Below are 283,492 nucleotides of genomic sequence, written 5' to 3'. Positions count from 1 at the left end.
GTTTTCATAAGTGGGTAAATGAAAGAGTCTAAGATTGCTTTGTTTCTGGGTCTTCACTAAAGAAAGATTATTAATAGGTGCAATTCTATATGCAAAAAGTCCAAAAACTTTCAGCTGTGTTTTCAATTAAAGTACTATAGATAGCTTAAAGTATTTCATATTAGTAAGAGGAATAATTGGAAAAATTCAGAAATTTCATAAGGAAGAGTTTTCCTAAGGTCAAAGATTAATGTACTGATATAAAACAAAGTTTAATCCTCTAGGATTTCTTAAAACATTAATCTGCTCTATCAAGATAATTTCTTGTGTCTGTTAAATTTTATTATTTAAAGAAACTAGTCTTAAATAAATTAGAGCTTGTACAACTCTGGTTAAACAACAACTGTTATTTTAGAGTATTACCCTATATTACAGGGTCTAAATCTTTCTTTAACAGTTATAGTTGATTAATATAAAAACATCAGTGTAATTGTGGTGCTGTTATTGGCCTCTTTGTATACTAAATGTATTCATGTTTCAGGTATACAAGTCTTTAAAGTATAAGGTTAAGAGCATTTTATCAAGCTGGTGTTCTTCAAACTAAAGTTGTCTTTAATGATAATTTTAGACTTATAAAAATAACAAATTTAATTGGGGATTTATTTATGTCATTTAATGTTCTGTAACTGGACCTGTTATCAATAAACCATATGTAAATTTTTATGATACTTTTTACACTAAGGTAGAAACTTAAATATATTTTTAAAAGATAATGAGAGCCTGATCTGTTTAAAGATTAATATTATGAAACATAAAAGCATTTTGCCACTTTCCCACAAAAGGGGGTTAAAAGCTCTCTTAGCTTTGGTTTGGTTAATATTTCAGATGTAATATCATATTGTGTTAGCTAACATTTATATGAGCTTAGGAAACAATATATATAAACTTTATAAAATGTTATTTAAGAAAGAGGCAAAAATCAGCTTCAGAAAGAAAACACTTTACCTAAGATTTGCCAAGAGCACCGCCTCATTCTGAGTTAAGACTCTGCCTCTCACCTTCTCCATGTTCAGATAATTTCAAAGTGGGCTAGACTTAAGCTCATCTAAAGTCATATTCAAAGGATAAATTTTTATTATAAAAATTACTGTGATCTCAAAATAAACAGGAGATAAAAATATAACTAAGTAAGGTTTAAGATAATAAAAATTATGTTTTTTAGTTCATGGCTATTATACAAACTAAATATGTTTTTACTCATTAATTTCATTTTGCATTTTCCTTATAAACTTTAACTATTATCTGTTAGTGCCTTACACAGTACAACTTTCATCATAACAACCTGAGTTAATTTGAGGTAATAGACCATCATTTATAGACAGAGAGAATGTAAGGCTAATTTCCAGTACTAATACTGACCACAATTAAATAAAAGAGGTGAATGACTATAAAGTAATATACATTAAAGTTAAAACCCAGTACTCTTACTCTATAATTGGTAAAACTGGTTTGCTGAATGTTTAAGACCAAGGCTTAGAGAGTAAAGTTAAGAAAGTAAAAGGGCCAAGGAAGAAAATAGACAAGATTTGGCTCTTGCCCTCTGAGTCAGCTTGAACCCAGGGAAGAAGAGGACTTCTATAAAGGTTTTGCCACTCTGGACCACATGACCTCCTGATCAGGGGAATCTATGAGGCTCTGGAGAACAGAAAATCAACCACTGCACATGCAGCAAAGAGGAGGATCACTGGAGGAGGAGACATCCCTGATGCTTCCAAGGGAAGCCACATAATCAAGGAGACCCTGACCCATTCTGACAGATGGCACTGAAGGAGCTAAGAGGCTGCTCACAAGTTCCTAAGAATGACCCCTGAGGGAACTCAGCTGACTCTTAACAACAGATAAGAACAAGGTCAATTTGACCAGTTTGAACACCTAGCAAAAACAGTTATAACCAAAGTACAGCCATACCTGGGCATTAAAAGAAGAGACAATAGTTCTTTTAATGAAACTTAAGATGTATGCTTGTACCAGCCCCACAGCCCTGGTGTCCCCCAAATTCTGAAGCATTTTTCCTCTGCAAGGCTCATATTTACCCCTACCAAAAACTGGACCGGCCTACTCCTCAAATTGACATTTTACCTAAAAACCAAAGCCTATCCATTTCAATACAGCACACACCAGACATAGAAGAGCCCTCTCTAAATTATTCCCTCACTCAGGACTAGAGACAACTGCTGGGATTGGCACAGGAGTAGCAGCATTGGGAACCTCAGTTCATTACTATAAAAAGTTATCAAAACAGGCTATTGAAAACATTCAACAGGTTGCCGACTCAGTACTGACTTTACAAAATTGGACTCCCTGTCATCTGTCATCCTGCAAAACCAGCCAGGGAAGAATGCTGTTTCTATGTAAACAAATCAGGAGTGGTAAGAGACAAGGTTAAACAACTTCAGGATCACCTGGAACAGGGAAGATGAGAATTTGCTGATTCCTAATCATCCTCAAGTAGTTTCTTTTACAGTGATGAGTATCCCAGCTCCTATAATTATGGGTCCAGATATGCACGTGTTGACCATGAAAATACTTGTGTTTGGATTCTAGGTCATAATATCAAACTTACCATGGAAGAGGGGATGTTGGGAAAAGTGAAACAGCTCCTACTGGATTCAATGGGAATCCTACCTCTGCAGATGAAAATGTCAATGCCTGGAACCTGGAAGGTACAACCCATGCCATGAGGGAGGTCAAGAAAATAACAAAAATGACTGAGGGGCAGTTAAGGATTTGTCAAAATTACAAATCTCAGGTCCTGGCCATGGCTAATGCAAAAACACCTACTTTTGATACTGAAGAGACTTGGGGAAGTTGGTTGAAGAGATTTCTTCCCTTAAGCCTTTTAAATACTTTTCTACACATGTAGTTGGGTTATCAGGTATAACTGTACTGTTAATTTTATTTCTTTTCTTGTTTTGTATAATCTGTCAAGCAGGATGGAGATGATTAAGCTATCAGGAAAAAGCAGTTTCAAAATTAATTATGCTTGTTATGCTTCAAAGGACCCAATCTCATGACATCATGGAGAGTGCATCCTGAATCTGAGTGGGGCAAGACGACCCTTGATTAAAGAGGAAAAATAAGATCCAAACTCTACTATCTGCTATGTACTTTAGGTGTATGTTTCCTGGCATTTTAGAAGAATATATCCTGTTTTGTCACTAGGAAGAATGTCTTCCTAGCTCTTACAAACCAATTAATCTTCATTTTTTTCGTAATAACTTTCCTTCTCTGCATTCTTAATTTTGTATGGAAACAGCTTCTAAGTGAGGTAAACTATTTAGCTCAAACTGTCTCCCAGGAACATGTCAAAGTCATTTACTCCTGCGCTCACAATCTGACTCCCTGAAACAACAAAAAGGAGACTTCAGGACCTTGAGGCTCCTTTCATATACGCCCTCCTCAGTCTCAGTCCCAGAATCTCCATATTCTCTCCCAGAACTCTTGGGGGTAGGGATCCCCCTACTTCTCCCCTTCACAGGAAGCAGACAGACTTGATATCAATGCCCCAGTTCATTATTCCCTTTCAGATCCTGGAATGACGGATACGGAAAACAATTACCCCAGGGATAAAGGGGAACAACAACCCCCAGGGAGAAAGCATGACAATGGGTCCGGGTAAAAGGAAAACATGGGCTCTGGACTTTCACCATCTCCCAGCAACAATGGGCTCTGAATTTGCACAACTTCCCATTCTACAACTATCTCCCTGACTGCCCAAGCAACACATTCGGCTATGATTAAGTGTACAGATTAAATCTCACTACACTTTCTGATATGATGATTAAGTCTCACTTAAACCATGTAAAAATCAGAACCCTCTTGTAACCAGTTGCCATTTTCTCTACTGAAAATATGCCACTCTGCTGCTTAATAAAGAAAATCTTGCTGATCTGTTGAGGTCTGTCCCCATTTCAGTTGTTTTTGCTTTCAGCAAGGAAAAGCAAAACAACAATAAAAAATATAGTAAATGTGGAACACAGTAAGAAGATCTAACATACAAGTAATTTGAGTCAAAAAAGGAGAGAAAAGAAAGCATAATGGCTAATAATCTTTGTATCCATATAAAAGACATTTCTCTGCAGATTAAAGAAGCTCAGTAGCATGCAAGCGGGAAGATACAAAACAAGAAGAACACCCACATGAAACCTCCCAATGCACAGGCAATCAGTTAGATTATTGAAAACAAAGACAAAAGGCAGGCAATGAAGAAAGGGCCTTACTTTCAGCAGAGTAACAATAAAACCTCAGCTAACTTTTAAATAGACTCTATGGAAGTTGGAAAATAATGGAATGGCATACAGAGCAATTTTTATTTTATTAATTTTTTGATTCTTTTTAGGATACATTTCGACAAAATCACCAAAAGTATGGAATATGATTTGTTCTTATTCAATCCCCAGCACTTCCCTTCCCCCTTCCTTCTCTGCTCCTTCCCTCTACTCTACTAATCCTTCTGCAATTTATTTATAGGCTATTTTCTTAAAATCAGTGTCTTGTGGATAAACTTGATGTTGGGATTCACTGTGCTATATTCATTTATGTACTTATGAAAGTTCAGTCAGATTCATTCCAGTGTTCTTCCCTTTTTGCATCCCTACTTCCTCCCTCTCAATCCCCTTCATTGAATCTACCGAACTTTCCTCTATTTTGATGAGATTCCCACTCCCTTTTTTTTTCCCTTTCTCTCTTTCTTTTTATCCCCCACTCACTTATTTTGAGTCAACTTCCATAACCCAAAGAGAAAATATTCCACCTTGGGGGACTGACTTATTTCACTTAGCAAGATAGTTTCCAGTTCCATCCATTTACTGGCAAGTGCTATAATTTCATTCTTCTTTATGGCTGATACATTTATCCATTCATCTGTGGAAGGGCATGTAGGTTGGCTCCATAGCTTGACTGTTGTGAATTCTGTTGCTATAAACATTGATGTGGCTGTATCACTGTAGTATGCTGATTTTAAATATTTTGTAATATACTAAGGAATGGGATAACTGGTCATATGGTTGTTCCATTCCTAGTTTTTTGAGGAATCTCCATACTGCTTTCAGAGTGCATAGGTCATATGTCTCTCAGAATTTATCAATCTCTTCAACATTTTCTACCTTAATGGAGCATAAATTTTCAAAATAGTTTCTGATGATACTCTGGATTTCAGTTGTGTCTGTGGTGATGTCTCCTTTTTCATCTCTATTTTTGTTAATTTGAGTGTTTTCTCTCTTACTTTTGGTTAGTTTGGCTAAGGGTTTATTGATCTTGTTTATCCTTTCAAAAAAATAACTTTTTTATGTTTATCTTTTACATCACTTTTTTTATTTTCAAGTTGATTGATTTCAGCTCTAATTTTAATTATTTCCTATCTCCAGTAGTTAGTTGGTTTTTCTTTTTTGATGGCCTTGAGATGCAGTGTTAGATTATTTATTTGGCATATTTCTATTCTTTTGATGTATGAACTCAATGCTATAAACTTTCCTTTAAGAACTGCCTTCATACTGTCCCAGATATTTTGACATATTTTACCACTGTTCTCATTTACTTCTAAGAATTGAAGAATTTGAAGAATTGAAGAATTTTTTTTTTATTTCTCCCCTAATTTCCTCTACTACATATTAATCATTCAAAAGTATATTATGTAATCTCTAGATGTTAGAGTGTTTTAGGTTTTAATCTTTCATTGCTTTCTAATTTCATTCCATTATGATCTGATAGAATATAAGATATATATCTATTTTTTTGTATTTGCTAATATTTGCTTTGTGACCTAAAATATTTTAGAAAATGTTCCATGTGCTGCTGAGAAGAAAGTGAGTTCAGTAATTGATAAATGAAATATATTCTATAAATGTCTGTTAGGTTCATATTATTAATTGTATTTTTAGTTCCTTAGATTCTTTATTTATGTCTGGAAGATCCAAACAGTGGTGAAAGAGGCATGTTAAAGCCACCCAGTATTATTGTATTGTGGTCTATTTGATTCTTAATATTGAAAAGGGTTTGTTTTATATATGTAGTGCACCATTGTTTGGGGCATAAATATTTAGAATTATATCTTCTTGTATGAGTCACTTAAGTAGTATGAAGTGACCTTCTTTTTCTCTTTTGATTAATTTTGGTTTGAAATCTACTTTATCCAAATAATTCATGAGAATAGCACTCCTGCTTGTTTACAAGTACCATTTCATGGAATATATTTTCCAATCTTTTCGCCTTCAGTCTATGGATGTCTTTGCTTATGAGGTTAGCCTCTTATAAACAGCATATTGTTGGGATTTGGTTTTTAATCCAATCTGCCAACCTACATCTTTTGATTGAAGGGTTTATATTGCTTATGTTCAATGTTATTATAGAGAGATACTCTTTAATTCATGTCATTTTGAAGTAATTTTCTGGTACCAGGGATTGAACACAGGGCACATAATCACTGAGCCATCCCCAGCCCTTTTTAGTTATTTACTTGTCTATTTATTTATTTATTTATTTATTTATTTATTCATTCATTCATTCATTCATTCATTCATTCTCTTTAGTTATACATGACAGTAGAATGTATTTTGGCAGATCATACATACATAGAGTCTACCTTATTCTATTTAGGATCCCACTTGTGGTTATTTTTTATTTTGAGACAGGATCTTACTAAATCACTTAGGGCTGTGTTAAGTTGCTGAGGCTGGCTTTGAGCACACAATTCTCCTGCCTTAGACTCTTAAGCCACTGGGATTACAGATGTGCACAATGCTGGCTCCATTTTAATGTATTTCTAATGCTTAAATAGGACTTGATTCTACTTTGACTATATATCTAGTGTAATTCCTGTTAATGCTGGTTTTCATTTTTATTTTTCATTTCTTTTTCACAAAATATTTTATTGAATATGCTTTGTAGTGCAGGCTTTTTGGTTATGAATTCTTTTAGCTTCTGCTTATCATGGAAGGTTTTTATTTCATCTTTAATTTTGAAGCTTAATTTTGTTGGGTATAGTATTCTTGCTTGGTATCCATTTTCTTTCAGAGCTTGGTATACCAAATCCTCCTGGCTTTTAGGATCTGGGTCCAGAAATCAGTGAAATTCAGTTTGGTTTACCTCTAAATGTGGTCAGCCTCTTTTTTTTTTTTTCCAACTTTAAAAATTCTATCCTTCTCTTTATGTTGTACATTTTCATTATAATGTACCTTGGAGTGGATCTGTTGAAATTTTGTATTCTTGGAGTCCTACATGCCTCTTGTATTTGAATTTTCATCTCATTATTAAGGTTTAGAAATTTTTCTGATATTATTTCATTGAAGAGATTGTGCATCCCTTTAGCTTGTATTTCAGAGCCTTCATCTACCCCATTAATTCTTAAGTATGGCCTCTTGATCTTACCGGAGATTTCTTGAATATACTTGTCATGTTCTCTTAACATTTTTTCTTTATGTTTGGCTTTATTTTCAAGATTATGTACTTTATCTTCGAGGCCTGAAACTCTGTGTTCAAAATGGTCTAATCTATTGGTGATACTTTCCACTGTATTTTTAAATTGGTTTGTTGAGTCTTTCATTTCTGTCTGGTTCTTTTTCAGAGTCTCTGTCTCTTTATTGAAGTGATCTCTCATTTCCTGTATTTTCTAATTTTGTCCCTCACATCTTCTTTCACTCATAGAACATTTTAACTATAAACTTTCTAAATTCTTTCTCTGACAATTCCTCCACTGTGGTGTTGATGAAATCAGTTGTTGATGCATTATGGGCTTTTTGGGATGGTTTGTTGTTTTGCTTTTTCATATTTTTTGTATGTCTATCCATCTATTAGGGTTGTTATCACTTTTGTTTTAAGCAAGGGACTACTTTGTGAGCTTTTCTCTTAGGAAATGTCCAGTTTGGATTGGGTGAATATCCAGATATTGATACTTAAACTTAATGTGTAACCTCTGCTAATCCCAATATCAGCATGACTTTGAGAGATGCCACTGAATCCTATTTACTACAATCACTTCAGAGCCAAGTCTCATACTATTCAACCTTATGAAAAATGAAAACTTGTTATTGTTCGCCACAGTTTCTCAAATCCAGGTAAAAGCTTGTAGTAAAGTTCTGGAATAGGTTGAAAAATTCATTATTAAATTTAGTAAAATTGTTATAACATTAAATGAGAGCTAAAAGGGGGGAAAATTGTGCAAAAAAGGGAGAAAGGAAAGATAGAAATGAATGATACACACAAAGGTAGAAAGGAGAAATAGAGGGATGGTGGGTACTTGAAGTAGGAGCAAATAATGTAAGAGGACAAATAGGGAGTTGTCAACTAGAGCTAGGGAAACAAAGAGAGATTGATCTCAATTAATGCTTTAAACCATTAGAAGAAGTACATTCAAATGAGTTGAAGATACAATGAAAAGGTAACAACTATCAACTGAGTTAAAGAGTTGTTTATATGTTCAAAGTTGACATTAGAATTATTTATAGTAAACCATGTCAAGGTGAAGAGAATTCTTGTTGAATCTTTGTTTGGATTCCATTGAGGTTTTGACATTGAGCAGATGTCTGTCAGTCTTTGGCTGAGGACCTATCTCAAGTTGCAGGAGCACGGGAGTCAACTCCCCAGTTGCTATGAGCCTCCCACCAGCCGGTTTGGCTTGTCAGTTCAGGGTCCTGCAGCTGACCTCTCTGAGGGTGCAGTGTTGTATCTTGGTTGTTTTGATTGTGGTCAAAGGTTCAGGATGCAGGCTCTGGAGTGTCCCTGTGATTGCTGTGGGTCACTGTGTACCTGCTCCCCTCTGCAGTTTCCTTTTCATGGTGGTGAAGGGCCTGGTGGCTGTCTGTAAGCACAGATTCTCTGGTTGTGTGTTTTCCACACATGTTCTGTGGTGCAGAAGCATTTCCATGGTCATGGTCAACACCACTCCCTGGGGTACTGTAGTAATGGGACTCAGGTGTTCAACTGGGTTCTAGTTTCTACTGCCCCAGATTGTGATTGGTGGGTACTGATTTCCTCTGTTGACCATGACTTGTACAAGGTCCAGTCAGTGTCCAAACAATGCCCTTTCACTCGCTAGTTGTGGCAATGGGTCAGGCTGGTAGCAGTTCCTCCCTGCTGCCTTGGATCATGCAACATTCTGCCTAACCAACCTCCCTCTAGCTAAACATAGCAGGTGCCTTCTGCTTAAGTTTCCTGGGGCACTCAAGCAACTTCTCCTAGTGGCTTTCTGCCAGTGGCTGGCACCATCCAGGAACAGGGTCTCTATGTTACTGGATATTCAGGCAGCTTCTGTCCTGGTATAGGCCCTGTGACCAAGGGGACAGTCCCTAGGCTTCCTGTGATGCCTCCTGCAATGTCAGTGGACAGGGTTGGTATGGTCCTCATGGATCCACTTTCTTCTGCTTGGGGTCAAAGCTGTCTTGCTGTTTTATTTTCGCCTGGGCCCCATGGAGGCCGAGCAGAGGCTTCTGGCTCTGCCTGGATTGTGCATGGACAGGCTGAGTGGCGTGCTGGTTAGGTGTACTTTCCAGAACAGGTCCCCTCCACCCCACTCCCTGAGTCCTAGGTGAGGGGAAGGGGAAGGGTTTAGTGATTTGGGGCTAGTAGCAATCCCTCTAGAAGTTCTTTCTAGCCAAATTCTTGAGAGGTCCCACTGCAGGGGACTTGCCTCTGGTTTATGTGCAGCTGACTGGGTGTGGGAAGATGCCGTGATGATGTGAGGGGTGGCTGGTTGACTGAGAGCTCCATAAGATGGCTGCAGGCCCCATGCTCAGGCTTCTTTTCACCATTTGGTTTAAGCTATGTGCTGTTTTAATGATGCTGCTGTTCCCATCACACTTTAAATTTTGACTGCCTTTCCAAATGCTCTTAAGTGAGTGAGCTTAAGAGTTTTCCACTTTCTCTGTTGCCTACCGGCTTACCACCTGGTGCTGGTTTGAGGTTGGGGAAGTTCTGCACCTGTTTTCTGCACTGGTAGCCAGTCTTCAGGCTGCGCCAGTCTAGAGTTTGTGAAAACGGAGTTTTGAGCATTTATTTTGGCACCCACCTCTCAATTCTGCTCTTCACTCACGGCTCCTTTCTATGTTGTGAGGAGATCAGGACTGCCTAGTTTGTGTCTGCTATCTTCTAGAAACTCCTAGAATGCAACGACAACAATAATAGTAATAACACCACCAAACAGTTGGCAATTAGGAGTCCTACACCCAGAATTCCCAGAAATTAAGATGAAATAGACATTTCATGGTGGGGAAGCTAAGACGAGGCTGAGGCCTGCACTTGATCCCCAGCACCACGAGCAAACGAAAAAGATGGTAAGTGGTATTGAATGTTGTAGGACCCTTATGTCGTTAGGAAGTGCTAACTAGGTAAATTTAAGGTACTCTACCATAAGTCATAACTGAATATTATGATCTAGAATAAGTTCTAAAAGAATAAAATGACCAAAAAGTAACAGAAGAGAATATGTAATGTGAAAAATGTTTAATTAACTAAAATAAGGCAAAAAGGAACAAAAAAATGAGACAAAAGGAAAAGACATAGCCCAAGAAGGAAGATATAAATGAAACTCCATCAGTCAGCTTATTAAATATAAATGTACTAAAAACTTCAACTTAAAAAAATAAAAAACAGCAGCATGAAATTAAAAGCCAAACTCAACTACCTATAAAAAACATTGTTTTTAAAAACCCATCTTTTAATTCAAAGGACAAAGATTTAAAAGAAAAAGGTAAAAGAATATGCTATGTGAACACCAATCAAAACACAAAACAAAACAAGAGTCAGTTAGATAAATAAACAAAAACAAAAATATGCTCAGTCATGTTCTTTTTTCATGTATGAATTCCTTCCAAGTCAACTTCTGGCTTTTTCTGCAGTGCAGGGGATGGAACCCAGGCCAGGCACAAAGTTAGGCAAGGCCCCACTACTGAGCTGCACCCCCAAGTCAAAAGTCCGCACTTCTTTAACAGACACTGCTTTGCCTCCTATGGCCACCATATGATCAACAGTACAATATTTTCTGAAGTCATAAAATTTTCTTTTTTAAAATTGTAATTATTAACCCATAATAATCTTGAAAAATAGTGGCTTTCATTTTAACAATTTCGTGCACGTGAGACCCACTTTGATTCCTCCTGCCCTTCCTGTTGCCCTGTCTTCCTCCCTCCCCTCTCCCCTGCGCCCCTTCCCTTCTCTGCAGTCCTCTTTCTATCTTCACAGCATTTTTTCTCCCCCTGGAGAAAAAACACATTTGAGAAAAAACATGTGATGCTTCTCTTTCTGAACTTGACTTACTTTGCTTCACATGACGATCTGCGGTTCGATTCATTTTCCTGCAAGCAACATGGTTTCCTTGGTCTTTCTGACTGATTAATACTCATCCATTCAGACTGGCACCTGGCTTCTCTCACAATGTGGCTGTTGAGAGCAGGGCGGTGATGGGCATGGGTGTGCAGGTGCCTCTGCTCTGTGCCAGGCACGAGAGGGCTGGGTCATGTGGTGGTTCTATTTTTAGTTTTTTGGAGAAGCCTCCTCACTGTTTTTCAGTCAGTAAGTTAATGTACATTTTTTGTTACGTTTAGAGCAGTACTTTCAAACCTTTGTGACACCATGACACAGGTAAGAAAATGGTATTATTGCACAGTGGGGTGAATACTGGACTTCTGGGGTTAAAGTTGACTGTCTCATGCTCCAGCTGCACCAGATGCCTCACAGTCCCTTAAAGGTTGAACCCATGAACACTGTCAATCTCCATTCATAATCCACCACTCGTGAGAATTTTAACTACTACTTTATTTTCAGTTACTGAGTTAAACTGGGGATGAAAGGGAGGTGAGCATGACAAAAAACAGACCACAGTTAAATCTCTAAGGACTGGCACCTTGGAAATATCTGGTCACATCTGCTCCTATTCAAGAATCGCCTTTACCTCCACTTAACTCTTCTCTTACTCTTGGTTGATTTCTCTCCTTTCAGCTTCAACCATGTCAGTGAGGCATCCACACAGCACAGATTCCCTAAGCATAGCTGACCCAATGACAGCAGGGCCAATTCTCAGACTAACATCTACCATGCCCCTAAATGGGCCACAAAAGTCATGGGAGGTGACTCCACCATAAAGTCTGTGCCTACTTATGAAACTTCCCCAGTATTTTCAACAAACAAAAAATGTTTTCCAGTCACACCCACATTGTTCTCATCACCAAGCTGCTGGAAGGAATAGAACGCTGTGCGCGTCTCCAGGTCCTCAGCCCACTCTCATCCATCTCCGTTCTGCCACTGTGAACTGCTTACTCTTCTATAGGGTAGTGTTTCCAAAGTGTGGTCACTATGGTTTGAACCTTGACGATCCCTCAAGGCCCTTGTGTGAAACCTTGGTCCTCCTGCTTAGGCACTACTGGGAAATGGAGGAGCCTTAAGAGGTGAGAACTAGTGGAAGGAATTTGGGGTGTCCACTTGGAGGGGCTATTGGAACCCTGGCCCCTTCCTTCCTCTTCTCTGCTTCCAGGACACCATGAGGTGAGCAGCTTCCTCCCAAAATGATGTACCACCTTATCAGAGGCCCAAAGGCAATGGGGTCAAGTAATGCTGACTGAAATCTCCAAAATTGTGGGTCAAAATAAACATTTACTCTTTTTAAGTTGCTTACCTTAGGTATTTTGTTACAGTAATTGAAAGCTAACTAACAAGTGATCCAAATATCTCTTGCATCAAATCACCTTTAATTTAAAATGCAGATTTGGGACCTTTTTGTAGGTACACTGAGGGTAACTTAGAGCAAATTCTCTTCTGAGTCACCAGTACACTCTTGGTTAATAAATCAAATGAGATTTTTGTAGTCTTCATTCTTCCTGATTCCTTGGCAGCACTTGAGAATGTTTATTATATTCTTGAATTTTCTCTTTCTGCTATCCATACTTTCCACCTGTCAAAAAACTCCATATGCTTCCTCTTATGCAAAATATGTCTTCCTTTAGGTTCTAAATGTAGAACTCTTTTTTTATATTCCCTGAAAATAGGAAAACTTACTTTCTCACAGCTTCGATAGTTACCTCTTTGCAAATGATTCCCAAATTTTTAGCATTACTTTAAAACTTTCTCAAAGTCTATATTATTGTATTTTAAATTGATAAATATTTTAATTGACAAACTTATTGCTACCTTAAAAATATATGTAAAAATTTTCAATCTTTTCAGTCATCTCAGATTCCACTCTTGACTTCTCTAGTGCTGTTAAGGGTACCTCCAGCCCCCAGCTCAAAGCCACGGAGTTGTCCCTGACTCATCCATCTCCTTTGTGTCAACTGTTCTGTTTTCAGATCCTATCTCCCTACTGTTACTTGACTTTATTTTCACCTTTATAATTTGTCACAACCCTGGTCTGAGACAGTCATCATCTCTTCTTACTCAGTCCATTGTTCTAGCCTCCTGGCTTTTTAATCTCCTCTTCTCTAATCAACCTTAAAAAACTGCTACCACACTACAATAGCAAAAACTGAAAACCCAAACAAGTGTCCTTTCATATGTATTTTGTGTGAATACATACATATGTATTTATATTAAAAATAATGGAATAAAAATTTAAATGATAATTTATATAAGTACATGCATTACATATGTATATATATATGTGAGTGTGTGTATGTGTGTGTGTGTGTGTGTGTGTGTGTGTGTATTTTTGTTTTTTCAACAATGAACTCAGGACACTACCACTGAGTCATATCCCCACCCCTTTTTATTTTTTGAGACAGGTTCTTGCTAAGTTGCTTAGGGCCTTGATAAGTTACTAAGGCTGATTTTGAACTTGCAATCCTCCTATCTCAGCCTCCTGCTGAGCCACTGGGATTACAGGTGTGGGCCACTGCTTCCAGCTGTTTGTATATATTTTTATAAAAAGAGAAAGAATTAACATATACTCACTCTTGGGATGGAAGGAATAGAGATAAAAGCTCTATTTCTCTTCACATACCAAATATTACAAATTTGTTATATATACCTTTTGGTGTTTATTATATTTTTATTTTCAACTGACAATGTAGTAATTGTCTATATTTGGGGGGTAAAAGTTGACATTTTGACACATGCACATGTTTAATGGTCAGATGAGAGTGACTGGCATATCTATCATTCCAGGCTTTTATTATTACTTTGTGTTGGGAACTTTCCAAATTCCCTCTACTAGATATTTTGAAATATCCATTGTTATCCTATATGTTATAAAACATGTAGAAGTTTCTCCTCCTATCTAATGGCACTCTGTACCTGTTAACCATGCTGTCTGCACTTTGCCCACATACTTCCCAGACTCTGGCAACCACGATTCCATTGTCTACTTCTTTGAAGTCACCTTTTTAGCTTGCATCTATTGGTAAGAATATGTGGTATTTGTCCTTGTGTACCTGACTTACTTTTTAGATTTTTTTTTTTTTTTTTTTTTTGGGCAGTGCTGGGGATTGAACCCAGGGCCTCATGCTTGCAAGGCAAGCACTCTACCGACTGAGCTATCTCCCCAGTCCCTGACTTTTTAAATGTCCTCCAGTCTCATTCAGATCACTGCTAATTATAGAATTTCATTTTCCACAAATGAATGATATTGCACTGTACACATATATACCATATTTTATTTATCCATTAATATGTTGATGGAAACTTAGATTGATTCCATATCTTGGTTATTGTGAACAGTGCAATACATATGCAAGTGCAGCTGTCTCTTCAACATTTTATATCCTTAGGTTATATATCCAGACATGAGATTTCTGGATCTTAAGGTTGCTCTATTTCTAGTTTTTGAGGAACTTTAATACTGCTTTACATAACGGCTGTATGGGTCACTATTTCCATCGACGGCTTTTGACCATTCACTGTTCTCCACATACTTACTAGCATCTATTTTCTGTGTTTTTGATAATTGCCATTCCAACTGGGATGAGATGACGTCTCACTAAGGTATGGATTTGCACTTTCCCTATGCTTAGTGATGCTGTGTAGGTAATGTATACCACTGGCATACTTGGCAGCAGTCACCAAGTCAATGGTGTGAGCAAAGGCCCACCACTCAGGCTGGATTGGAACGCCATCCAGTGGACTTGGGATGCTTGCCTGTAGCCTTGGGAACATCCGTGATAAGTGGAGTTAAAGACCTTTCCGTTGGTTGATGCAGAAGAGCCTCCCCTCACATAGCAGTTGCATAGTCTATGTAACCAATAGCTTGGTGCACAGTAAGTGGATTCTGCTTCACCACCCCTTCGAGTGAGTCCCCAGTGTTGGTGTGTAGGTGACACCATCGCCCTCACCCCTCCAAAGCAGAAACCCCGTTCAACGATGCTGAGCATGCTTTCATATGCTTGATGACCATTTGCATATCCTTTTGAGAAATATACATGTAGATCATTTACCCACTTATAACTGGATGATGATGATGATGATGATGAATTGCTGTTACGTTCCTTGTACATTACAGAAATTGATCCCTTGTTAAAAGAAAATTTGCAAATATCTTTGCCCATACTGTAGGTGGCCTTGTTCTGCTCTTTCTTTTGCTGCGCAGATGCTTTTTAAGTTTAATTCCCCTTGTTAATTTTTGCTTTTGTTGCCTGGATTTGGGAGTTATATCCAAAAAATCTTTGCCCTGACTAATGTCCTGAAGTGTTTTCCTTGTTTTCTTCTAGTATTTTCAGAGTTTAAGATCTTACATATAAGTATTTGGACTATTCTGAGTTGACAATATATTGAGAGAGAGCGATCTGGATTCTCTACCTACGAATATCCAATTTGCCAGCACTATTTAGTGAGAGACTTTACTTTCTCCAGGTTCTTACTATCTTTGTCAAAAATCAGATTAATATGTTTTTGTATGTGATTTGCCAGCATTTTATTAAGATTCTTGCATCTAAGTTCATCAGGGATATTGGTCTGAAGTTTGCTTTCCTTGATTTGTCTCTTTCTGGTTTGGTATCGGGGTAATACTAGCTTTGTAGAATGAGTTTGGAAGGGTTCTCTCCTTTTCAACTTTATAGAATAATTTGAGAAAGACTGATGTTACTTCTTTGGAGGTCTTGTAGAACTCATCTGAGAATTCATCTGGTTCTGGGCTTTTCTTTTTCGGTAGAATTTTGACAGTGTCTTCAATTTCATTGCTAGAAATTGATCTGTTTAAATTTTCTTTATCCTCATAGAAATATAAAAGCAGACATGAATTCTTTGGGAAAAATAAGAGGTCCAGAATAGCCAAAGCAATCTTTAGCAAGAAAAGTAAAGCAGGAGGCATTACAATACCAGAACTTAAATTATACTACAGAGTTATAGTAACAAAAACAGCACAGTATTGGCACCAAAAAGACATGAAGACTGATGGAACAGAATAGAAGACAGGGAGATAAACCCACATAAACACATTTATCTCATATTAGACAAAGGTGTCATAAACATATACTGGAGGAAAGATAGCCTCTTCAACAAGTGGTTGGAAAAAACTGGAAATCCATATGTAGGAGAATAAAATTTATCCCATATCTCTCACTCTGAACAAAATTCAACTCAAAGTGGATCAAGGACCTAGACCTTAGACCAGAGACCCTGTACCTACTAGAAGAAAATGTAGGCCCAACTCTCTATCATGTTGGCTTAGGAACTGACGTCCTCAATAAGACTCCTAAAGTGCAAGAAGTAAAATTGAGAATCAATAAATGGGATGGTATCAAACTAAAAAGCTTCACTGCAAAGGAAACAATCAAGAGTGTGAAGAGAGCGCCTACAGAATGGGAGAAAATCTTTGCCAACTGCACCTCAGATAGAGAATTAATCTCCAGGATATATAAAGAACTCAAAAAGCTTAACACCAAAAAACAAATAATCCAATCAATAAATGGGCGAAGGAACTGAACAGGCACTTCACAGAAGAAATACAAATGGTCAACAAATATATGAAAAAATGTTCAACATCTCCAGAAGTTAGGGAAATGAAAAATTAAAACCACATTGAAATTCCATCTCACTCCAGTCAGAATGGCAATTATCAAGAATACAAGTAACAATAAGTGTTGTCAAGGATGTGGGGAAAAAGATACACTCATTTGCTGTAGGGAGTGCAAATTGGTACAACCACTCTGGAAAGCAGAATGGAGATTCCTTAGAAAACTTGGAACGGAACCACTATTTTACCTCATTATCCTGCTCCTTGGTATATACCCAAAGGACTTAAACTTAGCATACCACAGTGAATGGGATCCCAATTAGAATAAGTTATACTCCATGTATGTACAATATGACAACTACTTTCTATCATCATGTATATGTAAATGGAACAAAAATTAAAACATAAAACAAATTCTAAAAAATCATCAGGCTATAAATATTTGGGTTTATTTCTGAATTGTCTATTCTATTCTATAGCTCATGTGTCTGTTTTTATACTAGTATCATGCTGTTTGGGTTACTATAACTTTATAGAATGCTTTAAAGTCAGTTTTGTTCTTCTCAAGAGTTTTTTGGCAGTTCTGGGTCTTCTGAGATTCCATACACATTTTAGGAGCACTTCTCTTTCTGTGAAAAATGTTACTGGTATTATGATAGGAACTGCACTGAAACTGTAGATTACTTTGGGTCATCTTTCCCTTTTTAGTGTTCTCTATGTCATGTATTTTGCAATTTTAATTATAGAGAATATTAACTTCCTTGCTCAAATTTATTGTAGGTATTTTATTTCTGTAGCTATTGTGAATGGAACTGCTTTCTTGTTTCTCAGCAATATCATTACTGGTGTAAAAAACTACTTATTTTTATATGTTGATTTTATGTCCTGCAACCTTACCAAATTCACTTACCAGTAATAAGTTTCTTTTGGTGGAGTCTTAAGGTTTTTCTCTGTGTAATATTGTCTGCAAACAGAAATAACTGACCTCCTTCTTTCCTCCTGGATACCCTTCTTTCTTTCTCTTGCCTTATTGCTCTGGTTATGACTTCCAATTCTATATTAAATAAGAGTGATGAAAGTGGACATCCTTGCCTTGCTCCTGTTAGAGAATTTCAGCTTTCTCCATTCAGGATGATGCTGGCTGTGGTTTGTCTTAGGTAGCCTTCATTGTGTTGAGGTATATTTCTTCCAAAGCAAACTTTCTGAGGGTTTTATTTTGAAGGGATATTGGATTTTATCACATGCTTTGTTTGCATCTAGTAAGACGATGATGTGGGATTGTCCTTCATTTTGTTGATGGACTATATTGCAGTTATTGATTTGTGTGTGTTGAACCACTCCTGTATCCCTGAGATGAGTTCCACTGGATCATAGTGAATAATCTTTTAAAAATTTCTATTGGGTTCTGTTAGTATTGTATTGAGTTTTGCATCTGTGCTCATCGAGGGTATTGGACAGCTTTCTTTCTTTTTTTTTTTTTCTTGTCATTGTTCTTGTGTTCTTAACTGGTTTTGGTATCAGGGAAATTCTGACCTTGTAGAAAGACTGAGAGAATTTCTTTCTTTTAAGCTTTTTGGAATAATTTAAGAATAATTTGCATCAGATCTTCTTTAAATATGTGATAGAACCTGCAGTGAAGCAATCTATCTGATCCTGGGATTTTCTCTGATGGGAGACTTTTTAATACTGATTCAAATTAATTACTTGTTATTAGTAAAATCTTTCTGGTATCTTATCTAAAGTTCCTTTAATTTTGAATTCTAGTTTTATTACATTGTGGTCAGAAAAAATAAAAGATTTTCATTATTGTTTTAAAATTTCTGGGTACTTGTTTTGTGTTCTAACACATAGTCTGTCCTAGAGTCTGCCCCATATGCTGATGTCTTCTATAGCTATTGCACAAAATAGTCTATAAAAATCTATTAGGTCACTATGGATATAGTATAGTTTAAATCTGATGATTTTGTTGATATTTTTGTCTGGTTATGTCCATTGATCACAGAGAGGTGTTGAACCCACCATTATATTAGAATTTCTCTTTTTAGATCTAATAATGTTTGCTTTATATAATTGGGAACCCTGACAATATATACACATATATATTTACAATTATTATGTCATGTTGAATTGATTCCTTGCATGGTGGTCTTATCTCTTTTTACAATTTTGTCTTAGAGTCTATGTTATCTTATAGATGTTAACATGTTATCTTATGTGTAGCTGCTACTGTTTGCTTTTAGTTTTTACTTACATGGAACCCTTCACTTTCAGTTTTTATATATATATCTTTACCAGCAAAGTGAGTTTTTTGTAGTACTGTATCACTAGCTGAGTTTTTTTTTTCCTTTTCCTCTTCCCCCTTCTCCTTCCTCTTTCCCCCATTCCTTCCTCTTCCTTTTTCTAATACATCTATCTTAATCTATTTACAGTCAAAGATGTTCATTCTTAAAGAATTTTTCATTTTGCTGAATTTTTGTTTTTTTCATATTTTTATTGGTGCATAATTGTAATGGTGGGATTCATTGTTACATACTTGTACACGCACATGATATAACAATACAATTTGGCCATTCCACAGTGTTTCCTCTCCTCCCTCTCCCATTCCTTTTCCTCTATTCTACTGATCTCTCTTCACTTTTTATGAGTTTTCTCTACCTTTCCTTTTTCCTCGTTTTAAATATACTTTGTTCTTTCCTTCCTCTCTTTTTATCTCTGTGGTATGCTAGTTTTCTATATTGATGTTTAGTTACTGTTTGTTTTGTACTGATAAAAGTTTGATCTTTTCCTCATTCTCTTTAGTGGGCTTTATACTTTTATGTACTTTCATGATATGGCAGTTATATTTCTTTTGCTTCTAGATGTAGCACTCTCAAGGAAAATCTTTGCTACAGCTGGTCTAGTGGTGATGAACTCCTTCAGTTTTTGCTTGTCTTGGAAAGTCTATTTCTGAACAATAGTTTTTCTGGGTATGCATTCTTGGTTGACAGCTTTATTTTCAGAAATTTAAATATATTCCCCCATTCTCTCTTGGCTTGTACTTAATTCTGCTAAGAAATTTGTTAAAGGGCCCTGTGATTTGAGGCTTTCTTTTTGCTGTTTCTAGAGTTGTTCTGGACTGTTGACACTTTATTGTATGACACAGTGAGAATATTTTCTGGTGAAATCTACTGGGGCCTTTGGACCTCCTATGCTTGGATGTCCATATCTTGCCCAAGGTTAGGGAAAGTTTCAGTCATGCCACTGAATATGTCTATGCCTTTTACCTTCTCCTCACTTTCTGGAATCTCCATAATTTATTTGTTCATGTAAAGGTGCCCCGTAAGTCCTGGAGTAGTGAAAACCTTTTTGCAGCCCTCTTGACATATGGTCCTGGTTGCCTGCCATTCACACATTCCCGCTCCTCTACATTTGTGAGTTCAGACTACAGGAACACCAGTAAATACCTTTGCCACCCAGTGGGATACAGCTACCCCTTCTTCAATAAAGTCTGATCTCAGCCCTGGAGGCAGATCTGCCCATCCATGTTTATCCTTCTTTGGATATTCTCTGCCATATCTGAATGTTTGTGTCCTCCCAAAATATATATGTTGAAATCCTAAATCCCAATGTGCTTGCCTTTGGGAGGCAATTAGGAAATTAGGTGATGAGGGCACAGCCCTCAGGAATGGGATTAGTGTCTTTATAAAAGAGGCCTGAGAGAGATTCCTTGCCTTTCCACCATACGAAGAAACAGCAAGACAGCCATCTATTAAATAAGATGGACAGTGTCAGCAGACACTGACTCTGCCAGTACCTTGGATCCTAGACTTCCCAAATTCCAAATCTATGAGAAATAAATTATTGTTAATAAGCCACCCAGTCTTATATTTTTGTTACAGCAGCATGAACAGACTGAGGTACTCAGTCATAGGGTTGACACACGAACTTTTCTTAGATCTTACTCTTACAGTAGCTTAATAATTCTTCACATTAAACTTTATTTCATTATGTGACTGTGTGACTGTAAACTGGAAATCAGAAGACAGTATAAAATATTTTTAAAATGTTTTACAATAAGGATAAGTGGAGCAGTAATAATGAAGATATCTGTTGTCAGTAAATTAATTTTCAGTGATAGACATGAGTAAGTTTAAAGCTTGATGTAAATATTAGGGAAGGAGAAAATCATAACGAAGGCATGCAGAAGTAACTATGGAGACAAGTCCATAAAAGGTAAAAGGAGGTAAGTTGTTGGATGAAAAAATTGGCTGTGATTCTATTGAAAACACTGAAAACAAAATTTGTGGAAATACGCAGATTTAGAACAGCATGTGACCTGATATATCCATTTTCTGAAAGAAATAGCAGGAAGAGCCATCAATTGAGAGTGATGGGGAGAGTAGAAATTATTTATAGGTTTGAGAACAGAAGGAAAGGTAGAAAATATTCATCTTAGAAAATGGAAGGCAAATGAAATAGGAAAATATGGTAAGAGTGAAAGATGGTGTTAAGTGCACTCTTAGGTTTGTGAGCATTTTAAAAAATAATCAGAAGTTATAGATCTTCATCTGCTCATGCCAAAGAAAGCAAAATTCATACATTCATGGAATTTTCAGTTTTCTTTCTCTTCCCTCCTCCCTCCCTCCATTCTTCTTTCTCTACAGATCTTCCTTTTACTCATCTATTCATTCATTCATTGATATTGAGGATTAAATTATAATCCCACCCTTTGTTGTTATTTTGATAGGATCTTAATTGCTTAGGCCTAAGTTGCCATGGCTGACCTTGAACCTGTGATCCTCCTGCCTCAGCTTCCCAGCCTCTGGGATTACAGGTGTGCACCACATTTTTGACCAGTTCTACTTATAAAGGTGAAATTCTCTGTGGTACATTTACACATGCACATAGCATGATTTTTTAAAATTCGTATTTTCCCCTCTCCCATCCCTCCTCTCCCCCTCTAAGTCTCCTCCTACTTTACTGATCTTCCCTATATCATTATGATATCTGATTCTCCCTTCCTTCTTTCCTTTATTTTGCTCTAGGTCCCACATATTAAACATTTGACCCTTGGCTTTCTGAGAGTGGTTTATTTCACTTAGCACAATGTTCTCCATTTTCATCCACATATTAGCGAATGCCATAATTTCACTCTTTATTGTGAGTAAAAGTCCATTGTGTATATATATCACAATTTCTTAATCCACTTAACCATTTGGGTTGTGAACTGTGCTGCTGGGTTCTGAACTGAGTTAGCTGTATTGCTTGCTGTCCAGTGCTGATTTTAGTTCTTTTGGATAACTATCAAGGGGTGGGAGAGCTGGGTCATACGGTGGTTCCTAATTTTTTATCAAAACCTCAACTTATAAATACTGAAGGCCAAATGAAATAAAAAGTCTGAACTGTATCTTGATTGCACACCACATAGAAGTCACTACTTTGAAACACACTGATCTAATCACATAATATGTGGTAGGATATATTCTAAAGAAAAAAACTTTACTTTTTTTCAATATTATTGATGTTACTGATGGAATTGTTCTAAAACTTCTGCATGTATGTCATGTAAAAAAGTAAATATGCTCACATCAATAGGGTTTAAGATTTTGGTTTGAAAGCAAATATGGAAGACTGAAGAAATTAAAAATCTATTGTAGCTGAATTTTAAGTGAAAATATCAATATAAACAAAATATTCATTTATCTGAAATATGTGTTATTTCTAAGTTCTGTTCACTGAAAAGATTAGGAAAAAAATTTTTTTCTCCCAGTTGTGGTTTCCAAATGCCATTTTCCACTGAAATGAAGCAGGGCTTTTTGAAGAAATGGCTGAGTGTACGTCTGGAGCAACAACTGCACAAGAAAAGGCAGGAAAATTCTGTTATAAAGAAAAGATAGTGATCTAAGACTATTTGAATCATGCTCAAAAGACAGAGGCATCAATTCGATAAGGTTGCCACATAAGGCAAGGATACCACTCACCACTTCTAATTCACATGGTACTGAGAAGTCACAGTCAATACAAAAAAGTAGGAAAAAGAAATATGAAGGTAAAGATGGGGACAGAAGAAATAAAACTATCATTATTCACATATGACTTTGAAGAAAAATCTGAAAGGCTCTACAATAAACTACTAGTACTGATTTAGAAATGTCAATGGCTAGGTGGTGAATATAAAAAATTACATGTCAATATATTAACAATGTATACAAAGTATACAAAGTGGTATTATTCAAAATAGCATCGGAGATGTCAACTCTGAGAAAAATATTTCAGTATGTATACAACCAAAGGTAAGAATTTATCAGTATACATACTAATTATAATGGACTGAAATACAAGTATGTTTAAATTCATGGATACATACTAGAAAAAAAATTTCATGTGTCAGCATCAAAGAATGACAGGAAACAAACTATTCAAAAATGTATACAAAAGAAAACAATCCAGCTTTTTCTGCATCAACTATAACCCCAGTAAACAACCTCTAAAACTATGTTTAACAGAAACAATGCAGGTAATGACAGAATCTCAGTATAATTTGCAACCCCTTAATAAGACAATGGCAAAGATCATCAATGGCATTTGCTAATCTCACAAAGAGACTACCCAGACAGGATGTCTTCTCCTGAGAGTTCATAATACCTCTCAGAAGTATACTCGCTAAAACCCTAAACTTGAAAGTCTTTAAATACTAGCTTCAGGAAACAGAAGAGGGGAAATTGTTGAATGATATAAAATGCAAGATGTAAGAAGCAAATTTGAGATTGTGGAAAACTCTAAAAAGGACTGAGGAATTCTTTGTCACAAATAAAATTTACAGAATGAATTCCACTATAAAAAGGTAATATTTATCCTGACGCAATCTATTTATTGTTTATAATAGACTTACCACTAATTTTAAGGTGTGCTAACTGAATGTGGTTATATGCCCGTGTGTGTTTTAGAGTCCTTATCTGTTAGATATATCAAAGTGCTTTTCAGATGAAATAATATATGACACCTGCTCCTAATATAATCCAGCCTAGGGAAATATATACCATATAATAGTGGCTGAAGCTTGGTGATGGGTACATATGGACTCATTTACTTTTCTTTTTTGTATGCCCCAAAATTTCCCTCATAAGAAAATGTTGCAGAATGCTATTTTAACATGCCATTTCCTTATATAAAATCCTTAAAGGGCTCTCTTCTACTAAGGTGAGAAAATCTGCTAAATTTAACTCAATTTTTCTACACTCTAGCCTTGAACACTAACAATTTCCTCTATAATTTCTCAAATGTCAGTCTACCAAATTTTACTCATCTTCAATGCTTGTCTCAGGACTTCAGCGCTAAGAGAGTCGATCCAACTATATTACGGTTTCTGAACACTTTTAAAAATTTTACTCTGAATTTAGAAGTTGTTCTTCAAGCAAGCTACCTTGTAGAAATCAATATATAATATAAGAAGTACAGCTGCTTTTGATGAAAGGCAGCCAGGAGATCTTCCTATCAAACCTCCATCCCTGACCAAAGAATGAAAACTAATAAAAAGTTCATCCTTGAAAGTTAAAGGATGATTAAATAATCTCAATGTTTGGATTCATGTCCATCCTCTGACCCTACTACTAGAAGCCAGTTCCTTTATCCTTTATAATCTCTCTTGATAACCATACCTAGATATCTTTGCTTTCTCTAAGCCAACTAAGTCTAAGCAATTGAGCACATACAGTACATAGACACACTAATAAATGTTGAATAAATAACTACTACGTCTCAGATTCTGTCTGTAAAACAGTAGGGTATATTTGTTTGATCTTCTTCTCAAACTGTAAATTTCTTGAGAAAATATTTTTCTGATTCTCAGAGCAGTGCCTAACTGAGGGCCTTTAATTAGACAGAACCTTCAGAGGCAATTATTTACTATTTGGTGCTTTCCCATGTCTTCTATGAGCAAAATGCCCATGAAAGTGAAGAGTCAAGAGAAGGTCAGAGATCGTGTATTTTCAAAGGCAAATTTACTATCAAGGACAAGGAATAGAAATAAAGGCTGGAAATATGCCATGAAAGCAAAGAGCCTAATAAAGAGATTAAAAAATTAAACAAGGAAATACACAGGAGGAGGAATATGACAAATGACTGACATTAAATTTATTAACATATTTATGTTGATCCATGTGAAACTGTTCATATTTTATCAATTCAAAAAAATTGACAACTGCACATGGTCCAACCTATGAAGCATGAAGTCCAGCTCACTGAAAGAAACATCTTTCCAGAATGACCTCACTGCTCATCAACTAAACCCTATCATACTTTTAGAATAGACAACAAAAGAACCTACACTGCAAGAGACTGCAATAGTTCATATAGGTTGGGTAGGAGACCAGAAATTTAGTAAAGATGGATGCCAAGAGGGGAAAACTGAGATTCAATAAAGTTTAATGTATCTGATAGAAAAGTAAGGAATAAAGAAGTTAAGGTATGGGAAAACTCAATTTCACTAAAGGTACATATTCTAAACTTATGAATAAATTATCTTTTCATCTAAGTGCTGTACAGCATACATGGATATAAAGCTAGTCTTTTTATTTACTTTTAAATTAGAAATCCCACTAATTATAAAGGATTAAATCATATTTGGTATAAGTAGATCCTATAGGATACTTGAAAACGGACAGTGTTAAGGTATGTAAGAGAATTCTCTATTAATCATAACTCATCAAACTACTTCCTAACTTGGTTAACATTTTCTGTATTTCTGCAGTCTGTATTCATGAAATCCTTTGATCTGAGAGATGTTTTAGTCACTGATTTTTTTTTTTAATCATTTAGCATGGTGACTGGCAAATATTAGATACTCAAATGCCTGCTGAATTTATCAACAAATGACTAAGAACTATTTTTATTCTTGGTTTCCAGTTTTAATTTAAAAAAATACAAACTTGAGTGAGATATCAGGACAAAATGTTGATTACTATAGCTGTATGGAAAGAGTTAAAGCAAAATCTTAAAAAAAAAAGAATTCTCTTTTAAACTACAAAAAGGATAATGGCTTTATGTTTGTAAAAACAAATGCAAAATTTCTATTATGTTCAATCAGGTAATTCTTTAAAAAAAAAAAAAAAAAAAAGGTGAAAAACCCCTAATGTTTCAATGTAAGTTGACAGGAATATTTACAAATTTTTAGCAATAGCTGGATGCTGCTGTTGCAAGATTCTGATTTTGGAAGTTGAAAACCTATTAAAAAAACAGTTTTACCAGTCAAAACACACCAAAAAATAAAAGGTTTTTAATATGCCAGTGGCCATGCAATCACACACTGAACTGCTCTACACAGGGGGGTTTCACAATCCAGGAGCCATAGCCATGCTGCTGCAAGTAGGACTTCAGTAAGGCCTTAGCCTCTTGGTACGAGCAAGACAAACGCTAGAGAGAGAGAGAAAACCAAGTTATTCCAAACCGGCAGATGTGATGTGGCCTATGAAAAAGTTAAGCAGCCCTAATATTATTTCTTTAACATCACATTTTAAAAAATAAAAAAAATGTTTGAATTCCTATTTTTTCAATTTATTTTTGAAGCTACAAAGCTGCCTTCCCAACATCCAGGGTAATTTTGCTTCTTATTTTAACATTTTTCAATTAAAAGAGTAAATATAAGCAAAGAAAATTTGAAAAAATAAAAAAATATAAAAAATGAAAATTACCTATAATCCTCAAACTATAGATAACCACTATTAATAATATGGTGTGTTTTCATTTTCTATAAATGAACATATAGAAATGAACTTTTAAAAATTTAACTACTGAAGCCTAACTTACATACCATAAAATTCAAAGTGTACAGTTTACTCTTACCGGCACATTTGTTAAGGTATGCAAACACCACAATCCAGCTGTAAACAAATTCATCACCTCTAAAGAGCGCCACTGTGCCAGCCTGCAGTACATCTGTGTCCCTGCACTTGGCCTAGCTGGCCCTAGGCAATCATAAACCTACTTTGTTTCCTGAGTTTTTCCCAAAACTTTGTCAGGCTTCTTCCAATTAAAATTAACTGTTTAGTGTCAATTAATATTCCATTGTATGGACAAGTCACATTTTGTTCACGCCTCTACCATCTTACAAAAGTGTGCAGTGTTTCCAGTTTTTGACCACTGGAATGATGTTGCCATAAACATTCACATGAATCTGTGAATGTTTATGAATCAATACAAGTTGTCTTTCTCATGGACACCAAGCAGCACAGTGCCAAGACACAGTGAATCTATGTTTATTTTTACGAGAAAACACTGGACTGCTGTCCATAGTGGCAGTACCCTCTGACAATGCATGTGGGCTAAAGTTTCTTCACATCCTCAATAGCACCTGGTACTGAATTTTAGCAGGCAAAGGACATCTTGGTGTGATTTCATGTGAACACTCTCTGATAATAAGGCTAACCATCTTTTATATTTTTATTACTTGCCTGTATATATTCTTTGCCTCTTTTAAAACTGGGTTGTTTGTTCTATTATTGATTTAAAAAGACTTGTTTACATATTCTGGATCCAGTTCCTTTGTCAGATGCATGATTTACAAGTATATTCTCTGTGGCTTGTATTTTAACCGTTGAAAAGTAAGCTTCAAATTTTGGAGCCAAATAATCATTTTTTTCCTTTTATGACTAATGCTCTTAGTTCCATACCTAAGAAATCTTTTCCTAAGAATGTATTTTCTCATATTTGAAAACTTTACAGTATTATCTTTTATAGTTAGATCTACTTGAATTAATTTTTGAGACTGATGCAGGATCTAAGTTTTTGTTGTTTTACCTATGAATATCCCACTTCAATGATCTAGTTTAAGTTTGTCCCTTCAAGGTCAAGTGTTGGAAGCCTCATCCTCAGTGTGGTGGTGTTAAGTAGTGGAATCTTTAAGAAGTGAAGCCTAGTGGGAGGTCACTACTTTCAGAAGGAAATGTCCTCATCCTCATGGGACCCTGGTTAGTTCTTGGAAGAGGGGTGTTACAAAATAAGAAGTCTGGCCCCTTTCAGGCTACTCTGGTCTCCTGTCTTGCCATATTATCTCTTCCTCCTGAATGCCCTCTTAACATACCATTTGCCACGATGCAATACAGCCTAAAGGGCCCAAGGGCACCAGAACCAGCATTATACTGTTTGTGCTCTTGGCCTCCAAATATGTGAACTAAATAAACTTTTCTTCTCTACAAAGAACCTAGCTTAAGGTATTTTGCTATAGTAATGGGGAAAGGTCACACACACACCATTCTAGAACCATTCGTGAAAAAATTATTTCTCCTCCCTCCTTTGTACATAATTAATTGACCATACTGTGTATGGATTTATTTTTGTTCTGTTAATCTATATATCCATTATTATATCAATACACTGCCTTAACCACTGTTGCTTTACTACTTTATGCAGTCACACTTATACTGTTTCATTTAATTGTGTTTCTCAGCAATTTGTGTGTGTGCATGCTTTACTGAAGGTCTGTGGCAACCCTGTGTCAAGGAAGTTTACTGGTATAATTCTTCCAATATCATGTGCTCACTTCATGTCTGTGTCACATTTTGGTAATTTTCACAATATTTCAAACTTTTTCAATATGATATTTGATTGTTTTGAGGCACCATAAACTGTGCCCCTATAAGGCAGTGAACTTAACTGATACCTGTTGTGCTCTACTGACAGCTGTCCCCAGTCTTTTTCCCTTCCCTCAGGCCTCTCTATACTTTGAGATAGATGATACTGAAATTAGGTCAATCACCCTAAAACAGTTTCTAAGTCTTCAAGTGAACGGAAGGTGCACAACCATGCCTTTAAATCAACAGCTGGAAGTATTTAAGCTTAGAGAGTTGAGCATGTGAAATACTGAGATAGGCTGAAAGCTAGGTCTTTTGCACCCAACAGAGATCTGTTGGGAATGCAAAGGAAAAGTCCATGAAGGACTATTCTAGTTAACACCTGAATGAAAATAAAGCAAAACAACCCTACTGCTGATAATGGAGAAAGGGTTAGTGGTCTGGACAGATGACCAAACCATTCATGACATTTCCTTAAGCCAAAGCTCAAACCAGACTATGAAGGCTGAGAGGTGAGGAAGCTGCAGCAGGAAAGCCTGAAGCCAATTCCATAACAAAAAAGTGCTAGGTGAAACCCTAGTGCTGATGTAGAATCTGCAACAAATTATCCAGAAGATTTAACCATGATAAATGATGAAGGTCACTAGACACATGTTTCCATGTAGATGAAACATCCTTACAGGAAGGAGATGGAACCCAGGCTTTAAGAAGTGTCAATGCCTGGCTTCAAAGGACACGTTGACTCTTTTTAGGGGCTAACATAGCTACTGACTTCAAGGTGAAGGCTCATTTACCCCTCTGAAAATCTGAGAGTAGTTAAGAATTATAATGACTCTAATCTACTTGTCATTTATAATTCAAACAATAAAGCCTGGATGACAGCACACCTGTTTACAACATTGTTTGCTGAAGATTATAAGCTCACTCCTTAAGACCTAATCCTCAGGAGAAAAGATTACTATTAAACTTTACTGTTAATTGTCAACACACCTAGTCACCCGAGAGCTCTGCAACGCTGACCATGTTTTCATTTTTGCTAACGTGAGGTCCCTTCTGCAGCCCATGGGTCAAGGAGTAATTCTGACTTTCAAGTCTTATTATTTAAGAAACACATTTCATTAATGCTATATAGCTGCCATAGAAGTTGATTCCTCTGATTGATCTGGGCCAAGTAAATTAAAACTTCTGGAAATGATTCACCATTCTAGATGCCACAGAGAACATTTGTGATTCATGTGATATTGTCACATTATCCACAGTAGGGGGGTAGAAGCAGCTGGTTGATTTCAACACACGGGAGGATTTTGAGGGGTTTAAGACTTCAGTATTCAGTAGACAAAGTAACAGCAGATGTAGTAGACATAGCAAAAAAACAGGCATTAGAAGTTTGAAGATGTGACTGAATTGCTGCACTCTCATGATAAAACTAATAAATGGGGAATTGCTGGAACAGATGAGCAGAAACAGTGGTTCTTAAGATGGAATCTACTGCAGGCGAACAGGCAGTGAACATTTTTGAAACAACAAAGGATTTAAAATTTCAAATTGACTTATTTGACAAAGCAGTAGCAGGTTTTGAGAGCACTGACTCTAATTTTAATAGAAGTTCTACTGTGGGTAAAAAGCTATCCATTAGCATCATATGCTATAGAGAAATCTTTCATGAAAGGAAGAGTCAATTGACATGGCAAACATCATTGTTGTCTTAATTTAAGCTCCAGATACCCCAACCTTCAGCAACTACCACCCTTATTAGTTGGCCACCATCAAACACATTATTACTCATCAAAGACTCAGATGACTGTTGACACTTTAGCAATAAAGAATTTCTAAATAAGTGCATTTTTTTAAGACAATGCTATTGCACTTTTAATAGACTACAGTATAGACTTTGTATGGACTGAGAAGCTAAAAATTTTCTGAGACTTACTTTATTGTCATGGATTTAGAACTAAACCTGTGGTTTCTCCAAGGTGTGCCTGTCGTTTGGTTTGGAAACTAGATAGGATGTTTTCCAACTTTGTTGCTTTTCAAAATTGTTGTGGTTTTTCTGTGTCCTTTTGACTTCCATATCAATTTTACCATTGGCTCATCAATTTCTACACTAAAGTCTGCTGGGATTTTAATTTTTAATTTTGATTTTGTAGCTACAGATTAATTTGAATAAATGTGACATCCTAACAATATTGAGTTTTCCAATCCATGAATGTTGGATACATCTCACCATTTATTTAGGTCTTCTTTAATTTCTCTCAGCAATGTTTTATCATTTCCAATTTATAGGTCTTATAGTTCTTTTGAATTTATTCCTCCCTCTGTCTATATTTGAAGCTGTGTGGATGAAACTCTTCTCGATTTGTTTTTCTGGGATACAGATACACTATTTTTATATATTCTTATATTTGCTAAATTCATATATGATCTAGTTTTTTGTTTCTGGGTGATCACATATAATTACTTTTGCTTTTTGAGCCTGTGATGATTATCCTTCTTTCATTCCAAAGGATATTTTACCCACAAAAATTACATCATTTAGGAAGAAGGCAAATTCTCTCCTTCCTCTCTGGAATGGATATCTTTAACCTTTCTCTTGCCTTGCGGCACTTGACTAAGATGAACGTAACTCTCAAGTGGTGAGAACCAATACTCTTGCCTTTTTTCCCAATCTTGAGCTGGGGAGGGAGTAATTCAGTCTTCTAATATTAAGCATAACATCAATGGTAGGGTCTTCATTGATGCCCTTTATGAAGCTGAGGAAGTTCATTTCTATGGCTTATTTGTTCAGCGTATATTTTGTAAATGGGTGTGGGCTCCATCAGATACATTTTATATGTACTTTAAGATAATTATGTGAGTTTTGAACTTGAATTTATTACATGATAATATGTGACAGCAAATAATTTCCTGATGTCAAAACAACTTTGCATTCCTGTTATAAAACTCCTTAGACATACTCATTTTTGTATTTGTATGTTCTTGATTTCATTTGTCATTATCTTGCTAAGCATTTTTACATTTGTGTTCATGACATACTGGTCTGTAGGTCTGTAGTTTTCATTTCTTGTGTTTTTGTCCAGTTTTGGTGTCAGCAATACTGGTCTTGTAAAATGAGTGGTAGGATTTGTATTATATTTTACATCTGATAGAATTTGCCAGTAAAGTCATATATGTGCCTGAGATTTTCTTTGGGGAAAGAATTTTAAAAATGCAATTTCTCAATTAGGTTCTATTTAATTGTGTCTGATTTTTAAAAATTTGTCTTTCTAGGAAGTGCGTCCACTTCATTTAGCTTGTCCAATTTGTTGGCAAAAGTTTGTGATCACAATTATTTTAGTGTTGTGAGATCTATGGTAAGAATCCTTCCATAATTCCAGATTTTGATAATTTGTGTTAGTCATTTTTTTCTGGGTTAGTGTAGCTAAAGGGCTATCACGCTAACTTTAAAAAATAAATCAACTTTTGATTTCATTGATTTTTCTATTTATCTTTTTTTGCATAAAAAAACAGATGTTTATTACAGAACATTTTTTTAAAATTTAAAGCCTTAAACAAAAACATAACATCATAAAGTGACAGGAACCTGGTAGCATGCAAATACTTCAGGCTGGAGAGGTGTGTTTGCTCTTGATGAATGTACACATAATAAATTCCTATGACATTTGACTCTAAAATGAATGTCTGAATTGGCTTGACATAATTATACAATTAATAATTTAAAGTAAAATATAAACATAAGGACAATTTAAATACTGGCATTAATCTATAGGAGTCAGTTCAGGGTCAGTGATTGGAGAGCTATATAAAAAAACTGGGGTAAAATCTTTAGGAAGCAACCCTGTGCCTATGTACATCTGAAGATCCAGGCTTGACTTCCACTCTTGCCTAATCTGATTTGGAAAAGGATGTATATCATCCATCACACATCTGTTTCAAGCAGCCTGTTCCTAAAATCAAACATCTCTTTGCAAACATCAAATATTAACAGATAAAAGATGCCATAGAGATGGGCTCCAAAGTCTGCTGTTTTCACAGACACTCAAGACATGTTTTAAGGCATCATTTTTAATCTTGGAGTTTTAAGAACATCTTCTTTGCTTTAACTGGTTTTATGTCTCCATTTTCATCTTCTTCGTAATTGGTACAGTCTCTGTTCTTGGCAAAAGTTTTTCCAACTGTCCCCAAGAAAGTCTCATATCTTCTAGCCATTTCCTCATCTGCTGCATCAAGCTCTACCATGTCGTCTTCATCGTCTTCTGCTTTGTTCTTAGCATTCATCTGAAGCATCAATTCTCAACTTCAGGATTAAATCCTGTAAATGACATTCTCCCATAGAGAAGATCTTCACATAACAAGTAACTTTGCTCCTCTATTTTGACACTCTCTTTAAGCTCTGGCAAATCCAAGTACCAGTGCTCTTCACTGATGATCTTCTTCCTCTTATAGTTGTTTCTTGGTTTGAGTACAGTCCCCTTTGCATGAACTTCATGCGCAGCAGATTCTTGGACAACTTGGTCTTGTGTTCCGCCGCCATGCTGGCTTTGGCCACCTATTTATCTGTTTTTAATTTCATTGATTTCCCTTCTAATATGTATTATTGTCTACCTTTTATTTCTTTCATTTTGGTTTGCTCTTTGATTTTTCTAGCTTCTTAAGGTGGGAGTTCAAATAACTGATTTTAGGATTCTTTTCTCATATAAGCATTTAAAGCTATACATTTTTCTGTAAATATTTTAGTCATATTCCATAAATTTTAACATGTATTTCATTTTCACTCAGTTCAAGATACTTAATTTGATTCAATAAATAATTCAGATGTTAATTTCCAAATATATGGTAATTTCCCAGATTTCATTTTAATTCCATCATAGAAAATTCTTTGTATGATTTTACTTTTTTTGTTACTATTTTTAAGTTTCCTTGCTTTTACTGTGAGATCTGTCTTCATCACACTATGCAGCTGCTGTAGTCTCTTCCTAGATTTTTATTCTTATGTTTTAACCTAACCTCCTGGTGGTTACTTTGAATCTGTGTACCTTAGTAATAAATGATTTTAGCCAAGGCTTTAGTCAAATACATTAAGCCTGTAAGGTTTCTATCTTGTTCTGATCAATTTGTATGTGGCAGGGAGTATATCAAATGTTGCAGCCAGTTCTCAAGTATCTCTTGATTTTCATTATTTGCTGGGCTCTCTTGAATTCCACATGTACATGAAGGCAGTTTTTCAGTTCAGTCAAAGAATGTGAAGAATGTTTCTCCCCTCTTCCAAAATCTTCTTGGTAAGTTGCTAGTTGGTCTACCACTTGCCTTCAACCAGGACTGCAACCTCTGGCCAGCAAAGTTATCAGTTTTCCCTGTTCATTTCTTTCCAAGTTTGGCACATGAAGCTGACAAAAACCATAAGTTTTCATCCTCTACTCTAAATCAAGCCCACCCCTTTGGTGGTAAATCTACTGCTTTTAGAAGCAGCCTCATTCTGGTAAAACCACAATTCTTGCCATTCAAAGTAGAGACAGTAGAGAGAGAATAAGAACAACCCCAGACAAGAAGGCAAGAAGTGTGTTATTCTTTCCCAAAGTCCTAGCAGATTTTTAATACACACTTTTCAGTGTTTATTTTTCTGTCAATTTCCAGAGTTGTGAAAGGCTGCTTTTGACAATCTTGTTCTGTTTTATACTTGTTTTTATAGAAAATACTTCCAACCTCTTTGTGCCACTGAAATCAGAAATTATCTACATAAGTTTTTATACTTAGAAGTATGTAGCTAAGTCTACAACTGTAGTTAAATATAGTTAATTACAGACTGAAATTAGAGTTGGATCATTAAGGTGCCAGTGAAATTAACAGTTTCATAAACACTGTATTAGTAAAATTAATTATCAAAAGCATTTATATTTAATAGTGAAAATAGGAAAGTAATTAAAAAAATCTAGTACAATTTGAATTATTTAAATACATACACAAACATTAATATATGTGAAGCAATATGCTTACATTAAAGTTTAGGTATTATCTATGAAAAGCAGGCAGGATTACAAGTAATATACGTATGCATGCATGTATGTGTGTGCGTGCGCAACGTGTGTTGAACCCAGGGTCTCAGGCCCGTCCTCTGTGTTTAAGAAAAAATTTCCAAATTTTCTACTTTAAATAAAATTATGTTTGTATAGAAAAAACAATTTAAAGAGAAAAAATGCTATCTACATCACCTACTAAACCAGATTCAAATTAGATACTCAAAGTTTTTTCACAACTTTAAGAAAATAAATTGATATGGTTATCTTACATTATGTATTACTTTAAGATCCTTAACATGCTAATGTTAACAATGTGATACACAGGAAAGATTTTATCATTTTGTTTTTCTGGGTATGACATAAAAGGTTTTGGGCAATATTTTCAGGGTCAATATACACCACACTAAGGGAGCTTCTTTAAGTGGCAACACTTATGTGCATATCCAATTTGCAATGTACTCATTTAAAAATTAATCCTACCATTACATGATATTATCTTATGTTCCAGAACTATTCAATACGTTTTTGTTACATATAATCATCATAAAATACCACAAAAGGGTCTTTATTTCTATGATCAATTTCATTCTTTTAAGGACCTTACCTTAGCTGCATGATATGTACTAGCTTCAAGTAAATCATCTTTTTTAGCTTCCTTGGCAAGCAGATTAAATCGACTTAACATTGCAGCCTTACAAAGCCGACTTGCCATTGACACACCACTTTTAAATGGAGAACTAAAGTAGAGAGGAACAAAACATTCATTAATCATTATTTAATGATTTATTTTGGCAACTGTAGGGATTAAAATCAACAGAGTCTACATATATTTATTAATCACAATGATGTTATATACAATGCATGTAATGAACTATTTTCATATAAAATTCTGAATATTTACTTTCTGAAGCTAGTTTATCTTAAATTAGCTGTAAGTTTTTATGGTATTATATCAAAAATAAGGCAAAAGATTGATAGTTGGGATATTTTTGTTTTCTGAAGTAAAATTAATGCTATTGTGATATAAAACAGTGGTTCTTCCTTGGATTGACTGGAAGGGAGCACAGAAATTATCTTCTGGGATGATGAAAATGGGCAATATTTTGACAGGGTGATGGTTACATAGGTACATATACATACATCAAATCTCATGAAATTGTATAGTGCCAAAAAAATTTAACTTTAATAACATGTATACATCCGCTTCACAACCCTTGCACATGTGTATGTGTACAGATGTTTATGTAATTTATAATTCTAATAAAGAGAGTCCACAGATTATGAACCTTTTTGACTTTGCTCCTTCATTATGTCTTCGTTAGTAGTTGTTGTGATAGAATATAAAAATTGCAAAATCCTTCATTTCTCCTTTTCTTTACAATGTAACTTTTCAGATCACCCATCAATAAGTGTAGATGATCTCTCTTCCACTTGAATTTATTCTAGTCTTGTAATTTGTTTTGACAAATGAGAGCGACAACATGCAGTTCTGAGCCTAGGCCTCAAGGAACTGTGTATTATTATTCTTTAGGGTTTCCTTCATATGCCATGTCAGTCTGCTGGGACTAGCTCAATGGACAGTAAGAAAACACAGAGCCAGAGACCAGTTGTCCCTCTAAGAGCAGCCAAACTAATCTTTATTTGATCCATAGCCTATCCCAGATGCAAGGGAGTATCCAACCAAACACTAAAGAACCACTCGGATGACCCATGAACTTGTAAGTAATAACAAAACAGTTGTTGCTTAAAGTCACAAGTTTTGAGGTAGCTTGTAAAGTAGCACAAGTTAACATATACTTATGTGTGAATCTACTGACTCTATAATTTTCTACCATAATATTTTTTTGTTTAGGTAGTTTTTCAGATAAATTTCTTGAGCTTTTCAGGCATTAATGATATCTTCAGAGGTGCTGAGTGTGTAGGTCACTGGTAGACAGCACTTGCACAGCATGTGAGGCTCTGGGTTCAATCCTCAGCGCAACCAAAAAATGACAACAAAAGAAGTGATAGTTTTATCACCTCTCTTTGGCAACATTTTATATCTCATTTCTATCCCTTGTCCAAATGTATTAAGGTTATAAAACATGAATAACAATCACATCTTAACTCTGGCTGTTAGTAGCAATGCCTTTGACACTTTATCAGCAATCCTGATAATATTTTGGGGCTAATAAAGATATATTTTGTCCTGTAACCAAAGCAAGTAAATATTACTTTCTGATTGAATACCTTTATCTAGAATAGCTGAAGAACTTCAATAATGCCCTCTTAGAACACAGAGATGAACATATGCTGTATATCCCTGGATCAACAAACATGACAAACAATATATTAAGATGTTCTAGTCTGGTATTATTTCTATCATCCTGCTATTCTTGCATTCCTAGAAAACAATGTGAATTGATATTACATAAAATATATTATTATATTATTTCCTAATATTTTACTTACAATTTTTCTTGGATATTAGAGAGCTTGGTCTGTAACTACTGTGTGTGTGTGTGTGTGATGGGGGCAGCAATTTTTCAAGTTTAAATATCAATGATACACTTGCTTTGTAAGAATACTTTGTTATTTTCTCTTTTTAAATAGCATTGGAATATATGCTATTTAAAGGTTCATTAAATTTATCTTCTGACAACCTAAAAATGGTGCTTTCTTTTAGGAAGAATTAGAGTACCTTCTTACCTTCTTAATAATTTTCCCATAAAAATGTTTAGATTTTTCTAGTTTTGGAAATACCCTTATCTTAGAAATTTTTATATATTCATTTAGGTTTTATATTTGTGTAGTCCAAAAAAGTAGCTTCTTATAGTTCTTTTAATTATATATTTAATTTTTCCCTTAGTATTTTATAGATTAGCTAGCGATTTTTCATAAAATCATTTTTTGTAACTGTTTTTCAGTTATTTTCTTTACATTTCTAGTTCATTCTTTCACTTTGTTTAATCTATTTCCATTATTTATTTATTTATTTATTTTTTGGGTGCTGGGGATTGAACCCAGGGCCTTGTGCTTACAAGGCAAGCACTCTACCGACTGAGCTATCTCCCCAGCCCCTCCATTATTTATTGATAAAGCATTTAAGACTTTGACTTTTGCATTTGCTTTAAATGTATATCCTGTAAGTTTTGATAATACTTTCAACATTGTTTTCTAAATATTGTACAATTTCAGTTTATATTTTTCCTTTGAACCAGAAGTCAGAAAACTTTTTCCCCCAATGAAAGCAGCTTCTAGCATTTTGATTTTGTTGTTTATAATGCCATTTCATCAAATCAGAGAATACTGCTTACATTGCTTCTACTTTTTCATTTTTCTCTGTACCCCAAGAAATGGTCAATATTTGTCTACATTCTGATAACTATATTTTATATTTATACTTTTATGATGTGTTTAAAATAATTATATTTATCTAACTGCTTCTTGTTTTGTTCTGCCATGAACTGATTCAATGAGGTGAATAACTGTCTCTACCAGCAGTGTTTCTATTTTCCCTCACCTGCAATTTCTGCTTTGTGAATGCTGACACTATGCTACTTGCTATAAATAGTCATAACTATTTGGTCTTCCTTACGAATTACACCATTTATATTACTAAAGTGTTCTTTGACTTATTGGAATTAATTCTGTTGGTGCTGAATTGTACCTTGTTCAATATTTAAAATATATCTTCCACTTAATTATTTGAAATCACTTAGCAAGTATTTGGCTACAATACACGTATTAAGCTTATTTCTTATTTGTTAATTTTATCTTTGTTATGCCATTCTTTTAGGTTTGCAGTAAAGTTTCTGTCTTTCATAGAAAATCTATTTTGTTTGTATGTATGTAGTTGAGCCTAAACACGTATGATCCAAAGAACAAATGCCATATTCATCCTAGTTGAAGTGATCAGTATAATGCTTGACTAGGTTCATACCAAGAAACATTTGTATGTGGCCTTAATAAGATCCTTCACAGAGAAAGCAATTTTAACCCTTTAATCTTTTAACATTACTTATAACCTCAATATAAATATATGTGCATACTAAAAGAAGGGCTTCCGTTTTACCCAATAATCAGGGGCAGGAATATTACAAAGAAAGCATAGAACACTATGATTAAGAACAAGGTCTTTGGAAATAAAATGTCCAGATGAGAATCCCAGCTGCATCCCTTACTACTTGGGTGACTTTAGGCAAACTATTTAACCTAGTTTAAATCTTAGTTTCTTTATTTGGAAAAGAATAGCAATACTACCCAATCCACAGGTTTATTACAAAGCAGTTTAACATGGTATAGTTCTCACACCTAAAGTGACATGGGCAATGTTTGGGATAGCACATTTAAAATGCAGATTCCTGGCGATCCAAGATGGCGGCCTAGAGGGAGACTGCACCCCCAGTCGCTCCAGAACCCAGGAGTTAAGAAGGGGAGGCATTGAGAGACTCGGACTGAAGTGGAGCCACGGGTGAGTCTGCCCACTGGGTAAAGCTCGGCCCGGGTGGCAGGCCCAGATAGAAGTGGCTTATCGGAGCCGGGCAGGGCAGCTAGAGTCATCCACAGGCAGTCCTGCGCACTCCGGCGGTGGGCCCCGCCCACACAGCCAGCTTCTCCAGGTTCTCGGAACGGAACTGGCCCGCTAGTGAGAGCCTGTCTGAACAGAGCAGGCTCCGAGTCCCGGAGCCGCTGCAGTGCAGTGTACTCCTGCAAAGAACCAGCGGACAGCCTCAATCTGCAATCAGCCTCAGGGATAAGGGCAGGGCAGCCGGAGACCTCTTCAGGCGGCTCTGCCCACTCCGGCTGCGGGCTCTCTTCACGGGGCGATCCAAGATGGCGGCCTAGAGGGAGACTGCACCCCTGGTCGCTCCACAACCCAGGAGTTAAGAAGGGGAGGCATTGAGAGACTCGGACTGAAGTGGAGCCACGGGTGAGTCTGCCCACTGGGTAAAGCTCAGCCCGGGTGGCAGGCCCAGATAGAGGTGGCTTAGCAGAGCCGGGCAGGGCAGCTTGAGTCTTCCCAAGGTAGTCTTCCACACTCCGGCAGTGGGCTCTTCCCACACGGCCAGCTGCACGGTGCAGGCCCACAGTGAGAGCATTTCCGCACAGAGCCAGTTCCAAAACGTGGAACCAGTAGGGGGCTAGGGGCAGTATTCTTCGAATGAGCTGCTTTATCAGATTCCTCCAAGACATCAGGCTACTGAAGGCTGGGAGGTGATACACTGGAAATCTACTGGGACACTATAAGCCAATAGTGGAAAACTGCAATATCTCAGGGTCCCACTGACAACTGACCATTATGAGAAAACAAGGGAAGAAAATGTCCCAAACAAACCTAGATACTACATCAATAAAACCCAATGACAGCACAGCAGAAGAAATGTCAGAAAGGGAGTTCAGAATGTACGTAATTAAAACGATCAGGGAAGCTAACGAGGAGATGAAAGAGCAAATGCAGGCATTGAAGGAGGAGATGAAAGAGCAAATGCAGGCATTAAATGATCGCACCAATCAACAGTTAAAAGACCAAATACGGGAAGCAAGAGATCATTTCAATAAAGAGTTAGAGATACTGAAAAAAAAACCAAACTGAAATCCTTGAAATGAAGGAAACAATAAACCAAGTTAAAAACTCCATGGAAAGCATAACCAATAGGATAGAACACCTGGAAGACAGAACTTCAGACACTGAAGACAAAATATTTAACCTTGAAAACAAAGTTGAACAAACAGAGAAGATGGTAAGAAATCATGAACAGAATCTCCAAGAACTATGGGATATCATGAAAAGGCCAAATTTGAGAATTATTGGGATTGAGGAAGGCTTAGAGAAACAAACCAAAGGAATGAACAATCTATTCAATGAAATAATAACAGAAAATTTCCCAAATCTGAAGAATGAAATGGAAAACCAAGTACAAGAGGCGTATAGAACTCCAAACATACAAAATTACAACAGACCCACACCAAGGCACATTATTATGAAAATACCTAACATACAAAATAAAGACAGAATTTTAAAGGCCGTGAGAGAAAAGAATCAAATTACATTCAGAGGGAAACCAATAAGAATATCAGCAGATTTTTCAATCCAGACCCTAAAAGCTAGAAGGGCCTGGAACAACATATACCAAGCCCTGAAAGAAAATGGATGCCAACCAAGAATCTTATACCCAGCAAAACTTACCTTCAAATTTGACGATGAAATAAGATCCTTCCATGATAAACAAAAGCTAAAGGAATTTACAAAAAGAAAGCCAGCATTACAGAACATTCTCAGCAAAATATTCCATGAGGAAGAGATGAAAAACAACGATGCAAATCAGCAACAGGAGGCGCTAGCCTAAAGGAATAGCCAAATAAAGGAGAAACCAAATCATGTCAAAAACAAATACGAGTCAATTGACTGGGAATACAAATCATATCACAATAATAACCCTGAATGTTAATGGCCTGAATTCAACAATCAAAAGACACAGACTGGCAGATTGGATTAAAAAGAAAAATCCAACAATATGCTGCCTGCAAGAGACTCATCTCATAGAAAGAGACACCCATAGACTAAAGGTGAAAGGATGGGGACAAACATACCATGCACACGGACACAGCAAAAAAGCTGAAGTATCCATCCTCATCTCAGATAATGTGGTCTTCAAACCAAAACTAGTCAGAAGGGATAAAGAAGGACATTACATGCTGCTTAAGGGAAGCATAAATCAGCAAGACATAACAATCATAAATATCTATGCCCCGAACATTGGCTCATCCACGTACGTCAAACAAATCCTTCTCAATTCCAGAAATCAAATAGACCACAACACAATAATACTAGGCGATTTTAACACACCTCTCTCACCACTGGATAGATCGTCCAAACAAAAATTGAATAAAGAAACTATAGATCTCAACAACACAATCAGCAATTTAGACTTAACGGACATATATAGAATATACCACCCAACAAAGAATGAATACACTTTCTTCTCAGCAGCACATGGATCCTTCTCTAAAATAGACCATATTTTATGCCACAAAGCTACTGTTAGTAAATACAAGAAGATAGAGATACTACCTTGTATTCTATCAGATCATAATGGATTGAAATTAGAAATAAATGACAGAATAAAAAACAGAAACTTCTCCAATACCTGGAGACTAAATAATACACTATTATATGATGAATGGATAACAGAAGACATCAGGAGGGAAATAAAAAAATTCTTAGAAGTAAACGAGAACAAAGACACATCATATCAAAATCTCTGGGACACTATGAAAGCAGTACTTAGAGGAAGATTTATTTCATGGGGTACATTCAAAAAAAGAAGTAGAAATCAACAAATAAACGAGTTAACACTACAGCTCAAAGCACTAGAAAAAGAAGAGCAGACCAATACCAAAAGTAGTAGAAGACAGGAAATAGTTAAAATCAGAGCCGAAATCAACGAAATCGAAACAAAAGAAACAATCGGAAAAATTAATAAAATAAATAGTTGGTTCTTTGAAAAAATAAATAAAATTGATAAACCCTTAGCCACACTAACAAAGAGAAAGAGGGAGAAAACTCAAATTACTAAAATTCGGAATGAACAAGGAAACATCACAACAGACACGAGTGAAATACAAAACATAATTAGAAGCTATTTCGAAAATCTATACTCCAACAAAACAGAAAACCTTGAAGACATCAAGAAATTTCTAGAGACATATGAACTACCTAAACTGAACGAGGAGGACATACACAACTTAAATAAACCAATTTCAAGCAATGAAATAGAAGAGGTCATCAAAAGCCTACCAACAAAGAAAAGTCCAGGACCAGATGGGTTCTCAGCCGAGTTCTACAAAACCTTTAAAGAAGAGCTCATTCCAATACTCCTCAAACTATTCCATGAAATAGAAGAGGAGGGAACCCTACCAAACTCGTTCTATGAAGCCAATATCATCCTGATACCTAAACCAGACAGAGACACATCAAGGAAAGAAAATTTCAGACCAATATCCTTAATGAACATCGATGCAAAAATTCTCAACAAAATTTTAGCAAATCGCATACAAATATATATTAAAAAGTGCACCACGATCAAGTGGGTTTTATCCCAGGGATGCAAGGTTGGTTCAACATTCGGAAATCAATAAATGTCATTCACCATATCAACAGACTTAAAGTTAAGAATCACATGATTATTTCAATAGATGCAGAAAAAGCATTTGATAAAATACAGCATCGCTTCATGCTCAAAACACTAGAAAAAATTGGGGTAATGGGAACATTCCTAAACATTATAAAGGCCATCTACGCTAAGCCCATGGCTAATATCATTCTAAATGGTGAAAAACTGAAAGCGTTCCCCCTAAAAACTGGAACAAGGCAGGGATGCCCTCTTTCACCGCTTCTATTCAACATCGTCCTTGAGACTCTAGCCAGAGCAATCAGACAAACCAAAGAAATTAAAGGGATACGAATAGGAAAAGAAGAACTCAAACTATCCCTGTTCGCTGATGACATGATTATATATTTAGAGGAACCTGGAAATTCCACCAGAAAACTTTTAGAACTCATAAGTGAATTCAGTAAAGTAGCAGGTTACAAGATCAATGCTCATAAATCCAATGCATTTTTATACATAAGTGATGAATCTTCAGAAAGAGAAATTAGGAAAACTACCCCATTCACAATAGCATCGAAAAAAATAAAATACTTGGGAATTAATCTCACAAAAGAGGTGAAAGACCTCTACAATGAGAACTACAGAACACTAAAGAAAGAAATTCAAGAAAACCTTAGAAGATGGAAAGATCTCCCATGTTCCTGGATAGGCAGAATTAATATCGTCAAAATGGCTATACTACCTAAAGTTCTATACAGATTCAATGCAATTCCAATTAAAATCCCAATGATGTACCTCGCAGAAATAGAGCAAGCAATTATGAAATTCATCTGGAAGAATAAAAAACCTAGAATAGCTAAAGCAATCCTCAGTAGCAAGAGCGAAGCAAGGGGTATTGCAATACCAGATCTTCAACTCTACTACAAAGCAATAGTAACAAAAACGGCATGGTATTGGTACCAAAATAGACAGGTAGATCAATGGTACAGAATAGAGGACATGGACACAAACCCAAATAAATACAATTTTCTCATACTAGACAAAGGTTCCAACAATATGCAATGGAGAAAAGATAGCCTCTTCAACAAATGGTGCTGGGAAAACTGGAAAACTATATGCAATAGAATGAAACTAAACCCCTATCTCTCACCCTACACAAAACTCAACTCAAAATGGATCAAGGACCTCGGAATCAGACCAGAGACCCTGCATCTTATAGAAGAAAAAGTAGGTCCAAATCTTCAACTTGTTGGCTCAGGATCAGATTTCCTTAACAGGACTCCCATAGCACAAGAAATAAAAGCAAGAATCAACAACTGGGATAGATTCAAACTAAAAAGCTTTCTCTCAGCAAAGGAAACTATCAGCAATGTGAAGAGAGAGCCTACAGAGTGGGAGAATATCTTTGCCAACCATACCTCAGATAGAGCGCTAATTTCCAGAATCTATAAAGAACTCAAAAAACTCTACACGAAGAATACAAATAATCCAATCAACAAATGGTCTAAGGAAATGAACAGACACTTCACAGAAGAAGATGTACAAGTAATCACCAGATATATGAAAAAATGTTCAACATCCCTAGTAATAAGGGAAATGCAAATCAAAACTACCCTAAGATTTCATCTCACCCCAATTAGAATGGCGATTATCAAGAATACAAGCAACAATAGGTGTTGGCGAGGATGTGGTGAAAAAGGAACACTCATACATTGCTGGTGGGGTTGCAAATTAGTGCAGCCACTCTGGAAAGCAGTGTGGAGATTCCTCAGAAAGCTTGGAATGGAAACACCATTTGACCCAGCTATCCCACTCCTTGGCCTATACCCAAAGGACTTAAAATCAGCATACTACAGAGATACAGCCACATCAATGTTCATTGCTGCTCAATTCACCATAGCCAGATTGTGGAACCAACCTAGATGCCCTTCAGTTGATGAATGGATAAAGAAACTGTGGCATATTTATACAATGGAATATTACTCCGCAATGAAGAATGATAAAATTATGGCATTTGTAGGCAAATGGTCGAAATTGGAGAATATCATGCTAAGTGAGATAAGCCAATCTCAAAAAACTAAAGGACGAATGATCTCACTGATAAGCGGATGAGGACATATAATGGGGGGTGGGACGGGCTAGCATTAGGTTTAGGGTTAGGTTTAGAGTTAGGCTAAGGAGAGCAGTAAGAATGAAGGAAAGAAGGACTGTGTAGAGGGAAAAGAGGGGTGGGAGGGGTGGGAGGGGTGGGGGGGAGGGGAAAAATATAATAAACATCATTACCCTATGTAAACGTAAAAAAAAAAAATAAATTAAAAAAAAAAATAAAATAAAATAAAATGCAGATTCCTGAGCCCCAGATCCAGAAATTCAGTTTCAATAGGTGAAACTGAATGTTTAGAACAAACATGACTGTAATGCTCATCACAAAATACCTGAAGAAATACACACTGTGGAGCCAAGCTCCCTGAGTCTGATGCTGGTCTTACCACTTACTATGTAATTTTAATAAGCTATATGATTTCTCCAGGCCCATTTTCTCACCACAAAAAAAGTGATTATAATTAGCATAATACTTGTAATACAGTCATCCTTGATTAACAATTATTGTTTAGAATTCAATAAATCATATCTGAAAAAGTCAGAAATTGCAATCAAAATGTCTTCTTTTACTTAATACATGATTTTTTAAAAAAGAAATCAGTAATTCTAACCTTTCAGTGATCTTCCCACTTAGGCCATCCACAATCTCCAAAGAAATGTCCCCTTGTGCCCAATTCATGCTCAGGGATTTATACTCCAGGTTCACTTGAGGTGGATATGCAGCAGGTACTAAGCTAATATGAGGTCTGTTGACCAAGTAGAACATTGGAAGCTTTGAAGTAAGCGCATCGTCAACACGTTGCTTGACTGCAATTTCTAAGCCTCTAGTATCACTGCAGTTCCCATCACCTAGAAAGCAAAACACTCAAATTCAGTATCAAAAAAGACTATACTAGAAATGTGAAAGAAAAATAGTAAATCAAGAATTGAAACCAACCCAAAACCCATTTCTCTTTTATCTTTTAATCTCTTTCCTTTCTACTTAGCAGTTACTTCCAAATTTCTTTAATAATACCAGAAAAACTAATATAATTTATATTTTTAAATTATTCTTATGAGAAATTGAGCTACTCTAGTAAATAAAATCAAAGAGCCAGCATTGATCCAGAAAGAAAATAGTACTTTTTATAAGATTCTGCCTGCAATTGGCTCATTCTGCTTTGATTTCCTATTACAGCATAAAATAAGCATGTAATTGTTTATAAGTCTGAGAAACAGTTGGTGTGAGTTATCCCACATCCAAGGGCCATAAATTACAGCTATTTCAGTATCATAATGCTTCAGTTTCACAAAGTAATTTTAAAAATGACAATTTTTAGTTAAAATTGGCCAATACCCAAAGCTCTGAATTCTCAGTTATAATAACTGCTAAAGTAGAAATCTCAGAAAGATACAGTATTCGCTAATATAAAATAGTGAGCTTGTCAACTTAAAAGTTAGGGAGTCCTCATTTCTATTTTAAAAAAATAAAAAGATTATCTTTCCTCCTTAGAAGGTCTGAAGCTATCACAACAGAATCTATATACCATTAGACAAATTTTACAAATAGAAGTTTTGTTTCTGCATTGTTGGAATTGTTAAGGTGGTTATTAGGACTTATACTCATTGTGACTATCTAGGCATTAGAAAATGAACAAAAGCAGATAAATCTGCCTTTGACATCCTTTTTCTTAGCATTCCTTTGAGTGTTCTAAATCAGAAGAAAATGACAAATGCAGGCTAGAGGGCTATTCAAATTAAAGATAGTTGGTCAGAGAAAAAAAATGAAAATAACATCAGAGAAACAGTTATTGGATCTATAATAATAGACATATATAATATATATAATATAGATTCAAAGGAAAATGAAATATTTAATTATATATTGTAATAATGACAGTGGTTATTGCAAAAAAAAAAAGGGGGGGGGGGCAAGAAATGGATGGAAAAAGAAAAAAAATCCATCAAGTCAAACTCTTTGTAAGATTCCTTAAGCATCAAATTGCTTTACTTAAACTGTGTTAATGAGAAGCATAAAAGCTAATGTAGTAGAAAAATCAGGTCTATTAACAGTTTATTGAAAAATTTATTTCCTTTATATATGAATGGTTTTAATGATTTTACTGTATCTGAAGTATAATTTTATCTTGATGTTCACTCTTATTCCGGAAAAATTACCTCTAGAATTATATAATTGGCAAATTTTGATTGGATTAACTTGAAATGATCTGAAATAACATGAAACTCAAAGGTTAAACTAATCAAAGACAATAGGAGATGTGATAGAGAAAAATAATCTACCATGGGCACAGCATTGTAAGTCAAGGACTGGGTTTGAGTTTAGGCTCTGCAAATAAGCAAACTAAGTGACTCTGGGCAAATGTTTTATTAATATTCTGAACCTCTTACTATTGATCTGAAAAAACTGAATAATAATCTCTAAGGTTGTAAACTGATTCCTAAAAGCTCATGAATAGATTTTTTTCCTCTAGGAGAAAAATCAGCATTTGGTATTCTTCATATTACAATCCTATAATAAGTATATGAAAAGGACCCCTGGGTGGAAATATCTCTGAATAAACACTTGTAAATATTTAGACAGATGAACTTAATTGTGGATACCAAATTTCAAAAATGTATCTTAAAAAGTTTGAGGAAGATTGCTCACTGTCAGGCGTCTATCATCCGCCATTGCCTGCCACTCGCCTGTCCATTGCCTGCCTTACACCTATCCATCACCCAACGTGTGAGGTTCACCTCCCGAGGGTCCGACAACAGTCAGCAAACTGATTGCCGACCGCCAGTGGAGCACCAGCTGCCTGATGTTGCCTGGAAGTTCACTGTGACAGTATCTGCAGGTTTGATAACACGTGGTTGCCACCATTTTGAGACAATAGCCAGGTCCCGTAGGACCCCTGGCCTCACTGACTGAGCCCCGGCTCCAGGGTACCTCAGCCTGACAGATCACTCCCTGCCTCTGGGGCCCTCACATCGACTGACTGCTCCCTGCCACCAGGACCCCCAGACCAATTGACTGCGCCCTATCACCGGGACCTCTAGTTGATCACGTCCACCCCTGAGCTGCAGCTCCCCATTTGCCAACACATTTGGAAGCCAGAGCGGCCATCTTGGATAATCCTGGAAGCGGTAGCTCTGATCTTTGGGTGGGGCAAAACCCATCCTGAGACACCTGCTGGAGGCTTGAAGCTCATTGTCAGGTACCTCTCATGCATCAGGCTACTGAACACTGGGAGGTTTCATTAGTATGTGACTATTATACTGTAGATTTTCTTTTTTCTCCTTTTAAAAAAATTTTAGTTTTTATTTCTTTACTTTTCTTGCTCTTTTCCTTTTGTTTATCTGTTCCCTCAGAGTCTCTTTCTCCCTTTTTTGCATGCTAATATGCAATTACTTTTGATTACACTCTCACCCTTTCTATTTTCTAGAACTTCTGTGTATTCTTTTCTTATCCCATTAACAGCAACATTCTACATCCCTCTGCATCCTCTTCGTCCTCCATTAGAAACTGCAGACCTTACTGCAAACCTGTTTGTTTTACCGAAGATAATATTTGAACTGATTATGTTTACTATGACAATTTTGTTATTGTCCCCATAGGGGCTATTTGGTCTAGGATTGCATAGTGTCTGATTTGGGCACTGCTAATATTGATCTCCCCTTAAAGAAAGGGTTCTGGAAACCTATAGGGCCACTATAAGCCCACAGGGGGAAATCTGCAATACCCCAGATCTGCACTGCTAGAAGGGAAGATACAAGAACAACATGAAAAAACAAGGGAAGAAAATGATCCAAACAAATCTAGATTCTATATTAATAGAATCCAATGACAATATGTTAGAAGAAATGTCAGAAAAGGACTTCAGATTATACATGATTAAGATGATTCACAAAGCAAAGGATGAGATAAGAGAGCAAATGCAGGCAATGAATGATAATACCAATAAGCTGAAAGAGCACCTGCAGGAAGCAAAAGATCATTTCAACAAAGAGATAGAGATTCTCAAAAAAAAAAAAAAAAAAAAAAAAAAAAAAAAAAAAAAAAAAAAACCCAAACGGAAATCCTTGAAGTGAAGGAGACAATAAACCAAATAAAAAACTCAATGGAAAGCATCACCAAAAGACTAGACCACTCTGAAGACAGAACCTCAGACAATGAAGACAAAATATTTAATCTTGAAAATAAAGTTGCCCAAACAGAGAAGATGGTAAGAAATCAGGAACAGAATCTCCAAGAACTACGGGACATCATGAAAAGACCAAATTTAAGAATTATTGGGATTGAGGAAGGCACAGAGATACAAACCAAAAGAATGAACAACCTATTCAATGAAATAATATCAGAAAATTTCCCAAACCTGAAGAATGAAATGGAAAATCCAATACAAGAGGCTTACAGAACACCAAAAGCACAAAATCACAACAGATCCACACCAAGGCACATTATAATGAAAATGCCTAACATTCAAAATAAAGATAGGATTTTGAAGGCCACGGGAGAAAAGCATCAGATTACATATAGCGGGAGACCAATACGGATAGCAGCCGACTTCTCAACCCAGACTCTAAAAGTTAGAAGGGCCTGGAACAACATATTTCAAGCTCTGAAAGAACATGGTTGCCAACCCAGAATCCTATACCCAGCAAAACTAACCTTCAGATTTGAAGATGAAATAAAATCCTTCCATGATAAAAAAAAGTTAAAAGAATTTACAAATAGAAAGCCTGCACTACAGAATGTTCTCAACAAAATATTCCATGAGGAGGAAATGAGAAACAACAATGTAGGTCAGCAAAGGGAGGAACTACCTTAGAGAAAAACCACTCAAAGGAGAAACCAAGCCAAGTTAAAAACCAAAAATAAGCCAAATGACTGGGAATACAAATCATACCTCAAAAATAACCCTGAACATTAATGGCCTAAACTCATCAATCAAAAGACATAGACTGGCAGAATGGATTAAAAAGAAAGACCCAACAACATGCTGCCTGCAAGAGACCCATCTCATAGAAAAAGACATCCATAGATTAAAGGTGAAAGGATGGGAAAAAACCTACCACGCACATGGACTCAATAAAAAAGCAGGGGTTTCCATCCTTATATCAGATAAAGTGGACTTCAAGCCAAAGTTAATCAGAAGGGATAAAGAAGGACATTTCATACTGCTTAAGGGAACCATAAATCAGGAAGACATAACGATAGTAAATATATATGCACCAAACAATGGTGCATCCCTGTACATCAAACAAATCCTTCTCAATTTCAGGAATCACATAGACCACAACACAATAATTCTGGGTGACTTCAACGCACCACTGTCACCACTAGATAGATCTTCCAAACAAAATCCAACCAAAGAAACCACAGAACTCAATAACACAATCAATAACCTAGACTTAATAGACATATATAGAATATTCCATCCATCAATGAGAGGATTCACTTTCTTCTCAGCAGCATATGGAACCTTCTCGAAAATAGACCATATGTTATTCTTCAGGTTTAGGAAATTTCTAAAAGACATTTGCATAACTTATTTGCTGTTGTCATTAAAATAATTTCTCTGAAATTCAAAAAAAAAGTTTGAAAGCAAATATAAATCCAATCATTTTTCAATAACCAACGTGAATTATTTTTGCAGATTATTCTGGATCATTGTCTATCCAAATAACAGTAAATGCTTCTTTAATTCAAGCCTAGATTCCATGTTTAATTTATTCATATTGTGCAGTGTTAGGGACCAAACCAGGGCCTTGTGCAGGTTAAGTAAGTGCTCTACCAGTGAGCTACATCCTCATCTCCCATGTTTTAAATTTAAAAAGACAACCACTGCAAAATGACAAAGTGAGCATTTATACAATATTAACAGCATTCTACAAACTTACTGAAAGTAAAATGGTTTTAAAATATAATACATTATTATTCTACTACATTAACATAGGTTTTGAACAATAAAGAAATTTAAAAGTCTTGATAGGAAGTAAATAAGGTCATTTTCTTCAAAGAATTATATTTAATTTGTACAGAAAGAAAGGAAAACACACTTTGATTCTAAATAAGGAAGATGTTTTGAAGACTGGAGTCATTTCATTAATGGAATTGGGTATCCTGTGCACCACAGTATTGGATAGTTTAAAACTAGAATTAGCTGATCCTCTATCTGGAATGGCATAAGAGGAGTCTAGATATTAGGAATGAAATCATACCATGTGACTAATACAGTTCAATTAACTCTGAAGATTCTTTAAGCCATTCAAATCACACACTTTCAGTGGACATATAGACACTAAGTGAGAAGGCTCAAAGGGTGAACCATTTAGATATCTCTATCCAAATCACCTGATGATTTTTTTTAAAAAAATTAATATTCCTGGGCTTTGTAACTCCTGTTCCCCAAATGAATCTTAAGAGTTCCAGAAATCTGTATTTTTTGCATGTAAATACCAAGATTTATTAAGGTATAACACACATTATCAATTAGCTTCAGATGTGTCCCACAGAGAGGCCAAGACAGGAAGCAGAAGCCATTTTCCAAAGTCCTATTATTTTTATTGCTGCCTGGTACTCCCCATGTCTATGTGCAAAATGGCAATCAAAATGACCAGATCTGACCGCACTGCAAACTAAATATGTAAAAAAATAAATGCTCTTCCTTTTAAGAAACTATAGTATGGAGTTAATCATCCAAATGACCAATTTTAAAATGTCAAAGAATGCTTTGCTTACTAAAGCCGTGATTCTAGTAAAATCATACTTCAGATACTTATTAAGATTAAAAGAGTGTTTCCTAAGATTCAGAAAAGTTTGAAGTACTTTGAGAGAAAACCTGAAGTGACTAAAAGAAAATAAAATGAACAAGAGCCTTAGTAACCAAATTAACAACAAAATAAAACAAAAACAACAACAAAAACCAAACTGGTTCCTCATCAACTATACACATTTGGAAAAGGCAGTCTGAGAAACCAACACTTTTAAGAAAGATTTCGGTAAACAAGAACTCACTCAAATTCTTTTTAAAACAAAGCAAAACAAAACCCCATACCTTTATTTTTATGTGGTGCTGAGGATGGGACCCAGTGACTTACATGTGCTAGGCAAGTGCTGTACCACTGAGCCCCAGCCCTCACATGTTTTTCATGGTAATATTAGGGTGTTATTTTGTATTATTTTTCAAAATTACAAATGCATAATTTTGACTAATAATTCCACTTCCAGGAATTCATCTTATATTTTCACATGTGTGAACAACAAACATAAAAAGCTTATTCACTATAACATTTTGGTAACTGCAAAAGACTTAAAAACAATTTTAAAATTCAATCTGCAGCTATTTCAACAATGATACATTTATGTACTACACAGCCATGAGGAATAAGAAAATTCTTTATATACTTAAACATAAAACTTTTTGAGGTGCATTATTAAATGAAAAAGCAGGATGCAGCAAAGTACTAATTGTTCCTATTGGCATAAACACAAAAGAAAAAAGAAAAATTGGTATAAAATACTTGAAGAATTATGTATAAGATATTACAAAAAATAAGAAAAAATCCAGAAAAAGCATTGCCTAAGAATAAAAATATTATCCACATAAGGGTCTAAAGCTTGCACATGCATTTGTTTTTACAAAACAATAAGCAAAGAAGAATCAAGTGACAGCAGGAAATTGCTTCACTAAGACCATGTGAAAACTATAGAAAGGAGACAAAATTCTGTTAATGATGTCTGAAATGCCATTCTAGTAAAAATCTTGCATTCCAAACTACCCCCCTCAAAGAAATAGGTCGATTAATAATTTGATATTTTGTAATCCAGTTACTTTATACTCATCTGACAAGTTAAATGGATCTGCACCTATCATACTCAAATGTATAAAAAAGAAGGGTAAGAAAAAGTCAAAATGGGCATTTAACATTTTATGTCAGAAAGGAGTAAAATGCAATATAAGCTTTTAGATTAAGAAGTTCAAGGAAGCATCTTCTCCCAAAATGAAGGGGGAAGGACTAAATTCTGTGTGAACAAAAGTTAAGACCAAGACAGAATACATCTAATTGGATATTTTAAAAAGTTAATTCTTGATCTTCTGATAAAATAAGTTATATCATACTAAGAAAGATTACAAGCTGGGTTGAGTTGAGTTGTGATTACAATTCAAGCAGCTGGGTCTGAATTTTGACCTTAAATAAAGTTTCATGTATGCAAAAGCTGATTTTATATAGGTGAGAGTTTTAGTGAAAGAGGTCAGGAGTACTGAGACCCCACTCACCAACAAGTATGCTGTTGACATAAACTGGTTGTATAAAGTGACTCAACAATGCTCCCTGTACACCCAGCACTTCCCATCGTGTCAACTTGTCACTTGAGGACATACTGTTCACTCTATTAACAACATCTGCAGGACAGTAAACAGTCAGGTAAATTTTGCCTTCAACAGCCACATGGAGACTCAGTTCTTCATTGGCTTCAAATGCAGATATAGAATGTGGATTCAGACGCCTGGAGAAAGAAAAGTTTCATCTTTAAAAAAGAAACACAGTTGACAAAGTAAAATATAGATGTTCCTAAGCACTGTCCCCTACCAGGTTTAATTTGCCAGTATATACGGAATTCTAGTAACAGAAATAGATGTAAACACCAAACAAAGCAGGAATGGACTCACTATTCCACAAGATTAATTCAAAACAGACATTAGCCATATTTAGATTTTCAGCATAATTTTTATATTATCAACATTTTATGTTTCTTAAAATCACATTAAAACTACTTTTTTGTCCTTATCATAGTTATTTCCTTCTTCTGTGTACCATTTTTTTTTTTAAACTACAGGATGGTAAAATAGAAACAAAACTGACAATTTTTATTCAAGATTCACCTCTAATAAATTGATAAAATAATAAAATCTAAAATCACTTTTATTGAAGTTTCTCTCTAGGGAAAGTTACCCTTATTTTCAAATGTGTTAGTGGAAAGATTTTTAATCAAAACATTACCCATATATATCCCCAGATGGTAAGACTTGAGGAGAATTTTACTTTCTTCATGGTGCTTGCCTATACTTTTAAAATTTTATGCTGCTTGATACTATTTATTCATCAAAACAATGAAGTTATGACCATAAATTTTTCCTAACTTCCATATTTATATATTAACAGTGCATAAATCCATACTTCACTAATGTTTGTCTTCAAAATAGAAGATTTTCGATAGCATAGAAAGTAAAGTACATGAAATTTTTAAATACTAGTCATATTGTAGTAAGTTGAAAAAAGGGTGGGGAAAGGATTTGTGGCCTCCTGCAGGACACAAACAACAATGTGGGTACATACGAATTTACTTGTTCTACAGTTTCAGAAAATATGCAGTAGTCACCCTATTGTTTTTTAAAAACAACTTCCCTAATACTTACAACTGTGACTTAATCTGGGCTGATCCTTTAGGCAACTGGTTCATATACAGATAAATGTTGATATCCTGTTTCAGAGTGAGTAGATTAGAAGCTGGATCTGTACAAAATATTGATTTTTCCATCATAGCAGGATTTTTGCTATAGAAGAGTAGAAGCTGTCTATAAAAGTACCTAAAATAAATGTTATAACTTTGTTAAATAATACAATTCATAAAAGATGTTTTTTAATAAACATATAATCAGTGCCAAGAACAAAGTCCCCATTATATCAAAGTTTTCATATGGATAAGAACTTGAAAAATCAAGAACCCTTAATTCAATGAAAAATTAATTCCCTTAAGAAGTCCTCAGATGGAAGACAGTCTGCCCTGTAACCTGCAGTAAAACACCAATCCTTGACTACGATTCCATCTCCATTATATCCTACAGAAGACCCATTGCTCTACTGATTCCTCCCCCAGTCTCTCAAGTGAACAGCCCCTTCTCTACCACAACAAATTATTTCAGCAACACTATCACTATCAATAATAGTAGTTCTGTTCCTTAGTGGTTTAAAAAAAAAAAAAAAGCATAGAAAAAAGTGCTATGGGATAGACTCAAACAAAAAAGTTTTTTCTCAGCACAGGAAACAGTAACGTGGAAAGAGAGCCTACAGAGTGGGAGAAAATCTTTACCACACACACTGCAGACAGAGCACTGATCTCCAAAGTTTATAAAGAACTTAAAAAACTTTATACCCAAAATACAAAGAACCCAATCAATAAATGGGCTAAGGAAATGGGCAGACACTTCACAGAAGATATATAGGTGATCAACCAATATATGAAAAAGTGCTCATCATCCCTAGTAATTAGAGAAATGCAAATTAAAACCACCCTAAGATTTCATCTCATTGTAATTAGAATGGCTATTATCAAGAACACAAGCAACAATAAGTGCTGGCGTGGATGAGGGGGAAAAGGCACACTTGTACATTGCTGGTGGAGTTGCACATTGGTGCAGCCACTCTGGAAAGGAGTACGGAGATTCCTCAGAAAACTTGGAATGGACCCTCCATTTGACTCAGCTATCCCACTCCTCGGTTTATACCCAAAGGACTTAAAATCAGCATACTACAGTGATGCAGCCACATCAATATTCATAGCAGCTCAATTCACAATAGCTAGATTGTGGAACCAACCTAGATGCCGTTCAACTGACAAATGGATAAAGAAACTGTGGTATATATACACAATTGAATATTACTCAGGCATAAAATTATGGCATTTGCTGGTAAATGGATGAAGCTGGAAAATATCATGCTAGAGAAATAGGCCAACTCCAAAACACCGAAGGTCAAATGTTTTCTCTGATAAGTGCATGAAAAAAAAAAAAAATAACTACCACAAGTTGTATTAAAAAATGAAGCAAGTACACACCTGTAATTTCATTGGCTTAGGAGGCTGAGACAAGAGGGTTCAAGTTCAGAAGCCAGCCTCATCAACCTAACAAGACTGTCTCCAAAAAAAAAAAAGGGGGGGGGGCTAATGATGTTGCTTAGAGGTTAAGCCCACCTGAATTCAATCCCCAGTGCCAAAACAAAACAAAAAAAACTCATCACCACCACCACCAAAACAACAACAACAAAAAATAGATATCCTGAAAGACTACAACTAATTAAACTAGGGAAAACCATTTTGCTTATTTAAAAACCACAATTCTAAAATGTACTCCATTCAATCACACCATTGGAAATATGTAATAAAGTAAGTAAGCACCAGTGTATAACAATGCCAAACATGGGCAGAAATAAATGATAAAAGTGAGAGCTTTACAGAGGTCAAATAATTTCATCAGTACCAAAGGGGAATGGGAGGACAAGGAGTTGTAAGACCCTCATGGACTTCTCCAATTACTTTTAAGATTAAAGGATTCTTTTTATTAGAGATCCATGCTTACATTTTTCAGATAGGATATGCCTAAATTTATTTTTAAATACTCCAGCAAAGAAAATAACGACAAGAAAAAGTGAGAATTCAGTGATTAAACAAAAACAGAATAATGGAAATGGAATTTACTATCCTATTTTCATTTGTATTGGAAATTTCCATAGGAAGTAGTTTGATGAAAGTGAACTTTGGAGAACCAAAAGCTGGAGGAAATTATAGGAGCTAACACCCATTTCTCACTGTTCATGTTTTCATAGGAAGTTTTCAGAATGTAACATTTCTGGCTTCTCTATCATATGCTCTTCATTCCTCTTGCAAGGAGCAGAGTAACAGATGATTCTAGAAAAAGAAGCTAGACATATTCACCTCTGTCCCTTTCCTTCTCTTTGGTATCTGTCAGTCTGAAGGACATTTTACTTAACACTCTGCTAGACGATGCATTGACCTCATAAATTGGAAACTTGTCGGTTTTTGGTGCTGCCCTTGGATGAGTATGGCTAATTCAGAGGTGAAATAAGATGGAGTGTACTTGATGCAAATCTAAAACTATACTTTCCAATAACTTTAGTCAGTTAAATGGCATTTTTTCCTTACACTTTAAGACTTTTAAAACTTAGTTCACAAGTACTAAAATTCACATAAGACATTATAATAAGATTTACAAAGGTTATCATGATATAATTAGATGACCGAGATAAGGAAGAGACTATCATATCCTTGGAACAATGGTCACCAAAATTCCATTTTTTTTTTTTTTTTGTTACCAGGGATTAAACTCAGGGGGCTCTTGACTACTGAGCCACATCCCCAGCCCTATTTTGTATTTCACTTATAGACAGGTTCTGAGTGGCTTAGTGCCTCAGTGTTGCTGAGGCTGGCTTTGAACTCGAGATCCCCCTGCCTCAGCCTCCTGAGCTGCTGGGATCACAGGTGCAGGCACGGCACCTGGCGAGAGCACTGATATTTCATGGCATTACCATATCTGTTACCTTACCTAAGGAGAGACCTTCTTGCTGTAACAACAGCATGAGTGTCATGCAGCACTCTTCCATTTGGCTTGATGCACTGGCTGTAATTGTATTCACCTGTGCCCACAGCCACAACTTCATGATGCCCCACTGAAAGGAAAAGGTTAACAGTAGCAAGTTACTCTTTCCTATGTCCCATCCCACCTCTAGTCTACCATTTTAACTGGGTAAAACATATTAACCAACCCACAGTTTCAAATAGAGCCTTAAGAGTATTTTAAGAAGCAAAATTCAATATCTCAAAAAAGCAGCATGGTGCTTTAAATTTTTGCCACAATCAACAGTATCACCAAATATCCTTGGATTTCAAATATGCCCCTATTTCTTCCTCATCTAGATTTATGTGACCTTCTAAGAGACTTCATTTGCAATTCTACTTAAAACCATCTATATAAAATGCCTCTCAAATCCATTCAACCAAACTGTTTTTCTCTGTTCTACTAAAACCATTTTGAAAAGAAACTGGAGACATTTTCCAGTAGCTTTGCTTCATTCACATTCTGCTGTGCCCACTTGAAATTCCTGTGAAATTCTAAGCTTCCAAAATACACAATTTGAATTGGCAGTCTTTCCCCTGCTCATATCCTATAGGGCCTTTCAACAGACTACTGACTAGTTCATCGCTTTTTTCCACAAAAATATTTCCTTTTAAATATTGCCCTCATTCTATCTTTTGCTTCTGGGATGATTTCAGAAAATCTCTAGTCTTAAGATTTTTGAACAAATTTCAATTTACAACTACCTGAAGAACTTTTTCTAATTTAACAAAAACTGCTGAGGTCCTAGCAACTATCAGGTTCTGAAGCAGATGCTAGGACTAATATGTGAAGCAAGACATGTCCTCATGAAGCTTCTAGTAGGAGAGACAAAACAAAAACAGCAAACCCCAAACTGTGGTAAGTGCTTTGAAGGAAACACAGAATTGATGTGAAGAACAATCAAATGGTACTTCATGTTGACTAATTGCATAATCCTTTCTTAATAAGCATGCACCTAAACTTTAGTGTGAGGAGTAAGCAGCATGAGGGGGGAAAGGTATTCCAGTCAAAAGAAAAAATGCAACACACCACCCTGAGCAGAGAGAGGGGACTGTACAGCTCCTCCACAAGTGGGATAAAGGAAGTGGTGTCAGCGAGGTGAGAGGTACTGCACACCATACTGAAGAGTCTGTGAAGAGCTTTGGGGAAAACCACTGAAGGTAAGGAAGCAAAAAGTATTTGGGGTTTCATTCCAAGATCACTCCTTTCTTCACAGTCAAGGAAATAATCAACAAAATGAAAAGGAAGCCCTCAGAATGGGAGAAAATATTACAAAACAAATCCAAGGAAGCTTTAATATCCTACAATTCATTAGTTAAAAATATCAAAAAATGGATAAAGTACCTGAATAGAGCCATTTTCCATGGAGGACAAACAGGTTTATTTTTGAAAAGTATTCAATGTCACTATTCAGAGGCAGGTAAATCAAAATTCAAGACATCCTTACACTTATCACTAGGATGTTATTGTCAAAAAAGTCAAAAGAAGTTTTAGCAAGGATATGGATAAATGTAAGTGCTTCTAAACTGCTGGGAGAAATATAAATTGGTAGATTCACTATAGAAAAAAATGTGGAGATTCCTAAAGAATAAAAATAGAAATACTCTATGGTCCAGCAATCCCACTTCTGGGTATGCACACAAAGGAAACAAAATTAAGATTCTAAAGGGATATCTGAACTCCCATGCTCACTGCTGCACAATTCACATAAGCAAGGTATTAGAAACATCCTGAAGTGTACGTCAACACATAAACTGATATGTATATATACATTTTATCTACCTCACATTTTATACATGTATGTATACAACTATTCAACCTTTAAAAAAGAAAGTCTTGGGCTAGGCATATAGCTCAGAGGTGGAATACTTGCCTAGCTTGCATGAAGCCTGAAGTTCAACACCCAGTACCACAAAATAAAGTGGAGGAAATCTTATCTGCAGTGACATGAATAAAACCGGTGCATATTACACTAAGTGAATTAAGCCAGACACAAATACTGCATGATTTTACTTCTATGAGGAATCTATAAAGATGGAATGGGAGTTACAAGTGGTAAGGAGGTGAGCCAGGTGGGGAGATACTGGTCAAAGGGTATAAACTTGCAGTTATAATATACAGCATGGTGAGACTACAGTTAATGACACTGTATTCTTAAGGTTTGTGGCCAATTTGGGGGAGGGAGAATGGAAAGCAGGTAAATCTGGAGAGTACTGGTATGATAGAAAAACTAAGTTATGATAAAACTGTGTTCAATGTCTCTAAAAAGTCAAGTGAACAGTTAACAATATCCTGGATTTTGTGACACGCAGGTAAGGCAGCCTTGACAAGATTATAGTTTCCAGACTTGAGAGCAGGTGTTAGTTTCTATTATCAATCTTTAGAAGAGAAAAAAGCTATATTGGAGTAAAGAGACACAAGAGCTGTAAATAATTACTTGAAGTTTGGCTACAAAATCAGGTAAAGGTGACTGTGGATTTTAGTAGGAGGGTGCCAAGAGTTTGAAGGGGATTTTCTGTTTATTTTCAAGACACAAGTTTGGAAGGCAGCTTTCCAGACTACTGGAAAGATGAAAGCAGTGTATATTATTCAGGAACACTGGGCACAGATTCTGCTTTCATCCCTAAAATAGGGATGTGAACCTGTAGTGTCAATTATGACTCCATAACCAGGTCTATAAATCTTTCTGTAAGTGGAATTATGCAGTGTCAGGGAAAGTTCTGGAATGAATGGTGATGTAAAGAGAGTTATAAGGGGAAGGAACTCAGCCAGGAATTCAAGTTTTATTTCTCTTGTTATTTGACCTGCAGTGCTTCTGAGACATACTGAAAACTGATAATGCAAGAAAAAGAGAACATAACCAAAGGAAATTTCATCTAGATATGAGAGGAAATGGAATACAAATTATATGAAAGAATTAACCAATAAAGGTAGATTCATCCTCCATGGTTACAGAAGAAAAGACGAATATAAATACAGGACAGTGTTCAGGCAATGCACAGAAAAATGATTGGATTTGAGACAGTTTCCTAGGGACAAAATTAAAAATAATGAAGTAAAATTTAAAGATATTTTCAATATGTCCTGAATTACTCCAAGAATTTTGGCTTGATTTCACTCAGGCTTCCCCATCCCAAATTCATACTCATTTTCTAAAACATTATTCTCTCATGATGTTCTCCACCCCATCTCACACCAGCTTCCAGATCCCTTTGTTTATGAAAACTATTTTCCTAGGTAAACTTGAAGTGACACTAGTTTTTATTCATCTCACTTCATCTATCATCGATCATTGCCTTCATTTTATTGATTTTGAAATATATATTCTTATTTCTGTACTTGTTCATCTCAATTCTAATATAAGCATTTATCACAATCACCTACATTGTGATTCCTTAATTCAGGTTCAACTCCAATAATTAAAAAAAAATGGTTTGTTAACCATTATTGCTTAAGCATTAATTTACCTTAATCACACAAATGAAATTTACTGAACTATTACTAAACACTAACTGCTGTGCATTAAATTTACATTATCATATCTAATTCTAACAACCCATGAAGTAGGTGTTAGTTTCTATTCTCTTCATGTTTATAAAAATAAGAAAATTGAAGCTGAGGTGGTAAGAACATAACTTGCCTAATGTAACCAAAGCTGTAGAGCTGACACTAATGTTCCCAACAATTGTAGCACACTACTATCCTTGTTTAAAATCTCTCATAATTATCAATAATATCTAACATGTGACAAGATTTTAAGCCACTTCATAATCTGGCACCGTCTTATAAACGATACTGTGTATTGTTTCTGTATATATACTATTCTATACTAGCAATAAATTTATCTGTTCATTGTTTTATAGTTTTCCATTGCTCTTTCCTCATGTTTTCTTTTCTCCAAAATTTTTTCCTTTCCGTTATTCAATCATGAATGCTTAATTGAGATTACCAATTCATGGATTAATATAGAACTACTGCTTAATGATCAACCCAGAACATAAAAGAAAAAAAAAGATAACTGCAATGTCACAATGTTAATATTTTATTATTTTCTTAATTGAAAATGAAAAAAAGATGCTAGTGTGTATAGTTCCTTTTTAGTGTTGGTTAAAATGAGGATTAGATTTTGGGATGGTACTGATTAAGGTTCAAAATTGTTAAGCCTTTTATCATTTTTGAGTTCTCTATCGATTCTTGGTAAGGATATTTAATCTCTACCTTTCAGAAGGTTTGTGTTTAATGACTCACACCTACTAGCAAAGGTCACTTTAAATCAATGCATATCATCATCAATAGAGGCAAAGATAGGTAACTAAAATATTACTAAAGCATAGGTCAGATCAGTAAGATTAGTTTTTATACAAACTAACACATCCCAAGTATCTGGACTTACCTCTTTCAATTATAAAAGCAGCCAATGAATTGCTACATTTCAGATACTGTGAATGACTAGAAATTAGTTGATTAAATGTTTCTTTAACAATCTGTGAAATCTTTGCATACTGGATATGTCTCCCTTCTAGAAAAAATTTAAAAGCAATATGAATTTGAAGAACATTGTAATTTCCAGAGCTGTCTTATTTTTATTATAACTTTACAACCAAATTAGTTAATTTACAGAGACATATAAGCAAATTTCTAACTTATGTCATGATTGGGATTTTAAAATATTCAACTATAAAATACAAGTTATTGGGTTTTTGAATATTTCTTATAAAAAGACTTGTCAGTACTAGAGGATTGATTTGTACTTTTAAAATGCACTCTGAAAAGACTGTCAAAACTCTTAACACAGGACAATTCTATGGTAGAGGTCTGTCTCACACACTGCAAGATGACCAACATCTTGCCAAATGGCAATAATTCTTCCCAATCACTGTGGCAATCAAAATACACTCCCACTGAGAACCACTGCAAAGCACTAGGCAGTTAGACTCAATACACTTCCACGTTCCCACTTAAAAAAACCTCTTTGAAGGAGAGTTAAAATAGTTTTAAGTAACTAGGATTATACTAGAACGGTTTATAACCAAGAATAAACATTAATGAATTGCTTTGAGATACCAGTGTAGGGCCCTGATGTAATGTTACTTTGTGTATATGTAATTGTATACTCCTAGTAAAGAATCTTTGTTCTAAGAGAATGAGTTGCAGAAGCACTTGATACAATGTTTTTCCAAGTTTGGTTGTAAACTAATGATGGTACTTGTTATTTCATGATGTTTCATGGTGAATGCTGCAAGTCTAATCAAGTGGCTCACATCCATTTACTAAAAAACAATGAAATAATTTTGCTCTCATGTACACATATTTTTCAGGTGTATAATTATAATTTTTTTATATATTTATTTTTTTAATTGTATATAATTTTTGCATAAATTATTATTTCCTTAATAACTACCATCTAAAAGGCACCAATGCTGAAGTAAGTTAACAAGTCTCAGCTAATATTCTGTTAAGTGGATACAACATTTTTGTTACCTATTTACATGTTCTTGTTTACAGGAAACTTGATTTTCTTTGTTAATACTCTATTTGTGGCAAAACAAGCAAATGCATACTATCAAAAAAATGTTTAAAATAGGACAGTTGAAAATCAATCACAGAAATGAAGCTCTGAGAAAGCAGAATGAACTATTACCTCTTTATTACAAAACTTATGGTACAGGAGATGCAGTTTCCACTTAATGTTCTTTTTAAAAAAAATTAATTTTTTAAATTCTTTTTATGAAACAAGGTATATACATTCACAAGTTTCCCTTTCCAGATACAAAACCACTACTACCAGTTTCTTAAGGGTATTTTGAGAAAATACATGTAAATATAAACATGCATCATTAAAAAAAAAAACTGGGGTATGCTAAACCCCACTCTTCACATTACTTTATCTTGGACATCAAAGAGACATTAGTGTTATTTCATTCTTTTTAGTGGTTCCACAAAATGAAATGTACTGTAATTTATTTAACCATATCCTATGCAGTTAGTAATTAGTTTATGATATAGAAAAATACACTACGATTAGTACTAACAGACCGAGAATTATGCATGTGGCAAGAAAATGTTTAGAAATATCAAAGAATATTTGGGAATCAATACACTAACAGGGGATAGGGATGAGGATACAGCTCAATGGTAGAGTGCTTGCCTAGCATGTTTAAGGCCCAGGGTTTGACTCCAGCATTGCAAATAACATCACCACCCCCCAACACACAAACAATACACCAGTATACCTCCTGATGTTAATATTAAAAGAAGTAACAAATGCCCTGAATATAATTACTCGATGTATCTCTTCTTAGCACACGTGTGAAGGAAGTACAATACTGTTTTCCCTATGCATGTGTGCTGACTGTTGAGGGAGTAAAATAGTCACACAAATCACTGGGAATGAAGGAGGAGGTAACAAGATGACACATATAATGTCAGTTAACACTTTTTTTCCTACAAGTTGCTAATTTCAAGGGTCACTCATCATGGGTGACTTGAACCTCTTTTCAGAACCAAAAATCCATCTATTCTTAATAAAGCTACAGTCTGGTTAGATTTACACAGCAAGGTAGATAGGCTGAGGAAGTGCCTATTTCTATAACTGGACCAAAGAGTATTAAGAATTTTTTCATTCTCAAATCCTTTTTCTTCAAAATTAACACATCTCCCGTTTTACCCCTAAGTTTGAAGGGTGATGTTTTGCTCTCCCTTTCCTGACAGTTGACTCCTGACACCTGAGCCTTTTAAACCATACTGTTTATTAAAACTACATATTCCTTCTTCATAGATTATGACCTCTTTTCCCATGGTAATGCAATCTGTTATTGTCAATCCTTGAGAATTGTCCCATTAGTCATTAAAAATGTCTAGTCTCAGAGGCTGAAAGGCAAGAGCCTCTTCCCATACTAAGAAATCACTGCTGTAGGACTGATCCTTCATTACTCTTCTGCTCATCACTTCTTATGACTGTCAAGTGACCATATCTAACTACTAGTGAATTTTGCCCTTCGAATGTGTTTATTTTCCTTGGCCTGGTTTTTTTTACTCCATTGCAAGCATACCAATGTGTAAAGCCTTTTTCTTTGCCTCAGAGAAAGACAATGGAAGACAAAAGTTACATCAAAAATTTCAATCCTAACTTCCAGGCTTGGAAAATGAAAGCAAGAATGGTTTTTCTTTTTTCACATTACAAACTTTAAGATCTGTAGCATGATATGTTGTCAATGGAGAAATTTAAGAATAATTTTCTGCTTTCAAGGAGATTAACAGTCTAACAGGAAAAGGACATAATAACTACAATATTGAATATGATGAGAAATTTTAATAAAATAAAGGTTACTATTTAGTGAGCACCTATTGTGTCAGGCACTAATCTGAGTATTTAACATGTATGAGTTCATTTAATCTGCACAATAACTATAAGGTAATTACTGTAATGGTCATTTTACAAATGATGAAATTAAAGTATGCAGTGAAGTAACTGGTAGTGGAACACACAACTAGTTATGTCAACTAAGTTGTAACTTTCCTGGGCTTCAGTGATTGGTAACTGGCATTAAAAGAAAGTGAATATATTATTTGAAATGAATGTGCCAAATGACCATCGAGCACCAGAAAGTCACTGGTTTACATTAATAACAAGACCACCAAAACAAAGCATTCTCCAAAAAAGGAGTTACATAAAACTGATGAACTATCTTCCTTACAAGAGGAAACTCCTTCCTTTAATCTTTTTTCTCCTTATTTCTCTCATTTTTAGCATAGAAGAAAATTTTCCTTTTATTTTACAGAGGTGGCAATAGGTTTGAATGATACAAAGTTAGTGTACATTTTCATACCTCTGCATATCAATTATAATTTTAATTGGGTTAATCCTTTAAGAAAAAACATCACAAAGGACTTTCCTACCATAATGTACTTTTGAAACATAAGCTGGTTCAGGTGTAACAACAGGTTCTGCAGGGATAGGAGGAGGACCTGTAAATAAAACAAAACATCAGGAAACATGAAACTTCAATATTCCAAAGAGCTGGTATTCTACTATTCTATAATGACAGCAATCCAAAAATGATTATTTTCTGTATACTTCTGCCAACTCTAGGTCATCAAATGCCATAAACTATTTTCCATTCTGATTCCAGGTAAGCAAACAAATCTTAGTTTTCTTAATCTTCCACTACTATATAGTTTTCTTTGTAAAAGTTGCAACATTGTGAAAAGCAACCAAAATAAAGTCAAAGACAAAGCAAAAAGTATTCAAACTCTAGACTAAATTTTGTGTAAGATGGGAAACTGATTAAGTATATAGAAATGAGCAAAGAACTAGTGACAATGTTACCTTAGGGCTCATATTAGAGAAATGCTAACTACAGTTAAATTTACACACCCAGACTTGAAAAAAGTGGAACTTTAAACACTCAGAGAAAGATGGATCCAATTCTATTTACTGAGTATGGCTAAAAAGATATTAAATCCTGTTTATCATGCACAAATAATCTTGAAAAAGAAATAAAATAAGACTGCACAAGATGGTATGCATTTTAAAATGCCATGTAAAAAAATGCCAAAATAATTTCAAAATAAAAAGAGCAAAGCTGGAGGATTCACACATCCTAAACTTAAAAACCATTTTCTTACATCCTAATTCACACACTTACTCCAAAGTTACAGTAATCAAAATAGGATATTACTAGTACAGACATACTGTTCAGACATTCCAGAAAGAAACCTGTGCATATATGGCCAAATGATTTTTAACAAGAGTGCCAAGGGCAGTAATTTCAACAAATGATTCTGGGAGAACTGGGTATCCATATGCAATAGAATGAAACTGGATACTTGCCTTTCATCATATGCAAAAATTAACTTGAAATGGATTAAGGCCTAAATGTAAGAGCTAAAACTATAAAATTCTTAGAAGAAAACAGGAAAAGCTTCAAGACATTGGATTAGGCAATTATTTCTTGGATATGACAAAGACACATGGCAACACCAACAAAGAAAGTGAACTTTGTCAAAATTAAAAACACTTTTATACAGAAAAGGACACTTAACAGAAAAGGAAATCCAGAGAAAGGGGAAAATATTTGCAAATCTGAAAAAGGTTTGATATCTAGACTAGAGAGAGGAAATTATTAAACTCAACAAAAGACAGCCTCATTGAAAAATAAGGACTTTAATAGTCACTTCTCTAAAGACAAATATTCAACAAGGCATGAAAAGATACATCACAAACCATTAGGTAAATGTAAGTCAAGTCAACAAGGAGATACCACTTTTCACATCCATTAGGTTTAGCTCATAGCAAAACACAAAAAGTGAGAGCAAGGATGTGGAGAAATTGGAACCCTTGTGCACAGTTGATTTGAATAAACTGGTGCAGTCATCATGGAAAACTGGTTTCTTAAAAAAATTAAATACTTATCAAATGATCTAGCAATTTCACTCAAAGAACTGAAAGCAGGGTGTAAGATATCTGCACAACAGTCAAAACAAAAATTCACAACAGAAAAAAAAAAAAGGAAGCAACCCAAGTGTCCATCAACAGAAGAATGGATAAATTGTGTAATATGCATGAATGTAATATTGTTGAGCATTTAAAAGGATACAAAATTCTGACATATTACAACCTGGATGAACTTGAGGACATTATACTAGATGAAATAAGACAGTTGCAAAAGAAAACAAACAAAAACCAAATACTGTTATGATTCCACTTATAGAGACACAAAGTAGCATGGTGATTGTCAAGGGCTTAGGGGAGAGACAAATGGGGAGTTGTTATTTAAGGAGTGTAGAACTTCAGTTTTGTAAGAAATTATTCTGGATATTGGTTGCATAACAAAGTGAATGGATTTAACATTGCTGAACTGTACCTGTAAAATGGTTAAGATGGTAAATTTGAAGTATATTTTACAATTAAAATTACTTTCTTTGTTTCTGGGGATTAAACCCAGGGGCACTTTACCACTGAGCTACATCCCCATCCCTTGTTGAAACAGGGGCTCGCTAAATTGCTGAGGATCTTGCCAAGTTACTGAGACTGACCTTGAACCTTCTTCAGTCTCCCAAGTTGCTGGGCTTACAGGCATGCACCACCACAACTGGCCTAAAGTTTTTAAATTAAAAAAGAAGCCAAATAAACTAAACTTAAAAACCAGATTCTTACATCATGTCAAAAAATATTAAACATTTTCAAAACTTAGAAGAATCAATCACATCATCCTTGAAAAGAATTCATACAGTTAAAAGACTGTACTTAGGGGGCTGGGGTTGTGGCTCATGGTAGAGCACTCACCCCTGGGTTTGATCCTCAGCACTACATAAAAATAAAGGTATTGTGTCCACCTACAACTAAATACACACACACACACACAACTATACTTAAAAATACAAAATGTGTACATAATGTGAAAAAAAGAACACAAAAGAATCTTTGAACAGTGCTGAGTTTAGAAGTTTGAAAAAAATAATCAGCTTAAAATTTCATGCACAAAGACAATGACGACTAAAAAACAGATTAGGTCAACACAGCAAAGAGAATACTTCATTTTTTCTTCTACATCCTTTCTCAAGAAAGAAATCTTAAAACTCAGTTGTTTATGACAAAGAAACTGTAGAACACTACAGGGGAAAAGATAACCTTATCATGTATTATTTCCAGGCTGTTAAATATGCTTTAACTTGATTTTACTGAAGTATTTAGCTCTTAGAGGATAGAGGATGGGTCTAGATATCCAGTACCTACTACAGTTCCTGGAACATAGTATATTCTCAAAACATATCTACTGCATGCTATGGTTGGAAGGAAAGTGGAAAAATATTACTGGAGACAAAGTATACATAGGTATATTGATAGCTGATAAAATAATTTTATATAAGGAATTCTTACTAAGAAATCAAAGTAATGTCTTAATATTCTTTATCAAAGGTTCTGCATTTCACATTTACTTTTTAAGTATTCTGGACAAAGACTTAAATATAAAAAATCTAAATCACTAGTCACTAAGCTACAAGTGGGTAATATTTATTCATCCACAGCATATTCAGTGCTAACAGTGAATACAGTAAAATTATTAGATGATAAAACCAGGATTCAAAATTGTCAAAATTGACTTTGTATTAGAAAGATGAATTTCTAGTTTAGTCATTACCTTCCAACTGTTTAGAAGAAAATATTACCCATATGACAAAATAAAGAGGCAAAGAAATCACATGACATGACATTGTTAGATAAATTGTGATAAAATGTTAAACTTCTAATAAAACATTCTTTGATCATGCCAAAATCAATTATATATGTAATAGAATATTATTAAAAAAAAAAAAAACCCAGGATAATTAGATGTGTTCCACAAACATGAAAACAAGAAACATCAGATAAAGCAAAAAAAAGCCATACCCTAAAAAGCAAACCAAAAACAAACCCATATATATAAAATAGGACAAAAGGAGTAATTTAAGATTGAATTTTAAAGGTGTCGTCTACAACAAAGTGAAATCAGTGATCAATGTTCTTTGCAGGTCAAACAACATGTAAAAAAAACAAACGCACCAGAGTAGTAACAACAAATGGCATTTATATTGTCAACACTTATAAGACATTTACCAAAATTATATCTTGCCCTAAATATTAAATCAGAAAATTAATACTCTAAGTACCTTCAAATACAAAATATGACAAACTATTTGAAAAATAGTGAGAAAGACTACATATTAAAATTTATGAGGTGTGGCCAAATTACTTTTTTTAAATTATTAAATAATGCTTCAATTAAATAATAACCATTAAAATATAAAAAGAATTTAACTTAATCTTAAGTATTAAGAAATGACAAAAAGCTGACGTTAAACTAAAAAATCAAAAAGCTCACTAGAATGAACTGTTTTTAAAAAGAATGAATTCATAGTCACTGCTTAAAATCAAATTCAAATGCTTTTAAATGTTGCCTCATTTACATGTAAATCAAAACAATCTAACATGAAACCAATGCTGGCAAAAACAATTACACCATTTGTTAACATATTCTTAAAATTAATTGTTAATAAGATCTACTATCATTTGATTTTTGTATTATTCACCAGGCACTGGTTAAGGGTTTTTGCATGCATTTAATCATTATAGTCACAGAATATAGTTAACCTCATTGTTTTTCCCTGTGGAATGAAACTTATGTTTAGAAGGCAAATAATGTGTTGGCCTATAGGCAACCTTAGCAATCTAATTCTGGAATATACAGTCTTAATCTATTTGCTATGGTACTTTTGATCATCATTTTCTCAAGTAACAACTATTTACTGAATCTAATACAGGTAAAATTTGAAAACAATGCATTAAATCCTTTTAAATACAAAATGTACAGGGTTAAGTGCCTTGGTAAGAACCTAATAAATTATAGAAAAACACCATTTCAGGATTTGAAATGATAATCTGACAAGTTATCAGACAGCTTAGCCATGTTCATAATGACTTGTAATAATGAAACAAGAGAATTTCAACTCCTATTAAATATATCAGCAAATCTTGTAAGTTCATTTCTGTAGTTGCCAAGTAACTCTTCATTAACATCAATCTTTAGGTAATTCCTCCTGGAAAATAATACATTTTCCAAATACTTTGTAATCAAGAGTATTTACCTGATGGTTCTAACATTCTTGGTTCGGGTTCATCCAATTGTAGAAGCTCATCAAGAGCTAATTTTGCAGCATTGGATCTAGACTCCTTTTTGTTTTGTCCCAGTCCAGTCTTATATTGAATACCATCCACAACAGCACAAAAAGCAAAATATGGTCCCATAACATTACCTTGAAAAAGAATACAGAATAACTGCTACAATTATTCACAGTATATTCCTGCAAACAATGTTTGTATATAGGAAAACATTTCAGTAAAAAAAAAAAATTCTGTAAAATTTAATCTAAAACACCAACCCGTCTTTTTGTAGGACCAACAGGGGTTTACACTAAAGCTAGATGAACTAGTTAGAGGATTCAAGAAGCTTGGTGGCTCCAGATTCAGTGTGAACAATTGAGCAACTTTAGAATACATGTCAAACATGGAGTGACAGTGAATGCCATGCCTGGCAATGGTAATCACTCAAAAGATCTATTCAACAATCAACGAGAGGTAAACTGTACAGACTTCGGTTAACTTTTTTTTTTTTTTAAAGCTTCAATACAAGGGGAATTTCTTCCACCTTTGAATTGCTCCTATATTCTAGAATACAATGAATCCTTTGAAGAAAACTTATGAACATTTCAGGGCATCATGGTAAGCAGCTCAATCTACTATAGCTCAAGGAAGGCTGGGGGTGGGGACCCATGAGAAAAAACAAAACACAAACAACAATAAAGAAGATAGCCTGAAGAATTAAACTTGATGTCTGGTCCTCCAAATTCCTAGGATTATTTTTACACTGTTACTCAACTTTCATATTTGCCTAATGAAAAACAAAGTGGAATTATCTCCTAAAATCACAGTTCAACGATTTTTGTTTCAAGTTTTACTTGCTGGTAGTAGGAACTTTAGGAGCCTAAATCTCTTTTTGTTGATGGTTAGGTACAATGACTCTGCACCTAAATCTGGTATCTTATTTCCTCACATATAATCATATTACATTAACTGTTTCTTGTTTATTTTTTTGGTACTGGGGATTGAACCCAGGGGCTCTTAACCACTGAGCCACATCCCCAGCCCATCTTATATTTTGAGAAAGGGTCTTGCTAAGTTATTTATGGCCTCAATAAACTGCTGAAGCTGGCTTTGAACTCATGATCTTCCTGCTTCAGCCTCCTGTGCTGCTGAGATACAGGCTTGTGCCACCACACTTGGCACATTGTTATTTTAAAGGTATGCATTAAGGCTTTACCAGGAACTCCTGAGGGCATCTGGGTTAATTGCTTTCCCTAAGACATCAATTTCCCGTATTTCTTCCTTCATAATCACCTGTGCTTCAATTCAAATTTACCAAACCACACAGCATTCTGTGTATCTACAAGTGGCCCAGATGATTTTTAAATAGGAGATACTACACATATTTGTTAATATGCACTGTGTCAGAAAGCTAAGCCTATCAGGTTCAGCCACTTTATAACCCAGGTTCTCAAATTTTAATAGGGATCTAAATTACACGTAGAGCTTGCTAAAAATACTGATACTCTTGTCTCAATGCCAAACCTACTGAATCATACTTCTAACATTAAATTAACCCATTAGCTATCAATGGGTCATGGTTTTGAGCAGTTTTTCCTGAGAAAACAACTGATCCACCTTGTCTTTCTTACAATGACCACGAGGTTATCTTTTCCAGGGACAGTCTGAGAATAAAGCAGGAAAGCTAATAAATTACACAAAGATTAAGCCTACTTTTTTTTTTTTTATATCAAGAAAACACCACATTCTATGTTAAGACCCTAGTTTTGTTACCCAAGTTTACTGGTATAGCCACACTTAAGTGTCCTTTCACTGGAAAGATATTTTCCAGCACCATAATAACCAAACTCAACTTTGCACTTGCCTGTTGTTACAGTCTCCTTAAGGTCAAGCTGAACCCGCTGCATTTGTGCAAATTGGTGCAAGGCTGACACAGGATTTATCTCTCCACGTTTGTATTTCATTATAAATTCCTTAGGTATTTTCTTTGGAGGCAGGACAGGATGTGAAATAGATGAAAGACCTTTAGAAAGCAATGGTTCTGGAAAATTACCTAAAAATAAATGTTTACATGGTCAATTTGGTTAAAATACAAAAGAAGCAAAAGCACAAAATCCTGCTCAAAAATGGAAGATACATTTAGTCACATGCATTTTTGGTTCTACTGTATAGTCTGGCACAGGAGCACAATCTATTACTGTATATCTTTTGACATATGATTTTGAAAAAAGAAATATTACCATATTAATGATATTGGAAATTCATGGAATTTTAGTGATGTCAAGGTCTTCAGAGATGGCCTTTTAAAAAGATGATGTCACTAAGGCTTAGAATGGAGACAGATCTGGCTCTGTCGGGAGTACAGCCCAGTATCCAGCGCTATTTTATACTGCCTGTCATACTCGAACAGTACAGCAAATATGAATAAAATTCCACTTAATTTTCAAGTATAACCCCCTGCTTTATAGTTAATACTTGGTTAAAAAATTTTTGGAATACAAACCAGTGTAAACCAGTCCTTTACCCAAAGCCTCACCTCAAAATGTCAATACACTGAAGTGGTTTAACAGTCAAGGTGGTAATGAGGGGTTAAGCGAGAGGCAGGGGAAAGCGTCCCGGCCTCCTGGGGGTTGGGAGTCAGCTTACAGGCTCCAGGTGGCACTCAGCTGCAGGGAAACGTCTGTGCCTGGTATCTCAGAAAGGTTCAGGTCGGAGGCTTGGCAGAACTTACTGGCCATCCCAGAGTCCTAAAGAACCGAGGCACTACTACAAATGAAGCCCTACCGGTCACTTGTGTAACCTTGGAAGCCATGCTGGACAAGCTGCAGCTCTCCGAGGAGTATCCTGCGGGCGCGGTCACCGTCTGGGCTGATGGCTGAACCGGCAAATTCTTCTTCAGCATCTGAGCGAAACTAGGGACCCTGGAACTCTGAAACCAGTCATTACTGCCAGACGTCTTCTCGCCTACGGAGCACGACAAAGCGGGCGGGGAGCGGCGTCCTGTGAGACCGAGAAGCCCCCGGGCGCCTCCAGCCGTTCCCAGGGCCTCAAACGCTGCCGGGCCACGCCAGCCCTCCTCACCCACCCGAGGCTGCTCCTGCCTCACCAGGCCTACTGCCCGCGAGAAGGGACACCGGCCTGGGCACCCCCGCCCCCATGGACCCCCTGACACCGCCCGCTGAGGCCGCAAACCACAGGGCGCGGGGACACGACACGGGGGACGCCGCCGGCAGAGGCCGCAAACCCACCGGGCTGCGGGGACACGGGGCACGCGGTCCGCAGAGGCCGCAAACCCACCGGGCGGCGGGGACACGGGGACGCAGCCGCGCAGGCCCTGGGACGCGCAAGGCCGGGGAGCAGAGCAGGCCCCCGCGGCCCTCCCGGCCGACGCCACCCACCGAGGCCGTCCTCCCCGCCGCTCTCTCGGCCGGACCCCGCGGGCAGGCGCGCGGCCAGGGGCAGGCCCAGCCGCAGGCCCGGAGCTCGCCGGCTACCGCCCGCTGCCGCCATGGCGTCCTCCCTGGCGTCGACGCTCGCCTCAGGCCGCTCTGCGCCCGCGCACGAGGCTGCCGAAGCCGCGTCTTTCAAAGGCCGCCTCACGCCCCTGCGGGCCCGGGTTTGCGCCCCCGCGCCCGGCTCGTCCAATCACCAACGGCCTCGCGGCCCGCCCCCGCCCGCGCCTGCGCCGTGGGGCCGCGTCCGCACCTGCGCCGGCCGCCGTGGGGCCGCGTCGACGCCTGGGCGAGCGCGCCTCTGCTGCCCAGGACGCGGAGGTGCGCGTGTTGGGCGTCTGGGCTCCGCCTGGGCATTCCCGCACGGCCCGGCGCGGGCGCCCTGCGTTCTCCCCAGTCGCGCTGGAGCAGGCGCCTGGGCCTGTGCGGCCTTCTAGAGCTCGCGCTGCCGACCCCACCTGGGCTTTGCTGGCAGCAGCGAAGGCAGGTGCACATGGCCTTAGCATCAGGTGACACGCGGGGACAGGTGCCCCACAGCGGCCGGCCTTAATATCAGGGTGAGAAACCCAGTGTGGATTTTTAATTCTTTGCTGTCATAAAAGTTGCAAGAGGATCTAAGGGACGCAGTACCTGAAAATGGTTGCAAATATTTTTAATAATAAACCACCGTCTTGAGTTTCAGCATGTAACTAAGAAAGAATTCAAATTGAGTGACATTGTTAAAACAAAATTTCAGTGACCATTGTCATGAATTACGCCAACATAGGCCAAATATTTGTGTCTTTCTATAATGCTAGAATTTGTTGAATAACAAAATCACAAGCTATGCCACTTCACCAGTCATTATTCACCAAGTACTCATGAGTCACCTGATAAACTGGGCAGTTACGAGCACTTTTATTCTAATCTTAATTTAAAATATCTTTAACACTCAAGTCATACATCATAGGTCACACAATAATACACTGAGGTCACTGAAATACTAAGGGTTAAACTGACCTCAGGTTTACAGGGTGCAGTGCCAAGAGCACAGGCAGAGAACAGGTATGGATGCAGAGTGTTGTGGTCAGATAAAGGTTTTTAAGAACCAGTTTCATAGTTGTCAAAATGAGAGTCCAGATGGTTCACAGTTCCAGGGTGTTGGCTCGAGGTGTCAGCTTGGAATAGGCTTTGCATTGTGTCTCAGGCAGGAGTAACAGCGCTGAGCTGAAACCTGGGGACAGGAATTCAGGTTTCTCTGTGGTGATTTTCTTGGGCAAGGCTCATGAGTGACCAGGTGACAGGGTCAGGCTACCATTGTGTCCATTCTTGGGGGTCTCCTTTTATGCTTGTTGGTTGAGGATGCTTCATCTAGTGAGGTTGATAAGCTCCTATGTTTGATGTTCTTGACTTGATTTGGGAGGACCATGTGTACAGGTGCTCCTGAATTAGTTTGATAAATTGGCACAAATGAGTTGTAAGGTTATGCTGGGCAGATGATTTTTTACTTGTACAAACAAGGCAAAAGCCATTCTACCTTGGCACTTAGCATGCTAAGATATGTAGGGATGGCATATTTGGAGGACTGCTTTTTGAATGTGCTTGGAGTGATTTATAGCAAACAACTGCTTTACAAAATGGAACTGGGGGTTAGGTACAGCCTGAAAACTAGTTATACGTACCATGGAGCAACTCCGAGTAGGCACAGCTTGCTCTGTGGCCGGACGGGCTTTTGGCCCGCCGCAGCACAACCATCTACTCTTTAAAAAGATGGAGGTTTCTCAAGAGTTAAATTTATTCTTAAAAAAGAAGAAAAGGGCAATAAAATTGATGGTAGTTTACCTCATTGCAGCAAGAACTAACATCCATCCACAAAGACATGCTGAAATTGGAAACAAAAAAAATCCCATACCTCCCATCCTGGAATGCATTTTCAATAAGTGTATTTTTCTTTAGTGATTATCAAGATGTGTTGATTATGTAGCTTTGATCAAGTGCCCACTAATAACTAACAATCCAGGTTTTTTCTTAACATTTAGAGACTGGGTTACAGGAAATTAAAAAGTTCAAGTGTTGCCAAGAAGTATAAAGATGATGAATAAAACTTCTAAGTACAGAGATGTGATTACATTGGGATCAACTGTGAGAGGAGACATGAAATGGAAATAGAAGCACAAGGAATTAAAGTAGTAAGGTCAAAATTATGTATATGTAAGTTTGAAAAACTTTAGGTTTATGGAACAGTCGTGAAGATGGCCGAGTTCATTTCCAGTTCCCCTTAGGGTATCTTACATAACCATGGCACATTTATCAAAACTAAGGAATTAACATTGGTATACTGCCACTAACTATGTAACATGTTTAATTTGAATTTCACACATTTTCCAGCTACATCTGTTAGTTGACAGCACTTAGGTGACCACATTGCATTCCTTAGTTCCCTGTGGTCTGAGATATTTCAGTTTTCCCTTGTTTTTTATGACTGACACTTTCAAAGTACTCAGGTATTTTATAGACCAGTCCTCATTCATTCCACAATATTTAATATGTATCTTTATAGTCAGGAAGCTAGAAGCTGGGAGTACAGGGTTGTTAAAAGAGTCCAGATTTTAGAGCTTACAATGTAATTACTTTGGTTAGAAAATAGCCAGCTTTTTGATTGGGCCACAGTGCTCGCCAGCTCATGCATGCCCATCCCCAGACCCCAGTACACCACATACCTAGTGGAGGGGCCTTTTTTGCTGTTTTGCTTCAGCCACAAATAGCATGTTAAGATATGCTAGAGATGGCGTATTTGGAGGACTGTTTTTTGTGCTTAAAAATTTCACACAGCCAATCTTAGTTGAGACTTGCCCAGTTTATGCTGTGTGACAGATGATCTGCACTTTGCTTGGCAATCCTCAGTGAGTTAAAGGGTAAAGAAAAAACTTAGTTTAAGGTGTCAGTGTGATTTAAATGGTTCACACTTCAGGACTACACTGAATGTTGCTTATGTACTGGTTTCAGTAAAACACTCAGATTTGATACCATATAAATATCACTGTGACCTCCTGGATATGTGAAGTCCACCAGATTCCGAACCCTTTCTTCCCTTGTTTCTGAATACTGATGTCAGTAACCTAACACTTAATGGCCCAAACTGCATGTGGCTTGCAGGGCATGTTGGCAGCTGTTGCACTGTAGTGCTGCCGTCTCATACTCAGTGGGACTCTCTCTCGTCCCTTAGCCAGGAAAACGCAGGAAATGGCACACCATGGCTTTTGGGGTCTTAAGCCCCCTTGCTCTTCTCGACCAGTGACAAGGGAAGGGGACACTCCCCAACAAGGCCAGACCGGGATAGGTAGGGCCAACTGACCACCCGCACACAGCCCTCCGGGCAGAGGACAATCAAGACGCGTCACAGCAGGAACTCGTTTATTGAGGAAATCGCACAGCTTTTATGTAGGGTGGAGGTTAGGCGGGAACCAATCAGCTTAAAGGTCAGCAACACAGGGGGGTTCACGCAGGCGAGAGTCCCATAGGACTATATGGCAAGCACGAGCTGATCACGTTCACAGAACTGTTGTTAACCAATCCCTGACGGTGGTCAGATTTATCATCATTAACTATTGAAACTGCCTTTGAGGCCTTGATCTTGCTCACTCGCCAGGGAGTAAGGAGTCAGCCTGAGTTAGTTAACATGTCATTAGTCCCAACAGATGGTGAGTTCATCTTAGCACACGACACCGTCATTAACCCAGATGCACAAGCCAAGACTCCAGGGGCGTGGCTGTTGTGAGGAGCTAAGGACACCGAGCCAGAGGGAAGGTGGGGTGCCATTCTGTGGACCAAGTCCTGTCATGGGAGAGGCCTTCTTCGTCTGAGGAATGGGTGCTCTTCCTAATTTCCTGGCCACATCCATCCATCTTCCTTTCTTTCCCCAGCTTCCATTCCCTCAGCTAGTTCTGTTGGCCATTTCCACATGCCCTGAACGTGTCTATTTCTTCCCACTTCCAGGTGACCACCCTCGTCCAAGCAACTGTCACTTTTGCTGGAACTTGTACAATAATCTGCTCACAGGTTTCCTGCTTCCCACTCGTTTCTCTTAGCCAATCATAAACCATTTTCAATTTTTCTTTCAGAAGAGTCTAATAAAAATTACATTACTTACAGCAGAAAAAGAAGTGGATGAAGATACAAATAAAGTGGGAGGCAGTGTTAGATCATGGTTTAATTGGGTTTTTGGAGTTAGCATAGTGTTAGGCTTGGCTGTTTATTCATTTATTTCCCATTTACTAATTTATCCAACCAATATACTGACTAGTATGGCCTCTGTTTATTCTTCTTGGTGCTTTTTTAACAGCACTTTGTTCCAAAAAATGCCTTCCCAAATCTGTTAGGTGAGAGCTTTCCTAAGGGTTTGCTACAAGTCATCAGCTGAGCAAGATGTTGGAACATGAGTGCAAAGCCTTTCCTGGTCTTGATGCTTAACTCTGACCTAAACAGGTACTACAGACAAAATTCCCTAAAGTCAAACTTTTGAGGACTGATCCACTGAGGATGGTCCCTCAAGTTTAGCTCTAAGCCTGAAACCCCAAAAGAAAAAATTTTTCTCTAATGAATTCAGTGAGCTTGATGAGTATCTAGCTCTCAGTGTGCAGAGAGCACAAGCAATCTGGGCATGCTACCATCATTCTGTCATACAAAATGCCCAGTCCACCCAAGTGGCCAGGTTTCCCCTCAAAAATGTTGGAAAACACCACTCCATAGAGAAGATGGAGAGGTGACTTAAAGCAGTTCTATGGGGAAGGAAAAATAACAGAATGAGTCAAACATCATTTCCCTATGTAAACGTATGATTACACAAATGGTATGCCTCTACTTCATGTACGACCAGAGAAACAAATTGTACCCCATTTGTTTACAAAAAAAAAAAAAAAAAAAGCAGTTCTATGAAACTGGGTCATGGACCGAGGCCACTCCAGGACTTGTTCAGAGTTCTGACAAGTACAGAAATCCAGAGTGTGTCTTAGAAATTTTTATAGCAATTGACAGACTACTATTGAATCAAATAATAAAAATTTGAACTTGTATTATGTATGGTTTTTCATTTTGAATAATTCTTAACTATATTTTATAAGATTATTGCTTTATGTCAGATTCTAAGTTTTAAAAATGGTTGTTCACTATAGATTGCAAATCATAGCTCTCTAGTGACCCTAAAAGCATAATCTTTACATATAGGAGCATTACATTAAGGAAATTTTACAGATGACCTGGATGTATCATGTGATTTACTAGATAGAACAAGGTACATGATACTTAAAAATAATTTTAATGCACACCTGGAAACTATAATCTAGACAGCTGGATCTATGTTGGTTTTTGTATATAAATCTTAAGAGATCATCCTTGTTCTTTTTTAGAGTCACATACTATTCCACTGAATGGATGTGCCAGTATTTAACCTGTCTTCTTGATGGACATCTGAATAGTTTCCAACCATTTATTATAAAGAATACTGCCACAAATATTCTTGTATAATTATTTCACACATATGCAAGTGTATACAGTGAGACTGCTTTTATTGAGTTGATATGCCTTTGTGGTGTTAAGGGTTGTACCAATTTACATTCCCAAAAGTACTGCACAAATGTGCTGGTTTTCTCAAAGCTTTACCCAACAGTTGCAGGAATTTTGAATAGAGATTTCATATTTTTAATTTGGTGCTGGGGATTCAAACATGCTAAGTATGTGCTATACAACTGAGCTACACCCTCAGCCCAACAGATTTATTTAGAATTGCTTTTCTCTTTTTATAGCACTTTAACAGTAAGTGCCAGAAATAGGATAAATTTATATTGTCATATTTTAGTGTCATACCAATAATATTAAAAGCCACAGGAAATTATCATTTAGAACTACTGGTATTCTGTTTCCCTGAAGCAAAGAATTAAAACCTAAAATGATATTCAACACACTAATTTCTTTAATTGATCTCTAGTTTGTTTGCTGAACTAACTTTCTGGCAGTGTTTTCTTAGACCCTAGGTATAAGAGCCACTTCTCTGGTAAGTTTGATTAATGACATCTTCTGGGACAAGCTGGGAGGATACAGACATCAGGAACAGGACAGTAAGATGATCTAGCATAAACAACAAAATTAGGGTGCTGACACTAGGGCTTTAGTTCTAGCTGAGTTACTAAATGGCTGTGTGATTCTAACCATCAAGTCTCTTAATTCCCCTACTGACACTTAACTACATTTGTGCTCTGGCCAAGTGCCTTGGCTCCTCTGGAGTTTGTTTGAACCTGTCAGAGATGATGTTGTCTGCAAGGGTCTGCAAGGAGGCTTTCCTGAAGTGTCCCAGCTCTGGATTCTGCAGTTCTAACATTTACCTAATCTTAAAACTGACTTCACTGACTTAGCTAGAGTTCTAACCAACCTGAGTTACTGTCATTATAGCTACCTTTAAGTGACTGGATATTGCCACTCTTTTAAATTCTTGTGTACTTTACATATAATATTCCCTCCATGTGCATGGAAGAATACATACAAACATACGTCAGGAACACAGTATGATAACAGTCATGAGCAGCTGGCTCTCACTCACCACTGCATAGCACCTGCTGTCTCTGAAGCCTCTGCCAGGCCTTGATGACTTCCTCCTTGAGCTAATTACTGTAAGTATTAATCAGTCACCTATAAAATTATTTGATGACCATGACACAGGATGGACCTCTATTAATGATGAACTATCAAAGGTGAGAAAGATCCAAAAAGGTTGTAGGCTGAAACCATTATTGTGACTTTATTACAATAATTACAAATAATATTTTAGTGGTAAACATCATAACACAATTACTCAAACTATATACATATAGATATTTATACAAGTCTACATTAAAAAAAGAAAAAAAGCAATTAATGCCCCCCCCATCACATTATCCACAAGATTTTTTTTCTAAAAGTTATGGCCAATAACAAGAAAATTCACAGTTATTCTGCAAATATTTTAAGGATGCAGGAAACATATTGCACATAATACAATTATAACTCCTAATGAGCAAATTTAAATATTTTAATCTAGTTCCTCACAAAATTTACATTATCATGCAATACTTCACTGTACACAGAATGGTGGAACTAGAATAAACAAATTAACTTGCAAACTTTTAATACAATGGCCACAAAATTAGAATTATTTAAAATTATAATTTAAATTAAAAAAATACACACTCCAGTGTAGTAAAACTTTGACACACTCAAATCTGTTCATGGATCAAGTGACTGTCCTAGTGTTCTTCTTTGTCTTTTCCTTTCTTTTCCTTTTCATCCTGTAGTGCAGTACCAAGCTTTTTGATAAGTACAGACAGAACCTTGTCCAGTGGGTCCATGACTCCTCTCTGAAGCCATTTAGGAATGGTTGTTCTGGCATGATGAAAGCCCAATTTTTGAAGAATGTAGTCAACACCTACTGGATCAATCTTTCTTCCAGTCCAAGAAATTAATCTAAAATAATTATAAATGATAACTGTTAAGGAGTAAAATGCCCTAACATAGTCTTGATGGCAGGTCCAAGAGCATCACTGGGCCTCTGTACTATACTCGGCAAAATATTTGAGTAGGGGCATTTCAATAATTAAGCCTGCAATTCCTGGATTTACTTTAATATTAGCATTTGAAAATAATTTATGTGTACAATCCTTGATTGCCTACTATAGCAGGCAAGTGTTCTCAGTCATCTTAAATGTTTAAAGGGCATTTGGTAAAAGATTTCACAAGCACGTGGCAAATTTAAAAACAGATTTTTTCCAATAGTTTTCTGCATTAGAACTTTTACCACATTTTAATAATGTTCCTGAGTATTATAGTTTGGATCTGGAATATCCCCCAAAGGCTCATTGTATTAAAAGGGTTGGTCCCCAATGCAACAATGTCTGTCTCTGCTTCCTGACTGCGATGAGGTGGGCTGCCAACCTTGCTGCCATGATGTTCTGCCTCAGCATCAGCCCATAAACAGCCAGCTAACTACGAACTGAAGAATCTGAAAACGTGAGTCAAAATTAAATCTTTCCTTTAAGTTGTTTTTCTTTGTTTTAGCCTTTTTGTTGCTGTGACAAAACAACTAAGGAAAAGTCAGTGACAAAAAGGTTAAAACACAAGTCATGCCAATGTTAAAAGTTTCTCCTATCAGAGTGTTCTGTTATTTGGTTACAACAGATTTTACTGAAAGGAAATTACTTATTCACAATAGTTTCTGCCTACACATAAAGATTCCATTATGTAACAGAAATTTTGTTACTTTGAATTGTTTTGTGGTATGAATATGTCTGAATAATAACTATATAAAATCTAAATAATTTTTTAGAGTACTGTTCTGGGGTGGTATAGATGTTTTGGGGGGCATAGTTATAATTTGATTAACAAAGCAGATGAGAGGAAAGGGAAAAATTTAGGAAAGATGTGAACCCATGAAGCAAGTGCCACCAGTGATATCAACTTACCATCATTTAAATTAGAAATTGCTTTCAAAATTTTGATATGAAAACAAGTTGATATAATTGGGACCACGACAACATGAGTCACTAAGGGAACCTGTATCTGATAGCATTAAATTCAACATTCTGAGTCATGGTTTTGTACTGCTTAATATGCAATTGGGACATCGTGACTTTGGGTTCTACTGCACTGTTACAACATATACCCTGTAAGAAACTGCAGTGATTCCTTAATGATGACCTATGCTTCGACTGCAGCTGTTCACGATAGCTACCTGAAACACCTGAAAACAATATCCTGATCTGAGGTGAGAAACAACAGCAACCATGGGAGGAGTTGTTCCCAAATGTCACACAGCACAACTAATAGCACCGAGCTTTCCTTAGTGTTTGCTGCCTGTGCTTTGCCCAGAAGCACTCAGGAAAGCAGGAATGAGGTGCTGAAGTCACCTTCAGAAGCTAAAGGTCACCAGTGACCAACTCCTCCATGTACATTTGGTAACCATGTTTAACCTATGCTAGGTCAGCCTTTTTCCTCACGGTGCTGCCTTATGAAGGGTAAAGCACGTGCACCCATTACTTGCCTGAGAGTGGGTTCCAGATGCCATGTGTTGCACATAAAATCTCTCCAGTCTACAGTGGTATAGGAGATGCTGTCCTCTCGATCTTTGTCAGAACTGTCATCATGCATAATAATTGGGCTTTTCTGTCCTGGTCGAGTAGATAAAATCCGAGGTGGAAAGATGGCTGTAATGAAATGATAGGTTAATATTACAAATGTGCATCTCACAAATCATTGTAAATCCCCATAGGAACAGAATAATTGGCTCCATCTCTGCGTTTATCCATGACCTTGACAAAGCCTCATTTAATCAAATTTCTTAAGAAGTAACATTTCAAGTGTATCATAAACAAGGACCAGTTATAAATACTTCTTGGAGGAAAATGTCAGCAGCAATGGTGAAGCTGTTTATTTGACAGCAGGCACAGGCCACTGAGATGGTAGCTACAGGTTTCCTCAAGAGTGGTTGGTGATGGATGACTGTGTTTTGCAACTTAAGATATTCAAATACCACACAATAATTCCATAATTTCTGTATGTTAGTGTCTACATATAGATTTGAACAGTGGTACTATCCTAGGAGCTTTTCATGTAAGTAGTCTTTTCACTTTTTATAGTGAATGCTCAAGTTTTATAAAAGATTAGATTTTAGATTGGCTGTCATAAATAAAATATGAATATAATCAAATCTGAGATAGGTAGCTTTTATATAATAAATACAGCATTTTCCTCGAGCACAAAATTGAAAACACCAATCACATTTAAAACAAAGCTGATTAGTTAGGTCATTTGATATGCATTATGCTGCTCCAGTTACACCTCTGTGAGGAATGAGCTGCAGTACCCTCTCCATCCCCCCCCATGCAAGAACAGAGGTGTCTTTAGTTACTGCCTATCTGTGCTTTTCTTCTTTTTATTATTGGTGGTGGTTACAGGAATACTCTTGATGTTCTATAAACAGAGTGCTTCTGGTTTAGTCTTGGATGCTGTTCAGAGTTTTCTCAGGAACATTTATGCTTTTTTGGCCCAAACTAATTGCTTCTAGTTTGTAATAACAAAATATCCTCACAGGTATTAAAAGATATTTATAATTGGAATTCCCACAGATAATGTTTTTATAAATTTCCTTGATTCCCATTGAAATCATGTTTTATAACAGTTTAAATTAAAAGAAATTTTTGTTTTAGAAATACAGATAGTTCATGACAGACAAAGACCAACACAATATTTCATAAAATGTCAAAAGGTTTCACGTACCACCTGAAAGACTAAGTTTGTCAGGCTTTCAAATCTAGGTAGACTAGAAAGTAATTCTGAACTTCACAAGTTTAAAAGAATCTGTTTTTTCTCTATGTAAAATTTAAGTACTAAGTCAGAGGAAACACAAAATGATTACCAGTGACTGGTGCATGTTCTGCTGCATGTGAAGACGAGAGCTGCATATGTACTGCTGCCTGTCATGTGATTTCAGTCATGTGACTTGAAGTTTTAACTAAGGTCTGACAGACTGCTTCCAAGCATCCTTGTTGATTTTACTCTTTTACTGAATTTTTGGCACATCATGACTGAATAGTAATGAAAGAGCAATTCAATCTATGCTATATTAACTTTGTACTTTTAATGTGGTCTTTTTATTTCTGAAAAAGCTACAGGATAAATTTTGTATAATTTCTTCATGAAAAAAAGCAACATTATAGTGTAACCTGAACAAATTATATTTATTCTGAGATATTTTTTAAAGAATCTGTTGTTTAACTATTGTATATATTCATATTTGAATTATAACAATTGTACAATGAATATTAGATGAATAAATGACTATATATTTGAGAGAATTCCATATTACATTTCAAATTACCTCATTCTTTAAACACCTACAAAGTACTCTTAACATATCCAACCAACTCCACATAGATTTTAGGGTTACTATCCATAGTTTCTTCATGAGCAAATACTTAAGTTCCCAGTGAACAAGCCCATGTTAGCAAGTTCATGAAAACAAAACATCAGCACTGGAGTCCAAATAATTTGTTTATAAAGATACAATGTTCTCTGTTTTCCAAACAGATCTAATTCAATGCAGTTTTTCCAATTATGTACATAACACATGCTGTTTTACTATGTAGTTGTTTCTTTTTAGTCATTTTACTTAAATTTGCAGTATTTCCTACTTTGCAAAAATCTCTTACAAGGCCTCACTTAAAATGTATATGAGATAATGTATAGGAAAACACTCTGCAAAGTAAAAAATATCATTCAGTGTCAGATATGGTTAGAAAAAGAGTGCCTCGTACTAGCAGATACTTAAAAGTCTGCCTGACAGTCTTGGTAATGCTGTTTACTGATATTTGAGCAAGGAGATATATTCCACCCATTTAGCACTAGACCATAAAAATCCGTGTGAGTGGCATCAACAGGTGCCTTTCCTGCAGCTTGAAAGAAAAAAACAAAGAACATGCAGCTTACCTTTTTCTTTTTCTTTGAGATAGGCTGACACTAAATCATGGAGAAACATGATGAGCTCAGCATCCATGGTCACACAGATGTGGTCCGTGAACTCTGTCACCACGCTGCATTCCACTTTTGGCTTCAGGCTGGCATCTGCAATGGTGAAGTTTCATTACAGTGAAAGACTCAGTGACATGAGTCCTCTTGCCTTTAATAATGAGGCAGCAAGTCCACGTGAATGTGCCCACTTGAAATGCAACTACAAATCACACGCAGCCAGAAGGGTGGCCATCTACCAAGCACATTCCTGCTGTATGCCACCTGTTCCCCACAAGCCTTGTAATGAGGTCCAATTACTATTCCCCATTTCACTTGGGAGAAAAAGGCACACACAGGCTAAATAATTTATCAAGAAGACAGATTGCTGGTAAGAATATCAATCAATGTGACTTAAAAAATCAATTTCATTAAAATTCTACTAATATTACCAAAATAACCTGTTAGAATACAGCAGTGGTTTGATATTCCTTCAGGGTTTTCTTACAACTTTAAAAACTAAAGATTGTTTCTCCACTCACCCTGTAATGAAGGTTCTTGTGGTTCTTGAACATGGATGGACTTAAAGTCAAGCTGCATCCTTGGTAATGCAAAGATAGTCTCTGTTTCATGGTTGTAGCTAGAACCTCCTCTAAATCCACTCAACAAACTAGAATTCTTCACAGTAGTGCTATTCTCCGTGTTATTAGCATCAACATTACGGAGCAAGTTTAGCTCTGTGCAGAACAGAAAGATAAAAGAGTCAAACTAACAGGTAATGATAAGCCTCTGACTTTCAGACACTAGAATGCTTGACTTTCAGACACTAGAAAATACAGAAGTTTAATCATTTCAAAATTTGAAAAGAACCAGGTTTAAAAATGCAGCTCTGTATGTGTGTGTATAAGAAATATATATGTATGTATATATACATACATATACATAAATCACTTGTCAAGACCAAAGCTTTATAATGTGATTCTGAAAAAAAATCAATATATTCTGGTTTCTCAAACTTTAAAATGAGTATTATTCTCAACTGAATTAACGTCTGAACTTGAATTTCATCATGTCCAAAGACTCTACAGATTCAATACCTCAGAATTTGGGATTAAATATGATCCTGACCTTGAAATTAGGTAAAAATTCTAATTTTCCACAATATATGTGCTATGATTACACTACAGCTGTCTTTTATAAATAAGTATTTTTTTCTAGGTACACAAACAGCAATTCAGTATGCTAACAGTTGCCACTGAACATCCCAGTTGAAAAGAATCCCAATTCCTTTGGAAGGTAGACTAGTAAACACAGACATAATTTTCTAATTTACTTTTTCATCTTCCTTTGTTTTTTGAATATTGGTAACAGTGTCTACTTAATCCCCAGGGTCACCTATTCCATGATATCTATTCCCCACAGGATCCAAGTCATTTTCTTTTTCATTTTGAAAGAAGATCATATTTAAGACAAACATTCTGGCCTCAACATGTCTCAGTTTAGTCAGTTTTCCAATATACCAGATGATTGATAAAGGCAATATGGTAAACACAAACCCCAAAAGAACCACAAAGGAAGAGAGACCTGATCATGTTATCACAGGACTAGCAAATCTAATCAAAAGGGGGGAAAAAAACCCAGGTGTGGTGGTGCATGCCTACAATCCCAACAACTCAGTGGCCTCAGCCAACTTGGGAAAGTGTTCCTGGGCTCAACCCCTAGTACCAATAAGTAAATAAACAAAATTTATGACTTAATGGGAATATTATTAACTTCTATTTTATTCCAGTTATGTAGAACCTGAGTTTGTGGCATTTTGTTATTTAGTTGTGCAATCATTTGTCTATGATTTTTAGCATAACTACAAAATATTTTTCAATATTATTTTCTAAAAATATTCCCCAATATAATAAACTTCATTTTACTTATTTAAAGTCAAGCTTATTTTGAATGTTTTCAGTTACATTTAAAATAATTCATGCCACTGTGAATCTATGGATTGCTCTGATGCTGGATGCTCGTAACTGTCCACGCCCCACCTGATAGAGAACATGAACTTTGGGTTACTTCCCCCAACTTTGCCCTCTTTCAGCAGGAAGCAGCTTGGAGATGTTGTCGACCATTTTTCCATAGAAATGGAATACAGAAATTGACAGTGGGGAAATGTCACAGGGGTCCACTTTATGCTTTGAATACGGCCCTTGCTGCTCTGCCACTGCAACTTATTTTTAAAATGGACATGTTTCTCTCTCCTTTCTCCTTACTCCTCCCTAATCTCTCCCCATCCCTAATCTCAGGGGAAAGGTTACCTTTCTTCCTCATCTTAGGCAGATCTATCTGTCTGTGAGTACACATCCATCAAAGGAATGAAGTAATCCAGACTTTGGGGATGGTACCATAAGAGCTCAGAAATGACAAGCTCCAAACTAACAAGTGAATTACAGCTCCAGACAGAGAACATGTGGAATGTAACCTTTGAATCACTCTTTAAAAGCCTCTTTAAAAAGTTCCCGCTAATAGGCAGACTCACAGCCTCTGGGAAGGAGTCCATGTGTTTCTCCTTTGCTAGCAGAGCAATAAAACTTCTTTTTTATTTTTCTCAACAAATAAATAAATAAAATAAAACAACGTGAGCCCATGAAATGTTACACTACCAGGTTGGTGATTCATGCACCAAACAGTCACCATGTCAACAGGAATAAAAAGTGAGAACTAAGTAGAGAAATGAGAGCTCCATGTCCTCTTAGATTCTACACAGTCAACAAAGCCCCAACAGGAGAACCCAAGGGAACTCCCCAAGACAGCCCACTCACCTTCATTCCTGGTGGCTGTCACATAATGGAACCATTCTTTCACACTTGCTACTCCGTGGGGTGGATTTTCATGGCGACGCCGTGTGATCTTGGTTATTGTTGCCATAGGACTTTCCAAAGCTCCACATGGTTTGGTAACCATGGTGTTATGGCCCAGATGAAAATCCAATGTTTGTACAATATATGTAGAATGATCACTAGAGCCTAGAGCAAAAAAAAAAAATAACTTTTTAAAAGTAACAAACTATATTTAGATTAAAGAAATAGTGGCCTTGCTATCTTGTCGTCTCAGAGCAACAGACTTAGTTATTAAATCATACATAGGAAAGGCCATAAAAATGAAGAATAAATGAGAAAAAACACAAATAATCATTTTAGTTGCAACTGGATTTATTCCCAGTGGGATGAAGAGCATCAACCATTTTTTTTTTCCTCCTTTCATCCTTCAAATGGTTCATCCAGAAACCAGAGTAGAAAATCAAAGTCCAAAAGAAGTGGGTTTTATCTCTGTAATTAGAGGTTAAAGCACACCTTCCCTGCAAATTTTATAATATAGTCTTGAATGCCCAAGAATTTCCTCACTCTACCACAATCTTGTTTTAATAAGGAATACTTATAATACATATTATCATGACTAAGGCTGCATATAGCAACACCAACTTTACGAAACAGTAAGACCTCCAAGATCAGAAATAAGTCCTTGACATGTCCCAGACTCACTGGTACATTGGCAGTGAACTCTTTAACATTCCAGGTACATGATAACATACAAAGATGAACTTCAGAAGTATAATAAAAAGAGACAAAAGATTTGAGAATAGAAAAGTGCTTTGTTGTTTATAATCATATCAGAAGACAAAGTCAAGTCTGGAAAAGTATACAGGTAATACAGACGCACAGAAAAATACCAAAGTATGTGTCAGTTTACCATCTTCCCAGATTTTCTGCGCTTCAGTCCAAAAAGCAATATTTGGTTCTTCTAAATGAAAAAGGGCCCAGGATTTTGACCGGAAATTTGGACCATGAAAACAAGCCAGTGTCATATGATTTCCATGTAAGCTCATTGATCCTCCAAACTGCATTCCATCTTCCGGTAACGGGATCTGAAATAAGGATATGTGGCATCCTGATACCACCTTCAATACTCCAGGCCAATGTCGATGATGAGCTGCATCAAGCACTGCAAGAAAACCAAAGAACATTGATCTTGAATTGCCTCATGAGCATCCTGAATGGAACAGGCAGGCAGCAGGTGGCCCCTTTATACACATGAAAGTGACTCAGGTAGTGAATGAAAATACAACACGTAGCCAACATTAAGCAATAGTAACAAGTAGTATGGGAAATGATGCAGAACAAGGATAGACAGAACTAAAGAAAGAAGTAACTTGCTAACAACAATTACAACTGATACTTCTGTAATGACTAATGATATATACACAGTGTTTGTGTGAAATTTTACATAATTCTCACACAACAACTAGAATCACTCTAAACTCGGTATTCCATCCTGATCCTTCCAATGAGGAAACAGGAGAGTGGAGGATCAAGTGATTGTCAGTACTGCTGTTTACTCTTCTATGCCCTCCCTACTCTACTTGAAGTTATGTCAAAGGAGCAGGAGAACAGAAATGCAGATTATCAAGTCTTCTTCATGCCCACTGCTTCAGATCTGCATTGTAAAAAAGTGTTTTAGATGCAAATTAAAATCTGAGGTGCACAAAGCAGACACCAAATTTATACTTTCCACTTATTTTAGTGATGTCCTTTTTGCTTGTTCTCTACACCCTTCATATAGGATTTAGCCAGGGATCTTATTACTGTATTTAACTGGTAGGTTTTCCTTAATCTAAAACAATTGCCTATACCTGATGATTGTTTTTCATAACATGGACATTTTGCAGATCATTCCCCAACTGGTATATGCCTGGTAGCAAAACTAGTTTATAGGAAATATAGGGATTAGAGGACAATATAAATGCAACCACAAGGAAGCCACTGAAAAAAATCTAGAAGTAGGGCATTCTGCAGGACAAGTAGCCATGTCCCTTCAACAAACTGGGTCACACAGAAAGCAACCATGCCAAATAAGAGAGTAAAGGAAGGTAAAAACCAGATCTAAACTGAGATCTTGGATTGGATATACTCACTTGGATAAAACACTTTTAAAAGGATTTTTCTAGGTCAGTCACAGAAATTTGTGCTTTGAAAGCCAGAGGAGATACATAATTAGCAAAATGGAAAGTTGGAGATTGTTGACTAGAAAAGGGTAATACAATATTAATGTATATAGATACACAGAAAAATATCAAAGTATGTGTCTAAATTGTTCACAGTGTTGATTTTTGGGTAGAATGTGATGTTTTTATTTTTTGCTTGTAGTTTTCAGTTTTATTTTTTCAATGCTCATGTATTCTGTGATTAAAAGTTATAAAGTCACCCTACTTTGATTACTATTTATCCCTTTTACCACTGTTAGCGTAGTTTAAGTCACCATCATCTCTTGCTTGGACTCATGCAGTGGCCTCCTTAGGGTGGAAGCAGGAGTACGCACGTAGCAGTGGAAGCTACTGTAACCTCTCCTTACTGCCCCCTCCACTGCATATGCAGTCTGTGCTCCACACATGGCCAGAGTGATGCTTTTAAAAGGCATATTTTAAGAAATGATAATAAATCTGTTCAAAACTCCAACATCTTCCCATGACTGAAAATCGCATCTGTGGTCTACACCTCTGAATTCATGTCCAGGATTCTCCTCATTGCTCACCGGCACCTACCATGGTACCTGCCTTAATGATTCTCAGATAAGCCAAATCTGTTCCTATTATAGGAGCTTCAGACCCTCCATGGACCCTGTGGCCAGAACTTCCCTCCTCCAGATCTCAGCTTCATTCTTTCACTCATATGCATTTGTACCAAAATTTCATCTCAGTAAAGGCTTCCCTGATTGCCCATTCTAAAGTATGCTATATCTTAGTATTTTCTATATCCTTCCCTTTATTCTTTTCTCAGCACTTCTCTCTACCTGAAATTATTTCATATTAATTGTGGTCTGTCTCTCCCATTAGAATGTAAGCTTCATGAGGGCAAGGACTGTATGTACTATCAGATCTCCTGTGACTCAAACAGTACCTAAGCACATGGTTTTTTTGCTTAATAAATATTTGCTTATTACTGAATTACTGAGTGAAAAATATTAACCTGCCTAATATGGGTTAATAAATCCAAACTCAGCTATTCCCAATTCATAGCCCATGTTCCAAACCAGAACATGACACTGTCATAAACAGTACTCAGGCCTGCAGATAAGCTGTGTCAGGAAAAGGAGACAATAATGATGAATGACTTCCCAAGTGACCTCTGACTCCTGGCAGGTAGGAAGTTAGTCTCTTTCTGAGTGAATGGGATAAAGAGATACAGGATACATCCCAAGTACGGCTTATACATTATTACTATTTTAAATTAAGAATACATTTAGTGAAAGAGCATACACAAAGGATTAATTCTAATTCTTACATTGTTCTTGTGAACTTTTCTCTAGGTTGTTAGTCACTGTCTTTGGTGGAAGATAAGGAACTGGTCCCCAAGTAGACAGAGCTCGTTTGCTGGTGTCAAACTGTTGTGTGAAAAATTCCTGGAGCTTCATGCCTATTTTTATCAGGTCTGGTGTTGTTGATCTTGATATCATTACTTGGAAAATATCCCACTTCAAATCTCCATGGACAAAAATCTCACTAGAGCATAAAACAGAATCTTTATCATATATCCCAGAGAAGATACTTAAAAGCACAAGAAAAATTCTTTCCCATCCAGCTTTTTCATTTGTATTGGTTGCATAATATAAAATTATTTTGCAGGAAAAATAAAGTGCTTGTGTTTTTCTCACTGGGTTAAAAAAAAAAATAACATTAAGAACTGTCACAAAAGGGTCCAGAGCTGGGTATGGTAGTGCACACCTATAATCCCAGCAGTTCAGGAGGCTGAGGCAGGAGGATTGTAGGTTCAAAGCCAGCCTCAGCAACTGAGTGAGGCCCTAAGCAGCTTAGCAAGACCGTCTCAAAAAATAAAAAGGGGTGGGTATGTGGCTCAGTGGTTAAGTGCCACTGAGTACACACACACACACAAAAAGTACAGTACAAAAAAAAAAAAGTGTTCAGAGAGCAATGTCTTAGTACCTTTTATCAGTCATGCTTGAGTCCAGTGTGTTATACAGATTTACTTTCCATTCGTCCTGAAGCTTAAGGTCAGCATTGCTGAAGATGCCCATGAGGATACTTGAGCCCATGTAATCAACACGGGCTTCAGTGGAACCCATGGTAATCTGAATTTTGTGGCTGGGTTGCTGATTTGGATGTTCAGAAATATGAGCTAAAATAAAAACAGTAATTACTTTCCACAGAAACATCTATGGAAAAACAGCAAAATTAATTTTCAAAAAGCATTTTCAATGTAATTTTTGAAGATATGCTACATGAGTTGTCAAACTTCAACATACCAACCATCTCCAAAGCATTGACGTCGATGGTCCCTCCAACTACCCCTCCTTTAGAATCTAACTGTGATCTCCCCAGCCCAACAGACATGCTGATCTCTCGATCGCGATTGCTTCCCACCGACAGACGACCCTGGCTCTTCAAACCACTAGTTGTCCAACTGGAAAAAGGGAAAAGTATTATTAAAGAGATGACTGCCAATTTGGTGATTTAAAATAAGAGTTAGATTACTTAAATAAAAGGTAAGTTTGACAATGAAACAACAGTTCTTAAACTTTGTGGTAACAGTGATGACGAAGCTTTCTTCCTAGGTAGGAATTGACTTTAATTTCCTTAAGAACAGGTTTCATGCTGTTTTACACTCTGATATCCTTACATAAAGCCATTTCCAGTACGAAAACATTTGTATCTCTAGTTGCTATCTTTACTATCTCAAACACTTCAGCATTAGAAAGTGTGGAATTGTCTTAGTGTGAGAACAAACACAAATGATGATTGCATTTTTCACTGGATTGCTTACGTTGTATTTCCCATTACATTACTCATGTTCATCTGCACGTTCAGTTGTTTCAGGTTGATGGCAAACACAACAAGTGTCTCCCATGGGGTCCCTTGCTGGCTTGCTGCTTTGTTTGATTTGTTAACAGGAGTTGATGTTTTTGAAAGTGAATCTGAAGATAGAAAAATGAAATACATGTTCACTCCCATACGTGCCAGGTCTATTACAAAGCAGAACCACTCTCATCTCCATAACCCAGAGGTAAAAATGTAACATTCCTGTGCTGAAACCTAATGGGTATTAGCTGTCACACTGCCTGTACAGTAACAGGCATTTATGGAGTGCTTACCAAGCATAGCAACCTTGCTTCTTGGAAGCTCACAGGACTCTCTGGCCCGCTTCACAGCAGGAATGCGGCTGTGTGCAGAACAGGGAGCACAGACCCCTCATCACCCTAGGGGTTCTTCACAAAGGAGAAAGATCCTAAGATGCTGCTATCAAACAAAGGACTCAACAGCAGGGACCATTCTGAAATGCAGAGGCCGGCTGGGTACCTGCCTTCTGTATTCAAAGAAACTCAGTATGTGAAATGAACCCTGCACTTGATCATTGTACCTTGATCTTACCTTGTGACAGAACTGTATATCACCCATTTTCATACATTCACGTACAAGTACAAGGCCAAGTACGTACAGTTCAAAAAGTACTGACTGAATAAAAGAATGGATAAATACAAGGGCTAACTTTCAACATCAAAGCATCTTTTGGCAATTTTATGACACTATAGGTTTATTTCTGAAAACAACTATACCTATGGAGCATACAAATATGGTTCTCCAATCTTCCTATCTCTTTAAGGAAATACAAGCTATCTAGCAATCTCTTCTGCAGGTAGTACTTTCAAGTATCTGGTATTTGTTGTTGTTTCTGTATTTTTTTCCTCCCCAACTTATCACAAAAAATCTCCAGAATGCATCTCCTGTCAACTGAGGAAGAAGTCTGTGAGTAACTAAGATCTTTATTTGGGACCACTGGAGGGCTACTGTAGAGAGAGAGCAGTGTCACCTCTTCGAGGAACTGAAGAATCGGACACACTCCTTGACCTTATGGAAGCTGGGGATTTCAGGCTCTGTGCTGCTGTCCCTGGTGACATACTGCTGTTCGTCAGATGCTCATTGAACACATTAGGTGACTGAGGCATGTGGGTGAAGGAGGCTGACTGGCTTGGCTGCTCCCATGTCCTGCAGTAAGCTTTCCTTGATGATTCCGGGGACAGGTGCTGGCTTACCCCTTCGATGGAGTCAGGTGTCCCGGGGCCAGATGCTAGTGCAAGAGTAGAAAATAAAAGCAGCGGGGCAAAGTTACTATGTCACCAAGTAAGAATCCACGCGCCAGCTCTAGTCACATCACATGTTCCTTCCAGTCCTCTACGTGGCAAGTGGAGGGCAATTACAGTTTGCAAAGAACATTTCAGTACTTAATTCTCACAAAACTCCGGAAGAAGTGCAAAAAGAGGTCTTCTGGGCCCATTAGACAGGTGAGGGAATAGACCCAGTCCTAGGATTTCTTGTATTTTTCACTATATCAGGCTGAATCTATTCTACACTTCCACAAATCTGTCTTAATCAAAAAAATACACTTAGAACAAGAGACTACTGAAGGCATAATGGCAGCATGTTCCCAACATTTTTTGTTTTTCCATGCCTTAAATAACCATAATTAACTTGGAAAGTTAAAAAATGTATTTCTGCATTTCCAGATTTTATGACAATTACAGAGTAATCATCACAGAATACAAAATGTCAGCTACAATGTGATCTGAGAGGGCAAGATGTCTATCTGTTTGATTCTGTGGTACCCCTGGTACCACAACAAACAATTTTTGAATGCCTGAACTTACCAAGAAGGACAAAGTTTCTGTCGTGAAGGATGGGTCTTGCTACTATTATAACCAAAATTAAAAGCAACCTAATACAACCACACAACAAGCTTACTTGGCAAATTTATTGTTTGATCTCCAAGGAACAGACGTCTTGCAATACTTCTTCTATACCAGGCTCTTGGAAATGCCAGAATTTCACTGAGGCGGCGCATATCATATTTAAAGGAGGCAGACCCTATATCGCAAACAGCTAATACAGAAATAAAAAATTGTTAGAACTTACAGATTTCCAAGACTTTTTAACATTTTTGCATGGTGGGTATCAGACATATTATATAGCTGAATTATACTTAATGTTACAATTCATGAAATATCAAAATAAATTATATATTATGCTTAACAAATTATTATATGTCATTCCACCAATTACAGAAATAGCGCACTATACAACTCTTAGCTTCATTTCCTCTTTTAAGGTGATGGCAAGTTGGATTATATTATCACTCTGTCATGAAATTCTCAGAAAACAGCCAGTTTTCCACTGTAACACAGGACTCCTCTCGAATATGGAAGATGAGCCAACAGGACAAGCTAGGACGTCACCTTCCTCAGAGGGACCTACAGCCTAAAGAGCTACGTGGCAGGGACCACTGGTTTTCTTCTGGAGGGTTCTGCTCTGAGCACTCCACTGCTGGTGTGTGTGCTCCTCTTCCCCTGTTGCAGCTTCCGCAGGACACACGTGCCTGCAAGGCCCTGAGCCAGCCCTGGCCCCAGCGACCTCCACCATGCCTCACAAGTGTCCCACAGGAATCCCTTCTTTTCTGTTGTGTTTTATTTCAATCTAAGTTAGTGGCATCAATTCTCTTTTAATCACCTGAGCTGAAAGCGTGAGGTGCCTCATCCCCTCTACTGCTCCTGAGCAACCTGTCTTCAGGTTGTGGATCCTCCCACATCTCTCCTGAAGCCAATCCCTGCTCTCCTTTCTCACTGTCACAACTCAGGCTTCCATTCACTATTGCTTGGTGCACTTCCAGTAGCCTCCTCAAGCATTTTTTCCCTCCCATCTTGCTACCACTAAACTCTCTAAACACCAAACTGAAACACTATCCCATTTCATAAAAGCCTCTAATGTCTTCTCACCACCATGATTAGAACCTGAGTCCTGAGCTTATGCTGAGTCTTTCTACAATCTTATCTTGATATACGTTATCGGCTCTCTCTCTAGCCAGTCCTTTCTCTCTGGCCGGTACTGGTAAGTATAACCAATTAAATGCTGAGTTTGCCCTGTGCTTCAGCCACAGTAAACAAAGTATGCTCCAAAGGCATCCTTTTCTGGTGTTCTTGTGATGCTGGATACTGTGTTGCTTCCTTTGAGAACATTTCTTAACTTTCTAGGTCTGTCCCCAGCATCATTTCCTTAATGAAACCTCCCTTGATCACACATAAAAAGAGAATTTATTGTTTCCTCCTCTTTGTACACACCTCTACTGTAGCACAAGTGTCCTGCACTATTGTCTTTTTTTTTTTTTCATGAGACCTTGCTCTACTCATGCCTGCTCCCCAGCCACCCAGCAGAGTGCCTGGTCAATATACACTGTGACACACAGGCTTGGTGTTTGCTGAGTGAAGTTTGGGTTGCATGGAAACACTACACTGAGATCAGTAATTACAGCTTCCACTCAGTGTTCTGAATTTTTCAAAATGTTCCATATACATTTAATTTAAACTCCTCAGGTCACAATGTAAAGAAAATGAGTGGTTTCCCATAGTTCTGTAGCTAGTGACTAGGCTGGCAACACCCATTCTCCCAAGTTGAGAAACAAAAATGCCAAGTAAATGTTCTAAGCATCTACAATTAGAAAATCAAATGAACAAATCAAAAGCCTGAAATGTCACCAGTTCATGACAGAGAAGAATTAAAGAAGCATTTCATCACCTAATCAGCATGTTTTGGCTTTGCCTGGTGTCTCTTTCCTTAAACATGGCCATGCTAATAACACTGCGGCATTAATACCCTGAGACAGTACAGAGGACTGGACTGCTCCCTCAATGTGCCTGACACCAACTTGGTATTAAGCATGCTTGGTATTTAAACAGTGAAAGCAGAGGGCATTATTAATACCTTAATTAAAATTTATAAAATTGAATACCAGATATATTTATTAGCGTAGTATCCATTTTGCTTGAAGACTTGCTTATAGATTGGCTTTCAAAAAATGAGGCACCTCCGGAACGCCTTATTCGAGACAAACTCACTTTTACAAATTCAAGGTTTATACTGAGTGAGTCTTTTCTACCAGTGACTGAAGTGGGTTCTTCATCCACGTTCCCTAAAAAACAAAAAAATAACAAAAACCCCACACCTATATACACACACAACTACCTAGTTAGATGAAGCCTATCCCACTGCTGCAATATGCCATCAACCCGAATCATTCAGGTGAGGTGGAGGCTGTGGCAGAGGGTCTCATGAGCATTAGCGTCTTCACAGCAGGGGTACAGGCTGAAGCTACATGAGGGACTTTCATAACCCCTTCTCCAACAACAAAAGCTGGAACTGACCTGGAGTGTGTGTCTTCATTATCTGTCTAAATTTAAGTGAAGAAATGCTAGCAAGATCTTATGCATTTTTAGTGTTTCATCTATACTTTAAAATGCCATTAAAGTTTAATTTCAGTAAATAATTGACTTAAATAATAATCCTCATTTTAAATTAACAAGACCCAGGCACTTAAAATTTTTACTTTTTATAGAATATAGTTTCCCACACAAATATGGATTTGGTAAGATTTAAACATAACATGTAATCTCTAACACTGGAAGAGATTACTGTGTTGCACAGAAAATATTCTCAATTTAAAATTCCCATATAGTTAATTTACTCAAATTCCTTATTTTATATTTCTACTTATTATATGTAGGGACAAAATATTGCCAAACAGATAAAATATAAAAAACTTCTGATCCTAGTTTATATCTATTATTATGATTTATGAAAAAGAAAGATTGAAAAGCTTGAAAAAGCTTGAAAAGATGCTACGAATTTGAAAAAGACACAAATGTGCACAGTGTACCTAATCCTCCTGATCCAGGCGTGAGGCCAGAAACAGCAGTTTTTTGTTTCCCTGCTCCATATGGATGGAACACGTACAGGGAGAAGTCAGACATGCATGCGGTGAAGCTCAAACCAGAAGAACTGCTGCTGGAGCTGGTCAGATCCGACTGACTACTACTGTGCCGACTTCGGCCAAGAGGGCTGCCCAATCCTGATGAACCTAAGGTGAACAGAAAAATCCAAAAAGTTTATAGGCCACAAAAATTTTATAAAGCTATTTATTTGTTCTCAAAACACCAAAAATGACATGAAAATAAAATGGAAACATTCAAACGATAGATTAATAGACTTAAATCCCTAAAACAAAATGAGGACTTGGATATATTTTCCCATCACTTCACACTGTAAACCAAGGCTGGTTACTCTGTTCACCTTTAAAACCACTATCAATATATGTCTGGCTTACTACACAGTTTCCTATTTCTTTGCTCCACTGGAAAGAGACAATGGGAGAGGCCCAGAGCTGAGTTAAAGCACAGGGGGAGAACAAACTGGAAAAAATCCATGTCATATAATTGGAGTCCACATTTCAGTAGCTAACAGTGGACACAGAATAAGACATGCAAAGATAGAAAATAAAAGAACTCTTTTTCTTAGACATTTATCAAGTATGGACAGGATAATTCCAAATATGCTTTATACATGAAAATATGAAACAATACAGCATATGATTTTGTTGAGACTCCAAAATCTACCACTAGACCAGACTTCCTCCTGACTTTCCAGACTTCCTTCTAATTTCCCAAAGTTGCAATGCTCTTTTCCTGCATTGTGGACTTGTACTCTCCACCTGGCGAGCTCATTCCTCCAACCTTTAGCTTGGCTAACTCATACCTGCCTCACATTTCCACCTAAAATGTGTCTGTGTGCTTGGATCCCATCTGTCCTTTCAGCAGGACCATCTCAATTAACTATTCTCTGTGCACTATACCTAATCCTGAGCATTAACCTGAACACACAGATATTCAGTAACGAGCCTTTGAAAGAATGGATTTCATCACCCTTGCAATTTACCCTTACCATCACTCCTTCCTGAATGTTTTATATGATAAAATGAGGGGTGGCGTTTCATTTTTGTTATTTTCTAAAGCATCATTAAATGCAGGCATAAGCAGAGTTGTCGCCTCACATTCTTTTCACTACATATTCCGGGCATTGTGTGTCTGTATAGTATCGATATAATCATTTCAGAGCTAACGACACTGTCATTAAGAAAGGTAAACATTCTAAGAGAAATGACCTGGCATATTTTACAAACCTTTCTTCCACAGCCAATAAAGTAATAGAATGCAGATTAACACAATAAAATCCCATTTTACTCTATCACATTAACCATAATTAAAGATAAAAGCTTTGGGAACAGTACAGTAGGCCTGATATCCACACACATCTGTTTTACTGGACAGCAAAACCTATCAACACTTAAAAAATGTTCACACTGTCCAACCCAGAAATTCCACTTTTAAGAATTTATGTTTGTAAATATTCATATGCAAAAATGTTCATTTGAATATTATTTTAAAAACTAAAAAAAAAAAGAAAAAGAAAGAAAAGAAACAAAACCCAGGGAATCTCAAACATATCATCAAAATTATGGGATATCAATTAGTCTCTAAAGTCTTTAGAGACAAATGTTTTGTCTCTGATATTTGAAATTTTAAAGAGTGATGTAGGAGAAGAAATCATATCTCAGTTTTGCCTGAGAGAAAAGACAGCATCTCTCCAACAGTGTGGGAGAGCAGATGAGACACTGGTTGCCTATGATCAAGGCTGGTGCTTTCTGTTTTCATTTCATTTGTAACAATTCTGTTTTCTACATTTTTTTAATAATGAACAATTACATTTCTGATCTGAAAATGGGATTTCGAAAACCAACACCACCACTGTAACATCACACAACCCCAGCAGTATTTCAATCTTGGTGAAAGATAATGGGTGATCGATTAGCAATAGCCTTGCTTCTAAGAAATCAATCTTTGGTTCCCCAATTTGTTGTGAAAACTTTCAAAGATTCACACAGCAAGACAAATGTTTGCTTTAACCATTTCCCCAGTATTATTATAGGTAAATATTAGAAATAAAGATTTTTCTCTTGGTGTCTGATGAGATTATTTGGGTAAAGTTCAGAATCTAAGATAACTAACTGCTCGAAAAACAGGACCCCAAGTATGGGTTTTTTCCTTCTGAATTAGAAAACTGTCTTCCTCTCTGTGGAGAGTGGTGATCTACATTATGGTCTGTCTGACTCCTGTGGCTGCGTTTGTGCTGGGAGTTGCCTGAATGAAGGTGCAGGTCAAGATGCTGCAGTTGCTATGGTAATGCCAGCCGGGGTGGCTATGTGTGAAGGCACTCGGCTCTATGAGCAGAGGACCCTAATGTCTCGCCAGTTCTGCATCCTTCAGATTGCCTGCTTTGCTGAAACTTTCCCATAATTAACCTTTTGATGATGAAACCGATGTAATAAATGTGCTGAGCTAGCTCTGGGTCAGTCGAGTCTCATCAGGGCTTGGCTACCCACCTGGACCCAGCTTTTTCTACCCACATGTGTCTGTTTGTCTTTTCTTCATCCTCCATTGCCCCTCCAGTTTCTGAATTAATGGCCATGCTGGACGTGGCACCTGTCCACTGCCTTCATGCTTCTCTCAAAACATGAGTGTAGGTTTTTATATTTGTTTATTCTAATGTATACTTTCTCAACCTTGGCACTATTGCCATTTGAGACCAAATAATTCTCTGGGAGGAAAGAGTTGTGGTGAATTATAGGACATTTAAGCAACACCCCACTTCCCCACTAGCTTCAAGTCAAAGCCCACAGCTATAAAAAACCACACTGCCTCCCACACTGCCAAATACCCACTGTGACCTCTCCTCCACTGTGTTATGAAACACTGTGTTAATGATATTTCAATTTTCCTATCAACTGTCACTCAATCTGGTCTTTTGCCTTAAAAGTGTTTAGTAAAGCCTTCATAATTTATACTGGTGACCACTACATGATTTTTAGGTTAGAAATGGCACTGAGATTTTACTGAGGTATACCCACCTCATCAGGAAATCATCAGCCATATTTAAAAAAATAAAACTTTTGATGCAACAGACAAGAGTTAACAATTTGCCATTTAAAAAATATAAATGCTACTTGATACAATTTTGATACAGCATAAGAAAATATAAATAGCAGTATGTGTCTTATTTTCCATCTGTAACACTAACTATTCTAAAATTAAAATCTAACTTGGCATCAAAGAAAACATTCAAAAGTACTTGAATGTGTGATCACATACACTAGTTATATCATAGTGCTTACTTATAGTGTGCACATTTAAACCAAAACCATGATGCTATCTAATTGCTGTTCAGCTAAAAATACAAACTAAAGGGTACTCAAAATTTTATTAACACATGTAGTATACTTAAAACTTTGGTCTACTATAGTTTTTTTCTATAATATTCTAATTCTCAAATATTCTCCTTTTCAAAATATTTAATATATGTATTAATTACTATTACAACATTTACTTAAATGTTATTTGTGGCTTTATACCAGAGGAATAAAACAATGTTTTTTACCTGGTATTCCAGTTTTGCTAGCAGAGGTCTTTGTTCCACTCTGAGGAGTGGTACCCCCAGGGGACAAAGTCTCTGTGGGATATGCTGTCCCCAAAGTCTCCAGTTCCCCTCGGTTGGAGGAAAACACCAGGTCCAAGGACGGCAGCTTCAGCATGCACTCTACCCGCGACACTGGCAGGCAGCTGAACTTGATCTGTGAGGGCTAACAACAGCAAAAAGCCAGAACAGGTTTCCAGGAACCACATGGTTAAAAAGTTTCCTGTTGGGCTCCAGAAGTTATATTCAAATTCCATTCTCATCCACATACACCAAGCTTATCATGTCGACTCATTTGACACTTAAAAGGATTATGTTTAATGTCATCACTTTTACAAAACAGAGACATGATACATGAGCCAAAGTGCATTCACAAAATGGTGTTGTTTCTGAAAAGCGAAATATCTGAAAAGTTATCTCTGAACAATATTTAGACATCTGGATAATTCAGAACTCTTTAAAATATTTATCCTTATATTATACTTGTTCATGATCAAGTCTTTTAAGAGAAGTAATCTCATGTATATTAAAATTTGAAAACAATACCGTTGTATTAGTAACAGATTTTATAAACTCTGAACTCTACTCGTGTTTTCTTCAGACCTTCAAAAAAGTTAAGTGTAAACCTCCAGAGGTACACACTGAAAATCTTTTGGCCAACTGCTATTGTAAGAAACAGGTGGAACAGATGACCATCAGCACTGCTTTTATTCATTAGCTTGATTATAAAATTTTAGTTGAGGTAAACTAAACCCAGAGGTTGGGAGGGTTTCTACTCCTCCTTAACAAATTTACTACCAAAGGCCTAATTGATAGGATGTGTCTTTTATTTTAAAAAATAAATAAAATTTCTTAGCAGAAATTCAAACGAAGGTACTATTGTGACCTTATGTCTTAATTATACTCTATATCTGCACAGAAAAAAAATCACATGGTAAGAACTCAATATGTTACAATAAAAAAGGCATAAAACGCTTTAATGGGATTTTAATGTGTATTTTTTTTTTTTTTTTTTACCACAAACATGAGATCTAAATTTGTTATTTCCAGAAACCCAGAATGCTGGGGGCTCGAACCCGGGCCGCCAGCATGAGAGCCTGGCACTCTACGAGATGTGCTATATGGCCTGCACTGAGATCTAAATTTGAAGACTCAATGATCTATAAAACTTATCAGAAGCAAAGTAAAATTTTACATATGCTTCTCAAAGTTCAGGCAACCTCTAAGCCATCATAAATTTATTAAAGCTCCAAGAAGCCTCTGGCTAAGACAACTTCAAAGGGGAATAACATTGAAATGAACTTAAGGAAAACATCTTCCTTTAAAAAGAAATAAATGAAGCTTATCACCTGAACTCTGACATACACCACAACATCTACAGGAAAGGAAGAGTATGCAGATGTTGAAGATGACACTAGTGATGTTGTTGATTCCTCCATAGGATCCGGTATTTCAAAATGTCCCATGTCTTCGTCTTGTGAGCTAACAGCTGTTAAAATATTTTAAGTTTTATTATTTGGTCAAGAGCAAACTATCTATCACAAGATCCTTATCTCTTATACCAGTGCTGAGCTTGGAGGCAGGAACACCTAGAAACGCTGGTTTCTATAGTTTGTCATTCTATACATCTTCCTCTCCTCAAACCTCTGGCTTAGTTTCTCAAACTCAAATTCCCCTGTCACTCAAAGTATACAAAGTAAAGAGTGATTATGCCCTTGCCCTCAAGGAGATTCCAGTTCAAGGGACACATTAATGCAGAAGTTGAGGTTGTGGTCCTTGTTATGCACTAGCTGTGGCCGTGGGGAAATCATATAACCTCACAGGACTTAGTTTCTTCATAAGGAAATGAGGATCAGATCATCTCTCAGGGACTTTTTCAGTTCTGTAATTCTTTCATCTAATTATAAATGAATATTTAGTAATATATAATAACATTAACAAATGCTGCTAAGCAACAGGGTCCCAAAATACATGTGATGATGAAATAAGGACATAAAGAGGGTGCTCACCAGTATAATTCCTTTCAATGGGTGTAATTGGGATTGTTTCCAGAGCCTTCTCCAGGAAGTCCAACAGGCAGGGACTAATAACCATTTCTTCTGGCAATGACTGAAGTGCTACCCAGGCATAGAGCTTGGCTGTTTTCACTCCTCCACTTCCTTTTCCTTTGGCTAGAACATTTGTAAATGTTAGGTATACTTAAGAAAATTTAATAAAAAGTTCCAATAAAACATATGAACTTTGTGAGAAAGTAGAATTATATGACAGTTTAATCATTTTATTTAAAATCATTTTATGCTTTTATTTAAAAGCAAACAAGAAAACAATAAAAATAGGATGATGGAAATGATACATTAATGTTAATGATCATTAATGATGCATAACACAAAGGTTATTTTATTCTTACTTGCTGTAGGTCACAAATTCTGGTTCAACTTTTCAATTTTATACTTTGCTATGTCTCTTATTAGCATTAGTTCTTTTGTCTATTTAAGAAGATACAGAGAACCTTGACTTACAATATTTAGTGGCAAGTGAGGAAAAATGTCACTATTTTCAGGCTTTCCTAGGCAATTATAGTGCTTCTTGGCATACAATGCCATCTTCCTTTCATTCTTCCTTAACTAAATATTTCTGCTTCAGTACAATGAGTATAAATATCTAATAGACTTAGCTTAGGTTTCCACTACAAACATTTACTAGCTGTGTAAACCTAGGACAGATGTCCACAACCTGAGCCTTAACTTTCCTCATTTATAAAATGGTTCTAATATCTGCTATGTACCTAATGGACACAGATGAGACTTCTCAACTGAAAAGTGATATAAAAATTATCAGGCATTATCATCATGATTCTTTACTGACTCTTAAAAGGTTTATGTATCAAGTTATCTTCCAAACGACAAATGTTTGGTAGTCCCTGTAGTAGAAATTCTACCTCAGAGCTCAGGTATCATGCATGTGCTATGTGGCAGGCAAACTCCAAGATGATATGTGATGATCCTTGCTCCTGGTATTCATGACCTCATTCCCTAATGACTTGTCTCATCAATGAGACTGCAAAAGTGATGGTGTGTGGCTTTTGAGGCCACACCATAAAAGATACTTCAGGCTAAGCCACACTCTCTTCTGGATCATTCCTTTTGAGGGACATTAACTATAATGTCTTACAGACACTCGGAAGCCAGTGGAGAGGCCTCAGGGGGCGGAACTGAGGAGTCTACTACCTGCCACATGACTGGAACATAATGGGAGCAGATTAGACCAACCTTAGACCACATTCAGATGACTGTAGGCCTAGACAAAATCTTGACTACAATGTCATGAAAGACCACGTCAGATCCCTCAAGCCAAATTGCTTGGCATTGCTCATCAACAGAAACTGTGTTTGAAATTATAAGTTACTAAATTTGGGGTAATCTGTTATGTCATAACAGATAATTGAAAATGCAATTAAATCCAATCAGTGTACTCTGTCTTAAATTTTTTTGTTTGATAACTTCTTATCAGAGTACGCAAATCTGAACTACCCAGAAATACCCTTTTCTAAATAACACTGAGCTATTGAACTATCTCAAGATTAAAACTGATACTCTAAAGTAACACGGATTTGAGAAACAGCCACAGATAGCTGGCTCACACTTCCAACTGTGAAGTTTGTATGGTCAGTATTTACAAGTCTATGTTCTTTTCCTTAAAATGTAAATTTGAAAGTCTCAATAGAGCAAGCAGGATGACTGAAAATTAAGAAAACAATGATAAAAAAAATATAGTATATTCTAAATACCTGAGGGGAGAGGTGGGGGTTGGGGAGGAAGTAAGGTGTTAGTCTTGCTCTGGACAGTGCAAGGTAAAGGAGGAGAAGGAGGAGATGTCGCACTATCTTTCATACCATACAGCTTGGACTCTTTGGAGAGTGTTCTTGGCAAGGAAGATCCTCTGGAGGCATTAGGCGATTCAGTTTTTAGCGTCTTAGAATTGTAGTGCAACTGTATTGGAAAAAAAATACTCTTAAAATTAAAACAGTATCAGATAAGGAAAAAACATGAAATATAAAAATGCAGTAGAAAGAACACTGGCTCAGGAGTCCAAAAATGCAGTTCTAGCTTTTACATGTGAGATCTGCAATCCTGGCAAGACTATGCCTTTTTTATTTTTAAAATTGGAAAGGTCATTCTAGATAACCTTTAAAATTATTTTCAGTTTAGCAGACTACAATTACATAAATCTAGAATCTAAAAAAAAGTTACTCAGCCAGGTGTGGTGGCACACGCCTCTAATACCAATGGCTCAGGAGGCTGAGGCAAAGGATCATGAGTTCAAAGACAGCCTCAACAGCGAGTGCTAAGCAACTCAGTGAGACCCTGTCTCAAAATAAAATACAAAAGAGGGTTGGGGATGTGGCTTAGTGGTTGAGTATCCCTGAGTTCAATCCCTAGTCCACCTCCAAAAAAAAAAAAAAGTTGCTCAATGAAGTTGCACTAGGCAAGGTTTAGCAAGTATGCTGTGAATATCGATATGTTAAAAAAAGATAACTAACTACTCTGCCAAATGTTCATGGAAAAAGCTATAGAGATGAAGTAGCAGCCTATAATTTAAATGTTCTTATGTTCAGAATATGACTATATTAAGCAAAAAAAATGAGAAAGTCTCATTAATATCCAGAGAAAAAGAAGAATATAAATAATAGAAAAAAAAAAGTACTACTATAACCCACTATGATTTCCTGTCCTAGACAATTACCTTCACATCAACTCCAGGAATATAGAATACTGTTGTTTCCAAGTCACTGGACTTGGTCTGCAGAGAGGATGGCACTTTCTTGCCAGTCATTAGATGGGTGGTAGAAGCATAATTAGTTTGAAATTTCTTCTTTTTTGAAGGAGAATCTTGATCTAAGCTCCTGGAACTTCTATCATAACTCCTACATGGAGAAAAATGTTTTATCTTTTTTAAAAAAGGACACACTTATCTCTTCCTCTTTTTTTTAAATCAACAATATAGAAAATGAAGTGCAATACTTCATTTAAGAAGCAGAAGTATGCTCTATGGGGGTACACAACTTTTGTTCTTTCCTGGGGACACAGCTGTTTCATTTGAACACATCAGGCTGAACCAAAAGAAACTGCCCTTTATGCAGACTCAAAGTCAGCTACATATCAGCAGTTTATTATGGATTACCTTGTTCCAATAAAAAAATCATTCTTTATATCATTATTACATCTCTAACAGAATTTAACTGTTTAAAGTGTTTTTCTATTTTTTCTCATTTCTATAAAACTTTCATTAAACAAGCAAAACATTTTAAAAAACCCTTTTATTATGAAAAATTTAAAACAGTAAACAGGAGGGTTTACAAAAGTGAACAACATGTAATAACGAAAACCATCTGCCAACTGTCGGCATTCTGCTATTCTTGTTCTTCTTGTTTTCCACCCATTCACTCAATTGTAACCACCATGTTTTTTTTCAATACTTCATTTTAAAGCAATCTAATGTTAAATCTGTTTATATCATCATTCAGTTAATGACTGAAAAAAATACAGTATATTCTAAATACCAAAATACAGTATATTCTAAATACCAAATGGTGAAACTACAGTTACATCCTGAACACAGTGCAGTCTAATGAGGCCTTTTTGTGCAACTGTTTTCCAGTCTTTCTCATTTCTTTATGAACTAACTCATCAAAACTCCCAAAAATCCAGAGTGTTGCATTGTTCTTTAAGACAGAAATGTGCACAGTTCAAGGGTAGACACTGAAAAATTCATGCTTGTTTAAAGAATTGTAAAGGTACAACTATTTTAATTAACACATTTTTCAGACTCTAAACCAGACATTTATTTCCAGTTGCCAGAAAATAGTATGCATTTATTTTTTTTTAAATTCTATGTTATACAAATAATCACTTGGCTATTACAACTATGACCACCTACTTTTTAAATTTGCATTTAGGGATTAGGGGAAAAGTTGTCTATAATATGTGATATGTGAGTAGTATTTCTAACACGTGAAGTTATAGGTACCTCTCTTCAACCAGTTTCTTACCTTCTCAGACTTATGTCATCATGTTCTGGTAGAAGGGTGGTTGGGTGGAGTACACATTTTCCACTATCGATTTCAACCCGGATATCAAGTTCAAAATCAATATTTCTTTCAGTAGCTGTGCCACTAAGACTTCGGTTGACTGGTGTTGTTGGCCAGCGTTCTGTAAATAACTGATGAACAGCAGCAAAGCCTGTTGCCTTTTTACGGGAAGTGTGTCTACAGAAAAAGAAAGCTGATCATTACAATGTAGCAAAATGGGAATTCTTTCTTTCTTTCTTTCTTTCTTTATTTTTGCCCTGCTGGGATTGAACCCAGGGCCTTGTGCTTGCGAGGCAAGCACTCTATCAACTGAGCTATCTCCCCAGCCCTGGGAATTCTTTTTAATAAACCACTTTCCAGTATGCTATGTTGACTTATAGTCTATAAATAATTTCACTATTTTATATATTCACTCAAATCACTCACCAGCACATTCTAATTGAACCCCTCCTAGTTTGAAGAAGACATATTTTGACATGCCAGGCAATGTGCTAGGTGACAAGGACACAGGCACAGTCCCTGCTGTTAATGAATTCAATTGCAGTGACCAAACTATATTCGGGAGTCTTCATTTATTCAGTGATAAAATCTAAATGCTATTTTCCTGCTTTTATTAAAAGACAGAAGGTTCCACAAAAAAATACAAATAGGCTGGGCATGGTGGCAAATACTTGTAAAACCAGTGACTCAGGAGGCTGAGGCAGGAGGATTGCAAGTTCAAAGCCAGTCTCACAACTTACGCCGGATCCTGCCTCAAAATTTAAAAAATATGAAAGGTTAGGGATATAGGGATGTGGCTAAGGGTTACGTGTCCCTGGCTGGGTTCAATCCCCAGTACTGAAAAAAAATTACAACTAGAACTATCTTATGATCCAGTAATCCCAGGTCTGGGTATTTATCCAAAAGAACTGAAATCAGAATCTTTAAGAGAGAGCACATCCATATTCCTCACAGCATTTTCCACAATAGCCAAGGTAAGGAAAAAAAAATCTAAATGTCTACCAACAGGTGAACAGACAAAAAAAGAAAAAATAGTACATACAATGAACTTCAAAATAGAAGGAAATGCTGCAATATGCAATCACATAATGAACTTGAGTTCATTTCACTAAGTAAAAAAAGTCAGCCAGCTCAAGAAGGCCTAACACTATAGAAGCCCACCCGTACAGCCCACCTGAAACAGTGCACCACACAGAGGCGAGGACAGCGCTGCCTATGTGGGAAGCTGCCAATGAGCAGGGATGAGGCTTCATTTATGCAGAGGAGCAAGCTCTCGAGATCAGCCATGCTACACAGTGCCCGCAGATAACACTGCACAGTACACTTAAAAGTGTACAAGTTTACCAATAAAAAAAAGTGTACAAGTTCTTACCAATAAAATAGTTTTTAAATTGTCTAACTATACACGTAGAAAGATGGCCATGTTAATGTGAAATGTATCTATTAATAAACAAGACTGAAAATTGTGCACCACGATCAAGTGGGGTTCATCCCAGGAATGCAAGGTTGGTTTAACACCCATAAATCAATAAACGTAATCCATCGTGTTGATAGACTTAAGGATAAGAACCATATGGTTATTTCAATTGATGCAGAAAAAATGTTCGACAAAATACAGCACCCCTTCATGTTCAAAACACTAGAAAAAATTGGGATAGTAGGAACATACCTGAACATTATAAAGGCTATTTATGCAAAGCCCATGGCCAACATCATTCTTAATGGAGAAAAACTGAAAGCATTCTCTTTAAAAATGGGAACAAGACAGGGATGCCCTCTTTCACCACTTCTATTCAACATCGTATTGAAATACTAGCCAGAGCAATTAGACAGACTAAAGAAATTAAAGGGAAATGATAGGAAAAGAGGAACTTAAGCTGTCACTATTTGCTGATGACATAGAGGATCCAAAAAACTCCTCCAGAAAACTTCTAGGCCTCATAAATGAATTCAGCAAAATAGCAGGTTATAAAATCAACACGCATAAATCTAAAGCATTTTTATGCATAAGCAATGAAACATCTGAAAGGGAAATGAGGAAAACAACTCCATTTGCAATAGCCTCAAAAAAAAAAAAAATACTTGGGAATCAATCTAACCAAAGAGGCAAAAGCTCTCTACAATGAAAACTACAAAACATTGAAGAAAGAAATTGAGGAAGACCTTAGAAGATGGAAAGATCTCCCATGTTTTTGGATAGGCAAAATTAATATTATCAAAATGGCCATACTACCAAAAGTGTTATACAGATTTAACACAATTCCAATTAAAATCCCTATGACATTTCTCATAGAAACAGAAAAAGCAATCATGAAATTCATCTGGAAGAACAAAAGACCCAGAATTGACAAAGCAATCCTGGGCAGGAAAAGTGATGCAGGAGGTATCGTTATACCAGATCTTAAACTCTATTATAGGGCAATAGTAACGAAAACAGCATGGTACTGGCACCAAAATAGACAGGAAGATGAATGGTACAGGATAGAAGACATGGAGACCTACCCACATAAGTACAGTAACCTCATACTAGACAAGGGTGCCAAAAACATACAATGAAAAAAAGATAGCCTCTTCAACAAATGGTGTTGGGAAAACTGGACATCCATATGTAATAAAATGAAATTAAACCCCTATCTCTCACCCTGCACAAAACTCAACTCAATCAAGATGGATCAAGGATCTAGGAATTAGACCTGAGATCCTTCACCAAATAGAAGAAAAAGTAGGCCCGAATCTCCATCATGTTGGCTTAGGAGCAGACTTCCTTAACAAGACCCCCATAGCACAAAAAATAAAAGCAAGAATCAATAAATGGGATAGATTCAAACTAAAAAGTTTTTTCTCAGCACAGGAAACAATCAACAATGTGAAAAGAGAGCCTACAGAGTGGGAGAAAATCTGTTCCACACACACTTCAGACAGAGCACTCATCTCCAAAGTTTATAAAGAACTTAAAAAACTTTACACCCAAAATTCAAAGAACCCAGTCAATAAGTGGTCTAAGGAAATGAGCAGACACTCCACAAAAGAAGATACACAGATGCTCAACAAATACATGAAAAAGTACTCATCTTCCCTAGTAATCAGAGAAATGCAAATTAAAACCACCCTAAGATTTCACCTAACTCTAATCAGAATGGCTGTTATCAAGAACACAAGCAATAATAAGTGTTGGCGTGGATGTGGGGAAAAAGGCACACTCATATATTGCTAGTGGAGTTGCAAAGTGGTACAGCCACTCTGGAAAGCAGTATGGAGATTCCTCAGAAAACTTGGAATGGATCCACCATTTGACCCAGCGATCCCACTCCTCGGTTTATACCCAAAGGACTTAAAATCAACATACTACAGTGATGCAGCCACATCAATGTTCATAGCAGCTCAATTCACAATAGCTAGATTGTGGAACCAACCTAGATGCCCTTCAATTGACAAATGAATAAAGAAGCTGTGGTATATATACACAATGGAATATTACTCAGACATAAAGAAGAATAAAATTATGGCATTTGTTGGTAAATGAATGAAGTTGAAAAATATCATGCTAAGTGAAATAGGTCAAGCCCAAAAAAATCAAAGGCCAAATGTTTTCTCTGATAAGTGCATGACATTATATAACGATGGATGACATTATATAATGATGGATGACATTATATAACGATGGGAGGCAGTGCGGGGAAGAGAAGAAGGAACTTTGGATGGTGTAGAGGAAAAAGGGGTGGGAGCAGGTGGGAATGGAAAGACAGTAGAATGAAAAAAAAATTTTTTTAAAAAGAGGAACATAAAACAGAAAAGTTAAAGTAGAGAGATACAGATCATCTGTCTAGGAAGACAAATGTCTGACCTTTAGGATTACCATTTAAGAAGATATTTGAATAATTTATCTAAAAACTATTAAACATTATTTCTTATAGCCCATTTAAAAATTTATGTTTTCAGAAATACCAAAATACCTAGAGAAATTATTTAGAAAAGACCCAAGACTTGACACATCCCTGCAAAACTAAAGAACATAAAAATAATTTTTAAAATGTATAGGTAAACAAACATTAAAATATCAAAAAAAGAAAAAGAAAAAGTGCAAGTCCCATTTACAGAACTGAAAGTGGTATCAATCAGCATATGCTAAATATTGATGCTACAGGTTAATGGAAGAGTTTTCCTTAAAAAAATAATTATTAAACTAGAATTCTGTAGTGAACCCAATAAACAATCAAATATGAGAATCAGCAGTTATTTTAGATATAAAAAATGAAGTAAGTAGATCTGTATTACAACTCTTCTCAGCAATTTGAGGATGCAATACAGAAAAATGAGGAAATAAACAAAACTATGTTGATAAAAGAGATTTAAGAGTTGGTGGTTTCAGTCAAGGAAAAGGAGGAAAGAATCCTACGGCTCAGAATTGACAAGACTGAAGAATGGGGGCAGCCCCTAAGAGACTGACCAACTTTCAACTAGTCCTCTTGTGCCTAGTCAATTTCCTGTTATTCCCGCCACTACAAACTTTTATTGTCACAACCTCATTTGAGTGGTGGTCATACACTTTATTAATATCACCTAAACTCATTTCTCATCTTCTTTCTTTCTTCCAAGAATTGGTCGAATCTTTCATCCACTGCTAAACATTTCCCCTTTTCTATGCTTCAATTCTATACTATACAATAATTATACTATGTCTCCCTGCAATTTGTTACTTTCTAAGGTCAGGAGAAATATAGCCTTCTCCTTTAACTCATAACCACATCTTTACTACCATTTTCCTGATAGGGTTTATCTTGGAAAAATTAAAGGGATCTGAATAAACCCATTTAAATTAAAAATTTAGTTCTGAATTCTGGAACACCACCCTAAGGATCTTTAACAGGCTACTCACGAGGGTTTTCTGTAAATATAAAATCTTTCCCGTTCACGGTCTTCATCCTTTTCATCCTTCTCCGAGTCTTCACTGGTAGAAGATAAGCTGTCATCCCGTCGACCCTCCTCAGGTTGGAAAGGTACGCTTGGTGAAAAGCCTCCTGGAGTTTTGGGAGAACTGAACACGGAGCACGACCCTTCACTGTTTGATGAGTAGTGAGATGGACCTTCAATAGTTACTGACAAGAGGTCCAGTTCTGTCTCCTCTGGAAACTAATCATTTAAAAAAAAAAAAAAATCAAAGCATATTCGTATTTCAAACCCATTTTCAATTATAACAAGAAAAAGAAAAAAATATATATAAATTTAAACACTTGTATTTCCTCACTCAACTGAAAGAAAGGTCAGACTTATGAACAAAAGAAATAGCAAGGCAAAGAAGAAAGTGGGTCAAACCACAGAAAGTCATGCCACCAGCACTTCAAAACTTAAAGTTTCAATTTATAGAAACATATGCTGTACTAATCAGTAAACACTGTAATTCTCTAAAAGTAGTAGTGTAACGTGTGGAAACAAAAGAAACATGATCAACTAAAAATCAGAATGACAAGACCAATTAGTAAGAAAAACAGGCTGATCCCTCATGCTTGTGAGCTCTCTGAGGGTCTCTAAATAATGAGCCCCTCACGGGCCCCTCACAGGTCGCATACATAGTTGAGTAATGAACACATATTTATTAACTCAACTTCAGAATGCTATATTTTAAGGTAAATAGTCTGTATAAACACATTTAAGAATGACCAGCCTTTGTAAAGTGTAATGTGCAAGGTGGTGTAATTTGTTCCTAAAAATCAGCTTCCATACTTTTTAGGAACAAATTACCTAATGAAGATTCATAATGAAATCCTACAAAATGTAATTTATCTGCAGAGACTAGGTGTTCTTCATTTTATAAAATAAACATGTTATTAAATAAACAAATCAGGTTTGTGTTTGTGGGAATTATCTTTCAACTTTTAAAACTATGGTAAGTGTATGTAGAAAACAATCTCCTCTTTGTGTTTATATGTAACTATATCTTAATTATTACTTTCCAATTTATAATTAGCAAATCTAATACTTATTACATTTATTACCTAACATGATTTTCCATATTTTTTACAAGCAGGGTATACACTATTATTTAAAAATAAGATGACTAGGATGAATCATTTCAAATATTAAGGCCTTTAAGAAGCACCTAATTAGGGCTGGTATGCAACTCAGTGATATAATACTTGCTTAGCAAACATGAAGTCTTAGGTTTGATCCCCAGCATGACAAATTAATAATTATTTTTTCAAAAAACTGTTAGTTGAATTCATTTAATTTACATACATGATTTGTTTTCAAGTTTTTAGTTTTTTAGAATACAGAAAATATTCATCTAGCTTACTAGCTAGGACACTAATAGTTCTAAAATGAAATCCAATTTGACTAAATTCAGTATAACTATGGGAAATATGTTGAAACCTTGAGCTTGAGAAAGTAAGGAAATGAAAACAAACTATATTTGGAGTGCCAAATTTTTAAAGTGATTTTAAAGAAAAATTCTAGCTAAGGATTTATATATACCTGGTATATCTTTCAAGTTCATTTTTACTTTTGTGACATATTTTAGGAAAATATTGCATTATAAAAATGTTGCATTTTTAAATGATTGTGTAGCACATTTTCATACTGTATTGAACATGAGAATACATTTTTAAATGGATCATTTTATAAATACTTGTATATCAGTGATTCAAAAGATAATATTTGATGAATAATTTGTTCTGAGAGTTGATTTTATTTAGTTTGAATTACTTAACAAAGTTTATTTTTTAATTTTTTTAAGAGATTCACTTTGTAGTTGAAAGTAAGGGAATTTCTTCAGGATTAGCAAATAACTAATAAACTGCAGTTCTGGATTTATGATTTGACTGAATTGATTCGATAAATTTTGAAGATCAAAACAATATTAAACTATATATGATAAAACTAAAATATATATGCATGCAAGAGCTTATATATATACATGATAAAAAATTAAACCAAGTTTATGTAAAAGAGAAAATTTCTGAGGTCTGAGTTTAGTGTGAAATGAAAGGAAGATATTTTGAGAGCAGATTTTCAGAGTGGTTAATTAGTAAAAAGCAAAATTTATGTTGTTTTGAATAAGTACCTGAAAATACCCTTCCCCAGGAGAGCTGGACTGTGGTGTACTTCCCCACACTGTATTTTTCAACTTAATTAAAATAATAAGAAAATAAAGTAAAAAAACTTGTGAACAATAAACAAAGGTTTAAAAGTAAACAAGTACACAAAAACCAAAAAATATTTTAACATAAAATTTAACATGCTCTGAAATTAGAACAGCACTCTGAAGCTGACCTCCCCTCTGGTTTCTGCAACTCCCTGTATATACCTTTTGAACAAGAATACATAAATAAGAACTTCACACAAATACATCACAATCATGTAAAAGACACAGTGCTGTGTGGATTCTTGCTTGCAAGAAAAAATATTCACCAAAACCTTTCTGAGAGCAAGCAGTTAGGACTCTTCATTGAGCAGGTAAAACACTAAGGCCTGCAGTATGACAGGGATGGAATCAGGAAATGTCCCCAGCTGATCAAGCCAGATACTTCACCCAATACCATCTTCACTTTCATGTCAGGCAGGAACCAGTATTTTGAAACTGCATTAATACTGCAATTTTATACTTTGTAGAAACTATTCAGCAATGTGTATTTCTAACAAATATAATCTCTTACTGTATCCTGGATGTTAAAAGTTACTCTGGGTCCCGGAGATGCTGCATCCACACGAATTTCTGGGAGCTCTTCAGTTTCTCCTACTCGAGAACTGTAAGTAAAATATAGTTATAAAACACTAATATTCTCATCTTGAAAAAATTCTTGGACTTTCATAAAAGTCTGATTAATGACATAAACATTCTATCTCTAAATATTTGCTTTATGAAAAGATTGAACTGTTGGCATTCCATTTCTTAACCTTTATCATCCTGTGAAAACAATTCAATGTACTGATTAACTCAAGATTATCTAAAACCAAACCATATAAAAATGAATGTATTGTTTTTATAGTAATTTGGTATTGAAGCAGTACTTAATTCAAGAGGTACAATTTCCATCTCTTCACATGCTAAACAGATGTGCAACTGTCCATTTCTTGTACTGATATGTAGAGCAGCAGCTGCTGGTGTGCACGTCCCCATTCTCTGGACAGTCGAAGTTTGCACAGAAAACTTGTCTTAACCGTAGAGTACTTCATTACTGAAAAGCATCACTGCGTTGTGGTACGTGACAAAGGAATTCCTCAAATAAATGCAGTGTGACAATAACCAGGATGACTGCTATTTTACCAAAAAGTCCATTTATCTTACCTTATTTTATAATTTATTCAATTAGAATACAGGGGAGAAAAAGCAGTGAATCTTTGTAATAGAGTGATTTTATTATTTGTTTCACTGGTTGAAATACATAATACCTTGTTCTTTCCATTCGCTTGAGAGGTGGTCTTCCAGAGGCAGAAATGCTTTTTGATCGGCTATAACTTGGTTTATAACCCAAACCCCACTTATCCTTCAAAGAAGCAGCCTAATGAAAAGGGAAAGAAAAAAAAGTGATGATAGACAAGTATCTACTGTTAACATTTTACTCCAGATAAGCAAGACAGTGAGTCAAAGTAGAGCAGCGATCAGCTACCCTTAGATTCTAACGCCATGCGAAGGACTGCACAAAGAAAACAGGAGCCACTATCCTCTATTCTTCTTAGCAAGATCTGACTCCAGGGAAAACCAGTTAGCTAGAGTTCAGCCTGCCCTGGGGGTATTACCACAGACCAGGGAGAAGGAAAATACCAAGCCCCAATCAGCTCTAGCCATATTGTTCTACCTAAATTGGAAGAAAAAAATTGACGAGGTTGATGACAGTTCAGAGTCTTAGACTCACTAGAACACTGAGGCCTAATCAGAGGATGAAAAAACACTCTGCCTCCTCAGACACCCCATCACTGCATCACCAGTTTATCACCAGTTTATATATCAGTTTATATAAGTTCCTTTTACTTGGTGCAGCATGTCTGGGAAAAAAATTACAGGATTCCTCTAAAGACTAGGCATGGGACCACCATATATGACCCAGCAATACCACTCCTCAGTAATTATCCTAAAGTCACCAGACTACAGCAACACCTGCACACTCATGTTTATGGCAGCATAATTCACAATATCAAACTATGGAACCAGCCTAGGTGTCCATCAATGGATGAATGGATAAAGAAAATGTGGTGTATATATATATACACAATGGAGTTTTATTCAGCCACAAAGAAAAAATGAAATTATGTCATTTGCAGGAAAATGGTTAGAACGTCATGTTAAGTGAAATAAGTCAAACTCAGAAGGTCAAGGGTTCTGTTTTCTCTCATTTGTGAAAGCTAGAGAGGAAAAAGGAAAAGAAAGGTGGGGATTGGGAATCTCATGAAAACATCAAAAGGAGATCAGTAGAGCATAGGAAAGGAGAGGGTGAGGGGAGGGGAGGGAGGGGGAAGTGTCAGGGAGTGATATTGGCCAAATTATGCTGTTATATTCCATGTATGAACATGTAACAACAAATATCACCATTATGTACAACTATAATGCACCAATAAAAAACAGTGTGGGGGGGGCATCACAAGGCATACTAAAACACACAAAAAAGAACACTGAAGAACAGAATACACACCAGAACCAGACATGACTAGTTTTTGGAACCATCAAACCAGAAACTTTTAACAGTTATAATTAAAATACCTAGGGCTCTGATGGATGAAGTGGACAGCAAGAACAGTTGGGGAATGTAACCAGAGAAATGTGAATCATAAGAAAGAATCAAAAAGAAATGATAGGGATCAAAAACACTGACAGAAATGAACACCTTTGATGAGCTTGGGTAGGCTGGACACAGCTGTGGAAGGAATCACCAACCCTGAGGATATATCAACAGAATCCTGAAAAAACTGAAAAGCAAAAAGAATGGAAGGAAGGAAGATGAATGGATGGAAGGAAGGTAGGTGTTCAAAAACCATGGGACAACTGCAAAAGGTATAAATATGTATTATGATTTGGATCTCGCATGTACTCCAAAGGCCCTTGAGCTAAAGACCTGGTCCCCAATGCAGCCACGTTCAGAGGTGGGTTTTGGGGAATGGCTGGGTCATCAATGGAGCAATGCAAATGATGAAGTGACAGCTGAACTGACCATCTGGAGGTGAAGAAACTGAACAAGGCAGAACCGAGTTGAAGGGAGCAGATCCTTGTGAGCCTGACTTTAGGGACTATGTCTTGTCCTTGGCCCTGTCTTTCCCTCCCCCTTTCTCTCTCCCACTCCCACTCCGGGATTCCTGGCTGCCATGAGGTAAGCAGCTTTGCTTACCTCTGAAAACATGAACCAAGATGTCTTTTCTCCTCTTAAGTTAATTTTCTCAGCAATGAAAAGATGACTAACATAGTATGTGTAATAGGAATACCAGAAGGAGAAGAAAAGAAGAAAAGAAGAATATTAGACCAATAATAACTGCAAATTTCCTCAAATTCTCGTCAGATACCAAAGCCGACACAGGAAGCTCAGAGAACACCAAGGGCGTGGGGACAACAAATCCCCAAAGAAGCCAGAATTTAAAAATATGTTACCCATATAGGAAGCAAGCAAACAATTATACCACTTTTCTTCTATCATCCATGCCAGCAAGAAGAGAGTGAGGAGAAATATTTAAAGTGTTGGGAGGAAAAATTCCAGACACCTAGAATTCTATACCCTGTGAGATCATTATTCTTCAACAGTGAAGGAGAAACAAAGAACTCCTCAAAAAGACAGAATTTGAGGGGATTTGTAGCCTGCAGATTAGTACGGCAAGAAATATTAGGTGTTCTACAGAAAATAAAGTTAGAAATTTGAATACCTATAAGGAACAGAAGAATGTTGAAGAGAGGAAGCGAAGGTAAATAAAACCATTTCTTTCTCTTGCTCACCACTGTTTTTTGGTGCTTAGAATCCAAACCCAGGCACTCTATCACTAAGGCATATCCTTAGCCCAAAATTTTTATTTTTCTTATTCTTAATTGCTCTAACAATAACAGTTTGTTCAAAATACTAATACTAATAATTATTCAATTATATATGCTTATATATTAGAGAAACAAGTGGCAGTCACAAGATGAAGGATAGAAGGCAAGAAGTATTATTATTTTATTACCATGATGTGTTCACCCTGCCTATGAAGTGCTATAGTGTTGTTTGAAAGCTCACTTGGATCACTTGTATAGGTATATTGCAAACTGCATGACAACCACTAAAATAAGGTTAAAAAAGGTACAACTGATATACTAAGAAAGGAGAAAAAAAAGTAATGTGGTTCAACTAACTACAAAAGACAGAAAAAGAAGACAAAAACAGGAACAAAGAATAAGGACAATGAATAGAAAACTGTAACAAATATAGATGTTAATCCAATGCTATCGGCAATAACTTTAAACATCAATGGTCAAAAATGTTCTTAACATAAAGACTGTTAGACTAGATCATAAGACAAAACCCAGATACAGGTTACTATAAGACATTTCAGTCAATGTGCACACAATGTTTCCATAAGATTATAATGAAGCAGAAATATTCCTATCACCTAGTGATATTATAGCCATCATAACACAAAACAATCTTTTGTGGTAATGTTTTTGTGAACAAAACTACTGAGCTGCCAGTAGTATAAAAGCAGAGCATATACAAGTATATGCAGTATGAAAGCCTTGATAAAAATAAACAACTTCGTTACTGGTTTACGTATTTACTGTACTTTGTAAACATTATTTTAGAGTGCTCCTTCTATTGTTAAAAGAAAGTCTATTGTAAAACAGTATGCTGTGTTACAGTGGCAGCAGCCTCCATACATCTTGTGTTTGCTGCATTTCTTCACTGCATCGAGAGTCATATCAAGAGATCAACCCATACCATCTGATCTACAGAAGTACACTCCACCATGTTTGTACAATGACTAAACTGCTCAGCAATGCATTTCTCAAAATGCATCCCTGCCATTATGCAATGCACAAATGTATACATATATAAAGATACATACATATTTAAACCAAATGGATGGAGAAAAAAATACCATGCTAATCAAAAGGGGAGTAGCTATATTTCAGACAGAGCGGACTTCAGAGCAAGGAAAGTCATTACAGATAAAGAAGAATTTACATGCTGTTAAGAGGGCCAATGCTCCAAGCAGACATAATAATCCTTAGCGTACATGTGCCTAACAACACAGCATAAAACTATGTGAGACAGAAGCTAATAGAAATATGAGCAGAAAACAGACTCCAGTGCTCCTTTATCAGCAGTGTTCAGATATGGAACACCAAACAATCAGAATGGACATAGTTAAATTCAACACTATCATCAATCAACTAGATATAATCAACATCTACTTCGTCCAAGGGCATCAGAATACACATTATTCTCCAGTACAGATGGAATATCTCCAAGACAGACCACAACATTGTAAGGTCACAATACACACCTAAATTTAAAGAACAGAAATCACAGTGTGTCTGCTCTCAGACCACCAGGTAAAATAGAGTGATACGTGAAAAGGTACATGGAAACACACACACACACACACACACACACACACACACACACGTGCCACACACACATATGCCACCTGTAAAATCCCAAAAATACATTGAGCTCAAACAACATACATCAAAACAGCATGGGGTCAAAGAAGAAATTGCAAGAAACATTTAAATTTAAAAATATTTCTAAATTAAAATGAGAACACAACTTATGAAAATCTGTGAGATGCATGGAAGGCAGTTCTTAGAAGGAAATTTATAGCACAGAATGCATATGCTAGTAAACAAGGAAGATTTAAAATCAATTGTATGAGCTTCCTCCTCAGGAAATTACAAAAATTATGAGAAATTCAATCCTAATTAAAAAAAAAAAAAAAAAACTGGAAGAAGAAATCAATAGATCAGTAAAACCAAAAGCTTTCTCTTCAAAAAGACAACAGGACAGGCTAAGGAAAGAGAAGGGAGGGGAAGGGAGGGAAGGTGGGAGAGAGAGAGGGAAGAGAAACTACTTAGGAGGAGAGGACATAATTAGAGACAGTATGAACATTAGGAGTGAAGACATACTGTGAACTACTCTATGCCTCAAAATCTGATAAGCAAGATGGACCGATTTTTTTAAAGAAACAATTTGCCAAAATTCACACAAGAAATAGACAATCTGAATGGGCCTATATTTTTTACAAACTAAATTAATAACTAATCACTTTCTGAAATAGAAAGCACCCAGTGCAAATGAGTTCGCTGGTGCACTCTATCAACATTTAAAGAAGAAATACTACCAATTACCTATAATCTATTTCAGAAGGTAGAAGCAGAGGAACATTACCTCATATTACCTCACTTACCTATAAGGCCACATTGCCTAATTCCAAAACTACTCAAAGGAATTACAAAAAAGAAAACTATAAACCAGTATCTTTTCTACATACAGTTATAAAAATCTTCCACAAAGTATTAGCAAGTCAAATTCAACAAAAAGAATGTACAAAGAGAACAATATACCACAAGCAATTAGGAATTATCCCAAGTATGCAATGGTGGTTCAACATTCAAACATCAATCAGTGTAATCCATCAGATGATAAGGTTAAAGAAGAAAAGTCCCTCAACCATAGTAATGGATGCTGAAAAATATTTGCCAAAATCCAATACCCATTCATGATTAAAAACTCTCACCAAGCCAGGAATAAAGGGAAACTTCCTTAATTTGATAACCAAAAGGTGCAAAAATCCCTACAATTAACATCATTCTAATGGCAAGAAATTCAAGGCTCTCCCACTAAGATCAGGAACAAGGCAGTAAATTTCCCTACTGTAGCCTGGATCTGGATTTCCAGTATCCCTCAAAGGTCCATGTGCTGGCCTAAAGGGAGGTGGTGTGACCTTTAGAAGCTGAGGTCTAGTTGAAGTTAGAAGAAGTCAGGTCACAGGGGGAGACCCCTGATGAGGATGTCAAGAAATCAGCCCTCTGCCCCCATTTCCTCTGACACGAGATTCTGCCATGACTTACTATGACTCCACAAACCCCAAGCAATAGGGCCCAGAGACCATTTACTGAAATCTCTGAAAGTCTGAGACAAAATGCATTTCTCCTTCTTTTAAGGTGATTACTTCAGGTATTTGCCACAGTAAAGGAAAGCTGACTAGCAACACTCCCTCTTTTTGACACTATATTGGAAGGACTAGCTAGTACACTAAAATGTATGCAGATTAGGAAGGAAGAAATAAAATTGTCTTTGTTCACAGGTGACATGATTGTCTATGTAAAAAATCCATAAGAATTGACAAAAATGTCCTTGAAATTATAGAAAGGTTGCAGGACACAAGGTTAATATACAGAAGTCAATTACTTTCCTATATACCAGCAATAGACAAGTGGATTCTGCAACTAGAAACATAATTTACTCTTGCATCCACAAAAAGAAAAAACTTAGTTATAAATCTAACAAAATATGAACAAGATCTCTATGAGGAAAACTATAGAACTCTGATGAAAGAAATAAAAAAACTGAATAAATGGGAGATAATATTCTATGTTCATGTTGGAGGACTCAATATTGTTGGGAGGTCAGTTCCTTGCAACTTGATTAGATTCAGTTCCACCCCAATCAAAAGCCTAGCAAGTTGTTTTGTGGATGTACACAAAAAGATCCTAAAGCTCACAGGGAGAGACAGAAGATTCAAGAAAAGCCAACACAGTACTGAAGAACAAAATTGTAATATTGATATTACCCTAATCAAGGTAGCATGGTTTTGGCAAAAGATAAACCAACAGATCAATGGAACAAACTAGCCCAGAATTAGAACCATCTAAGTGTAGTTCTTTTGATCTTCATCAAAGGAACAAAGGCAATACAGTGAGCAAAGAGCAAAAGATAGTCCTTTCAACACCTGGTGCAACAAGTGAGCCTCAACATGTAAAAGCAGGACCCTGGACACAGGCAGACCCAGTGCTCTTCACAATATTAACTCAGAAGGGATTGCAGACCTGCATGTAAAATGCAAAACTACCGACTTCCTAGAGGATCACAAGACTCAAGATTTTCGGATGTTTTAGCATTCTGGATTTCAGATTTTCCAACTAGGGATGTTACAAGGAAAACCTTTATACTTATTTTTCTGTGAACTTAAAACTGCTCAATAAAACTATCTTTAATTAAAAGGTAAATGAACTCAAAAAGGAGAAAGTGATGGCTGAGGTAAATTCTGGTAAAAAAGGACAGGGAAAGAAGAGACATCTCAGAAGATTTCATGTTTTTCACAGAGTTCACAACAGAGACTACAAAGCAAGTGTAGTTTCATGAAAGGCAGGGAAAACGCAGTGACAAGGGCCTGACCGTAGACGGAGTTCCACCACCTGGGTTTCACCCTTGCTCTCACCACAGTTAGTGGTTATACAGCCAGACTATATACATTCTAACATACATTAAATAAGACTTTATAATCTTGGTCAAATTACCTGACATGTGTCTCAGTTTCCTTCTCTTTAAAATGGGAAAATAACAACAGCTACCTCATAGGACTACAGTGGATTAGGTTGTTAAATGTAAAGTGCTTTCAAACAGTGCCTGGTGCAAACAGATCTGATTTGTGCAAACCAGGTGGCATGGCCCAAGCAGTGCAAGAAAAGTGAACACAAGCTTCAGCAGAGGTAAGTTCTGTAAGTCAAAAGAAAGTTGAATAAATTTCTTTCTAAACATTTACTCACTCGCATACTGGATCTCCGCAATTTTTTACGAACATCTCTTCGAATATCATTCACAGCCACAGATTCTAACTGTTGGTACCGTTGAATTTCCTGGTTTATGGTTCCTTCACTTGCACCTAATTTTCTAAATGCAAAACAATAAGGCCATTATTGTAAAGAAGCAATGAAGTAAAACTGACACTTACTTGCTCTTTTCTCTCACTTGTCAGAATACCAATGATTATGTATGGACAGGCTAAGACCCTAAAACAAAACAACCCATTTAACAGCTGAGGAAATGCTTCCCTGTCCCTCCGCACCAATGCTGGGGATTGAACTCAGGCATACTAACCACCAAGCTACATCCACAACGCTTTCTTTTCTTTCTTTTTTTGAGATTTTGCCAGTTGGCTGAAGCAAGCCTTGAACTTACAACACTGCTACTCAGTCTCCCAAGTCACTGAGACTACCGTCATGTGCCACATGCCCCACTGAGGAAATGCTTCTTACCCATTGCTGTATCAAAAGTCTCTAGCAAGCTAATGAAAACCACAGACCCACTGTGTAAAGTGTCTCTGTGTCAAATTCTACATAAAATATAAGCCTCAGGTAAGATTTTGGAAGAAGAACATATTTTGCTTCAAGTCATTCTTTCCCCCTGAGAACAAACAAACTGTAATGTAAGTCAACAGGAAAATGTGAATCGGTTCATGGTAATTTCCAGACCAGTTTTGAGGCATTAATTTTTACCGTATAAAATGTATCTGTGGATAAGTCATTGAATGCAAAACAAACAAACAACTTCCCACAAGGGAGAGGTGTATGAAAATTAGAAAAGATGAGGTATGACCGACCATTAACTCTTAGGAAAATAAAGTTCCAAAGTTTAGCAAGGAGAACATTTATTCTTCTAAAGGGGGTGTTACTTAGTATTATCCAGTAAGCAACAGAGAAAAAAGATTACCACTACCTACTCATTCCTACTCCTACTTCAGTTCTAGAGAACTGTTAATTCAGGCGGGCAAGGAGTGTGTGTGTGTGTGAGGTGGTGCGAGAATAAACCTTCAAGTCAGATACACCCAAGGTCAAGTTTCAATTCTTCAACTCCTCTGAGTCAATTTTTCCATCAATAAACTTGGATGCCATCTAACCTCAAAGAAATGTGAGAATTAAATTGAGATGACATATCAAACTCACAATAGGGAGTTAAAAATGGTAATTTTTTCTCCTCTAAAAAATTTCTTTCCAATAATAGTGCTAGCAATATGTAACACATACATTTGTATATGCATATAAAGACAAAGGAGAGTTCATGTGCCTATGCGGCAACATGTACATGTGATACAAAGTCAGTCTAAACTGGTCAGAAATGAGTGTGAACAGTAGGAGACTAGGATTTCAGGCCTCACTTTATTACTAATGAACCTGTGATCTCAGGCAAATTATTAAACTTCTCTGGACCCCAGAGATCCAGATCTCGTTAATGATCTAAAGGGTTTGGATTAGCCTAAATCAAGTTTCCTCCATATTTAGTAACCTGTGGTTCTATTATTTGAGAATACTGTATTAAACTAAAAGTCAAAACACATACTTAAGGTCATCTATTACTTTGGCCTGTTCATTCAGTTCTCTGATATCCACTAAACGCTTCATAATTTTTCTTCCTCTGAGCTCTCCCGGCTGGCTAGAGGATGTTCCTTGTCTTCGATAATCTACAGCTTCCTGAAAAACCAAAAGCATATGTATCAACATCCCCTTTCAGTTCACAGAGCAAATCTATACGATAAAATTAACAACCTAAATCAAAGAATGCATGCAAGAATCAAAGCCATCTACATTAAGATGATTGGCACTCTCCATTGATTCAAATCCCTTTATTTTCATAAGAAATCTAATTGCTACCTACATTTCCCCATGAATGTGCTCTGCATGCTTTCAAATGAAACTGGCTAAACTGAGGGGAGCCCCACATCTCTGGGTCACATAGAAACTCTGCAGGAACAGAATAGCGCTGATTTGGGGGCGTCAGGCCTAGTAGGTGATTTACAAGTCGCTGCCCAAAGGTGAGCTTGTGGCCATCTCCACTTACTGAACTTCCATCTGAACTCTAAATAATAAACAATAATATTAATTTTTTTAAAATTTCTTTCCAAGAACAGAAAGAACTACTTGTGGTACAATAATTTAAAAATGCTTAAAATAACTTCTGAAAGTCAATACCAGATTGAAAAGCAGATAGCTTTATGCCAACCAAATAATTTGCTACTGTAAATTGTATAATATTTTTAAAATGTATACTTTTATTTTGTGTGTGCACTTTGCTTTTTCTGAGATTCTTATTAAAAATCTTTGTTAAGATATAATTCACATACCATAAAATTCATCCATTTAGACTGTACAATTCGGTGCATTTTAGCATATTTACAAAATTGAGCAATCATAATCACACCAGGAACATTTTTATCACCAAAATAACCCCATGATGCCTATGAGCATCACTTCACATTCCCCCACCACCACCCCCCACTGCCCCAGCCTAGGCACCTGCTTGTCACCAGGCTATCTTTACACATCTGCCTGCACTCCACTTTTAGAGTCATTACATACCTGCAGGGTAAGGCACAGCCGGATGACAAGTCATTATGAAACACAGAACTCAAAGGGCACCACAACGAAATGCAGACCCAGGGCACCACCACTACGTTCTCTTCCTCCACAAACAGCAATGATAACATAAATAACTTTGGATTAATTATATCCTGGTCTCAGGTAAAAGCCAGTCCTGAAATTCCCAACAAGGAGTTCACTTACAGTGTGGATAGTGGGAGACATGGTATCAACTTCATCCTCATCGGACAGGTCAGCTATGTTCACGGAATTCAGATCAGCAATGTCATCGATGTCCTCCTCGCCAGTCAGTGTGGTAAGGGTGTTGCCCAGAGCATTGAGCCTCTTGCCAATGTTAGGATCCATATGAACATCAATCCCACACATCTTCCACAGCACATTGAGGGTCCAGGTTCCAGCACTACTGCTTTCTGTTTAAGTAAAGAAGTGACATTTATGGAAATCCTGAGTATAGGAATTTAAATAATCCTACACATAAGTAACAAAGTACATGATGTCCATATACAGTAACTAGTATTTTTCACCTAGATCTGTCAGAAAAATTAGGCTATTTATACTTGATTTCTGTACCCACACAGTATTAAGTGCACACCTACTGTTTCGTCTGTATAGCACCCTCCTTTATCCTGAGAGGTACAGATTTCCTCTCCTGCCCCTAAACTGCCTTTCCATGGTGATATCAGGGATTGCAAAGACCCTACTTCATTAGATAGAATTAGCTAGGTAATTAGTTCAGGTGAATGTCAAAATTGGAAAAATAAAAATCTTTTCTGAGCTTGAGCAAAGGCTGATTCCTCTCTAATGACTGAGAGCGGAGAAATGAGGTTCACGAGCTCTTGGAAGTCATGTGTGGTTCTGTCTTGTAAAGAGGAGGTCACCAGTTTAAAAAAAAAAAACTGACAAAGAAGAAATGAGGCAGACAGAGGGGAGCAAAAGCAAGAGCAGGAGCAAGCTACCTGAAAGCTGGGACCGTGTTCATTCTCTTCCCTGAGATAGTAATTCCTAAACTTAATTCTAATCTGCAAACATAAGCTCCCCCTTTTGGTTCAGCTAGCTTGAGTGGACTGTGGTCACTTGCAGACAGAGTTCTAACAAGTACATGAGTGAGTATGTGTGCTTCCGTGACCACTCTTTCCTCCTACAAGTGCTGCTGGAAAGTCCCTGACCCTCAGTTCTGTCACTGGGGACTGCAGGTCTCCATGCCTTCTTAAGTAACTTACTCAGGATGAGCACTGAAGCTAAGGCTGGGGAGGGGAGGACAACAGAAATAGTACCAAGAGAAGGCAGAGCTACTCACCAATAGGCTTCCACCTCCTCAACACTTTAAGGGCTTTAAATAAACATCTACCTTTAGCTCACCCTGCCCAACTTTACAAAAAGATAAATAAAAACGTACACACTTTATATGATATACGTAGCAAAAGTAATCCTGATTAAGAACCTACCAGCTGCTGCTTGTCCTGTGGTCCTTGAGCACACTTCATAGGTGCCATCTGGAACTACGCCTGCAAAAAGACCCCAAAATAGTTTCAATAAAAATGGGCCTATGATTAAATATTATACTCCAGTGACCAAACACAAACACAAGTGCGAGCCCTTGTGGGCTTCAGTCCCTAATCTGTGGGATGGAAGGGCTCCTGTAATGACCCAGTAGATCCATTCGACATCTTACAATGTTCTGTTCTATGACTTTAATAACTGACCTGCAGTGTTAGCCCTTCTCTCTGCACATGATTTCCTCCTCAGAGTCAAAACACCCAGTGGGCTCTGAGCCTCTAGATGGCTTTCCATCAACATCCAGGATGCCAAGACAATTTGTGTCAGCATAAATCAATCGTACTTTCAGAATGCAAATGATTTAAACATGACTTCTTTTTTTTTTTTTTTTTTTTTTGGGTGCTGGGGATCGAACCCAGGGCCTTGTGCTTACAAGGCAAGCACTCTACCGACTGAGCTATCTCCCCAGCCTAAACATGACTTCTTAACAGCAGAACTCCCACATTAGGTCAAAGACATAATCCATTAGCTTGTCTTCTTTTTATGAGAAAATGACTGACTGTCGTGATGCCAATCTCAAGGTCATAGCTACTCCTAGAGGATAACTGATCCACTAGGAAATGTTTAATATCACCTAGCTTTAACCTGTTAACTTAAAGTTTCAGAATAGAGGTCAGATAGATTCAACAGCTTTAAACCATAAGGGATATACCTTGCTTGAAAAACTCTTGAACAAAATAAACTCTAAAGAAGGAATTAAGGCCTTTCTTAGTAATTCTTATTAGAAACTAAACATCAGTCTGAACTTGACAGTACATAGTCTCAAATGAAACATCCTCTAATGACTCCCTTTGGATCCTAAATTGGTATTCGAGTGTTAAAGTAAGATATATATTTGTTTTCTAGGAACTTTGGTATTCAATTTGACTTTCCTTAAATTTTTTCAAAATAGAAAAATCCTGACTTAGACAAGCTACAATTTAGTTTGTAAGAGAAGATCTATTTGCTAGCAAATGAAAATTTCTATTATGTTTTTAAAGAGATATTACAAATAACTTTACAATCTATATTTTTAAATAATACAGTACCTGTGTCTTGCATACAAATTCTAAATTAAGAAAATTCTAGATTTGGCATTCAGGTGAAGATCTACTTAATTTACCTTTATACTCTACAATGTACAAATCAGAATTTGCATTAACCTTTCAAATCCAAGAATGGTAGAATGAAAAGAAAATCCTTTGAAATGTGAACAACATAACTGAGGCCACATGAAAGGAAGATCAGGAAAATAAAAAGGACACAGAAAACTTTTAGGATGTCCTATCACAAGAAGTGATATATTATTTTAAAACATTAAGTTTAAAAAATCATATAAATTCACAGAACACAAAGCCATGATGAATTAATATGGAGTTTTAATTAAATAGGAGTTTTGGTGAATCTACATCCTGAAGAGGAGGGCTAGAAAACGTATGAGGCTCTCCCCTTCATGCTCAGGGTCTCTGTGTCAGAGACACAAAGCCAATAAGGACCAGCAACTGTACCTGGGACGGCAAGTCCTGATGGTTCCTACAATTTGCCCACATACATGCTAATAAAATGGGTCTAATCTATCTACACGGTCCTTGGAATTCTTCTTACAAATTGTCCTAATTTTTGTTGCAATTCCCAAAAAAAAATCACCGAGAAGGCAAATTTCACTGTGTCATCTTTTTCTGCTAAGGCGTGTTTTTACAACAACCTGTAAAACCACAATTCTAAGGCGTAATGTGATCATTCCTTATTTCTCTGCCCTAAACTCATCTTTCTTCAAAAACATTAAATGAAAGTTATATCCAAGTATACTACTAATAAAAGCTAAACATTGTAAACTAATTTGTCCATTATCATTTATAATTATTATATGTCAATAAAACTCCTCTGATCCATCCCCTATAAATCCCTCCCAAGAAAACTCATCAACAGCAGACTACAAAAGCTTCTGAAACCTGAGTCTATAACGACATCGCAATGCCCACCTGTTAGTGTTCTACAGTATTGGCAGAAATGTATATGGAAGCACTGAAATAGTATTTATTTGTTTCTTAAATACATGTTTTTGATTCTGAGGAATACTGCTTTTTTATTTATTTATTTTTTTAGTTGTAGATGGACACAATACTTTTATTTATTTTATGTGGTGTTGAGGATCAAACCCAGTGACTCACACATGTAAGGAAAGCAGGCTACCACTGAGCTACAGCCATAGCCCCTGAGGAATACTTCTTATTTCACATTTCTTATGCACTTTACAATAAACTATTAAACAAATGACACCTTTCCTTTTCCCCCAAATGCATTCTATTAATTTTAATTAATTCAAGAATGGAAAGATAGTACCTCAATAAAAGTTGACAGGTTAAATTTTTGCCTTTTTGCCTTTAATAAGAAAAATCCCAAAACCAAAAGAATAAATATGCTATAATGATTTTTTAAACCCACAACTACTATATAAAATGATAATCTGTAAAAATTACTGATGAAGGCTATTTTTGGTCTTTGAATAACAGGCATGATGAGTATTTGGTATCAAGTCTAGGAAATCTGAAGTATTTCAAAGAAAACCCATGGTTAACCTATGAATTATCTGAATGCAAAGTATCTAAAGTGGTTCAGGACATATGGCACTGTCACACACCAACAACTCAAAGCTGAAGGAATCTGAGCAGGAGCAAATGCAGGAAGCACTCTGCTTTTCCTCTGAAGTAGGTCAACAGTCATGGAGAGGTCCCTCCCTATCCCTGCAGAAGACCCTTATCTCAGACGGCAAAGGAAGGGACACAGAGAAGACTCTGCACACAGGGCCCTGCTGAGTTCCCTGGTTACCAGGCTGAGCTCACGCCTTCTTCGTTTGCACTTTGCTGTAATGCAGGATTCTTCATCCAACCTACCACAAGAATACCCAGGGTTAGCCATGTCTCTGAGTCTTCATTTCCTTGTGAAGGCTCCCATGTTGCATAGAACTTACATTAATACATTTGTTTGCTTTTCTGTCAGTAGTCTGTCTTTTGTGACAGGGGCCTAGCAAAAAGTCTGAAAGGGCAAAAGGAAAAGATAACTTTCTTTCCCTACACATCAAAACCAAGACTTCCACCTGTAATTTCATCTAAGTCTTAGTTAATACTGAATGAGGCAACTACAATTTTCAGTGTAAAAATGAGAAGTTTCCCCATTCCTCAAAGAAAATCCAGAACTGGAAAGATTTTCCTCCAGTTAAAGACAGGGAAGTAGCTGTGTAAACGACGATGGTACACCCCTTTCTAAAAAGTTTAAGTACTGCCTGACTTCCAAGATTTGCTGGGGATTTTAGTTCACACTCCTCTAATTCCTCAAGTGTATTTTTCCTTCATTATTAAGACTAATGATGATTTACAAATTGCTACAATATAACTTGAAATATTAAAATAGACACAAATAAATGCTCTACCTCCAAACTAGCACATAAACACAGAATGTTATACACAAACTGGAATATGATGGAACTGGAGAAATTCATACATCACATTGTATTCCTACAAACTTGAATGTATGGATTTATTTGCACCAATATGAATCAAGGCCTCAATTCCTAGTCCTGGAAATGCACAACCTGCTCTGTGTTTTAGGAGTTGGGTCTTACACAGTTACTCCTTTCTTTCAAGATCCCTAAGGAACAAAGATGTTTCATCTGGCTGAATTCATGGATGGATTACCAGCAAACTCAGGGAGTGAGCAAAGCTTCAAATGTCACACCACAAAAGGAATGCTGGGATGATTTACCCAGCTACTGAAACCTGTAGCTTGTCACACATACATTTGGTCACCTTTAACTAGGAATAACCCTTATTTCACAAAGTCAAAAATCATTTCTATACTTGAACATACTTTATTTAAAAAAATAAAGACTCTGCTTATTTATTTATTTATTTAAATTCTGAACCTCATACAGAAAATAAAAGACACTCACAGGCATTCATTACCAGATCCCCACGTATTTCTGGTTTCCAGTCATCCCACGATGTCTCAAAGCCATCAGCAAAACGAATACAGAAGTTTTTGAAATGCCCTTTGCTAACCAGAGACTCTGAAGAGCAAGCAGTGATGAGAGTGCTCTCAATGGTCAATACTAAGGCTGAACCGGTGTCAAGGTCCCCAGTGTGATTAGACTGCAAAAGACATTCAAGAAAAAGTAAGACAAGGGTTTTTTAAATCCAGAAATCTTCAGATTAGTAGAAATGAAAATCTAGAAAGGGCCAAGTCTAGAAATCCTTATTACAATGACTTTCAAAAATTAAATCACTCCTGCTGAACATGGTGGTCCAGGCCAGTAATCCCAGTGACCTAGGAAGGCTGAGGCAGGAGGATCACAAGTTTGAGCCTAGACTCTGCAAGTCAGACACCTGGCAACTTAGCAAGAACTTAACTCAAAATAAAAAATAAAAGGGTTGGGGATATAGTGAAGTGGTAAAATGCCACTGAGTTCAATTTCCAGTATCAAAATTAAATAAAAAATAACTGCTCAAGGGAAATGCATTTGCCATGTCCATTTTTTCTTTAATTTGCAAAGGTTTAGTCATCTGTTTTTATATACAGGGTCTCTGTTTCATTTGTTGGGAGTGCTCTATCATACCCACTCCTCGTGTGTACAGCCTAAGCTCTTCTGTCCATCATGCCATGAAAAAACTTATTTACTAAGTCAGACCCAGAAAGACAAGGGTTCAATGTTTTCTCTCATATGTGAACGCTGTACCAAAGTAAGAAAAGACAAGGGGTGAGGACCCAGTGACAACAGAAGATCAGAGCAGTAGAGGAGGGCACTGGGCAGGAGGGAGGAGGGGCAGGAAAAGGGAGAAATGGTGGCAAGAAACAGCAAAGTATCCTATGCACATACATGAATATACCACAGCGAACTGCACCTTCATGTATGTCTGCAATGCACTAATTTTAAAAAAAAGCTATAAATAAAATGAAGAAAGATCAGTAGCAGAGGAAGGGGAACAGGGGAGGGAGGAGGGAAACTGGAAGCACTGGGGACTGAATTAGAGCAAAATATGTTCCATGCTTCTCATGTCAAAATGAACCCCAATATTATGTGTAACTATAAAGGACTAATAAAACAATTTAAAAAACTATCACATTTCAATTCCTAAAACACAACATGTAACATTATCATCTTTAGTCCAAAGTTTTTCTTAACACTATTTGCCAAACAGGAATTTTAAAAGAATTCATTCAACACTGGTTGCAAAGGCTGGGGATATAGCTCAGTTGGTAGAGTGCCTGCCTCGCAAGCACAAGGCCCTGGGTTCAATCCCCAGCACCGCAAAAAAAAAAAAAAAAAAAAAAGTCAACACTGGTTGCAGGTTATTTAATGTAAATTAAATTATCATAGTAAAATATATATTTGATGGCTGTAACTGTTACTTCCTGCCTGACAGGTGCTCAGAGCCTTTTCTGGTTCATACACATGGATATATTCCTAGAGTTGGTCCTAAAATTATGAAAAGAATATCCCTGCTTTATCCATATGTATATATAACTTGAAAGTTTCATTACCATTAAACATTACAGCTTAAAAGCATTTTGGAATTTTCTGCTCTATTATAGATAAGATTATTAAACAATATTTTAAAATTTCCTTTGTTTCCATTTTATAAACAAATCTAAAACAAAGATTTCTTTGCTAAAAAAAAAAAACAAACAAAGATTCTGAAAACTATAAAAGAAAAAATTTAGGGTTATCAGATAGGTGTCAATTTATCACTATTCTGAAGCATATCAGAGTGCTTAAGGGAAGTCCTATGCAATTCAGATGACAGATGAATAATGGCTGATGGAGTTCAATCTTACTTGCTGGCCACAAAACTCAAGTTGCAAATTGTTCTCCATAAAAAGACATTGCTTTCCTCTGTGCTCTTAGAAATGGCTAGTAGAAATGCCTGGAGTTTAGTCCTGAATAAAAGGAACACGACCTGACTCCCTGTACCTGAGCAGTGTTGGTGATAGGTAGGCAAATTCCCAGATCATTCACAGTCAGCTGGAGAAAGAGAGTGCCAAAGGCCTGGGCGGATGTTTGCTGAATTCCAGGCAGCATATCCACCACCTCCTTTGTAGCCATATGAATGTCCTTGTGCAAGGCCATTCGCTGTTCATTCCAGTTGTCATAGGCAGCCTTATAATTCAGCCAGAACAGCACAGCTTTTGAGAATTAAGAGAAGACAGAAAGAAAATTTAGATCAGTACTGGAAAAGGTTTACTGTGGTAAGTAAACCTCAATAGTTGCAAAATCCTACTGAACAATAAAAATTACTCCCAGAAAACTACAGTTTTAAAATTAGAAAGGACCTAAGAGGATATGACAACAATTTTTCATCAACCAAAGTAGAAAGCCAATTGCATTTTAATGACAGTAGAAAGAAGAAAATTCAGGTCCACTCATTTGCTCTAGAATAGAATAGTGTCCTTTGTATCCTACCCCAGGAACTGGGTAGAATAACAGGTAGAAGCAGACGTGGTCTTGACCTCGTCTGTAGGGCTTACTGTTACCACTTTTAAATACTCACTAAAAACAGAGGTACATGATGCTGAGAATACACATTAAAAGAATTTAATTCAGAGAAAAAGGTCAAAGACAATTTAAGCTTGTTAACAAGAGATCTTAAGGAAATTCTTCACTTCATGGCACCATATGGAACTAGAAGTCTAAAAAGGTGATAACGGAGGGGCCAGAGGAGGAGGAAAAGGAAGAACTGTTCCACCGGCACCAAGAGTAGAAAAGACTTTAAGTGGCTGGTGAAATGAAAAATGAAAAACACACATGATTTATCAAAAGAGAATGTTATCCATAACACTATCAAAAGGGCAATTTCCCTACAAACATCTCGTCACCAGCCTAAGAAGGATACTACTGAATGAAATCTTACTTGGCTTCAAAAATAGCTCATTACCTGTAAAATACATTAAATGTATTTGCCCAATCCGCACTACTGAGAACTCTGTCTATTTAGCCTTCTTTCTCATTATTTGCTCTAAAGAAAATCAATACACTATTTCCTTAGACCCTGGTGCTCACATACATTTATTCATGTTCTCTTTTGGCAAATGTATGCTAGTTCTTACAATATGCCAGGGATTTGCTAAGCCCTGGGATTCAAAGGCACCTAAGAGCAGCTTTTCTTCCTTGGTTGCCCTGGTAGACTCCTGCCGAAGAACTTGTTTCTGCTCTAAGCATCACAGGGAAGACTCCCTCACACCCTAGGACACGCCATCTCTAGTTACACTTGTGTCCACTTTGGTCTCCTTCCATTGGACGAGGTTCCTTGAGGGCAGGGATCCTCTTGTCCATTTTGTATTCTCCAAGACCATACACAATAAATTGTGTATAGAATAAATACAGTGCCAAAACATAAATGAGTGGATGAGTTATCTATAATAAAAATTTTAGTATTAAATTTCAGAATCATTCACTTCTATTTTTCCATATAGAAAGCAAAAATAACTTTAAAATATAAAATAACATAAAACACTAAAGTAAATAGGCAAGAAGTTATTTGTATGTTCACCTTTCAGATTTATGAGTCGTTTAGCTGTTGAGCACTCACATTGGTAAATCACAGATCATTTTTATTGTGCATTATCAAATTATTTCTATGATAGCAATCACTGGCTCAATCTCACCTCTATCAAAGGCCACAGGTTGGGCATACACAATTGGTCTATTTAAGGTAATAAGCACAGCTTCTCTATCTGAAGAACCACTGATTTCTTCTCGAAGGGCATTCCTTAATCCAATTCTAGTTTTAAAATAGGCAACTTGATGAAAATCAGAACCAGCTTCCTCATAAACCTAAAACAAATTTTAAAGCTCAATAAAATCAAATAATTGAAAATGTTTTAATAAAACTAAACATCATTAATGATATTATGCCCCAAAAGAACTATAGTATATTTTCCTCAATTTCATCAATGATATATTCCCTATATTTGGTACCATGAATGTTTTGAAATTAATACACAGCATGAATAGCCATAGAGGAGGTAATTAGGCTGGGAGTGTGGCTCAGTGGTAGAGCACCTGAAAAGCATGCTGAGGCCTGGGTTGGCACTGGGAGGAAAAAGGAAAAAGTAAAGATAAAGTCATGAAGTTCCTACAAAAACTAGGATGAGGTTCACACTCAGAATGGCATATACTAAATGTTTCAAAATAATTAAACACACTCTCTCCCAAAACATGTTTCGATTTGAAAAATTAATGTTTTTCTAGAGACAAAACTTTTGTTCATTTTTTCCCCATATAATCTTCAAAGTAGTCATTTGATTTTCAAACTGTGACTCGCATTTTTTAAATTGGTTCTTCAAATCAAAGAGGGAAAAAATAGTTAAAATGGACATAATTTTCAGCAAAAGGAAAACAAAAAAAAAAAATTCCCAATAAGCAGCAAAACTTAATTCCTATCAAATACAAAATCTGAGTAACTGATACCTTTTTTAAATAATTTACATATCCAACATTACTATATGTAAAAATATCCTCTGGGTAAATTATAAGCTTGCAACATTGTAGGTACTGACTAATGTTAGAACATTGAAATAAAAAATAATGTTTAACAAACTTAAAAAAAAAGACAAATATTTATGAAGATACTAGAATTCAGTTTCATGTGACTACACAGCAATATGCTTTCCACAATACTTGATGAAATGCAAGAGTAAAATTGTAAAAGTCTTTAAAATAAGTTTTTAAAGTTTTAAAAAATAAAAAAGTCATTAGAATTTACAATCAAAAATTGTAGGGAATTATTATAAATATCTTTGTAAATACAATCCTACACAAATTAAAGTAGTCCCAATTGATATGCAAAATTCAGAGGTCACAGTTTTTTAATACCAATAATATATTCCATACACACCTGATGTTTAACAATTTGTCCTAATGCCAGATTTAAATCCACTTGGCATTTACCAAATAATTTCAGATAGCTACTACTTCCTGGTGAAGCTTTGGTTTGAAGTCGGTTAGATAGTTCCAGTTCAATCAATCCAGTTTCAAACCTCACAGCTCTCATTGATGGAGTTGTGGCTGTTACTTGAATACCCTAGCAGATTACATGTAATGGGGGAGAAGGGGAGAAGAATCTTAAATCAATAATATAGGCTCACTCAAATGCAGTCTTTCAATATCTGATAAATAAAACAGTGGTGTTCTAAAAAATGTACAGGACATGGCTAAGGAGCTGATAAACTCAGCAACATTCTTTCATTTCTCAAGTCAGTGGAATTTTTTGGGTTATTAAATTTCATTTGAGCATTTTCTATTTTAAATTGAGTGTTCATTAACAAATGAATAAATTAAAATTAAATAACTACTTGGTAAGGATAATTTTTAAGAATACAAATATTTTAACTGTTGAAAATATTAACATTTCAACTCAAGTCATGTTTTTTGTTTTTTTTTTTTTTCTTTTCCATGTGGGGGACTGAACCCTCGATCTCATACATGGTAGGAGTGCACTCTACCATTCTACCCTGTACCTAAAATATTAATTGAATAGGTACACAGAACATTTCATGCAGAATAAATCATAACCTCAGTAACTAGAAAAATCAAATATTTATCAGAAGAGGGTAATTAAATTTGTTACAACTGTATAACATATAATACAGGTGTTCAAGAAGATATAAGTTGATCTAAAAATTCTGTTATGGATAGATTCCCAAAGTTTTAAAAAAATACATAAATATGTACATATATAGAAATACTAATAAATGGACTGGGGATGTAGTCCAGTGTAGAATGCTTGCTTGCCAGGTGTAAGGTCCTGAATTCAATCCCTAGTACTGCAAAAAACAGAACAAAAAAACCAGTAGAAAAAAAAAGAAGAAATCCTAAAGAATATTCAAACAATTACTAAACCTTCTTTCTGAGTTAATATGGTTATTATTATTATAATATGGTTTATTTTATTTTCAATTTGGTAATTTAAGTATTAAATAAATTTTTGTGTAAAGCACATATTGAGTAATAAAACACTTCTACAAGTACCATTATAATTTAAATGTTACCTTAAACTGCAAGTTCAGAGAATAGAGGAGAATTTTAGGCTTATCTCCATCTGCTGTTCCATCATGTTCATTCCAGAGAGGAATAGGCTGCTCCCCACCTAAGAGAGGTTAAACAACTGAAGGTCTGGAGTAATTTTATTTACAAGGAGAAAATCCACCTGTATCCTGGAAGGACATGTAGACAGGACAAGTGGTCTGCATGCCCAGTGCTGCCTATGGGTTGCCCCTGCCTCCTTTGAAATATTCCATTACATTTACAACTCCCTGGATATCTTGTCTTCTTTTTTTCTCTTCTACCTGTAAGCAGGTATTCTCTCCACCTCCTACCTCGGCTTCATCCATGACCACCTCCTCCTCCAGCTGGCTACCGAATACCCCTTCCCTTCTCATCTCCGCCTTCCTCCAAAACCAAAGGTGCTCTGACGTCCAGGGTTGGGATCACCACGTCTCACTCCCCACCTTCATTCACACATGGCTTCCCCTGCTGCCACAAGGTTGGGAAATTCTGCACACCCTCACTTTAGTGGATGGTGTTTACTTTGTACTGCTTTCTTGAAACATTAAGTCACTAGGCTCAGCTTCCCAATGAATCCTAAACTATGGACCACCTTGCTCACTGTTCCCTGAGCTCCCTTTTCTACAAGGATCTTGGCAATGCACTCCTATCTGCTCTTATCATTTCCTGCCTTCTCAACCTAGCAGACATCTCCATCAACCTGACACCTTAGGGAGGGAGGGAATCTGAGTGTGCCATGTGCCGGGTGCTCTTCTCAGTCCCTTGTCACATATCAGCTCATTCAAAGCCTCCCTGGTGCATTCTTTCTTACATGGCATGTATCAAAAAACACACACTTCTGTTAGGGAGGTTTTTTTACTGGTTTCTATGTGTCACTTCACCAACTGGACTAAGTTCCATAGGACAATAACTGAGAGGGCCCTTAGTCTTTTCCTAAATGCATTAGACACCAGGGCTGTTTGGTGATCCAACCCTCCACTTTCCATCTTTTCTCCAACACTCCTCACAACTAGTGGAATGTCTTCAGAATTTTCTTCATACTCCCACAATTCTTTTCTCAAGTCAGCAAATAAATACACCTTTCTCTCCCAGTTTCTTGCAATTTTTTCCTCACATTCTCCATTTGTTTTAAAATGCACTCAACTATCAAAAGTAAAACATACTCAAGCCTCAGTTCAAAGCATTCCTACACCAGGAGGGCCCCGATGTAGTTCCATGAACTGTTCTCTCCCCTTCACGCCTGTTTATATTTAACTCTCTCGTTCATTTGCACTTTGTATTAGTATATGTAAAAATATCTAATCTCCCCAATGAAAGCACAAGTTCCCTAAGCCTGCTAAATGTATTATCCACGTATGCTTGTAACTTCCTCATCATCTTTCTTGGGGCCATAAGTGTTTCAAGTTCTGAGTAAATGACTATTGAATGATTTATTTATTTATTTATTTATCTCTCTTATATGTAATTTGTAAAGATAATTTATACAGGGACAATTTCTACTTGGACTTATAGAAGGAATTATGTCATAGAAAAATATTACACAGAATGTATCTACATTTTGAGAATTTTTAAGAAGACTGCTACTAAACATTGTTTAATAAGACAGACAATACCAGGCAGGAAAGTCCTCAGCTTCTCCCATGGCCCTGCAGGCAGCGCCTGCTCAGGTGATGTAATCATGAGGTGCAGCAAACACACCACATGTGATCAAACAACCATGGGGCTTACTTTGAAAACAGGTTGTCTTTTCTGTTGGCTCAATGAAATAAAGAATAATTGGTACTTTTCGGGAGTAGTAAGAATAAAAATCCAAAGAAATTCTGCTTTCACAATCAACTGACGGATCGAATTTTGCTCCTGTTCTGTCAATTAAGTTTTATTTGAAAACTGCACCTACACTATAGGATACTAGATCATCTTACCAGAAACTTTTTGTATTACTTCATTGACTTCCTTCATGAACACTTTCTGTACAAACACCAAGTGGTTCAGAAGATCAGTTGTGAGATTATGTTCAAAGGAACCAACCTGCCAAATAGAACCAGGGCATCAGACTAACAATAGATCAACACCACCATCTTAGTCTACACCTTTCCTTAAAACATCATCCAAATCTCAGAAGAAAAGAGATGACTGGAATACATACTATTTGAGATCAATATACTTAAGACAGATTTAAAATAGAAACCCTAATCTTTACTGGCCTGACAGATATGGGCCATTCTCAAATGTTTGTTTTAAAACCAGTAATTAAGTTGTGAGAAATATTTTGAAAACAAATAATAATATCTTAAATATATAACCTATTAATTTCAAAATTAAAATTTTACCTAGAGTAAAATTTATTTTTAATGATCACCTCTGTGATCTTAGAACCAGAGACAAGCATCATTGTAAGTAAATTTACTTATTTTATACAATTATGTATTGACCACCTATTTTATGTACCACATTAAATGATAAGGATACAACAATGAAAATTCTGTGTCTGAGGATTATGCTTAGTGAATTAACATATTGGAGATACCTAATTAAGTTGTGTCCTACTTAGTACAAGGCATTATACTTCAGGCAGGAATTAACTAATTAACAGATTAAATAGAAAGTAGCCCCTAATTAAAGTTGAGTGTTATAGGAAAGATAGTTTTAAACATGATGAAGAAAAATGCTTCATTTGCCATTTTGTTAGGCTTCCTATTTTGATCAAAAATTAAAAAAGAAAAAGAGACGTGGCAGTTTTAAGTGAGGAATTATAGAAAGCTTAATCCTAACGTTTATTTTTCCTTTTTATTTTGTATAGAATAGTACAAACAGGGTAGAGGTGATTTTCTGGTTTATTTTAGGCCGTAACAAAATTTGGTTTTAAAAGGGATACAACTTTAGATTCTTTGAAATATCTGAAAATAAACTGTATTTTTACTAAATTTGGGATGCTTTTCTGCCTAAATTACAAATTTTATTCCTTTTTAATATCTAATATTAATAAGGAATCATGCAACACATTGCATTAGATTTGCTTTATTTCCCTTCAAATGCAGCATTAATAATGGTATTGGTAAATAGAGTTTGGGGCACTTTTATTCAGTGTAGAAAACGCAAATGAAATATACTTTAAAATCTTTTAAGTAAAACTTTTGTTAGAAACTTGGGCACTTTTTTGTATACTCATTTTTCACAAACAGAAATGCCAGCTTATGAGCTAATAAGGCAAATAGGATCTAAAGAAGGCTAAGTGGAACTTAAGTATGCCCCCTGCAACTTTCTATTTCTATTAAAGAACTCAAAAGAGCTTTCATAGAGATGCTTCAGATCCCAGAGATAAGAATTTATAAGATGTATAGTAAACTGCTCTTTGTTAAGGTTGTTACTGCTTCTGCCAAAGTGACATGGTAGGCATGGTAGGGTGAGAGCACAGAGTGCTGGGGGACCACCAGGCTTGGCTCCTGCCTTCTCACTTGATAGCTGGGAGACTTAGGAAAGGTGTGTATCCTCTTGGTTTCAATCTTTTACTCTATAAGTTAGAATACCAATGAAATCTCAACTCTCAGGGGCTAAGACAAGTAGACTCTAAAAAAGGTACATCAGACTTAAATGTGTCCCTATCACTAATATTTCTTTCAAAGAACCCAAAGAGCTTTCTTAACAGAATTTCAAATCAGATGAAAGACATGTCCAAGTGCTTCTTAAACTTTTGACCGTACAAAAGCAAAAATGATGATGATGATGATGATGATGATGAAGAAGAAGAAGAAGAAGAAATCAGGTACCCATCTTTCATATGAGTTTAGTAAATCTTTCATTCTCTAGGACTCTATCACTAATAATTATGTATATTTATATGAAACATGTAACCTCATTAAGGTTCAGTTTCCTCATTTCAAAATTAGAACAAATGTATCTACCTTAGAGGGTTGAGTTTAGGACTACAGATGTCGATACATAAAAACCTCTGGAATACTAGCTGCTATTTGCCTTCAGGAAGCAAATACACTGTGAAAATAATGCCAAGATGGACATTAAACTCAATGTAAGAAATGTAAAATTCAAAGATGACTAGTACATTTTAAAAAGCATGTTTCAATTAAACTATAGGGGAAGAGAAAGAGACAAGAGACAGGCAGCCACACCCCTACCCTTGATTCCATAGAGAAGTCTGCTATAGGAACAAATGATTTCATGCTTAAACTTAAAAGTTTGTAACAAAGGTTTGGATAAAAACATATTTTGGCACACCTCAATCTGGAAGACTTGTAAATTAAAAGAATAAGAAAATCTAAAAATAAACGTACTTCTGCCACACAACGTAGGTAATTTCCCTGGAGGTAGTAGCCCTGCTTAGAAGGCAGCTCGTCGATACTCCACACCTGATCAGAGCAGCTGTCATGCTCTTCCATGATGTATTTCCCTGACATAGTAACAGGAGGAAGGTTAAGACTGGCAGAAGGAGGAATGGTTGACATATCTGTGGCCGAAACTTTTGAAGTAAAACGCAATCTGTGATTTGGCAGCTCAAATGTAAACCTTGTCTGTGCACCTGCAAGAAACAAAAGAAGTTCTTGTTTGTGTAGGTGCTCACTGGTGCACCCATTCTTCACTTCTGCAAGAGCAATGTCCAAGAAAAATAATGAACCTTTCACAATATGCCTTGAAATACATGAAAGGATACTTTAAGTTTGCTCATAAAATACTCCCTTATCTTTAAACATACATACGGTTTCTACAAAGAGTCAGTCAGCAAGTAATATTAAGCCATGAAGATTAGGCCTTCTAGTTGTCCAACATGGTATCAGATGCCAGAAAAACAGTTAAACAAATGTTCTTTATATCAGAGAAGGCAGAACAGAAAAAATGTGCCCTTATCATGGAGAAGTTATAATGAGAGAAACTAGTCCAAGTTAAAAACCAAAAAAAAAAAAAAAATAATTCCACACCTACACAGTGCTTCATTCATAGAGAACAGTTAGCAGCTGACAGTTTGTCACCTAATCCTAAGTAAGTGTGGAAAGTAGTGAAAACTGTCAAAATCAAATTAGTTAAACAGAACTCAGTGAAAACATTCATAAGTACAAACACATTTATTTTTTACCTTAAGAAATAAGGATATGTTATGAGTTTTCATTTACGATTGCCTTAAGCCTTAAATCAACTGTCTGGCACGAGGTTGGTAAGTAAATACAGAAATATTACTTCTACTATCATTCAGCCTGTATGTCCCCAACTGTCCTGGAGGCCTATAAGGGCAGCGGAAGCCTATCACAATTGAGAACTGCCACTGCCCACTCCATGTATGACATGTTTACACAAGTGCATTCCTGTAGACCAGCACAACCTAAGGGCATGCTTTCCACTGTCCCAGTAGAACATCACCATGTGACCCATTTTATCCACACAGACACCTTGTTATCTATTCCTAGTGCTCTGAACACACCACTACATCCACAGGCCAGATCCACTATATCCACTGCCCATGCAACCATCTGTTTTTGTTTTGTTTTTTTTTTGTACCAGGGATTGAACTCAGGAGCACTTAACCACTGAGCCACATCCCCAGCCCTTTTATTTTTTTATTTAGAGACAGGGCCTCACTGAGTTGCTTAGGGTCTCACTAAATTGCTGAAGCTTGAAACTTGTGATCCTCCTGTCTCAGCCTCCTGAGCCACTGGGATTATATGCATATGCCTCTGCACCCAGCCCACACAATAATTATTACATGTGGCAAGAGCCTTAAGTAGGAAAGTGCTCACACACCCAGGGTAGCACCTGAGAAGGCCCTGACCTCCTCCTGCTCACCCCTGCAGCCAGGTGGACTCCTGACTCTCACCTGCCAGCTGCAAGAGGGGGTACTATCCACACCATCTCTATGTGAGCACCCTTAGATGAAGACCTGGGACCTGAAGTACCCCAGGCTGCAGCCACTACTCACCCACCACCAGTGCAAGTACTCTGCCTCTGCTTTTGCCCTCTGGCTTCATCTCAAAAGAATCTGGTGGAGTTCTTACCTGCCTGGATATTTGACAATATGACACTATGCTTTCAAAATATTTCCATTTTCCTAGTTGCAAACTGCCTGTCTGGTTTCTGACTTGCTGTTTTATTTCATGGGTGATTCGAATAAATGATGAAAACAAGTCTGACTTCAGGTACCAATGGCCTTCACTATTTGAAACCTAAGACTTCTGACTCTGCCAAACCTGGATACTCACTTTTCAGTCTTCTGTTTCTGAAAATATGAAGTTCTTTTGGTTTCAGAAAAATCACTCTTAATAACCAGAACTTGAAATGCCAGGGGTAGGAATGCACATACTTATCTCAATATGTGTGCTCACATGTGTATGTATCAGTGCTTTAAAAAATAATCTATTATGTTAACAGAATAAAGAAAACATTTTCACTTCAATAGATAAGTATCTGATAAAATTCACCAATTATTCTTCAGAGACACACAGTTCACTAGAAAAAAAAGCACATTTTCTTAACCTGACAGAGCATACCTAGCAAACATGCACAGCAAATATTAACTCATTGGTGAAATGCTGATTCCTCAAACAACAAAAGTAAGACAAGGCAAACACAGTAAGGCAAGAAAAGGAAATAAAAGGCATAAAGACACAGGAGATCAATGCAGTATATCACCAGCAAATAGTACCTCTGCTTAACAGAAAGCTCTTATCATTTTTTTCCTGACTAAAAAACATCATTAATAAAATCCAAGTGCTGTGGCCCAATCTTTTGACATTTTTACATAACATTTATAACACCAAACTTCCCTTTCTGTCAAGATATTATTACCAATTTCTCAAAACTTCATAAATTTTCAGAGGCTAAACTGAGAATTCAGCGTTACCTGTCATTCCGTGACTTCTCATTCTTCCCATCTTGTACTCTGCTTTCAGAGATGGTAACAGTGCTGCTCCGATAGCAATGCCATCTAACATGGCACTGAATTTAAGAACAATAGGCTTCTTCTCTAAGCCTTCTGGGAGCTGAGGAAATTCATTTGTCTCAACAGGAGTTTGATTAACACTTGTTGGGGTTTTTTCAGAGGGCAGCGGAGTTGCAATATCTTCTTTCATAGGTTGTGGGCTACAAACCAAGAAGAAAATAATTTTTCAAAAACCACAACAGCTATTTTATTGTATGAAATAATTGGAATTCTTAGTGAAAAACAGCCCTTGAACAACAATGATCTAGAAAAGCAGAAAAAAGGCAATAACATTAGTGACTCTTGCAATACTGTACTTCTGAGGTGATTCATATCATTAACACAAAACTGGAATTTAAACACAAGATTTCTGAGTCTAAATTCTATGACTTACCCATTTGCACTCTACTATTAAATGCAATACTATTAACACCGCTGTCACTACTGTTGCTACCATCTGAAAACACCACCAACAATAACCAATTATTTGAGTGCCAGATATTGCTCTTAGAGTTTTGTGAGTCTTATCTTATAAAATCCTTTGAGCAGATACTATTATCTCTACCTTGCAAATAAGAAAGCAGAACTAGAAGTGGTGAAGCTAGGATTTGAACCCAATCAGTGTAACTCCAGACACTGACTTTTTAACTACTATACATCATAATAAGGAAAAATCACTTTGAGTATTTTAAAACTAAAATACATGAACACATTCTGGATTCCATGTTCCATTCACAGAAATGTATTTAAATTCTTACTATATTGTGAACGTCAGCTGTAATTTACTACTACATTGAGAATTAAAGATTGAGAGAAAACTGGGGAGAAAAAATCATTGCTTAAGGACACCATGAAAAGACACACTAATGTCTTCCCTCTTCACAGGATGGAGAAGTGACATTGTAAAACATGTTCTCTTTGTTTTACAAATATTTCTATTAGTTACAACTTTTGGAGACCAAGAATAAGGTTTGGCAATGCAGGTGCCATAAACACAAGGTACAGGCATAGGGAATGAAGTTAATGCGTAAAGGTCTGATTTGCTGTCCTTTAAAATATTTTTGTGGCATTAAATGCAGTCTTGAATAATTAATGTAAAGGACAATAATATCATGTATGATAATATAAAGGACAATTTCATGTCATGAACAGTGTAAAATCATAAATGACCAGTACAATTTGTTAAATTTTAGTGAATCCAAAGCAAACAAGGATTGGTGGTCCTAGGATCCAACAGTTTGCATTGTGTTAGTACCTTCCGGATGCTCTCTCCAGCTGCATTATGCAACATGGAACATCAGCACCTGCATTTCTGACACAGATGACATCCAATATGATTCTCCCATGATCACGTCTTACTGCTCTCCACCTGCCTCACTGTTCAGATGTCAATACTTACAAGTACCATCTTCTTCTCAAAATTCTGTTAACAGGCAAAGAAACCCTAAGGTATGGCACAGAATCACTGAATGGGAACAGTGGGGTCACTCACACTGTAGAAGGCTGTCTGATGAGGTCTGAGATTTGTTTGGAGAGCTGGTGAGAACTTCGAACCATCATGCTGTGCAAGGTCGCAGGGTGCTGAGGAATGTTGATGCTGATGGCACCTACTTTGAACACAGCTGCATTGTTTGTCTTCAGCCCCCTCTGGGCACTGTAAAGGGCCTGGGACTTGGCAATACTACATTTCACTACAGTTCTACCAACAGAGGAGGAGGACCATTAAATACAGCCATACAAAGAGAAATTCTGAAGATAAATTCAGAGTATTCAATGAGCTAAATAAGATTTTTCATATAGTAAATTGTATACAGATGAAATGTTTTCCAAAAATATTAAAAACATTTATTCCACATTGCACTGAACAGCATATAACTTCTCTAATAGAAATTTCTAGAAAAAAAAGTATGTGCTCACATGTACGAAAAAGCACGAACAGACACATCATTACATACATGTGCACATAAAATTCCATTTGACTTCTGTTCCCATTCAGAACTACCTTTTCCTCTCCAACTTAAAAGATTTGTACAACCACTAACAAGAGACATGCTGAAAATATAAAGAAAAGGAATATTATGCTTCTTAAAATCTAATCAGAGTCAAAGATATCACTCTTAACCATCACTTACTATGTTAAAAGAAACTAAAGGTCGGCTAGGCACTTTAAAAGTCCTACTGCCTGAACTCATGCAGTAAAAGCAAAATGGAAAAAGCTCCCTGTCCTCGTGGTTGTTGCAGGTGAGGCTCACTGTGGACCTGGTGGAGCATGGGAAGTGGACTAGTGCTGTTGAGGTATTCTTTAACTAGTCTTCCTGGACACTTGCGTGAATTCTCAAGCATGTATCAGGAGCACCCATCATGCCACATGCTTTGATGGTCTCCATGTTAGATTCTAACCACTTCTTTCTTGCATAAAAGTCCCATTTACACTGTGTTATGTCGCCTTGTTAGGTAACAACTCTCTTCAAGAATCATAATTATCAAATTGATAACTCACAGTGGCAACCTATAAACTATCTAATTCCTCAGTCCAGGTCTCCCACATTCTTTCCAGGAACACTTTGACAAGAGTATCCTCTCCGTGTCTGGTTCAGTTTGGTGGGTGTAGACCATCGTGTTGTTCAACCCTAAGAAATGCCGATCTATACCAATAAAGCATCCTAATTCTTAACTGGGAATAGCAGCCTTGCTCAGCACAAATTAGATTTTCTATCAGCTCTTTGCCACTCAGTGAAAATATAAATTGAAAACAAACAGAAAATGCAAGCTACATTTCTTCCTTACTTTCCACATCTATCTCACTGTTTCCCTTTATAACCTGTGGAAGGTTCCCAAAATATCACTTTTAATTATACAAGAGCATATGCAATACTGCACTTTCAATTATTCACCAAATGTCAGAATGTAAGCAAATGGGGCTGAGCTCTCCTATTGGAGACCCTATGGAAGTATTTCCAGGGGAGATTTTGATGCTAAGGATTAAGGACTTCAGGGCTCTGCCTTGCCCAATACTAGAGGAGCCCATTCATTGTGCAGTTTATATTAATGATATCCACTACTCCAAGAGGCATTCCATGGAGTTGGACAACATGATGGTACCACATCATCATAACCATTACCTCTAGTCCCGCCCCCCACCCACCTGGTCGGTACCAAACTTCAGAGACAAGGAGAGGGAGGAGACTTGTTTGTGCAACTTGGCCTACACTGCCTCCCCTGGGTCAAGATTGCTTGAAAAATCTCTGTAATGGGGATGGGGAGTGTAGAGATCACATACTATTGATTCAACTACTAAAAATCATTGGAATTTTTTTTCCATTGAGCAATTGCACCTTGTATGTTTCTCTTTCTAAAAGGAAAGGGGGGTGGCTTATGAGAGATGTCAAGACAAAGATCCCAACTTTATTCTCTTCACTGTGGCATCTCTGGAGCCTACACTAGTTTCTAGCACACAGTATATAAAGTAATAAATAATTGATGAGTAGATGTGACCTTGATCCAGTGAAAGCATTTTCTCTAAAATCAGTATTCATGTATTTTATTATATATTCAGAGAACTCAGTGAATAAAAGGAAATAAAAAATAAATCTCTAGCTACTATGACTTTGGAATTAAAAGTGACAAATGTTTAAATATTTAAACACATTTAAATGCTATTTAAATATTTAAAGTAGCTCACTACCACAAAGTACCAGATATATAATGGGTCAAACTGAGTCACTCAAAATATAAAAGCACATACAATAAAGCCATAGATAAAATCTGTAAATAGGACAATAAACTACATATCTTAAAAACAAATTAAAAATTTGAAATGTACAGATTCTTTCTTATTAGTGTTTTAATAACAATTTTTAATTAGTGAAAACTCTTTTGCAAAGTGAAATTTTTTATCTTATAATATCAAACATTAAGAAATATTTGCAATAATATAAATTTTAACAGTAACATGCCTAAAAAAAAACATAAGCAACACACAATTACAATGTTACAAACTACTGGCAACAATAAAACAAGGTAGGAATTACCCAACAGGTAGCCCTTACCTGTGTTTTCCTTAAACATTAGTAAGCTTTACTGTATTCAAGTGTCTACGTTAAAGGTGTGGAACAAGAACTATATATATTCACAGCCATGAAGGTAATTTAGACACTTATCTTTAAAACTATGATTCTACATCAATAACAAAGCCATGAAAAAGAATATGACGTACAGAAACTCTTGTTTGGCTGTGCTTGTAGGAGATGTAGGAAAATCCTCCAGTCTACAGATGAAGATTCAAGAGAAAGCAGGAAAACAAAAGGGAAGCAAATAAACATTCATATGAATTAGTTATAACATGTCAATCACCTGGAAAATGTTTCTGACTTCCCACTCATAAAATTTTCCTTCAAAGTATTTTTTAAACTACTTTTTCAATTCATTTCTTTCATTACAACTGGAAATGAAATATTCACAACTCAACAACAAGAATGGCAATGACGAATGAATAATTTATTTTTCAAATAAAACAGTTCAGTGAGCTTTACTTAGGGGCGGGGTAAGAAATATCAACTTTGTTTTAACATTTTTTTTAAAAATTTGTTTTATAAATACAAGCTTTGCAAGCTGAGAGATCATTCGAAGCCCTTCCCTTAAGCAATACCACAGAGAAAAAATCCAAGAGGATAGCACACACATGACACATGGGACATCTAAAGAAACTCAGTTTACTTTCTGAGCAAGTTAAAGCAACCATGGTCCTTCAAATTTAGAGTCTATCAGGAGATCAGGGACTCTAACCTCTGTGACTTTCTACACAAGCATTAGGATTTGGGAGAAGAGTAGCTATAGGCATCTCTTCAGACTAAATATATGATTTTAAATATTTTGATCTTTCTGAACTTCAACTTTTTGTTCTATAAGATGGGGATAAAACCAGTCAGTTCACAGCATTGCAGGGAAGACTAAATAACTGATGTGAGGTTCCTGGTCCACTTCTTGATATTTTAGCTGTTAGATAATAACACCTCCCCCCATGCTGAGTAAATAGAAAAAGATCTCATCTCTCACAACCCTAGAATTCCCTAGTCTTTCTTTTAGAAGACTGCTTAGGAAAGGTGATCTGGACCCTAACGTGGCTATAATGATTCTAGTTTATAGGTTCAAACTAGTCCAGCAAGACTTAAACTTGAGATGGTCTCCTAAAAGAAATGGGCTCAAACCAAAACTCAAGGCAGAAAGTCACGACCCACTTATAAACATCCACTTCAGAAAACATTCCCAAGATGGATACCACATATGTAGATTTTAAGTGTCATGACTAGCTCTGTAACCCATCATTCTTCTTAGTTCATCTATGACTAATTTTTATAGTACAGAACCAAAGCTTCCATTTAGTCATCAACTAGAATGATGGTGAAACTACAGGACAACAGTCAGCAGCTGTGACAGCAAGAAAGAGCAAATGCTCGAAATCTGACCTCAGTTATCAAAACACTTTGTAGTCACCACACAAAATTGCTCCACTGAAAGTAAATTATGAATGAAGGTACATACTACCAAGGATACGAAAAAGTCAAATGGCTAAATGTACTGATCACAGATTGGCAGTCTGAATATCCTGTATAAAGGTAATCATCAACAGGGCAATTCTGAACAGATCCAAGAAGAGAACTTAAAGGCAAAAGGTTAAGAACAGAGTAAAAATAAAAGCACATGAAGCCAGGCACAGTGGCTCATACCTGTGATCCCAGCTGCTCAAGAGACTGAGGCAGGAGGATCTCAAATTCAAAGCCAGCCTCAGCAACTTAGCAAGGCCCTAAGCAACTTAGTGAGAGCCTGTCTCAAACTAAAAAAGAAAAAGATCTGAGGATGTGACTCAGTTGTTAAGCACCCCTGGGTTCATGACGCAGTACCCTCCCTGCCCAAGCACATTATATAGTCTTATCTGTAAACGGCTACCTATACTATTACAAGGATTTCAAAAGCTTTTTGGTTAAATTCATTAAATGCAAAAATGACAAGAAAAAGTTTTAAAATCCAGTGTGAATGAGTAATGACTACTTAATATAAAATTAAGATAACCTATATTCTTTGCCTATAATTTTGTTTTAATTAACTATTTAAATTACATGAACCTTTATTTACATCTTATAATGTGAACTAAAATTTGTTTTGTGATTATTTTTCCTATTAGACAAACTCACAAAGTATTAAGAGTTAGTTTTGTGGGGGGGGTGGGAGGAGAGAGATTAGAGTACATAGCAAAAACAGTTTTAGAAAGAACAATTTCCTAAAAGCATTTTGATTGGTGATAGTCTTAATGATATTCATAATCTTAGTACCTGAGAACATTACATATAAGCCTCAAAATCTACCAAGTATAAGCTCATCCAAGAATTTCAAGTTTTCTGCAAGACTCTAATGAACAAGCGCAAGAAAATAATAACAATTAACATACTTACTGTATATTTGGGGTAATCCCTTCAAGAAGCACAATATTAACCCCACCAATATGAGCAGTGGCACATGTCTCAGTCATCTTTTGATGTAAAACATCTTAATATGAGAAAAACAATTATTAAAATTCTGGAAATAAGATAACTGTACTTCAGATTAAAATTGCATTTTACTCATACTCAGTGACAAAAGATAACTGTAAAGTTATGATAAAATCTATTCAAGTATTTTGAAATACTCTTTAAAAATTTCCTTATAGGTTTTTATTTCTCTTAATCATACACAGTACCTCTCAAAATCAGAAAAATGCAAAGTACACACCTTAGTGCATCATTCGTGCATCAACTAGCCTTTGGTACTAAAAGCCTAATAAGTGTTTTTAATCTCGGAAATACTACTTGGCCTTTTCTAAGCTTATTTCTATACTTCCTTAGCAAGAAAACTTGCAAAATTAAAAAAAAAAATTTTAAAATAAAGGAAAAAGAAACCAAATAGTATAAATAGTTCTCTTGGCCTATGAATCCCTATGATTTTAACAGAAAATATAAATATTTTTATTACTTCCAAAACCAAATGAAATCATACATATCACTTTGCTCCCTTTTTTCACTTGGCATTTTTTCATATTAATAAATTCTACAATATAATAAATAAAAACAATGGACAATTCTTCAATTCCAAACATCTGACTGATTTTTTGTACAGACATCTTTTCACACAATCCTGACTTTTTATTCTACCTAGGTGTGTAGATCTGGACTTGCTGAGTCAAAGCATACACATAGTTTAAAGATTCTGAAAAAAAAGTACCAAATTAATCTTTGAGAAGGATAAGCCAATCTGAATTCATTTAGAAGTGAATGAAAATAACCATTTCCCCGATTTTCACTAAAACTGGGCATTATCATTCTTAATTTGTTGCTAAACCTACATATAAAACAAACTGTTAACTCTTTTTTTCAACCACTTAAGTCAAACCAGTTGTCTTCTGTCACCTCAGTAAGGTGAACTATGTTCTTTGCTTACATGTCTAAGGAGGACTGATGTGTTTGTATTCACCTTAGTAATTTATAATCCATAGTTTCTTTGGAGAATTTTCTTTACCATTATAATTTTAGTTTTTTAATAATAAATATTCAAGGTACAAAACAAAATAAAGAAGACTATATAATGAAAAGCAGACTCAGAATAACTTTTATTTAAACCTTACATATCTGAAAATCATAAAGTTAATAAAAACATAGTGACTTGTAAATTCCTTTATTCACATAAAATAAGCTGTCAGATTATTTTCACAACTATAAAGAAAAAACGTTGACACTTCATAATCATTGCTGTAAAGGAATTCCTTCAAGCTTAGTTTCAAATTGCTGTATCTGTTAGCACTTATTTTTATTTTAGCATCTCTGAAACTAGGATGCATGTTATAATCAATGGCAACTGATTATATTGAGCAACATTATTTATGGCACATAAAATCATGGTGCATCTTCAAACTGATGGTTTATTAGATTTAACGAAAAAGCATACCTGTATGATCACTCTTGATATGAACAGTACGTTTTCTATTAACTAATCGAACTTTTGAGGGAGGAATACTGGTGATTGAACCCAAGGATGCTTTATCATTGAGCTACATCCCCAGTCCTTTTTATTTTTTTATTTTGACACAGGGTCTAAGTTGTCTAGGCTTGCCTTAAACCTATGATCCTCCTACCTCAGCCTCATAATAGCTGGGATTACAGGCGTGCACCACCTCTCCAGGCTTTCGCAATGACTTCTTACAGAGATACCAAAATGAGTCTGGGTTATAAAATTTCTATAGTGGTAACAAAGAAAAGCAAATAATTCACAAACTTCATTATTTCTTGAAATTTTCAGTCATCAGAGAAATCTTACTAGTGGAAATTAAAAGATACTCAAAAGTGCCACTGGCATTAGATACATTAGCTAGATATTTACGTTCTCAAATATGATGTTCACTGACATCAAAGCTGCCTCAATTTGCTGATCTTCAATTACACTCAAAGTCCTTAGGACTCTATATCAGAGTCTGGAAGTCACCTCTGGAAGGAAAATGGCTGAGTAGTGCTTTTGGAAACACACCACTGGCTTTCTACAGCAAAGCAGCACTATGGTATGAAGACACCATCATACCTTTCATTTTTTCCTTCAGGGTGAAACTGCCATGGATCCTTTTTAGTTCCGATTCCATTGTCAGCCCACCAATATCTGCCTCCAGATGTGTGCGGTTTACCATTCCAATGCCAAACACTATTAGAGTAACATGCTGAGGCTCAGAAGTTACCAAGCTACGTTTCCTCTGTGTCTTGGTCAAACTGTTGGTGTCTTGCTCATTCTCAAACACAACTTTACATGTTGGCTCTGTAGGGCTCCGCACTCCTTTATAAGTAAATGGAATACAGTGTTAGACATGAAAACTGAAAAATATTAGCACATTCCATACACCATCTCATCTTTCTTTTCTTCATATTTGCAACAAGTCCTCTTCCTCACCAAAATGATCTAGTCTTTTCAACACTTTCCAAGTTCCTATCGAAAGTAATAGCATAGCCAGATATTTGAAGTCAAGTTTGTGTGAATCCCTAAGAGCAGCCTGTATGAGGAAGAAAGGATAGGAAACAGGGCAGTATGACACTGGAAGGTCATTACTATTTTCTCTCCTTGGTGGTATTCAATTTCTCTGCGTTTCAACTACCCACTCAAAACATTTTTCAGGATGAACAACTTAATATGTTTTTTAGTACTGCTATCCTACAAGGAGAAATTTTTTTTTTTTATTGTAAACAAATGGGATACATGTTGTTTCTCTGTTTGTACATAGAGTAAAGGCATACCATTTGTGTAATCATAAATTTACATAACCCAATCGACAAATGGTCTAAGGAAATGAACAGACACTTCACAGAAGAAGACCTACAAACAATCAACAAACATATGGAAAAATGTTCAACATCTCTAGTAATAAGAGAAATGCAAATCAAAACCACCCTAAGATTCCATCTCACCCCAATCAGAATGGTGATTATCAAGAATACAAGCAACAACAGGCGAGGATGTGGGGAAAAAGGTACACTCATACATTGCTGGTGGGGTTGCAAATTAGTGCAGCCACTCTGGAAGGCAGTATGGAGATTCCTTAGAAAACTTGGAATGGAACTACCATTTGACCCAGGAGAAATTTTTAAGTCACTAAAATTTCTGTTACCTGCAGGTCCAAATGTTTCTGAAGATTTTTCCAATATTCCTGTTGGATCAGAGATGAGTGAATAGAAGTTAAGCAGCTTATACATGTTCTGCCAGCACTCAGCTGAAGGCTCACTTTGTTCTGACACTGTAATTGAATCAGAGTCATCCATATGAATAGTCATGTGGTCTACCACATCTTTTGAACCTTTCCTAGACACTTTTGAAGTTCTTCTTTCAGATCTTCCTAGTGAATTTTTGTTCCGGGATTCTTTTTTGTTATTCTCATTGTTGGTCCGTTTGTTCTTTGCATTATTTACTCTATTGCCACCATTAAGGCTTCCTCTAGAACTGCGGCTGAAGTCAGAAGAACGAAAATCTCGATGCTTTCTGGTTTTGAAGGTGGGTGTTGGAGAAGCTGATCCTGCTGTATATCTGCTAAGTTTAATGTCAGTCTGAGTTGCTTTGATATCATCTATCATTGTACTAAACTGGTGAATGAGTCGAACCAAAGCCATATCTACATGCTGGCTTATTGACTGGCAGGAAATAGTGAAGTTGCAGTGGAAAGTATTGTAATAGCGCTTGTTAAGATCATGGAAAGAAAGGGCACTGGTGGAGTTCTGAGGTGTGCATACAGACTTCTCCATTACCACAGCACTGATGCTAAACGTTTCCAACATTAATGCTGGCTTGAACTCCAGGGGAGGAAGATTCACGTGCCCCTTGCCTAAGAATTCAAAAAGAAAAGGACAAAGTTTTACTTCTTTTTTCTAGAACTATACATCTTTTAAATTTGCAAGCAAACTAATCACCATGGTGCAATATGGAATAAGTCATATAAATAATTTTAAGCAAGACAGTCAACAAGATTATGTTTTTTTCACTAGACAGTCTTTTGGTCAGCTAGAAGTGAGGCCTTCAGTCTTCCCTATAGATTTTACTCTAAAACTGACTAGTAAGTCAAAGTCAGTCTTCCTGTACTAAGAAATGATTTCAATAAAGTGATAAAACAATTCCCTCCTGCCATCCAATGGTAGGAAGGATGGTTCTACAATTAGTCAACTTCAGAGCAATCAGAACACATCCCTTAACCTCTCCACCCTCTCTGTACTAAGCTACATATTTAAATTCTTCATAGTTAATGGAATTTTATTTGCCATTAGAAACGAAACCCCCTTTGTATGCTTTAACAAGTTTTAGGTGAAGAGGAAAAGCAATTGAAACAAAAACAAGAAATAAACATGTGAAATACTTAAATCTTGTGCAAAAATTATTTTGGAAAATATTAATTATCTAAAGATTTTTGTGTAAGAATGATACTCGATTTTAATTTAAAATGCCAAAAGTGTCTCAAATCTCCAAAAAACATCTATGGAAAACAACAGTAAATCTCAAACACTGAAACTATAAAAAAGGTTACTTTCCCCCTCTTTTTCCATGTGTACTCTGAATGTACAGTCACATAGGTCAAATTAAACAGGACCCCCACAAAAAAAATAAAAATAAAAATAAAATAAAAAATAGAAGGTGCTTTGAAAATGTTCTCAAAGGATTTACAATTAGAAAATGGTATTTCCTTAATGAATACTAGCATTGCTTATTTAATAGGAAAAATGCTGCATCCTAGTATAACTCACGAAAATGCACAACCTTAGAGGAGACCCACACTAAATGCTGAGTATGTGGTAAGAGAAGGAAAAATCTGATAATGAGAATTAGAACAGACAGGGGAGAGAAAAGACTCAAAAAATTTGAAAATAATCCAGAAGTGCAAAGAAAGAATCTAAAACAAATAACAGTGGCAAGAAAATCTTAAAGACAGGAAACTCAAATAAAAGGAGAAAAAAGTCAAACAACTGAGAGTATGACTAAGCATTTCGAGATTAAAAAGCTGGCACAGGCACTTCAGAACCAAAATTACAATTAAAATGCCAAAATATGTATTTGTGTAACTACTTTTTTGGAGATAACAGAGATAAGAAGGCTTTTATGAGGACCCATTACATTCCAGACTCTATGCTAAATGTTTAGTAATTGCCCTGGCTGTACAACCTAGTGGGAGAGTTACATGTGCTTACACAAAAAATTATGACCCCAAAAGTAATGTGCAAAAATTAACAGAACGAACAATGTGCTACTAAAACCAAATACCAGGTAAGGCTGAAATTAATGACCAGGAAAAGGACAGTGCCCTTAAGGCCTCCAAATAAATAAGAGTTTCAGATGGAATTAGAGGAGATCTGAGAAATAAAGCCAATCATGAATTTTGTTGTGAGAGTATGCAACACTCAGAACTCAGAAAAATTAAAAGAAATGTTAAGTTCAGCTACATCAAATGCAATTCAGTTCAGAGACCACAGAATCTCTCTGGGAACATAAAAAGAGAAGTGTAGTTGGAGGAAGGTCTAGCCTTCATCAGTATTACATGTGTTTTATAGAAAGGATGGGGGATTTCAATGTTCCTGTGACATTAGAAAATCCTCAGATATTCTGATCTGAAAAGAAGTAGGCCATAACTATAATTGAATTATGTGTATATGTAATCTATGTCTATCTACTTATGTATAAGCACATAGCACCTACATATCACCTATATTTATGAATATAAATAATGTATTGCACATGTGCAGATATATGCACATACAAATATACCTGATTTTGTGAAAAGCCGTCGATTACAAATAGAAATAAAAAGTTTAGCTCAATCTTTCAACCTGAACAGGGAGTATAGGTAGGTATTAATGTTTTGCTGTCTAGGTTCAAATCTGAACAAACTTCAATCGCTATGATTTAATTTAACATCAGTCCCTAACATCATTTAAATGGTAGCTAGTATTTACTCTGAGGACAGGCTTGCTACTAGGTCTTCACTACAGAAAAACAGATGTCCACCACAATCACTCCCTCAGTCTGTCAGTGACTGGTCAATGCATATTTGCTCTTCAGTTTACAGAGATGGCATATAGCTCTGGTGCCCCTTGTTTCCCAGTGATAATCCTCACAGTTTTACAAAGATAAATAATTAAATGAAGAAGTTGGACAACAAAGATGAAAGTCAAACAAAGAAACAAAAAAATGATAATACTGGTAGAGAAATTCAACTCAACATAAGTGGGGTGGTACAAGAAACTGGACCATGGGACCATGGAAATGCTGATTCGTTCACCTTTCAGGAAGCTAGATGTGCAGCCAGAGGAAGTGGTGAAGGTGAACTTATTGACCTACAGAGGAAAGCAGGAAGTACGAAGACATTCAGAGGAAGCCCTGCTGGCACTACTCAAGACACTTCATGACATTGAAAAGGCTGGAACCAACCGACCCTACTTATAAAGGAGTATGACATTTCACCAAAGCACAGAGGAGATGCTCATTCAGTATTCTAAGTTGTACAGTGAGAAGGAAAGAACTGTGTAAAATACCCTTTGAGAAGTTTTACAAAGAAATAAAAGTTTAATTCTCAACATTTCTAATGTTTTATATTACATGAACTAAGTGTTAATCTTTTCATTTTTCTATACATGCCTAGTAAACAGAACAATTTTAATGTTTTAACAAACATATTTCAAGGTCTTAAAACAAAAGCAATTTTTTTTCTCATTGATCAAAATCAGTTTCAGCTTATAAGTTCACTGTCATGGTACCACACTACTATGAAAGGCAAGGAGTCCTATATTTAATAGAAAAGAAGGCAATTTGGTATTCCTGTGACTTTAGAAAACCCTTAAGACATTCTGACTTGAAATAAAATTTAAGAATGCCAAAATTTCCTACACCTCACTCTGTGAAATTTTATAAAAACTCATTTTGTTAAGTTATAACAAGTATTAAAAAGAATATTTCAAGTGAAAATACACCTGGCTATATATTGGATAAAAGTGCTCTTCTATTTTACCACCTTGCAAATGCATGAATAGGATTAACTGAATGTTGCATAAACCTTTAGTCATAAATGCCACCTGTGACCATACCCCGTCCCACTTCCTATTCACAAAGACCCAACATCAGTCAGGTCCTATTAGTGGATGTATTCTAACTTAAGCAGTTAAGAGACTGCAGATGTCCGTAAGAATACGGATGGCAGCAGAAGATGGCTTTCGTCTCCCACCAGGTTACTAAGCCTCTGGGGTCTGTTTCTGATGGTTGCACTCTCAGTGTGACTTCCATGCTGTTCCTAATACAAAACACTTCCTGCTGCAAGTCAACTCAGAGAACAAGTGAAGAATCCTAAACAGATGTGAAACCACAATCCAAAGGCCATAAATAGTCCATTACTGCAGGTCAAGTACGTAACACTGAGTGCCTGTACCAAGAAATGCACTTCAGACAACCCTTGTATACGTGCTAGCATGGTATAAAATGCCTTAAATAGACTTGTCAATAAGTTAACAAAATGATCACGTTATTCATTTAAAATGTAGCTACTACTCTATTAGATTATCTTCTCATTAAGATATTAAAATTATTTTCTCAGGATTAGAAGAAAGCAAATTTAAAAAACAAACAGGAGGCATGATTCTTGCACAAAATCATACAACAAAATGCAAAAAGACACCTTCTTGCTCTTTTGCCTTTTCTCTCTTTGGCTGTGTCTGAATCCACAATATCTGCTCTGAGGCAGTCCAAAGTCCCGGAAAATGAAAGGTGTTCTCCAAAGTACATTCGGTAGCAGAGTGGCACTGTGTCCTGTGACTGGGATGCCTGTATGACTCAGAAGAGGTTTAAAAACAACCTGAAAGACAATGAAATTGCTTGGTTGTAATAGTCATCTAACACTTGTTTTCTAACGGTCCTTCCTTTATGTGGAAGGAACTGCGTTACTCTGGTTAAATCTCTAGTTCACTAAGAGCTAACCCAACAGAAGCAACTGTATGTGGTCCAGCAGTACGGTTCAATGCTCTCTAACTACTGACCCTGCTGTGAGGTTCCTTTCCTCCCCCCACACCTCCAGTTGGGTGCTATCCACTGCTGTGCTCAGCCATAGTATCTTCTCCCACAGTGGTCTTTCCCTGATGCTTTTTAAAAAATCTCTATTTAAATTGCCAAGTGTATTTATTCAACGAGACCAAAAGCTACATTTTTAATTGTCCTACATCAAACCTAATAGAAAATTCTTCCCTCTTAAAAGTTGAAACATCCTCCATACCTAATATTAATCATCAATTTATACTCCTGGCTAACCTCCTGCACTCACTAGGGGCTTAGTTTCTGACTGAATTCTTTTTCTTTGCCATCTCAATTTATCATTCTGAATGACTTCATCAGCCATACAGATGAATTGACCAACAGTTAATTTCCATTGTTATGTGACTCCTTGGTCCCCACAATCTTGCTTTAAACTTCATCCCAGCAACTTCCTTCACTATACATCTCTTCACCTCGTTTTTCGTGCTGCCTCTGGGGTCCATCATGTTGATCCTGACAGCTGTGCACATTGAGAGAAAAGGACACCATTCCACTCAGAGGTGTTTTACCTTAACCCAAACCTGCAACTAGGTGCTCCGCACTATTTGACAACCTACCAGGGGTCACTGGTGAGCTCATTTCCCCATTCAGTACTGACGTCACACATGTCTGAATCATCTTACTCAATTTTTTAAACTTTTAAACTGATACATAAAAACTATACAAACTTATGGGGTTCTATATGATATTTCAAAACATGTATATTATGCAATGTTCAAATCAGGGTAAACATATCTATCCCTACCTCAACCTTATTTCTTTTTAGTGAAAACATTCAAAATCCTATCTCCTGGAGACTAAAACTACAATGTGCTTATCATGATCTATAGTTGGTCTACAGCGCAGCTGAACACCAGAACTACTTTTTCCTGTCTAAATGTAACTTAGTATCAGTTAATTGACCATTCCTCATCCACCAGTCTCCTCCCTCCTCCCCAGCCCAGATAGCCACCAGTCTACTCTCAACTGCTATCAGAACAATGTTTTAGATCCCACATAGGAGTTGAGATCATGTGGCACTTGTCTTTCTGTGCTTGGCTTATTTCACTTAACATAATGATCTCTGGTTCCATCCATATTGTTGAAAATGACAGGATCTCATTCTTTTCTCTAGCCAAATAGCATTCTACTATGTACGTGTACCACATTTTCTTTATTCATTCCTCTGTGGATAGACACACAGGTTGCTTCCATTTCTAGGAAAATAGTGCTGCAAACAACGTGGGAGTACAGACGTCTCTTTGACATACTGATTTCATTTCCTTTGCATATAAACCCAGTAGTGGATACTGCAAGACCATTTGGTACTTCTAATTTTTCTGAGGAACCTCCATCTGTCTTCCACAGAGACTGAACTAGTTCATTTTACACAATTTGTTATTGAACTATTTAATATTCATGTTCTTGGTGGATTTTAGAATCCTATATGTAACAGTATCTGTAAAACTGCATACTGGACTCTAATAAATACAATGAACTTACCGTACACACCAAAACAAAAGAATTCTTTTTCTACTCTCTTTTCTTAAATAAAAAAAAAAAAAAAACCAAGAGGGATTCCCTAAAAACTACTCTATTATAGAGAAGTAAACTTCACAAAAAATTTAAAAATGGCTGACATAAACAAAACATAAATGACCTCCTTTTATGAGAGAAAAACTGATGCTAATAATCTGCAAACTAAACTCAGTCAGAAACCAAAGCCCTACTGAGTACACAGGACTCAGCTGAGGGAACAGACTGATGATAAAGATGGCTGGAAGGATGGTTTGCACTTTGAAGAGGAAATAATTTCTTCACTGGGATTGACTTGGAAAAGTGAACATGTGGACTTGGTTCTCAATGAATAAATGGCACCTATACCTTTTGACAGGGTTTTTGAGCTACAGAAAAAAACCACTGATGGAGAATGAGTCAGGAGGCGGCTGAGTAAAGCAGTGGACGGCACCTCCTGGGGTGTGCACCACCCTTGCTGCCTTCCCAAAACTCTTGGCAGAGAAAGTATTTTCTGTGCCTCCATGGTTGGCTCTAGGTCCCAGTACTCCCATGGTCATCTGGCTTCCTCCCTAGCTCTTCCGTGTTCTTCAGAGGTTTAGGTATGGGAGTGTGTTCTAGCCTCCTTCCCTCCTTCGTGCCCAAAATGACGCTTCTCCATACTCAGAGGTGCTCCTGCCCCACTCTCCACTTGCCTTCTGGTCAAACTAAAAAACACGTTTCAAAGGATTTCCTCTTCATGCTCCACATTTAATCTATCAACCCATTTTGTCTCATTATCCCATTTATGGCACACCTATAAAAACGTCAACTGAGCAACAAATATACTACTTAAGGGTAACTTTAAAATAAATACTTATGTCTTTAAAGTTATATTCTTTTGAGGGAGGTAATAGCTAAATGATTAGTGATAATATTCATTAATGATGTCATTAATATTAATAATATGTAAGCTCTAGGTTATGATTTCCAACCCGTTTTAATGCACCTGTGTCAATTTCACTGAAAAATTCAAGAAACTGAAAAATTGGGACTTCAATAGGTCTTGACCTCCATAATATTTCTCCTTTACCTTTTCAAAGCCAGAACCACTGAAGCTCAGGGTCTTATTACCATTAGTGTGAACTACTTCAATAACTCACCTTTCAATTCTAATACTCTAATAGATCCACTTAACACATAGTACTTGTGTATTTCCACATGTATTGTTTTGGTTACTTTCTTTCTTTGTTCTAAAATCAACACCTCCCAACTGTTCACTCTATACAGTAAGTTTATTCTTAACACTGTACTAAAGACTATGGGAATCATTGAACTTTCTAGTGATTTACTCACTTTGTTACCAATAACAAAAATGTTACCATATGAAACTCTTTTCACTAATGATCAACTATAGAGGCTTAATTGCATCTATAATTAATCCATGTTTTTTTTAAAAGCTCCTCCTATTTGCATGAAGGCTTTTAGCAAATAGGCACAGAATACAAACCTTCACTAGAACTCCAATGTGCACAATGCTTCTGGGTTTCAGTTGCTAAGCATTGCCAGAAGAGGCAGTATTTCAATTACAGACAACAGACTGGCTCACCTGTGCATCAGCAAGCTGAACAGCAGGAAACCCCTGGTTAGCCTCTTCTACACCTGCCACATCATCCTGACTGGTGCTATGCTGAGAGTGCGTCCCATCCAACGTATTCTGGTCACTAGACAGGACAGTGTTGAAATCTGAGGCTGAGGGTATCGTGGAAGATTGGGTGCAACACCTAACAGAATAAAATTCAGTAATGAAATGTAAATTATTGTGAATAAAAACAACATAAAAGGGCACAACAACGTAGATTCTTTGAAACCTATATTGTAGTGACATTACCAAACCATTTAAAATGAAAAACATTAGTACTTCCAGATTATTTTATACACATAATTTATTAATGAAAAATGAAATTAAATTTTCAGAAAACAACAGTCATCCTTATACAACAGTAGAGCCTATCAGTCCAAAATGCACAATTTTAAAGCAGTAGTAGGCTACCATAAGTGGGTACAGCGGGGCAACAGCTAGGGTCCCGGAGGAAGAACGCAGATGACATACCACCCTTTCTGTACTCTATATCCTTTTATCATTTAACCCTCAGGCAAAGGACCATGACAGAGGGAGGCACTCCTTCCTGGCTCTCTTGAACTTTAAGCTACATTCTCTCTGGGTGGGAGTGCAACTTGCACCAGACAGAAGCACAAAGTTTTCACCTTCCTCAGTCAAGGGCCAGAGCTAAGAACTAGAATTCAGTCAGAACCGAGCTCAGGTCCAGACTGAAGGTGGTTCATGCCAGCCAAAGAAAGGGCTGAGTAAGTCGTTCACATCAACCTGTGTTCATTCTTTCATCTGCTTTGTTTGAAAATCTTCTTGGAATTCAAATATTTGTTACATGGACTTTTAGCTGCCTTCGGTAATCAGCATCAAAGGTCACTTCACCATTCACGCACGGCAAGCACACACACAAGTATACATGTGCATTATATACAAGAAAATAATACATTAAGTAAACTTGGAAAAACAGAAAAGGAAAGGTAGGTCTATGTGTATTTCTGGATATAGCTACCATTAATTCCTTGGGTAACTGCCTGCCAGACTTCTTCCCACATATACATATTCCTTAAAATAAAGGGCCCTCATTTCTCTCTCCTTGAGGAAAGCAACCTTACTTTACTCTTTTAGTACTCCTTTAGATTTTGCTAAACATTTGTTAACTATAAAGATGGTAGGAATAATAGTTATTGTGTCTCAGAGGGATCTGGGTAATCTAAAAATATTTTCCATACTGTAGGTACGTAATGCTAGACTTTGCATTCTTTTCATTTGCTTCCTTTTGGTGTTTTGAAAAATCAACACAATCACACTAAATGGAAATATTAAACTCTTCAAATTCTACACAACTCACATCAAATGTAGTTGCCTTTCTGCAAGCACAGGGGGCAACTGTGACTGCTCACCATACTCAGCTGCAATGTTATCAGTGCATTTATTTATAAAAGGGGTAATTTCAACCAAACAGTACTTAAATGTCTGACACTTTAATTGTCCTTTGAAAAACAGGATTTTGTTATAACTAGATATGCCACTTAGACAGTTAGTTAGTATAACTCAGTACCTGTTGGAAGACTGTTGTGTCCTGCTTTGGTAACAGGAGATTCTTGCACAGCACCACCTCGGTTACCCACAGCATTTGACATCCAGTTATAGAAACTCACAGATGATGGCTCAGACAGCAAGGGATGCTCAGATAACATGTCAGTGGCCACTGTATTTCCTAAAATTAAGGTCTTACTGAGCACAGAATTACTCATGCACGTACAGACAGAAAGTAAGATTCGTGTAATTATTTTCAAAAAGGTTAAAATGTCTTTCTTAGCAGATGTTTTTAAACTCTCACTGCATGATGCTGGCATTTTGATATTGAGGCATTAATAAACACCTTATCTTTACTGTAACAGGGTAGACACTCTACATTGGTTGGTCAGGCCAAAACCTACACCAAACACCTAGGTTGACTTCAGTTGGTACTACAATTTAAACCAAAGGCACAAAACTACCCAAAAGTTACAAACAATACAATTGTCTTCTAAAATATTTTCCCAAAAAATAAGTGCAATAGTTACATGAAAGGTTATGTAACTAAAGTATATATTTAAATAAAGGTGTTTTCAAAATTCCCCCATAAAAGTAAAGTTATAATGGCCACATCCAGGGGACAGACCTGTTCTCGTCAGGGAACTACTTTTCACGGCTGCACTGCTTCTCTGAGGGGTGCCTTCCAGCAAGTTGTGCAAGCTTGGGAAGCTGCCGGTCAGGTAGCTGAGCAGGCTCTCCTTCCTTGGACTCTCCTTTACTGGCATCCCTGCGCGTCCAACATGCACTGGGGAATCCGTGGCAGTGTCTCCACTGGTGTAGCTCAGAGAATGATAGGGATGAATGCCCTAGAAGGAGCAACAAAGCCTTCTTTTCCATGTATATAAAAATGACTGCAAAGAACTACAACTACCATGACTGCTGCTGTTACTAGCTATTCTTCTCACTGATGCCAGAAGTGATCTTATCTGCCAGGATGGGGTAAATGTGAAATACCTGTGAGAAGGTTCTATAATAATGATGTTTTCTAATAATAAAAATGTACATTACACAGGGCCACTTTTATTGTTATTATAGTGAAGCATCATTCCCTTATTTTAACCACACTTCATTAATTCCCTCCTAATGGAAGTCTAGTGCAAGTCTCACAGTCCACTACACAGCCTGTGAAACAGATGGTGGAAAATCAAACGCTAGTCAAGTTCTGGGGAGCAGGAGCAGGGTAACGGAGCTTCATAAAATTAGGGGTAGGGTGTTTGTGGAGAACATCCCTATGGCCATTAAAGTAAAAGAAAAGTGGCCTAATAGAATTCTTTCCATCATTGTTTATTTACTGAACCTGCAAAGTAACACCCAGGGACAGTCCCTCTTACATAAAAACTAACTGAAAAGTATATTCACTGAGAATGATCTATAACAAGATGGATACCATCAAAAGCGAGGTCTAGGAACTCACAGAAACTAGAGAATGGAAAGCCATCAGAAGAAAACAGAGGACTTCTCATAGGAGCAGGGGAGGTGGAGGCAAAGGCTCACAGTGCTGTGAAGCCCTCTGAAGTCCTAGCCCTCTGGGGAAAGCAAAAAGGGCTATGCCTTTCACATGGAGAAAAGGGGAGGAAGGATGTCCATGCAGAAGGCAGATGAGCACTTGCAACATATGAAACACTTTGCTAATAAGCCTATTTCGTGCATTATTTTATTCAATCCCCACGTAATCTAAAGCTGGAAATAATTTCTGGCTCACAAAAGAAGAAAATTTGCTAATATCATCTACAAGGGAAAAGTCAGTTGTAATCCCTCTTCTTTCCCAAAATTCTTTACACTACACCTACAATCAGACACTCTGATACCATATGAGTCTGTGTTCTTACTTCTTCATCTACAATGTACACTATCAGAAGTTTTAGTCTTTCAATTGATAGGAAAAATGGAAAATTCATTTTAATTTACTTATTTATAAGAGAATATATTTTCACATGTGCACATATATTTTTCTGTGACCTGCCTATGTATGTGTGTCCTTCAACAATTTTTTTTTTTCTTTTTGGTGTTTGGTCCTTTACTTAGTGATTAGAACAAATTCTTTATATTTTAGGAAAGAAGCACTTTGTCATGTGTCTGTTTTGTTTACGTTTTTTTCTGCATAGAAATTTTATAACTCAATGTTGACTATCAATTATTTATCTTACAGATTCTGTGTAGGGATGCAGGTAGACTTTGTTTTAAAACCTTTATTTATAATTTATTTATTTTTATGTGGTGCTGAGGATTGAAGCCAGTGCTCCCCATGTTCGCCACTGAGCTACTATTCCAGCCCCCAGCATGTAGGTAGGTAGACCTTCAAGTAAAGAAAGAAAAACCATTAATCACTGTTTTCAGAGTTCAGAAAAGCAAACAAGCAGAAAAAAATGATCCACTACAACACAAACTTAGTCAGTAGCAGATTATTTTTTCAGCACTTTGCAAATCTTAACTCACTTACTTCTCACTGAGGAGTTAGTGTTGAACCCATCGTACAGAAGAGGAACTGACACAGGATGCAGCAAATAACTTTTCAGGCACAGAACAGGATTCAAGCCAAGACACCCTGGCTACCAAGGCAAGTCTAGCCACTTGGCTAAATGCTAACTCTTATTAAGCATCCTCAGAACTTCTCAGAGCAATGCCACATAGCTAAAGTCATAAAAACACTAATCCAAACCATTATTGATCATTCACTGCCTAAAGGGCTTCTTATTAAAACTGATATTACAAGGCTAATGACATTTTTAACAATGGTCTTTACTGAACACTGTATTTAATTAAGCCAAAGGACAGCATTAAGGCTTGACGTTAAAGCAGTCCTTACTCAATAGTAATGACTGACAATAAAGTTTCCAAAGAAACACATACACTGGCTGGCATGCTGGCACACACTTGTAATCCCAATGATTCAGGAGGCTGAGGCAGGAGGAACTGCAAGTTCAAAGTCAGCATGAGCAACTTAGAAGGGCCCTAAACAACTTAGCAAGAGCCCGTTTCAAAATAAAAAGGGCTGGGGATGTACCTCAGTGATTAAGTGCTCCTGGGACCAATCCCCAGTACCAAAAAAACAAAAAAAGAAAAAGAAAGAAAGAAATGAGATGGATATCATTACCCCATGTACATGTATGACTGCATGAATGGTATGACTACATCGTGTACAACCAGAGAAATGAAAAGTTGTACTCCATTTGTGTACAATGAGTTGAAATGCATTCTTCTGTCATGTAAAACTAAATAGAACAAATAAAAGTTACAAAAATAAAGAAATATGTATACTAAAAACTACTAATCATTTCAATCATTCATTTCAACATAATGAACGATTTCAATATTTAGGGGGGGACAGCTAATATTAAATTTGAAATTACAAAAATTTAAGTCTGAAAAACTCTAGCCAACAGCAGAATAAGATACCTTTATTTTTAATGCAGAGTCACTGTGGGTATGAGTTTTGGAAAGTTTTCTCATTATTTCAGCTCCAGTTACAGGTCCAGAGCTACCTGGTGGTGGCCGCTGAGCTGTTCCTTCCAGTAGCATTGTGTGTTCACTGACCGTGGCTGAAATGGGTAAAGGAAGAAGCAAGCCAGGTATTACTATACACAGTGTTCTGGTTATATTACCACATTCAATTTTCATTATGTGACAAATTAATGTAGAATCTGGTAATATTTAATCCTTTCTCTTCTTTAGTCTTCAATCCCAATCCTCTCACTCAGTCTCAAAAAAGAAATAACTTCAATCTTTCACATGTGACATGCAACGATACAGACAGCAAATACCAGTTCTATCCAGCTCAAAAAGATACAGAATATCATAGACTAACAGACAACTGCCAGTAATGAGAAAGAGTATTTACTGTACTACTCTTTCACCCTTTGGGCTTACATGAAATATTGGAAAACAAATAAAATCCAGCCTATTCCTTATAACACTTTCACTTACTAAACATAATTTTTTAATGCAGTTAGATAAAATAGTGTATCAGTGTTCTGAAAGCTCTAATTTTAGGATTACTCTTCCCATGACTTCTAATATTTTTTCAAAACATTTGTGATAAATATTCATTGACATCATGTCATAATAAAAATAAAAATTAACTTTTGGCAAAGAATTAAAGTATGTATATTCATTTCAGAAATGCACATCCACTGTCTGACACACCACTGTGTTAACAGATCTACAGACTCAGTGTAGGCCCCCAAACTTACTTATGGGTTGAGCATGCCCCAGGGAACAAGACAAAGGCTCCTTCAAAACCAGATAAACAAATACTATTTAGAAAGGTAATTTACAGGTTTCACTCAAAACATTCTTGTTATACAAAAGATGTCTCTGTACTGGATAGATCAGAAGAAGGCTATTATGTTTCACAAAACTGAACTTTTAAATATCAGGTCAACAAAAAGACTCCCCAAAAAACCATCATGTATTTGGATTAATAAAAGCCATAACTCTATAATTAGGCCATGATATTTTCAAATCTGGGACACAAATCACTTAAATCATTACAAGTACTATGCTACCAAGTTTGTACCATTCAGCTAAAATATCTGCTTGTACTAATAATTCACTGCTAACTAAAATAAGCAAAAGGGTTTTGATACCCTTTAATGCAGCATATTAGCTTTATCAGATAGAAGATGCACATATCTAAGCATAAAAACATACAATGATGATGTAAGAAATACCCTGTTAGGGGTAAGAAAATAGGCAGCAGAGGCTTACAAAATTACCTGCATCAAACTCGAACTCTGCTCCATCAGCACTGGTATCACTCTGAAGACCACCCCCATTATCCAGCCCAAGTCCATCTTCATGTTCATGGTCCACAGCTGTGTGAGTTTTCAGGGGCTGAGCTGGTCTGTGTAAGCTGACTCCTTTAAAAGCTGGTGTCACCACAATAAACTTCATCCACTGCCTTGCCAGTGCAACCAAGCCTTTCTTTAAAGTTACCAAAGCAGGAAGTCCATCACTCTGTAATAGTGATGTGGGCGTATGTCAACTAAAGTAGGAAGATGGCCTTCAAGTGCTTTGCATACATTGTTTATTTAAATATCAGAAACCTCATTTACAGAGGAAGAAACTAAAACTTAGATGTTAAGCAACTTGTCCAAAGTTACCCAAGATTTCAAGATGACTGTAGAACCTGCCATGGCTTGGATATGGTTTGAATGTGTCCCTCAAGGGTTCCTGTATTGGAAGTGTGGTTCCCAGGGTGGCAATGTTGAGAGGTGATGGGATCTTTCAGAGGAGGAGCCTGGTGGAGATCTCTGAGGTGCTGCTCTTTGAATACATTAATATATTTCTGGAGAGACTCTGATTAGTTCTCACAAAGAGGACTATTACAAAAAAACCAAGTCTGGTCCCTTCCATCTCTGGCTTCTTGCCATGTGATCCTTCCCTCTCACTTACACTCCCACTATCTTGCAATCCACTAAGGGGTCCTCACCAGATACAAGCTTGGGATGTCCTTGAACCTCCAGAACCATAAGCTAAATAAACTTCTTTGCTTAAGTACCCAGCCTTAGGTACTTTATTATACAGAAAATAAGCTAATAGAACCTAGTCTTTAAATACAGTGTTGCATATTTCTGCATTAAAACAACACAGCAGCACCAGGTGAAACGTGACACTACACAGGACGTGCAAAATCCACTTTACCACAGGGCGAGGCCTATGAATGAAATTTTTGGCTATTTTCCTACTAACTCCTTAGCCTAAAGAGAAAACATCTAACTCTTCACTCCGCCTTCCTTCTACCAATTCTCTTGGTAGAAGAAATGGTCAATTTGAAAAGAGTCATTTACTAAAGGACAGGCTTCAGCCCACTTACTTCAAAGGAATACAAGGTCCATAAGCCCGCCTCTTCATTCCTAGAATCAAGTACCAAGGGACATCCTATGCTTCTCCCTCACACAGGAAGCATACCTGGTGAAACCTCATCCATGGGAAATGCTGCCATCCTCTCTCTGATCCAGCTCCCCTACCTACACCTAGATGGGTAAGTGTTCTGGGACTTTACAGTCTTTCATCCACAGTCAGGAAGTACAAGAGCTCTGCCAGTCTAAATATCTTTTTAAAAATCCATCACTCTGTAGAGGTTCTTGACCTACACGGCCAGTGGCTTGCCTGGCCATTGATAATACTAAAACCCTGGTTTCTAGTTTGGCTGAATATGCTCAGGCATGCTCCATCGCCAGGAGCTTGGAGAAGAGAAGGGGTATCCACGAAGCTCTAAAACCCTACTTGTGATATGCTATCTGCTTTTCTATGGGCAGAGAGGAATGATACAAATTTTACACAATTGTATGTTCTTAAATCTTGGTCATTAACTGGCTCTTATTTCATCACACCCTGCTGTGAAATCTGACTCTGGTGATCACTCTCTTGCTTGACTCTCTATTTCTTTAGCTTCCAAGACAAAGATTTTCTCCTTCTCCTGCCTCTCTCTCTCCCTCCTCAGCATTTTGTGTAGCTCTATCCAACCCTCCTATACCTTTGAACTTCAGCATTTTTTAGGATTCCATCCTTCACCAGTTCCCACTCAGTTTATCACATGGAGCAATCTCATCCATGTCCACAGTTTCTACTAACATTTTTACATTGCTAACTCCCCAAAACCATCCATCTGAACACAATGTTAACCACTAATCTATTTCTCACCAGATTTCTCCTCTGGACTTTCCACATGCATCTCAAATTCACTCATCTCACTGTTGTAGATCAGTGGTCCTCTTTAAAGCTAATGGCAGCCTCTTTAAAGCTAACATTTGGTTTCAGTAACTCACCATGGTAGCATCATCAATGATGGAGTAATTTGCTTGGTGCAGGTAGTGATGCAGGATATTACAGAGCAAACAGGAAGGGTTTTCTTGGAGAAAGCGGGCAACTTTCGTAAGCCTGTTATATTTGCTTCTTAGAGGAAAATGCACACTTTTATTCTGAAACCAAGCAATCACAGACTTAGAATGATATGTTTGGAAGATCCTACAATAAGGATATCTAGTAACTAAGAACCTTCAGATCTGGTATTTTCCAATGAGGATTAACAACAAGACTATTTTCAGTAACATTTGTACTGAAAGACATACCTCTAATGCTTCTGTCATTATGCATCCCATAACAGCACAAATTCTCAAGGTTCCCTCAGTTTCTAATTTGTTTAAGGATGACTTGAGTTGATCGATGGGAACAAGCCATGCACCAACAGCTGGAGTCGCAGTGCTTAAGAGGTTCAACTGCCTTTTAAAAGCAATACAAAATTACAGGTAACTGTTAAAATTTGTATTTCAAACAACCTCCCATACCTACTAACTGGTATTTTATTCAAGCAAAATTACTTTTTTTTCCTTCTAACTGCTGATGAATTATGAAAAATGGGTAATAGAAAGGAAAAGAAAAATACTTTCACTTGTCAGAGGTGAAAAGAAGAACAAAAGTCTAAGGTAGGATGACAAGCAACAAAAAAAATTAAACTGCTGGAAAAAAACTGGGTTGCAAAAGGTGAGAACAAAGTCTACACAAAGGATGAAGAAAGGAGGAAAAAGGGTCAACCCTAATACTTTCTGAATTAGCCACACCAGGAAAGCAATTCAAAAGATGGGTGAAGTAGAGCTGTATGCTAACTGAAAAACAGAAGAAATGTCAACAGACCCACACTCTTGAAACTCATACCTAGAAAACGCATGTGTGGGAGACCGCACATTGGTAGGAGCTGCGAAACTAAACCAGATCTCTTTAATGGTCAGTTTCATGCTGCACGAGTCTGGAGGTGGGGGCATCAGGGGCAGATCTTTTTTCAAATCATCAGATTCGACACCTTCATCCTGTATCAAACAGATTGCAAAAACTTGTTAATGTATAATTCATACCTTAAAAATACTAACGTAGAAGTTTACTGGTGTTTTAGCATGAAACCTTCTCATCCACTTAGGTTTTCACAGCATTCTTACACAAAGCAGGCAATGTGAATCTTGCTCAACCTCAGCTTGAGAGGGATCTCTGGAAACCTGAAAGCTCCAAGGAGCACAGCTGTGAAAAACACTCGCATGACAAACTGTCCATCAGGGAAACGAGAACGCAAGGGCTTTGATGGATCAGTCCCTTTGCTTACGGATGCTCAGTGCTACTCTTGCTAGCTAAAGAAAGGGGTCTTAAGACTTGCCAGAGAGCACTTAACTATTAAGCTGAAGAATACCTCAGAGTTAAGGTCTTCTGCAATCAATCCACTCCCAACCCCACTTTAACACAATATTTCAAACTGGCAAATAAAGTGCTACAAAAAAATACTACTGTAGCATGTACTTAAATACCACTTTTTACCAAAAAATTCTTAGTTATTTTGTAGCTAATAATCTGAATCTATATTGAGAAGTATGGATGCTACTTTTGAAATATACAATCATCACGCTCTTTAATGGAGGGAGGTGAGAAGTATAAAATTAAAGAAATAATGTCTCCTACCAATTACATCTACTTACAAATCTCTAATTTGCTTTTAAATACTATTAGTTGAGATAAGAAAAAAAAATTTTTTGTTTTGTTTGGTGGTATGATTAGAAAATGAAGCATATGATGGGCACAGTGGTACACATCTGTAATCCCAGAGGCTTGGGAGGCTGAAGCAGAAGGATCTCAAGTTCAAAGTCAGCCTCAGTAACTTAGCAAGGCTCTTAGTAACTTAATGAGACCCTGTCTCCAGTAAAATACAAAATAAAAGTCTGGGGATGTGGCTCAGTGATAAGTGCCCCTGGTACCATTTTTAAAAAGAAAAAGAAAGAAAGAAAAGGAAGTATGTCTACCAAAAGAACTTAGAATCTCAAGGGTCACAAGTAATTATAACATCAGCAGTCAACAATCCTAAGTGTTCAATCTCTTATTAGCAACTCTGAAATCTATAAAGTTTTGAAAACCTGAGTTAGAAAAAAAGTGGCAATAAAATCTGAACTGATAAGACACTATACTTACCCAATTTGGTATTTTTTATTAATGTTGTGCAGAAATATTTAAAGATGAAGCACTGTCTCACATCCCATTAGGAGTTCAGGTAACATGTAGTACATGCACCATGTTACTTTTCTTTCAGAAACAAAATCTAAGGTGCAGTGTGGAACAGGCCTGTCTTCCTAGTTTCTGGGGCACTGGGATAGGAGAATTGCTTGAGCACAGGAGGCTGGGATCAGTTGGCACAACACAACAAGACCCCGTCTCTTAAAAAATCTATGGCTAGGAAGTAGCTCAGTGATACAACTCCTGCCTCACAGATGCAAGGCCCTGGATTCAATCCTCAGCACCACAAAAAAATATGCAAATAAAGATAAAAAGTCTAATTTCTCAAATATATCTCATCCCATTGGTTTTAGACCAGAAGCAAAGAGTCAGATACTGGGTATATAAAGATACAGAACTTGAAATTTTAAAAAGAGGGAGTTTTATAGGAATAAACAATTAATTATAATAATATGCAGGTCCAGGCAAAGTAGCAACAAATTTGGTTTTAGGTTGACTGCACTTGTGGTACCTATGGTACATCTAAACACAGGAGTATAAAAGGCCACTGGACACAGGTCTGTAAAGAGCTAGTGCCAAAAGCATAGCTGGTGGGAAAGAGTGTCATTAAATTGTGGAACTGGCCTATGAAAGGAGTCAGGGAATAGATCAACAGCAAGAAGAAAAGAGGAGCCAACAACAGAACCCTGGGGGACCTCTCACATGCAAGGACGACGAACTCCATGAGGAAAGAAACCAAGACAAAAGAGAGGACCCAATGAAGGTAAAGCTAGAGAATCCAAGGGCTTTCAGCATGGAGAGCAGGAGCTCAGAGACAGAGCCCTGAACTGCTGTCATTTCAGTATGCGAGAAGAGAGAAAGAACAGCTAGGTTCTTCCCAACTGTCTTCTTCAGTGAGTGGCCATTATATTTTTAATGTCCTTCATTAAAATGCTAACCACTCCAAAACATAAAAATAAAAAATGACATCTGCTAAAGTTCATTAAAACATACAAGGTCTATCTTTTAAAAATTCCATTAATTCAACAAATATTTATGAAGTATGTAACATAAGCAGAATATTATATAAATACTATGATGGATATACTAAAGTTCAGGCCACACACTGTTTACTTGGTACAGAACATGTACAAGATGGACATAAATGCACCACAGTCCTGGTATACTTGCCAAAAAGCTATCACTTACACTTAGCGGATAGCATGAGTCCAAAACGGAGATGACAAACAAATACATTCTAGCAATTCTGAATTCAGAGTATAGCTTTCTATGTTATTTTTCCAAAGCATTATTATATTAGAAATTCACCAACTTGTTCATCTGAGACAGAGTTTCCATTTAAGTCTGAGGAAGGGCTTGTCCGATCACATGGAAGATTATCATCAGAGACGTCAGTATTATAGCCACTGCCAGTTGGAGAATCAGAAGAATTATTGGATGTCAGCACTCCACCCCTTTCTGTGGCATGAGCTTTACCCATAATTCCAAAACTGTTGTATAGAACAGCACCAGACTGTCTTCCTCCTGTAAAAAGGGATTTATTTGCTAAGAATAGCAGATATCCATATTTCAATGCTGAACTCTACAATGTCTGTATAAAATTTCATAAAGATCATGTTTCATCACCAAGATTTTACCCTTAACTATAAATGTGATATATGATTAAAATTTCAGGTAAATAACTATAGGCATATAACTGCTTATAGCAGTTACTACACTGGAACTAATATTAACTAAAATAATCAATGACTACACCTAAAAATCTTCTATTCAATGCACCTACTTTAAAATATTATTCAATAACATTTAAGAAGCAATATACATTTGTAACTCAGTATTTTTTGCTGAATAAATAATTAATAATATTTACATCCCAAACGACAAAGCTCTACTAAATCAAAGTCCAACTTTTCAATGATGCAAACTTGCAAAGAACTAGGTGGCTTTATATTTCGCATGGGAGGTTTTTCTGAATCACAGATTTTGTTTTGTTTTGTTTTGTTTTGTTTTGTTTTGTTTTTGTTCAAACACTGGGGTTTGGTACAACTGAACACTCTGCCTAGCTATGAATCATGCAACGGAGGGAAAACTTCACTTGAGCAATTGGTATGGGGTATCCATCCCCTGGTAAATAATCTCAGGTACCACACTACTTTCTGCTTTATTATGTGGGTTCAGGTTACTCACAGTCACAACTCTTTAAAACATTTCAGAAATGGAGGGCCCAACTGTCCCCCACTTAAACAGTTCAATAAAAAAAAAAAAAAAAAAGAAACAACAACAACAACAATAAGAAAAGCTTGCCTTTTATGGTTAAATTTTCAAGTCCACATTCAAACATTATCCAACCCCATTTTTCTTGGCTGGGACCTATTCGAGTTACATCTGGAACAGCTTGCTGATCTGTTTCATCTACAAAAGTAAATTCATCCAATTCTTCAAGAGTAAATAAAACCTTGGACTTCTCAAAAGGAATAGCAGTGATGGCACAGGTCCCAATATCTATTATCAAGAGAGCAAAATGAATATGTTTAAAGACAGCTGGTTTATACTTATATTTACACATTTGCCACAGTGGCTGTCCTAAAAGGGTATCTTAATATTCTGCCAAAAAAGACAGAAAAGTAAACAAATGAGCCAACTTTTAAAAGAAGGAATCTAAAAGGAAGATTCCATAATTAACAATTGCTCAAAAGTAGTATCAGTCTGAAAGATTATAGGGTATTCAGAAATGAAGTCAATAAGCTCCTAAAAAATTCAGCTTTATGGTGAAGTAATTTAAATCACTTTTTATCATATTACAAAAAAAATCAATTACCCAGCCTCAGGGAAAAACTATTTTCTAAGAAAATTGCAGCTTTTCCTAAACAACTTCTATTTAATCACTACAATTCATCAAAAATGTTGTCCTGACTCCACTGCATACAGATACAAAATGGAATCCACTGTCCTGAGTACCTGGGAGTTTTTATTATATCTTCTTACTTCTCCAATTACAGATAATGAATACAGAAAAGCAAAACGAAGAATATAAAAAAATACATACAAATTTACCACCCAAAGATAACTTGTTTATATTTGAAGTAAACACCTTCTAGCCCTTCAAAGATTATTTTGCAAATCCAGCTTTGGTTCCTACTTTTCATGCAGCAGGAAACCATGATATAATTTTAATAGCTATGTATTATTCCATCATATGGAAATACCTACTTTGCACTTATGATTTGAAAACCTTTCTAGTTTAGAAAGCAAATATTTGCTTACATTTTCCTGTATTTTTCTCATTAATTACTTATGCTTGTCTTTAATCCCATGAATTTACTCTAATCCTTACCCTTTTAGGTACTCTTTAAGGGTAAGGATTTAACCTTATTTTAACTTTGACTTGTTGATTAGGGAATACAATCAAATATATTGAAGTTCCAAAATTTATGAAAAAATGAATAGCCCCTAACACTGCATTCAGATACCTATTTACTTCACCTCCCTATGGCTAGCAAATGTCATGAGATTACTGAGTATCTTTTGACAGATCTCTAATACACATATAAGTAAAGACATTTACATTTTTCCTACATTGTTATACAACTGTCCACATCCCAATTTAATTATGAGTTTTTTCTTTGATGAGAGGTACTTCTGGATGATAGATTTCAAAATGATTTAAGGTACTGCTTACAGTCTGAATACCACCAAGTGCAAACTGGTTATTACCAGTGCAAACTACAGAGCTCTTAACATTCATGACACTGTGTTTTATACCAGTTTTAGGACTATAGGTTTCAAGTAGAAAATGAGAAGTTTCTTGTAATCCTCAGGTCAAACATTTTGGCCTCATACATAAGGAGAGTGAAATGAACCCTCAGAAAGCCCGAGCAGTCACACAGGCCAGAATGCACACAGGGGCCATGAAATCTTCAGAACCTACAGAACACAGGGTGCAAATTCCAGGAACCCATCTGTTCATTCAGGACTGGTCATCCATCCCACACAGCTATCATCTCAAAACCCATTTTCTTTTTCTGGATCAAATCTGACAAACTGAGGTCATTTAAGCTCTAAATGAGAAAATGTATTAGAGCCCAAAATATTAAAATGCTATAAATACTTCTCTCTCTTATTTCACCAGGGACTTTAAGAGGAATGTTCATTACTCTTATTGCTACCAATCAAAAGTGTAGGCTACCTGGACTTTACTAACATTGCAATTAATTAATTTTCATAAAGTTCTACTAACAGTTTAAACAATTGGCCACTCTCTCTCTTTGGTAATGAGCAAGCAATTAATAGGAAGAAAACACAGGCAATTCCTAATTTGAAGCCACATCACTTTTCTTACCAAAGTTTACTTTCCATTCTACACAGAATGTGAATAATGAGATGTTAGGTACCATGCCTTCCCTATATGGAGAAATGTATTCCTTTTCCTTATATAATGCTTGAATTGTAGCAATATTCAAAGGGAAAACTCATACGTTTTCTGTTGCAAAATCTTACATTTCCATGAAAACTCTACTTGCTTGTAGAGCCTACCTGCTGTGTCAAGACCCCTGAGTTGACCATGAACTCGATGAACGTGTAACTTGGCAGCAATTTCTTTCCCTTTTTCTGCTCCAGCATTTGATCTGAGGGATCCAGATGACTGAGGTTGCATCTTAGTGGCATGAACGTATCTATCAAAATTTGATGTTTTACTAGGGTCTGCATTATTTGAAGTCTCCTCAACGACACCTCTTCAAGAAAAAAGAAAAAGCATATTTAAATGATATAGTTCTGTGAAAACATTTAACTATAAATTTACTTATAAAACCACTCCGCTATTTTAACTAACTCAATAACAAATTACTCAATGTTCACTGAATAATATTAAGAATAAACAGAATACGAACTTTTAAAAACATAATTTACTAATCTGTAATATGAGTCCAAAACCAGTTTTAACATTAAAAAGATAATCAAGTCTTATGTTTATATCCAGAAAAATTATCATGGCTCAAATTAATAAAATCTGTCTTACCTGTTCATACGAACCTGTGTAGCAATCCTGTCAAAACACAAGGCCACTAGGGACACATGAGTCACACTTCTACCAGGAGCTGTAGCTGGAGACTCTTCCACTGAGGCTTGTAACAAACACAAGTTCACCTAACATACAAACATCACTGACTTGAGTTGGAAAGTAAAAAAGTTATTACTTAAGAATAAAACACGTGAAAATGAGTAGCTACTATGACGAAGGGCAGGCACATCTCTGTACTGGAAGATAAGGAGGTCATAAATTCCCAGAGAGGAATTGTAATTAATGTTTACAGGGAGGATGTGGAACATTTTACTAAATACTACTCAATATTCTGCTTAACTAAGCCATTTAAAATATATTAAATCTACATTAGACATCAAAGGAATAAAATGTTCTTGATTTTTATCAACTCTTCCACACCACTCACTCTGGTAAATGCAAAGCATAAAAAGTACCAAAATGCTCTCTTCTTTCAGCAACATTTTTAAAAAAACATTCAACTATTACCTTTGGTATGCTAACATTAGCCTGCAGACCCTTAATTGTTACATTATCTTGCTTCATTATAAGATTTGTCTGTGCTTGTCCTGGATTAGTTGTTCCTATCGAAGGGTGTTCAGTTTTTGTTCCTCGAACATCCTGTTTGGACGATAACTGAAATGATTGAAAACAGAATTATTTCCCAGGCCTTTCACAATTTCTACATCATCCATGACAACTTCTTATTCACTGAGCACCCAGGCCTATAACATACCAGCTACTTGTTCAACAACCCATCTTCAAATCCACACCTTTACAAGAGCTAGGAAACAGCCAGGCACAGTAGTTTGCATCTGTAATCCCAGCAGCTTGGGAGGCTGAGGCAGGAGGACTACAAGTTCAAAACCAGTCTCAGCAACTTGGTGAGATTCTAAGTAACTTAGAGAGACCCTGTCTCAAAATAAAACATAAAAAGGGCTGGGGTTGTGGTTCGGTGGTTAAGCAACCCTAGGTTCAATCCCTGGTGCCAAAAAAAAGAGGAAGAGGAGGAGGAGAAAGGGTTGGAAACAGACCAACACCTACAAGATCCAGAAAAGTCATCAATATTCAAGGGAAATAAGTCTACAGAGAGACAGAAATAGCTGGTAAGGAGCTGTTTTTCTTAGGATCACTACATTCTACTGGCTTGAAGACAGACCTGTTCTGATGACTGACTCCTTGTTGGTTGGAAACTGTTCCAAATTTATTTTTTTCCATATTCCTCTACCCTACCTAAATGCCATTATGTAATTAATAACTGGTTCCCTAAAAATAATCAGCCACACTTTCACCTCTCCTCTGTTCCCTAATCCACATATGATACAAATAAGCTGAATGTCAAATGGAGTCACCAGAAGATCATGGGATATGACTACTCAGCAATGGCTTCATGGATAGAGCCATGGCATGCGCAGGCTGTCACACACCAGGGGGCAGCAACTCCACTCAGGACAGTGTGATGCCAGAGTCAGCTGACGCAGAGGGAAGTAACACATGCACATCTGTGCTTCTTAAGAGTAAGGTACCAGTCCTCAAGAATGTCCATTTGCTGAGGACCAAGGGCCTTTAGAAAAGCCTCAGATCTAAGTTTCTTAAAAGAAAAAAACTTCATTTCTTAAATAGGTTATTTTTACTACTACTTCATAGTACTACTACTACAATAGTAGTAGTATTACTACTACAATACAATGATATCAAGGCTTCTGAACATGTTTGTGTTTCAAATTAACTTGCTAACAACCTCTTCATACATTCACATTTCCCAAGTTTGAATATTCCACACAAATGAGGAGGACCCAATTTTCTATGCCCTTTAAATTAAAAGGTTCTTACATTTTCTGAGAAGGTAGTCTTGCTACTTTGGACAGCTTCCCTAAGGACTTTGGCATGGAGATCATCCACAATTGCAGCTGGGTGTCGGGTACTAGCACAATGAACCATTGCTTCAATATATCTGAGGGAAGAAGAAAAGGTATATTAAAAATTTAAGTATTATTTAATATTATGACCTAATTTATCTAAATGTATCAAAGAAATCAGGCATTTGTATATTTACAACAACCCTTCAATACTGAAATAAAAATGCCTATATCACATTTTAGAAATTACACAAAATGACACATTTATGAAATCTTTACCCATTTCCCCACCAGGTAAACAAAGCTATACAATTTTTAGTCTTCCATCTTAGTATTGCTCTTCAATCATTCCTTTCCCTTTTTTTTTTTAACCAATATACAAAAACATCAAAATTATACCTATTACAAATGCAATACTATGCAATGTTTCAATACACATGTACCCTGAGTAATGTCGAGGTTACACACTTATCTCCTTAAAAAAAACTTCAGAAAATCCTTGGAGTGTCTGAAATGTGCAGCACCGCACTGCACCTGCAGCCACCCTGCCGTACGACACACACCAGCATCTTGCTCCTGTCCAGCTGTGACTCAGGGGCCCTGATCGGCCTCTGCCCTCTCCCCCATCGCCCTGGCCTCTGCTGACCAGCTTTCTTCTCCTCCTCCCGATCCGCTCGCTGGATTCACATATGAATGAGACCAGGTGGAACTTGTCTGTGTCTGGCACTGCCCTTGGCGTGATGTTCTCCAGTTCCATCTGTGGGGTCTCAGGTGACAGGACCTTTTTCTTACAGGAGACAGTGCTCCTCTGTGCACATGGACCACACTGTCTTTGTTCACTTGGGCTGTTTCTGTCCTGGGCTGCTCTGTGCACTGCGATGCACCTGGGGGTGCAGACGTCTCCTGGACACATCGAGGCGTCACCTTTGAGACCCACCCGGTGCTGGGGTTTCAGTCACACTGTTTTCCATGCCGTGGGGGCTGCTGTACGTTCCCACTCATCCTTCCTGGGGCCAGGTGAGATCTCAGGGGCTTCATCTGCAGTCCCTGGGGGTTAGTGAGGCTGACCTTTTCTTCATATACCTGTTGGCCAGGGGTATTCTTTTTCTGACAAATACCTATTTAGATACACTGCTAATTTTTAAATTGGTTTATTTAGGTTTTTTTTTTTTTTTTTTTGCTGTTTAGTTGGCATATATATTCTGGATTTCAATCTTTTGTCATATGTATAGTTTACAAATATTTTCTCCCATTCTGTAGGCTGTGTCTTCAGACATTCTGTTGAATGTTTCCCTTGCTGTGCAAAGACTCTGTAATTTAATATAATCCCATGTGTTTATATTTGCTTCTGTTTCCTGTGCTTAGTCTTGTCCAAAAACTCCTTGCCCATTCCAATATCCTCAAAAGAGTTTCCCTCTTTTCTTCTAGCAGTTTCAAAGTTTCGGGTATTACGGGGAAGTGTCCAATCCATTTTTAGTTGATGTTTGTAACTGGTGGGTTTTTTCCTTTTATAACCTCCTAAAGATTTCCTATGCTCCTCATTTGTCTGAACTCTCCTGAGAATCTTAACAACATAATAAGTCATCACAGAAAACCATGTGCCTCTGCATAGAAGGACTTTCATGAAAACTGGTCCCAGCTAAACGCTGTCTCTCCTCCATGCTTCAGCCCTCAGTGTCTCCATACAACTCTACATTCCACTGCGGCTTTGTTCACATTAGTTTATGACCGTGGAAAAAATACATGCTGCTTGCAAGAAGAGCATCTATTATTTCCTCTTATTCTTTCATTAACTAGATAGGAATATGAGATAATGAGTTCCTAAGTATTTGGCCATGTTTATACTTATTAGCCCAATGAAGAAAAAAACAGAAAATATATTGCAATAAAATGATCACTGCAATAAAATTATTTGGTTGAGAAGGTAACAAATGATTACTAAAACACAGACCTTTTTAAACAACCATCCACTTTTCAACCAATCCAAAAAGCTACCAGTGTTCACAGTTGTGGCTCTCTAACACCAGTGCTGCCTCTAGCTCACCGAGCTCCAGCAGAAGAAGTAAGGAGGTCTTTCTTCCATGGCTGGTACAAAGCAGACTGCAGGCAAATCGACTAGTGATAAAGCACCCAGGATACAACTGGCTACAAAAGCCACTCCAAAGAGTGCACCCTCTACTGGAGGGGTGAAGAAACCTCATGGTTACAGACTTGGTACTGTGGCACTCTGTGAAATTAGACTATCAGAGGTCCAGTGAACTTCTGATTCACAAACTCCCTTCCAGTGCCTGGTGTGAGAAACTGCTCAGGACTTCAAAACAGACCTGCGCTTCCAAAGCACAGCTATGTGCTCTGCAGGAGAGAGGTGAGGCCCATCTGGTTGGCCACTTTGAAGACAACAACCTGTGTGTTATCCATGCCAAATGTACACGGATTATGCCAAAAGACATCCAACTAACATGCTGCATACGAGCAGAAAGTGCTTAAGAATTCACTATGATGATGGGCTAGGGATATAGCTCAGTTGGTAGCCTTGCCTGCCTTGTATGCACAAGGCCCCAGCACCAAAACCAAAAAAAAAAAAAAAAAAAAAAAAAAATTCACTATGATGAGAAACATTTCATTCTCAAAAAATTTTTCTTTCTTCTTCCTGTTATTGGTAGTTCTGAATGTTAGATTGTTTTCCACCAGGTCAAAAGGAACCTAAGTATATAATTGCAAGTGGAAAAATAGGGGACAAATCAAGTATTGGCCATTTTTCCATTTTCACTTGTGTGTGAATTTTTAATATAAGTGCAGGGATAGAAAGTATTAATTCAAGTTAAAATGTCTCCGTGAACAAGTTTTAGCAGTTAAGCTTTATAACAATTATAAATAAAATGGTTAAATATTTCTATACAATGCCAGCATTTGGATTTTTTTAAATTAATTTCTTATTGACAGAAACTAAATGGTGTTTGTAGCACTTTTATGGTACAGTAGATTCCATCCATTCACAGTATTTTCTGAGTTGTCCTACATCCAAGTACGTTTTTAACGTTGTCTTCTGTGCTGTTCCTGTAAGTTTGCTACTAAAATACATCAATTAAAAAAACAAAGCTACCAGCAACAATCTCCTACATGAACAAACCACATGTGTCATTTTATAAAGTAATAGTTACATTTTTAGACAAAATACCTGTCCACAGCTTCAGCCACCAGTGGAGTCAAAACAACATCTACGTTTCCTTTAACTTCTACTACAGCTGTCGTTCTGGTCTGAGAGACGGGCTGATCCAACGCCCACTCCTCTGTTAACGTTTCATCATCTGTGTTATCAACAATTTTCTTTTCCAGTGGAGTATATGGGGTACTATACCATGTAACAAGCAAAGTATATATTTAATAAAGAACAAGAATAGAAGTACAAGTTTCCATAAGATGAGGAAACCTTTAAACTGCATTTATTTCAATAAAAAGTCAAGGACTTGATAGTTCATGTTCCAGATACTTTTCAAAGACTGGCCAATGAAGTACTAAAAATGCAAAGTGTTTAAAGATAGCTAATACATCAAATGATAAAAATAACTTTAAAATCTACTTACTTGATGAAGCCATTCTAAAATAAGAAAAATAAAGTACTGAATTCTTATTAATTCCCAGTTTTTATTTGTCACACTTTGGTTTTCATGTTTCATAGATATACTACTAATGCTTATAAATACAGCCAAAGCCATGACAGACAAAAGAGCTTAATTATTTGGGGTAATTTGTTTAAAAATAAGGCCTGACCTCTTCAAGAATGATTATTACTCAGAATCAATTCTACCTCTCTCATAATCAAGAAATACTGATTTTAAACTTACATGCAATTTTTACTTACTTTGAAGTTGATCCTGAAAGTTGCATGCCTCTGTCTAGCAAAGAATTAGCTGTGAGCCCCTGTTTGATAACCTACAATAACATAAGGTATTAGTGTATTATTTTATTTCTCTAATTTTATGGCATTGAGTACTGTGAACATCCATATTACTTTGTTAATATGATTTTGATATATTCAACCTAAATGTTTTTCCAATTGAGACAATCACAGAAACTATTCAACTTCATTTTCTGTTTATGTAACTATACAGCAGAGTCTGCTGTGAGGGTTGAGCTTCAGAGAGGAGGACAATACAATTAGAACAGTATTTCAAATGCTTTTCCTCTACAGCTTTTTTACATTGAGATTTTCTGAAGCTCATTTTGGTCTTATCCTAGCATAACCAATTTTTAAAATGTTTTTATTCATGTAATATAGTTATTCATAATATTTTAGGGTTCATTATAATGTAGTCACACATGCATGGAATATAATTTACTCCACTTCAATTAGTACACCCAATTTCAAAGCAGCAAAGAGACCCAGAGAAACATTAAAATTGTAGGAAAAGCTAGACTTGTATTTTATATTCATAAAAGATAAAACGAACAAATGAATCTAACCAAACTGAACTCTAAGAAATGCCAATTGGATATTTGGATTAAATGGAGAAAATGTTATGTTCTATTTTTGAAGTTACCTAAAGAATGAATTCCTGACTGATCTTCTTCACAGATTTGCCTGCCTACCCAAACATGAATTATGTTTTTTAAATACTGAACCAATCCTATCCTGTCAGGTTCTTCTGCACACCAACACAATTCAGTTTTATACAGAAAAAAGTCATATACTGACATATTTCTACATGGAACAAAAGGAACATTTTGAAATCTCAGTAAGAGAAATTTATTTTGGGCAAGATAATAAACAGGCAGAATATAGAACCAAAACTTCACAACTATCACTTAATGCTTCTTACTTCCACATACCACTAAAATGCCTGTCTCTCTGGCAGGGCCTCTGTCATTACTAGTGTGCCTTGAGTCCAAGTCTTCGTCATCTCCTGCACAAACCACTTTAACAGCCCCCTAGACCATCCCCGAGTCCTCTCCCAAGGGCAGTTTAATTCTACTTCATAGCCAAAGTACATGAGATTACATTTATTTCCTCGAAAATGCAATTAAAATGACATCAGAATTCCTGGTGTCGCAGTCTGTGAGAACTGGACAGCCTGGCCCTTGTTTAGGTCTCTGCACTGCTTCTCAGGCACACTGACCCTTTTCTATCGCAGGGCCTCTGCCTGGAAGGCAGTGTCCCCAGTCCTCTCATCCACAAGTGCTCCTCATCTACCCTCCATGCCACGCCATCAGAGAACTCCACCCCATTATTCTCTAATCCAGCAGTCTTCAATTATCTTCATAACAACCTTCTCAATTTGAAACCAAATTCTAACGTGTCTATCTACTAGCTGTAGGTATCCCACTCTCAACTAGAAGCTCCATGTCTGTTTCCCTCACCCCTGTACAAAATACCCAGCATGAAGTAAAATATAATTAATATCTGAATCAAGGAATAAACTAAAAGTTAGACATGAGATATATATCTACACACACATCAACATGTGCATGCATATGTATATACTATGTAAGAGTTCTGAACATCACTCATCAGTTCCATGTTTTATGCTTAATTTTGGTCTTTAATATCCTAAAATTTTCCCTTATAATTCATCATTCTAAAACTAGTTTTCATATTGGCTCTTATAACTAAAGTTATTTTGAGATGTTCTTAGTTTTACTAAAAAGGGCATTTATAGACTACAGTATAAAAAGCAATGATCACATTGATAGGAAAATATAAGAACTGGAACATCAAGTGAGTGAAACTGGATTTGAATGAAAGCAAGGATTAGTAGAAAGAACGGCAACTATTATAAATAACTCCAAAATCTTGTTTTTAAGATGCAGAACTTATGGATTCACAGAGAAAGACAGACTTGATCCTATCCTTAGGAGTACTATATAATGTGGACAGGCCATATGTTAATTTATTAGATTAATACAATAAAATTGTAAATCATTCCTCAATTTGCTTAAGTTTACAATACCATCAATAATCCTGAGCTCTAATTGTTATACATGAAGCTATGATTTCAGAAAGTCTATCTGAAATACTCAGAAATGCCTGAGTAGTTCTGAAAACAACTTCTCAAAATCTACTTTTCTGAATGAACACACTGCTGGAAACTAATGATTTGGTGTATACCTTAAATGTTGGAACAGAAAGCTGTTCAAATGATGAGGAACTTTCTTCACTGGTTGGTGTATCCAGATCGAGGGGGCGATGCAATGAAGACTTAGAGGTCCTTTTGTTGGTTGGGTGTTTAACTGACCAATTAATTACCTGGAATTGAGTAAGGTAAGTCTGATAACAATTCATCACAGGTTGCTGAGAAGTGATCTGTTCACTCTCCACTGGTTTCTCTCCTTCCACAATATATAGATGTTCTACAACATCATCTTCTCCACCTAATGCAGAAACAAAAGAAGCCTGGGAAGGATGAGTTTTGAATGGCAGAGTTCGAGGGTCTGGAATGCTTTCTCCATGGCCAGTCAGTGGTCCTTCTACACTGTGATATATGGAACCCCTACTGTAGTCTATCTGCTGTGCTTGCTTTTTCTTCTTTTTTCTACCAGGGTAAGTACCAGGGCCTTCGTCACTGCTGATGGGTTCAAATTCCTCAGCTGCAGAAAAGTAGGCTTCGCTATCAGCCATTGACATGCTAGAATCCATTGATCGATACTGATGAAATGAATTAGAGTCTGCTGATGGAGTGTATGGGAATGAACCAAAACTTCTCCTCTGCTTTGGCGAGTCGAGTACGTTCTCATCACTCCGAGAGACATCACTACTAAATTGAACTCCGACTGTAACAGGCTGTTTGTCTCCATAAAAAGCAGCAGTAAGACTCTTGGTACTTCCAAGTCGGGTAGAACACACCGAGGCTTGACGCTTCAAAGGAGATCTAAGAGGAGACTGACCTACTGATTTATCCTGAGTGTTAGGAGACACAGGGCTGTTTCCTGAAATTTCTACAGGAATGCTAAAACAGAAAGCAAAACTATCAATATTCAGCACAACATACAATAAAAGCACAAACAGAGATTACCTATATAATCTTTTTAGTGATTTTGCATTTACAAATAAAAGAAAATCTGAAATTTTATAACATTCAAAGTAGCAAAATAGCACAATATGTGTTGAAATCTCCCATGTTTCCAAAAAACAACTGAGTAGCTTAAACACAATAAAAATGTAAAGGCTTGAAGGAACAAAGGTTTTGGCTGAAGTTTTACAGTTAAACGATGTTAGCTATAGATTGTAACTAAAGCCAGATACCTATGAGATTATCTAGGAAAACAGTGTAGAATCTACAGAGAAAAAAGTATAGAGGGCTAAGGTTGTGGCTTGGTGGGTAGAGTACTTGCCTAGCTCGGTGAGGCACTGGTTCAATCCTCAGCACCACATAAAAATAAATGAATAAAACAAAGGTATTGTGTTCATCTACAACTGAAACAAACCAAAAAGACTGAAAGGGAGTTCAGGGGGACAACAACACTCAACAATTGGCAGGCTGTAAAAATAGGAGGAGGAAGGAAAAATGCAGGACCTGGCAATGGAGCCCAAGGAGGAGGAAAATGTGAAAGACACTATACGGCCAGGAGGCAAGCATGCCTCATGGGAAGGGAATAGCCAACTCCTAAGGTGCTCAGAGGAGGACCAGAAAATATTCACTAGAGAGGACAGCATGTGAATGTTAACAGTCACTCTGGGCAGTAGGGTGCTAAGAAATAATGATTTCTGTATTTTTGTAATATCTTCAATGTGTGTGTGTGTGTTTATACATTCATAAATAAAAATTTTACTCTGAAATACAGATTAACACTATAAAATATGTAATTATGTTCAGGTACAAAAAATGTTTCTAAAGTGAGGGAGTAGAAATGGAAGAAGTTTTTCTATCAGTATTTTAAGTAACTACAATCCTAGTATGATCAAGTTTCTAAGTCCAATTGAATACTGACCTCCCTTGGCCATCGTCTCTCTTCGTACCATGCAAGAACTCTTTCTGAACCAAGTGGTCATCAGCCACAGAAGAAGGGCTTTCCTTTTCACCTGCCAGTAAAGGCTGAGCAGCACTGGAACTGCTGTTCTCTTCTGAGGAGGAGGATGAACTGTGAGACCTCAGTGGCACCTGAAGACTCAAATGCTGAGCTTTTCTCTCTACTTCTATTCCCACTGATTTATTTTCCCAGTCTTTCCTTTTCGTACCATTCACATTACCTAAACAAATAAAAGGTGGGTTAAGTGAACATAAAAATTTCAATAGTGATAAAGGAAAAATATGACATTGTGATTCCATTTTTTAAGTATAATCGTTTTTTAAAAAGCAAGTATCTAATTTCATAAATTATCTATGTAAATATGGATCTACAGTCCATATATGGTAACCTTTTCCTTTTTTAATCTTTTCTTTAAAAGTTTTCAGGGCCGGAGATAGCTCAGGGGTAGAGCTGAGCACACGCTTAGCATGTGGCTTTAGGCACAATCCCCAGCTTGGGAAAAAAAAACATTCACACTTATAGAAAACTTTCAAGAATAATACTAAGGGGCTGGGTTGCAGCTCAGTGGTAGAGCGCCTGCCTAGCATGTGTGAAGCACTGGGTTCGAGCCTCAGCAATACATAAAAACAAATAAAAATAAAATAAAGATGTTGAGTCCATGTACAACTAAAAAAAATTAAGAAGAAAAAAGAATAATACCAAGATCAGAGAATACCTTTCACTCAGATTTACTTATTTTTAAACATTTTACCCTATTTATGATAAAAATTCAATTGAGACCAGGCGAGCAGGATTCTGCCATTTCTCACGCACCAATGTGTTCCCAGAGCCTGCAGCAATGCTCAGACACAGAGCACCTGTCACTGGCTCTGTGAAGGAAAAAGTAATACCTCACAGCAGAGTGGAGCACAGCTGCTTCAAAGCTTCACCAGAGCCCCATGGGTGTCACATAAGGAGAGGCGGCAAAGGATAAAAGAGCTCTGCAGCTGCCAGAGTCAGAAAAACTACCTCTCACTCAACTTTCTCCCTCCTCCAGTCATTCCAGCATCACCCAAGAAAAGGAACCTGCTGGTAGGAGAAAACAGACCTCCTGAATGGAATTCAGGGGGCACAAGACTTACACACTTAGCACAGAAGCAACATTTACTTCTACTATCACAAAAGTGAAACAGAAAGAAAGTAAAAAGAAAAATGAGTGTGATCCAGTTGTACATGAGAGAAAGTAAGTGGGCCCTCAACTCTACTAGTGTGGCCTTCTTTGTTCTAGCCCAACACTAGACAGCTATACTCAGCTCCCAGGAGACTCAACAATAGAAAACCTGTCTTATCCTTTAAATGCCAAGAAGTTTTGGTTATCTGCTGATTTTATAAGACAATCTGTTCTTCCTTTAGCAAAACTGCTGAAGTAAAACTATCTTAAAATAGCATGTACATGGCTATGTATTACTATTCAGTGAACAATCATTTAAACAGGTACTGAGCAAATATGGTCCAGTTCTTTGCTCTAATACCTATACCTGGGGAAATCAATCTGATAAAACTCTTAAAATTAAAACTATAGGGGCTGGGGAGATAGCTCAGTTGGTAGAGTGCTTGACTTGTAAGCACAAGGCCCTAGGTTCAATCCCCAGCACCCAAAAAAAAAAAAAAAAAAAAAAAAACTACAGCTCTCCCCCCCACATCTTTCTTTGGTATACTGTCAAAAGGCAGAACTAAATACTCTTACGCTTCTGAATAGATTCAGGAAAAAGGGCTAAATGGTAGTGAAACATCCAAACTTGTCTACATTTCACTTTGCTGCACAGCAACTTGAACAATAAACATTATGCTTAACATATGATTGCACAACTAAAAAATCCAAAGGAAAATCTGTTTGCAAAGTCATTCAAAGAAAAGACACTAGTTCAATCTAAATCTAAGACACTTAAAGTCACCATGGTTGTTAATACCAAACTAATGGATTTGCAAAGTTATTCTAAGGACTCTAATGAAAGACCAATTTCTCCTTCTCACACATTTAATTTTAGTGATTTAAAAAAAAAGTAAAAAGTATTGCAAAAGAAGTTGGTACATGGGGGCCAATAACCCAAATTATCTTATGGATACATTTTTCTATTAAAACAGGCTGGTAAAACAAAGTTGACGGGCAGTTACAATTCAGTATATACCTGGAAACTGGGGTGTAGAAAAATAATAATATATAAGGAAATAATATTTAGCTTATGCTTTGTGAGGAAAGCTACCCATGTCAACAGTGGGAGATCTGAATAGACCTACTTTGACCCAGTGTAACTCTGAAAAAAATTACTAGTCTTTTCTGGCTTTTGTTACAATAGATGCAAAAGAAATGTAGATTATATTAAACCCTACCCATAACACTCCTCAAAAAATTAATTAAACTGAAGAAAGTAACACAGAAGTTCTCTCAGGATGGTGTAGGGGTAAAGATAATAAAAGTATGAGACAGATTTTATTACCATCTATAATTTTGGGAATTTCTTTAGTAACTATCCATTCTCCAGGCTGGAGCAGAGACTGTCCATAATACATATCAGACTCTGCACTTGTGCTAGAGAATGCAGAGCTACTGGATGGTGTCAACTCCTCGAGTCTGAAGAAATCCAGGCCAGTGACTGTGCCACCAAAGAACCTGCAGCCCCCGAGGCAGCCACACTTGTTTCTGCACCTCCTGTTCTTCAGGGTATCATCTGGCCACAGAAACCATAACCTACACAAGCAAGCAAAAACAGAAAAGCACTCATTAAGAAACAAAATATTTGAGCAGATAGTTAAATACAAGCTCCTATTCATATTTTTTTAAATTTACATAAACACAAACGAAAAGGTTCATTCTTCTGTGGCATATCTTTTTAATCACTTGCCTTTCAAAAAAAAAAAAAAAAAGCAGTCTTACCACAGTGAGATGGAAATAAGTAGAATAATAAATATGGCATACATTAAAAAAGCAAAGCATTAAAAAAAGAAGCAAATGCAAAAATGAGACATTTAAATCCAGTTTTAAAGCAGTAAACATTCTCAAAAGGACCATGTTTTCTATTTTTAAAAAAATTTTAATTTACTTTTTTTAACCCATACATTAAAAACATAAAAACTACATACTGACAGGATAAGTCTGTAAGTAACACAAGGTTCGTGCGTTCATAATTCTTTTTTTTTTTTTTTTTTTTTTTTTTTTTTTTTTTTTTTTTTTTTTTTTTTTTTTTTTTTTTTTTTTTTTTTTTTTTTTTTTTTTTTTTTTTTTTTTCTTGGCTTCTTTTTTTTTTTTTTTTTTTTTTTTTTTTATTTTATTTTTTTTACGTTTACATAGGGTAATGATGTTTATTATATTTTTCCCCTCCCCCCCCCCCCCTCCCCACCCCTACCACCCCTCCCACCCATCTTTTCCCTCTACACAGTCCTTCTTTCCTTCATTCTTACTGCTCTCCTTAGCCTAACTCTAAACCTAACCCTAAACCTAATGCTAGCCCCTCCCACCCCCCATTATATGTCCTCATCCGCTTATCAGCGAGATCATTCGTCCTTTAGTTTTTTGAGATTGGCTTATCTCACTTAGCATGATATTCTCCAATTTCGACCATTTGCCTACAAATGCCATAATTTTATCATTCTTCATTGCGGAGTAATATTCCATTGTATAAATATGCCACAGTTTCTTTATCCATTCATCAACTGAAGGGCATCTAGGTTGGTTCCACAATCTGGCTATGGTGAATTGAGCAGCAATGAACATTGATGTGGCTGTATCTCTGTAGTATGCTGATTTTAAGTCCTTTGGGTATAGGCCAAGGAGTGGGATAGCTGGGTCAAATGGTGTTTCCATTCCAAGCTTTCTGAGGAATCTCCACACTGCTTTCCAGAGTGGTTGCACTAATTTGCAACCCCACCAGCAATGTATGAGTGTTCCTTTTTCACCACATCCTCGCCAACACCTATTGTTGCTTGTATTCTTGATAATCGCCATTCTAATTGGGGTGAGATGAAATCTTAGGGTAGTTTTGATTTGCATTTCCCTTATTACTAGGGATGTTGAACATTTTTTCATATATCTGGTGATTACTTGTACATCTTCTTCTGTGAAGTGTCTGTTCATTTCCTTAGCCCATTTGTTGATTGGATTATTTGTATTCTTCGTGTAGAGTTTTTTGAGTTCTTTATAGATTCTGGAAATTAGCGCTCTATCTGAGGTATGGTTGGCAAAGATATTCTCCCACTCTGTAGGCTCTCTCTTCACATTTCTGATAGTTTCCTTTGCTGAGAGAAAGCTTTTTAGTTTGAATCTATCCCAGTTGTTTATTCGTTCATAATTCTTGACAAGCAGAGCACTGAGGCCAGCTAAGGAGCTGTGCGGAGCACCCAAGGACCCCAGGAGCCAGCTCCCCAGCTCTACCAGTATCCAGCTCTGCCACTCAGCCTAAATGAAAACAGGCACTGCACCATGCTGGTTTCCTGAGCAATAATCAACAAAAAAATACAAGTTCTTTAGTTTTTGACCCCAGAGCCTTGCAGACCAAAGTTCTTTTACACAACACTGCCCACACATTATCTTTCATACTTCTTAAATTAATTTGAAAACTTAATCTTCATAAAAATCTCAACAGGCTTTTTATTTTTAACTAAAGATAAAAAAAAAAAGGCCAGGTTTTTTGGGGAAAATTAACAGATGTAAATAACAAAACCCTCTGTAAAATGCAGAAATGAAACGAATATGGGTATTGAGTATTTTTCTTTGTATTTGAATAGGAATTTGCAGAAAAAGCTGTCTACTTCCATATCTAGATTAATACACACATCCCTCATAAAATCAAGATGGTCTCAAGTATAAATAACTCTTAATAAGCTGACTGTGGTGGCACATGCCTCTAACCCCAGAGGCTTGGGAGACTGAGGCAGGAGGATTTTGAGTTCAAAGCTAGCCTCAGCAACTTAGTGAGGCTCTAGGCAACTGAGCAAGATCCTGTCTCAAAATAAAATATAGAACAGGCCTGGGATGTGGTTCAGTGGTTTTAAAAAATTGGTAAGAGAAACATCAATACTCAAATAAATGTACACAGACTATAAATAAGAAACTGACAAGCTAATTAGTATGTGAAAAAAACTGACTCCCAAGCAAAGAAATGCATAACAAGGAGATACTTAACCTTCCAGTTATCATAAACCCTCAAAAGGTGGCAGAGGCAGTGAGATAAGCACTACCCTAAAATACAGGGGATACAGGCTGAAATAATTTTTCATGAAAGCAAATTGGGAATGCATATATCAAAAGTCTGGTTTTTTAACCATACATAACTGCCTTCTAGCAAACTATTTAAAGGAAATTGCCAGAAAGCGTGGGAAAAGGTTTTATATGCAAGTATGCCTCTCACTATCATTTTTAGCAGGAAATTTAGAAATAGTCTAAACACTTTATACAATGTCAAAGGTTAAGTAAAACATGCTGTATCTTTCTGATGGTACTTAAAAGGGACTTTATAAAAAATGTTCAATCACATTGGCAGGTGCTTAGTATGTAAGTTTAGTATACACAGTTTAAAGAAGAAAATACAGGGTGATTTGATGTAAGAAAACTACACCTAAAATACTGCAAAGATATACCACTAAATTCTTTGAGGTAGGGTTATGATCACATTTTACTTTGTTTCTTAAGAGTCTTTCACATTTCAAAATAAGCATGTATCAACTACATAATGGGAGAGATGGGGATGGAAGAAGTCATACTGTTTTAGAAGGGGGAGACTAAATAGGAGGCTCTGCCAACGTTTTGAAAAGGCAGATAAGAGTTTTCTTGAGAAGTGATGGACACGAGTCTAGGTGCTCGCACTCTCCAGCGCTGTTTGGGAGGCCCACAGAGGAGTTTTGTGTAGTTCATGATGACGGCATAATGGTTTCCGGGAACAGTGAAGTTGAAGTACAGCATCAGGGTGAGGGAGAGGGTGGTGCTGCACAGAATGTTATTTGAGTCTGAACTTGAGTCAGCGCTGACATAAACAGTGAGGACTGGAAAACATCAGCAGGAATGCTATTTCCAGGAACCACACCATCACCAGAGATGAGACATTACGACACATTTACTCACCATCAAGTCCTTATAAATTCACTAAGGCCAGCAGTGTGCTCACACTGAGTCTTTATTCCAAATGTCCTTATTCCATTCCTAACAAATTTTTCTCTATAATTTTCTAGTACTTTTTATCTGAACCCAACACTGCTACCATTCTTAAAATTTTCACTCACCTCTTAGTTCTGGCATCATGAGCTTCTAGAAAATGTCTCTGTGCCTCGTGTTTAGAATGATGATCAGCGGCCAATGCAATATCAACAGTGATAAGTCCTAAATTGGCTGACCCAGCTTCAAGCCAGTAGGCCCTCCGCAGCACTGCAGGCTGAAGTCCAACTCTGCAGCTGTTTACTTGTTCAATGTACTGTCTCACTTGAACATCCTGAACTGCAGCACTTATCCCTTCCCCGACGGATGGATTGTGGAGATTACAGTTTGCAACCCGAATTGCACCCATCTAAAGTTGAATGAAGCAAATGAAACAAAACTAGAACCTCTGTATTTTTAAGTAAGTTAGCATCATCTACAGACAGGTAATCATTTCAAGCAGAGTGAAAAGATATTTATTTAGAAGAACAAAAGAAAGGAAAAAGAAAAGGATAAGAAAAAGGGAAAAAAAAACTAGAAAGGAAAAAGAAAGGAGGGAAACAGAAAATGCAAATTCATGAACAGAAGAGAAGCAGAGCTGCGGTGGCAGAGAGAGGAGAAAGGCAGAGGGGCACAAGCACCAGGGAAACCAGTGCCAAGTCGCTGGGCGGTGAGGGTGGGGACCACAAGCCACTCAGCACGGCCCAGGCTCAACAGCCACCCAGAGTGCAGAGGTGGCAAACATCCCCGGAGCAGGGCAGGAAACAGGAACATCCAAAACCTACACATACTCAGCAAAACCTTGCGGCACTACCTGTTTACAACACAGGAATACACACTTTCTAAAGCAATGTCACAATAATTTAGTGAGAATTAAAAAGTGGTAAAAGTACTACAAACTGTAATAGTAGAAGACAAAATGAATGAGCAAAATTAGGAAGATATCTTCTAAAATTATGTGGTCGTCTGTGAGATGATAAGCTATAAAGTGTGTTGTATTTCAAGACATAAAGGTTTGGTCTAGTAAAAGAAAAAATAATTACACAGGCCAAGAAAAAGACAAACATTTACCTTTATATTTGTAGCACAACCATGCTCTACAATATAAATGTCAGCCCCATCTACTGCTAGACGAGTCATAGTGTATTTCAAATCATCTGAAGTTGGGCAAGGCCCAGGAATACAGCTCAACTAAAATGAAAAAGGATTGTATAATTAATCCATCACAATCAACACATGATTTTGATACTTAACTAAATCTCCTTATTTAAACAAACGAAATTCTAGTTATATGTATTTTTTTTTAATCAGGTTAGCTGGGCAAGGTGTTGCATGCCTCCTCCTGCTGAGGCAGGAGGATCCCAAGTTTAAGGCCAGTCTCAGCAACTCAGCAAGACCCTAAGCAACTTAGGAAAATCCTGTCTCAAAGTTAAATAGAATTTTAAAGGGGGGAGGGGAAGGGATGTAATTCAGTGGTAAAGTGTCCCTGAGTTAATTCCCCAGTACCTCAAGTGGGGCGGGGGGGAATCACTCAGTTAAATTTCTTTCTTTTATAATGACAAATAAAATCACAGGCAATCAAAATGTCCCCAAGTAGAATGCTAGTCATATGTAACTAACATTTTCATCGCAAGTGCCAAGTAGTAAATCTACTTGACTTAATATACATAAATTGTCACCAAAACTCAAAAAGAATGGTCAAAGTCACAAGTTTATAAGAATCATTTGAGAATTTAGAGGTATAAGATTTCCTTATGAGGACACCCCCACGCTGTACACACGTCTGTTTTCACACAGATCTACAGATATATCAACTGTAAATATTCCGATGATACTCCGGACAATTCACACAAATTTAACTGTTTTTGTTCCTAAAATGCAGATTTGGTAATGTCTAGGCTGGAAGAGTCTGCACATCACCTACTTCAATGAACCTGAGGAAATGGCAGCCTGAGTGAATCTGGTCCACCAACATGTCAACATGCTCACTAAGGGTATGGTCCAGGATGCAGTCGGGCCTTCAGGACAGCTGAGGCTCTACCCTGATCTATCTGCTCCAGGCAAAGGCAAAGCCAATGAACAAATCTGAAGTGACAGCACGTGAGTAGCAGTGTGGGGAAGGGGCTGGTTGCAGAAAGACACAAATGAATTTTTGAAGGTGACAGAAATGACCGTTATTCACATGTAGAGCATTTATCCAAAACCCAAACCACACAATCTAAAAAGGGTGAATTTACTGTAAAATTATACCTAAAAATACCTGACGTTAAAAAAAAACTTAATGCTACATAAAAGTTTTGAGTTAAAGGCACACACGCGGAAGGGAGGCGGGGGTGTATTCAAGGTAGGTGTGAGTTACACATTAAGAACTAACTGCCTGACATGTGAGTAAGGGGTCAGTTCCCGAGGGCCTGGCAATGTGTTCATACGAGGAAAAACACTTCATCAAAACTTAAAGAGCTGTTTCCTTCACTATCAGCATGTAAGTACTGGTTTCAGACTTTTTTGGACACAAAAGCACAATGAATTACTTTAATTCACAGTAATATAATGGCATATAAATATATCTTCTATGTCAAAAGAAAAAAAAAAGACCCAAATAAGAAAGAAAAACTAAACTGTTAATAATGGTTTTCTTTTACATTTTTCAAACTTTCATAATTTCTAGGATTTTGGAAACGAGCCCCTATTCCAAATTCAGAGAGTATTTACTGCACAAAACTTTACACATTTCAGTGCCACTGTGCATGTTCTAGGGATCACAGTCTGCTTTCCACAGCCCTGAGAAGGCACCGTAATGATATGTACATCAAGGCAGCTCCATGTCTTGAAAAGAGCATAAGATCTGGAGTCAGGATGTGGCAAATGCCCAACATTTCAAACTGCATTATAAGAGAGTAGGTATGTTCCAGAATGGTCTGCAAATCAAGTCATATAAGGAATTCATCCTGCTGCTTCAATTTATAAATCTTCACCGTGTACAGCCATATTTCAAAAACAGTATAATACACTTGGATAAAAATTTTTAATAATAAAAATATGTATGTGTGAATGTGTATGTTTTAATAATTACCTCATATTTTAGATACAATAACTAGGAACTTATAACTGAAAAAAAGCTGAACTATACCGTTTACTTCACGGTTATACACATTTGAGTTAAAGCTGAATCCTAATCTTCCATTTTAAACAAGTCATACATGTTTATAATACTGCTAACATTCATTGACATACCTTGGACTCACAGAACCGACGGTCAATCCCATGCTGACACATGATGACTGATTTTGGTCTTTCCAGTTCATATTCCCGGCACACCACGTGAAAAACAAACGTCTGTCCCCACTCCAAGAGACACGCCAGCTAAGACAACCAGGGACACGGAGACAACACTGTTAGGCCTAAACAAGGCTGGGCACTTGGCAGGCTGTGAAGAACATCAATCAGCTGGCTTCAAAGAGCCCAAAGGTTGCCTTACGCCTGCGGCGCGATAACCTCCCTGTTAGCCTGAGGTTTCTCTACCTCACATCATTCAGAAGCCTGTGTTCCTCTTCATTTGTGAATGGCAAAATACATCACCAAAATGAACTTCATTTCAACTGAAAAGTACCTCTTCAGCAACTTCTAAAACAAACAATTTTCTTCAAAGTCACACCTTCCATCTTATGTACCTAATTGGAATCCCTTGCATATGAAAGTACCTAAAATTCTGTTTCATAATAACTACACTTTGATGTAAATTTTTTGAATTTACAATTTATATGAAAGTACCTAAAATTCTGTTTCATAGTAACTAAACTTTGATGTAAATTTTTTGACAATTTAGTTATCATACTGAGCTACAATTCTGGAAAGCTGGGTATTTTCAAAGACTATAAAGCACATTTGTATGAGTAAGTAAAAGCTTAAGTAAGCAAATATCAATTCTTCAAATCTAGAGTTTAAATTAAAAAGCACTTTGGTTTTATAGCCGATCCAAGCTGTTAAAATAAACATACTGAGGAAAGGGTATATATTACATCATCCCCTCAAAGCAGTACATAATTTCAACTATTAGAAAATATGATTTTCAGTTTTAAAATGTACAAAGATCATAGGACATTAAAGTGTCTATGGGTTCATGAGGCATGCAATAAACAGTGATACCAAGACAGCAGTGCAGAAAAGAAGGGTTATCTTATAATGATAATTTATAAACAGGAACTCTAGCAGTCCTCAGAATAAAACTGTCCAGTGCTGTGGGGTCAGCATGGCTTTATCCTCTACTTAGGAACAAGTTCCTTTGTTATGCACAAGTCTGTACTTGAATACTTAGGGACAAGAAATGGGGAGTAGTAAGAAGACAGTTACAAAGCCAGTAAAGTTCCCTGCCATTCATTTCTGTACATTATGCATTTCTTTTCACCCATTATGCTGAAATGTTATCCAACTCCAAAATACCCCTTTTGACTGTATTCATTCTCATACTATTTCTGGAAGATCAATGTTTCTGCCCTCCTGCAGCTTCTTGGAGGCATCCAAGGTACCTGGCTTCTTAGTTTACTTCCCTGCTGCTACCACCTAACTCGATGTTTCACACCTATTCTGTAACTTTTTACCAAAGTAGAATATAAACATTTATACCACATTCCAGTCTTAAAATGCCAAGCATTAATATTATCATGAATATATGTCTCAACAGGTAAAACATGGCAGTACATGGCTCTTCAACTAAATTTTGATTGTCTATTTCTAGAACTAAATAATCCTTAAGGCCTCTGAACCTCCTAAGTGTCAATCAGATTGTGTTGGGGATGGACTTATCCAAAGGGATCACACTAATTACTAACATCCAAATTTATTTATTAGTGAATCCATTTTTTAAAAAAAACTAATATCCATTATCACTAGTCACATGCATAGATTATACAATCTTGCTTTGGGACATGACAAGAATCCTCAGCAACACAAGGGTGAGTTTCAAATCTTACTTCAGAAATACACTAGAAAGCAAAGGCCTTAGAATATTATTCCATATACTAGGGAAAACAAAAGATTATTCTAATTGCGGAGGGTCAACTAATATAATTTGAAGAATATATTAACCTGGTTTCTAGAACCATTCTCATCCTGAGTTTTTCCCAAAGAAAGTCTCAAGTTCTTGTGAGTATCTTCTGGAACTACGTAATACATATCAATTATACATAGCTCAGAAAGTAAACTTTGCCTCTGACTCATCTACTGCTAAGAAAATTCTGAATGGCAAGAAGGACATTCCACCAAACATTCCAACAGAATGTCCTCAGTGGAAATGCAATGATCATCTAAACTGGCACAAAGACATTCCTGGGGCACTGGGAAGGAGGAAGAAGAAAGCGTGTTAGCACAGTGCTGTGAGGACATGCATACCTGTGGTGCCGTGACCTTAGCTGTAAGGCTTCCAGCCTGCACATCAATCAGCCACGCATATTCCAGGGAATCGCTTCCTAAAGGAAGCCCTTCTGCCGAGAACATGGCATGAGCTCTCAGCTGCAGACCTGATAAATTGAGGTGACCTTCCCTGAGCACTTCATCCACTGGGGGTCGCTGCTGAAAACAGTAAGAAGATGGTAAGAAGTACAACAAAATCGCATCATAGGTTATAGCTGCTTTATCCCCCTGGAGAGGAACAATAAAATCATGCTATCTGGAAAACAAGCTCAGACTCTACGAGTTCTTAACACGACCTTGGACTCATAAAGATTGTCAGAGGTAAGCTTCTTCAGTGACGGTACCTCTGAAAGCCCAATTACAAAAATATGACAGCTACGTCCTAAAAAGAACACAGATGTCTGACTGGTAACCACCCCCAGGAAAACAAACTAGGGCACTAACAAGGAATGTCAGAGGCCAATGTTTTGCAGGAAGGCCAGGAATCATGGAATTAAAATATTAAGAGGGTAACAGGACAGAATAAAGACCAACTGACCATAACATGAAGAACAGAGGGGTGGAAGACCAACGTCCACGAAGATTGTGAGGACTATGTAAATAAAAGGATAACTTTATCTTGCAGAGAGTAACTGTACACTCGCTCTATATTTGAGAGAAAATTTCTAAGACATAGAGACAGAGAGAGAAAGAATATGTGCAACAACAAGCCATTCCGTGGAATATGAGTTCCAAAGAACACTCTTAAGAACACTGAATCAAATGAGTTAGGAAATGCCCTCCTCACTGATGAGCAATTTCTGTTGAATCTACCTCACAGTTCGTACATCCCAAGAAACACACTGACATTCTTCTACATGCACTGCTATGATCACGGTCCAAATATCACCACCTCTTGCCAGGGCTTCCGCAAACCTCCCAGCATTCACTTCTGAGTCTCAATGCTCTGCCAACAACCACAGAGGCCTTTCAAAAATGCAAGTTTGACCACATTCTTGCCTCCAAACGATTACATGCTTCCAAAGCAGAGTCTATATCTCCTTTCAGCTCTTTTATACTAGAAATTATTTATTTTAATTTCCTCCATATTTATATTCTCTACCAGGACCATTAGGTGAGGACCATTTCTGTCTTGTTCACTAAGTATCTCACCTAATGATAGCAGAAAGAGATGCTCTGACTGAGGAGTCAGATTTCTTCACAACAAGCACTCTCAGGGTCTTCAGATACCACTCTACACTGAGACAGTTCACAGGTGTTTCTCAACCCAATTTAACCATGGTTCGCCTCTTCTGTGTGTGGAGGTCATCGCACAGGGTTAGGGTTAGCGTTAGGGTTAAGGTTATAGTGTTCCTTGCTTCCAACACATTTGTGGAAATGCATTCTTTGAAACCAATTTCTTAGAGAAGGGCTGAATCTAATTAGTAGGAGGGTTTTAAAAGGAAATCTCAAATTGTGACCACATTAAAGCTCTAGAAGCTCTTTTGACACATTTTTTAATGTATTCACCCCAAACTGTGTGACCTTATATAAAACCACCTAACTTCTCTAGGCATCAGTTCCCTAACTTTATATCTGAAATAGATGAGCAAGATGGTCAATAAACTTCTCTACTAGTTAAAGTTATTGATGGATTTTTTTTTTTTGAAGAGGGATCAAAAGTTGCACATGCAGACATTGGCTTGTCCTAAGGTATAGCCTATCTAACCCAATATACCAATAAGGATTATATTCTAAATTTTATTAAGATTTGCATTATTTTGTGGATTGAACTGTGACCCTGCAAAAGGGTCACCACTGAATGTGATAATTTGTGGAAATACAGTTTTATAGATACAATCAAGTTAAAATGAAGGAGAATGTGCCCTAATATGACCACTGTTCATATCAGAAGAGAGAAACTGGGATACACCGACACATGGAGAGGATGCCTTAAACGACAGAGGCAGCAGTGAGGCATCTACAAACCAAGGATGCTCGAGTTTGCCGATCACCACCACAAGCAAGAGAGCCTCTTCCCTACATCTTCAGAGAGAGCACGACCTCTCAGCACTTTAGGACCAGGAGCCTCCAGGACTGTGACAAACAAAAATGTCTGCTGTTTTAAGCTACCCAATGTATGGCAGCCCCAGGAAACTGACATACATTGTAAGATGACCATGAAGTAAACAGTGTGCTGTTTCCTAAGTTGGACACAGCAATCCATCTTTCATCTTAGATCTTTCACTTTGAAGCCTTAAGTAAAGACTAACGCTACCAGGAATAAGCAGCGTCAGGTGAATGGCCCAGGACTGAACCTTGGGGTGGCCACAGTGTGAAGCCTCTACCATGAAAGAATATTACAAATAAAATTTTCTTAGGAAGACTCATGTCAACTGCACTATAACATGTGAGCAAGGTATGCAGACAAGCAAATTCTAAAGGGACATACATGGTACCTTGTTCTGGGGATGAATTATGACATGCTAACCATCTAGGAGACAAAATATCACCAGTACTTCCTATCTGCATCCCATGAACAGGACCCTCCTCTAGTCCCCACAGAAATGACACTTTATAGCTAGCTCCATCTCTCTGTAAGTTCAATATATCTCCACAGCCAAGTCCATGCTGACCTTCATAATGAAATCCAAAAGTGTTTTTTAATATCCAGGAAGGCCTTTTTTGAAAGTACAGTGGTTAAAATAAAAGTGAAGCATGACTGGGTACTCACAATCAAACCGACACTCGAGGAAGATGCTCAGAACTTGCCCAAAGAGATTCCCTGTTTCCCTATAACTTCCTCAACAGACTGAGAAAAGGAGGTGTGCATGCTCTCCATACACGTGTCTCCTTGAATAAAACCCAACTCTTACGAATCACTAATTGCAGAGGAGGACAAGAGGTGCTTTTATGGTTAAAACAAAGGGTTTTGCAAGTTTGGTATTGTAAAGATAGAGCAGTTCACAACAGTGGTGGCTGCACAATTCTCCGCAACAACCAGAACCTCGGACACACGCTGAAAGGCTGAATCAGTGCCAACGCCCTTGTTTGGTGCTGCGCTGTGATCGCATAAGCCTCTCACTCCATGAGGAGCATAGGGCAAAGGCTCTATGTAGAGTGTCACTGTGCTCTCTTCCCAACTTTCTCTGAATTTGTAAGTACTCAAAAATCAAAGAAGGAAATGCCCATTCCATGACACAACAAAAAACAACAATTTCCAACACATATCATGTGTTGATTTTTTAGATTACAATCTCAGCTGTGTACCACATGTAAATAAGGAAAGGTAAATTAAAATTACATAAAGAAAAACACAGCTATGGTAAAGAGTAAAAAGAAATATGCTGTTTTAAATAAAATGCTCATTACCATGTATAATCCACAATTAACAATCACCTATTGATGATTTCTGGGTGACAGATTCACCTTCCCATTTATAATTTTACTTTGGTTTGTATTAAAATCCATCATCTATTCTGTACCATTGGTCTTCAAGTCTGTTTTGGTGCCAATACCATGTTGTTTTTGGTACTGTAGCTCTGTAGTATAATTCAAGGTCTGGTACTGTGATGCCTCCTGCTTCACTCCTCTTGCTAAGGATTGCTTTGGCTATTCTGGGCCTCTTATTTTTCCAAATGAATTTCATGACTGCTTTCCTATTTCTATGAAGAAAGTCACTGGAACCTTAATAGGAATTGCATTAAATCTGTATAATGCTTTTGGTAGTATGGCCATTTTTATGATATTAATTCTGCCTAACCAAAAACATGGGAGATCTTTCCACCTTCTAAGGTCTTCCTCAATTTCTTTCTTCTGTAGTTTTTCATTGTAGAGGTCTTTCATCTCTTTTGTTAGACTGATTTACAAATATTTTATCTTCTTTGAGGCTGTTACAAATGGGATAGTTTCTTAATTTCTCTTTCAGTTAATTATCACTAATATATAAGAATGCAAATGCTTTATAGGTGTTAATTTTATATCCTGCTACTTTGCTGAATTCATTTATGAGTTCTAGAAGTTTTCTGGTGGAGTTTTTTGGGGGTTTCTGAATATAGAATCATGTTGCCAGAAAATAGGACACACGCTAAAAGGTTGAATCAGTCTGAGTTCTTCTTTTCCTATTTGTATTCCATCTCACTCCAGACAGAATGGAAATTATCAAAAATACAAGTAATAATAACAGTTGGTGAGGATGTGGGGAAAAAGGTTCACTCATACACTACTGGAAAAACCACTCTGGAAAACAGTATAGAGATTCCTCAGAAAACTTGTAACGGAACCACCATTTGACCCAGTTATCCCATTCCTCAGCATATACCTAAAGGACTTAAAATCAGCATACCAGTGTAACACAGTCACATCAATCTTCATAGCAGCTCAATTCACAATAGCTAAGCTACGGAACCAAACCAAGGAGTCCTTTGAATAGATGAAAGGATGAAGAAAATGTGGTACATATAAACAATGGAACATTATTCAGTCATAAATAATAATAAAATTATGGCATTTGCTGATAGATGGAATTCGGTTCCTTAGCAATGTTGCTAAGTGAAATCAGCCAATTCCAAAATACCAAAGGCCTAATGTTCTCTGTGATGTGCAGATACTGAATCACAACTGGGGATGGGGTGGATGTTTACTGCATAGGTCAGGGAGTAGGTGGGGGAATGGGAGGAGGGATGGGAATGGGAAATACACATAATTTTCCTATGTTCATATATGAATACATGACCAGTTAACTCCACATAATGTACAACCACAAGAATGGAAAGCTATACTTCATGTATATATGATATGTCAAAATACATTCTATCATATATAACTAAAAAGAACAAATTTTTCAAAAAAGAGACAGAAAAAAACATTTTCTAAATCACACAATGTGAACAAAGGTAGGGAAGGTCTGTAAAATCAGTAGTAGGTACCAAGAGAAGTCATTTGGCATTTAAAAAATAATAAAAAAAGCAATAATCTATCCAGAAATATAATAAATTCTCCATTTGATTAATATCACTGGTTCTCTCCCAAAAGAGGTTCTTAAGTATAATGAAGGAATATAAAAAATGTCTTATATTAGATGAATAAGAATAAATTATTGACCATATAGCTACATATGTTGTAAATGTTTATGGTACTGGTTAGTACAGATATTTTTCCCTTCTATAATAGAGAGTTATAAAAAGAAAATTGATACTCTTGAAACAACTCATATATATATATATATATATATATATATTATTTATATACGTATATGTATACACACACACACATATACCCACATACAAGAAAACTCCTTCTTGCAGTTATAAATCTTTAACTGAAAGAGCCACAAATTCCATGCACAGAAGCTAACACACTGTTTTAACCCCCTAAATGCTAAAAGTACAACTCTAAGTCTGCCCCGTTTCACTTCCACATTACCTGATAGTTATCACTGACAAACACATTCAGAGGTGATAAAACAAGCTGCAGCATGGTCTCCCGAAATCCTTTTTTCATTTCAAAACACAGTCTTTCCAAGAAAGCAGTAGGGCACTCAGGACCGTCAGTAGTTCCATGCTAACAAAATACCACAATCGAGATAGAAGTTAAGAGTAAGAAATTATTAGGAAAACAAAAATCACTTTTCATGATTAAGAGAATTAGCTTTTTCAAAAGTAAAAACAGTATATGTTACCAAAAATAACTACTTTGCACTAGCAAGGACATTTGCTGCCCTGGGCACCCGAGGTGACTTCTCTGCTACACAGTGCTGGCACGTAACACAGAGCAAATTATTCCAGGGCATTCTCCTCCCTATGCCGCCTGCTCTCAAAGCTCCTGGTTCTTGGGGCCATATCATCTCAGACCAGTTAGCTTCCAAGCCCCGTATGTGCCAAGGGCATTCTCAGAGTGAGCCTGGATGCTTTACTGGGTCTAAACCTCTGCACAATGCATCCTCTGGGATCAAGCCCGAACTTGATTTTGTAATTGGTTCACCATGAGGACCCAAACTGATGTGGGGTCTAGATACAAGAGCTAAGAAATCGTAAAGTCCTAGACCATCCCCATCTGGCTAACTATAAATACAGCAACTCAATGTCATAGGAAAATGTCATAAAGTTACACAGAACAGCAAACAAGCAGTTGGAAGAAAAAGAAAACCCAAAGTAAAACTACCCACCATCAAGTAATCATATGATGAAGAAAATAAGCTTTCTAACAGCAAAAGGATAAAGTTTAAATTCCTTTAACCTAAACTTTATCCTTTTAAAAATGTGTACATGCACCCAGGCAGGCATAGAGTCGCCTATGCTAAATGGATGTCCTAACACATTTTGGGCTATTCTGATATGCCAGTACTTACAACAGGCAGGCGCCCGTGAACTTTGTACAAATTAACCAGCACAGTGATGTCCCAGGGACGCAGGGCGAGTGGGTGGACTGACTTAGCTGGACCTTCGCTCTCCTTCTTGTCGTTTTCCATTCCAACAGCAGTCCACCCCGAGCTGGAAGAGGTTGACAGCGACAGCACGGGACTGGAGACCACCTCCTCGAAGTCCATGTACATGTCGTCTTCCCCAAAGTAGTTTTCCTGTGAACATCAAGGGAAACAAGCTGGCATTACAGAGCTAAGTGATAACTTCAGCTGGGGGCCTGAATTTGTAAACTACAAACCACCTGCACCTACTGTATTTAGTTAAAAATTGAAGTGTCAGGTCTATTTTCATAATTTGAAAAGACATATTGGAAAACAATTATTCAGAAGCACAAAAAGCAAAAGACTACAGGGTTTACAGTAAGCTGCATGACATCACCCCAATGATAGCAAAAAGTATAATTCAGTTCCTCAAAGAGACCTCTAAGATCTGTGGTGGGAGGGAGGTGCAGCTCAATGGCAAAGCTCTCACCTAGTACATATGAGGCGCTGAGTTTGATTCCCAACCCCATAGAAAAGAAAAAAGAAAGAAAAAGATTTTATGCTTCAATGACTTTCAGTGTTTGCTTCATAGAGCCCAAGGCAACACTCAGGGACATCCTTTGAAGAAAGTGAATCAAGTCCACGAAAATCAATTTGGATGACTCTTAATAAATATTATAACTTATATATTACAGTTGGCATGTTGAGCCAGAAATGTCTTTAACAGTTTTAATAAGAATGTCTAATTTTAGTTCCTGATTAAATAAATACATGTGTTATTAACAGGTATCAAATTTCCTCTCACACAGTTTGCTTTTTTTAAAATTTTAGATATTTTTATTCATTGTACACAAATGGGGTACAACTTTTCATTTCTCTGTTTGTACACGATGTAGTTTGTGTGATCATACATGTACACAGGGTAATGACGTCTGTCTCATTCCATTATCTTTCTCTCCCCCCACCCCCTCTCCACCCCTCATTTCCCTCTACACAATCCATCCTTCCTCCATTCCTCCCTCCCCCCGCCCCACCCCCAGTTTGTATCATCATTCACTTGTCAAAGAAAACATTCAGCTTTTGGTTTTTTGGGATTGGCTTATTTCACTTAGCATGATATTCTCCAACTCCATTCATTTACCTGCAAATATCATAATTTTATTCTTCTTTATGGTTGTGTAATATTCCATTGTGTATATATACCAGTTTTATTCTATTAAGCTACTGAAGGGCATCTAGGTTGGTGTTCCAACTATTTTGTGATTTCTTTTGTATCATAAATTAAAATTTGACTTTTGTTTTTAAGAAACAAATTTAGTCTCAATTAAAATTATTTTTTCCCACTGACTGTGAATTTATATTTTGCTTATTTAAACTATCAGTAATAAAGTTGTTAAATATCCTTGCTAACACTGTTAATTTTATCTGTTAAACATGAGAACCTAATCAGTATTTTGGTAAATTCTGCAGTTGGGTTACTGACAAATTTGTTTTCTAACTATGGTTATGGACACAAGGCCATCATCTTTTCTTAGAAAAGGATGTTGAAGATCTTAAAGTTATTCAACTAATTAATGAGAATACTAATATTCAAATCCCAAATCCACTGCTTCACAAAACCAGGAGTTTTCCCTGTATTCTCTATTGCTGTCCACTGCTAAAAAAACACAGCTACAACTTGAAACCAGCTTGAAATCTTAACTCTCCTTAAATCCAAACCATGCAGAAATTCAAGCACAAATATATAGGAAAATAAACACGGAGCTGTATCTTAAAACCCCAACATAAAATTTTTACAACTAAACATGAATGTCTAAGCCTTTACTGTTCATTAAACTCCAAAAGAATTCAGAACGGGAGTTATCATGTAAATCATTTAGATCACATTTTTAAAGAGTTACAAGTGCTAAGGGTCTTTTATGAGTTACTACATTTGCAACTACTGAATATTAAGAACAAAATGTACTTTTAAAATTAAAGCTCCTTTAAGTTAGCTTAATGTTATATGTTTAATGCTGTGTGCCCAAGTTTTTGTTTTGTTTTTTAAAATGTTAATTACAAATATAAGGGGTTAATTTCTTAAAGATACACACAAAAAATTTACCACAAAGATAGCCAAAGTATAAGGCAAGTGGTAGTACATCATGGCAAACTATTATGATATTTTAAGTTAATGTGCAAACTATTATGGTATTTTAAGATCAATATAGACAAATATTTACAAGCACAAGACTTTTATTTACATTTATAGTAGGTGACGTGAAATTAAACTATCTTCAAAATAAACTAAAATAATACTGGAAAAAAAATCATTGGTCTTTAGAACTGGGAAAACGTGTTTTCTGTCAAGTTTGGCATGTTTGAATTTAAGAATGATAAACTACATTTTCTATTTACTTCGGAGTTCTCTGAAATATTATTTCCCAAGGATATTTTATTGAGTATCAAGTAGTCTACTTCAAGTAACAGGAGACAGCCATGTTTTTCCAATTTAAAAGTTCATACCCAGTCATACTCATTTCTCAAAAAAGAATTATCAACAACAGGTTAAAAGGTCACAGCTAATAAAATCAGAGAAGCAGGCGGAAAGGCCTTACAAGTACCCTCTTTTCTAAGGTTACGTTTTTAAAAAAAAAAAAAAAAAAAAAAGGGAAACTTGGAGCCAGGCTTCTGTTGGAGACTACTGAACTGTTTTTAAAACAGAAAGGACGAGTGCCACGTACGCCCTTAACCCCCAGTTACCAGGTGCAACACGGGGACCTTTCCCGTCCTCCACTAACGAGAACCACCACGAGCACGAGTCCACCCAGGACAGCAGTCTGAGTGTGCTGCTGTTCAACCCTGCCTGCGACAGGAGAAAAGACACCAAGTCTCACAACTGCAGGCTGGAAACGAGTGGCCAACTGTCCACATCTGCAGAAGGCCTCCCAGCTCCATAAACTCTTCTCAGATTTTAAAGCATGTTTAGCACACATTCTTTTTCCAGAGCTCTTTGCAACGGTAATGCCAGATCAGTTTCTTTTGTGGATTTTGGAAATCATTTTTTCAAATATAATCTAACAATTAGAGTGATTTTATAATTTCTTCATGTTTAATTTTGAGAACTAAGTAAATCTCAACAAATTTTCGCTCTTCTAATTTCATTTTTTATCTATATATGCATTTCATCATAGAAACATGAAACAATACACTACAAAAATGACACATATAGATACAAAATGCCTAAATTCCAAAACGTTTTGAAATCCTAACACTGATACTGACTAAAACCTAAGTTACAGATTAAAATAAATGCCCTTCAGCATGCTTGTCTCTAGGTCTGGGAGCCACCCTTCCTGCTTTCACAAGTTCTAATGGAAAATCGCAGAATCTCAGAGCAATGATTCTGATAAGTGTCACCACCATGGAAGTCAGGATGAACCTCCTGAGACTGCTCTGGCACACAGCAGAGAAGATGCCAGAAGATGCCCAAGATGACGGCAAGGGAAGAAAATGATCTGAAGGGAGTGCCAGAAGCAGCTGGCTTGGAACAGGCTCAGAGACACAGGGAAAAGCAAGTACTTCTGGGAAGCAAAGTGGGAAGGTATCAGGACCCAGGAAGAAGAGTGTGAGTATCCGGAGCCACAGATCACAGGAAAGGAAGTATCTCATGGCCTATGAAGAGATCAGCGACCCTGAGGAAGGAGACTGACTCTTCGGGGATGTGACCTGCCAGTGATGAAAAGCAACGTGGGGTGACCTTTTGCAGTCACAGGCATGGCTGTGAACTCCTGAACTCCTGATCATCAGGTATATCAGCAAGTGAAAGGAAGGACTGGCAACATTAAAAATTTAAGCATCATTTGTTCTAACTATATGTTATGTATTCCATCAGCATCGTTCTTGCTAGGTGTCCCGCAGTCTGTTCGATATTAGAGTTTTATTGAGCAAAACACATAACTATAATGCATATATTTGTTTCTATAACCATGGGACAGTCTTCAAAAACAAGCATTGTCAGATATTCCCTGCACTGAACAGCACTACCTTTCCTTTGCTCGAGGTGGGACTACCAAAGATGCAGGTGTTTAAATTCAGACATTTTTCTCTGCATTTACACACACACAAGGTACCACTATGGGCACCTCTCATCTGCTTTTTTCCCACTACTACCTTATCTGTCTGGACAAGTCCCCTCAATCTGTTTCCAGCTCAGTACATACTCCATGCTGCAAACTCCCATCTTTGGTTCACCCTGCATCAGTCTCCAACAATTAATAAATATTTGCAAATGTTTCCCTTAAAAAAATAAAAAAGTAAGAAAGGGAATTTAAGGTAGAATAACATCACTATATCAGCATGACGCTAAACTTTAAGGTAGGCAAAGTCAGAAACAAAAATTACACATGTTCCTTATGAAAAGCACAGAGTTCTTTGGGCTAGACAAATTTTCTGCCTGTTGTTTTAGATATATATTTAATATGTATGTCAAATTTAAAATTTTTAAATTTGCTTTGATAGTTTATACAAGTTCTACATTAATTGGATGAATGCAAATACTAACACATTCTTAAGCATAACAAACTTTTGATACTACTAAAAAAGTACATATCCAAATGTAATGAGCTATCAACAGAGAGGCCTCATTTGTAGAGAAGGATATATAAAGAAATCTAAATGGAGACATATATATTGTTCTCTGTCTTTTTCTTTATTATAATCCTCTTATTTTTGGCAAATATGTATCACTATAAAATTTTTAAAATAAAAAACTGACAGTGTGCACGTGGCTATGCAAAAACAAAGCTAATACCTAATGAAATTCAAATCCTGACACCACACTGCAGCTACCACTCTCAGCCTGCTGATTCAACCATTACTTACATTAATGAAAATATAAATCAGCCTCTTCAGTGAGATTCGAGCTAAATTTGCATTTTAATCCCTTAATAGTTATTCACGGGCAATCCCAAGAAAGTCAGACATTGGGAGAAATATGTGAAGAATATTTTAGGTGAAACAGTGGTCATAAGAAAGAAAACACTGTATATGTATGCATTTCTCCCTTTGAGCCCACAGATGTACTCCTTCAGGAATCTCCTTTTTAAACGCTAGGGGAAGAAAAGGTAACCACCAAAAGCTCCAGATTTCTACAAATATTATCCACATTTTCCCTGCATCTTAGAACTTATGTTATCTGATGCTTTCTAACAGTTTTTAGAAATATAGTTACTCAAATGATGACATTCTGCACCTCAAATTCAAGTCAGCTAGTATTTTGTCCAAAGAGCCCTTACAGACTGACACACTGTTTCTTCTCCCTATTATTATACACTGTGGAATTCCTTATTAACTAAGTATTCAATATCCAAATCTGCAGCTGTGAAACTGCAACAGGATACAAATAAATAACCACTATAAAATTAGGCCCACACAGACATCCCTCCCATAAGTAACTCTACTGTTTGTGGTATTTTTAATCTGTTCTTGATCACAGATATGGTAAACATCCAACAGTTTAATGAAAATAAAAGCAAAGAGAATGTGCAAAATTCTGGAGAAAAGTAAAATTTTGTGAAATGATGTTGGAAAACCACTCTCCTCAAAGCTTCCAGTGATAAACAAGGACCTAGAAGAGTTACCAGAAAGAAGTGCAAACCAACAAGAACTGCTGAGACCCAGGGGAGACTTCTTTAAAGTGTGGTTTGAATAATGAAAGAATTAAAGTGATCTCTAGAAAAAAGGTGAAGTCCTCAAATATTTTTCTAAAAATAGCCTCTCTTAATAATTGTGCTACACACATCAACCTTAAAGTGCTATCACACTGTGCAATCATACAGTTCAGTGGAAAAATTATGCCAAATGAATTGACACTGGATTTAGTCTTTGTTCTAAGAAGTGGTGTATATTTATTCAGAAACTAAATTTAGCATGCTCTTGCAATAAACTTATTTTCATGGATTTGCTTTCATTTTTAAAATAAAGATCCAAACAAATCTTGGCTTATTATTTATCATGAAATGTTATCATCTGTTTTTAATGGATTCACTTAAAACAGACTTTCTATAGTGAAGTCAATGTTTCTCAATTATTCTCAGGTAACAAGCATTACTTCTACTGTGTTAGTTACAAAGTGTTAAATCTGTCCATGTAGATGTCAGACATACTGTCCAGATATCTGTTACCCCTCTACCTATCTCCTTGAAAAAATAAATGTCTTCTTCATCTGTAGCAACCAGCACCACTGCTGGCCCAACAAATGCTCAAACTAAAATCCACCCGACTGAGGAGAACTGATCTTAACAACTGCAACAGATTCCAGCACCCATCCGTCCAAATACATCGTTTATTCTCAACAATTCAAATCACCCATCAGGCTACTGTGAATCCACCCTGATTTTCATTTAGAATGAAACTATTTTGCCTGTTTAAAAATATAAAATCTCTAAAATCATACCTTTATACATAGAAAGGAATTGAGCAGAGGCCCATAGAGAGTTATCTGAGAATCTGGGGAAAGTTCCATTTCTACATGAAGTTTATCAGGTGGAAGTTCTGAGGGGTCAACAGGAGGGCGTGAAGAGGTAGACGGAGAGGAGACAACTCTCTCTGTAGTCTTCTGGGCTGGTCTTAATACTGATAGCATTGTTTCTTCCATTTCTGACACTGGCATAAATTGAGAAAGAAAAAGAGAGTAATGTTTGAGGAAGGAGAAAAATAACCTCTTAGAAGTCCTTTAAGGCAATATTCAGTAAGACATAATACTTAGCAAATGTAAAATCAAATAACCTTGATAATATCTACAGTATATATTACAAACAGACCTGAAAGATCAAAAATTCCAAGAAAGAAAATAAAGAATAGACTTCACTTAAGTAAGGAAATAAATGCATAAATCGGACTGAATGAATCAATGAACAATTCCTATTAACATAAGCAACATTCTCATAAGTTCCCTACAATATAAATTTGAGTCACAATTAGTCCTTAAGTATACTTGGGCATAAACTACAAAGCTGTTTTCACATAAATAACCAGTAAAATACAGGATGACATTATCAAGCCACCACAAATATGAACAACTATCAGCACTATTCTTTGAAACTTAACATGATGGAAAAATAAACAAAGAAAATATCACTTGATTCTTGTTCTTAGTTGTGCCTCAGGTAATAAGGCAAATTACCTTCAGGAAAAGATAAATTATGTTAAAGTTGTCAAAATGCGTTAAAGAAACTAACATTTAACAAAATCAACTGAGGCATTTCAATTTAGGCTTCCTAATACACAGATTCTCACACACTTTGCTTCCTATTCCAGCTCTGCTGCTTCTGATGTAGCAGATCTTGAGAAAACGACTTGTCTTTTCTGAGCATAGTTCTTCAACTTCAAGTTCAGAATAATATCTACCTCACAGAGTTGTGATAAGGATTAAATGAGATAATTTAAGCCAGAAGACTACTTGGCCCAGTGTTTGATTATACAGTAAATGCTCAATAAAAGTTAGCTATAACTATTCAAAATTATTTCACAGATTATAAATTTATATAATTATTTTAGAACAATAAATACACTTCCTGTTTTTAATCTTTTTTTGTATTTTTAATGACTATCAATCACAATAACAGCTATTTCAAAGTATAAATTACATAAAAGCACTTACATGATTGTTTCAGTTGTTCGTCTGCCTTTTGGGGATAAATTGGATGCCAAGTATAATCAATTGTAAGCAGGACACTTGGGACAGTCCAGCACTCAACCCAACCAGCTCTATAAAGAATAAGAAAGTTTCGGGTCAGATATTTGTTACTTTAATTTTATACAGACACTAGTTACAGGTAATGAAACTTTATAATTATTATTTAAAAGAAGAAATGGCTCCACTTGTAGATACAAAAGACTAGGGTCGCTAACTGTATGTACTCACTTTTCCTGAGTAATATTGCGCCATTTTGGTTTAACTGTTTTTTGGCCACTCTGACACTCAGCAGGAATACCAGCATCATGACCCATCTTACTTGGGTGACAATTCTTTACCAGCATAAATAATGAATATTTACTAGGGTGGCAATCTGGTAGAAACAAATGAAGATCAACATCTTCTCCCTAAAAAACAATACATAACATCCCAAAGTAATAAATTCAGTACATTCATATGTTAGGTCACTATCTAGAGCCAAAGCTATAACAATCTTAAAAACAAAAGGGAAACAAAATTTAAATGATAAATGCCTGGAATAAGGTTTTACATTGTCTACAACCTAAATTTTTATTGAAAAATAAAGAAAAAATAGAGAAACAGTATAGTTTCCACATAACAGTAAGTAGACTTGTCTTTCATGGTGACCCATAGATATTTTATCTGAAACTCACTTTCAGGGAGGGGAGCTCACTAATAGAGGCTCAAGTGGAATATATTCTGTATTCTTCATAATTTGAAAAGCAGTACTGAAGCATCATTCAAAAGCTCCTGTGTTAACACAGGAATGTACGGAGGTGAAAAGGTTGGACTTAGTTAGAGAGCTGTAACATAATCTTTTCTTTCCAGTTTGAAAGAAATGACTGGTTGATAAACTAGGGCAAGGTTGAAGGAGGCGGCATGCCCTGGAAGAGGGCATCTGCCCTGAGTGTCTGTCTGTCTGTCTCTCTCTCTCTCTCTCTTTTTCCTCTGCCAAGCCCTTGGGCAACGATGCTCTGCCTTGCTCAGGCCCAGAGCAATGGACTCAGGTGACCATGAACTAACCCTCTGGAACATAAGTCAAAATAAACTTTTCCTCCTTTAAATTGTTCTCAGGTACTTCGGTCACAGCAACACAAAGCTGATTAATACAAATACCATCTTCTTTAATATTTAATAAGTCTTATTTCCTCAACTGACTTTTAATAAGTCTTAATTGCATACTAAAAGGATCATCATTGGGTTTCACTTTTTTCCCCTATATTGCCAGGGATCAATATCCAACTTGGCAACTCACTAGCTACATGACAAGTTGTATAAACTCTTGTTTCTCTTTTTATAAACAATTTATAGATTGTTTTCCAATCTATAAATGTAGGTAATAGCAACAACTATCTCATAAGTGTTGTTCTGAGAAGTAGATGAGTTACTACAGGGAAAGAATTCAGAACAGTACCTGGCACTTGGAAAATGTGTATTAGGCATTAATTGCTTCTATTATTATTGCTGGTACTTTTTTTCACCATAACCAACATTAATACAACTTATCCCTGATTGTCCATACTCTAAAATTAGGTCCTCCACAAAACTGAGCTGAGAAGTACATTAAGGCTGCCTTTGAGATAAAGGAAAGAAAGGAGCTTGTGGTTATTCTCCCTGAATTCAGGGTTAAAATTAGGAATCAAATACAGGGAAGCACTAAATTAGTTCCTACACTTTACAGCTAGGAGAGGTTCTTAAGAGAACATAGATGAGCTACAGAGATCAGAACTGAGCACCAGAAAATAAACACCTGGAGATTTTTTTTTAAAAATTGGTCAGTTTTTTGGAGCTGTTAACTACAAAAAGAAAACAGCAGGAACTCTATGACACTCAAGTTAGTGGACTCTGGAAGAACGCGGAACACCTTAGGGTGGCAAGGAGACAGGCAGGGGAAGGTGAGGGCAAGCTCTCGGGAGTCACACTAATAAACCTGTGGAACAGACAACACATGCAGTGATACATACTCTTAAAGAGAACTTGGTGTTACATGTTGCTGGAACAAAGTCCGTAAAAGGCAAAGAAAAATCAATGTTCAGGGTTTCCCCACAGGCTGCCAGATACACTAAAAAAAAAAAATAAATAAATTTACTTTTAATGTCAATAAAATTTAAATGTAAATATTGCTTTAAATGCATACCCTAAACAAAACTAAACATAAGACACTTAGTCCAAAGCATATTCTGAAATGGTCCTGAAAGTTTCACAAGATAATGGGGGGAGGGAGGGACAAACAACTCTAGCACCTATTAAAACTACAAAATCAATACTAATTTTCTTTGTTGTTATGTGTCAAAATAAAAATATTTATCCTAATTTAAATCTCTTACCATTTTCCTGTTGTTTAGTGGAACAGTCAATCCAATTGTGCTGATTAGCAGCCCAAATCATTTCAAATTGATGAAACATGATTTTAAAATTCCATGTATACGGAACAAATGAAAAAATGTCTGGAGCACTATCACTCGACCAGTCTTGAATTAAATCTGAAAGTATTGGGGTACAAAACAGAAAGTTAACTGAAATTTAGAAAATAAACACATACAATATAATTCCAGTCAAATGAATTTCTCCTTTGTAGCTAAAAAGAACTTTTATATTAAAATATTTTCATAAAATCCACCAAATGAGTTACTAGTCAATTTCAAATTAAAAATTGTATTTATCTTTTTCTCAAAAAATTTTAGAAAAGAGAAAAAAATACTGTTGCCTGATATTTCATTACCCAAATAATCCAACACTGTAAATACATTTCCTTCTAATCATTTTACTATATGGCTTTTTATACTATACTATGTTTTGTGCTGCTCTTTGACTGAAAAATACCTTCTCATGTTAATTTACTCACATTTACATAAATTTCATATTAATGGTTCATTAAAGAGATTAATCTTGTAAGATCTGTTTTCCTGACTCTCAGACACTTAGACTCTAACTTTTTGTGTTACATATAAGGTCAGTGTACATTTTTGTGCAAAGTGCTATATACATTAGGATTGTTCTCAGTACAGATTTCAGAAAGGGCACCACTGAATCAAAGCTGAGGAATTGTCAAGGTTGTTACAGATCACAGAGCTGCTTCCCAAAAGAAGTGAATCAATCCACTTATGCTGCTACCTGAAATGCATGCCTGCTTATTTCTTCATAGCCTGTGTTGCATCATATTTATTCCTACCTGTGTCGTCCCCCACCCAGGGGGTAAGGGAGGTAGGTAGGAGGTCTTGCTATTTCATAACTGAAAAATAAACTCATTTTAATTAAATTTCTTCATTACAAGTATAGTTTAACATTTTTAATGTTTATTCACAAAACAAGTATCTACTCAGTATTCAACTGTGTGCATGGTTCTATACACACTGTGACTAAAATGGTGAATAAAACATAGGCTAGGTCTTCTCAGAATTTATAATCAATCATCACTAGTTGCTGATGAGTTGTATGTTTTAATTTCGCTTGTAAAATTGTGTTCATACACTTCGTCTATTAATCCTCTGGTACCTTAATGTTTTTCTTTTCTTTTAACTGAAGAAGCAAAAGCTCTCTCTATGAAGATATTAGCTCTGATCGACACAGTGGTTTCCACAACTTGTTCTTTTGGCCTCCGCATCATTTATATGTACTGTACACTCCCAGCAAATACCTCCTTCCAGAGGTGTCAGACTCATCTTTTTTTTTTTTTTTTTTTTGACATAATTATAAGGGCATGGAATATAGTTTTGCTCTAATTCAGTCTAATCCTTACTTCTCAGTGCCACCATGCCAGGCTAGCCTGGCTCTAGTCCACTTTCTAACCTTATTCTTGAGCATGGTACCAAGGTACTATGGCAATGTAAAGTCATCTCTGGAATTAGCCAACTCCATGGTACAAGTTATCATTCATCTGTCTGGTTTCCTCACTTTTCTCCCTGGTAAAGATTTACAGTGTAGTACTGTTACTCAAATCACTTATCCTGTCTAAAGTAAGTATAGTCAGCCCTCCGTATCCATGAGTTCTGCTTCAATGGATTCAATCAAGCACAAGTCAAAAAAAATTTTTAAACACTTCATCTGTGCTGGACAGGCACTGAAGTTGTTTTGTCATTATTCCTAAATAATACAGTGTAACATTTATATGGCATTTACATGGTTGCTAGGTATTCTTAGAAGCAGCAATTTAAGAAAGATATGTGTAGTTTACATAAAATGTTTTTATGTAAGTTACTTGAGCATCCACAGATTACAGTACCCACATGGGATCCTAGAACCCACCCCCTCTGGATGCCCAGTGATGACTTGCACTGCTTTCATATCCTCTCTGCTGAAGGAAAAGAACCACCTTTAACATGAGCATGAAACTGCACAGGGTCTGCAGTCCAAAAATGGTTCTTAAATGCCTCTTCCACTTACTAGCTTCATGAAGCTGGCCCAAGTCATTCAATGTTTCTATGTTTGAATTCCTCATTGTTCGCTTAGGGATAACAATATCTATTCCCTTTTAGAGTCACATGAAGAGATACAAATGAACATGCTATGTAAATGACAAGATGCCATGCAAATCTTTGTTAATTACTGAGTTCATTTACAAACACCATTTTGGACCTGAATCCTCATCTTTATTTTCTCCAACCACCTGCGGATGATAGTAATTTTCTCTGTGCTTAGGTCTCACATGCGTTTATTAGCTTCACCATTCACACCTGCCCTCGTCATACATACTGTCTCTCGTTTCATTTGTCTATGTCTAGTGCACATGCCAATGAACTTGAGAGTAATAATATAAAACAAGAGATGTCCAATACTCTGAGGAGAAAAGTCTACCTCACTGATAAGTGAAGTGGCATGGGAATGCTGTCAAGAAACAGGCATTCCCTCATACTAGATGGCTAATTTCTTTCCTTAGAGATGTATCAACAGAAACAGCAATTCCAACACTATGACCAAGTATGCTCACTCTAAGACTAAAGCAATATTACTCCAGAAGAGTCATCCTATCTCAGAGAATAAATCATATCATATCTTTAAGAACAATATAATATGACCAAATATTAGAACTACTAAGTCTGGAAGATGAGAATTTAAATGGTGATGATGTTTATTTTTGTGCCTTTCAATATATTTTTAAATTTCTTCAAGTGAATTTTAGAAAAAAATAACCAAAAGAGTGAATTTCAATAAGTGAAGAATAAAAACTGGAATCACAGAAAGAAGATAATTTATGGAAAATCTCTTGTAATTTAGGAAATGCATACTTAGCTATTTAAAAGTAACTAATACTCAGTTTACATGAAAGTGCTACTACAAAAGAAAATTTTAAAATCATGAACAATTTATACTTCTACTTTTAGCACTGCTAAAATCTGAATATGTAAAGTGTCTAAAGGAAAAATAAAGTGAAGAATTAAGTATGTGAAAATAGAACCTATTTTTAAAAGATTCAAAAATTAAAAACTACAAAACGAGAGGGGAAAGGCTATAGTCAAAGCTGGCTCACGTAACAGACTGAGTCAGACCACTGAGCTGGACGCACGCAGCTCAATCAGCCTTACCAGCTGCGTGGCCCTGAACAAACTGCTTCACCTCTCTAATTCATTTTCTCCGTCTGTAAATAAAGATAACAATAAAATTCATCTTAGAGTTTTTATGAGGACTTGCTTATGTAATAGGTTCAAATGCCTTAAGACATTTTTTCATAAATGTGAACTGAAGTATTCACTCAGTGCTCAGTGTCACTTGCAAAAGTTTAACTCGCCAGGCCCTCACAAAATTTCTACCTGAGTAGAACACTCAACACTGCCTCAAGCCTTTGGAAACAGTACCTAAGTCCAGGAAGGCAGAAGCTCTGCTATCCCCAGCTTAGGCTCTTGTTCAAACAACAAGTGCAGTAGACTCCTCACGGAGCATGTTGTAGCAGAAGACATTTTAAAATGAAAAAAAAAAAAAAAAAAATCTAGCAATAACAAATTAAGAGTGTAAAGTTTTATTCCTATTTCACAAATAAGGAAACTAAAACACAAGGGTGAAGTAATGTAGCCAACATCACTCTGGTAAGTAATGTCAGGACAGGACCACCCATGCACAACGCCTTAATTGTCACCACACCCCAACACCTAGTGGCCCTGAGCACAGACCAGACATTTGTAAATGACTGATGGGATAGGTGGGTGGATGAATGGAACAAAAAGTTAAGCAAATATTACGTTTCCATGGGGTCACCATCAACCCTGGCAAATGAGATCAACCCTGTGGAGTTAATTCTAGAAAAATCAATAAATGCTACTTAGTTTTATGGAGTAATAACTATCACTCACAGACCAAGACTACATACTTTGTCATTTAAACTCACGAAATATGTATAGGTAGCAAGAGGCAAAGAATTTTTTCAACTACAGATAGTATCCATTTAAATGCCAATGGAAAAGGTGAACAGGGACTCTAAGAATAAAAATAACGTATTTGACTATTTGAGTTTACTATAGTACACTGCAATAATTAAAATGAAACAATGAAGCTATATCAATGCCTAACTGAGAAAGACAAAGAAACTGATTCAACAACCTCACCTTAAAACCTCACTGGCTGATACAAAGCACCAACCTAAACTGAGGTTTCATTTCTTTCAAAACTCAATTTTGGGTTTTTTTTTTTTTTGTTTTGTTTTTCTTATTTGTGTTAGAATACAAAATGCCTACTAAAATTTTCTCTTTTATATTCTCAGCCTAAAGTTACCTGCAAAATAAAGATTATGTCATTGAAGTATGTATATTGAATTTAAAAGTAAAATGAATACAAACAAGTTGTGATATATTTACTAGAAAATACCTGTAAAGAAGTTCTTCTGTGCAAAGATGAAGTGGTAGGTGGCTTTATAAACTTCCAGTTCACACTGCCACGTCTGTGGCATGTTCCATACTCGGGGGTAGCTGGCGTTGATGTGGAACTGCAGAACCAATGTTAAGCAGCAGCATTAAAGCTCTGACATGTGGCACTGTGGCACAGTAGTGGAAATGGAGGCTCACACCTGGCAAGTAGCTTTATCTCCCTACTGAGCTGAACAGAAGGTCCCTTGGAGATTTTAATATTGTTGTGGCTGAAGGTCAGTATCTCTAGCAATATTCAACTCCTATGAAGCTATGATGTGGTCAAAAAATTTGGACAATAGTGACACTGAACTCCAGTTAAACCAATGGGGTAGCAACCAATGTCCCCAATTCCTCCTTCTTTTCCCTCCCGAGTGGAAGTGAAAGGCTCAGAGGGAGGGAGCACGGAGTGCAATGCACACTGTCACACCAAGTAGCATTAATTTCTACTAACCATGGCATTTCTGTAAAGGAAAAAATTGCCCACCTAGGAACAGCACTGTCCCACAGCAACAGCTCAAGAATTCATGAAATTGCTGAATATGTAAGTTTAATACATATTTATGGTACGTGAAATCGTTTGGTAACTGGAAAATCTCCTTGGTTTACACGTGTGATGTGTAAGATGCTTGCTTAAGACAAGTAATTAAGGACCTCTGGCACTCTCCTCTGTGGACACCAACTGTCCTGTTGCACAGCAGTTTTTGTTGTTGGGCTTGTCATCACTTAATTTTTAAAAAACCTGCCTGATCAGCAAGTCCCCGCTCTGTAATTTTCATCATGGCCATTTCCACAAGGCTTCTGTTCCTAACATGAAGCAATCCAGGGTATCAGTAAGATTTTTCCTCCTTTTACCTTCTTCATCAAGTGAAAAGCACCATTAACATTATATTACATAAGCCCTGAGAAAGAATCCAATGGGGCCAAAAACATGGTGAAAACAACCTTATTTAGAATTTGGAGAAATGAGGCCAACTACAAAGTCAAGTTTGAAAACAATATTCTAACAGCTCTTCTCTTTTTTGTTGCCTTCTTTTCACCTCCCACACACTAGAAGCAAAGCAACAGAGAGATGCCAAAAGAAGTCCACAGCACTGGGAATCTACTTCTCTTTCAAGGATGGGGTTAAGAACATCTAGTGGTCCTTGACATGAGGATGGGTCATTCAATTTTGTATCAGAAAATTGAAACCAAGTTTGCATTTCATATAGTACGCATATAATCGTATACTTCAGACTTACCGCTAACATTTCTGCTTCTAAAAGGGTCCGGTACTGCATGCTGGTAGTGGCATCGACATGTAACAGTTGTCCTTTAATTGCAGGGGTATAACCTAATAAATAAAAGCAAAAAAATCAAGAATAAAAAAATTATGCAATTAAGAATTCTGAACTACAACCAACTCCTACAACCACCTAAAGGAGAAATTCCTGAAAAATGGTGCTCAGTCACTACTTACATATACCCAATGACCGGGACTTGCTAACATAATAGGGGATTCTTCTCATTTTAGACAGCTCAGAAGGAAGAACATTCAATCTTCACATAATCTCTATCCTGGCTTTTCTTTCCAGTGCAAAACCACAGTTGACTCTTGGTATCCATAGGGAACAGGTTCCAGGAATTCCTTGGGTACCAAAGTCTGCACAGGCCCAAGTCCCTTCTGCTTGTCACCTACACTCACCCTCCCACACATTTTATCTCTAGATTACTTTTAATATCTAATACAATGGAAGTGCTACGTAAACTGTTGTTATACTGTATTGTTTAGGGAATGATAACAAAAGGTCTGTATGTGTTCAGTACAGACAGATTTTTTTTTTTCTAAAATTTCAACTCAGTCGATTAAATCCATGGAAGCAGAACCCATGGACACAAAGGACTGACTATGCATGTCTATTCTCTAAACAACGGTTTCCAACTATGTAGTACAACTCCAACTCCAAACATTTTTCTTTTTCCACTGACTAAAAGGTACACATTTTTATCATTTTCAACTGTTTCATATATGATTGTTTCTAAACAATATTTAATCCTTAAGTATTAACAATTTCTCAACAATACAGCCCATTTTCAACAAGAAAGTTTAGAGTATTACATCTCCTTCTTTGATGAAGTCCTCAAGGAGGTACACTCATTTATAGTCATTACTATATGGCTACTTCCACAGGCATCCTGTTCTGGGCCTAGTTTTCTCCTCCAAACACACAAAACTGATAAACATTCTAGACTTACTTTTTACATTGTTCTTTCCTTTTCTCTTCAGGCCGTCATCATCTTAAAAGCCAACTAACCTTTGTACTCTAAAACTTAACCGGGCTTTCCTTAGATACTAAACTTGAAGAGTGCAGAACCTGCCACAACTCTATGCACACAACACAGAGCCCCTCCAGCCTGGATGGTCCCCCTTTAACCTAGCCTGCCACTATTTGTACAGTTATTTATATACTGTACTAAAATGTACAAATACTATTTTCTATGTACATCATCAGTTTAAAAAAGACAGATGCATTATCTTAACTAAACTGGTATCAATTCTATGCAACCTCAAGTTGCCTTCATCCCTATCACACAGTATAAACAAGGATCTTCTAAAAGATGCTTCTTGCCAACTGCCTACTCTGAATCAGTCCTACAGCAATTTAGGCGTCCCGTTAAAGACTTAGCATGATGGTTCTTTTGAAACTTGCACAGAATGTAAGATCTAACATGATTAGAAAATTGTCCCCTTCTCCCTAGGCACTCAAATAATTTAATTATGTAATAACTTAATAACCACAGGCACATCAAAATATTCTCACATCTGCTAATGGGAATATAACTTAGTATTGCTATTACGGAAAACAATATGGAGATTCCTCAACAAATTAAAAAGAACTAACATATTGCCCAGCAATTTCACTGCTGGATACATATCAAAAGGAAATGGATCGCTATGTCAGAGACACCTGCACACTCATGTTTACTGTAGCACAAGAGCTAAGAAATGGAAGTCACCTAAATGTCCATCACCTGATGAATACATTAAGAAAATGAGGTACAAACAAATAATGGAATACTATTCAGCCATAAAAAGAGAAGAAATTCTGTCATTTACAACAACATGGATGGAACTGGAGGCATGAGTGAAGTAAGTCAGGCACAGAAACATAAGTATCTCATAAACTCACTTCTATGGGGAACCCAAAAAAGTTGATGTCATCAAAGTTGAGAGTAAAATGGTAGTTACGAGAGGTTATGGAGAGAAAGGGGAGAGAAAAAAGGGGAGAGAGGATGGGAAAAGATTTATTGATAAGATCTTAATTATAGACAGGACTAAGAAGTTCTGATATGCTGTTACACAATAGGGTGACTATAGGTAATGATAATGTACTTTGTATTTTGAAAAGCTAGATTAAAGGATTTTGAGTGTTTTTACCATATAGAAATGATAAATGTTTGAGAAGATGGATAGGTTTATCATAACATGAATATTACACAATGCGTAAATGCATCAAAACATCACACAGTATCCCTCATAAATACATACAATCATATATATTTTTTTTTTTTTTTTAAAGCTGTTAGGTTTTCTTTATTTTTTTTTTTTTTTTTTATTTTTTATTGTGAACAAATGGGATACATGTTCTTTCACTGTTTGTACATAGAGTAAAGGCATACCATTTGTGTAATCATACGTTTACATAGGGTGATGTTGGTTGATTCATTCTGTTATTTTTTTCCCCTTCCCCCCACCCCTCCCATCCCTCTTTTCCCTCTATACAGTCCTTCCTTCCCCCATTCTTGCCCCCCTCCTTAACCCTCACTCTAACCCTAAAACTAACCCCTCCCACACCCCATTATGTATCATCATCCACTTATCAGCGAGATCATTCTTCCTTTGGTTTTTTGAGATTGGCTTATCTCACTTAGCATGATATTCTCCAATTTCGTCCATTTGCTTGCAAATGCCATAATTTTATCATTCTTTATGGCTGAGTAATATTCCATTGTATATATATGCCACAGTTTCTTTATCCATTCATCAACTGAAGGGCATCTAGGTTGGTTCCACAATCTGGCTAAGGTGAATTGAGCAGCAATGAACATTGATGTGGCTGTATCTCTGCTGTATATTTTTAAATATTAGCTAAAAAGTAAACTTAGTTAAAAGAAACATTAAAACGTTTAAAATTAAAACCTATCAATACCAAAATCTAAAAGGATTAAAAAACTATTATTTACATATTAATCATTTTTCTAATCATTTAAAACTAAAAATAATCACAGCTTACCATTTTCTTCAACTGTCATTGGAATATTAATTTCTAAATATGAGCCAGCTCCTACATTCACATGTACAGCATTTGTTTCCTGCCAAAAGAAATTTTAACTCATATCAGAGATTTTAATTATATTCCCATCATCTTTACTTTTTAGTTATTATCACAGAAATATAATTGTCAATTGATATGCGATAAAAGAACAAAAGTTCAAATTTATACCAAAAATACACTAAAACAATTCAGCCAGATTTTTTATTCAGATAATGAATGAAAATTCAGATGGTTCACTCAGATAATGAACCAGAATATAACATGTAGATAGATCTATCATCATCATCACCATCATCAATGTTTCCAGTTTTGGCATGTAATAAATTATGATCAAAGTAGTACACAAATAATTATTTGGGGGAAAAAGAAGAAACTCATATAAATGAATCTAAGTATAAAAAAAGTTAATAGGAAAATATTCTGAAAAATAATTTTCAAATTCTGAACACAATTTTCTACTTCATTATTATAATTATTACCCTGTTTTTAGTAAACAGCAAGTCAATTGTAGCATCTGCAATAATATTCATTCGTAGTTCAAAAGCAAGGATCTGTCTTGGTCTTCCAGGCTGTGCAATTTCAGAAACTTTCAAAATTTGATAATCAGGTGGAAAGAAAAACTTCCACAAACAATCCCTGTATGAGAATGTAGAAGGAACAATGTCATGTTACTCAAACAACACAGCCTCCGAGAAGGGACCAAAATCAACATTCTATTTTACATTATCACTGTTACTCTATTTTAAAATGACACTATTTTCTTCAGTGTTTTACACTTCCAGAGATCAATGGACTTTGAGCGCTTAATAAATACTGGAGCCACAGGCAAGACCAACTCTGACTACTGAAGTTTGCGATGAGCAATGAAAAACATTTTACAAGTTTTTCAATTGTTCAAATGGTTACAAAAAAAGGACTGACAAAGGACAGCTTGATTAGAATCATCACTTCACCCTGGATGCATTACTTAAGCTTTCTAAGAAGACCCAACCTGCTTCCTTGTCCTTAACGTAGGAAAACATAGCAAGCCTCAGAGGGGTCTGAAGACTCAACAACATATACGAAAGATGGAGCAGTGTGTGGGCACATGAAGAATTTTTGTTATTTCTATAATCAATGTTTTTAATATACACTACAAAGAGGTTAAAGAGCAACAAATTTCTTAAAAAAAAAAGATGAAACCAAGGCTCTAGTTATATGCCTCCCCCTTATCATCTGACAAAAAATCAGTCTTTTGTGTCAGCCAGCACTAGTTTAATGTTGTTCATTACTCAAAGAAGGTGCCAGTCAGTGGCTTTTAAATAAGAGGGTTGGGGAGGGAGTCAGCAGGGACAGGAAATGCTACCTGGAATAAAAGACTGGGGGAAAAAATAGATGAACAGAACAAATTTTAAAAATTTCATCACTAGATGAAAATAAAAACAAAATTAAGTTCTGCAAATGTTTTGACTAAGACTTACAAACAAACATACAAAACCAATACCCCTGAGGACAGAAAGTCCAATACAACCGCCAGGTGAGTACACACTCCAGGGGGTAACAGACAGCAGGACAGGAGCAATGGGCAGTGGGCTGACAGCTGATCTGGACCTACTTTTCTGATGCTGCAGCTTCCTTCACTACCTTCCCCAAATCACCGAACCTCTCTGCATCTCCACTTTCTCACAAGTTTGATGAGTGCCTACACCTATCCTATGCATCTCAATAGGTGACAAGGACCTTGTGGGAAAATATTTAAAGGAAAGTGCTTTGAGCAAAAGCACTAAATGGCCAATGTCAAGAAGGTTTACATTGTTAAAATCATCATCTAAAACTCAAGGTTTCATTCTAACAGATGCTATTTCAAACTGTCATGAAAAATCGCAAGATGAAAGTATCATAAAGTTGAATAATACCTTGAAAATTCAGAAACTCATATAGGCATAGTAGAATTAACATCAAAATCTATAAGCTAAAATCATGCTCTATCAGAGATCAAAAACTCCTCACAATGCTGAGCAAACGGATTCAACAGCAAGACTGCTGAAATTTCTTCCTATATTTCTCATATACTTAAATGCTAAGAAAATGACAGCACCAGTCACTGGTGACTGCTGATCATATTCCAGTGGAAACTCAATATGGGGAAAAAGAAAGCAGAGGGCACCCTAAGAACACTGTACACGCAAATGAGGAACTAAACAATGTGAAAAACAGATCTTTTTCTTCAATAAACGTGAATGTTTTTGTTAAGTTTAGATTAACAAGTATATTGCTGTTCTCTCTTGGCAGAGAAAGAATACACTAAAGGGAGCTGTGAGAGAAAATTTCTACTCACATTAATTTTCATTTTATTTCTCCATATAATACATGTAGCCAACTTGAATTTAATTATGTATTATAAGAATTTTTTAAAAAGAATTTTAGTTTGGGTTTTATGTAAATATGCACTACTAATTTTTAAGCATGTAAAATAAATATACTTTAAGAAGAATCACACCTTATTCTACTGCCAAAAATAGAAAAATGTTTCATGTGTCTATGTTAAGTCATTATTCTAAGTTTTTCCTTTCCAACAATATAAAACTATTAGGCCAAAGAAAATGAATTTCCCTTAAGATTTCTGAATACGGTTGAAATAGGTGTAGCTTTTATACTTAATGTAATCCAAACTCTTTCATTTTCAACTGGATACACAGTAAATACAGCATGACTTATTTTAGGAAAAATTTTGCCCTTAAAGCAAAATTAAAACCCAACCGTGTAAAAAGTAACTAACCTGAATTTTTAAGCTCCATTTACTTTTAAGTTTAAAACATTAACCTAAGCCAGAACCTAGTAAAGTCACCATAAGCACATCCCAAGCATTTTCAAATAACAACTACTTGTTCATCATACAACTGTGGATCACTACTTGGTGAGTTACGTGCTGGAGAACAATGAGAACGAGAGAGCATGCACGGAGCATTTGTCTTGTCCATGCCCAGCACTGAAAAAAACTGGTGAACAAAGGGCATATTCCTCAACAAGTCACATCCTTCTAAGTCCATCTGAAACTTAAAAAGTATTAAAAAAGACAGTGCATCACAAATCAACACCAGTGCTCTTTTACCTTTTTCATCAACAATCAACAGACCAGTCAAAATTGTCCCAGTATGACTCAGTTCTACTTCTCCAGAAAGGCAATTCATGAAGAGGAAAACGTTAAGCAATGTCTATTTGAATTAATTCCTATTTAGTGATAAATGTCCCTTTGTTTAAAATTCTTCAATAAGCAGAAAAACATTAATAATATAGTAAAAATAAAAATTTTTTTTAAAGTAATGGCATGATTAATAAAAATCTTTCAGACAGATTGGCACAGTGGCACAGGCCTAGAGAATCAGCTACTCAGGAAGCTGAGGAAGGAAAATCAGTTGAGCCCAGGACATCAAGGGTAGCCTCAGCATTGTAGCAAAACTTGTCTCAAAAAGTAAAAAGAAAAACAAAGAAAACGAAACACTGTGAGAGACTCTACTTTACTCCCAGCATAAAAACCCTACTTCTTCTTGCTGTAGAACACAGGGCAATCTCCACTGTCCACATTTGCCTCAATTACTCAGCCCCTCTTTTGGCTAATGAACTTTTTACTTATCCTTCAAACTAATCTGCTACCTCTACAAAAGCCTTCCCTGAGTCTTCTCTCTCCCCAATCTTTAATACGAATTATGTGCATATTATAAGCTGAACTCTGTCCTAAATCCTATGTTTAAATCCTAACCTAGTGGCTAAGAACAGGGCTGTATTTGGAGATAGGGTCTTTAGAGAGTCATAGCATTAAAATGAGGCCACTGTGGTACATCCTGATGCAGCATGACTGGTGTCCCTGTAAGAGGAGGAAATCAGGACACAGACATAGCCAGGGGAGACCACATGAAGACACCAGGAGACAAGAGCCAACTAAAGGCCAAGGGGAGAGGCCTAGGGCACATCCTTCCCCAGAAGGAACCAACCTCAACAACACACTGATGGAGAACCACAGGCCTCCAGAACTGAGGGGCAGAACTTCCTGATAAGCTGTGTGTCTGCGGTGACTGTGTCGGCCTCCCTGGGAAACAGTGCAGTGCCTTCCTAGGCACACCGTCAAGACCCTTCACGTGTCTTCCTGCAGCACTTCACACAACTTGCTTTTCTCCTTCCCGCGGAAACTGAACTATGCATGTGTGTCTTGTTTTCACACCCCCATCTCCTTAGCAATCCCTGCTACATAGTAGAGTCAATAAATAAATTGTTCACTAAATACATAAGAAAAATCAAAGGAACCAATAAATATGCTGTTAATTCACCATCTTTCTAAGAAACAAGCTCCTCCTTTAGGAGCCAACTTGCTTGAGGTTTCTCCATAAACAGGTTGCTATTTAGACTGAAATTCTTAGTGACACTTTACTCTGCCATCATAAAATAGCATGTAAAAAACGGAGCTAGTTTTTAATAAAAAACAAGAGTACTATCTCAATGCACTTGAAAGATTTTAATAGAGATAATAATGTACTTAAGTACCTCTGTCTATCAGCCCAAGGTCCATAATTAAAATCTGTTCCTTTACCACAGACTATATCCAGCCCCCAACATGGAGGCAAGTCTTGTAATTTGCAATCTTCACTGCTTACTTCTCCTTCAATGCTTTCTTCTGTTTCTTCTGGAACAAGTCCTATATTCCAGAACAAACAATATAAAAGCAGTTACTTAAAAAGAACATTAGGAAGTTTCCTTAAATCAGCAGTTCTAGAACTTGTTGGCTTCAGGAACGCTTCTTTACATTCTGAAGAACCCCAAAAGGACCCTAAAGGAGACTAAAGTTAAGCTCTAAATTAAGGGTCTATTCAAAAGGATAAATTTTGTTGTAAACATTACTGTGACCCCAAAATAGTGCAAAACTAAGTAAAGGTTTGGGTAAATTAAAAAAGATATTTAAAAATTTTAAGTTTTAAAAGAAAGTAGGACTCTAAAAGGATTTCATGTGTGACTGAGTTGACAGATTATATGGGTTTCATGTGTGGGTTGACAGATTATGAGGCTAAACAGATATCAAAGGTACATTAGTGCCATAAAAAAATATTTCTTGGTTCAGAGCTATTTATACAAGTTGAATGTGTTTCCAAAAAAAAAAAAAGGAATCCCAAAGTTTTTTGTATAATAACAAAACTTAATGTGCTCAAAATTAAAATTCATCAATTTTTAAAATAATTTTATTATAAAAATCAACTCACTATATATTAACATAATACTAAATAAAAACAGTATAAAAATGAAAAAGAACTATTTTAATGAAAATTAAAAGGAGTTTTCAATTTTTAAAGTGTATATTTTTACATTTTTTAAGATGTTGATAGACTTTTAGTTTATTCATTTATTTATATGTGGTGCTGAGAATCAAACACCTTGCCTCACACATGCTAGGCAAGCGCTCTTCCAGAGCCACAACCCCAGCCCCTTCATTAAATGAAGAAAAACTATTTTCAAAAACAAAGTAAATGGGTTGGGAATATAGCTCAGTTGGTAGAGTGCTTGCCTTGCAAGCACAAGGCCCTAAGTTCAATCTCCAGCACTGAAAATAATAATAATAATAATAATAATAATAATAATAATTTAGTGAGAATTGTTGGTATTGTTCTTTATTTTGAGAAATCTCTCTAGGGTCTATCTTAATAGAAACCAGGTGGATTTTCAAAGCTGCCTCTGCATTCAACCTGTTGTTGAAGGACCTGAAGAAAACCCAGCCTCAGCAGACATGTACACAGAAGAGGAGAAGCATTTCGGTAGCCCTTCCATCTAATGCTGAATGAAATTCGTCTTTGACGCTACAGCAAAATTCAGCAAGTGGGGCCTTCTCAAAGGTGAGTGGCAATGCGCAGTCTGAAACCAGACCACTGCACTCCTCACACGCTTGTGCTGGTGCTGCACTCTGAATGCATTTCTTACCCACACACGAACTTGCAAGCACACACCAGACATGTGGAAAACAGCAAGTCCGCTGAGCTATGCTGATCTTTCACAAATGTTGACAAACTCACTATTAAACATTTTTATAAATCAGATTTATTAATGTCACTGGTAGTGTTATCAGAAAGCTGTTATTGTGTTACTGCCAAATAGTCCTGAATTTTCCAAAATTCTAATTTCACATGTCAGCTCAAAAACAAAGTCTGCAATTGAAAGATGAATCAGTGTTCCCTGAAACAAGGCGATGGCTGGGTGTGCAACTTGACCACCTATGTGCTCTCATCAGGAGACCAGAATATCTGTGTGTGGCAGACATACTGGATGTTTAACCCATGCTGATATACCAAATACTAAGAACACTCTAGTCAAGGGTCAATATTTGATAAAATTAATACTTTTTACTGCTTAATCAAGGAAGTTCCAACAGATACTGTCAGTTTTCTGCCTGTGAAAGTGTGGCAACAAAAGCTGCAATGCCTGCTACTGCGGCTGGGAGCTACAGCTTCCCTGCAGGTACCCACCACTGCTTCCGCAGGACCAGAGCCAACGTCAGCAAGAAGAGGCCAGAAATCCCAGAACCTCACAAATCCCCTGAAAGAGCTTTAAAAAGATATGGCACTTAACTTTTATCAAAAGGAAGCTGTGGAAGTCACCTATAAAGCACAGTAACCACAAGATTTTGATCTTTAAGTCTCAAGTCTAATACACAGTGATTTTTCCCCTGAACTAAGACAAACTACCTTAATTATCACAGCCCTCCCTAAAAGTCTTCACTAGAGGTCGTCTAAATTCTAAATTGCTGAAGTCTACCTATGAAAACCATTTGAAGCAAAGTACTATATTGTTCTCTTTAGTCTAAAACACTAATACTCCACTTTTGAGAAATGACACATATTTTTAGAAACGACATTTATCATTATATTGATCCCTATTTATATACTAAGGAAGGAGATTTGAAAGATTGTCAGATATCAGCATTACACAGAAGAGAATTGTCACTATGAAACACAGTTGCAAAAACACAGTACCTGGCTCATCCATGTAGTAGTAGATGTCCACATCGTTGGACTGCATCACCACAAAGCCTTCTCCCATCAGCCTCGGTGGTCTGTAAGAAGCAGGTGAGCAAGCTGAATACACCTCTGAAATGCAAAGTGTTCAGCACCCTACTTAACGGTGGTAAAAGGTGAAAATGGAAAGAAAAGGCTACAAAGCATATCACAGAAAGCATCTTAAAAAGGTAAAAATATCCACCTATACAATTATCCTAACCCAGGTATATTCTATATTAGAGTAAATAATAAAATGACATTGAAAATTTATCAAATTACTGGTAGTTCGAAGGGGAAAAAAATTTTGGTTTTATGGTTTTCATTTTAAGTTTGAGATAAAAAAATTAAAATCATTGATATTAATAACACTAAAATAAAATTATTATTTATCAGCATAATAAGCTGCAATTACTCAGATACATTAAATAAGAAAGAAGCTGTCATTTTTATCTATAATAACTTTAATATTACTTACTTCTAAGAACATTTAGTTGGCCAGCTTGAAATAAATTTAAAACAAACACCTTGAACTTAACTCTGGAATGAATGCTTCTCTCTCATCAGTTTCCCACAAACTATAATCTTTACTTTAACAACTTCTGTCATATACTACAATATCTATCTTCTTCATCAAAATTAACTTCCCAATCATTAGATGATGTACATACTCAATTTTCTTCTAAACATGTATTAAATCAAAAAGGTTAATTAATTTCCACACTTTTAAATAATGAAAAATATAATTTTAAACCTCTTCACATAAGTTACTAGTGGCAGAAAACTTTATGGTCTCACTTTCCAGTAATTTGCAAAATCAAAAAAAAAAAAAATACAGATTTGTCAGTATTTATACCTTTACCCCAAAACACAGATTTGAGTGCATTCCAGAAAAGGTTTAATTAAGTCCATGATCTTAAAGAGCAAGGCCAAGCAGACCTACAGCAACCTGGGACTAAAAAAGGGAAAACCCTATCATTCTAGATAGTCCTTGGGAAATCCAACAGCAAGCAAGTCAACAGTGAGAACTAAAAGGAATAATTGTGTTTCATATAACCTTATTAGATTTCATATTGCCTATGCAGAGGGATAAAAGCTGAGGCACTACAGTGGAATTCTACACATAAACACTTAAACTACACAAGTTCATCCAGAGGCTCCTTCAAAGAAAGCAAGGAGAGGCTGAGGAAAAACAGGTCATAAAAGCCCACCATCGCATCCATGGATATATGGCCTGGCATCAGGTAGGAGTCATGAATCCTGTTCCTTAGGGTTCCAGTCCACTCTAGAGTAAGCATGTCACTATTGTGAGGTGTGCAACATCTGTACAACATGTCTCCTAAATACACACTGGTACTTCACTGAACAAAACACAACAAAAACACACCTCAAAAGCTAGATAGAGAACAACTTGGGACGTAAATGTCAAATGGGTCTCAAAATTGTACCACCCTAATTTCACCAATTTTTCAAGCGTAATTTTGATTCATTTTCAACATTCACTAACTCAAAAATGGTACTCTATTGTAACGAATCTCTTTAATTTATTTTATCCATGCCTTTATTATTATTTACTTTATCCATGAAAGGGAAATGCACCTGTAATGTACATTTCTTAGCATATAAACATCAGGGCTTAACTGTCCAAAATAAATTTCCAATATACAGAGAGGAGAAAAGGAGAGAAAAGCTACAGCTATAGTCATACAGAAACATATCTGAAAGCATACTTTATCGCTAGACAGCATATCCACTAATCCTACAAGGCAGGCCTGTTAACTGTTTGGAGACTGAGAAATACAGTTATTCTCACACAACGAGAAGCAGGGAAATTAAAAGGACATTGAAGATTTCAGGTGGTACCCATATTAGCTCAAAAGAAGTTACTATTTTTATCAGGCTTTCTTACTCATCATTTTGAAGACCAACATATCTTGGACTAGGAACAAGCATGACTCGAACATTTTCAAGCTTTCCTTTCACAATATGCATGAATTGGTCAAGATGACTTGAAGGTGGTTTTGTAGTATAAGTTAAGAAAGCATCATCAAAATTGATGCACAGAGTCTGAGGTTGGTAATGATTTCCAAAGGCCAAACGTCCCTGAAAAAGTACATAAAAAGACATATATTATACCGTTTTTCCCCATTAAGCTGACCTAATAGCAAATGCTTTCAAGGAACAACTAAATGATTCCAGCTTAGCACTATATGCTATTTAAATCACTCTGCAGGTCAATATGTACCAGTATTTAAAGAAATTTAAAGTGAAGTTTAAAGCAGTTTTAAACACTTAAGCTTTATGATACAATAAACTTATCTTAAGACAGTATTAGTGCCAAAATTCTTACACAACTTAGAGAAATGAAAATTATATTTGCAAAATTAAAATGTTCTATGTTTTGAATCCATCAAACATTTAACTATAACACAATTTACTTACTGTGCTCACATTGACCTTTATGACTGGAATAAGTGATCGCCATGAAGATGTGGGGTCTTGAGATTCTGTTTTTACTTTAACTCTGAGGAGAAGGAAAAAAATTGGTAAGACCAAGAAAAGCTTAAATACCTAAAGGATACTTCCCCACAACATACATTATTAACATCAGTTGTGCATTTCCCAGTACACAATGAGTGCCCAGCAAGCAAAACAATGGTGGACTTACATATACAGATACATGAAGTTAAAGATACACTTCTCCATAACAAACACACTTATATGGGCCACATATGATTTTCAGAAACACAAAAAACAAAGTCATATATTTGCATATGTACCTTAAACATTCATAAAAAAGAACTCAAAAGCATAAAAAACAAACTAATACCAGTAGTTTTTAATATGGAGTGAAGTTGGACCAATTTGTAGGGAAGCAGAACTTCTTTGACATTAAATAATTCTGTATTATTTTAAGTGATTATATAATTATTTTAAAAATAAAAGTTTTAAATTAGAAAGAAAGATTAGACTGTGTGTAGGTGAACAGTGTCAATGACATTCTAATAAAGGCAAAGGTTTAAATGCTAGAAATCAGTTTTGAACCTTTCAATTTTGGACTGGGTTCTTGCTCTTCCATTTTCCCGGGTTTTATCATCATCTTTCTTAGGTGGAATTATCGTTGGCTCCAAACCAAACAATTCTTGAAGGTGTCCATAAAGATCCGAACGGTTGTAGACATGAAATTCAAAGTCATTAACTGTGATGTATAATCTAGTTTCTGCCTTTGGATCTAAAGATACCAATTACAAAAAAGATTTTAAATTTTTAAGAATTTTAGTCAAAGCTTTTAGTCTAATTTTGTTCACAGTTGAAGTAACTTAACTGATTTGTTTTAAAATATAATTCTATGATACAGAGATGCATATTAAAACACAAAACAATGGCAAAAGAAAGAAAAAATGTTGATGTTATTGTTATAATTTAGTACTGTATGAACAACCTATTTCTAGATTCTGGTTATAGAGCGACAAAATATAAAGACTTTATCCTAAGAACAATAAAATGCCATTTACAGAGTAAAACTTTGCCCTTATATAGCCATTTTATATTAAAATATACATAGTAAATTTTTCTAAATACATTTAAATATCACACTAGTATTTGAATTTTTGCATAAGAACTAGAATTTTCATAAACATTTTTTTTAAAAAACCACAACATTAGAACATTTTATGAACAACAGACTTGGAGCAATAACCTCAAATAAAAAACATAATGACATTAAGTATAAACAACAACAGACTGAGTATCCCTTAATCAGTGTGTTTTAGATTTTGGATTTTTTCAGATTTGGAGATATTTGTGAACACATGAGAAATAAATGTGAGCTGGGATCCACATCCAAACACAAAATTAATTTTGTTTCATTTTCACCTTATAAACTCAGCCTAGGCAATTTAGACAATATTTTGTACATCTGCACTTTGACTGGAACCCACTTCTTAAGGTTAGGCCTGGAACTTTCCACTTCTACGCCTTCACATCAGAGCTCAAAACTGCTCAGAATCTGGAGCATTTCCAATTCTAGACTTTTGGATCAGGGGTGCTCAACCTGTTTAATTAATGAGTCTGCCTATAAAGTGATGGATGGGCACTTTTTTCTGCTGAAAGCAGTGTATCGCAACCAAATGAAGAATGTCAGAAGAAAAGTAGCACAGCCAATGTTTCTTTTGTTCTGAAAGAGAATCATACACATTTTCTGAGACATGATTTTTAATCTTGATCCACTTTTGCCTCTACCAAATTCAATTGAATACTGACTGAAATCAGATGACTGGTCAGAAAAGTTCATTTTAAAACTGAGTGAGCAGTGTAACAGCTAAAATGGTGACTTAAACAAGAGGGACACACCCTTCAGGAAGATGACGAGTTTCATCAAGTTTAATAATTTCTAGAAGCTATTTGCAAAAAGATATCTGACATGCCAAATACTGAAATAAATATAAATTTCAAATAAATTAAAAATGCAATGCCACTCGTTTTTAACATAAATTAAGGAAAACAAACCAGCAACACTTACTTTCCACATGTAATTCTTGCACTCCAATCCCAGGTTATTTCACACTTCCTAGAACCACCAAGGAAAACATCACAAACCCAATCCTTCAAGAAACCAGTGGTCAGGGGCTGGAATTTCCCTAGTATTTCTGAAGTAGTTCTTTGACCTCTGTTCCTCTATTTCTTCAGATCCACCACATGATAGAATAGCCAAGACAACCCCTAAACCATCACATCAAGCATTTCATTCCTTTATTCTTTGAAATAAAAAGACCAGTAAATCACTGCTTGAGAGTAATAAATACGATCACCCATTTTTAAACAAATAAATCAAACTCCATCCCCCACTAAGTTCAAACTTTTCCTCAGCTGCCCCCGACTGCCAGGTCCTGGCCCAGCAGCACACTCAGCATCTCTGATTCTGTAACAGGTTCCCCCATGGACACACACCTGATCTTCCAACAAACCTTTCTCATGAGCCCCTCTGTCAGCAGCAGGTCTGCTCTCCTGCTGGGACCCAAACACCTCTCCCGTTCTCTTCCACTGCTCAGAGACCATCAGCCACTCCTGCCTGCCAGCTTTCCTTTCAGCCTATATCTAGAACCTGGCCACTCTGTGCCACTGTCTCTTCTCAGCCTAGTTCATCACCACGGCCTTCTACCTAGTCACCCTGCTCTGCCCGTGCTCCCCTCACACCTAAGCCTATCACACTAGCCAGAGTTTTAAACACCTAAGATTATTTCGTCCTCTCTTCCCCCAAACTTTCCAGGGGCATTCCCACCTTACGACAGTCCCACATCTTCTACGTGACCATAGAACCCTCAGGACCCACAGCCCTGACTCCCATGCCTCCGTCTTCTGCTCTAATGGCTCTTCCCTGCCTTCCTGAGTGTTTCTCCTCAACTGTGCTTCACCGGGAAGCCTCTCCTGACATCCCTATCCAACAGCACCTTCCTGACAGCCAGCATTTCTACCTGTTGACTCTGCTTTGTATTTTCTTCTCTGCTATATTCTCCTCTTGCACTCCTCGATGCTATATATGCATTTAGTTGTTATCAGAATCCTCCCAACTTTAATGAAGACAGCTTTGACAAGGACTTATTCTACCCACTGCTGAATTCTTGTTGCCTAGAACAATGCTTAGTACACAAAAGCACCCATGTGTATTAAAGAAAAATGGAGCATATTCTTATGATTCATACTCCTAAGCAAAACAAAATATCAACAAATAGATCTAAGAATGTATAAAAACCCAACACAGAATATTCTCATCTATTCCCAAACATATCTATATAAGTAGGAATTACAAAATTCTTCAAGTTCATAAACAACTAAACTTTACCTCAAAACTGATTTAAGTCATTTGTTTTAAAATTTACTCACAGGATGGTTTAACTAATGATCCCAGAACATAAAAGCTCTGATCATTAAGAATGTGCTCTAAAGGCCAATGGACACACTGCAGAAGCAGCAATGGGGAAAATTAAGAGCCTGGATTTGCCCTAATTGGGCCAGCAGTGATGAATAAGCAAACGGAGACTATAAAACAGAAACAGGATTACTCTCCATTTCATCTCTAATTTGCTATACATGCACAATACTCCCTCCTTTCAATATAACAGGTATAAGAACTGTGTTCCATTAATTTACTAAACAAGGTACAGAGATAAATGCATCCATTTCTGAATGTGCTATGACACACTGATGAACTTAAGTACCTGATATCAAAACACTGCAAGATTCCATCAACATTCCCTACCATGTTGTCCTTATTTCTTTTTAACATTGTTTGTTATTTATTGTCACCTCTCCTCCTGGAATATAAATTCTACTAGAGAAGGGTTTTTTCCCATTAAATTCACTATAATATCCGTGTGGTGCCTAAAATAGTGTCTGGTACATAGGAGATAATACTTGTTAAATCACTGAATTAAAAATGGGCTTGGAACTTTTAAATAAGATTGAGCAAAATGTAGTTACTTCAAGTGGTCTAGAGATCACTCTTTTCCTTCAAAAATTCACTTCGGAAAAGTATCAAACATCAAGTTTCTCAATATTTATAAAATACCCTTTGGTCTTATATTTTGAACAAGAACATTTACCTGAGATGACATCCCACCTTTATTGTTTGTTCTACTGCTTCTATTTATCTCACCTGCATTAATAATGTTCCAGCAATAGAACTGTACAATTAAACAAATCAGATCTCCAGACCTGATTGATCTCCAAGTTTATGTAGCTGTTATTTTCTGCAGTGACTTTTCCCAGGACCTTTTCTGTCAATGTACCAGGTTTTCTGTCATCCCAGGAATATTCTATTTGGAAATGCTCTCTCCATCCCCCTGATACTACACCAATATACACACAGGTGTAGAGACAGGGTGCCCAAAGCATACCCACAGAGACAGAAACACAGGGAAAAGAGCACATGTTCAGAGGCTGCTTGCACACAGAGATGGGCAAGTATACTCAGGTGCAGACTCAGAAACCAACAAAGAGAAGCAAGCACACACACACATGCACATACTTTACAGAGCCGTACATGCATGTATGCAATTACCAGCACACTCAGTTCCACTCTCACAGATAATGCATAGAGCCCCACCACAGACAGGGCACCATCCCAGAACAGGAGCAGGGCCCCAGCAGGGTGCATGGACCCTCACAGGCAGACCAGCACTTCCTCCAAAGGCAACTACCTCCCATCTACAAACATGCATGCACGCCTCAGAACTGCACATGCCTCAGTATACATACACACACAAACACAGAACTCCTTTAAAAATAATAAGGTGGGGGTGTGTGCATTGGATTCTCCAGAAACTAAAGGGGTAGATAAACAGTAAAAGGAACACAGAATTGTATCCCTGAAACATCATTTACTGATGCTGTGACCTAAGTCCAAGTTTCTAAACACTGGCCCTTAACCACAAAATAAAAGTACCTACAAATTATATCAATGTATATAATAACTACCTCAAAGTAAAAATTAACATGATTAATTCTTAAAAACAAATTTATCAAAAGATTCCATTTGTTTTTTTATATGCTATGCCAAACTGATGGTTCTTCAAAGATGAAATGTGCTGTTTAAATCATTAAATTCTTGTGACGCTAGATTTCCACCGATATAACCCTCTCCAGGGAATTTGGAAAACAATTTTTAGGTTTCATTCATTCTCATGATATTGGGAGTCAAAGTGAAAACTTTATAAGAAAGATACAATTACCTCTTTGAAATCTCAGTCCTACATTATGATCATTCTAGCCTTGAAAACAAAAATCTTCCCATATTTCTTACGATGAAACATGGTGGCATTCACATAAAGGGCCCCCCAAAAACATCTGGTAATAAAATTCCCAAATACTAAAGGCTATACACATAAAGTCTTGACTCATACAGTTCCATTTAGGAAGAAAACATACCAATGGTACAGAATCACACAACTCTCCAGTGCAAATAACTCAATGAAGTGTCTTGTTTTCCAAAGAAAAAAGAGAGTTATTTAATCATGTCATAGGGACACAGGCTGCTTGTAGTAAGAAAGCAAAAGCCAAGGTGCAGAAGTGCTGCCAAAGCCTTGTGGTGCTGAGAACTGACTCGGCCCGAGGACGACAGTCCACTGACCTTTGAAAAACTCTTGGGTCTTTACTTATTTAATTTATTTAACAAATACGATTTAGATGCAACAAATTTATTATTAGATCACATTAGTCAAAACTTCTAAACAATAAAATAAGAGAAAGAAGCATCCTTTCACCTTTTTGTTTTTGTCACTGTTTATTTTTGTTTGTTTTTCGTACATAGGCTTGAGCACGGGCACTCTACCACTGAGCTACCCCTCAGATCTTTCATTTTATTTGAGATAGGGCCTTGCTAAGTTGCTGAAGCTGGCCTCAAACTTGTGATCCTCCTGCATCAGCCTCCCAAGTGGGATCACAGATACACACCATTGTACCCAGCCAGCTACTCTTTCACATCTTAATGTAAGAATTCCTTCTTATTAAGAAAGATGCAGGTGCTGGGTATGTGGCTCAGTTGGTAGAGTGTTTGCCTAGCATGCGAAAGGTCCAGGGTTCAATCCCCAGTACCACCAAAAAAAAGAAAGAAAGATGCACAACTATTTAATTTCATAACTTAGGGAACACTGCATAACAAATTTTATGATAAAGAAATTAGATATATTGGTTTTTGTTTGTTTGTTTGTTTTTAGAGCTATTCAGAACAATCTACAAATCTAAATGACTCCCTAAAATTTTTCCAAACAAACTTTATGGCATAGAATTGGGGTAGTTGAATATTACACTTTTCTTCTAATGGAGCAATTCTGAAACTTCATAATGAAAACCCTGGCCCCACCCATCTCATAAAAAGGCTGGGTGGTCATCAGTTCCAACAACTATACTAGATTTTCCACTAAGAAATGATCTCTAAGTATTGCTTGGTGAATCACCAAAGCACATGGATCTGCCCTTAAGCAGTAAGAAATAATATCTAGACTATAATAAGTACAGTCCACCATTATGTTAATATAATTATGTACACACTAACATTGTCCAGCTATCATTAAAAGTTTAGTTTGCAGCCTGTTCATTCCTCTATGTATTTTTTTCTAAATTCTGTTCCTGAATTATGCAAGATTAATAATGTACTTAGATTGAATTGCTCATTCCTGCATTACTATTTGGCATTATGTCTTTACTTCTGACAGCTTGTTGATAAGAATATTATCCTTTATAACAGAATTTCCTCAAGAACCAAATGAAATATATAATAAGCCCAGAGCTAACATTAACTCAACAGTGAAAAACAAACCCCTTCCTCTAAAATACACAAGACAAGGATACCACTCCAACCATTGCTATTCAACAAGTACTGGAAGTCCTTGCCATAGAAATAAGGAAAGAGAAAGAAAATGATGTTTGCTGATGAAATGACTTAGAAATTAAATTTTAAAAAAAATCAAGATTCCACCAAAACAATGTTAGAACTGATAAATACAGTAAAGTTCCAAGATACAAAATCAATATACAAAAATCAGAAGCATTTCTCTGCTAATAAGAAACATTCAAAAGAACAATCTCATTTACAATAGCTTAAAACTGAACACTTAAGACTAAATTTAACCAGAGATGAGCCACTTGTACAATGACAGCTATGAAACACCAATGAAAAAAGTTAAAGACAACAAATAAGTGGGAAGATACTCCATGTTTATAAATTAGAAGAATACTGTTAAAATCTCCTTACTGTTCAAAAAGATCTACAGAGTCAATGAATTCCTATCAAAATTCTAAACATTAGTTTTCACAAACATGGGAAAAATGATCCTAAAGTTCACATGGAACCATAAAAAAACCAAATTGCCAAGGAAATTATGAACAAAAAGAACAAGTCAGGAGACATCCAACTATGCGGTTTCAAACTACGCTAGAAGTAATAGTATGTGCAATGGCATGGTACTGGCAACAAGAGACCGACAGAACAGAGAGATGGTCCAGAAACAAACTCATCCACTTATGGTGAAGTGATTTTTACTGCTCTGTATTAAGAAAGCAATCTCATAAAGCAATGAGTAAAGAACCTAAGCAGACAATTCTCAAAGGATATGACTGGCTCATAGATACAAGACAAAATGCTCAACATCAGGAGCCATCAGGGAAGCACAAATGAAAACTACAAGAGATGTCGCCTCCTACCAGTTAGAACAGCTATTGTCAAAAGAAAAAGAAGACCACTGCTGGCAAGGATGTGGCGCAAGGGAAATCTTGTACCCCACTGGGCGGATAAAAATGAGCGCAGCCACCTGAGAAGATGTACAGAGGATTCCTCAAAAAGTAAAAACAGAATCACCACATGGTCCAGTAATTCCAAAATACCTGAAATTAGTACATCGAAGAGATATCTGTACTCCAACACTCACTGCACCACTACTCACTGAGCACTGACCTGATGACCTACCAAGCAGTGAATGGGTGAAGAAAGTGTGGAACACACACACACACACAATGGAATACTAGCTGGTCTTAAAAAAAGGAGACTTTCTGTCCTTTGTGACAGAAAGCGTGGAGGTGGAGACTGTGCCAAGTGAATAAGCCAAGAGAGGAGCAAACACTGTTTCTATGTGACACCTAAAACAAAGAACTCAAAAGAACTCAAATTAAGTAGAAAGCAGAATGGTGGTTACCAGAGACTGGGCACTGGAGGCAGGTGCAAGATGACCAAGAGTACCGAGTCTCAGTTACACAGAAGGAATAACCTTGTCTTTTAAGATAAATTGCATGGTGTGGTGAGGACGGTCACACACTGAGCAATGGACATTTCAGGATTGCTATCAATAAATTTCAAATATTCTCACCACAGAATATTAAATGTTTAAGGTGATAAGTGAATTAGACTAATTTTTCATTCCACAGTGTATTCAAAGATCATAAGGTCGTTTTGTACCCTATAAATATATACAACTATAACTTGTCAATGTACACTAAAGACAAACTAAAAGGAGAAACTTCTTTGCTGTCTTCATCACAGCTCTGCTGCCCTGCATGTATACACAGTTCAATGTCACAACGTGGGGAAGACTATGACAAGCAGTCAGCAACCACTCGAGGGACAACCCATGGAGACATGAACAGCTAACATCACTGTAGAACAGAGGTGTGGAGTCTTTTTCTACTGAAAACCGTCAGTATACAAAAAAAATAACAATCAAATAAAAGCAATTTAAATATCCTTAAAACACATAAAAATGTTCAAAACTTACAACATTTCTGCTCTGAAGTATGGACAAAAGCAGAGGGAACAGAAAGATTCAAAACTGAGCTAACATTAAAAGAGTAACAAAAAGAATTCAAGACACTGAAAGAAAGGCCAACAGCCAGGCAAGAAGGGCGATAATTAAGCTCTTAGAACTAACCTGAAGTGTGTGAATTGGAAATAGTGACTACATTTTACTATGACTTTCGAAAGGAGCTGAGTTCCGTGGCATCTGCCTTCCCCAAAACTTTCCTCCCAAACACACCCTCCAAATCATTCTCTATTAATCCGTCAGCACCAAAATGAATTACGTGCCGATTCCTAAGACACAGGTCAAACCAGCCACTGCACCTGCGCGACCTACTGTGCATGTCTGTCTAGTGCGGACCTTCTCACAGCCAGCACCATTATGCTGCTAGGCATGGGGCGTCACTACAGCTTCCTACCTCCCACCCTGCCCCCTGGCGAATGGGCAGAATCAGCACTCATCAAGCCACGACCTTGTGTGACAACTCGAAGTGGTTCACACCAAAGCTGGAAAACTTTGAAGACCATGTTCAGTAATGTTCCTCACTCCACACTCACACTCCACTCTCCTTTAATTAGGGTTGTTCATAGGCATCCACTCCAAACAGATCTGAGCAGCACCCACATCCTCATTCCTGTTTTTTTTTAATTCTTCCCTCAGCATAAGAGAATCATCACTAAAATGAATGCAAAAAAAATCTATTATTTGTGTCAAAAATTACCTCTTCATAAAGGACTTCAATTACTCTTCTTTTTTATTGTAAACAAATGGGATACATGTTGTTTCTGTTTGTACATGGCGTAAAGGCATACATACCATTTATGTAATCATAAATTTACATAGGGTAATGGTGTTTGATTCATTCTGTTATTTTTTCCCTTCCCCCCACCCCTCCCACCCTTCTTTTCCCTCTATATAGTCTTCCTCCATTCTTGCCCCCCTCCCTAACCCTAACTCTAACCTAACCACTAACCCCTCCCACCCCCCATTATGTGTCATCATCCACTTATTAGCAAGATCATTCGTCCTTTGGTTTTTTGAGATTGGCTTATCTCACTTAGCATGATATTCTCCAATTTCATCCATTTGCCTGCAAATGCCATAATTTTATCATTCTTTATGGCTGAGTAATATTCCATTGTATATATATACCACAGTTTCTTTATCCATTCATCAATTGAAGGACATCTAGGTTGGTTCCACAATCTGGCTATTGTGAATTGAGCAGCTATGAACATTGATGTGGCTGTGTAGTATGCTGATTTTAAGTCCTTTGGGTATAGGCCAAGGAGTGGGATAGCTGGGTCAAATGGTGGTTCCATTCCAAGTTTTCTAAGGAATCTCCACACTGCTTTCCAGAGTGGCTGCACTAATTTGCAACCCCACCAGCAATGTATGAGTGTACCTTTCTCCCCACATCCTCGCCAACACCTGTTATTGCTTGTATTCCTGATAATCGCCATTCTAATTGGGGTGAGATGGAATCTTAGGGTAGTTTTGATTTGCATTTCTCTTATTACTAGAGATGTTGAACATTTTTTCCATATGTTTGTTGATTGCTTGTAGATCTTCTTCTGTGAAGTGTCTATTCATTTCCTTAGCCCATTTGTCGATTGGATTATTTGCATTCTTGGTGTAGAGTTTTTATAGATTCTGGAGATTAGTGCTCTATCTGAAGTATGATTGGAAAAGATTTTCTCCCACTCTGTAGGCTCTTTCTTCGCATTGCTGATAGTTTCCTTTGCTGAGAGAAAGCTATTTAGTTTGAATCTATCCCAGTTATTGATTCTTGCTTTTATTTCTTGTGCTATGGGAGTCCTGTTGAGGAAGTCTGGTCCTAAGCCGACATGTTGAAGATCTGGACCTACTTTTTCTTCTATAATCTGCAGGGTCTCTGGTCTGATTCCAAGGTCCTTAATCCATTTTGAGTTTAGTTTCGTGCACGGTGAGAGATATGGGTTTAGTTTCATTCTGTTGCATATGGATTTCCAATTCTCCCAGCACCATTTATTGAAGAGGCTATCTTTTCTCCATTGCATATTTTTGGCCCCTTTGTCTAGTATGAGAAAATTGTATGTATTTGGGTTTGTGTCCGTGTCCTCTTGACTTCATCTGCATATTCTGGCAAAGAACAATCCCCCTTAAGAAGATGTTAACACTTCATAATGAAATAAAGTTAACTACATTTTTAAAAAATATTTATAAATCATTTAAGAGTGTAGTTCTCAGGGCTGGGATATGAAAAAGAACCCCTTTCCAGCAGAATGGCCCTGGATTCAATGCCTAGCACCACCAAAAAACATAAAAAAGAAAAAGATTGTAGTCCTCCTATCTATGAAAACCCTATAGCAATCACATTAAGCTTAACCTTAAAACTTTCAGTGGCCTCTGGATAATATGAATGTCTTCATTCCTCCCATACACTATAATCAGTGTTTATGATGAGAATTTCCAAACCTATTTAGACCTTATTAGCAAGAAGGTTTTATGGTTGGTGTGTAACAGGATCTACAGCACCACAACACACACACACACACACACACACACACACACACACATTTAGTAATATAAGAAGAACTGGAATCAAAGTGAGCAAACCAAGGTTTTTAGTCTAGTGCTACAATTTACAATCACAGGAATTTCAGTTTCTTAATCTGCAAAACAAGGGGTTTTGCAAGCATTGGCTAATTTCCAAATTAACAAGGGACTTTAAAATCAACTGTTTCAAAACTGTGTTCTTTGGAATCCTGGGATAAACAGCACAGGGTAAGAGACAGGCCTCTTCCTCTACTTCCCAACTTACCCATCCCTCTACAGCCATATCTGTTCACATGAACACTGAAAATAATTTAACATGAAATTTCTAATATACGAGAAGTTACATTTTTCTTTTAAAATCATAAAGCAGTTATATAAACAAAGAGGATTGTTCAGCTCCACTGTAATCTTAACAATATAGCTTATGTTAACTAAACATAAAAACAAGTTTAAGTCAAAGTAGCAAATTATATAATGAATAGACTGCAAGATTAATGGAAGCATGATATGCATGGAAAAATACATTCCTAGAGTAAACCCATCTCTAAGGAACAAACTAGACAGACTTCACAAACTGAACCAGAGGCAGACATACTGGGTCAGTTCACAATCAAGTGAATGTCAACGGCTGGAACTGAATCAAAAGGACACGGCTCCCAGGAAAGACTTCTAATCATCTATCCATTATAAGCAAGTCTGTGGCACACCTTTACTTAAATGCTACCTTTATGGCTTATAGCCAAATAAAATACAAAAACAATCAAGAATATTTACTCTACAAAATTTACGTGTATACATGTAGAAAAATGAGTCAAAATTCAGAATGCATTTGTATTTATAAAAAGGCAAAACTTAAGATTCCTAGTATACTAACATATTGACAAAAAAAACCAATTTTTTTCTCTGAGAATGTTTGTCATTTGTGAAGACGTGATTAAAATGCTGCATTAACAATGGATATTCTCAAATCACAGTCTAAAGACTACTAATTACACAGCCATTCTAAATGACAGATGAAAAACTGCAAAAGGCCACTTCAAATGCCCTCCAATATTTTTCCATAGGATAAAACTTAAGTCAAACTTACCTAATGAACAACTTCAGCTGTTAAAATACTTTTCCCATTGAAGTCTGCCCATTATTTTAATTTCTAATCACTATGATTTCATTAATTCTTCAGACCCCTTCATGCCAGCCTCATCAAGAAAGAGCGTATGATATACAATATGAAGGAGTGCCAGAGTCACATGGGGAAGGGAGTAATGACAAAGTAATGACAAACAGTGACATGATGGTGACATCTAAAGGAATTTAGCCTGGCTCAAACCTGTGATAAGTTCATAAACTTTTACAATTTTAAACCTACTTTATTGTAGAAGTAAAGTTATACACAATGGTAAAATGCCTAGGTGAGCCTGCCAAAAAACAAAAACAAATCAATATTTAATTGGAAAGATCCAAAATTACATGGAGAATCTAACATGGAGGCAGAGTTCCATGGTAAAGCACCTGCCTAGAATGCATGAGGCCCTGGATTTGAACCTTAGAACCACAGGGAGGAAAAAATGTACTCAGAATCTCAATATGAGTAGGTGCCAGAACACAGATGATCCTGTAACTAACAAAGGCAGGGGGATCCATCCTTTTCAGACCCTATGCTACTAGGTCCACCTACAATTTTCAAGAATGGTAGTTCTCAAAAGTATGAGACCTTTCGTGAATCCCAAGACCCCTTCCAGGGGTCCAAAATGTCTAAACTATATCCATAATATTATTAAGATATTTGACTATTTCACAAGTCTCCCACGAGTGGAGTGTAGAGTTTTTCAAAGGGTATAGGACAGATGGCACTTCAACAGAATGAATACAGAAGCAGAAGTAAGATTTCAGCTATCTTTTATTCAGTTGAACATTAGAGAGACATGTGCCAGCCTATAATCCCAGCTACTTGGGAGGCTGAGGCAGGAGAATCATAGTTCAATGCCAGCCTCAGCAACTTAGTAAGATCCTGTTTCAACATTTAAACATTTAAAAACTGGCTGAGGAGGTAGCTCAGTGGTAGAGTGCTTGCCTAGCATACATGAGGGCCCTGAGTTCAAGCTAGGAGAAAGATTTGAAAAATGTAAAACAATGCTATTATTTTCACTATTTTTTTTTTTTGCTTTGGAAATTATTTTTCATACATAATGGATTATCGATATTCTTAATGAATTGAAAAATATTTCTAAAATTATCAGCTTAATTTCTAATGCAATAAATATAAATAGAACTCAAATAAGGGCTTTAGAATCCTCAGTAATTTAGATAAATAAAAAGGTTTCTGAGTTCAAAAGCCTGAAAAGCACAATTCTAGAAAATAAAGACAGGGCCTACTCTCCTTGAAGCCACTCATACAGTTAATGTTCAGAAGAGGCTTGGGGCAAAGACAGAAGCTCTTCCAGAAACATGAAAGATGATTTGGAAGCAAACTCTGAGACAGCAAAGGCAAGGCTCTGAGGGCAAGAGCAAACCCAGAAGGCAGCCTGGGGCCTTCTCTTCACCCGACCCTCACTGAGGAGTCGGAGCCAGGGGCGGGGGAAAGGTGGGTAGAGTGAGCCACAGGAGCTGAGGAGACGCAGCGTGCTGGAAAGAACAAAGGTGGGTAGAGTGAGCCACAGGAGCTGAGGAGACGCAGCGTGCTGGAAAGAACAGAGTGCAGAGAAGCAGTGCCAACTACCAGGCGCATTAGGTCCACAGAGAGAAACATGGGCGGAGGGTAACACTGCATGAACAAGTGACTGGACTTAAGCAGGCAGCAAGAAAGCTACAGATTTTCAACCAAGCAGAGGTAAAACTGAGTTCTAAGAACACTGCAGCTCTTAAAAACATTCACATCAAGAAGTGGAACATTAAAATATCTGTAAATGAAATTTTGCTATGATTAAAGATTTTAAACAGGAAAGAAATGAAACTTACCATGTTGTTTCTGCTTTGGGTTATACATTTTCCACCACCGAAAAATGATAAATCCATCTTGAATTCTAAGCACATGACAAAAATAAGAACAATTTACTTAACTAATTTCTTAATTAGGTAGGCAACTGAAAACAAACAAAAAACAAAATTCTCAAAAGGGCACTAATATACATAAATATACATCTTTTTTCAGAACTAAGAGCTACAAAGTATTTTATAGCTTTCCATTTAAAAAAGGAAGGAATTCTTTTGAAAATTCTTAATTGGCAAAACTTATATATATTTATCATGTATGTGTTTTGTAATATTAGATTGTTCTAATTGGGTAATGCTGTGCTGTACGTTATACGTAACAGAAAAATGTGCTAACAAATAATTTTATTTTAAATAATATTTTTTAAATATAAAAATTAAATAGATAAGTCAAACTTTAAAAGGGGATATTAGATTAGCACACTAAGGGGAAACTTTTAAAAAGATACTTCTTCATTTCTATAAGTGATCTGTCATCTTGTATTTACTCATATTCTTTTTTACTTCTGATTTGGAAATATTTTAGAATAGCACAGAAGTTGCTTCCTACAGCTTTACGTGAGGCAAGAGTGTTGCCAAATCCTAGCACCTCTCAACTAACGCCAAATTTTGAATTTCTAAGTAACAAATATTAAGAGAAACAAAAAGGATGCAAGCTTTTCTTCAAGGCTTATAGAAGAGGAGACTGCAAACATCATAATTTCCTCTTACATTCTGATTTGTATTTCTTCAGAGTTGCTAACAAATACTAAATAATTCTATAAGCTTATCTCTAAAAAGGAGCTAAAAGTGGATGAGATGTTGATGATGAATGTTGATAATGGATGATCAATGCCCTGGACTTTATATTACAAATAACCACCAAGAATCTACACCAGAAACGGTGAGGTAGCTGGGTGTGGTGGCGCAAGCCTATAATCCCAGCAGCTCCAGAGGTTGAGGCAGGACAGTGAGTTCAAAGCCAGCCTCTGCAACTTAGTAAGGCCCTAACCAACTCAGGGAGAGCCTGTCTCTAAATAAAATATAGCTAAATTAATCTACTGACAAAAACATTTTAAAAGATCAATTCACCAAGTATGAATTTTTGAGATGGAGGTCTTAGTTGCCTAGGCTGCTCTCAATCTCCTGGGCTCAAATGAGCCTCCTGCCTCAGCCCTTTGAGCAGCTGGGACTACAGGCACACACCAGTATACCCAACTCAAGAAAATGACTTTATGGCTGACTTGAACAAGTCATAGTAAATAAACACCTTAATCAGAACATTTTTACAATATTTCATGTTTGAGTACTTTTTAAATTGTTACCTAATAGACATGTCTTCTGTAATATAATAGATTTCACGAACCATGACTTTTCCAGAAAGAACAGAGAAAGAGAAGGAACCTGTTGTAGGAGAAAGTAACAGTAATTAATATAATTGTTTTATATTGTAACTCTTATATATGATGAAGCACCTAAAGCTTACTTAAGCATACAAATTAACCAATAATCTCTTCACACTCTGCTCTCATCCTTAGAGAACTGCAGACTGTCTATTATTATCAGTTATTTACAAGACCAGGATACACCCTGACAGCCTCACAAAGGCAAGGAGCCCATCCTACTCCAGGTCAGTCCCCAGCACGCACTCCATCCACCAATCCCAAGTCAATTAATTCAGCCTATTTACAGTTTACTTTTTCTTCTTTTTTAGTCAGTGTGCCGTGGACTCACCCGATGATGGCACCTACCATGCCACATCCATGTATGCGTATTAGAAATCTCCATCAGATTCATTCCACTGCTCTTCCCTTTCCCTATCCCTTCTTTCTTCTCCTCAATCCCCTTCATCTACTCTACTGGTCCTTCCTCTATTTTTGATGAAATTCCCTCTTCCCCTTTGTTTTTGTTTTCTTTTTTTAATTCCCTCCTCCCCTTATTTTGAATTAGCTTCTATATATTAGAGAAAACATTCAACCCTTGACTTTTAGGAACTGGCTTGTTTCACTTGGCATGATAGTCTCCAGTTCCATCCATTTACCAGCAAATGCCATAATGCCATTCTTCTTTATGGCTGAATAGTACTCCACAGTGTGTGTGTGTGTGTGTGTGTGTGTGTGTGTGTACCACATTTTCTTTATCCATTCATCTGTTGAAGAGTACCTAGATTGACTACATAGCTTGGCTATTATCAATTGTGCTGCCATAAACATTGATGTGGCTGCATCACTGTAATACACTGATTTTAAATCTTTTGGATATATACTGAGGAGTGGGATAGCTGGATCATATGGTGGTTCCATTCCTAGTTTTTTGAGGAATCTCCATACTGCTTTCCAGAGTAGTTAAACTAATTTGCAGGCCCACCAGCAAAGTGCAAGTGTACCTTTCCCCCACAAACTCACCAGTATTTATTGTTATTCATATTCTTGATAATTGTCATTCTGACATTCTGAGTAAAATGAAATCTTAGTGTAAATTTGATTTGCATTCCCGACTGCTCTCTAGCAAGAGATGTTGAACATTTTTTCCATATATTTGTTGGCCAATTGTATTTCTTCTTTTGAGAAATGTCTGTTTAATTCTTTTGCCCATTTATTGACTGGGTTATGTTTTTGTTTTTTTGCTCTGTTTTGCTTTTGGTGCTAAGTTTTTTCAGTTCTTTGTATATTCTGAATATTAATTGCCCGAGGAGCAAGTGGCAAAGATCTTCTCCATTCTGTAGGCTCTCTCTTCACGCTCATTCCCTTTGCTATGCAAAAGTTTTTTAATTTGATGACATTCCACTTGCTGATTTTTTAATTTTACTTCTTACACTTTAGGAGTCCTGTTAAGGAAGTCACTTCCTATGCCAACATTGGAGTATTAGGCCTACATTTTCTTCCAGCAGTTGCAGGGTTTCTGGTCTAATTCCTAAGTCTGTTTTATTTTTTTAATATTTTTTGTTGTAGATGGACATGATACCTCTATTTTATTTATTTTTATGTGGTGCTGAGGATCGAATCCAGTGCTTCCCACATGCTAGGCATTCTACCACTGAGCTACAGTCCCAGCCCTAATTCCTAAGTTTTGACTTCCATTATTCTTTGACCATTTTAACAAAAAATGTCACACGTATCATTACAATTAACTGAGCAACTAACCACCACATGAGGAAATTGGTTTAAGTAGGTACTTTATGTGGCTAATTCCCTTAAATATATGTACTCAGTCATTAAAACCAAAGCAGTAAATAATTCACCATCCATCAATTTCCATCATTGCAGGAACCAAATTAATGAAAGATGACTTACGTTTGAAAGGAGTTTTACTTATTTCTACTGAGAAGTATTCAAATATAAGTAAGGTAAGAATGGCCCTATCCAGTCAGCCCTCCGCCCATTTTTCCACTTTTCCTAATACATTCTCCTATCTACCCACAAACTTTCTATCACTAGGTGGTCAGAAATTAAGCTAATAAAGCAGGGCACAAAATGAAATACACAGGATGATCTCAACTTATATGTATTTTTAAAGTATGAGTTACTTTTTTAAAAAATAACAACATTGAACATCCAAAATTTTCTCTGGAAGGTAGACTTCTCTAAGAAATTCTATGGTACTAAGGATTGAACCCAGGGCCCTTGAGCATGCTAGGCAAGTACCCTCAGCCCTATTTGTATTTTATTTTGAGATAGGATCTTGTTAAATTGCCCAGGCTGACCTCAAACTACCAATCCTACTGCCTCAGCCTCTGGCATTGCTGGGATTGGGTATGTACCACACACCTGGCTCTGTGTTGTATATATATCTAAACTTTTATTTTTTTCAGTTGTAGATGGAACATAATACTTTTATTTATTTATTTTTATGTGGTGCTAAGGATTGAACCCAGTGCCTCACATGTGCTAGGCAAGCACTTTACCACTGAGCTACAGCCCCAGTTCCTAAACTTTTAAAATACTTTTAATGAGCATCTTTTATAAGTTAAAGAAAAATTAAAAAGTTGCTATTCAAGCACTATAAAAAATAAGAATGGGGTAAAAGACAATAACCAAATGGTAGTTCAACTCTAGGAATGCTGCATGAGAGAGAAGTCCAGTTAGATTATTTTAGCCTTCATGAAAAAAGGTTAAGCTGGTAAGTGTTTATGAAATAAAAATTTATAATATACATCTTCTGTGGAAGAAAAAAATTGTGTTAGACAAACTTACCAATATGGATATAGCCATGCTTGTACAATCTGTTAAGAACCAGTGTTAAAATAAGACCAACATTCCGAGAATTATAATATGTGAGATAAATAATCCATCCACAGGACAAAATAGTGGCTGTTGGGAGGAAAAGAACAAAAACAAAAACAACAGAAATGGTAAAACTTACTTCCATATAGTAATCTATTCTCTTAAAATTTAGCACCTGGAATTTTAAAACTAGAGGTTGATTCTACCTTATTCAACTTTCCTCTAGAGATCTTTTCAGCCATTAACTAAAAAAACAGTTCCCAAACAGATAAGTTAAACCAGGTTCAAGTATATCTTTCTTTTTTTTTTTTCCCCCTCCCTGTTTACTTTTTCATTGCTTTGCTCTGTTTTAGTTGCTAAACATGTAATGATGTTCTGGAAAGAGAAAGTCCATATGTGTTAACATCTGGAAAAACAGCCACCTCTATTAAGCAAAATGCTCACACATAATTTTATTCCTAAGTTATTTCCCAAAACAGGCTACAATCACTTGAAAAAGAAAGAAAACTGAAGATTTATTTTTTTTAGGTCAGGGACAAGTCACTGTTTTTTTAAATCGGCACTCTCTGCTTTAAAAAACAGAAAAGTTGGAATTTTCATCTAAAGGCACATATATCAACAGATCACCTTATACTAGATATTTTGCTGTAATTTTTGCTGTAACAGTAAACTACTTCTGATGGATACCATCTAATAAGTTACAATAAATGATATTCAAATTTGACTAGTTTTTTATGAAAAGTTTAGTCACCTATAAAATGTGTATTTCCAAAAAGAGTTCATGAATATACAAAAATATACGTGATATATAAAAATATACTTTAATATACAAAAAGCAAAGCACAAGAATTTTGTTTTGATAATCAATATTCCTTTACTTGTCCTTTATAAAACTATGTAACTATTTTCTGTAACTGGAAAAAATAATTTAAGGTTATCATGTGTAACCTCTTAGCAATATAACATGAAGTTCTTAACTTTTTAAAAATTATGTGAAAAGGCATTCACAGGAGTCATAAAAAAATGTAACAATTCTCAGGGTAACAATTTTGTTGTAGCAGGTTACTATAATCTGCCCAAAAAATTATTCCTAAAAACTCTTATAGTTATTTTAATGCTATGCTATTGGGTTTTAAGTTTAAAGTTATTTTGAACAAATTTTTACTGTAAATCACTGTTTCCATGGCAGGTTGTTACAGGCCCTTCATAAATACAGAAGGCATCTGCTGAGAAATATGCTTTTCATACTGCACATCCTGGGCACTGTGGCCTGTTTGCTCTAGCATGCCATCAACATCACAAGGCCCCTAGTAGATCACAAGGAATTAAAAATAATAACTCAATGCTGCTGTTTATTGCAATCATGGTTTTCTCCTTAAAGAAAGGTGGTATAGAATAGAAAAAGAGATCCTCAGTGATACAAAGGGGATGGATAAGAAATATGGAAGAATTCTGTCCTTACTTAAACCAGAAGCTAACCTCCAACACTGCTTTTATGAAGTTCTATTCCATACTAATATTTGGTATTTCACTTTACACTTTTAATTCCCTTTAATAATTTACAAGAATTCAAATGCGTCAAATAGAAAATGGTAGCAGTCACCATGAAGTGTTATATATCCTTCTACAAATACTGCAGCTTGGCCCACAGCCCCACGCCAGCCCTTCTGCTGTCCTCAGAGAAAGACAGCTGGGCAGTTTAAGGTCGGCAGGCCTTAACTGCCCAACACGTCTAAGGAAAAGAAAACCTACCTTCATACTACTGCAGCATGTCTGTGCCTTCGGACACACAAGGTCACCACCCTCACTTGCCTACCTCACCCTTCCCATTTTCCTCTCTACATTCCAATTCCTAAGCCAAAGTTAAAATCAAATATCCCTCTTTAATGAAAACTTCCTGGGCAATAACAGCCTATGGTAATCACTCCCTTTCCTGCTATTATTTCTGTATATCTTCCTCTCATTCCTTCATAATCATTCACTCATATTCCCCTTCCTCTCCTCTCCTGCCATTTAATTATATGCTGTTTTGAACTATCTGCATACACCTAGAAAACTTCTAGGATATCAAACAAAAAGTATAAACAGCAGAGCCTACTGCAAAATACATAGGAGTGAGAATACATATTAAAAGATGAAACAGGCTACTCTACAGTAAAACATGCTACTCTACAGTAAAACCACACTGGTCATGAGGATTTATTACTTTTACAATTAAACAAATGAAAGTGTGTGTGTGTGTGTGTGTTGAGTACAGGTGATCTGAAACAGGAAAAGGAAACTACGTGCAATGTCTCTTTCCTGAAAAGGAGGAACCTGAGAAAGCCTTTCCAAAGAGGTTTGCAGAGCAAATATTCAAGAAACACAGACAGATCAAAATCTTTTACTAAAAATAAAGAAACGGTGTTGTAGTATCCCAACTTCAGTTAACCACTGCTTAAAATATAGTAGTTCTTAAACCATATGTAAACCAATAAAGCACAAGAAAATATCTTCTACTTACCAACAAGGAGCCAAACAACATTGGAATTGTGTTCTGTAAGAAAATCTTCTAACTGAGTGATACTAGGGACAATACTGTCATTTTTCCTTTGGTCCATCACTGAAGCTTTTCCAGAATAACATCTAAAGACCTAAAAGAGGTCAAAGGTTAAATTTAGAATCAAATTTTTTAAATTCCCAGAGAATCATATCAAGGGGAGGTGAATTTAATATTAAATCAATTTATTTATTTAAATAATGAGAATGTGAAAATACAATAAACAAAATGTCTACATTTCAATCTAAAATATAAGACAACTGATCAAATTTGTAACATCCTCATTTTACCATTCTAAATATGAGTGCAGACTAAGGGACATGATTATTCTTAAATCTAATAGGAAATATCTATCTTAACAATAAGAGAGGAGTAAATGTTAATCATGTGCAGTATATACAAGTACAGTCTTGTCCCAAAAGCTGCCAATTACTAATTATATTTGTATAATAAGTTAGATAAATCCCTCTTAATTTCCATCATTTCTGTGTAATTCACTATTGCATGGGGAAATCATCTTCCCAGTTCAGATTCACTCTGGGTAGAATATGAACCGTGAGCAGATCTCCTGCTATCAGATGCTTAGGATAAACTACAATATACTATCAAACTGTGACCAGATATGACAAATGTGTAAATATACACACATGTGTATATTATACACACACACACACACACACACACACACACACACACGCAAGCAGGATGAGAATATTTGGATGTACCAGGAAAGAACTAAAAGGAGTAAAGCTCTTATGCTCATACTATAGTAACATGACTAAACCAACCTACCTGTAACAAAATTATCTTATAATAAATCAGAAAAGAGGGAAAAACTAGATTTAATCATAAAGAGAGCTACACAGTTAATAATCTTTTAAGACTAAGTGAAATAGGTGATTTTTATAGAAAAATAGATTTTTTTCTGGATGCAGAAGAATGGGTGAGGACAATGTTCTCATTGACACTCAGCACAGTTGACAAGTGTCAACTTTTATTTTCTGTTTATTCACAATTCAGTTTGGGGAGATTAGAGAATAAGTTAAAAACTGGATGAGACAACACTGCCAAATACCATATGCAACAAATAGCAATGTTCCATATTTACGCATTGCCAAAATCTTAGTATGACTTATAGAGGCAAATTAAACACCTTTTCAAAACATAAGAACTCAACAACAAAAAGCTTACTAGTAATAGTGGTATGAAAAATTAAGAGGCAAAAAAGCTACAGAAGGGGTGGGGATATAGCTCAGTCGGTAGGGTGCCTGCCTAGCACAAGGCCCTGGGGCTTCAATCCCCAGCAACATAAAAAGAAAAAAAGCTACAGAAATTTAAGAATGTTTTCATTTTTTAATAATCCTTTTTATCCTACAGTGTAAAGCTCAGTAAAATATGTTTTCATATTTTTCAAAGCTTTGAAAAGTCTGTCAACCAGTTCCCTTAAAATTTGGGGGCTCGCCTTACAACATGAGCTGCTTCTTTCATTCTTTTTAAACAAAAGTAAAAAATTTTAAAGGGAGAAGATACTTTAAAGACAAGCTACCAACAAATATTCACATACTTTATGATGGTTTGGACATTATAAAATAAGTCCTCTCACACATACTTTGAACGCCCTAAGGACTGCGTGGTCAGCACAGCATGAGAGTGAAAAGCCATGGACCCCAGGGGTGCTGAGTGAGGGAGGCGGGAGTCCCGGCAGTCGAGTCTCCACATAAAAAGGGCATCTGCTTCAAACCCAGAAAGGGGTGATCTCCCCACCAAAGGGGTTCAGAGTCCTCATCCAAACTCACCACCAAATACCAGTACACCATCTCACAGCCAAAAGGAACATGTTCAGGCTGCAAGGACAGAACCCTGTAGTATCACAATTTTAACCAACATTTTTCCAACTATTTGATTCATGCAAAGTCTTTAAGAGAAATCAACCCATAAAAGGCTTAATATTTAAAAGAACATACTTTCAGAATTGGTTCATATTCCTGAAGGCCCTCAAGCAAGAGGAGCATATTCTGGCATAAGGAGGACCCAGAGAGCTCTGCTTCCTAGTGGCCACATCCTTCTGTCATGATGTGCTGCCTCACCTCCTAAGTGCTCAGCCACATTTAATGGTGCCTGAACAGCTGTCTAGGAAAAGCAACTGAAGACGGATACAAGAAACCACTGCACAATCTTCCAGGAGCAAATGGTGAACAGAGAAGAAATGCTTGCTTCTTCTTCCTCTACCCTTCCTGAACAGTTCAGTCTAAAAGCTGTAAGTGAAGTGGAGCAAAGCACACATCTGTTCATGGGGAAGAGGGAGACTTAGTGGCCCAGTATGGGATGTCCCAACTTCGAAGGGTAGATTAAGTATCCACTTCTGTGGATGGGCTTGTGGCAGAGGCAGCAACTCAGGGTGTCAAGTCTAGAGCAGGAAGAGAAGGGCACACCTGCAGGAGAGAGGCCAGGTGCAGGTGCTGGAGCCTGAGTGGAAGGAAGGCATACCCAGCAGGAGACAGAGGCAAGGAGAAGCAGTCCAGCTCGAGCTCATGGAAGCCAAGAAGAGGGAGTCTCAGCAGTGTTCTCCGTAAGAGCATGCACACACAAAGGGTGCCTGATGCCATGTGTCAGCATCCAGGAGGAAGGCATCAAACCTGAAAGGCACACAGAGGGCTTCCAGAGAGGAAAGCAATCTGAGCAGGGTGTGTAGGAGCAGGAGAACAAGTAGGAGGAAGGCCTCCACCTGGAAGATGGCCCAGAAAGTGGGGAGGAGGGTTAGTGGACAGGTATATGAAGGACAATGGGGTCAAGTTTCTCCTTTTGCAGGATACATAAAGGAAGAGAATCTGAAGGAAGCTTGGAGGGTGGATAAGAAGTGGAGCGATGGTTTTCAATATAAACAAACATAGAAATAAGCAACAGAGTTGGGAATCTATGTGTATATAGGCGTGTTCACTAACCGGTGTACATAACAGTGACACCCCAGTAAAAATGACAACGAACTTGGCTTCTACAACCTACACTACTGAGAGGTATCATGGCTGCCTGAAGAATGGCTGACAACTAAGGCAGGGGAGTGAAGAGGAGCCTTGTTTTCAAAAAGCTAAGAACTGTTTCAAGAATGAGAGGAACATGTGAAAGGGACACAGCCAGTTTTGAGAGACTCCCAAGCACAAAATCCGGGACAACTTACACATAAATCAAAGAAATGGATTACAATCCCTTTAATACAACAGAAATCACAAATCCATACCAACATTCAAAATCAAGTCAATACTGAATGGCAACAGGAGAGTCATCACCTCAAGAGAATTCTCTCCAAAATACTTACTAATGCAAAGGGGAAGAGCTCTGAGAAAGCCAGAGTTAATTAAGCAATCAAAGTAAGAACCATCAGTAACAGGACACATCAAAACTGGGCCTTGTGACAGAATGGCTCCACTTCTGTGGTATTTATGCAGAGCCTGCCTGTGACCTGGATCTCACCTATCTCCTGAGAGATTACAATCAATAGGTTTTACTCATCTTTGTATTCACAATGCTAATGGCTTTTTTTAACACAGTCACTGTATTCAAGTATATCATTTTAAATGCTACTTTAGCTATTATTTAAGAAAATAACTAATATGTTATGAAACATGTGCTATCGATATTTTTGATTCAACTATGTCTTCTTTATTCTTCCTTAGATCAATGTTCATTTCAAAACTGCTCTCTAGCATTAGAAAAGGAATTTGGCAATTGTTATTTTTAGCATGAAAATGTTAAGCAATTGAATCAAACATGGTAAAAACTACAGGTTTATCAAACTTCCTAATTTACCACCACTGCTACTGCCACCATTTTATGAAATATCTTTCCAGGTGGTCAAGGGGTACTGCTATAGTCAAGACAGGAGAAATAAATTCTGTTGTTCTACTGAACCACAGGATGACTATAGATAATAACATGCTATATTCCAAAAAACCTAGAAGAAAGGATTTCGAATGATTTCACTCAAAGAATGGCAAATGTTTAAGGAGATAAATGTGTTTAAATGTGATTTGAATATTGTACAACATATACATGTAAGGAAACTTCACATGGTAACCCACAAGATGTACAATTTTTACGTACTGAAACATTCATTACATTTTATGTACTGAAACATGTAAAGAAACATTCTTTTTCAAAATGAATTACCCACAAAGTTCTAGAAAACATTATCTTATTTCTCTCCCACTGGATAAAAGAAATAAAAATATCTAACAACTACTACTTGCAATCAACAAACTTTTAGAGAACTTTGAATATTTATTTGGCCCTTCAAAAAAGGCAGACCAAGCTAATATAAAAATCAATAAGGAAAATACACATAATCTAATAGAAAAATGAGTAAAATGTATAAACAAGTAATTCTCAAAGAAAGACACTAACATCATTAGTGATTAGAGATAAATGCCATTTGTCATCCATCAAGGAACGAAGCAAAAGACTGCAAACAACTATGCTGACAGCTGTTTAGGAAAACAGGCACTCACACAGAGCTGATGAGAAGAAAATGGTCTTGGTGAGGCCTGTGAGGGGTGCTGGGGATCAAACCCAGGGCCTTGCAATGCTAGGCAAAGGCTCTTCCACTGAGCTACACCCCACCACTCAAGTGGTAAGTCTTTCAGAAGATACTATAAAAACTACAAATGTGCAAACATGTTTTGTCTGGGACATTTTAATTCTGCAACTCCATTCCTCAAAAGTATTTCCTCAGGCACAAAGACATTTTCTCAAGGACCATCACAGCAGCATTATACATAATGAACTGAGAAACCGGGGAAGAAATATCAATAAGAAAATAGTTAAGACTTCCAACTTAACTAGGACACGTCTGGGATGAAAGCAACCGGAGCAAGCGGAGAAGCGAGATACAGTGTCCCACTTCTGTTTCTAAAAAACCCAGCTCACAGTTGTGCATTATGTAGAGTATGTTTTACATATAATATGCCATTTGTTGGTACTGGTGATTGAACTCAGGGGTACTCGACCACTGAACCACATCTCCAGCCCTATTTTATATTTTATTTGGAGACATGGTCTCACTGAGTTGCTTAGCACCTTGCTTTTGCTAAGGCTGGCTTTAAACTTGAGATTCTCCTGCCTCAGCCTCCAGAGCTGCTGGGATTACAGGTATGAGCCACCACGCCCAACTATATGTCTCTTTTAATCTACCAAGACATTAGCAAAGTCAAGCAAGAAGTCAACTCTGGGAGGAACAGTGGGAGGGGGCTTTAGGGAAAGAAGCAGTCATGAAGCAGGACTTTCTATTGTTGACATAGGTTCTGTTCAACTGTTTTACAACTGGCATGTAATAGTTCTACAATTCAAAAAGAAAAAGGGAGCATGGGGGCTGGAGGATAAGACAAGACAGTTGGAAAAAGGGCTTTTTTTTTTTTTCTTTTTTTTAAACCCAAGCATACATCTCTTGGCCTCTCCTTACAACCATGCCAAGGAATAGGTGTCTCCCAATCCAAAAATTCCACCCTGGTTATCTGTCACTCTACCATCATACCCTTCTTCGGTTCTTAAATAACTGTCTTTAAAAAAAAAAAATGAAGGGCTGGGGATGTGGCTCAGTGGTAGTGGCAAAGCACTTGCATGCATAAGGCCCTAGATTTGATCCCCAGCACTGCGTGAGGGGAAAAAAGAAACAGAAAATACTCATTGAGCAATATCAAGCCCAGTCTTTGTCACATAACCTGGAAAAAAAAATCAATCAAACTTTAGCAAGAATTACTCTCTATGACAGCAACACAGGAAGCTGAGACAGGAGAATAACAGTGTAAGGCCAGCCTGGACAATTTAGCCTCAAAATTTTACAAAAGGCTGGGATGTAGTTCAGTGGTGAAACACCTGCTTATCATGCCTGAGGCTCTGGTTCAATACCCAGGACTGAAAAAAAAAATTATTTTACATGCTGGCCTTGATTGTATGAATGGACAGAAGCATGCCTTCTCTTTGTAGCATGCATGAGGAGAACACTGCTACAAAGAAGGCAAAGGACACCAGGAGGGAAGCCTGGAGGAAGGGAAAGAGAAGAGATCCTGCTTCATGCTGCACTATTCCAGAGGATCCCACTGTTTGGATTAAAAGCATGGACTATATACTGAATAACCTGGATTCAAGAAGCTGACATTACAGCTGTGTGACTGTGAGCAAAATGCCTAACATCTCTGTGCTGTTTCCTTGTGTATAAAATGAGGACATGAATAGCACCTACTTCACAAAGCTCGTTTGGGGACCTGATGAGCTCACTCACATACACAAGTCATTTAGAACTCTGTCTGGCACATCACAGTGTAAATGTCTGCCCAGGGCAGCCAATGCTATTGTGCCCTGTTGGATAGCACTGGAGGCTGGCATCCCCAACCCAGGGAGACTGCATTATCAACACTGTGCTGAGGGCTGCTTTTTGACCCCTGAGACATGCTAGGCTCGCATGTCAACAAGCCAGAAATGCCAGAGTCACTGTCAACAAGGACTAGAAAGCTGGTGCGTGAACACTCGGTCTACCTTGCTCTGTAGGGATAACTCAGACATCTGATCCCCTAGGGAGGGAGCTGCAGATGCCCACAGTGGGCAACTGGCAGTGCTCTGCCCTCTGTTGACTTCCCTATTCCCCTACCAGTGCTTTCTAAAGTCATGTCCCAAGTAAAACACCTGCACCTCAATTCTTTGCTTCTGGGGAAATACAAACCAAGGCATTATTTTTTCATGACTAGTCCTAACAAATCAGAGGACAGTTGCTTTTCATAGGAAAGACAACCTTATGCTTTAGAAGAGACCATGAATCCTACAATTTAAAGCACATAATATTTAGTAAAAATATCTCAGATTTTTAAAGTTTCGCTTCAGTGGTCAGGTGTGGTGGCACACACCTGTAATCCCAGCAACTTGGGAGGTTGAACCAATCCTTAACAAGTTAGTGAAACCCTGTCTCAAAATTTAAAAAGGTCTTGGGATGGAGCTCAGTAGTAGAGTATCCTTGGGTTCAATCCCCAGTACCACACACACAAAAAGTCCTGCTTCAGTCCAGAGCACACGGTGCAGGAACCAGCTTCTGGAAGAAAGAGGGATACCCTTTATCTGAACAGGAGGATCAGAGGGCAGGATGGACCCAGATGCTGGGAGAATATGGAAAGGTGAGGGCCCTGGGGCTTCTACAAATGTCTACAGTATTTTTAAAACCTATTTCATCCCTTTTTTCTTTCTTCTTATGACTCCCTTTTTTTTGGGGGGGGGGTTCTAACCCATTACCTTTTACCATCCCTTTTCTTCGTCTGTTTTCTCTCTCTCTCTCTCTTTATAATCTTTTTAGGTGTTGATAGATCTTTACTTTATTCATTTATTTACATGTGGTGCTGAGTATCAAACCCAGTGCCTCACACATGCTGGGCAATTGCTCTACCACTGAGTCACAACACCAGCCCTGTCTTTTCCTAATGTTTAATTTGCATTTATAACAGGTGGAAGGATGAGAAAATGGCCCTGGGGTGGTGGCTGAAAGCAAATATGGATGAGAGGGCTTCAGAACCACTGCTCACTCTGACTCTGCTCCTCCTGAGCAGGAGTCTTTCCATTAACTCAGAGAGGAAGTGGAAGCCTCTCGTGGCAACGATCACTCAGAGCCCACCAGAGGCCTGCCCGCACTCTCAAGAAAGCTCGCGCACTGGTGGGTCCTTGGTAGGGCTACAGCACCCCATAATTTGACACAAAACTGTGGGAGATAAGGCTCTCCTCCGTCAGGATCAAATGGAATGTCTACATAACACTACTGTGACAACCACACCCTGACCTGACATCTCTATCTCAGTGCATCAAGGTGATCTGATCACTTGGTACAGCACAGTAAGACTACACAGTCAATACAGGGCTATTTGTGTTTGTTTTTATTCAAGAAATATTTATTAAGCTTAAAAACCCTATTAAAAGAAATGCTGAGTATCAAGTGTAAGGTTTGGAATATTTACTATGATCTTTAGCAGAATGTCTAACAACACAGAAAATGCTAAATAAATGTTTTAATGAAGACTATAGCTTAGCATTCTTGGACACCATAACTCTCTGCTTAGAAGTCTCCCCACTTTACAGCTGTGCCCTAAGGATGGGCTTGCACTACCCATTTGAGTGAGCAATACCGAACAAAGTTCCTGGTATAAGCAGCCTCCCAATAAATATGTTTCATGAATAAATAAAACAAATGCATCATATAAAGTACATAATTATGAGCTACTACCAAAGATAAGCCATTATTTCTGGTATATTCAAGACCAAAAAGACCCCAAAGTGATCTTTTCTCACCCTCAAGAGAATCTGGTTTTCAATTGCTTGAGTTTAGAAAGAGTGGCTGGGGCTATGGCTCAATAGCAGAGTACTCATGGGTGAGGCCCTGGGTTCCATTCCTAGCACCACAAAAAAAAAAAATAAAAATAAAAATAAAAATAAAAAAGAAGTAAAGAGAATTGTTAACATTTATATAACCTGATTCCAAATATCACAAAAATGAAAGAAAAAATCAATCATACTCAATTCCCTCATGCAATGAAGTCACAATTCTTCACATCATTAGATTAAAGTTTTCTGGATTTCATCGCAGTTCCTTTCAAGACATTCTGCCAGTGGTGTGCTTGGCACCGTCACACTTCCATGCCACTTACCCACAGGCCTGACTGAGCCTCGCCACCTGTGACAAAACATTCACTCAGCGGAAAACTTGCCAACTGTTCCACTTCTGCATTTAAACAACAAACTGTCTGGAGGTAATTTTACAGAGTAACCAATTTCAAAGCCATATATCTCCTCCCTGCCAATGAGTAAACACCTAACTGACCCAAAGATCTCAGTAATACCAATGCAGGAAACTGAGCAGACTGCTTGTCTTTCCTACAGCACAAGGACATCCCAAAACAAAAGTCAAGCAGAGAAGAACAGAACAGAACATTTTTATCCAAAGTGAAGTTTCAAGGAGTGTTTAACTGGTCTGACCTGTTTCCAACGTGACACAAGTAGTCTCAGCGCTCACCAAGGCTCACATGACATGATGGCTGATGACTTTGGGATGCTCCTCCCAATTCCATACAAAGAAGTACACAAAACACAGAAGGATCTATAGCAACTGGACATCTCATAGAAAATAAATATGTAAGCCTATACATTTCAGATGGTACTGGAATGTTTAAAAAAAAGGCTGGAATTACTAATTAGGTGCATAGTGATTTGAAGAGCCCTCTCTGCCTAAAATATTTTACTCATCAGGATATAGGGCCTCAAGTTCCACCATTCATTCCTTTAAAGAGAATACTAATCAAGTCTCTAATTTAAAATGCAAATACATCTTTATGATAAATCATGCCTCATTTAACAATGGGGAGATGTTCTGAGAAATGTGTGGTCAGGTAATTTTGGTTTTGTGCAAATATCAGAGTGTACTTACACAAACCTTTATGAGATCACCTTCTAAACATCTAGGCAATACGGTACAGCCTGCTGCTCCTAGGCTACAAACCTGTACAGCATGCTACTGAATACTGTAGGCAATTCCAACACTATGGTTAATTATTTATGTATCTAAACACAGAAAGGGGACAGTACAAACATGGTATAAAAGCTTTTTTAAAAAACAGTACCCCTGTATAGGGCACTTCCCATGAATGGAGCTTGGGTGAGGCACAAGTGGGTGGTGAGCCAACGTGAAAGCCCGACACCCACGCATACCGCAGCAGACTGCACTAACTCTGTAAGCTTAGGCTGCACTAAACATGAAAAAGTACTTTTCTTTCTTCAATAGTAAATTATCCTTAGCTTACTGCAATTTTTGACTTTATAAACTTTTTCTAACTTTTTGACATTAATGCTTTGCTTAAAATACAAGCACACTGGCATATATACACAATGGAGTTCTTTCAACTCAGCCATAAAGAAGAAGAAATAATGGCATTTACAGGTAAATGGATAGAACTAGAAAATCAAGTGAAATAAGCCAGACGCAAAAATCATGTGTGGAAGCTAAAACAAAACAAAGGAAAGAAGGCAGTTGGGGAGGGAAACAAATTTCATTAAAAGATGCAGGAAAGATGAGAGGAGTAGGAGGAGAACCAGAAAGAGGGAGGAGGGACTGGGCTGTGACTCAGGGAGAGAGCGCTTGCCTGGCGTGTGTGAAGCACTGGGTTCAATTCTCAGCACCACGTACAAATAAATTTTTAAAAAGAAAGAAAAAAAGGAGTAAAGGAGGAAGAAGGGAAAGGGGAAGATAAATGGAATGAATTTAACAAAATCATGTACCAAAGGTAATTTCACCTACACGTAGAAAAAAGGAAGTTTAAGAGTAGAGGAGGGAGAATAGGAGAAGGGAAGAGGGGAGGAAAGAGTGGAGGAGGATGGGCACTGGATTCAAATTCAAATTGTACACATGATTTTATCAAAATGAATCCAATTACTATGTAAAATTATGATGCTCTAATTAAAAACACTGAAAAAGTACAATCACATTATATAACTATACAAAATTGTTTTCTTTACATTCTTATCCTATAAGCTTTTTTCTATTTTATTTTTAAATATTTTTTGTTAAAAACTAAGACACAAGACATACACACCTTGGCTGAGGCCTGCACAAGGTCAGGGCCACCAGGACCAGGCCTTTCACCTCCCCATCTTGCCCCACTGGAGGGGCTTCAGGGCAGTTACACACATGGAGCTGTTGTCTCCTATGGAGACAGAACCACTTCTGGATCCCTTCTAGGGAGCAGCCTGAACCCTTCCTGCAGTCTCTCCTCCCAGAAATATGTCCACTGTGGTTTGCTTGTTTGTTTTGCTTTTCTCTCATCAGAGATCTGCTTGTAAGCAGATTATGCACCATAAACATTCTTCTAAGAAAAACTTTTCATAATGGAGTCCACATTTTTAAACTTTTTTAAAAAGGGTATTTATTGAGGTCTATAAAAGTTTCTACTAAACCCTCCATTGTGAATTTTCTTGGGGGCTCTTTTTCTTATGCAGTTTCCTTTAATCTTGCTTCTTCAGCTGTGTTCCTGTTGTGGGTCTAATAATTCTTTATTAATCAATTTCTCATGAATAATCTCTAGGAACTTCTCAATCCACACCTAGGTAAAACTCATCTGACATCTGACAAAAGTTCATGTGCTGAACGCTTCATCCGCAATGCAGCAACGTTCAAAGGTGAGGCTTTTAGAAGAAACTGAATCATGAGGGCCCTGACCTTATCAGTGGACTGATCCATTGAGGGATTCATAATTTGATGGCATTACTGGAGTTAAGATCTAGCTTAAGGGTGGAGATCCTTGGGAGAAAACAACTCAGGTCCCTGAATACGTATAAGTATATAAATATGTGTATTAATAAATATGTTTGTTTTCCAATCACCATGAGGTGAGCAGCTCTGCTTCACACGTTCTCTCTGCCATGCTGCTTTGCCTCACTACAGGCCCACAGCAATGAAGCCCGTCAATCATGGACTGAAACTTCTGAAACCAGCAGCCTACACAAAAAGTTGATTTTCTCAGGTATTTTGCCACAGCAACAGAAAGTTGACTAATACAACATCTCAACCACACTCATGTTGATTTTTACAACATCCTCACCCTTGAAGCCATGGACAAACCTTTAGAGTGCTGATGCCATTCACTCGTGGGGACATCACCCCAAGATCAAGCAAGGTTCTTGATATGGTCAGAGATGTAACCCTTCTGGAATTACATAAGTGTCTCTCTCAGTTGCAATAACCTGGGTAAAGGTCCTTTTCCTCAGGTAATATACCTTAAAAATTGCTCCAATTTCTTGATGTACTGATTGGAGCAAAGAGGTGGTTTCAAGGGAGAAAGACCATTTCCATATTATGAAATTCATCAATAAAAAGAGCATTATCAAGAATAAGCAAAATCTTGAACAGTATATTATTCTCCACACAGTACTTTTCTATTTCACTGCCACAGTATTTCAAGAGGGCACCTTGGAAGAGGAAGTGGGTTATCCATAACTGACTATTGCTCTTGTAGCACCCTGGCAGTGTGTACTTAACAATATGCTCGAAAGCCCTGGGATTCTCTCCCATGCCAGGTCAAAAGGGCTTCAATTTGTAGCCTTCAACACTGTTACCTTGTTCTTAAAAGTCTTAAACCTGGCACTGACTCAACTTCCTCAAGGATCAAAGTCCTCTCAGGCATCTATTTCCAGGGAGGTTTCATTCGTACTGAAGATTTGTTCTGGCAAATAATGTTTCTCGACAACCAGTTCATCTAGCATTCCCAAAAGTTCTTCAGCTGCCTCACATCAGATCTCACAGATTCACCATTCTCTGTCACATTATGTAATGGAGACTGATTCTTAATCACGCAAACCACCCAGACCTAGCAATAAATCAACAATATCGCTGGGTCCAGCCTTTTCTTTCAGCATAGCAAACAAACTTGCTCTGGCCAGGACTGTCATGATGCTGAGAGGGACATGCTTCTATGCCAAGTCATTAGAAGTATCTCCATATCTGACGTAGGTACTTCTCGAATTTTGGTTAGTCTCATTGCCTTCAATGAAGTAGATCCTTTAGCAGCTTTTGTCACGTTCTTTTCTTCAGGATCATAGCTATGGTGGATGGGACATGGCTGACTGGTGAGCAAAAATCACCAATAATTTTCCACCTTTCAGTCCTTAATCACCTTTAATTTTGCTTCTAAGTTAATCACTCAATGTGACCTCTGACTGGAAATATTAGCAGTGATTTTGATGATCAGCACAAGATTAAACTAAACACAAGAGAAAGTGATACAATCAACAGAACTATAAACCCAAGATGTATGAGGCTGCTGCGGGCATGACATCACATACTGTTTTATAGCAAACCTTTTTTTATATATAAATCGAAAGAACACACTTTAAGGTAACGATTACAGTATAGTAAATGTGTAAATTGGTAATAATCATTATCATTATCTAGTATTATGTGCAGTTCATAAGTGTACAGGCTATACTTCAATAGGACAAACAGTGCAAGTAGGCTTTTGTACAACAGCATCACCACAAATATGTAACACATTGCTCTAAGACCTGATAAGTGCTACGATGTCTTTAGGCAATAGCAATTTTTCAGTTCCACTATAATCTTATGGAACTACAGTAGTATATATGTCCATGATTAATCAAAATGTCATTATGCAGCATTTAACTATATGGCAATACTATCTACCACTGACCATTATCATGTGTTATTAGTGTAAATTAATTTATTACAGTATTTTTCTCATTAATAAGCAGGACTGACAAATACGACAAAAACCCTGAGATTCCTGAAATATTAAAAAGGAGATGTTAGGCAACAAATTTAACAATTTTAAGCCAGGCACACATGTTTGGAATATAAATCAAAGTCATATAATGCCCTATTCTATTCATTTAAGCAAACTAAACAGAAAATTAACCTCTTAAGTGAAACAGATTAAGTATAATCTTTGCTGCAGGTTCCTTTCATCAAATAATGGAAATCCTCTGGTATCTTAAAAATACAGTAGGCTTTACAGTCGGTTAAAATGCAATGTTTGTTCCATTCCCTCTATCTTTTCCTCAGCTGTGAGAGCTTGGGCAAAGTGGTCAACTCATCCTTCAAGAAATGCTGACTGCATTAAAAATAGAAAGCAAACATAAAACCCAAAACATACATCTCACAGACATACAATGAAATGCATGGCAGTGAATAGTGATTAAAATTGTTTTGTTCCTTACAATAGGTAAAATAAAAACACACTTAACTGGTAATAGAAATTTATAACCAAAAGAAGTCAGTTAGCATAAGTAATGATCAAGAAAGTACTAAGTTAATATGAATATTGTTTCAAGAATACCAGTGAACAAGATTCTTAGAAGCAAATCAAACACAAAACAGATGGAATATTCAGATATGACAACTGACAATTCAAACACCACACATCAAAAAATTAAAGGTAGTTTTTAATATATAATCTATGCTACAAAAATTATTCTTAGGGCAAGGGATACAGCTAAGTGGTAGAGCTCAATCTTAGCATGTGCAAGGCCCTGGGTTCAATCCCCAGTACTATATATATATTCATGAACTTTTGACATTTAAGAAATCATAGTATCCAAAAATGTTGCTCTTTAGCAAGGTTCACCTTTGTAGCCAGAAATTTACACTGGCTCACCTAAATACTTGAAATAAAAAACTTTTAAAATGTTACAGAAAAATGTAACTCTAAAATTTACATTTCTATTTGGGTCATCTTCTCAACTCAGATCCACATATACAACTACTTAATGACATTTCATAGAAGGCACAAATGCCTCAAACATAACAGCCCAAATTGAACTCATCTCCTCCAATCATGTTTCTCAATCTATGGCTCTTTCTATACTCCCTACTTCAATAAATGGTCCCAGAATCCACTCAGGTTCCCAAACCAGATATTACAGAACTCATTTCACAAATGCTTATTAAACATTAATTATGTGCACGAACCATGATATGCCCAGAAATTGAATGTTCCTCGCTTTCCCTCAAGTCCACTAGAACTCATTCATTCTACCTCCTCTGTGTCCACTGAACCCACTTCCACCCTTCCTCACTAGCTGCATGCTGTACTTCTGGTTCTTTCTCAGTTGATTACTACAATAGCCTCTAACTAATCCACTAGGCTTTCAAGTACACTACTATCCAACTCATTATCCAGACTTGTCTATATCACCATTTCACTTCTATCTTCCATAAAATTTTCTCAAATTAAAGAGTTAATTTTCTACCCTTCCTTGAAATTTTAAAATTCTATCACTATCTTTAACATGAAACAGTATACAAAAATCTGTAAAAATTCTAAGTTTCCCACTGTACCCTGAAGCACTAGTAGAGATTCCTGCTTTATTAACTAAAACATGATGCAAGATTAAATAAGCAATTACCACATAGGTAGTGCTCACCCTAGTCTTCTACACAGACCAAAAATAACCTTACATATAAAATCAAGAAAATACTAAGTTTACAAAAATGTTAGCCTTCTAGAAAAAATATTCACTACCCTAGTATTCCCCAGTACCATAACAACTACCACTCCATTACCAGAAGCCTAGAATAATGTCTGCTACATAGAACAAATTATTTATTAAGTGAATTAAACTGCTTCTTAATCATCTTTAACCATGTCTCCTACTATTCTCCCCAGATCTCATAATAAAAAATAGACTTGCGTTTAGCCACATATAATATTCTACAAATAAACTAAAAATTTTCACTATTTTGAAAAAATGCTTTATTATCATGGGCATATTATAGAGTAAGCAAAAGAGCAGAAAAAATACTCACACTTGATAATCAAACCAAGGACTTCCTTGAATTTTCCTGCCAAGGTACAGGCCAAGCACATGATTTAGTTGTCAATCAGAAGTCAATAGTCCAAAAGTCAGAACATATTACAGACCGCCACTACTCCACCTCCACTCCCTAACCACACAGATTAAACCACAAAGGAAATAGAAAGTCAGAGTTTCTTTGTCATCAGAGCTTTAATTAGGAGATTTTTAGGGACTAGGGTTGTGGCTAGTGGTGGAGCGCTTGCCTAGCACGTGTGAGGCACTGGGTTTGATCCTAAGCACCACATAAAAATAAATGAAATAAAGATATTATGTCCATCTACAACTAAAAATATTTTTTAAATGCGATTTTTAAAAACCTTACCCAAAAATATTTAGCAAAGTTTTTTTTTTTTCAGTCTCTAATGTTCCATTTTTCCTTCCTCTTCAGAAGGCTCTTCTGCAGTGTTCCATCTTAACAAGTCTGAAAAGGACATTTTAACTAATTAACAAGGTATTTGGGCTTTATTAGCAGTGCGACCATTTCAAATTAAATAATTAACACACACAAGGAAATAAATGTTAGTCTAATATTACACTTCCCTGTCTCAAGTTTCTAAAGAAGAACTATTCCTAAATCTTGAATAAGCACACAATTTTCAAACAAAGATCTTCCAAAAGTTTCAAAACCACTGTACTATAAGGGCATGACGTGGGAGTCAGAAGGCTCTGGAGGTCAAACTGTACGTTTAAAACATACTCAAAGTGTTGAAAAACTTATTCTGCCAAACTGTGGGGTCCCTGCTGGCAAGAACCGTGCCTTAGTTTCCTTTGCATTGCAGTAGCACCTGGCACACTTATCAAATGAAAATCACCCTGCAAGCCCTTACAAGAGCTTGGGAGAGTTTATCACACGCTGTAAACTAAACCCTGTGCGGTGGCGCAATCCTATAATCCCAGCGACCCTGGAGGCTAGGCAGGAGGATGGCAAGACCAAGACCAGCCTGGGCAATTCGGGAGACTGCGTTTCGAAAGGGAAACTAAAAAGGGCTGGGTGAGAAGCAGCCCAGTGGTGGAGCCCGGCGGGTCCAACCCCAGGACCACAGAGAAGCGGTAGGGGGCTATGTAAACGAGGGTACATCAGCCTGCGGCTGAGCAGAGTGGGAGCGCAGCGCGAGCCGGGGACTTCCACGCTCCGCCTCAGGCCCCGACTCCCCACAGAGGAAATTTACCAACACCCTTCCCGGCAGATGTCGCAACCTGCCGCGGTCGCCCCAGCGCAGGGACGGCGGCCGGCACCGCCCTCTGGGAGCAGGAGCGGGCCGCACCCCGGCCTCACAGCCCCACCGGCCTCCGACTGCCCGCGAGCCCCGCGGCGGGCGAGAGCGCAGGGAGCGCGGGCCTGCTCACCTGAGCGCCGGGGCCGAACCGCTCCGCCCCGGTCCCGGCGCGCTGAGAGCCGTGGGCGGCGGCGGCGGCACGCGCCGGACGCGCCCCCGGAGTCCCGCGCCCACGCCCCAGCCCTGTCGCTCCACCGGCTGACAGCCCAGGTCCAGCGCCCACCTCGGCCTCCGACGCCCGGAGACAGGGGGGCGGGGCCCGCGCGCCGGCCGGGCGCACTGCGGCTGCGTGAGCGGACGTCAACGTCAGCGCGCCGGCGCCTCGAGCCCAGTCCACGGCGCGCGGGCTCCGCCCCCAAGCCGGTCATCCCGCCCCCATCCCCGGCGGCGGAGCTTGGAAGCGTAGGCAGGGTTGCCAACTGCTGGGAAGTGCGGGCTGACCACCCCAGGGCAGTGGCCCTCCTGATGGTTAGGGACAGAAGCGCCCACCTGGGAAAAGAAGGCTAACAAAACAGCAGCAGCAGGTGTATGACATAAAATGGATCCGCACAAAATAGAGGGCAACGCTCCCATGACTCCATCAATGAAGGGAGCTTGGTTGTGTGGAATGCTGCCATTCTGAATCTCTCGTCTATTATTATTATTGCTACTACTACTACTACCATTATTGTTATGTTAATGAAAGTGATTTGATACTCATTTTTTTTAAAGAGTGAGGCTCTTACTATGACTTCGCCAAGGAACCAAGGCAAACAACTTTCTCCCGCAGACAGACTGCATTAGGAAGAGAAAAGAGGAAAACAGCCTTAACTCTGTGGAAGCTTTTGATTGCTTGGGGCAGATGTGGAATGTGTATATAAGACAACCAGGAATGCAAACAGTAGTTTATTAGCAATGGCAAAGTGTTAGCTGACTCATCAATCCTCCCAAAGCCCTGTGAAGAGTATTCTGATACCCATTTTTCTAAATTTTACAAACTGAACATCTAAGGCTGAAACAAAATAATTTGCCAAACTGGAGACCCAGGATTTGAATGCGTGCAGTGTTACTCCAAAGTTTGTTCCATGAAGCATTATGGTACACTACCTCTCAACATCTACACCTCAGGTTCTGACTTCCTTCCAGAAGAAGGATTTACACATAGAAGTTCCAATCTCAAAAGGAACAGATATGAAACCAAATTTCAGCTACACAGAGCAAACATACAAGGTACAATATGGAAAAGGAGACTAGGTAGGAATGGTTTTAAAAGACTAGAGGAAAATCAAAAAGAGAAACATGCACCTGTCTTCCTTACTCTCAACTGCCACCTGGACAGTTTTACTGCCCTCATTTAAACTGATGCTTCAGAATTTGTTTCTGCACCTTTACAAAGAATAATTTCAATAGTCTTTTTCTAGTTACTCTTAACCTTTACTCCCAGGTAAGACCCAGAACCCCCACAAAGATTCAGGTTTGCTGCATCCAAACTACCAACTTTGTCCAAAAGGGAAATTGTCCCAGTACAAGTTCTCTGGACAAGACATTACCTAGGTAGGGTTCAGGTTCCCCAAACTAAACTGAAACTAAATTGCCCTGGAGCTGAGGAAAAAGAGTGAAGAGGGAGGTAAAAGGCACTCTGACCTTCATCCGACCTGGTGAGGGACTGTAGGGATGTGTGTCTGCCTCGGCTTCCTTCCCATTCCTGTGAGCGAGAGACACCCTCACCCTTAATCTTGTGACTACTGTTAAACTCTCTGACTTGCATGTGGCACACTGGGTTTGCATGGCCAAGCTCACTGCCTTCTCCAGTCTCCCACCTTTTTTACCAGCAGGCCACTAAAGTAAGAGTACCAAAGGGTGCCTCCAGAGAATTCAAGAAGAATTGCTCTAATAATGAAAGCCTTCCAATAGTTGTTTTATGTTTAACTTTTCACTTTGAAATAGTTACAGATTCACAGGAAGTTGCAAAGATAGTAGAGTGGTCTCATGCATCCATGGCTTTGACATGGCACAAAGGGTGGCTACGTCTCTGCACTGTTTAATCGGGTCATTTCATGTAACCATCACTGCAAACTAAACGCAGAACTCTATTATCCCTGTGAAGGTCTCCCTCCAGATATACTTTATACTCACACGCACTCCCTTCTGTTGCCCCTAATCCCTGACAACTAGTACTCTGTCTTCCAGTTTTCTAATTTTACCTCTGAGAATGTTATGCAAAGGAAGTCAGACAGTCCGTAACCTTCATATACTGGCTGTTTTCATTCTAGATAATGCCTCTGAGAGCTATCCAAGTTGTTGCCTACTTCAGTAGTTTCTCCTTTCCATTGCTAAGTCATATTCCATGGTAAGGGTGTTCCATGGTCCAACCATTCACCTACTGAGGGAACTGGTTGTTTCTAGTTTCCCACAATTACAAATAAAGCAACTATGAACAATTGTGTACAGGTGCTTGGGTGTGGTCTAGTGATCTAAAAAGAAAATATGTAAAATTTTCTTTTTTCCATTTCTTTTGCCCTGACTGAGGGCATTATATTTTTAAGGTGGGTCCAAGGAGAAAGGGGATGTTTCTCACTTTTCATTTTGTCTTTCCTGCTGGGTCCTTTCTTCTGTACTTGCAAGTTCACATGCAGGGTACATCCTCTGAGTCAGATTAAATCAGGTTCTTGTGGGTTCCCTGAAGTTATCCTCCTCACCATTTTCTGGGAAATATTTCACTTTTATATGAAAACCCTAAAAATAAATCACTGAAGACAATAAGAATCTTCAAGTTTAAAGAGTGACTGGAAAAAATTTCTAGTGATATAATTTCAAGCAAAGTAAAAGGATTAGAGAGAAAACAGATTGTTTTCAAAATAATCCACAGAGATAGCCACCAAATTAACCAAACTTAGTTACTTTCTGTTTACATTGATATTTTCACCATAAAAATGTCTTACACTAGAGTAAAATGACATGTTTCCAAAAGGTAGTAAATAATAACATTAACCATTTATTAAATACATATTAAACCTGTTATCCCAGCAACTGAGACTGGTGGGTAACAAAATCAAGGCCAGTCTTAGCAACTTAGCAAGGCCTAAGCAACTTAGCAACACCCCATATCAAAATAAAAAAATAAAATAAAAATTAAAATGGACGAGGACATGGCTCAATGGTTAAGCTATGTGGTACTTACACACACAAACAACAACAACAAAAAAAAATGCAAAATAAAATATGTGCATATTAACTGCCAGGCACTTAGCTAATGCCTTATGTATATTCTTTCATTTAATTCATATAACAGATCATTAATAAAAGTACTACTTGCAGACAAGGGAGATTAGAAAAGTTGAAGAATTTGCCCAAAATCAAATAAGATAAAAAAATGGAATCAGACCTTGAACTTAAGTGAGTCTAATTCCAACATCCATTATTATTCAATGCTCTAAAATAGACCTAATAAAGTAAATTATTTCTCAAATTGTAGTAGTGCAACAGGATAAAATGTAAAATTACAACTACTTTACAAAATACAAAATAGTGCCATTGGTGGTGCAGGTCTGTAATCCCAGTGACTTTGAAGGCAAGACCTGGTCTAAAAAAATCAAAAATAAAAATAAAAATAAAAGAATGATGTTAAAGCAGCATATTTTCTGTAGTTTTAATGCATAAAAAGAATTTATTGCTACCAAATTCAACAAAAATTGTTCCAAGTGTTTAATGCAGGTTTTTATTCCACTATAATAATTTCTGAAAATCACAGTTTTTTGTGTATAGTTAAGATTATCCTTCAAATTGTTATATACTTCTATAACATGGGGATACTAAGTCCAAAGTCAATTCTCTCTCTCCAATCCACAATGAATTATGCTTCAGCATGCATATTATGCGTGATGAGTACATTCCATCTTATCTGCCACGGACAAGAGCACCTTCAACAACAACAAGGTATCGGTACACACTGTTTTAATCGTGGAAGATCTGGTTGCATTGCTGCCCCATGAAGCCAAATATTTGAGAGACAGGATTTCAGTGGGAAGTAAGGGTTTTAGTGGCTACAAGCCAGCAAGTTGGAAGACAGGGAATATTGTTCCAAAAAAGCCATCTTTCATTAGAGAACAGGGATATCACGCAAGGTAACTGTCCCCAGGAGAATGGGGAAGATAATAGACAAGCAACCAGCCAGGAGAGTGAAATGCAACTTTTCACAGGAACAGTCTCACCAGTTATGTGGCTCTGCTCAGAGGTGTCAGGTATGGCAAAGTCAACGGGGGACTCAGCTGCGTGACCTCCAAAATTAGTGGATTTTTAAAATCGACTGAAAGAGGGGCTGGGGCTGGGGTTCAGTGGCAGTGTTCACCTCGCATGTGCGAGGCATGGGGTTCGATCCTCATCACTACTTAAAAAAATAAGTAAATAAAGAAAGGTATTGTGTCCATCTACAACTAAAAACAAAACCAAAAAAAAAAAGGGTAAAGAATAAATTTAATTTTTTTAAAAGATCAACTGAAAGAAAGTGGAGCTAAGGAGTCTATTCAAGTTTTCCTTTGGCAACACTATTAGACCATTTAAAATTAAAAACAGTGATAATATCAAACGCTGGCAAGGAAGTAGAGAAACTAGAGCAGTTCTGTGTCACTAGTGGGAATGGGGACAACCCCACTGGAAAACTGGTTGACAATTTCTTACGAATATGAAATATCACACACTTTATTTGAATTTCCATTCAATGAAGAATACTTTTAAAATTAAGTTATCATTGTCTAGTGACTTTGGATACTGCCTAAACTTCTCACTTTGAAATATGATGCATTAACCCAATACTCAACTTAAAGTACCTTACACTTCTTAGTAACACTACATATTCATATTTGCTGAATGACATCATAGTCATAACACTTGCTATAGCAAATATACATTGAGCACTTAATGAGTGCCCAGGTATTTTTTTTCTTAGCACTTTATACATATTAGTTTATTTGTTCCACACAAGAAGATCCAGCTAGCAAAAATTGTGATAGCATAAAGATGAAAGCAAATGTCATCCTAACACACATGACTAGGAGACAGTATTTTCTTTTAATTATTTACTTGGAAAAAAATTACTTTGCCAGGCAGGAACCATGGTGACACCTGTAATCCCAGCCACATGGAAGGCTGAGGCAGGAGGATCACAAGTCAGAGGCCAACCTGGGCAACTTAGACTGTCTCAAAACAAAATTTTTTCAAAAGGGCTGGGGATGTAACTCAGTGGTAGAGTGCTTGCATGCATCCTGGGTTTAATCCCCAAATATCTAAAAAGAAAAAGAAAAAAATTTATCTTACAAAAGTAAGTTTTAATTAAGTTATATGCTATACTCATGTACCTTTTGTACATATTTAATCAAATAGACCAACAAAGGATAAAGCTATCAATTTGAGAAAGGAGTTTTCAAAATCCAAATTACTATGTATATTCTCTGCATGGCTTCTACTGACAGCAAAATTGAAGTTATAAGTTTGTTTGTTTTTTGTTGTTTGTTTGGTTTGTTTTGTTTGGTACTGGGGATTGAACTCAGGGGCACTTGACCACTGAGCCACATCCCCAGCCCTATTTTATATTTTATTTAGAGACAGGGTCTCACTGAGCTGCTTACTGCCTCGTTTTTGCTGAGGCTGGCTTTGAACTCATGATCCTCCTGCCTCAGCCTCCCAAGCCCCTAAGTTATAACATATCATATAAAATATGAAACAAAACAAAACATATCATATAACATTAGGAAAACAAAAAAATGTGTGCCAGATATACTGAATTCTACAACTAATTGTTCTAACATATTTTTCAACTTTCACTACTACTATACAAATCAGTCATGATATTTGGAACTGGACTTCTGCCTATATCCATTAGAAGTGATGTTTATGAAGGGTTATGGTTTGGATGTGAGGTGTTCCCAAAAGCTCACATGTGAGACAATGCAGGAAGGTTCAGAGGAGAAATGATTGGGATGTAAGAGTATTAACCCAATCAGTGAATTTTGGATTAATTGAAGTGTCAGGGTGCGGCTGGAGGAGGTGTGAATTGGGGCGTGGCTATGGAGCATATATATTGTATCTGGAGAGTGGAGTCTCTCTCTCTGCTTCCTGATGACGTGAGCTGCTTTCCTCTGCCACCCTTTTCCGCCACGATGTTCTGCCTCACCTCAAGCCCCAAGGAATGGAGCCGGCCTTCTCTGGACTAAGACCTTAGAAACCATGAGCCCTCAGATAAACTTCTCCTCCTCTCCAATTGTGTTGGTCAGATCCTTTAGTCTCAGCAGTTTAAAAACTGACTAAAACAGTTAGTGATTACCAGTTTTACTCACAATTATGATGCTGTTCTAGGAGCTGGTCCTATACTGTTGGACAAATCCCTGGCCTTCATAGAGCTTGCATCCTGGCAACAGAAACAACCAATACCCACGTGAACAAAGAAGTAAGATCACTTCAGATGGTCATGAGTATCAAGAAGAAAATAAAGCATGACAATGTGCCAGAGAATGACAGGGTTCAACTTCAAAGGTGCTGGTCAGAGAGAGGAACAAGCAGAACTCACAGCTTATCAAATCAGTTCCTGTATCGATGTCAGTTTCCTGGTTTTAATAATGTAGGGCTGTTAGGTTAAGATGTTACAGGGAAAGGCCAGGGATGGGCTCACAGAACTCTCAGTACTGCTGTAGGAGCCCCGTGCTGGACTTCAGGGAGAGTGAGGAAAGGAAGTTCTGTCGAGGTATCTTTTGAGCAGAAATCTGATGACTGAGAAATTGCTTGTGTGGAGAGCAGGAGGAACAGCCTTCCAGTGAGGAGACATGGCACCTGCAGAGGTCCTAAGGCAGAAAAGGTTTGGCAGGCCCAGGAGTTGAGAAGTTCCATTTGGCTGGGGTCCAGCAGGCAAAGGAGATTGGGACAGCAGGATACGGGTGATGAGATGGGAAAAGGACTCCTGGGGGCTTGAGACATTGGACTATGTGAATTTTGAATTTTAAGCTTCGAATCTAACAGGAAGGTAGTTTTTTGTAACCTTCAACAAGCACTTCAGCTCCTACTGCATTGCGAATCATTCATTCTTGACCACCTACAACAGTGTCCTCACACACTGATGTACACACAGGTCACTGGGGTCTTGCTCAAACACAGGTTCTGATTCAGAGCCTGGTGTAGGATCTGAGATTCTGCATTTCAACAAATTCCCAAGTGATACTGATGCTGCTGTTCCAGATACCAGACTTCGAATATCAGGTTCTAAGTAAGAAATTTTGAATTTACTTTCAAATCCATAAGAAGCAACTGAAAGGTCTTAAGACGTAATCCCATTTGTTTCATGCTGTGCTCTGAAGCTCCATGAGGCTCTTTGTGTTCCAGTTCCAGTTGCCTCCTTCAACAGGTATTTAGAGCTGGTATCAAGTCTCCAGGTTGTCCTTTCAGTACTAGGATTTTTCCATGCATTGTCTTTGGAATTTAACTCCAGGAGTTGAGCTAGGTCAGGCTAGCTACAGCAACCAAGTCCAGGGGAGTATTTTCAAATGTTTTTGTTTGTGTACTTCCTAAAGATATTTAAAAACACTCCTTCGCACTACGGAGGAGGGAGAGAGCCTCACTACCCTCCCCTACCCCTTAAATGTGTGTGTGTGTGTGACGGGTGAGTGTGTTGTGTGCCACATGCATACCAGGCGAGTCCTCCACCACTGAGTACACGCCCAACCTGTTTCTGTTCTGAGGCAGGGTCTCACTGAGTTGCCCAGGCTGGCCTTAAACTTGTCATCCTTCTTCCTCAGGCTCTCAAGTAGCTGGGATTACCAGTGTGCACCATCATGCTTGGCCCCTCAGGTCTTATGTGGGCTCTTTGATTGCATCTATGTGCCAGAGTCCAGCCCTAGCGGCAGTCGGGGGTCCTAGGTGGATGGGAGGCGTCAGCACGGTGAAGAAACAGCACACAGAGACACCAAGTGTTCTGAGGCTGAATCTCAATCTTTATTATTCACAGAATCTTTTTGTATGTTTTTTTTTATTTGGTATTGATTACATCATTTCATGGTTAATACAATGGTTCTTGGAAAGGGTAACTTCTTTTTTTTTTTGTAAACAAATGGGATACATGTTGTTTCTCTATTTGTACATGGAGTCAAGGCATAGCATTTGTGTAATCTTAAATCTACATAGGGTAATGTTGTTTGATTCATTCTATTATTTTTTTCCCTTCCCCCCCACCCCTGGAAAGGGTAACTTCTATAGAAACTTAATGACATATTCTTTCAGGGAAATTAAAACTAAACAGAGCATGGTGCTCTCTACCTTGCTGGGAACTGGGTTGTTTTTGATTTAAGCTATCATGCAGTAAGAACATGTTTCTTGAAAAAGATCATTAATTATACACTTAAAGATTTTTTTTTTTTTACTTAGGAAAGACAGTAAAATGAATCATACATCACTTTCCTATGTTCATATATGAATCCACAACCAGTGAAATTCCACATCATGTACAACCATAAGAATGGGATCCTAATTAAAATAAGTTATATCCCATTCATGTATAAGTCAAAATACACTCTACTGTCATGTATATCTAAAAAGAACAAATAAAAAATTAGAAAATTTTTTTAATAAATAGTGAAAGACTAGGGTTCCTTTCACCAACTTGCTTACTTGGGTTTATTACAGCCTAATGGCCTGTCTGTGGTGACCAAAGCTGTTTTCCATGTTAGTAAGGAAGAGATACCCACCCAAAGTGATCTTTATGGTATGCTATACATGAAAAAAGGCCAACTGGCCCTTTGCAATCATAGTTTTTCAGATGACTTCAGCTTAAAATTATCAATATGCCAATTTGGCACATTTTGAGATGATACATCTTTAACTCCTTCAACACATTAAGTCTTCAGTTTTTCATCATAACTTTAAATTGTTACAAAGATTGCAATTATATTGACTATAATCTTGAAATTTTAAAATAAAACTATAACATCACTCTTTTTTAAAAAAAAATTTTTAGTTGTAGATGGACACAATATCTTTATTTTATTTATTAATTTATATGCAGTGCTGAGAATGGAACCCAGTGCCGCACACATGCTAGGCCAGCGATCTACCACTGAGCCACAACCCCAGCCCCAACATCACTCTTAAATATATTCAATGGGATCTAAATACTATCATTTATAACAGCTATAATTCACTTAAAGATAAATAATGGACAAGATTTCTTATTTTATTTTTAGCTCCTGATATTCAAGCAAATCTCTATCAGCACACTAACACAAAAGCTGAAAAACAAAGATTTCAGTGATCACAAATGATAAGGAATAGTGTCTTTGTAAAAACAGTTCTGAGAAATCACCAAGCCAATGGACTATTACAGCTTTCAACAGCAACAGAAAGAAAAAAAGACAAAAAGGAAGGAAGAAGGAAGGAAGGAAGGAAGGAAGGAAGGAAGGAAGGAAGGAAGGAAGGAAGGAAAGAAGGAAGGAAGAAGAACAAATGAACACACTGGGGAAGGTGAAAAATCTGATTTCAGGAGTTATCATTTTATAATATTTGCTTATTTATTTATTTGAAAAATATAAGACACTCTTCACTGCAAAACCTTTCAAACATACAAAACTGGTATCACAATCTTTTTTTTTTTTTTTTTTTTTTGGTCAACATCACTATCTGCTATGTTTTTTTCCATAACTTTATTGAGATAAAATTGAAGTACAATAAAATGTACATATTTGAAGTATGCAAGTTGATCAGTTTTGACATGTATGTATGTGACCAATATGACCAATATAAAAAGGATTTTCATTACTATTTTTGAATTGCAGTCTTTAAAATTCTATCCTTATTCTGTGTGTTGAACATTTTCATTCTAATGAGCCTTGGTGTGGATCTGTTGTAATTTTGTACATTTGGGATCTTGTAAGCCTCTTGTATGTTATTTTCCATTTCATTCTTTAGGTTTGGGAAATTGTCTGATGTTATTTCATTGAAAAGATAGTGTATTCCTTTGGTTTGTATCTCTGAGCTTTCATTTATCCTGATAAATCTTAAATTTGGTCTTTTCATGTTATCATGTAGTTCTTGGAAGTTCTGTTCATGGTTTCTTAACATCTTCTCTTCATGGTCAACTCTATTTTTGAGATAATATATTTTGTCTTCATTGCCTGAGGGTCTGTCTTCCAAGTGATCTAGCTTGTTGGTGATGCTTTCCATTAAATTTTCAATTTGATTTGTTGTTTCCTTCATTTTGAAGATTTCTGCCTGCTTTTTCCCTCAGAATCTCTGCCTCTTCATTGGCATGATCTTTTACTACCTGTATTTTCTCTCTGATTTCATTCTTTATACCATCCCTTACTTCACAGATCAGTGTAACTATGTACATTCTAAACTCCTTCTCTGACATTTTTCCACTGTGATGTTGATGAATTGTTATTGGAATATCTTGGGGTTTTTTGGAACAATTTGTTTCCTTGCTTTTTTGTGCTGTTTGTGTGTCTACTCATCTAACAGTATGGACCTGAGGCAGTAGAGTTTCTACCCTGTGGACTTAGAGTGTCTCTGAAGTTTTCCAGTACTTCACTTTTAAAGGTATATAAATAATAACAACAGTCAATGCAAACAATATACAGCATTAAACCAAATAGCTCCTACTATGATGTCTAGAATGTTAATTATCACAATAATCAGAAATGATATGATAAGTTATTGCCTACAATAAAAACAGCAAGTTTGAAAAAGGGTTTATAATTTCAAGTGATGGACAGAAAAAGAATAGAAGTGATACAGGATGTGATGGTGATGAGGGAGGAGGAAAGAAAAAGAAGTAAAAAATTAAAGGAAGAGTGAAAGGGAGAAAAATAGAGATTGGCTGTTAGCAGAAGAAAAGAGAAAACCAAGGGAAACAGGTAGGAGAAAAAATATACATATAAAGTAAAAGTTTTTAAAATTAAAAATAAATTTAAAGAATATAAAGCAAAATGAAAATATACTAATCAAACATCCTAGTTCACAAAAAACTAACTCATGAAAAATAATTGGCTTCAAAAATGCTCTCAATGAGAAAAAACAAATGTGAATATGTATAAATGTCTGTTTTAGTCAGCTTTTTCACTGCAATGACTAAAGGATCTGACCAGAATGATTTTAAAGGAGGAAAAGTTTATTTGAGGACTCATGATTTCAGTCGTCTTAGTCCATAGAAGGCTGGTTCCATTCCTTTGGGCTTGAGGTGAGGCAGAACGTCATGGTGGAAGAGTGTGGCAGAGGAACACAACTGAATTCATCAGGAAGCAGACAGAGAGAGACTCCACTCTCCAGAAAAAAAAAAAAAATTCCATAGCCACCTCCTCCAGTCACACCCTAACACTTCAATTAATCCAAAATTCACTGATTGGGTTAATACTCCTACAACCCAATGTTAGTGAGAAGGGCTAAAGAAGTACATTTCATACTGCTTACATTAGTAAGCAAGACATAGCAATCATAAATATTTATGGCCCCAACAACACTACATCAAACAAATCCTTCCCAATTCCAGGAGCCAAATAGACTACAACAAAATAATTCTAGGTGACTTAAACACACCTCTTTCACCACTGCATACATTTTCCAAACGAAAGCTGAACAAAGAAACCACAGAACTCAATAACACAATCAATTACTTAGACTTAACAGACATATATAGAATATTCTATCCATCAATGAGCGAATACACTTTCTTCTCAGCAGCACATGATCCTTCTCTAAAATAGACCATATGTTATGCCACAAAGCAGCCCTTAGTAAATACAAAAGAATAGAGATAGTACCTTATATTCTATCATATCATAAAGGAATGAAATTAGAAATTAATGACAAAATAAAAAACAGAAACTACTCCAACACCTGAAGACTAAATAATGCACTATTGAATGATTCATGGATAACAGAGGACATCAGGGAGGAGATAAAATATTCTTAGAGGTAAACAAGAACAATGATACAACATATCAAAATCTCTCGGACACTATGAAAGCAGTACTAATAGGAAAATTCATCACATGGAGTGCATTCAATAAAAAAAATAAAAAGTCAAAAACTAAATGACCTAACATTACATCTCAAAGTCCTAGAAAAAGAAGAACAGATCAAAATCAAAGGTAGTAGGAGATAGGAAATAATTAAAATCAGACCTGAAATCAATGAAATTGAAACCAAAAAAAATTCAAAAAATTGGCAAAATAAAAAGTTGGTTCTTTGAAAAAATAAACAAAATTGATAAACCTTTAGCCACACTAACAAAGAGAGGGAAAGAGAAAACTCAAATTACTAAAATTCATGATAAAAAAGGAAATATCAGGACAGACACCATTGAAATACAAAACATAATTAGAA

The 283,492-nt window shown here is 36.8% G+C and overlaps 2 protein-coding genes, 1 non-coding gene and 1 pseudogene across 4 annotated transcripts; 1 reads left to right on the top strand and 3 right to left on the bottom strand.

The window, feature by feature from the left end:
• Positions 1 to 26,167: 26,167 nt before the first annotated feature.
• Adad1 (adenosine deaminase domain containing 1) lies at positions 26,168 to 72,644 on the bottom strand. 2 transcript variants are annotated; one of them, XM_047567003.1, is made up of 11 exons: positions 72,488 to 72,644; positions 71,568 to 71,756; positions 69,688 to 69,855; positions 64,960 to 65,028; positions 61,454 to 61,579; positions 56,989 to 57,112; positions 54,067 to 54,204; positions 52,927 to 53,156; positions 45,274 to 45,511; positions 35,071 to 35,203; positions 26,168 to 26,296 (listed from the first exon to the last, which is right to left on the bottom strand). In XM_047567003.1, exons 1-11 carry the CDS (start codon positions 72,603 to 72,605, stop codon positions 26,183 to 26,185), a joined length of 1,647 nt encoding a protein of 548 aa, XP_047422959.1. In that variant the 5' UTR covers positions 72,606 to 72,644; the 3' UTR covers positions 26,168 to 26,182. The 2 variants fall into 2 exon arrangements, with proteins under 2 accessions (XP_047422959.1, XP_047422958.1); XM_047567002.1 differs by having other exon boundaries at positions 54,067 to 54,237; positions 72,488 to 72,636.
• On the bottom strand, positions 32,515 to 32,983 carry LOC124994746 (M-phase phosphoprotein 6-like; annotated as a pseudogene).
• Positions 72,645 to 79,900: 7,256 nt separating the features above from the next.
• On the bottom strand, positions 79,901 to 271,399 carry Bltp1 (bridge-like lipid transfer protein family member 1). Its single transcript, XM_047567624.1, is given in 90 exon segments — positions 79,901 to 80,625; positions 82,199 to 82,361; positions 84,643 to 84,777; positions 85,203 to 85,397; positions 87,474 to 87,677; positions 88,402 to 88,653; positions 90,990 to 91,207; positions 91,649 to 91,841; positions 91,969 to 92,126; positions 92,487 to 92,637; positions 93,531 to 93,788; positions 94,460 to 94,597; positions 96,498 to 96,677; positions 97,422 to 97,622; positions 101,033 to 101,234; positions 102,418 to 102,557; positions 103,078 to 103,239; positions 104,856 to 105,057; positions 105,812 to 105,992; positions 107,118 to 107,333; positions 112,033 to 112,286; positions 114,217 to 114,279; positions 114,809 to 114,899; positions 115,545 to 115,654; positions 122,878 to 123,001; positions 124,448 to 124,578; positions 124,763 to 124,963; positions 125,668 to 125,894; positions 126,930 to 126,989; positions 130,970 to 131,168; positions 132,989 to 133,200; positions 134,680 to 134,848; positions 135,912 to 136,097; positions 137,065 to 137,162; positions 139,003 to 139,108; positions 141,370 to 141,614; positions 143,925 to 144,163; positions 145,495 to 145,701; positions 148,219 to 148,269; positions 150,452 to 150,545; positions 152,604 to 152,849; positions 153,676 to 154,383; positions 158,207 to 158,348; positions 158,350 to 158,385; positions 161,701 to 161,855; positions 161,858 to 161,875; positions 163,262 to 163,420; positions 163,868 to 164,087; positions 166,678 to 166,820; positions 167,997 to 168,237; positions 170,052 to 170,204; positions 170,355 to 170,505; positions 170,938 to 171,089; positions 173,585 to 173,796; positions 174,577 to 174,774; positions 176,806 to 177,005; positions 177,290 to 177,417; positions 177,800 to 177,946; positions 179,144 to 179,264; positions 182,348 to 182,521; positions 183,032 to 183,102; positions 185,276 to 186,113; positions 187,096 to 187,354; positions 189,612 to 189,862; positions 193,387 to 193,667; positions 194,369 to 194,488; positions 196,532 to 196,660; positions 198,686 to 198,865; positions 204,110 to 204,247; positions 205,035 to 205,262; positions 211,525 to 211,733; positions 212,731 to 212,837; positions 212,995 to 213,173; positions 214,752 to 214,849; positions 215,115 to 215,270; positions 219,583 to 219,700; positions 220,862 to 220,953; positions 223,895 to 223,973; positions 224,416 to 224,572; positions 228,455 to 228,605; positions 230,926 to 231,005; positions 232,856 to 233,049; positions 233,389 to 233,470; positions 233,992 to 234,178; positions 247,725 to 247,789; positions 249,062 to 249,140; positions 251,930 to 252,046; positions 254,463 to 254,592; positions 270,202 to 270,300; positions 271,227 to 271,399. Coding segments are annotated over 88 exon segments (15,279 nt in total). The 5' UTR covers positions 254,560 to 254,592; positions 270,202 to 270,300; positions 271,227 to 271,399; the 3' UTR covers positions 79,901 to 80,408.
• Trnaa-agc (transfer RNA alanine (anticodon AGC)) lies at positions 239,465 to 239,543 on the top strand. Its single transcript has one exon. It is a non-coding gene; the product is annotated as a tRNA-Ala (tRNA).
• Positions 271,400 to 283,492: the final 12,093 nt, after the last annotated feature.

Source organism: Sciurus carolinensis, chromosome 10 (assembly GCF_902686445.1).
Source record: "Sciurus carolinensis chromosome 10, mSciCar1.2, whole genome shotgun sequence".
NCBI classification, from domain to species: domain Eukaryota; kingdom Metazoa; phylum Chordata; class Mammalia; order Rodentia; family Sciuridae; genus Sciurus; species Sciurus carolinensis.
This window is presented reverse-complemented; position numbering and strand designations above follow the sequence as displayed.

Coding starts and splice junctions, on each gene's coding strand:
- Adad1 (XM_047567002.1), bottom strand. CDS start 72,605: ATGCTGAAGAAGAATTTGCCGGTTCAGCCATCAGCCCAGACGGTGACC. Junction 69,856..71,567: donor TAAGGAGACTGTAACAACAG/GCAAGTGCAAAG, acceptor TTCTTTTTCAAG/GTAATGTTATGGGACCATAT. Junction 26,297..35,070: donor GTACATATCATGCAGCTAAG/GTAAGGTCCTTA, acceptor CTCTCTCTCTAG/CGTTTGTCTTGCTCGTACCA.